The sequence below is a fragment of the Diorhabda sublineata genome, chromosome 5 (genome assembly GCF_026230105.1).
Source record: "Diorhabda sublineata isolate icDioSubl1.1 chromosome 5, icDioSubl1.1, whole genome shotgun sequence".
NCBI lineage: Eukaryota > Metazoa > Arthropoda > Insecta > Coleoptera > Chrysomelidae > Diorhabda > Diorhabda sublineata.
Window position 1 is genome coordinate 28,831,438 of NC_079478.1, and position 202,938 is coordinate 29,034,375.

Here is a 202,938-nt window from a genome sequence, read left to right on the forward strand (position 1 = left end):
TGTCATCTCCATAAAAATATTAAGTAATATAATATTGGGTAAAGAAAAATCTTACAACATATATGGTATTGTCAATATCAAATTTAAAAATTTTGGTTAAAGTTTTTGATACCAAACTGAAATAAAATAACATATCTTCTTTCGTCAGCTGCTAAATAAAATTATTGAATAGATTCTTACCTAGTGAATACATATGCCGTAGCATATTTCATTTTGTTAACTTTAACAAAATACTATTTCAATATATCTCATTATAGCGTCAAGGAATATTACTTTATAGGAAACAGTAGGATATATCTCATTTTGCCATCTTATAAAGCAAACAAAAACTGATCAGAAGGTATAAAAATCTCAAAATGGTCATGTTCCGACATATCTGGTTTTTGCCTTCTTACTACAGATATCTAGCATTGGTAAGCTGAAACTATCTGCTTTTTGTTCTAAATGTTTTTAATTCACAATAAAAATACATAAAACAAAACTTAATTTAGCCAGAAAACCGTACATTCGTCTAGAAACCACAAAAAAATGAATTTATTGGTCCAATGATACCAAACACAACATGATTACAATGTTGAAATTTATTGAATCTCTCTTATTAAAATTATTATGTTTTTAAGATATTAATTTTTGAGACCTCTAATACCTTATTACCGTACAGGGTCCTTCACGACGAGCTTAGATATGCTTATGGGGAAGTACTGAAAATTTGTTTGCATGGGTTTTCCAAAATTCTCGTTTTCAGTTTTCTGAATTTTCCAGTTATACCGGAAGTGGACCCAAACTTCGTTATTTTAAGCGGAATGCTATGGTTTTTGACAAATTCTTGGAATCCACGCAAAATTTCAATACAACTTTATATGGACGATAGCGAAACACCCTATATAAATTTTTGTCAAGGTTTTCACAGATTTTGAAAACTGTGATTGTTATTTGTCCAAATCCCAAAAATATTAGGCCAGACTCGAGACTTCGAGAATGTGAAATAATATGAAAATGGTGGACTTTAGGCATACGATGCCTCATATAAAGTTATATTGAAATTTCGCATAGATTGCAAAAAATTAACAAAAATCATAGCATTTATAGTTTGGGTCCACTTCCGGGAAATCCGAAAGTTTCAGAAAACTGAAATTATTTTAGCTGAAAAGAGCATTTCGGAAAATCCATGCAAGAAAATTTACAGAGCACTAGTCGCAGTACATTCCCATATACATATCGATTTAGCTCGTTGTGAAGGACCCTGTATATATGTAGTTACCATAAACTGATAAATTTATATCACAAATTCTAACTAGGGAGCTATATCGAATTTCCGATTCTCAGAATGGATTTCATTATTATAGAAACTAATTCCATTGTTCGAAACTAATTTTATTGTGGTGGAATTGATTCAGTAAAAGGTTAGAGAATGTCAGCTTGTAGCAGTAAAAATAATATAAGCATTTCGAGAAAAGAAAATGTAGTATGTTGAATTCAATCTTGATAAAAACATAAGATGCACGATTACGGTGGCATGAATTAGTTAATTTATGAAAGTTAACATGGTGCTAAGATGTAGTCTTCATCCTTTATTTATTTTGATAGTTACGGTAACTAGTTCCAATGGACAACGTAAGTACTTCAATGTTATTTTTCTCTTTTCATTGATGTCAAGTTGAAAACTGTATTGAGCTACTCTTATTCTCGTCATTGTTTCATTTATATTCCGCTACAGAAAACCTCGAATATTGGAATTCAATTAGTGTTGAAAATAGTAACTACGTAGACTTAGTTTGAATGGCACGATGTTGGTTGTTAACACGTTAACTGCTGATACTCTTTTAAAATGAAACTTTTCGATGGTATTTTTATCTTATAGGGTGATGGACCGCATTTTTAATGAAAATCGACTGATTCAAAATGTATACCGACCTAATATAAGTTGAACAATGAAATCAACACTTGATAATTTGCTTAACATTAGAGATATCTCCGAATTTGAGACATGTTTAACACGTAGTTTCTATTTGACAATTATAAAGTGAAGTGTTGTGAAGATTTTTCTGAAAATGGAAAAATTTGAGTATGGAAACTCGATTAAAGGTGCGCTTGATTGACTACGAGCATTCAGGGAAACAACAAAACTGTTGGATTAGGAAGATAAGCGCAACTCTATCGGCACATCAAAAGAACGCATTTGCCATATATTGACTGAAGAATTATGTACGAGTTTGTTTACTTTGGTACAAAAGTGCACTTACTACATATTACTACATACTAACCTAACCAGACCTTATTAAAGTGATTTGAATAAAACAGGTATAGTTGGTGGTTTGCAGAGGGCGAACCTGGTCCGGAAAAGACAAGATTTCGTCGGCGAAAAAAATGACGGCGACTTTTTTTAGGGATAGAGTTAAAAAGGTAACAACAATTAAAGAAACTCTACTGAAATTCATATTGAAAATCTGTCGTATACTACTGACCAACTCTCAAATTCTACATTTAACAAATAAATGTGCCAAAAAATGACATTGCTGGTTTGATCAACATAAAATTTTACGATTTTCACTGTTAATTATAATTCTAAATAAGTAATTAGCCAAGGAAATGTCAAATATAATGTAGTTAATGGTGCTATTAACGAAACTGTATCCAGTACTACCAGTCAGTCTGACTGCTGCGTACTACCCATTAAATTGGAATGAAACATTTAAGATTTCGTCGTCAGAAGTCTAAATGAACTCAATATATTAATAGTTTTCGCAGACTGAGACTGATAATTTGATCGAAAGACTTTACTCTTAATCTACATGCAGACTGACAATTTTTTTTTCAATTTCAATGGGTCTTTCAATAATATATTGGAATGTTTGAATGTTATAGCAAATGAGGTGTTGTGTAATTTCTGGAGCTTACAGAACATTCCCTATCGAAAAATAGGTAATAACCAATACGAGCACTCTAACAAGCAACTAAGATTTTAAGAAAAAAAGTCCTCTTTATACAGCTGGACATTTTAAAATCGAACAATATACCTCCACTATAGCTGATTGAAACTGAGCATCGAAACAAGTTTAACTATCTTGCAGATGCTCCAACCTCCGTAATATCTCAGAACTTTCATCACCACCTTTGAAAAATAAATTACTTGACGTAAGGTGTGCTTATATGGAAGCAATATATGTTTTCCTATACGATCGAAGTTCATTCATCTAATCTACAAAAAATTGTAATGATAACAAACTCTTTAAATGACTTGAATTTCTAGAATAATATTTACCCATACAACCCTATGAAGTGATAAATTAAGATCCATCTGCATTTATTACAAAACACTCACCTAAATGTCACATTTTTATGGGTTACATATAAGGTTGCCAGCTCTCGAAAGGGCCAACCCATTTTTAAAATTTATATTCATTTAAATTCTGTGAGGCCTATATTATTTGACGGTTTTTCACCACATAATCAAGGCTTACATGAAAAGTTTGTTAGTAGTTGTAACTGCTTTCACTGAAGAAATGCTCATTCCGTTTTTTTTCCTCACACCATACTTGTTCCATCATGCAGGAATTAAAAGAACAAACGGAACCATTTTTTTTCAATTCAGAATGGGGATTTCTATCTTTTGATTTCGTAAATAAGTTAACTCAGGGTAAATCCACTCGATTTTTTTCCACGAGGTGCGGTTGCATCTCAAGCAAAAGTCCAACCTCACCGTACAATTTGCGCAATTATCTGAGGCATTATTTGATAATTCCTGGAGTTTAGTCATGCCGGTTCATGTGATTGATTCTTTTTAAGAGAAAATTCTCATTGCTTGGTATTCCAAATCTTCAAAGTTACACCATTTTTGTTAATATGTCAAGTTAGTGACCTCCGATTTTAACTTTGTTTTTTCTTGTCATCAAACTGCTTTTATAAATCCATGACCGATTTACCATAAAATTAGTGAGGTGGTATTTTGGCTGCGTATTCGGATCCATCATTATGTCATAAATTTCACTGCTTGTTACTCTATTCTAAAAGACTTGAATTATATTTTTATTCAATAAACTGAAGAATACATAAGACTGTATTTGTTATACACAAAAGTTTGTTATGTACAAAAATTATTCCATATGAGTTCAGAACAATTTTTTTCACTTTTCTTATTGAAATATCCTGTGAGCTAGCCATAGCAATGCAAGGCCAAAAATTCTTTGGAAACTTTCAAAACAATTAATTCCACTACAACTGATGAAACTTTCTTAGAATTTTTACTGCCGTTGTGAAGAATATGGTATTTGGAATTTGCTTTATATCTTTTCGAGTTTAAAGTTTAAAGCTTTTGGTGGACAAAAATATTTACTCATAGTATGCTGTGATTTGACCATTTTTGATAAAATTTGTATTATTAGATCTTTTATTACTTCGCTATTTTCTTTGTAATCTTTATGAAAATCCAATAAAGCGGTTTAAATGCCAATCTCGAATGAAAAATATATAATTAATCATAGATACATTTTCAAATTGTTTCTAATTGATGAATCCCTCGCTTTAGAAAAATATGCAAATATTTTCAAATTACTAAGTAGGTATTCTTGACTAGCCTGCCCTAAAACATTTCGGTAATACTGATCGCTTTTCTCGTTTGATCCGTATCCCAGTCTTGACAATTAGAGCTGGGATGATGTTTAATACATACCATGAAAATTCAAAATCACTTTAGTAGCGGTATTTATCTTTTTTACTATTTTTAGACCAAAAAAGACGTATTGCCTCGATTTGTTTTAGCGTTCTTCATAGAGATTTGATGCTTCCAACATTTTTCATGCTGTTTTACTGATCCAAAACCTTAGTACTTGATCGAAAATAAATGTTGACATATGTTATATTTGCTGTGAACTTTTTTCGATAACCACGTATGCTCATTTAACCACAGGTCATTCAAAGAACAATAGTAGTCGAATTTTTCAAGGAAAAATCAGACTATTACGGTAGGCATGACTAGAAGAAAAATGGGGGGCACATCATTTTTCCCATGTTTTGAGACCTCCTGAACACGATTATGATGGTTTTTCGAATATCTGTATGTAGTTTATATATATATATATATATATATATATATATATCTGTTTAAGCTACAATTCTTATTTTCGTCTCTCGAGCAATTGCTACAGCTCTACTGTTTCGTGATAGTTATGAATAGGGGGCTGAAAGCACCAGTGCACTGTCAAATGTGAATTTCTTTCCGTTTGTTTTGCGAGTCGCTCAACAAAACAAGTGGAATGAAAGGGAACTATTCATTTGATTGAACTTTACATAAATGAGAATTATTTGTGTAATGTGAAATATGATGATTATAAAAACATAACGTTTTTTCCAGTTTTGTTCTAGCATAAATTGCATTTTCTTTTGGTACTGTGTCACTGGTATCGTTTGAAACATTCAAAAGTAACTCATCAAACTTATTTACTTCCATTCGAAAATGATTCCTATAAGCTAAAATATCTTCAGATCTCAGTACCTGCAGAAGGGTGCTAGAGGCTCCTAAAGATGAACGTCGTGCGATCAAATTTCTAATCCACATTTTATTTCTCCTTTCGTTTGGCTTCTGTTCACTTATATCTCCAATATGTCCTTGAATTCGTTAATTAAAACTGTTGTTTGGTTGTCTATACAACACTGCATAACTTCATTACTCATACCAGTATTTTGTTTTGACGCTATGCTGCATTCAAAGAACTCGCAAAAAGCATGCCAGTAAACAAGCTTGCTAGTGAGGCACCCACATTTTACACTGGCCTCAACTCATCGGTGGTGTCTATCTCTGTTACGGCATACACGCATTTAATTTCTAGAAAAACTTATTGCATTCTGGGAGGTCGAGAGGATAACCATTATTACAGGAATCTCCCAAGAAATCGGAGGGAAGACACTGATAAAAATCTAAAAAACGCTACAGTATGTTGAGTTGTACAAGTTGTGTTAAACAATGACCTCAATTATGCAGTAACCATTCTAATTCTCCTCATTATTATAAGTACCTACTTCTCTTTCTATCAAACTGATTATTATTGTTCCAGAATGGCGTCAAGATGATGAAGGATGCATAGCTACAAATGGACAAACTGGAACCTGTATTCCAGTTCGTATGTGTGCAACTATGGTAAAAGCACTTTTAACAGTTAAAAGACCTTTATCGAAAGAAGCTCGTGAGCAACTTGAATCTTATTTATGTAGTATAGCGAATGACTACAAAGTTTGTTGTCCATCTAGTCCGATTAATATCAAAGAAGATACAATAGATACAAGTGAGGTTAGCGAATCGGCGGATATAATTCAGCATCCAAATTACCATTTACTACCAAGTAATTGTGGATACATCGATTTAGGTTCCGTGAGAGTACTTCATGGGGATAAAGCAGGTCTGACAGAATTTCCGTGGATGGCACTTTTAAGTTATAGGGAAGCCGGTAAGTTTTAATAGAACTAGACAACTGAATGTTTCACATGTGATAGAATAATTTTTTCATTTAATATCTGAAATTGGCTCATACCCAATGGTTAACAATCCGTAGCTTTGACAGGGAAAACCTGCATAATCTAAAGGTAGCAAAAATGAATTTTTCCATCGATTTTTTAACAAAAAGGTATTCTTAATTTAACTCCATAAAACTTATGGTTTAGAAGATATGTAGATTTTTATATCATTGTACACGCCAAGGAAACCGTTCGCCATAAAGGAACATTCTAAAGAAAATTATAATAAATTGTAATTATTTATTAGAAATACTTAGGGAAAGTATGAAAATATGATCAAATATTTCTAATTGAACTGCATACTGTTGAACAACGTTTTACTTACATAAGGAACATTTGAAATGTAGAAAAATTTAGGTGGTTAGCCTACAACCACATAACATGTGTGGGGAATCATTTTGTAGAAATTCTAAGTAGACCTGTCTATTCAGGTTATTATCAAAAAAATATGAATCCACTATTTCTGCCGACACATTAACAGCAAATCGATGTTGACTCTTTGTTTGAATTGTACCCTGCCCATAAATGTAAATTATGGGAATAAATAAAAACCTCTCGTGTGCAATCAGCTTTATCACTAAACAGTACTTTTCCAACAAATGTATTATCAACTCGTTTATCTAGAAACCAACAAGAAACAAACAACTTGCTGGATAATCCTCTTCTTCCATGACCTGCAGTTTTTGGCTGTGAGGCTGTGAATAGTTGGCGTTGATACGTTGAATTGTAAAGACATTTTGCGTACGTTAGTTGTGGGATCAGCATCAACTGCATCTAATACATTTTGCTCTAAAGCAAGCTGCTGTTCGTATAGTTCGTTGTTGACCTTCTTCGCATTTTTTTGGTACTTTCTAAAATAGAATTTTATAAAAAAATGAGAAGGGTTTGCATGTACAATGATATAGTCAGTAAAAGTTACTGATTGTTAACCATTTGGCATGAGCCGCCCCTGGCCTTCAGGTAGTGGTGCAGAATTATTTATTCCGTCAAACAATCTACATAGACATATGTCAACATCCATTGAAAATTCATAATATTCGAAGGTATAATTTGAAAAACTTCAACTCAGAAACGAGGGGTCGTATGGGAAAATTTTCTCATGTCACAGCATTATTTTCATGTCATCTACTCACTCCCGAATTTTTGTATCAAGTCCCAGAATTTATATTTTTTATTAGAAAAGGAAGATAATGTGTTTGGATAAGTACAATTCCTATTTATAATGATTATATGAATTGAATTTATTGTGAGCATTTTATATTCACAAGTTTATACTTCTTTGAAAAGAAATATTTCTTTATTCTTGTTGCCGTATGAAGGAAATCTGAAGACATTCTGGTAGATACTGTCTGGAATTTTGATATTCGAAAATGTTCCGGCAGTAAGAGGGCGGGGAAGCCTCTAAAAATTATTCAAGAACTCATTATATCCGAAATATATTATTTAGAGAATTTCCGTTAAGTATGTATGCGCGACTAAAAAAAAGGTCGAACCATTCCTTCATGAGTCATTGAGAAATTATTGCAAAATTTCGCCAATTTTTTGCAAAGGCTTCAATATAATTAGCTGGAAATTTTATTTAAAGTTTCAAGAATTATAGAAAATGTATACTTAAATAAAAATACACGTCAAATCTCTCTAATTTTCCCTCTATTTCTATTCTTTTTTCTTGATCTACTCAGTTTTTTTCTTCTTGATCTACACAGTTTTTTCTTCTTGATCCACTCAGTTTTTTTCTTCTTGTATTACATTTTCACATAACTTTAACTAGGACTACATCCTCTGAAGGTTTTCATTCCAATTTTTTTCTGGTAAATATACCCAATTAAAGAGTTGCTTCGCAGTTTCAGCGGTAGGTGACAAAATTGCTGGTTTGATTGTGTTTTGTTTTGGAATCAATTGCTTGAAAATCCCGCATCTGAAAGTTTTTACATCCCTAGCGTATTATAAAGGGATAGAAAGTTTCCAATATTTCCTTTTTTTATATTATATTCAGAAAATAACCTCAAATGTAGAGCCGTCTTTTCATCAAAAGGAAAAAATAATCTGTGTAAGCCAAACGTTCCCTTTCTTGATTTAGTGGGAGTATTCCTTTTCTTGTTTGCAGTTTTACAAAGACATTATCCTTCAACATAAATTCTTTAAATTCTTTATCGGAAAATTAAGTAGACATCTTGCCGGTACAAAATATGCTTTTTTACTGAGCTGAAACCAGGGTTCTATATGTCCGTAACCAGCAAGAAAATAGGCGCTGGGTAGCGTCTATTTTCCCCTAAAGTGTTGGTCCTACAATTAGTCTTACTTTTTAACAAGATAAAAATCTTTCTGGCTCATCACTATTAGTAATATAAATCTTTTGGTACATCGATCACTTTCACATAGCTTTGATGATAACCTAAAACTTGATTCGTCTGTATATGTCTTTAGTAAAAACCAAAATAATTGTGGTGGAATGTAACATGTGTACATATAGGCAATCTGAATAATTTCATTTCCGTTTAATTGTTGTGAATGACTGTATAATTTTAAGGGAAATTTGAATATTTCATTATATGCACATTTCTAATGAACGTTTTTTGTTTCATTTCTAGATAATAAAGCGCATTTCAAATGTGGAGGAACAATAATCAATTCACGATATATTTTAACTGCAGCTCATTGTTTAGAAGAGAGATCTAGACTGTAAGTTTTGTCCATTTCCAACTATTTCAAAACAATCTGCAACACTTCATTTTGTTTCCAAAAAAGAAAAAAAATACTGATTTATGTAGAGCATAATAATATGGAATAAATTAGATAGTTTATTTTAATTTATTCATAATGTTGAAAATTATTCAGAATAATTCGTTCAAGCGCATTCAAGGAAAATCCTTTTTTAAATTTATTTATCAAAAATTCCCAGAAATCGTCAACTTTATTGTTTTATATTGACTGAAAATGGGTGCCTCGAGCTTTAGGGAAAAATTTATTTTCCAATGCAAAATTAGGGAAATAGTATACTTTGTCATAGAATATATATATAATATAAGAAAACGGAGGGCTCAAAAATATTATCATGCATAGTTCTAGTGATTTCGAAGAAGAGACTGCTTGTATGTCTCACTAAGCGACGACCGGGAGTTCATTGAATTTTATCAAATAATATAATATGCAACTAGAAATGGGAAAATTACACAAAGTTTAACTGATGAAAAATAAAATCCATTTGTATTCAACATTAAATGAATTACAAAAAAATGGGGGCACTTATTTCAGCAGAACAAATCAGTAAACAGTTTTTGATTCCAAAATGGTATTTATTTTGTAACAGCGTTCTAGGATGTATTGATATCTAGTTAACCTAGACCATGCATAAACAAAATTTTGCGTTACCATAGCAACGAACAATAACTTATTACAAGTGTCACTGTAAAGTTTGACGTCAAAAAAGTAAACCAGAGTTACGCAATAAATTAAAAGAAAAAAGATGTCCACCGAAATTATGAAAATCGAAAAATTGGAGTATCGAACCATCATCAAATACATTTATTTAAAAGGGTTAAGAGGTAAGCAGATTTACGAAGATATGCTTAATACCCTTGGTGATCAATGTCCTTTGTATGCGACCGTGGAAAATTGGACTGCAAGCGTGGGCAAATTGATAACGATCAACACGTGAAATTTCGTCATTCCATGCAGGATGAATCTTCGCCGCATTACGCGTTATGTGCTGCTCGTTTTCGTGAATGGATAGGCATGGATAGTTTTTGCAAGAGGACCACGTACCCTTTCCGATCTCCGAACTTCAATTGAAGAAGAATTTGAAACTCTTGACATGCTTCGCCGGACCTGCCTCCCCGTTAAGAAACATTGCCGTAAATGCATTGATCAAGATGGGCATCAATTTGAACACTCGTAATTTATTTCAATAACTTACTACTACCAGACTTTTGTCAACCTCTGTCTTATTTCAACTCTTTATCTTGTTGTTTTAACTAAGAAGACAAATAAGAGGCTTGACAAAACTGTGTTTTAGTAATAAATTTTTTATTGCAGTCTGGGCGCTAGGGTAGGAGAATACGATATATATAATAAGAGCGATTGCTTTGCAGGAGTTTGCAATGATCCAGTGCAAGATTTGATAGTTGAAGAAGTTATTGTCCATTCTAAATATCAAATTACCGATAATTCGAATGATATTGCATTATTACGAGTCACACCTATTCGATTTAACGAAAGTAAGTTTTCAACAAATTTAACAAATTTAAACAATATAAAAAACGAAAACTTGAAACGGATGCGTTTGATTTTGTAGATATACTTTTAGAGCGTTCGTGTGAATATTTTTATAAACCAAATAAAACCAAGATAATGTTGTCCATCAATATGAAACATTAACTTGTTATCATTCTACCAAAATGTTTCCATTATTTTCAGAAAATATTAAACCAATTTGCTTACCACGCGCAAAAAATCTGGAACCCAAAGACGATTATGTAGAAGTGACTGGTTGGGGCGTTACAAAACAGTTTACATGTGAGTAGATAATGTAAAACGAAAATGTATTGAAGCGAATCGTCCTACCAGGAATTACTTTCCACATTTGTTCAAATATTACAATTTTAAGTAAAAATTTCAATTCAAATCTAAACCTCATTTTGAGCAAAAGTACAGTATTCGACATATGAGAGTAAACAATCTTCACCTAAAATGGAAATTAGATTATATTAACGAACGTTTAAATTGTTAATGTGGTTGCCTGTATTTCGAATTATGAATATATGATGAATTCATTTGAAAGGAAAATATCGTAAAAAACTGTCTAATCTCTAAACTGTGGTAGAAGGTGAACAGTATAGTATATCCACACAGTACCACAAAATGTACTGTATTGAGCCAGTGAAGATCATGTTCCCAATTAGTAGGGCATATAGTGTGTGCTTCAGCCCTATATTCAATTTACCATATAAGGACGTTCAACAGATATCTGTGATGAACAATTAAGCAGCTCAATTGATGCAATTGTAATACAAATGATACTTTCTGCTAGAAAAATACTGAGAATGAAGGTTTTCTATATCCAATTTTCAGACTATTCGAGTTTAATTAATGCAGGTTATTTGATCGTGATTTCTTGAGTCATATGTATAGTAGAAGCTGTTTTTTCTGAAACGTTCAGCAATCACGTTTGATTGAAATATATTTATCAAGAATTTAGTATAACCTAAAGCTAAAGCCACATAATACATATGTCCTTAATAGATAAACCATGATACGTATCGTGTCCCTTGTGTTAATTTCAGATCAACTGCGAGTCTAAGAAAAAAACACACTTTGTGTGTTTTCAATTATTTGGATGATGAAGGGAGAAATGCTTATGCACGAGCGGAGAGAGGAATATAACTGAGAACAGACTTGAACTCCTAGATACTATGATTCCAGCCGACCAACTAAAACTTGGCCCTTTCCCTTGCCTTTCTCCATTTTTCTGGTCCCGTTCATACTTTTATAGGATTCTCTGCTGTGTTTCGGCACTTTTTCTAGAGATTTTCTTAGTATTCTCTTTTTCATTGTCCATTGGCATCCATGTCTGAGCTCGAACGGCTCAAATGTACTTACTGATCACATATCTCCTTCCTTTCTGATCTTTTTCAGAAAGCATCGGATCAGTTTTTTATCAACAGTAAACAAATGTCGGTTGATTAAACATTGTAAAACTGTTCCTCTGAATCGGAAAGTTTTTCTCATTTACATTTAATCGATCACAACCGATATTTGTTGATGCATACTAAAGTGTGGTTGCAATTTGATTATAATTAACTTTTCTGATTTTAACAATGTTTGTTGTAATTTTAGCTAAACGAAGTGACATTTTGCAAAAAGCTTTTTTACCAGTAGTCAACAAAACGGCTTGTCAGGAATTATATGCAAATAATAAAGAAATAACAATTGATGACACCAAAATATGTGCAGGGGGAGGTGTAAAGAAAACAAATGCTTGCAATGGAGACAGTGGGGGTCCTATACAGCAGAAAAGACAGTTTAGCGATGGCATGAGGTGAGCAATTGAAAACAGAAACTCTTAATCCAGGATCAAAATTGATTTTTGCAAATTATCCATTCATTTGAACTTGTTATTAAAAATATATTGTAATACTAATCGTCGAAAACTAATCATTTCATTTGTTTTAGTTCTTTTAGAACCTTATTCATTCTCCTTGCATGGTTATCTTCAATTAATTCTTTTCTACTGTTTTCTATCTCAGATACAAAAATATCTTATTGATATAGAATTTTGTTGTAAAATAAGTGTGAGTTGGTATATCGCTAATATTACACAATTAAACACCTAACAATTTTAATTAAGGTACAAAGACAGATCATGTAGTTATAATAATAAAATGTATCCATAGGTTGAGTTTTAAATTTGAAATTTTCACTGAAAACGAAATGCGACAATCAAAAACTGATATAAATCTCGTCCCAAGCTAAGTCCTGCAAGCGTCAACGTAAACTTGATAAGAAAATCTTTGTTTCAGGTACATTCAACTTGGTATAGTGAGTATTGGTATAGAAGGATGCGATATTCCTGAAATATTTACAAAAGTGGCTCATTACATGGATTGGATATTGGATAATATGAAACCGTAGTTAGTCAACCATAGAATATTTATTAATTGATTATTGTACTAATATAAAAATATTGTTAAAACAGTTTTATATCTTTATCTTCCTTCATTATAATATCAATGTGTCAATACATATCTTCGATAATAAGAATCATATCCTATAAACGTCTATAGAAAGGTATCGTGAAGATTACGTGCACTTGAAATTTAGCAAAGATTTTGTACAACCCTCCAGGTTGATATTTGTTGATGAGAGATTAACGACGCATGCACCACCAAGAACCACGCCTAGTTGTTGGCTAGAAACAACAAATCAGTTCTTACTCATTCCATAAAACTTACTAAATATATTATGTAGTGTAACTGACAAACAACTAATACTTACAGCATAGTTATAATAGTATAGTTATAATATTTAAATAATATATATCACACATATGTTGTTAAATAAAAATACGTTAGGTTAGTATATATTGGTTTAGGTTAGGTTAGGTTAAGTTGATCAGTTAAACTACTTGATATGTTTCTGGTTAACAGTTAGACGTACACCTGTCACAGTCCGCTACCTAACAGGCTCTACGCAATTTTGGTTGATTTCCAACTGTAATCTTTCCTCTACGAGCTATTCGGTGAACCTATGGAAATGAACCTGTACAGATCGCCGGCGCATATGTCATCGAAAAAATAATTGAAAACCTCACCAAACACACTACCTACGTTTAGTTAATATGCACCAACAAACATTTCGAAAAAATTTGATCTCATTCCCATTGTATTCAAGGACAAAACATTCTAACTTCACCAAGTGCCTGGAAAGAGAGATGGTAATGAAATATTTTTAAGAAGAAAGAATATCCTGCACAACTTTTCGTAAAGCGGAATTATTAATGTTAATTGACATTATTGTGCTTACACTCTTAGACAACTTTTGGAAAAATTTACTACCAACAAGGACTAGGAATAACATAATATAAAGTAGAATAAATGATATTTCTTAACATTTTATATACATGTTCCGTGTCATATGTAAATGGCCTAATATGTAGCTCAAAAAATAGGTATTTTTGGAAAAAATATTCATTTTTACGTGGAAATTATAGTAGATGAAGTAATCTTTTTTAATCAAAATAAAATGTTAGTAAGAAGGAATACATCCTTTCCAAGTAAGTGTAATAACTATTAAGGGTTTTAAGTACCAAAAATTTTGAATCAAAATTGTTTCTGTGATTGAATCGCGAAAAAAAAACAACGAAAGGGGGCGAAAAAAAAATTTCAGACGTTCAAAATTTTTAAGGAAAATACAAATCTTATTAATACGTCCATTTACATCCTTAGGCAACTATATGGCCTAATTCAGTCTCTCCACGAGGCACAAACGAGTTCGAGAGTGTGGACGATGCACTCGTATTCTCTCGCCCTCCCTCGCCTCTCTTTCGTTTCCGCAGCGTGTAGATTTTTCGGGCACAAGTCAAAGGACGTGGGGATTAAAATAAAGTGACTGATTCATGGGATTGGATAAGTAGAGAATGAATATAGAGTAAATCGCGAGTGTGCATTACTAGTGCTATTATGGCCTCACCTCTCCAAGGCTCGTGTCAACTGCCATTATAAGGCGCCTCACTAGAGTCTGGAGCGCTTATAGTAAATTCATTGCTAACAAATGGATTGAAAAAAAAGATCCAAAATTGTTTCTTTCGCGAAAAAATATCCAGTTCAACGTTTTGTAAAGCATTATTATTAATTGTCTAAGAGCCCGTGAACGGCTACATATATGTATTTGACCAGAACTGAGTTTTTTAGTATTAAGGCCCTCATATCTACTGTACATGGGATGAGGACTCACTAAGCCAAAGTTGTGGACGCGACTCGCGCTCAGGTAATACAGGTATCAATTATTACTAACTATAAATCCATTTGACCACGTCTGCCGTATTGAAATTAAAAAATATATTATTATTGGAAAACAAAAATGTGTGGTAGCCAATTTTGAACTTGCAGAAAAAAATAAAATTTTGAAATAAAAAAAAATTAAAAAGAGGATTTTTTTTATCACCCTTGATCGTATTATTTATGATTCGTCCCTGAAAAATCTACGTATTTATAATTTAACTAACAAAATTTAGTATATAGAAGAAAAAAAATATTAATTTCTCTAAATGCAGTGAATCAAAAGTCAATTATATTGATGAAAATGAACGAATGTACTACATATACTTCTGACCGGGTAGTAGCTAAGATTTTATCATTTGTCGATGTATGTATGTAATGTAGAAACCTGCCGTGATCAATAAAGTTTTTGAAACTATTAAAAATAAAATATATCGTAGACATGTCTGGTCAAATAATTTCAAAATTTTTTTAGCTATTTAAAATTGGCCACCACAAAGTAGACTGTGCGATAATGGTCTGATATTTTTATTTTTCGATAATAATATTTTTAGTGAGCCAACATCTAATGTACGGTAGGTATAAGGCCCTCTATACAAAAAAACTCTTGGTCACGGCACCTTAGACTTTAATATGTTGATTAAGCAATATTATAATAGGGATGACCAATTTTGTGGTGATGAGTTTGGTTAAAATGGGAATATATACGTTTTCAGGTAACTGCAAGAAAAATTTTGGAAAGAGTTCCGTTTTTTAAGGGAATTTTTCTATACCAATATCTAACACTACTTCTTCTTCTTCTTCCTGCTGTGTATAGGCCTCATTGCCTGGTTTTCTTCACGTCATTGCCTTTGCTCAGTCACCTGGGAGGTTGTCACTCCATCTTTTCCTAGATCTTCCAAGGCTTCTTTGTCCTGCTGGTGATTTGTCCCTTGATATTTTCACAATTCGTTCTTCCGTCTTGCGGTCAATGTGCTCATTCCATTTTATCTTTCTATCCAGTACCCAGTCATTGATATTATCTATCCCGCATGTTCGTCTTATGTTTTCACTCCTTTCTCTATCCATTAGTGTTCTTCCCGCTATTCTTCGAACTATTTCATTTCTGTAGTTCCAATATCCGTTTCGTTTTAGAGGCCTCAGGTCGGGTCTCTGCTGCATATGATAATATAGACCGTCTGATTGCGGTCTTGTATATGCGGGCTTTTGCTTCAGTTCAATGTATTTATTTCGCCAGATTATGTCATTTAGGTATGCTGCTGCTCTTGAGGCTCTTGTAGCTTGGTTTCTTACTTCCGTCTCCACGTCCCCGTGTCCAGATATTTCGATTCCCAGATATTTAAATTTCATTTCCTGGTGTATTATTTTGTTATCCACCACAAGGTTACATCTGATCGGTGTCTTGGAAGTAACTATTGAGATTGTTTTTGCCGCTGTTATTGTCATATTGAACTTTCTTGCTGTTTTGTTAAATTGGTACAGTAGCCTTTGCAGATCGTCCTCGTTCTCCGCCAACAGTACCGCATCGTCTACATAGCACAGGATTTCTTTATTTCCCATTTTGTATCCTCTTAGTTTGCGTACTTGTTTTATGATTTCATCCATCACTATGTTAAATAGGAGCGGACTGAGAGAGTCCCCTTGCCTAATGCCCCTATTTGCAGGTATCTGTTCAGTTAGGTCATCATTTATTTTTGCTTGGATCGTATTTTTGAATATATATTTTCGATTATTTTAATGACATTATCATAGAGAAGGTGTATTATGTCTTTTAATTATATTCGATCGAAGGCCTTTTGCAAGTCAATGGAACACATGAAGGCAGGTCGATTATGTCTTTTAATTGTATTCGATCGAAGGCCTTTTGCAAGTCAATGGAACACATGAAGGCCGGTCGATTATATTCGATCGATTTTTCCGTTACTTGTCTTATGACAAATATTGCGTCCGTGCAGGATCTTCCCGATCTGAAACCCTGTTGTTCATCTGCTAGTGAGATACTTTAACATACATTAACACTACTTAATACTTTATAAACGTGCATTAACTAGTAATTTTCCCATGAATAATAATAATTATCATGTAAAATTCATATTTCATTGTTGAGACAATTGTTATATTGGTAAAAACTTGACCCCTGAAAATGGTAATAAGCACCTGAAAGAGTGTGTTATGTTTTCTAATACAATTTTTCTAAATGCATGTCTAACGCTACTTATTTCTCTTTTGCTATAATTATTTAATTCTTTATAAAAGTAGTTACAAATCTATTGGATCGATCAGCTGTTATATTAATGGAAAACTGAAAGCCTTGCAAATGGTAATAATCAATTCTAAGAAAGCGAAACTACCTGAAAGAGAGCGTTGGGTTTTTCTATGGAATTTTTCGTCAAATTTGTATTTTTCTATATTAATCATCTTAGATTTTGGTAATTTCCCAATGAACAATATTAGATATCATCAGAAGAGTTCTTTAATGACGGTCATTAAAAAAATTTAATGTTATTAATATGATTCGGTTCTTGACCACTGACCAGTAGTGGAACTAAATGATTAGTGTGTTGAGTGTTTCAAATAACTTCACCTTATTATAAAAAAATATGTTTATCACTCTGAAAATATTCGCACTGACTATATTGTTAGGATCAATTATGAGTTACGGTGAGAAAATTTCATTCTAAATAATTTATAAATGAAAAAATGGTAATTGCTGTGAATTTTTCTGTTCTTTCGATAAAATCCTGGATAACAAGATATTTAGAATTATCTGTAGAAAATGAGAAAGCATTATATATGGCAGAACATTGTTTGTATCTGAACAATCATGTCATTGACAGTATATTTAAAGAAGAGTTATTTTTATTTACGAGTATCACAAAGAAAATAAACATATCCATTATTAATATTCTTTATTGTAGAATAACTAGAACAAATTATTTGGCTGTAAACACAAAAGCAATTTAAGTTGGAAACAATCTATAATCTAAAATTGAAAATAATGTTTCTCTTTGTTATTTCGTAAACTTTGATTTTTGTCAATAAATCTTCTGATTTCTATTACTCAGGTCAGAATAGACATTTTAAATGATGAAAATTTTCACAAAGCTCAATGTTAGAATTGTCCTTGAATACACCAATAAAAATAAAGTCCCAAAAGCTCTTGCTGGTCCCAAATTTTATAGAAAATATAGCCCATACTCTCAAATTATCTACAAAAATGTTACTAATATTTTTTTATAAGAATCACTAAGGTATACTCATTTTACAAGTTAGAAGAGTTGCATTCCTCATGGTATGTACACATATCTTCAGGACTCATAAGGTGGTATATTTTTTAACGTGTTTTTTCCGTTAGACCTATTAATTTTATGATACAGATTTATGGAAAAATATTGTTAGTGAAATTAACCCTCCAAAGCCTAGTGTGACGTTTATCTCACAATAGAAAGTATCCCGGATTTAATATCCCATTTTCTCTTTTTTCATTGTTGGTGGTCCGTCTACCGTCAGTTAAGTGCAAATAGTGAATTCAAACAGTTAATATTTGTTAGTTTAAAAATTGGCCTATCTTATGCCTATAATGCATGGTAAGTCATTTTATGTTATTATGTATACATATATTTAAAATTTCGACTGTTCGTGTTTTAATTTCATTTGGCTCTAAACTTAAAGCAAAAAAAAATATTTACCTTCTTATTTTCGGTCTTAACTCAGTGTAACAAATATGCCACAATTTGATTTAGATTTACTTTTGTTAAATATTTGTTTATCAGCTTATCCGAAATCACGTAGCACTAGATATTTTTCAAATAACAGTAGTTTTTAATAATTTTTTCAAATTCCCGCTTTTTTCCCATAATTACAAAAATTAATAAATAAAAATAAATAAATAAAATATGAATTTTGGGATAATATCTAGCTGTGTCTAACTAAAAAATAATCGTGAAATAATAAAAGCTTTCATAACTTTTAACCATTTTCGAGATAACCTCTCAAGTTATAAATTTATTTTATAAAAGTTTACAATTACTCAGGATTTCTGTTGTGTCAATATAAAATATTTACAATCGCTCTGCAATTGATAAATAGTTTCATGCAGGAATATCGGCTTAATCCATGTTTCTCTTTTTTAAAAATGGAATAACAATTAAAGGTAAACCAAGATATATATTTTCAAATTATATTTATTGTTTTTAGGAAGAACATTTCGTTTGTGGGTGGTCACTCTTGAATAGGCTCTCCATATCCTAGAAGGGGATGAAGATGTTGCACAACCTGATGGCAGTGATGTCTAAGAAGAAGTAGCTAGTAATTATGTTGCTCCTCCTGAACCAAATATTCTGACAGACGAGGACGGTGCTGATGAAGACAAAGGAGAGCTCATCGACAACCTAACTGCTAGGCAGTTAACTACTGATGCGTAAATTGTTCTTAGGAATAATAATCAACTAAATATTCAATATGATAAGTTCACCAAAGAATCTTACCAACTTTTCAAAGATATTACTCCTGTGGAATGCTTTGAAAAGTTTTTAACAGATGAGATTTTCACGCTGCTCAGAATAAGTATGCCATTCAAAAATATGCCTGATCCCCAGATTAGAGTGGATGAAATCAAAGCTTTCATAGGCATACTCTTATTAAGTGGATATGTGGACCTAACCATGAAAGAGGTTTTATTGGGAAACAAATTTGGATATTCATAATGTCTTGGTTTCCGATTGCATGAGAAAAGATACTCGTATGTCTATAAAAATTATGAAATGTATGCATGCTGCTGTGCATTAAATGTTTCCATCTATTGCACAAAAAGTGAGGTGACCCACAGTCACATTTAGAAAACATTTAGTGCATCTAGCCTAAACTACCTACGTCGAATCCAAAAGATCGTTAGGCGATCGCACAAGAAAATTTAATCTGCTGATGTGAGTCCTAGAGATGGGAAAACATACGAACTTTTGAATAATTATTATCATTAAGACAAAACGAAAAACCATCAGCAACATCTAAGATTTGCAAAAAGACCAAATGTTCAGTATTATATAAAATATTGAACAAAAATTGATAGGAAAAATTAGTTTTTCTGAGGATCAGTGCATTTTTGGTATTAGGTTCAAAATAATTAAGAAATTGCGTATTTTGAATTTTCCACAAAACAGCCTTTCAATTTAAGAATAGTTACATTAGGTTAGGAGACTATCACTATAATCGCATTGGCGAAAAAATATTACTTGTTACTCTTTTATAATTTTTTTTTCTTTTAATTACGGTAATAAACATTTCAAACTAAATACAGCGATTGAATATACCGTCTTTATACCTGTAAATGTGCGCTCGATGCACGCTATCGGTCGAATGTCACACTAGTTTTTCTCGACTTCTGTATCACAATGAGAATAGGAAAATTTTAAAAAAATAAGTATTTTTAAAAAAAATAATTCTCGGTTTTGAAGGGTTAATATAGGTGATTATTGTAAATTGTAGCATTAATCTATGTTTATATTTCAATGTTCAAATTCAAATTTAATAGTCATGTATTTTAAAATTTCTTCTTGTCTCCCTTTTCCTTGTTGAAAATCCGCAAACTTAAGCGAAAAGGAATTTGCTATTTCTTCATCGATATTACATGAATCTTTGTTTACAGCATTTAATGGCTTGAGACAAGAGTAACCCTACTCTTCTTGTCAGTCAATTTCTAGCCCAGTCTCCAGGATTTATTTGTTTGCCTAGCCATGTCTGAAGGTTATTAAATGTTCGATAAAAGTCTGGATGAGAAGAAATTGATGCTAGAGGAAAATACACAAACACTTTTTTACAAAATTTAAATTTGTCTATATGATCAATTTTATTTAGAGTTCCATGAACAGCGAGGAGAAAGCCAATTTCCTTTGTGGTTATCGTTACAGAGAAAAAAACAATGTCTTCAAACACTTTAGCGCAATGAAGTGATTCTTTTTCCAAATAATTTTAATACTTTTGTCCCTTTTGAACATCACTGACGTCGTATCGCAGTCAGTTATCGCATGTAAAGATGAAATATAGTTTTGGCCTTTTGAATAACCGTATAACTTTTTGAAGAGCACATTAATATTTGCTGTTGAGGCTTTTGAGATTTGAGGAAGTAGATAATTTCATCAATTAATAGTCCTTGTAGTAAGTACTACTAATAAATCAACAGTTTTACCTACCATATCTCTTATATTTTTTATTTCTTACTTGATAGTATGAATTCCGCAGATGTTACATTTCCTTCACTGTGAACATGTGATAGTTTTGCATGTTTTTAACTACAAATTCCTGGGATTTATCTGTCTTTTGTTATTATGTTTTGTAAATGGAGGATATTAATAAAATAGATAACTGATTTTTTCACTTCATCTTCAGTATTTACATACATGTTTATTTTTAGATCCGAGTACTAGAATGTATTGCGTTACGCCCAATAGAAAAAGTGGTTATTGTGTTCCCACACGAGAATGTCCGTCAATTATGAATGTACTCAAGACACTCAAAAAGCCACTTCCAGAATATATTTACCAAAAGTTAAATACGTATGATTGCAGGTTAGTAGAATGATATAAATGTTTATAAAATATTAGTTAAATATATTTTTTTTTGATATTATTGGATGTACAAGTTGTCCGTCGGGAAGGTATACTGCTTTGTTTTGGCGCCATGAGAAAGTTTCGTGAAATTTTTGGGAGGAACAACGTGCCAACAAGACGCACTATTTATCGTGTAGTGAATGATTTCGAAAAAATAGTGACTGTAGCTGATAGCATGGACCACAACGTACTGTAAAATCGACTGAAAATATTACTGCTGCTCAAGAAAGTGCTCAAAATAATCCATCAACCTCGTTGACTTCGTGTTCACGAGCTTGGTCTTCGAAGAACAACTTTAACCACAATTTTACACAAGGATTTGCATTTAAGATTCAGTTGATACAAGAGCTTTTTACAGAAGACCATTTACGCCGCCATACATATGCCAAGAGAATGTAACAGCTCACCCATGAAAACCCCGATTTTCATGAAAAAATCATAATGAGTGACGAGGCACATTTTCATTTGAATGGATTTGTGAATAAACAGAATAGTCAGTTCTGGGTAAAAGAAAACCCTCAAATCATTCATCAGTCACCTTTGCATCCATTAAAAGTGACACTCTGGTATGCAATTTGGTCATGAGGAATAATTGGACCTTACTTCTTTGAAACTGAAAACGGCGTAACGGTAACTGTCAATGGGGAGCGATATCATGATATGATTGAACTTTTTAACGCCACGACTGCATATTTTGGTCTTGATTAACATGTGGTATGAACAAAACGGTGCCTCATCGCATACAGTCAGGATTACAATGGAGACTGCGAGACCTCTTTCCACAACAAGTTATTTCAAGAAAAGGTGATGTTGATTGACCTTTTACTGCTCCAGACTTCTTTTTGTGGTAATATCTGAAGCGCAAAGTTTATGCAGTTTATATCAGCAAACAAACCAGAAATGCTCGAGCGGCTCAAACAAAATATTCGTGATGAAATAAATGAAATAAATATTTTATTCCATACATAATTGCCGATATTAAATAAAACATTTATCAATACAAGATCCATTCTTTTTCATTTAATCAAAAATTATAAACAAACAAATTAGTATACCTGCTTATACGTAATTTCAATCGGTTAAGGTACAATATGAACAGTTCACAATAATCTGATTACGAAACATTGTCAACTTTTTAAAGTTGTTTTACGATAATTATGTTTTCTCGTGTTGCAAATCGTTTTTTAAAATTAACTTTTACAAAAATACAAAAAAAACATAATTGAACATTGATGAAATATAATATACGCATAGAAATTGTAAAATCTCGGAATCTACAATTATTCCATGAATCTTAAAAAAACCTTTTCAACCTAACCTTCCGGCAGGCTCCCCGGTGTACTGAGAGCTACAGAAGTTTTGCTTTAGTTTTCCCTTATATCTGAAGGATTAACAATACTTCTCACCCCTCATTATTCCACCCCTACCACAACCTTTACATAATAGTAAAGAAAACAGTTTTTAAAGAAGTTTTAAAAAAAATATTATTTGTTCACTGAATTATAGTTGATCCGTAACTTAAATATATGAGATTGGAAGAAAATTAATTAATTTAGACATTCCACATATAAAATGATATTATTAGTTCATTGTCATAGGCAAAGGATTACTACAGCTATTCCTATTACATTCTAAACAGACTACAATACAATTAAATCCCTTCTCCTGCAACCATAAAATGCTTCGAATCCAGTATTGCATGTGCAAAAAATCATTTTTAAAAAGGTTTCTAAGGCTGATAACTGTGTCATTGATTGTGGTGTCAGTATTTCCCAATGACATTTCCAATCCTATTATTCTGGTGACATTTTTTTTCCTTGACATACACTCACAAATACAAGTACTTTTTGTAAGATCCGCAACCACAGTAGGTGAAAAATAGTTTACCACAGCCATTTTTAAGAGTTTCTTCTATAAATGAGATATGTCATTCTATATTTAGCTTTTTTTGAGGATCATCGTATAAGGCAAGAATGTATCTAACTCCAGCACCATTAGTAACATTGTGTCCATTTTTTTCCTAACACATTTCTGCCACATTGGTAAAAAACGGACGTCGTGTTACAGTCAGTGAAAGCATGTAAAAACAATATGCTTTTTGCATTATGATAAAATTGATCCCAAAAACTTAAAAAAGTATATTTTTTGTGGTATTTTACCTTTGACTGGTTTTCGAAAATTAATTTCTTGATTTTTTGGTGAGTTTTAGACAAATACATCATAGCCAACTTACAATTAATTGTTAAATGTTTAGATATAGGTACATTCATTATTTTGCATAGAAAAATACATCAAGAATTGATAATTTTAGGTATAGAGAATGCTGGATAAAAAAGAAATATGTTGGTACTACTTTTAGATACACATATAAAATACAAGTTGATTCATTTGGAAAAACTGAGAAAATAATGTATTAGTATTTTGAATCACCCTGTATCAGATTCAATGAATATTAACGAAATACATAATTTTCTAGATTTTTTACTACTATTCGAATACTTTTACCATAACAGATCGTCATTCCAGATTTTTTTTACATTGTACAGGGTATTCAACTTGTTACCATTTTAATGGAAAATTAGTTATAATATAGAATACAGCACAACCCTACATAAATGTAATGAAGAAGTCATTTCACTCAAAAACGTGTAGCTTTGATGGCACACCCTATAAGATTGCGAATAATTTCAAAATGTGAAGACTAATAATAACTATAAACCCTCAAATTTTCAAATTAACATCTCAAATGACAAAGGAGGCATTGAACTTTATCACACTTATCAATCACCCTGTATTATCCTTTATGATGCATAATGGAATTCCAGTTCTTTTTGTATAGGCCAGGAATTAGCGGTGAAAAAACGTGGAAACAGTGGAATTTTGTTAATCAACGTCGATTTCTATGAAAATTTGGACTTAAGCTCTACTTACCCTTTATAGTAGAGAATTTGAAAATCTTGGATTTTATCATGTATTTGAGTAAAATACTGAATTTTTATATCTGTTGATATTCTCAGACAAGTTTATGATTAAACAAACTCATACAAACCCTCCAAAGACCATCCTCTGAGGGTAGTAATATTGAAAGATTTTTTTTAGACATTCATTATAATCCCAATTTTCATGAAAATTTGAATTCAAGCTCTACTTACCATCTTCTAAAAAATCTTCCCTGTGCCGAACTGGGCTTTTTATATTTTGGGAGATGTAAACTATCCCTTATTGGAAAAAAATTTGTCATCACAGTTCAAATGTATTTTTCGTAAATCTTTTGACATTCTCAAACACTTTTATGATCCATCAGATTCATGCAACTCCTCCAAATCGTCTCCTAATCATATGAAAAGATAAAAAATATTGTGAACGATTCTTATATAATTAAAAATTATTCTGAAATGTATTTACATTGAATTGAGAATATTCCATCAATATTTTTAAGAAGTGCTGTTTTTTAAATATTTCAACCCTTATGAAACCCACCTTCGTTGACCAAAATTTTCAAAATTGCATAAATAATAAAAAGATAAAAATGGAAATATTTTTTATTTAGAAAATAATATAAAACAATTTTGAATAATTATATTTCATTATCACTAATATCTTCGTCCTTTTCTCGTTCGTGTCAACAGTTGCTCGATTTAAAAAAAAAGCAGCTGGATTTTCGATAAAAACTCGCTCAAGTTTTGAGTTAAAAACTTTTTTAAACAAGCATTTTGTAGAGAATTTCAATTTATTCAACATCATATCAAATAAAACTTTTTTAACTTTCCGGTTTGGAAAAGGTGCAGCTCAAAGGGGTTGTATAAGCAACATTTGGTGCGCGAATGCAAACATCGAACAATTTTATGATTTGAAAAAGCTCAAAATTTTTCTAAAGAAAAACCCTACAATTAATATTTGAAACATTTTCTCATAACATGAATAGTTTTTGGGTTTATTTTTTTTTTCGGAAATGCAGTGTTCAATTTAATAAATTATGGTACCTTGCCAACTATGCAATACCACAATAATAAAGGTAACTAATTTTAGCTCCAACAATATACGTAAGGTGTGTTGTCCTCAAGAGCCAATGATACTTCGTGAGAATACATTTTCGGAAAGTCCTATGCTGCGTCATACTGGTAACCAAAGAGATACAAACGTACCGTTTTATGTGCATCACAAAGATTTCAATATAGCACCGAAAACCAGTGACGATTTTGCTGTTCGTAATTATCAGTCATGGAAAAACTGGGATACTCCCCAAAACAAGTTTCCTTTGAGACGTAAGTTATTTAATAAGATACCTATTATGAGTGAAGTAACTTAATTTGCATATTCGATTTTATGAGGCATATTTTTTAAGTAAGTACCGTTTTGCAATTCCGCCGCCGCAGCCCCAAGGTCGGCGTTCCGCACATGTGCGCTTGTTACCTACACCTCTTGTCTACGCACTGACGCCATTACAGTCTGATTCTTCATTGTGTAAGTTGTTTACTGAGTGTTTAAGATACCTCCGATAATCGTGAGTTCCGCCGATTGTGAAGTACGGGCTGTTAAGCGATTTCTTAGTGCTAAAGGCGTAAAACCGATCGATATTTATCGTGAGATCTGTGAAGTTTACGGACAAAACATTATGAGTGATGGAATGGTAAGGAAATGGGTGAGAGCATTTAAAGATGGCTGCACAAATGTGCATGATGAAGAAAGGAGTGGGCGTCTTTCGGTCGTTAAAGAAGATTTGGTGCAGAAAATGGACGAAAAGGTGAGAGAAAACAGACCTTTTACACTTTCATTATTGTGAGACTACTTTCCTCAAAATTCTCGAAGTGTTTTGTATCGCATTGTGACCGAGAACTTGGAATACCGGAAATTGTGTTCACGTTGGGTTCCAAAAATGTTGACGGATTTGCACAAAACTCAACGTTTAGGCAGTGCAATGACTTTCCTTGAGCGGTACCACAATGAAGGTGAAGATTTCTTAGACCAAATTATTACTGGTGACGAAACATGGGTGGCCTACGTCACACCAGAATCGAAACAATAATCCATGGAATGGCGACATTCATCATCACCCAAAAAAAGTAAAGTTTAAGCAAACAATTTTAGCCCGGAAAATTATGTGCACAGTTTTTTGGGGCAGAAAAGGAGTATTGCTAGTGGAGTTTCGGCCCCGTAATGAGACAATCAATGCAGCGTCTTATTGTGAGACATTGAACAATCTGCGTCGTGCAATCCAGAACAAAAACGTGGCAAGTTAAGTAAAGGTATGGCAAACTCTAGATCATCCACTCTACAGCATTGATCTGGCGCCCAGCAACTAACATTTGTTCCTGCACTTGAAGAAACACCTAGGCGGTCAGCGTGCGTCTTCAAGACGATAACGAAGTCAAAACAGTTGTGATACAGTGGTTAACAAGTCAGGCTGCAGAATTTTATGAGGAGGGTATTCAAAAACTAGTGCCACGTTATGACAAGTGCCTCAATATTCACGGAAATTATATAAAAAGTAGATTAAGGTAGAGGCTTTTATGTGAAAATAAAATTATTGCGATATCTTTGCACTTCTTTTTTTAATTCTAAAACGTTACTTACTTAAAAAATATCCCTCGTATTTTCTCAATAGTGGCTAAGGATTTTTATAAATATGTACAAGAACACAAAGTAAAAATAATAGTTATATAATTATAGAAGTAAAAAGGTTTGTTCCAACCCATCAAAAAATCGTCCTTGGTACGGTAACAAGGCAGTTACGGGCAGTTACCGTTATACGAACGATTCTGTTTTGCGTTCCAACCGACTCGACTTGGTATCGTTTGTGAACCGTTTCAGGGACGGCCTCTTCTGCACTTGGCTGATAGCAAGTACTCTTACAAGAACCGTGCATAGCCGGAGATTGCGCAAGAAAATATCTATACACGCTTCCGATAACCGTTCCAAGAACGGTCCCGACTAGCAGGTTGGAACAAACCTAATGTCTACAATCTCACATCAGTCCAAAAATTGAATTCTAGTATTTTTTAATATCATTCACGATTTTCAAAAGAAAAATTCATCACAAACATACCAAAAGAACAATAATATCAGAGGATAATTTTGGTAAAATTTGTAGAAAGCATCACTTCACGTTAGTCAAAATGGATATAATTATTATTAATTAATCAATTATATATACCACTCTACGTGAAATTATTTTCTTTTCACCGTTTTCTTCCACTGTCAATCTACCTAATTGCCAAAAGCAGCCAACTTATTATTTGATTTGATCAATCAATTTTTAAAAAAACAAATATCATCGCTATGACAGCGCCGAACCATCTGCCACCAAAATTATTATTTAATTTTGACATGACATAATTGAATAATATTCATTCGATTTTCAACATTATGCCATTGACAATAGTCATTACTGGTCAATATCAATAGATTATGTTGTGGAGAAAATTAATGAAATAAATCTTATTTTATTGCCAAATGCTGCTCAGCACGTACTGAGACGGTTCAATTGAACGATATGATAGGATAGTAAGGGCAACATCTCCAATTTGGAAGTTCTTATATTTCTAATTCTGCTCTTCTGCACGTGCTCGAACGTCTCTTCTTCTCTTGAGTTTTGTGTCCACTGATTAGTCAAATGGTCTCTTGGGTTGTGTGTTTCATGAATTTAAGTATTTTTTTTATTTTCATTGATCTTTGGTCAGATCACAATGGATATAATGCAATCACTTCTCTTTAACCATATATCCTGATGTTTAGCTTTGATTTCTATGTATGAACTGTTCGAAACTGTCCTTTGGCTTCCCCTCTCCTCATCTTATTTTTGAAGGTCTGTCTGCTTTAGGTTTACTTTAGTGTCACTAATCCAGAAGAGTGCTCCGTGACAGCTCATCAACTCTTTTGATTTTATAGTTTTTGATGCGATTGGGTTTAAGGCAGCTTGGTTATCAGTGCAGATTGTTGTGTTTCTATTCAATTCACCACTTTCCTTTAACAATCTGGCAGCCTCTTCCATTGCGTAGATATCCATTTTTGAGTCTGTACCACTTCCGAATGTCAATGTCCTTTAAAAACACATCGGCATCTGTTCAATGCTTGTTACCGAACAAACTGTGAAGATTGATGTCTTTTGATCGTTTATAACGGATTTTCAAACATTCTTTTTATTGTAGGAATGTTTATCTTTATTATTCCCTTAATCATTTCTTTTGCCTCTAAAGGTTGTTTTCTTTTAACCAGAGAAAGCTTTATGAAGTTAATTTTTGATCCTGCGGAAATATTTAACTGCTCAAATTTCCAGTTGAGGTTATCAAGTATCAGTATCAAGGTCTAGGTAATATCTACAAATTTATCTACTTACTTTCCTGTCCAATGTGTTTAACTTCTTCATTATGCTTCCGCAGAATTTCATCCACGACAGGTATCATTTTCTATTTACTCATATACACAAGTCAATTTATGTTGAGGAAGTTTTTTTATGGAGACATTTCTGCTTTCACATTTTGAATTGTTCTTGATGTTTCGACATTTAACATAATATCAACTTTTATATCATCTTCATCTAAGTGCAGCTTTCTTTTTAACGGTTTGATATGTCCATATTTTCTAAATGACGCCTGTATTTTAGAGACAATCTAAGTAAAATATCAAGGGACTCTAGTTACCTCTGATTCAATAGGTTTTCTGTGATAAACTGAAGAATTAATTTTTCTATTAGGTATCTATAATGTTAATGCAAAATATCCACAAACCAACAGATGTCAATATCAATCGGAATTATTTACAAATTTTGTTTAATTATTGAACTCTGTAGAAATTCTCTAGTTATTTAGTATTTTCATTTTTAACCTTTCTTAGTTGTTAGTTTTATTAATTACGTATAAACGTACGTCCAATTTAGGTGGTTAATCCAGAACATATAACAAAAGTCCACAAATTGGTTATATGTAATCGTAAATTGAAATTGCGTGAGATATCTGAAGCCGTGAAGATATCAGAAGGCAGTGTGTTTAGAATTATGCATGAACATTTGACCATGAGAAAGCTTTGTTCAAAGTGGATGCCGTGTTTACTCACAGTCGATAAAAATTAACAACGTGTTGATGATTCAGAGTATATGGCCATGTTTGCACGTAATAAATCAGATTTTCATCACTTCGAAATCAAACGATCAACAACTGAATGAGTAGACTGCAGCCGGTAAGCCACGACCGAAGCGTCCAATGCACAATACTACAAGACTACCTCCAAAAGAAAGAGACAATCAATAGCGAATTGTTGGATCACTTGATTCAAAAATCAAGGAAGATCGGCCTCATTTGTCGTAGAAAAAACCACTGTTTCACCAAGACCAAGTAACGATTCACAAGTCGATAGATATGATGGTTAAATTGAACGATTTACACTTTGAATTGTTTCCTCATTCATCGTATAAACCAGATCTGGCCCCCAATGAATAATGGCTATGCACTGATGTGAAAAAATTGCTCGCTGGTAGGAAGTTCAGCTTAAATGAATAATTGATTGCTAAAACTGAAGCCTATTTTAAGGTAAAAGACAAATTCTTCTACAAACATTACACGGAGAAGTTAGAGAACTGTTGAAAGTGATTCATTGTGTTCTAACTGCTTCATATTTTCAGTTCAAAAATTCATTATGTGCCGGTGCATAAAATCTCATTGTCACTTATATTAATTACTGCGCGCTACAATGTCGAAACTTCTTTATTAGCTGCAATCCTAAATCATATAAGTGGGTCTTATACATTACAGCCCGAAGGATCTATTGTATCCTTTTTTCTTGATGTGGAATTGGGGGATTCTCACTGTTTATAACTTATCTATGAATTCCACTTATTCCAGAGGATATGAGATCTTTCTAGATGCCAAAAATCTTTGTTTTCTTTTTCATACTATACCAGATGTGATGCTCAGGAGCTCTGTCGTTTCTCGTACTTGGAGAAAATGTGGATAAAGTTTGTGTTGTCTACGTTGTTAAATAAGTTGCTAATCTAGCGTCTTTAGAAGTTCTTTCGACTTCAGAAGTTGACATGTCTCACCGTTTTTTATAATTTTCATGATTAAGTTCATGTGTCCTTACCTAACAATCTTCACACAAATGTAAAAGTTCATTTTAAAGGATTTAGGTATCCACAGAGACCTCAATAATTTTGTAGAATCCGGTCAGTCCAGTAGATAAAATGTTTAATAATATAAAATTTGCATGATTGCTGTTCCGTTTGATAACGGATTTGTAACTTCCTTATTTATTACATATTATACATCATGAAGTAAGTATTTCGAATATCTTAGAATAATGTTATTTATCCACGTAGAAAAAGTATTTTCCCTGTTTATGAGTCAAGGTGACAAGCATTTTTTCATAAAAGACGAATTAATAATTCTATTGAATAAGTAATAGAGTTAAGAATTAATATATTTTTTTAAAGTCTGATTTTAAAATAGAATGACTAATGGCTGGAAATAAACATAAACAACCGCAACTGGTAATTCCGTAACTTAAGTCTCATAAAGTGAAATTTAAATATTAGTATAGTTTCCAATTTTTTATTTTTAACGTTACCAAAGTTTTCTTCGAAATGAGCAGGTCATCCACTATTCTACATTTTAAAAATTTGGCTTTTTTCAACAGACCATTGTTTGATAATTGCTTGGAAAAATTATCTCCAGTTTGTAGACCAGGGTAAAAGCTTCTCGAAATATTAAATAGTGAAAAAAATAATAGTAGAATGAAACCTATTGAAAAAGTATAAAGACTATAATAAAAATGTAAGTAAAAAAACGGTTTTCGTGATTTCCGGCAAAACTACAAGACCTATGAAAAAAAGTCTAATAGCATAAGTAATAATGAAAAGATATACAACTTTTGAATTCTTTTTTCACATAACCCCAAAATTAATGTGAAAAATTCAGAAAGCCAAAATTGAAATATTTATTTTTTCACATTATTTTAACATAATATCGTAAAAGCACCCTAATTTTCAAACGAAAATTCTCCCGTCAAAATATCAGCTTTTTATAAAAAGTCGGTGATTCGTCGAAATCTCTTCTTATTGATGGTGTAAAAAAATATTACAATCACCATGGTAAACTTTTTTAGAAAAGGCAAAAAAATTCGCATCCGAAAATTTCATTATGTATAATTTTTAGATATTTATCAAAATTTTACACTCCAATTACTCATCTTTAGCAATGTAACATGAAATCTCACGTTTTTCGTGTAATGAGAGTGAAAAAATTGAATGAATAACTAAAAATTGTACATAAAGATGAAACAAAAATTCGGATGCGAATTTTTTGTTTCTTATTTTTTGCTTTTCTGAGAAAATTTCCTACAGTAATGGTAATATTTTTTTACGCCTACAGGAAGTAGAGATTCCAACGAACTTTTTAAAAAGTGCAGATTTTTCAACGGGAGAATTTTCGTTAGAAATTTGGGGTGCTTTTTCTATAAATGTCAAAAAAACGTGAAAGTTTCATATTTCAAATCAAATAAATTATAGTGAATTTGGGACATAAAAAGGCAACTTTTCACAAAATTTTGTGAAAAAAAATGTTTTTTTATAAAAGATATAAATTACAAACAGAAAACTTGGCTTTTTAAATTTTTCACATGAACATTGAGGTTATGTGGAGAAAGTGTAAACACAAAAGTTGTAGACTTTTTTCTATAAGACTTATAGTTTTGCTGGAAATCTAATTAAACTATTTTTCACCATTAAAAACTTACCCTTTTTCCCTTCACTGCCTTAGAACGCCCGTAAATTATTTTTCCTTTTATTTTTATCATATTCTCCTCCTTTTCCAATTGGTTTCATCCTACAATTATTTTTTTTAGTTTCACAAATTAGCGACCCTGGTCTATGAATTATTTCAATTGAATAAATGAACAATGAAACGAAAGGAATTCAAAAATAGGTATGCCCTTCTTTGATTATAGTTTTCTGGTGATATTTGACAAAATCTTGGAACTTTGTGCCTTCAAATTATGAAATTTGTCAGAATTTATACCACACATCAGTTAAAGAAAACCCTAGATGGGTCGTACCCGACCTCAACTTAGTAGTTATGATAATACACTCCACCTTAGCGTTAGAGTGTGAAATAAGTTAGATATTCTCGTTGGGAATAAATAGATTCAATTGCGACCAAGAACATCTACAAATATGAAATTGAAATAACTTTGTATTGTAAAAAGATTATTTACTTTTTTTCATTAATCCTGTATTCGTTTTATTAGTTTCCGTTTTAATTTAAACGATAATCAATAACATAGTAATTTAGTAATATTATTACCTCATAAAAATATAGAAAGAAAGTAGCTGATATTGACCGAGGGATCGGAGACATAAAAGCTCACACAGACATAACACAAAGTATAGAAATGAAAACAGACAATGAATCAATATTCGGTAAAATAAGGATAATTAAGTTTGTATGATCATGTTATGAGAAGGGGAAAAGGACTATTAATACGGCAGATATATAAAGGAAGAAATAGCTAGAAAGAAGGACTTAGAAGGAGCAGGGGACGAGAAATTAAGGTGACGAGGATAAAATCGAAGGACAAAATGGCAAAAAACGAAATAAAAGATACAGGATAGTGTTGTAGGAAAAGGAGCCCACGTATTTACTTAACTCCAATAAGGCCCATACCTAAAATGATAAAAAATCAGAATCAAGTGTTAGTAAATATTACCTCAGTAGTTCATATCTAATACAAAAGATTTTCATCATTGTTGAAATTGCTGCTACAGTAAAATTCTTAACGTCCGCTCATAACACTCGCGATGCGTCTCCTAAAGGATCTAGACATAAGTCTTAGTAAGTGTAGTGCTAGCCATCAACAATGATTTTTTCAGTGGCTTCCTACGTTTCCTACAAAATGGATGTATTTCCAGTGACGTTTATACCTGAAACGGGATTTCCTGGAAGTTTTTTTTGTCTCAGGTACCCTATAAAAGTCACTATTAATGATTTTTTTTTTAGATTTTAACTTCTGTATACCTACAATACTATATAATACGGAAATTATCGATATTTTGCACACTGCGTATGACTTGACTATAATCTATTACGATCACGTACCCAACAGTTGCTACTGGAATACCAAATTTAACACATTTACGAAAAGAAGACAATCATCATTTATTTAGTTTCACCATTCTCTCTCATCTCTGCTATCAACTAAATACTCTATCTCAATTTTAATGGGATATTACTTCACAGGAATGAAAGTTGAAATCGCCTTGGTTATCATGACGCGCAGAATAGAGATTTCAACTTTCGGTCCGTGTAATGTATAAGATTTTTCTTAGTACCTCTGTCGAACGCGCGTACTTAATTGCAGAGTGAAAGTTAAACATTTACTTTCGCCTCGGGCATCATGACGTTTGGCCCGTAAAATGTAATGCACCCTTATACTTTTTATGAGAAGTAAATGTTAAATTTCAGTCCCGGGGACGAAAGTAGGTACTTTCGACAGAGGTATGAATAAAAAATATTTTACAACCCAATATTTCACGAAACACGATCTAAAATATTTGTTGATATGCGCGGATCTATATGTTACAAAATTTATTTAAAATATTTCTGCTCTTCTCGAACTGCTACTGAGTAAGTGCAATTTGTTGCTGAAACGTAAACTTTTTGTTCATTACTTGAGCTTGAGACTGTTGAAACGCTATTTTAATATCTCGCATGATCAAGTAGTTACAGTCAGTCTGCTGGAGCAATCCTATATTCAATTTTCTACTCATCGGGTTCACTGCGTTATTCATTTTATATTAATCCTCACTTCCTTTTGCTCGCCCCTAAAATCTAACGAACAGAAAGGAGAGTCAAGGAAAGTGGGAGGACAAGGACAAGAGAAAAAGTGCATAATAATATATTACAATTAAGTTTATACAGTTTTTGATTTATTTTATGTTGTAGTAAGCTGGTTTCATTTCTAAGTATTTAATATGATGTATTTGTTTTCCACGGCTTTACATGATGATTTTTAATATTTCTTTCTGTTTTGATCAGATGATCAATGAATCAATGGATCTTTCAGGTATCAGTGAGTCTCCACCAAGGTGGACCGAGAAGAAACATTTTTTATTTAGAAGTGGCACGAACATTTTGCGATAAAAAAATCGGTTGATATTTTCCGGTTACACATGGGTCTTAAAATTTGACAAAATATGAAACAACTTCATTTTCGTGATTAGCCCAAAAATATTGAAAATCTTTCTTATTATATACGTAGCATTTTTATGTTATTCCAAACGAAGTCGAAATATGCTATATCTATCATAAAAATATGTTGGTGTTGATCTTCCATCTGTTATATTACCACGTAATTTCTAACTCGTAAATCTTACAAAATATAGTTAATTATCTACCACACTATTGCGTATCATTTTGACGATTCCCATCATCAACATAATCACGAAAACTTGTCTGTGTGCTAATGGAGACTTGAACGTCAAGTTCACCAAGCACAAGTTGTCTCAACAGTATCTCCGTAGTGGATAACATCGTTCGGTTGATTTTCAGTTTGTGTTAAAACTCCAATTCAAATGTGTTTAGTTCTTAGAATATTATTCTGTGTTAATTTTTTAATTGTTGGTCGATGTCAAGGTTAGTAGCCTGTTTTGTACAATTATGCTTAATGGCCAATATAAAAATATATTTAATAGCTTAGATTTCTCGTATGAATAGTTATGTTCTGATTATTGAATTATTCCTACTATGTATCATTTATCATATAACTCCATCAATGGTTTTTTTTGAAATAGTAGGTAGTAGACCATTTTAGCACTTATTTATATTCGCACATAATATAACCAAATCATAACAAAACAAAACTGGTTATTTTATAAATTATGGTCATCGTTGCTGATTTCATAGTATTTGCAAATTGTTATTATTAGATGAATATACACTATAGTCTAAGTAAAGTCTACTTTCAATATCCCTAGTTGGGATGTTGTTCCAACTAGGGATATTAAATAATAAATAAAGAAGTCAAATAGTCCAGGCGCTGGATGGAGTTGAGTATGCAAAATGTGAGGACCGGGGCAACTATGCTCAAATTCTTTTACCTGAGACCCTAAATAATAGAAAATCACATGTTGCCGGCAGATGTGCTGGTCCGTTTCCCTTCTCCCTGCTCGGCACGTTGCTGAGTCATAGCGCTTGGAGTAGTCAGTAGAAAAGAATTTGTAGCCCATATTTTTGCGTATTTAAGTAATAACATTTAAGTTTTTTCGTAATCTACTGTTTTATTAGTGTTATTTATTTAAATAAAAGCGTAGACAATGTCACTACAAGTGATAAATCTCAAGAAGCGAAAGATAAATGAATTGTAGTGTTTGTTTTGTGATGAAACGGGTTATTTAGTGAAGAATCCAAAACCACAAACGTTTATTAGTATTAAAAAAGCAGCGGATCGCAGAAAAGATGATATTAGTAAGAAAATGGAAAGTGATACAGACTTTACTGCACACAATTGTTCCTGGCATCGAGCTTGTATTGCAACTTATATTACTGAAGAGTAAATAAGGCGTCGAGAATTAGCATTACTAAAGCAGGAGAATGCCTCTACTTCCACCCCCTCTACAGAAGCAAATATGTTCGTCGGTCATCAAGAAGTGAATTAAAACTAGATACGAAACAGACATGTTTATTATGTGATAAACAAACAAAAAATAAGAACAAAACTCTTTTTTTATGTTCTGAAACTTCAGCAGCGAACAAATTTTAAATACTGCCCGAAAAAAAAGATGATATTTTCTCAAAAATTAGCACTTGCGAACAATTGTACCCACGACAAATGACCAAGCAACCACTGCCGGAATTGTTGATTCAACCGTATAAATGTGCATCCAATTTTAAAACAATGGCTTGCTCTTGTAAAAAATTACATATTTATTGTATTTCTCTATGCAAATGTATAAATAACGATTGTCAGAATAAAAAAGATTGATAATTTTCATTTTTTTATTTATAATATATGAAAATTAAATTGAATTAAAAAAATTTTTCTATCAATAATAATTATTTTTATTTTTCATTTTCCTGTTGTTTCTTCAACAATCGTTATAATGATATCAAAGTATGTGTTTAGTCCATTTACTAGATGTCTAAGGGGGTGGGGTGTAAAAAAAAATTGACCAATATGGCTCCTGGCAACATCCAGAATCATAATCTGCATGCTTTTCTGAGTTCAAAACCATACACTGAATGCGGTCCTCACATTTTGCACACTCAACTCCATCCAGCTCCCGGTCTAAAACTAGAGATTGTAAATTCAAAATATGATTATAGGCCCACTGTACCTTATATTTCGATATGAAAGTACTTCATACTACAAATATTGAAGCAAAAGCTGATACACAATAATAAAAATATATAAGAAAGAAATTATACGGAAATATCCCCAAAATGAAAACAAACGGACTTACAAGAAAAGTGGTAAACCGAGAAGAAAGTTAATAGGTCAAATAAAAGGGATAGGATATGATAAACAAAATAAAATAATTAAAATTAGATTAGCAGTATACAGGAAAGAATAGAAACATTAGGAAAAAAAGGAGCCGGAATCCTTCTTAGACACCTGGAGAGATAGAAGGAGAAAAGAAGAAGTATTTGAATATTAGACGATTTGTATATATGGATAAATTAGGCACAATTTTCTTAAATACTCAGTTCTCTCTAACTATCTATTTATTTAACTATATATTTATTAACATCCTCTTAATTTTTTTTCATTACCTACTTGATGCAAGCAACATTGAAAAAGAAAACTGAGAGAAAATGTTACTTAACCACAATGGTAATTTGTAAACCCGACGTACTGAGGATAAAAATTACTGTGATAGAATAATTTTCTGTTATTTCTCCATGATAAACATGTTTCCATCTTTCAATCTCTTCTGTATCTCCAGTGCAGTCTTATGGTTTTCAGTTATGAGAGAGGTATTTGAAGTTATTAACATGCTCGAAGGTGTAGTTATCTAGCGTAAAAGCTGTCATGTCTGAGGAGTCTCGGCTGCGAGACATGACCATGTACTTCGTTCTAGCTTCGTTCGAACTGACCCTGCTCGATTGTATTTTTCATTGTATGACCGGAAGTCCTATCTAAGCTCTAATTCCCTTCTTATCAGGACAACATCGCCAGCGTAGGCCACCTTCGGTCTTAATCGGTCGAGTAGGGTTCTTCCCGGGTTAGTCTCCAGCCTCCTAAATATTATTTTCGAGGTGAGGTTAAACAGAATACAAGAAAGAGCACATCGGCGTGATGTTGTGCCGGCTACCTTCAACTTGGTGTTGTATAGGGTCTGGCACACCAAGAATACTTCATGAAGGTAACTTTTTCTACGCTGCCTTAAGCTTGCCGGTACTCTATGAACACTATCCACCTTTATGTTTTATTTGTGTCAGTTCTAAAGGAAATAGGTCACTCATTTACTTTTCTTATGAAATTTAATACCATGTGACATGTTCTTTAAAAAATTATAACATTTACTAATTCCTGACGTTGAGATAGCCACTAATAATAGAAATTCTTCTATGTTACTCTTCTATTTGTTTTAAATAAAATAATTTACTTCATGTTTTAATCAATATTCTTTTATAAAAATTGGTACTTCAGTGTAACCCACCTGTAATTCTATACTTTTGTGACATTATATTCAATAATTTGATATTTACGGATTAAATAGCACGGTTCGCCACATTTATAATTAATAGCAGGTTACAAATACAGGTTACTTACTTGGAAATTCCATTTAGAAATAATTCGTTGAATTCATGTAAAATACCCGTTTACCGTTTACGAAAGTAAACAATAGTTGTAACGAGTTCACGTGTTTCATTTTGAATCTCAATTTACGTCCCATTGTTAATAAAGTATTCAATATTTGAATGATCAAAGTAAAGTCTATTTTTAGTACGTTGTGTATTGGTTTCGTTGTCTGTTTTTCTGAAATTATTTTCAAAAAATAACATTAATTTCGTATTGTATCAAATTAAAAATCAAAGTGACGTGTGGAATTGTATGACATCAGGGCGCGACGGAATGAAAATCGGATTTTGATGAAATATAAAAAATATGCTACATCCCTCAAAAAATCATTTCGAGAGCGCCATGAAAACCTAAACACCAAGTTGAGAATATAATGATGTTGGAATTAGACGTAAGCAAGTCTCATAAGCTTGAGATTTTTGTTCCAAGGTTTGGAAATAGCAAATCATCGGCTACATGAAGAGATTTTGCTGAAGTGTTCAGGGTTTTGTGAAAATTCGAACGGAGAGATTCAATAATACAAAATTGCAAGATTTACAATATCTACAATAACGTTTTTTAAATTATTAATCTCAGGACATCGAGTAAAATGATCGATGACAGTTGAGCAATATCCAAAAGAGCGTGTAATTGGAATTGAACCAATCAAATCGATGTGAATACATTGATGTTTCAGAAATTCCAAAAGGAGCATAATAGAGTAAGAGGGGAACCAGGAATCGGCACAAGTTTGATGCGGAATTTTTATTTAGTAATTCTCTTGAACACCTTTTTTCAAAACATAAGCGATTCGAAATTGAGTAATGCGAAAACTCTTCGAGAAAAAAAAAACGTAATATCCATTTTCTTGTAAATCAATTGCACATTTTGACGGTTCGCTTTGAAATCCTTAACTTAGAATAATAGTTCTGTAAAAGTCTAAATTCCTACAACAAACTTCAACGCCATAGAAATCAGAATCAGTATAGTCTAGAGAGAGATAGGGTTGTGCATAACGATGTTTTTTCTCTTTCTATTAGCATTTCAGGTCCACTTTAAGAAGCTCTCAAACCTCGCTCTCTATAGTCTTGAGATTATTTTCAATATTAACCAATAGAATTACTCGAGGAACGAATAACTTTTACAACTATTAAATAATTTTACGCTTGTGATGCCTTGAATTGAAACAATGTTCATGCGGAAATTACAAATATATCCAAATTCAGAATCACAGACCGTTCTTATGAGTATACAATATTTTTTAATTAAGGATGTGTTGTAAATGCATTGACTAATTTTTGCCTGTCTTTCACACATTCTAAAATTTAGCTAAGGAGTCAGGTATAATCGGGCATAAATCTGAAAAATGTATTAACGACACGACAGTCTTGTCTGCTGTAAGGTTAACCGGAACCGTAGTTAATTAAAATATTTTCTATGATCAGAGAGATACTTTCACTTTACGTATTTAGCAACAATAAACATTCTAAGTGATAATTTGCTATGGAACTAGATATTATGATTACTTCTGAAATTGTTCGTCTCAAAATAAAAGATGTCTCCTATCGAATTAGTCAACATCAAGAAATTCATGCACTCAACATTAAATATGATATTAATAACTTGAATAAAATAGGAAATTTTAAAATTAACTTATTTTTTTCTTAAATCACTCTTTAATTAAAACATAAGTCATTTTCCCTTGCCATATGTACAAGGACTTTCGAAGTCAACAACTATCGAATTATTTCAATATATAAGCCATAAAGAACGTATATATAGGGCAGACATCTCAGTATGTAGAAAAGAAGCCATAAGGTCATCAATACGATAAAAAGGAAATAAAACTGAATTAATGATCCGTCAAATATTAAAAAAACATACATTCAGTTATAAAGATTCAAACTTTCTTAAAACGAAATCAAATACACGAAAAAAATAATAAAAATAATAAATGATAAGAACACCTAAACAATTTCAGTAAAATTTATAGTCCTATTTTATGAATTTTATTGCAAGTTGATTAATGACTGCAACATATTTTGAAGGTGTGAGAACTGAGAAAAAATTTTACTTATCAAAACATTTTTTCTTTATTATTTTCATTTCGATATACTTGATGGAGATGATCTATTGACTAATATAATTGTCAGGGCCAAGTCATATTTTGATCAAAACCGAAGTAGGTTGGAACGTCAATCTTTACACGATATGTTGAACTGATTTTCATAGAAAATAGACCTTAAATCTAAACAAATTATCACAAGAAATGTTTAAAAAGGTCTAAGAAGTAATAAGGTAAAGAAAATTATATCAAGGAATTCGAAAGAGTGTTTCTCAATGAAGGGACATGTTCGATGGATCATGTCAATCAGTCGGCGAGGAGTTTCAAATTCTTCTTCAATCCCAGTTCGGAGATCGGAAAGGGTGCTTGGTCCTCTTGCAAAATGCGGTCCTTGAGAAGGCTCCACGGGAAAAAATCACAAGGTCTCAGGTCACATGACCGTGCACGCCATTCAACGAATCTTCGTCTGCCTATCACTTCCCCAAAATTACCATTAATATACTCCCGCACACATAACACGCTTTCTTGAAGCGTGAACTTGTCTGAAACACGAACATGCTTCGTATTTTTTTTTCGACAGCGCTGTCAGACTTATGAGCGTAGCCGGAGACGTATACCGATTTTTCGAAAGCGCTGTCTGACTCATTCCGACATATGTATATTTTCTCACGACCGACATTGGAAGTATTCACATTCTCCACATTTTCACACGACACTGTTATACAATTTTTATAACACTATTCAAACAGTTTTTATAATGCTAATTTAGATGCGTCCAGATTTTACAGAATCGATCATTTAGTCTCTGCATTTGAGTTTGTGAAAGAATGATTGCGTATAGTTGAGATAAATTGATAAATATGACAATGGTAAAATTTCTCATGGAAAAAATTGGTTATATTGTGGAGAATTAATGGTGAAGTTATAAGCCAGACCTTCTTCTCAAAAAGTGAACAGCTCAATTCATGTAATTTGGTGTTGTTATCGGATATCAAGACAAACTGGGAGTACTAGGCAGCAGTTTTGTGTCATTTTTCAGTGGAAAATAGGAACAGGAGAATTATTGCTCTTACATTTTCAATGATATCGCTAGAAATCATCATCTATTTTAATGAATGATTTCGTACATGATTTGAGGTTGTAAAAGTAATAGTCAGAACTTCTTGGTTCCCGTCTTTGGTTTGACGCAGGATCTTGATACCATTTTCCTAGTGAATGACACTTGTTCATGGTCTCATCGAAATATTGTTAAAAGCTGTGTTATTTCGTAATGGAAATTTAAAACCATCTGTGCCAGTTGCCTACTCAGTGTCAATGGAAGAAACCTACGAAAATAAACTACAACCGCGGCAAGTGACATGTTTTGATGGTGATGATTTAAAATTTTTGTAATTTTAGTTGGAGTTCAGGGAGAAAAGATGCTATTTTTTCTGGTTTTGTGGGTCTTTCACGAAATGAATGAACAGTATATGAGGTCGAAAAGGAATGAATATCAACCGGGATCTCAAAATGCTAAGCACTTATATCCAAAAACGTCTCACATTAAACTTTACATTTTACAAGACAAAAAATCATTATTATAAAAATTATCCATACCGGCGATTAACCCAAGAAATTCCATTTATCAGTGATGCGTTCGAAAATAAATCTTGAATACTTTTATAACCTCGTTACAAAATGATCCTCTGATATTTTAAGCGTATTAGTGTCCTTACAATAAATGTTGATGCCCAGAATGCCAATTTATTGCAAATCTTGTGGGAATATGAACTTTCGCAGATGAATTGAAATATGATTGAATTTGAATAACTGCAAACAAATTGATAATAGTTGAAAAAATTTAACATTAACATTCAAAAATATCTTGACAATGAATCCATTCCCGTTACTTCTTTAGATACTGGTCCTGTACCAAATCCATTCTATTTACCGGATAATTTGGATGGTAAGTGTCTTGTTAACACTTGCATGCGTTACTTTGAATATGTAGTAACCTAGGTTTCATTAACTAGTTTACAAATTCTGATGATATTTTTCAGTATATTTCAAGTATGAGAAATCCAAACGCGTAAACGTATTTTTTAAAGGGCTCCCTACCTGAAGTCTGAAAAACTAATAACAGGCCGATTAGCATTGGCATCTGATGTATTTCTAGATCCAGAAATGGAAATGAGAAGACGATTTAGTGATCATTATTAAGATTATTTGCGAAACAAGTAGTGCTACTTGAATATTTATATCAAACATCTATGTATATTTTTTGTGACTATCTTTATTTTATTATGGATATTGAATTACTTTGGTTTAACGGAGAAGAATTTTTAGAGGTTGACAATTCGTTACGGTGATTCTTTTATTAATTCCTGTCATGTTTCTGATCAAAATCTGTCAAAATTTCACATAAATTTGACAAATAGATTAGTGTAAATGCCCATATAATATGCTTTTGTTATTGGGTACATATGGAATGAAAAAATTTCGATTGTTAACTAAATGTTATCTTTTACGACGAAATACAAATAAAAAACCGAGTTTGTAGTTGAGTGAATAGTATATGTAGTCATATGAATGGGGTTCAAAAGGTGACTTTCAAGAGGCATGTTGATGAGAAGTCTCCGTTCGCAATAATGTTAAAGTATTTGGTAGAACATCGGTATTTTCTACAAATATAGAAAGAATAATTTATGAGCACATCGTTCACTTTGAAGAATGCTATTTTGGTTTAATTAAGGATGTCAGAAAACTATGCCTTATCTCATTGTTTCCATACAGAAAAAAATTGCTGGTAAAAAATCTTACTCATTTTTGGAACGAAATCCCCATCTCTCTCTACGGAAACCCGAAGGAACCTCAAAGGCGAGAGCCAGAGGCTTTAATAAAGAAGATGTTAACAATTTTTTCGATCTTTTAGAACGAATTGTCGATAAGTATAAATCTACTGTCGATACTATATTTAATGTGAACGAATCTGGTTTTACCACTTTGCAAAAAAGTCTTGTAAAGGGAAGGACCAGGTAGGAAGGAACATTTCATCGTTACCTTGAAATCGGAGCACCTCCCGCCAGTATTGTCACGATTTTGGACACAGGATAGAGGGTGTCCCACGACGAGTTCATACTATCTGTATATATGGCAAAACAAAATTTCTACGTTTGGGTTTTAGCGTACGATCTTTTTATCTAAAACATTTTCAAAGTTGACCGATTTCCAGTTCTACCGGTAGTCGGCTGTAACTTTGTTATTTTAGATAGAACACAGTATATATTAATACATTTTTGAAATCTACGTAAAATTTCAATATACTTTTGTATAAAAACTTTTTTCAAAAAATGCCTACTTTTTGTAAAAAATTTGACCGTTGCAGACCCTTATAAATTATCTTTTATTTTATTTTGACTCGTTGATACAAACAGTAAGAAATAAAAAAGATTATGTAAATTTGCTTTTAATACATGGTAAATAGTCCAGTCCAAATAGACATTTGACTTAGGCAAAATTCGCATATAGCTGAAAATTGACAGAGACGTTAAATACATCATTATAAATGAAATGTCAAAAGTCTCCTTCGATCCTACTTTTGCAAAAAATTTTATTCAAGGTCAAAAGTACAAAATTAAGGTTTTTTCCATTTTTCTCGAAAACAGTAAGTATTATCGTGAAAGTAGGTCAGACAAAAGTTGTAGATCATACAATTCTCTACAAAAATGGTCCAGTCACTTTTTCTCTTACGACCATTCGTCAGCTATCGCGGTTTTAATCATTAGAAAATTCATATTTCACATAATATGCACACATTTCCGCACCACCTATGAAGTAATGTACTTGGCGCATTTTTTTAACGTGGTTTCCCCAGTAGGTATACTCCACGATCTATTGTAATAAAGAAAGTTTGATCAGATCGCATCCTATTAATTGAAAGAATAGTAATACTGCTAATGATTAAAGTGGAATAGGTTGTTTTTTTCTACATGTAATTATATAAGATGATTGTCTAATTCTACTTCGACAATTATTTCTTCGTCTTCATTCTCTTCTTTTTGCAGAATTTCTGTTCACTGTTCTAAGAAAAGGGATGCATCAATAGTCTCTTCATTAATATCATAAATATCATCATCTGTTGTATTTGTTTCAATATTGGAGCAAGTCTGACACTGACAATTGATGCATACTGGCGAACAAAATAATCCCACTTTTTGACATTCACAATTTTTACTACAATCCGTCTTGCATTTACAAAAAATAGTATTGAATAGTTTATCTGGAGCAGGCGGGTGTAAAGTTTGAATTGGCTTCAAATAATTATCTGTTTATTTCCAACCCCATTGTCTATAGCCACACTTGAGCTTGATAATACAAAACGATACAAGTGTTGAAAGGCAGAAGCAGATGTTAAGGGCAGACAAGACAACTGTACTGTTTTATTGTTCCATGCAGATTTTACAAACTCTAAATATCTATATTTGTCTATGGAATCAATTTTTTTTGGAGCACCATATATTAAAAGAAGAAAACGAATTCCATTTGTAGCTATCAGATGTTACTCAAGGTTACCGACGAAGGGAATTAGGGACTAACAGTATAGTCGTATATTTTAAAATCTTCATATGATGTATATAAGTTTTAGTGTGTAAGTAACACAAACCAATAGTTTCTTATTTTCATTTATGTTTAACGTCCGGTGACGTATACAGGCTGCATTTTAGTGCATATTATGTTAAATATGAATTTTCTAATAATTGAAACCGCGATATCTCACGAATGGTGAGTCATAAGAGAAAAAGTGACGGACCATTTTTGTAGAAAATTGTATGATCTACAACTTTTGTCTGACTTACTTTCACGATAATACTTACAGTTTTCGAGAAAAATGGAAAAAACCTTAATTTTGTACTTTTGACGTTGAATACATTTTTTTGCAGAAGTAGGATCGAAGGGGACTTTTGACATTTCATTTATAATGATGTATTTAACGTCTCTCTCAATTTTCAGCTCTATACGAATTTTAGCTAAGTTATGACTTATTTTTGTCTATTTTGACTGGATTAAAAGTTGTTACAAGAACATATGCTTTCTTTGTAGTAAGATATCCAGACCACGATCGAAATCGCACATTGTTGAAATAATACTTAACAATTTGGAGTTTTTAGGTTCATTTTAAGCAAAAGTTATTCGAATTAAACTATTTGTGACAAGATATGCTAAGAAAATTCATGGAAAATTAAAAGCCAAAGGAAAATAGTCTGATATTTTAAAGTAAATGTTCAAAATTGCTCCCTTGAACTTCAATACATTTTTCAACCCTTCTCAGTACGCCATTATTATCTTAGAAAGGGAACTGAAGGAATTTCGAATTCTTAAGTCACAATCTTCTCTAGTTATTAAGGTTTGTGAGTAAACCTCTTGTTTTATGTTACCCCATATAAAAAAATCTAAAGGCATCATATCGGGAGAACGAAGGGGCCACTGAAAAGCACCATTATTTGCTAACCACTTGTCTTCAAATCGCTCTTCTAAAAATATATTTATGACGATTCAATTGTGAGCAGAAGCACCGTCATGAATAAAGAAAGTTTGTTTAATTCGTCTGGTGGCAAGCGGTCTAAATAATTTTATTTTAAATTTTTTCAAATATCATGATATTTCACCTAAAAATAAAACAACAAAAAACATTAAAAAAAATACAAAAACTGTTTTTTACATTATTAATCAAGAATAAATTAATTGATTGTGTTTCCTAAACATTCAAATTCCCATCGTAAAAATGAAGTGTTATTGTTTGATTATTTCTAATAACACAAAAGTCAATGAACTGCCACTGATCTTTAAAAGCACGTTTTTTTGGTTAAATGAAGATTACCTTAACTCCAATAATGGGAATTGTGACTATTAAATAATCCATTTTTCGTTAATTTTGATTCGTCGCACCAAATTATACTTTTTAAAAAATCTTCGTCTTCCTGGAATTTTATTATTAAAAATTCATCAAACTCTACTCGTTTAATGAAATCGGCAGTTTCAAATTTTGACACAAATTGTAAGAATAGGGATGCATTTTATATTTTTATAAAATACGGTGAACCGACGATTTACTTACTCTAAGATCTCTTTCGGCTTCTGGATAAGCAGTAAAATAGGCAACAACATTTTGCTTAAAATGAACCGAAAAGCTTCAAATTGTTGAGGATTCTTTTAACAGTATGCGTGTTTGGTCGTGGTCTATCAGGATATCTTGCAGCAAATAAAGTACATGTTCTTGTAACAACTTTGTCCATTCACCATGTATTAAAAGCAAATTTATATAACCTTTTTTATTTCTTAGTGCTTGAGTCTAAATAAAATAAAAAATAAAATAAAAAATAATTTATAAGGGTCTGCAACGGTCAAATATTTTACAAAAAATTAATAACTCAAAAAGTATGCATTTTTCGAAGAAAGTTTACGTAGATTTCAAAAATGTATTAATACATTTAATGTTCTGTCTAAAATAACAAAGTTACAGTCCACTACCGGTAGAACTGGAAGTCGGTCAACTTTGAAAATGTTTTAGTTAAAAAGATCGTACGTGAAAACCCAAACGTAGAAATTTTCATTTATTTACTGTAAGTGTTTTGCCATATATACAGATAGTTTGAACTCGTCGTGGGTATATTAACTTAGATCTCTTTGTTGAATGGCTGATGCAGTTTCAAAAACATATCAACTGGAATTTACACAATAAAGTTCTCCTACTTCTTAATGGCCATACAACACACAGAAAAAATTTGCAAGCTTGTGAGTTAGCTAGAAAAAATGGAAACGTCATACTCCAATTGCCAGGCCATATCACCCACCGTTTACAGCCATTGGATATAGCATTTTTTGCAGACTCAATCTACACAAGCTCAAGAAACGTTTCTTCGCTTATATAAAGGGGAGAAAATATATATAAGGCAAATGTCAAAAGTACTTAATGAGGCATATGGCAGAGCGGCCACTGTGAGAATTGCAGTGCCTTCCGTGCTTCCGGAATTTAGCCAGTAAATAGGTTTTTATTCACAGATGACCAATTTATACCAGCTGATGTTTTGCAACCTGCAACCTCTGTTACAACTTCTAGCAATAATGATGATGGAGATAGAAGTGACAACGAAAATAAACGATTTAGGAGAGTTCTCGAAGAAATATCCCCACGAGCAAAAAAAATCCAAATCCGCCAGAAGGTAGTGGAAATAACTAGTAGCCTTTATAAAGCACATTTAGACAGAATAACCGAAAAACTGTAAAAAAAATAGGTGCCAAGAAAGAAGATAATTATGATACAATGTATGCACTTGGATACATAATCGGAGTGCTGAAGTTAGTGCTGCAGTTAAAAGTTTCTATTGTTGTGATTGTCGTTAAGAAAGCTAATGGTTCAATTTAGGAAGCTAGCGGTTCAAATAATGGAACCAGTTTCCTATATTGGAACGATAGCATGATTGTTTTGAATTTATTTCGTACTATTATAAATGGAATTTGAATTTTAATAAATGGTATTATTTTGAAGGTACACTTAGTGAGTTTGTTTTCTACTATTTAATTTTTATTGATACTTGTTTAGTGCTTTTATGTAGTAAATATTATAAAATTGGTCCAAATTAGACCTTCTTCTACTTTAAAAGCAAAACGACGCAAATATTTCACCTACTTTAAGTGCGGTAGTGATTCAAAACATACAATATAAAATTATAATAAATAATGGTAATGTAAATAATGAACTCTGTTTGGTGGATTTAAAGCAATGATGTGATAATTTTCAACTGCTTTATTTATTGTTTGTATTGCGCCAAATATAATATGAATGCGAAAAATTCAAATTCTATACTTCCTCTCTAACAAACATTGTTCACGACAAAAAAACTCAAATTTCAGGCAGTTGTTCTATAAATCTTCAAATCATTTCATCTCTTTATAACCATAGCGAATTGTGGACAAAAAAATTTTAAAAACAATGAAATGGGGCTGAAGAAAACTGTTTGTTTTTTAGTTTAACCTTATTTTTACTCAAGTAAGAATTTAATTATACAATATAATACACCAGAAATAGAAATACAACCGAAGCAATGAACTCTACGTCTTATTGATAAGGAAAAGGAAATTCTGTTAAAAAATAAAATATTTATTTTACAATAAAATAACTTCCTCCATCGTCAAACCGTCCTCTTATATTTAGATGATTTAGTACAATCATTATTTCTCCTTACTGCAAACGATTCTTGAAACTCTTCTAGAATAGGAATAACCATAAATATTATAATTAAATGCTAGAAGGTTTCGTCTTAACGATATAAGTAAATGCCCAAGGTCATTACTAAATTGTCTCATACATTTGGTGACGTTGCACATAATTTAAATTTCAAAGATTTGAGAATAATATATTTTCATTAATAATAGTATTCAAAACGTTGCTTATTCTATATGCTTCAATTGTAACTAGCTGGATTCAATCAAATACAATTTACGAGTAGTTATTTCTAATTACCATTAAAACTAGTTTTGTCAATAATTGCATGCTAATATTGATAAGTAATAAATAGTTATTTGTATACCAAGGTATTAATTTGTTAGAAGTTAAAATTTGTTAAGGTGCGTATCGACTTACAACAAAACACGCCGCACACTCATAACAAAAATATGAGCAAGTTAGATTTAGATTTAGTGGTCTAATTATATGCATATGAAACATTTTCAAAAGGGTGGCTGCAAAAGAAGAAGAAGACTTCGAGATTCTACAATGTTTAGTAGGTTGTAGAATAACTAAGAAAGATACCGTATTTTGAAAGGAAATTCCTGTACAAGATGGTCTGGCCATTACACTGCGCTTTTTAGCCCCTGGGAACTCTTACAGTTGTTTATAATATTTATTTGAAATTTAGAAACAACGAACTTGAAATATATTTATACAAGAGCACCAGAAACGCAATGAACGTTCAAAATTAACGTATATTAACACCGGCGAACGAATAAATTCTTCATAAGTAAATATTTTGTGCGTTATGTTCTATTCAGCGCAACGTACGGACTAAATGAATGCGCCCGCGGTATGTTTGGTTCGTTTGGAATGTTTGGTTATAAGTGAATACCCACCATTAGACGGATTTTGGCTACTTTACAAAATGACTCTTATCAGCATCTAAAATTACTAATATTATCTTATTGTAGTAGACAGTATTTTATAGTAAATTATATAATCTCTTTTTATATATATGTATGATATATTTTGAGTAATTTTCCCTCCTTTAGTTTGTAATTTACCGTTGGAAATTTTAGCAAATACCAGAATTTTACCAAAATACGGCGTGAAATGCAAAATATATCAGTTTATTACATCGTCTTAAAAAATACAATTATCCTAAGGATTGGTCAGAATTTTCATGTATAATTCAATATCTTTGGTTAATGTTTCCATTAACTGGAAACATATTCCTCAAAATAATAACTTCAAATTTGGAGACAGATAATCGTTCTTCAGAGACTGATCAGAAAAATATATTTTTTTTTTCAATTTTTAACCAGAATTTCGTTCACAATTCTACAATTATGTGTTTATCGCAGTTTTATTCACTACTGATAAATACTTCGTTTATATATTCTATATATACTACAAAATCAAATAATTATAACATTCATATTCAATATCATCTTCGTTTTTCCCTCTTCAATTGTTTTCCTCTTTATTTCCTGTCACTATTATGGGATTTTCTAAAACGTTTTTTCCAGTTATTACTCAATTTTAATTAACATACTAAATAGTTATTCAAGTTCATATCTATCTTTATTGTCTTTGAGATATCAACAACAAACTTAATGACATGATATTGATTGTCTATTCTGTATATATTAACCTTTCCATCTGGAACGTAATGTAAAAACCGAATCAAATGATACTCAGATGTTGAAGTATCCGTTCTAGATCTATAGGCCCACTCTTCCTTTTTCCTTACTTTTCTATCTTTTCCTATTTTATTTTTATTCAGCGAGTTTTTTCAAATCGTCTGACCAACACATTTTCAATCTTTCTCTTTTCCTCTTGTAGTTCCACGGTCTTTTGTGAATTAATATTTTTATTCCATCCATCGTATTTTTGTCATGATCTGTCCTACAAATTTTTTACTTTAACTATGCCGAATATATTGAAATACTCCTTAAATTAGTTTCGTTACGTATGCAGATGTTTCTTTTCCTGTCTCTTTGATGTTTAATATTTAGCTTTTCATGGATCTGTTTATTCTCTTTATTCTATCGATGTTTTTTCTATGAATAAGAGGTTAGACATTGGTTAAAAACTTCAAAATACTAGTATTAGGGATATATTTTAGTCTTTTATATATACGATAGCTGTCCCAAAGAGGCAAATAATTCCTGTAATAATTGTTTGAAGAGTTTTTCAAAATACTCTCAACTAGGCTATCATTTGCAGTTGTTACAAGCTGAAAAGCTAACAAAATTTTGCTCTATGATGATAAAGATTTTATGAATCATGTCATCTCAAGCGGTTATTTGTTACCTTATTAGACATAGCTCTCGCATCTGAGGCTTAGAGATGATATCAATATAACAAGATTAACATATGGAATTTATTTGGCAAATCAACCGTAACTGGTACTGCTTAATTTTATAGTCTACAGCTATTACTCTGCCGTAAGTAGGAAAAAAATCATTTCATTGTTAAGTAAAATGATCCGTTGCTCCACTGACGGAACGAAGTACGTAGTTGAACAATTTTATGTGAAACTAGTTGTGTTGTTTTTCATCTTTCATCATTCTTAACTTTAATTTCAAGGTAATAATTATTATGAAGCTTTAAAACCCCGATACTCATTTTGAAGCACCCTGTATTTAGACAAAGTTAAGTTAAATAAACACAAACTACATTAAATAATGCGTGAGTAGTTTTTAATATAATATATATAGATAAGTAGTTTCTAAAAAATAAATATATAAAATCCGTCGTATCTCTGTAACCTTAAATTAAGTGAAATTCTTTTTGCAGAATGGGTAGTAGATGACGAAGGGTGCCGAACACCAAATGGAGATGTAGGTGACTGTATTCCAGTGCGACAGTGTCGACCAATGATTGAAGCTATAAAATCATTGAATAGGCCATTGTCCCAACATGTTACCCAGCAGTTAAACAGTTATTCTTGTAGGTAAGGATAAATTATAAAAAATCGTAAAAACACTATCAAATGTGCAAATGCATAGAATAGAATTTACTTACTCTCGACAGAATGAAATATCTAGAAGAAAATCTCTTCTCAATCAATTCTTCAATTTTATGAAACTAGTTTTCACTCAAAGTGATTACTTAGTGAGTATGTATACTATCACTGGAAAGTATTTAGCCACCTGGGAGTCCAGATATTAATAGATGACATCAGAATCAAACAACTATTCTTGTATGGTCATGTACAAAAAATGTCAGATAAAAGGAACTGGTCCTAAAATGAAAGAGAAAAGGAGAAGAGGTGTTAGATCTACAACTTTTTAAAGAAGATTTTATGAACTATCAAATTTTATAACCATATCTAACTTCAAAATGAATTGCAAGTTAAAAACATTGGCATGCAACTCCAAATTAATCTGTCGAGTAATGTCGTTCATGTTGATATAGCCAAAAACAAATTAAGGCAATAACGCACACTCTATTGGTGTTTGTACTATTTAGAGCTCATACGGCCTTTGCGTACGAATAATTCATTAACTTCAGAATCAAACATACAGCCCCCGACCATTATGCTATCTCCACCGTCTTTTACGGTTGGTACCAAACACTCTGGTGTCTACTCGACTACACAAGGTGTATAAAGAATTATTCAGTACCGGGAAATTGTTATATCTTTTTGAAGATTTTTTTTTATCGCTCATCTCGAAAGTTTTATTTGTCTGAGGTATAATATACTGTCCTTACGAGGATGTATTGATATCTAGTTAGCCTAGACCAATGGTGACACTCTGGTTCTCTAAGACCTAAGAAGTTTCGTGTTCAAAAATCTGCTGGAAAAGTTCTTGCTTCACTTTTTTGGAGTAATCAGATTGATTTTCTCGATAAGGGTAGAACAATAACTGGAGATTACTATTCGACATTATTGACCACTCTAAGGGAAAAAATTCGTGTTTTAGGGTTTGAATTACTAGAATAGCCCCCTTATTCACCAGATTTGACTCCGTCCGACTATCATCTCTTTCCTCAACTGAAAAAAAGTTTAAAAGGTCGTAGATTTTCTTCCAGCGAGAAGGTAATAAAAGCTGTGGAGGTCTGGTTTGCAGAGCAAGAAGAAACATTTTTCTAAAGGTCTAGAGACGTTGCAGGTTCGCTGTAATAAATGTATCCAATTAAGAGGAGAATATGTTGATTAATAAAATATTTTGACAATGAAGTTTTGTTTGGTTCTATAGTGGGCTAAGAATTTTTCAATATATCCTCGTACATTGCGCTTTTAGTTGTAGTCCGGAACAGAGTTTGAACGCGGGCCGTTTGGTTAGCAGACAAAGTACCATCCCATTACCCTACGACGACCACGGCTCTTTGGAACATCTAATGTTTATGTTTATGTTCACTCAAACGCGACATCACTATCTATGTCGTAGCATTGACGAATGTTTTGGTAGAAATTTTCTACCAAACGTTCTTTGTTCCTACAAAATGTTGATTGTGTCCAGATATAGACGTAGATAATGTGTGTTTTCAAACATCATAAGATAATTTTTCAGAATTTGCCATTGAGCATTTTCTTTTAAGATAAATTCACATGTGACTGTTGTCTTTCATCCATCTTAATAGATAAAAGCTCAAGTGACATAGTCGAGCCGAAACAAACCATTTTATATTCGTTGTCTTATATAAGTGCAAAAAACGTTAGATCAAAAAAGGATTTAAGCAATTCAAAACTTACTATCTAGACGGGTCGAACTTGGTATTCTCAGTACATACAAGTAAAAGATACAAGCCGAGCCGTAACATTACTTTTAAAGCTAATTAATATAAAAAAAAAGGAATGTTAATATCTAAACAATAAATGCGAAGGATTAAAGGAAGTTTGTACCAAGACTTTAGCATTGGAGGGTTAGTGTGATTTGAGGATACTCTGAGATCCTATTACTGAAAATTTGTAGCAAACGGTGATAACAAAAAAGAAACTACAAAAATATATTTCAGTGTGACTCAGTTTCGCGCGTTTCTAACGATAACAGTAGAGTATCTTGCCTAAAGTAGCCTAAATAACGTTGAAAAAACTAGTAGTAGAACTGAAAAATTTTTGTTAAACAGTTATTAGAAGCACAAGTGAATATATAGATGTGTCTTATATTGTAGAATAGTGCAGATTGTACCGTGGAATAGCTCTATTAATTCAAACACCTACAAAGCTCCGTTTCCTGGTTGATAACTTTCAAGTGATAATTTAGTAACTAAAATTGATAACATCAAATTTAATCTGATGAAATGTCTTGGCGATCAAAATTTTCGTTAATAACGATCTCTGTTGCAGTTTTAGTAATAATGTGGCTCACATCTGCTGTCCACAGGGTCCAATTATAATACAAGAAGGAGAAAATGAGAGTCCTCCTGACGTGTCAAATCACCGAAATTTACGGTTACTTCCAACTAATTGTGGTTATCTTGATCCGGGTAAGGATCGTATAAGGAATGGAAAAAATGCAGAAATCAACGAATTTCCTTGGATGGCTTTACTAAGCTATAGAACAAGTAAGGGGTATTATATTTTTAAAAAAGTATTATTGAAATCTTCTAAACAAAATTCATTTTGTTAAATATATTAAGTGCATGGATTAGGTTTTGGGAATACCATGGAACCCATAAACTTGTATTAAAATTATTCACACTTTTTCAGTTTCGAATTTATTAATGCTATATGTATTTCATGTAGTATGATTAGAGCATTTTAAATCCAATATATTCTTTTTATTCGTTATTTTGGCCCTATTTTGGTCGATATTGTTCATTTTTGACATGCATTCAATTCAAAATAATTGCTTCAGTTTTTCTTATAACAACTTTCATTTCTATTTTACATTTCTGTGATCGAAATATTACTTATCTTGGCTTTATTGCTTTATCTTAGTTTGTTGATAATATAATCAGAAATTGAGTACTGTCGGCTTTGAGATATACATATAATATTTAACTCTCAGTGAATACTCTAAAACTTCATATGAATAAGTCCAAGACCAAACTATTGGTATTCTCAAAAATACATAGAAACGCCACCCTAAGACTCCATGGAGAGATCATTGAACAAGTGTCATCTCTAAGATACCTGGGCACGCCCGTCAACCAGAAATGCGACCCAAAACTAGAAATCAGATCAAGAATTGAGCAAACGCGGAAAACTCTGAACAGCATGAAGACACTTATGGCAAACCTCAACCTTAACCTGGAACTCCGGACCAGAATGCTTCGCTGTTACATCTTTCCTGTTCTTCTGTACGGATGCGAAAGTTGGACCTTGGATGCGGCCAAAGAGAAGAAAATTGATGCGTTCGAAATGTACGCCTACAGCCGAATGCTCCGGATATTTTGGACGGAACATAAGACAAACATAGAGGTCCTACAGGGAAAGTTGCAGTATCTAAGACCTATAATGAGAGGCGAGCGATATGAGATTCTCCGCCTGGTAATAGAAGGGAATTGATAGGGAATTGGATTGAGGGGAAACGTTCGGTCGGCCGTAGACAAAATTCATGGCTGAAAAACTTGCGCAGATGACTCAGACAGACATCTACAGAAATTTTCACAGCTGCGGTTTCTCGTACCATCTCCGCAAGGAGACTGTGATTATAATTGGTTGAAGGAAAATAAGTTCGCATTGAATTGTACGCTACAAGTTATGCTTAATCAATTAAGGCATGCTGTAGGACGTTCATTTACTCTGGCAATGGAGATTCCAGAACACCATATCTGAGAAGAAGAAACTGAAACGCAAGTAATATAGTTTTTATGATGATAAATGTTGAAGTATCAGTGTCAGCGCGATTTCATATCGAAAACTTCGATCTTAAAGATGAAACTCGCCCTGGTCAACCAACCGTTGTAAAAGTCTAGAGATTCATCAAGAAATCATAAAAGTCTGACATAATTGATTCGATTTAAACAGGTGAGATAAAAAAACGGCCAGATTTAATCAATAGGAAACTCTTCATCTTCCATAACGATGACACTATATAGCATATATCTCTAAAGGCTCGTCAAAATTTGAGAGAATTTGAGAATTTTCAATACATCCATCGACCTTGACCCGTCAAATTATCAACTGTTCCGGTTCCTAAAAAATTCTGTGAACGGTAAATAAAAAGAAGCTTGAGTTGTTCACCCAGATCCCTAGGAAATTCTAACTGTGACTATGGTTTTGCCAGGTGACTGAAACTTCCAGATAAGAATGGCATAAACATCATAGATAAGATTTGAAAATTTAACATTATAAATTAGCTGTAACAAATGTTGGTTTTATAGTGTTCTATTTTAAAAAGTGACTTCTCAGTTCCCAAAATTAGTACAAACTAAGCTCTTGTTTAATTATCCCAGCCAGTAATAAACTAAATGGTCGGCATCATGCTTACGAACTTTCTAATAAATTTCTTCTTTCGTGTACAAATTGCTTACATGTGAAAACTGTTGTTAAGCATGATTAAGAAGAAGTAGTCATATATTATTTACACGTTATCATATTCTAAACTGATCACAAACTTTCAAACTGTAAACATGGTAGTAGAAGAAAATCACTGCGTAACGACCAAAACAGTTTTACTGATACGCGCCTTAGAAACAGGAGAGGAGATATGAGATGTTACTAGACTCTTTGGAATTATTCGCTCTACCATGTCCATAATATAGAAAAATAAACAAATCCATAAGCAGAAAACGACGAGAAATTTTCAGAAATTGAAGACTCTCAAATATATATATATATATATATATATATATATATATATATATATATATATATATATATATATATAATACTATATACATTGTTATAGATAAAATTTTTACTTTGATTGTTATATAAAGTAATTCAACTTTAAGAAGTGAAGTTAAAGCTCACTAGCCATGAAACAAAAAGAAAATAGAGATTCTTGCAACTATTTGGTATAACTCCTCAAAGACTAATATAATAAATTATTTAAAAACAACTGAGTCATAATTATAATTTATTATTATGACGCTTTACTTTTTAAGTTCGCACCTATTAAATGTAACTCTTTTTTTACACATTCTTTGATGGTAACCTTGTATTGGAGAACAATATCAACAGTAGTAAACGTTTCATTACAAATACTGATTTCTTGCGTAAAGCCGATTTAAAATCCCATCCTTAATACCTAACTTAAGTATACGTACATTCCTTCCGTCTACTGAGAAAATTATAACGGCCATAATATTTCTTTAATCGGCTTTGTCACGGTCTACATCGGGAATTTTGACCGCTACATTATCATCTGTATTAGCAGCAGGATATTTTAGTGACGATAGGAATAAAATTTTATCCGCTGGCTTTTACAGAGATTGTCCAACTAATTATCTCAGGTCTCCAGTATCTTGTTCCTTTTTATCGAGAGCAATTACTATGCTTCGTCACGTTGTGTTATATTTGACGGAAATACAATATTTCCTTGGTTGTTGGTCTCCTTATCAGGTTTTCCCGTCAGCTTATTTGGTATTTCATTTCACGATTTAGTGTTTACATCGCTTTCTATTTCTTTCCCCTCATTTCATCATGTGGTTGGTAATATTGAACTCTGTTTCTCTCTCCTCTTACAATTGATTTCCGTCTTCATTTAATATAGATTCTAACTCTTCTTCTGTAGACAGTTCAACTAGCGCCTCTTTAAGAATACTATTTAATCCGACTTTACCTACACTGCCAAACATTGCTTCGAATGGTCTATAACTTATCCCTGGATGATACGCACTGTTCTTAATGAATTGAATCAAATGTAATCCTTTAGTCCATTTCGTCGTCTTGTTAGATTCCAGCCAAGCACAAAGCATCGTTTATTCGTCTTGGTTGGCCACTTGAACAGACCTTTGTAATTAGAAGTATTGGGACTTAACATGTACGATTTTCAATTCTAGTCACATTGCATAGACTCTTTAACCACTTTATTAGCAACTTCCAACCCATTATCACTTTGCAAAATACTGGGCGCTCCTAATGTAGTAAGAATATCTGGTAAATGGTACGCTACCTCTTCTACATGATACACCATGATGAATTTATAGTCACCATCAGCTTGTGACTGTATGTCTATCGGATCAGCTTGGCAGCTTGAGTAGGCTCCTTACTAATAATCGGTTTTACAACAAGGGCTTTTTTTGACAAACTAGTTTTTTCTGATAAGATCCACACATATTTAAATACAGTGTGATGAGCTCAGCAATTACATTTATATATCTTAATTTTAACTCTTTAAACTCTTTATTAGTTTAGCCAACTTTGGTCCGCTATTCTTAACAATAACCGGATAGAGTGATCAATTTACCACATTGTCTAGACAATTTTGTTTTTATACATAATGGCCAGTCATTATGTATAGAATCTATTTAATTACATTGATTGTAACATATATAATATTCAATAGATCATTTTCCAAAACTTAATGACGGAAGGTATGAAAAACAACTCTACATAAGAAAGCATCTGTTCAAATTGAAAAGGGTCTCACAACAGTCATTTACTCGGGAACGTTCTTAAGATAATTTTAACAAAATACAGTTGCTATATTTTCTGCAATAAAAATTTCTGTTTGGTTTAAGGAAGAGGTCCGGAATTTAAATGTGGAGGAACAATTATTAATGACAGATATATTTTGACTGCAGCGCATTGTATAAAAAATTTGGAAAGTCCGTTGTAAGTATCAAGTCTTTACTCAAATGAAAATATACATATAATAAAAATTATGGTCGTTTAAGGCGGTTTTTAAACTTATCTCATTATCTAACGGCGTAAAAGTTTCGTTATTCTGATCAATCCCCTGCAGATAACTACACCACCGTAATTTTTTTAAATAGCAACTGGACTCATATGACTCTTTATTTGAAAGATTATAAGAATTAAATTTTGAGAGATTGTTAAATAGGATTAAATTGGTACAAATTTATTAAGAGTTTCAATCATAAATAAGTTACAATAAAAATAAATATAATTTAAAAGATGGTCGATATTATATTCACCTTCAACCTTTTGACATTAATATAACATATTCTGGGTATCTATCACAACATTTTGCAAAATTTTTTTAATATTAATAATTTGAATACAGAAATCGAAGACAGGTTACCATGAAACTATGAAATTTTTGAAGTAAGCAAAATCTAATCGTATGTCTTCTTCGTCTCTAATGTGCGTGCTTATCTTTAGTCGAGATTCTTAGGTAATGTACCGGATGTATGTTTGTCTAGCCTTTGTGAGATTGAAGTAAACAATTCTATCGTTCTCAGGCGCATTAGTTTGTGGTCACAAAAAGTAAACGTGAAAAATTACGTTTTCTACGTGTAGAAAATTACGTTTACGATACGAGCAATTTTCTACATTAATCGACGCTCAGGCGTATTCTCTCGGAAATTACAGCATAAATGTGGATATTGATTCATTTACAGCATCGTTCAATTTTTTTCCTGTTTCACTAATCACACTGAAATTCCAAGACTCTAAAAAACAAAACGTTCATTGTCCAAACGAGCCATAGCAACTACATTTTTAGTATTTGCCACTTTATTTCTACTCATTAAAACAGTTATTTAAAATTGGCCCAGCTACAGTTTTTCTACAAGGCACATTGTAACGCGGATTCAAAGCTTCTACGAAATCTCTAAAATACTCTGACTCAGATATAACAAAAGGTATGTGGCAACCAAAAAAAACTAACCTAAGAGTGAGTGATTTCTTGTTGAAATTGATAGGAACATTCAGATGCAAATCTGAAAATAAATCGGAGCGTTAATACATGTTCAAATTTTTATTTTGGGTAAATTTCAGATGAATATTTTATTATTTATTTACCTCGTTATTTAACCCGTGGCTCAAATGTATTTACAATTAACATAAATGTATTCAAAAATCGTATTTTCACTACAATATTTTTTTGGTTCTCGTTTTACGTTATAAAGACTCTTCTCGTTTTATTAATATATTTGAAAGTTTATGTTTTTCTGTACTACACCCTGGAATATGGTGTAGAAAAGTCACTTTTTTACGTTTTCTACATATTACGCGTACAATAAGTGATACATATAAAATGCTTTGGTTTTCCCACCAGTGTTTGTGATTTCATTTGATAAATCCTAGATTTGAGGTGGTTGGAAAAGTACGTCTTAATAAAATCTTTTGGATTATTCTTAATTATATCAGTTTATCAATGATTGCAGCTGCTACTTCAGTTGAAATACTACAACACTATTAGCCGTGCGAAAACAGTTTAAACGTAAACCCCCGTTATTTATTAACGGGTTATCGATTTCTGTATTCAAACTGTATTATTTGACGTCGTAAATTGGTTACACACCCCATTTCAAGCAACGTATAAAGGGTTACAGCAATCCAAAATCCCCCTTTTCCATATAAGAGGAGTAGGTATCATTGAATTCACAATAAATTTGTCGCAAGAACTCTTTTTTCTCAGAATATTTTCGAGTCCAAGATCATGAATCCATTGTCCGTATGCCGGGACCCAATCTTTAAAATCCTTTTGATTACTTCTGAAAAAATTAAAAACGTCGCGATTTTTGTTCAGATTGTTATCAATGTTATCCCGATACTGAATTCTATTTCTTTATTGAGTATTGAATAACATTTAAAACAAAGAAATTTGAAAAAAAAATTCAAACTCAGAGGTCATTCTAAGCGATTTTGAGCGATTTTCGTTATGAATGTTTGAAATTTTCTCCATTAAAAATACCTAGAGAGTATATAAAAGTTCAAGCTGCATAAACTTGATTTATCGTAATAAAGTTGAATAATTGTATATAATAAAGATTCATCAATTTTGGTTCATCAAAATAGTTGTGGTACTTTTTTTAAAAAAAAAAGAAAATTTTTTTTAACGCGCAACCTCTACTTAAGCTTTGAAAAATTTGCCAGTATATCCATAACAACACGATTAAAATACTTCACAATTATTATTACTATCAAAGTTCTAAACGAAAGTTTGAAAATACTCCTCCATCGAGTAACATCGAGTCATTTACAGTAACATCATGGACTGGACAATGCAATCCAAAGAGAATTTATGGATAACTAGTTATTTTTGTAAATTTCACAAAAATTGTATAAATAGTTTTCCAAAAAGCGTATACGTATAAATAAATCGATGGAATTTCACAGAATAAGAGGAGAGAAAATTAATGTGAAGTAATAGGTTATACTTAGGTGGAAAGGGCTTTGTGTTCCAGCTGAAAAGTTCGTCTCTGTTTCGGTTTCTAGTACCTATATTTGTTTAAATTTAATTTCTAATGTGTGTTTTGGATATTTTGATTTGTGTATTACCCTAAAGATAGTTATATACACTTTGAAATTTTACGTTTTCAGATAGTATATGTGATACTCTATACAAAAGAAAAATGCATTTTATTCTGAAAAAGCAACAAATTAACATTGTGGGCGAAACTCAACATTTTGAGAAGATATTAAACGAACAAAATAAAAAAAACTTGCCACTAATAACGTGTATTCCCTCCTCTTGCATTGATGACTGCTTGAAGTCGGCGCGGCACACTTTGAATTAAGTTGCGGATCAAATTCTGGTCGATGGTATCCTATTCCTGCAATAGCAATCTTTTCATCTCCTGGGCAGTTCTTGGTGCTGGTGTGTGTCTGCGGATCTGTCGCCACAACTTGTCCCAGACAAGTTCCAGATATTTCTTGACAATTCTGACTGTATGTGGTCTCACATTATCTTGCATAAAAATGCCACGTTCCCCCATAGTCACCATGAAAGGCATAACATGGTCTTCTAGCACCTCCGTAATGTACCTGTGGGAAACTAGGGAGCCATTTTCTATGAAGACCAACTCTCTACGAGCTTGTGCAGTGACCATAACTCACCCACCGTCAAATGGAAGACGCTTGTCAATGCAAACTTCAGCATATCTCTCCCCATGTCTTCTCCACACTCGTCGATGTCCATCTGACGCAATGAGGCAAAAACGCGACTCATCTGAGAATAATACCCAACTCCAGTCATCTTCATTCCAACGAACGTGATATCTAGCAAATATCAATCTTCTTCTAACGCTCCATTCACTAACGTTGACATTTCTCCCTTCTTCCAACTGATTTTACAGTGAAGCCGCAGTTGCTGTCCTATTCCGCAAACTTGTGAACACCAAAAAATAGTCATCTCGTTGACTGGTAACCCTTTTTCGCCCGGATCCTGGTCTTTTAGTGAACAGGCCAGTCTACAGAAAGCGCTGGTACACCCTTTGCACACCACAAAGAATAGCACCAACAATTCTTGTAGTTTCACGTTGCCCCCGACCATCTTGTAACAGCGCAACAATTCTTGCTACAACAATCAGATCTAAAGGCATTATAGACCTGTTAAATCACTACACTTTGCAATCGTTAGGTTTTACACAAAGAATCAACAGTAAACTGGAAAACCGGGAAGGGAAATATGAATGTTCAATTAGCGCGAAGGCACATTTTTCATCAAAGTCGTACTCTTATACATAGAATGACAGCTGTCAAGTCTCGGAAAAAATTTGCTTTAACGCCTACTTATCCTTATCAATATTGACGCTAAAATTATTCGCAATTTCTGAAGTGACCTCAATTTTTTGCTCCTGCAAAAAATCAGCTCTTCAGTAACAAGCCGGCATGCTTTATATTGATTTTGGATTCTGTAGCTTATACAACCAGTATATCGATATTTTTATCAATTGAAAAATATGTCGATGTCAACCATATAAGTAAAATGCAATCAAAGGCCGATCTGTGGAATAGTAGTCCTGATGATTTTTTCTACTGAATTGTCAGAAATTTTAATTTGATTCATATGAATATTGTTGCTGATGTTTTAGTAACGTGATGGAAAGCCTCCATTGTTTTTACTTCATATAATTAGTTAGAAAATAGTTCATATGGTGTTGATGATTTATCTAATAAAGAATCACTTTCTAGGGTTTTTGGAATGCTGAAACGTTTATACCGTTCTATACTGAGATAATGAGTGAATGTATCTGATTGTCGTTAAAATAAACGTTAACAAGTCAAACTTATCATTAGACAATGATAAATTTTTGATATTTTGATATTTATTTAAAAAAGGATACATACATTTTCATTTCAAAAGTTTTTATAAGCTTGTGGTATTTTTCAGGTTAGGTGTGAGAGTTGGAGAGTATGATATTAAAAAAAAGCAGGACTGTGCAAAACTGCCAAACGGGTCAACGATATGTACGCCTGGTTATCAAGATTTGGCAATTGAAGAAATTAATCCACATTCACAATTTAACGCTTCTGTAATATCCAACGATATCGGTTTGATAAGAGTATCAAAAATGAACTTGAAACTTGGTGAGTATTCTGAAAATATACGTATATACATGCTATTTCAGTAGATTTTTTTATCTGTACTATTTACTACGAACAATTTTGAACATATTTTCTTCTTACCTCTGTCGATTTCATTCATGTTAAATGTCAATAAAATAGAAAACAAGAAATATTAACTTTGGGAAGAATAGAACTTGACAGCAGTTGAACAAATTGGAAATTAATAGAGTAGAAGAAAAAAACTATGAGGAGTATTAACATTGGAATGCTGATGAAATTATTAGAATTATGGATAAAAAGCTGGTTCAAATTGTATGCGACTTAGTTAAATTGGTAGAATTAGTTAAATTAGAAACGGTTTTCAAAATATTGCTGATGAATGAAGAAGATTTGAGATAAACAGAAAGAGCGGGTAAACTCTGTAAACTCTGATCTATGTCGCAAATCAAATGATTGCACTTGATCAATATTTGACCAATTATGCTTATTATAACAGCATATGATTGCAGTACTTAATAAAATATATCGAAATAAAAGATTTGTTGGTATATTTGTAATGAGGGTAGTGAATAATTCTGTCACAACTTTACACACACACATTACTAATCCACTATACTGATTGATCGTTTCAATCGTTTCAAAAATATTTTACTTCTCAAATTAACTTGCTACCACTAGAGAATTATCAAATTTTCACGCTCTTATTTTTTTGTGGTCGCTGCATACATAAATAAGTAATTAGTAGTAGTGTACTAGAATTTAGGGCATCTATTGGATTTTAAAATAATGATATCATTGTAAAACCTTTTTTGTCTAAAAAAAATGCCTGAAGAGCAAATTTCCCGCTAACTTCGAAATTGTTGAGTTGCATAAAGCTGATTGATCTATCTAACAGATCTTTATACACTATACTGCAGTATCAAAGGGTGTGCGCTAAAAAAAATTATGTTTATGAAGCATAGAAACATTAAATCGTCGGTTGAAGCTATTTACTCTTAGAAACCTGTTTGACAATGCTTATGTAATTTGAAGTCAGTGGTTTAAATAGCATAACTGGTATGCGTACAGTGAGTATATCATCGAAGCTTTTTTTTTTATAGTTTACAGCTGGAACATCAGACATGAGACGAGTTCGTATTTAGAAAGACGGGATCGATAAGTTTATACCATGTGTACCACGACTTGGGCACGTTAGTATGGAATGTTGAGGGATATAGTAGCAGAGCTCAATATTTAGTACATGCAACATATAGCTCAGCTTTACGTTTAAGAATGGAACTATATTTTCAGATTATAGATTACATTTTTTAGTTATACAATTCTAGACCACATGGATTAAAACCAAATCAAAAGCAGAAGTTATCTAATGAAGCTAAAAATCTAATCAATAATTGATAATTGAGCAGTAATCAATACGTTCACTAAACAATTTTGAAATATAATAAATGGATCTGGCTATTTACCTTTTTATCAGTCAGTGAGAGATGGTAGTAACTTGGAAGTCAAATTAACAGAAGAATTAATATTCTGATATAAATCCACAAAAAGTTTGGATCAAGTCTTGTTATATCACGCCTATATTATCTTCACCTGTATGTGGGTTTGTTTGTTTGTAATTCTCCATTGTGGCTTACAACTGTTAGTATATCCCACCACCTTAATTGCGTTCAGTAGCCGAGGGGGCTAAGGCGTCAACCTTCGGATTCACCGGCTATAGGTTCAAATTCCATTCGCGTTGTGAAAAAAATGTGTTTTCTTTTCGGCAATTTTTATTTTAAAATTATTACTACAAAGTTTTTCCCTGCTTCGAAATAAATTTTAGGTACAACTAGTTACCCTCCATTGGAGATTTCCTATACTACCTGCATCAGCATTACTTTAGAATTTAACACGTTAAATAAGCTGAAAATAATTTTTAAAATAAGCTTAAACCAATAATGTATTAAAAATACTAGAATTATTGTGAAAAAAGCGTTGGGCGCCCATGTCAAAAATATTCTTAATAACTGGACGCTTTGATTCATTTTTGCAGGTTGTTCTTAAATTCGATTCTCCAGATTGTACAAAGTAAATAAAGTTTGACTTTGAAGATTTGTCTTTACCTTGTAAAAAATGTTTTGCAAACAATACTGATACATTTCTAAATTGCATAATTTTTTAATAAAAATAAATTTGATTTCCAGAAAATACCAGACCAGTCTGTCTACCAACAGATGATCTTCGGAATGAAAACTTTAAAAATGTCATCATTACAGGTTGGGGCATCACGAACGTATTAACAGGTGGGTGTATAATATAATATATTAAGTCAAAAAGTATTACCCTCAAAGTACTGCCTTGGTTAGCACTGAGCTCATTCCAACGTCAATTCTGGTCTTCTAACTGTCTGAATGGCATTAAAACATTTTTCTCTGAGCACATTTCTTCATTTTTACGATTTTTAAGGAAGAAGAGCAGCAAGATACCATACAGAAACTAAAGAGAAAAGCAGTGGTGTAAGGGGGCCTCAAAAGGTTTCTCTTTTGTGTGTAATTTAACTTACTCCTGGTGTGAACCATTCGGATCTGTTAATCATTCATTTGAAGGATACAATAACGTTCCTTATTTTTACCCTCCATTAACGTATTCTCTCGGATTGCCAAATGTCTGTCTTATATTAATGTGACTGTAAAGAATCATAAATTCAGCTACTAAAATTCATGGTTAATTGTACACGATCTTAATGGGGACCCACATCATAGATGATTGATTTCAGGTATCCCTTGGACACTTGAGTTAAGGTATCAAATTACGTTCTTTATTTGTATGGATGTGACTCTAGTGACCATACTTATAGATAATTGTAACCTTTCACACAATAGGATTTTTCAGTATTTAAGAGCGGTCTGTAAACAGATAGATGTCTCAATATCCTGGCGTTCGTTTGAGTATGGTCATCGGACCACGTTTAACTACTTCTTTTATTATTTAATAAATAGTTTATTTCAAAGTAACTTTAATACAACGAATATGGTCAACTATCATTGGACTACTTTAATAACTGAAAATATAAGTTGTAATCAATTTGATACGATCATCTCTGAACATGAACATTTTTGATAGTGGTGGGCAGTAATTTTGGAAAAACGGTATCTAAACTATTCATCTGATTTTATCATTCACTTGTCAGATTGGTTTAACTCCATCAAACTTTTAAATCATAACATTTTGTAGGAACAAGAACAATATCTGTCTTATTGAATATAAATCCTATTTTTTGCAATTTGATCGCTTAATTTTACAATAATAGTTTCTGAAAACTCAAGACTTCTTGACTAAATTATTTATTTATTTCATTTTAGGAGAATCCAGTTCAATTCTTCAAAAAGTTAATCTACCAGTAGTTGAGCTTGACCAATGTAAAAATGTCTATAAGAATCAGTCTAACGTACATTTAACATTTAAACAAGTATGCGCTGGTGGCAAAAACAACAAGGATTCTTGCCAAGGTGATAGTGGGGGACCTCTTCATCAAGCAGCATTTGTTGATGGCCTGCCTAAATACATTCAACAGGGCGTTGTGTCTTTTGGTCCCAGAGAGTGCGGTTTGGAAGGTTATCCTGGTGTTTATACCAGAGTAGCCTATTACATGGATTGGATTTTGGATACAATTAGGCCTTAGATTTTTAATTATTGAGACTTTTAGTTGTTTCAAACTGATCAACTGTCAAAAATGTAACGATAAGCAGCTAAAAATGTGTATTTACAGCTGTGAGAATAACGGTGATTGAGCTGTAATAATCTATAGTTTCGCAATTTTCCAACAGATTTGGTAACTTCCAACAACAAAATGGCGTTCAAATGTGATACATTTGAGATACTACACAATATATTATATTTAAGATATTCCAAACGCGCTGAGAAAAAGGAAAATGTAATGTTCCAATTTTTTCAATTAATATATAGTGTCCTGTGAGATACTTATAATATTGATGACAAAAATTTTCAATAACCATTTTTAATGTCTTCTACAGTGAACCTGGTTAAATAGGTATGGATTTCATTATTGCCAAAACTGAAATTTTTCATTATAAATGGACATCTTTTAAGTGTCAAATATGATTGCATCTTGAGAGATGTGGCGACGGTTTAAATTATTTTCAAAACTTCTCGTTAAAGTTATATGATTTTATTACATGTCATCTGTTGGACTAGGTATGAAATAAAGAAAATAAAATCATTACTATTAATCAACTATGAAGTTTCTAGACAGTGTCTTGCTTTTCCAATTGATATCTAATGAAATAAGGGATCTCATACTGTTCCATGATATTCTTCCTGTTTTTCCGACTATTGGATTTGTCGTAATACTTTGAGTTAGTTGATTTCTATGTATTTTGAAATTTAACTAGGAAGCTTAACTATAACTATAATTTATATTTATAAATCGGTGATTATATCTTTATTAACATTCACTCTCTAACCTCAATTTTTTTTTTCAAAATCTACTTATTTCAATTTATCCTTGTCTTTTCCTGTAGGTGTTTTGCCTCCATATTATTTTGTATGCCTGGGCAATTAACTATTATCCTATACTCCTATATTATGAAAAGAGATGTTAATATCACATATACGAGTACCTACACATTGCGTTTCATGATTTTTCATCGTCCAGTCCTTCAACAATTGCTGAAGTTTTTTCACGAGATATTATTGAAAATTTTTATGACAAAATAGGTATTGCATAGGCTTATAACTTTGGAGCCATACATATTGGAAATGATTTAATTTACTTATTAGTTAAAGTTTGAAATATAACCAATTAACAAGTTTGCGAGTATTTTTGACGTGTACTGACTGTATATAAAGAAATTCAAATTGTGAGATATTCAGCACATTCAATATTTAATTGATTTTGAACTAGACCAGAAAAGCAAAACGATCGTCTTAAAAACTAGAAATATAGCAGGATTTATATTGTACCATTCATAGCTTTGGTTGATTCTGATATTTGAAGGTTAATTTGTATAATCTCATCCAAAGCCCGAACAGTTATAGGTTGAGAGCTCAATTTCATCTGAATTACAGGAAATATTGAATTACAATCAACAAAATCAATAGTAAGTAAATCAGCTACATTAAAGGCATCTAAAATCATTCGACTTCAAGTACTACTATTAGAAGGATCTAAATTTTATTGACAATATTCTAATATAATTTGAAATGTTGGTTGTGTTTTGTTTCATAAATCACTACTTTCTCTGATATGTGCTAAATACAATATTTTTAAGGATTATCATTATGATTTACACTATTATCGGTCCCAATAAGTTGTTTAATATGTATATCTACTAGGAAGTTTAGTTAACATATGTAGAGTTTCATATGTCAAATGTGATGTACAGTGCTCTCCCATGAAAATGTATAAATCTATTGTCAGTTCCTATATAAGTTACTTTAAGTCACTAATCTTTGGGTGCATCTGTTTGAGAACCTGTCCACAAACCTTCCAGTGCAACTCTTCGACTTCTGCCCATAGTTTTGCAACTGTATATCAAACATTCACCCATTTAATTTGCGAAATTCGGCTATTCAATGAGGCAGTGTATATTTATTTCCTATTTTGCTTATCATAATACATTAATACATTTCGTCCACAACATACACTTTAAATCTGTTTTTAGGCATCTTAAAATTGAAAAAAGTTAGGGACTGGTATATTTCTCATATTAAGGGAATCCAGTTTGAATAATAATATTGCTTTATCTATTACTGTAATAGCACCTTTAGATCTAATATTTGCTGAAACTTTTGTTTAAAAACATTACTGATTACCTACGCTGTATTTTTACAAACGTATTTCATATTTTGTTTATCTGGATATATTCAATTATTACTCTAGAAAACGATATTAATAAAGTTAAATGAACGAATATTATTATGAAGAACTAGTGAATGGTACCAAATTTATTTCATGTACACATACAATAAGTCAAAGATATCCAAATTTGAAATAACTTCAAGACGTTCAAGACGATCTATTTCGGAAAGTGATCTGATTCTCATAAATTTTTTAAATCTGAAAAAGCCTGCTATATGACCAACTTCTCACTAGAAATTAAAGTTAGTCGTTAGGACATCTAAAAATGGCGAAAATATCGTTGCCACCGTGAAAAAGTTATAATAATGATATTAAAATGTTTTTTTAAATAAAGACTGTAATGTATCTAAATAACTATATAAAATTTTTCAATAAAATCTATGATAAGTCGAATATGTGGTTTTATTTCCAATTGAATATTAACAATTGTTTAATTTTTGTTCGAATAACCAACTGAACTTGCGTAACTGAACTAACAGTTTATTAATAGGATAGGTTTTTCACATTTTAAACTCGTAAACGACACCAGATCATACAGAGGAGCACACCTAACCAACCACTTCTTAATAATAGCAACAATAAAAGATATACAGCTAACAAAAAAATACTTCAGCCAAACAAGATAAAAAAGATGGAAGATATATACTTTAAAAAAAAAGGAGACAATAAAAAATAACAAAAAAATATGTAAGTAGCATACGAAGGCAAACTGAAACACAAATTATATAAAAAAAAACAATGGTAAGAACTAGAAAATAATATAGTAAAAACTTCAGAACAAGTATTAACAAAGAAAACATGCAAAAATACAAAGACTGGTACGACGGAGAGTGTGAAGAAGACAGTAAGCAAAAAATGGCAAGTATGAGGTACATCGATAAAAGGAAAGAACAATACAGATACAGAACAAAAGATTATAAGAGGCAAAGAAATATAGTTAATGAAGTATATAAATGAAAAACGAACAAGTGGCTAGATAAGAAATTAGACAAAATAGACCAAAAGATACATAAAACAAATATGAAGAGATTAAACATCAAAGCACTACCTCAAAACCAAAAGGAATAAAAGATAAGAATAGTATAATAAAAAATGATATTAAAATAATTGGAAAGGTATGGGAACTAAATTATACGAGAAAAGAAGAGTAAGAACGGAACTAAAACTGAGGTAGAACAGACAACAAAACTGCGTAATGGGAGAGCTTTGGAGAAAATGGTAAAGAGACTGAGCTGTTAAAAGGAGAAAGAGAATAGATGAAAAAACAAATTCATAAACTCATCGGGACAATCTAGAAACAAAATAAGATCTCAGAGGAGTGGAATACCAATACACAAAAAATATAAAGAGGACTATAGAAACTATAGAGCCATAACACTTCTTAACATTACACATAAAATACTCGCCAACTTAATAAATAGAAAACTCAATTCATACGCAGAAAGTATACTGGTACACTACCAAAATGAGTTCAGGCCAGGACGATCCACAATTAACGCAATGCACAAAATAGACCACATAGTCCATGGAAACTCAAAAGAGAGCTAAACATAATCTTTATAGATTTTAATCGCGCATTCGACTCAATGAATAAACAAAAAATGATAAAAGATTTAGAAACACTAAAGGTACCCAAAAAATTAAATATATTAATAGAAGTGAGTAAAGAAACCAAAATAAAATATCTGGAAATACTATAAATGAAAATAAACGAAGGAGTGAAGCAAGGCAACTCGATCTCTCCAATCCTGTTTAATATGATTTTGGAATATAATGCGCAAATCAAAATTAATTAATAAATATATAACCAATCAAATACAAGGCATATAAAAGCGCAATGACAAAATTGGATAGGGCACATTATGAGAAGAAACCCTACAGAAATGCCGAGGGGGATAACACAATGGATACCTCTATGACCAAGAGGCAGAGGCAAGCTACGAAATACCTGGAGACCCAAAACAGAAAAGAATACTGAATAACGAAGCCAAGACCAACAAAAAACTGTAACAAAACCAACAGGGGGAAGGGATTTGTAGGCACAAAAAACACTAGACACGATCCAAGAGATTGAACGGAATAATGAATGAATGAATGAAGTTATGGATTAAGTTGTTTCGTGTAAAATAGTGCAGAGTTTTTTTCTTATAATCATAAATATATTGCTTAGATTAAAAATCTGTATAACGGATGCGTCATATATTTTTTGGATTTTCACGATAATTAAAATAATACTCGTTTCTACAAAATACAATAAATAATATATTCTTATATAAATACTATACAGACATGACTGACCATACAGATGCTTTTCTAGCTATAACTTCTGATAATGTTTTCTCGTCAACCTCTTTAGAACCATCCCATTTCTGTCTTTTTCCAGATGCAAACATTGCGAACGCAATACTCGGTATAATATATGCCATAGCAGCTACAATGAAAACTATCTGCCACTGTGATTTATTACCCTGAAAAATTGTTGTTCAAAATCATCTACACTATGAAAATATTAAATATATATAAAACATAATACGTGAAATTTGGACACTCTATATTCTATAATGGTAGAATTGGAATGAATTACTTACATCGTCAGTAACAATTAATTGTACTAATATAGGTGCAAAACTAGAAAGTGCACTACCAACACTATTACACATAGCTTGAAGTGTGCCTGAAAAATTTGGAGACAAATCTATGTGGTTCAAGTTATATCCTCCAGTTGCTGCAGATTGAATTCCAACTGCGCTCACTAACATAAAAACAGACGGGATTCTAGCACTGGCTGGTAAAAAGCTAAGAATCAGTAGAGATGTACCTGCTCCTATACCAGCTAAAAAATCATCAATCAATAATTTATAACGTAAATTATAATTGTAGTATGGTTTTTAAGAGCCCGCATTTGATTAATAAAACAGTAGGAAATTCTTGATTATATTTATTATGAGTTCCAATGTTGTGATATTCTTGATAAATGGATAACGTTTAAAAAGCAAAAATACGTATTTTGAGCAATATAAATTAAAAATTGATAGAAAATTGAAAAGGAGTATTTTATTACGAATAAAACATGATTCCCAATTGCAAATATTTCAACATTCCATTCCATTATACATTTCTCGAATATAAAGAATTGTATATATTTATGTCAATTTTTCACTTCTTAGACCTTTTTTTTGTGTTTATTGTGATGATTTTATATTTTCCAAATATTGAGATGTTGGTGTAATAAAAGCAGCATCACTATTATAAATAACAGTATTTAGGGTGCGGCAAAAGTCAGTTAACCAAATTACATAATAATGAAAACAAACAATGACATAAAAATTTTTACAAAAGTGCCCAATCTTCTACATTTTTTTCTCTCTTAATGTCATCTTGGATTGACAAAAAATGTATCTTTGAGCATCTCAATCTTAATTCTGCCTCTTCTCTAGTCTAGGTGCTTCGTTGAATGCTTCAGCAGCATATTTTTTTGTGAATATTTCTTATGTAGCTTGTACACACTATTTGTCTCGTCGAAATATGTCTGCCATGATGCTGCGCTGCAAATTCTTCAAATATCTTATTGTAGTCGTTATTGTAACGTAGTTTTCACGGAGCTACCTTTCGAAATTCCTGGAATTCGTTTGATGTTTTCTAGTTTTTATTGGAAGTTTTTATTATAGCAGGCGAATTATTTACATTGTTTCTTTTGAATAATCTTGTTTCTTTACGTTCTAGAAGTTTGGATAATTCTATTTGTAGTATATAAATAAGTTTATATAGCACAGTTTAGTTCAGTTTATAATAAATAGTCGTAGTGAACAGAACGAATTAGTAATTAGTAATTGAAGAACTTAAATAAATTATTCAAGTCAGTTAAGTGATAGTGATAAGTAAATTATTATAAGTTAGTTAGGTGGGTGTATAGTGCTTAAATAAATTAACAACGTAAGAGACAGTGTTTATGAATTCACCCCACGAATAGAAATCGTATAAATAAAGTAGAAAAACATTACAATACTAAACTAACAACTGTGTCTCTTACTCTGAGCATTATTAGTTCAGGCAGTGTAGCCAAAATTTTATTAACACCTGACATTAAAACCAATAGCATTGATTTTTGGTAAATAAGTCATTTATAAAGAGTATTTGGAGAAAAAAATTGTTCGGCGCTCGGGCGGCAATGAAAAAAGTGGTAAACCACCGGAAAAACTCTAAAAATTGATATTTCGTCAATAACGTGGAAGAAATTGAAAATTTCGTTACAATTTGTAGAAATGATTCTCAAAAAAAAAGGTATCAATATTTTTTTTTCGTAAAATAGTCCATTTTGGAGATACCTGAAGTATTTTTCAGTAATGATTCGAATAGATTGAAATCATATTTTTCTAAAAATTGCTATAGAGTTGACTTGCTGGTTAATCACATTTGAGATTTGTTAGTTCCACATCAGTTGAAATAAATTTCATAAAAGTGGGAGAAAGGATGAAATCATATAGACCAAGTAAATTCCATAATAAATTGGAGTTTTCGAACTGGAAAAAGTGGAATAAAATTATTAATACAAACCAGAATGGCTGAAGATGTGTAAATTTGTTAATTTATTGAATAATAGTAAGTATAAAAAAATAAAACTGGCCTGATATTATCAAGAAAAAAATGTAGGTACTACGAGGAAGAGCAGGTTGCTGAAATACGGAATCTCACATTGATATAGATCGCACGTCTTTAGACGCATATCTTGTAAGACATCGACCAGAAAAAATAACCAAACTAAAATACAACGTTATTAGAAAAATGTGATTTAGTTTCGCCAAAGACAAAGTGGGTATAAATTTTGACCTACTGAATCTTGGAGCAAACTCTGTTTATTTATCGAAGAAATTATTTCAGCTTAGGATAATAAATAAAAACCACTTTTGATGGAACTTACTAGCTCTAAATATCTATTGCTGAAGAATATTCCTTCAAAATCTCGTTTACTTTGGGACTTTTTGCTCAAAAAGAAGAAAGTTTTACAGATTTTAGTTGAGCGGCATGCCAAGTCTTATAGTAATCCGAGTTGTTGACGTGTAGATCTAATATTACCAATTATAACTCATTATCTTGTAAATGAAGCATTTTTTGATAAAAGTTTCTATAGCCGCTCGCATGCAGAACAATTTTTTTTTCATTGTTGATAGTATGAAATTTCGAATGGTGTGGTGGGTTGTGGACATGAAATTTAACTATCTAAGAGTTTTTTTTTTAGATAACAACGCTTCGATCCTTTATTTGATTTTTATCAAGGCTAAAAATATATGGTACATTATATTACAAACTTTGTTTTTTTTTTCTTAAAGTAGTGCCCAAAAACTGCTCTTGGTTTCAGTGTTAGGTTAAAACCCTAGGTTCCTGGACTATATGTACCTATTAGGTTCGTTCAAGCCGTCCTTGGTATGATGACGATTCTGCACAATAGAGATTACGTGTTGCAACCGGGCGGTTACCATTATAAGAACGATTCTGTTTGGCGTTTCAACCGAATTGGGTATCGTTTATGAACCGTTTCCGGGACGGTCTAGTCGATACTTTGTTGTCAGCAAGTACTGTTACAAGAACAGTGTACAGCCGAAGATTGCGCAGAAAATATCTATTATCGCTTCCAATCACCGTTTCAAGAAAGGTCCAGACTAGCAGGTTCGGACAAACCTATAGTAAACGCGATAAAGTTGCCGGACGTGATTTTTCGTGATAGTGGTGACTGAATTTTGCTACACCTTGTAGAATATCATATATGTATATTTTGATTAATGAAATATTTTGATTATGCGTTTTATGAATTATAATTCTACAGAAAGCTGCAGAGAATGTCTTTTTACATAAGACAAGGAAAGATTCGCTTGATGTTTGAGATTGTTATTCATTAATTTTTTGTTAGTGCACTGTTTACTTTCACAAAAACTATGGATTTGAATTCAAGATCTGAAAACGCAAACTAATAATTTAGATATAGAAATATGAATTGAAGATTAAATATCTTGAGATCCAAATGTTTTTGTACACCATTCTATTTTCATTTTATATTTGATTATATGATATGAAATGAATTTCATTATTTTATTCTTAGTTGTGTATTGGAATTTTATAATAGGATTGCATATTAGACTCATATTTTTAACTTCATTTTTTTGGTATAGCAGTAATGCAGTCATCTACGTAATACAAGATATATAAAATATTGGGTTTACCACTCATCATTTCTTCAAAATCTTCTTCTTATTCTTTTCTTAAGATTTAGTCTTGTTTCTTCTGCTATTCAGCCTCTTATTAAGAAGTAGATGTACAGCTTTCGTGCAAGTTCGGTCGAAAGGTCTGCTTGAAGTTGATTTTCATCCTTTGCCTCTTTAACCCGTCAATCTTCCATCACTCTGTCGACGCGGTCTCTCCAATATCGTCGTCTCGATTTCGTGAATTATAGTATATCCTGAATCTTCTTTTATAGCTTTGCTTCTTATTTCATCTCTTAGGCACATTTTTTCAATAGCTCTCAATGTTTTCATCTCTACTGCCCTTTCCATATACTTTTTGTTGTTGTTGCTCTGCAGTGTCCTGAGATGGATTAAGTAGCTTCAAGGGTACTGTAGCCAGTCTCAAGTCCAGAGAAAGGAGGAAAGTTGGTGGACAAGGTTAGCAACATACCCACTGTAAAAGAGATTCATTACTCAAAGTACAACTAATACCCAAGATCATCCGTTCTTAATTGCGCTATAACACTTGGTATGGAGGGTTCCATGTGAAGCTTTCATTACGCCTAAATGCTTCATTTTCAAAATCAAAATATTTATATTTACAAAAAATGAACAACAGCTGTATTATTGTACTTTTATGTATCTGGATTCATGTGTTTCTCGTTCTAAAATACCTCATTTAATCATTCTTATTCAACTTCTTGTTGATTGAGTGACATCAGTTTGAATTTATTTTATTACACCTATGGAGTACATAGTACAAAATATGTTTATTGAACCAACTGTATTCTCTTCTCATTGGACAAATTCTGGTCTGTAGGGAATGATTCAAGTAATCAAAAACTTCAAACATTTACATATCGAATTGAATAACTTCCTAGTAGCAGTCCTCGTAAGATATTTATGGTTAATTAGATAATCTGCAAGAAATCCAAAACCAAAATTACAGAAGAAGCTAGCAATATAAGGTGCAGATGATAATGTTCCATTCTGAAAAATTAATATATATTAGATAGTTTCTCAATTTCACTTTTTGGTCGTAATTGAAGAAACAATCATTCAAAAAAAAATTATTCATTGCAAAGCAATATTTGGCTCATACAAAAATGGTTACGTCGTTTGAGCAAGTTCTCTGGCGTCTTAAATGTTCAAATTAGGTTAACCTTTGATTTACAATGCCGTTGTGCAATTGTTGTAAACCACTTGCAGCATCGTTCGGTGGCTATGGTCAGGTAGCGGTAGTGTAGATAACACTTGAGTGAAACACAGCCAGAACAGAAATGTGTTAAATATTTACTCGAAATAAGTTATGGAAATTATTGTTTATAGTCATTCGAGAAAAGTGCCTACTTAATAAAAGTGTGTGAAAACCATTTAATCACAAATAGGTATAATGTATGAACGTACCAAAAATATACATTACATTGTACACTTTGACTAACTCATATTTAAGTACGCCATAAAAAGAAGGACAATCTTGGAGATTTCATAATGGAGATATCGGAATGAGAGGAATTGAATTTGGATAAAAATAATAGCTAGAGCGAGGTAAGTGACGTGCAAAAGGGTTAAAATACAAGCTCATTATATGCTACGATGTTTGTTCGAGAACAATACATCAAAGATTTTCTTTTCTTACGAACAATTTCATTTTCCAACATGTCTTTTTCTAGTCCCGCCATGCTCTAACCGTTTTAACCGTTCCAAATAATAGTTGACGTCTTTCTCATAAAAATAACGATATCGTCCTGATCTGATAACAAACTTGGAGGTGATGAAATGGGAAAATTCGCTGAAAGTGAGATTTGGTGAATATTGTGAGTGGTCAACCAATTCAAAATACAATCGTGAATTTTAGTCAGCGGGATCAGCGAATTGTCAAAAGATGCGTTGTTTTCTTCAACCGCAGTCACTTTTTGTAATTTCTCCCTCTACATTATCAAGCAATTAAACTCTGTTGTTATTGTAGCTTCTTGAAGATAGTCGATGAAAACAATCTCGTGACGATCCCAAATAACGGTCGCCATCACTGGTCCAGTCGATGAAAACGTCTTCTCCATTTTAAAGCAGATTCTCACTTTGCAATCGACTGTCTGGAAAATGTTCTTTAGAATTCACTTATGGTCTAAACTGAGTGAACGCGGCACCCTACGTGCGGATCGCTCACACCTGCTTAATTTTTTAGTTAGTATATGGCAGATGCATTTTTTTTAAATACCAATAGCCTATTCGTTCTTTCTTAATTCAATAGTAAGATCGTCTGGAGGGATTTTTCGATGATATCGCTGATTGGCACAGTCTTTGGTTGTCCCAAACGCTCGTCGTCAGTCAAGCTGCTACGACTACGTTTGAATTCATCTGCATGAAATTTTACGGTAGTAAATGAGGGTATAGAATCTCCCCACAGAGTTTCTACCTCCTCTTTCATTTGGTGCGGCATTTTACTATTAAAAAACAAATATTTAATGACAGGTATTATATTGAAAACTGCTGACATATTCAGATAGAGGGATAGAGAGAACTTTTTAAGCAACTCTTGTATATTACAATAACTGTTCACTCGATCTTGATGCAATATAAGTGATTGAAACCGACTAAATTAAGATCAATGCGTTTAGAACGGAGTATTTGAATTTTTCAAATATCGCAGAGAAAAAAATATAATGGCGAGGAAAATTCGTTCGATCCCAAAAAAATGTAATTTCTATAAGAAAATGATTTCATTTAAAGAAATCTGAGAACTTCTAGGGAACATCAAGTCAAGAGACTAACTCAGTAGTGAGGTTTAAAATGAAATTAATTTAAATTAAATTGAAATACTAAAACCTTTGCTAACATAGAAGTTACTTACATTGTATCATATATATTATTCTCTAAAAAATAGTAAATCAAAAACTGGTTGTTAATATAAATTACTTTATGGACGTACTGTATAAACAGTCACACGCAAAAACATGTATTTAGATTTTGAGGTCATAATAGCTATCGATGATTGTTAATTTTGATAACGTAGATAATGCTATTAATCATATTTTAAAATTTTACCTACCGATTTCATATCGAATAACATGACCGCCTTCATATAATTGGGAATTTCTGTTATAAGCGTGTTGTAACCCCAAATTTGGCCAACTTGGGCGAACATCAATATCCAAACTGGTCTAGTTGTAAGAATACTTTTCCACGGCACTTGAATCTAAAGAGAAATAACCATTATTTATTGGAATCAAATTGACAGATAATTTGATATTAGAATATTTCTTTAATTATTTAATACAGCCTAGTCCTTTATAAACCACTGGCGATTTTAGGGATTTCATTGTTATCGTCACCTTCCTATGTGGTATATTCATAGAATAAGTTCTGTTTTCATTACTCCCTGCAGCAGCGATATGTGAGAACTCGCATTTTCGTGGTGGAGAATGAGCCGTCTTCTACGATTGGTTTCCCTGATTTATTAAAAAGTTTCTGGCAAACAAATGCTGGTGTACTTTTCAAAATTGGCGTTTCTACGTTGTTCTAATGGAAAGGTGGTGATATGTTTAATTTATAGTTCTTAGTTCGTAGGTGTGGGCGGCCGTGAAGACATTCAGCACATATCGTACCCCACTTGACATTGCCAAAGTCCGATGTCCTTCGATTGGCTTCAACCCTTCGATGTCGTTAGGCAGATTGTGGGGTTTGCCCAGGTATTTAAACCACTCCCATGTGAATGTAGGACACTCAAAAATAACGTAGTCTGCAGTTTTGTCCTCTTCCATGCACCAGCGGCACTCGGGATCATCCGTGGTGCCCATGGTGTGAAGGTAAAGTCCTAGATGGCAATGGTCGGTTAGAAGTCCGGTCATTAGTCTGAATTCGCGCCTATTTAGCCGAAGCAGTTGTTTGGGGAGAGACAAGCGGGGTCCGTCTATATAGACCTTCGCTTGTCTCATGCCAGGCGTGTCCATTCATCTCTGCCGAGCCCGCCTTGTGATGACAGCGTTTTTGGCCACACCAAGGATGGGTTCTGGGCCTATTGGTGGGTTCGCCGATCCCAGTCTAGCGAGTGAGTCCGCTTTGTCGTTGCCTTTGAGATATTCAGTTATTCCGAAAAAACAGACGACCAATTGCTTTGGAGTGCCCCGTGCGGCAATAACTTTAGTTGAATTTGAATCGTCTTTAAAGACGTCTTTGAAGAAGTTTTGAGTTCAAATGCGCAGATCCATGATTCTTTGCCTGTCACGATTTTATAGAAGTCTTTTGAAGTATTTCTTTGCGCTAATTGACACGAGTTGTTTTTTAAGCGATCAAATCTTTTTTACAGCCAAATTCATGCAATATTGAATGTATGCGAGTGGAACTAATGCCCAAATATACTTAACTCTCACGGTATGTGCGAAGTGCGACCACGATTGAATTCTGAAAACCAGCGAAACACGCTGATGATCGCATGAAAATATTCGTGGTCTAATTCCATATTCTGACCAAGACGAATGTTACAAGTATCTGTAACAAATCAAGTAACACTCGTATGACAACACGTTCAGAGTGTGGAGTTTGAACGTTGTCAATCACGTTAATAGTTAGATCAGTAAGAAAAATTCCGAATTAAAATTAAAAGTCTTATTTGAAAATATTGTTTCTAAGAAAGCACTGCGTTAAAGCAATTTTTGAACAATGTTGATTAATGTATAAAAATATTGAAATCCATATTAAAATAATAATACAGAATCACAAATGTACAGAATTAATGTATTTCAAAGCTATCATTCACTAAAAATATTGAGAAATATTTACTTACTTTGTTCACCTTGATCTTAGTAGAGCTCTCAATGTATTCTTTTTCCTCTTTTGAAATTCTACTACATTGAGCCGGAGAACTAGATCCCAAAAATAGAAACAATAAGACCCATAAATATCCTATCGCACCATAAATATAAAAACAAAATGGCCAACCCAGTTGTGAAGAAGCGATAAGACCGTTAGTGAACAAACTAATAATGGTACCAAATGCTGCACCTAAAAATAATTTCCAATAACTTGTGATTATCACATAAAAAAAGAAATGCTGCGATAAGAGAGAAAAGGGAATCAAGGAACACTGGAGAAAATCGAAGGAACCATATTGAAAGGAAACTAGGAGAAGAAGAAATGTTTTTAACATTTAATTGATCTCAAAGCAGCCTTTGACATAATAGAAAAAACAGAAATATGGAGGTTCTAGAAGCACATATAAGACGATAAAGGCTAAAATGAAGAGAACAGGAATAAAATGAAAAGAAAGCTTAATGAAGGGAAGGATAAAATATGGAGAAATCTTATGCCTATTATTATTAATGTTAATTGTGGATAATCAATTTGCATGAGCTAGTGAATATATAAATAAAAAATAAATACTCGTAAAACCAAAGTAATGATTAAAAATAGTAAACAACAACAATATGCAATTGGCCGAAAAAGCAAACACGGACAATGAAAAGAATAAAGGCTTATGAAAATCTAGGAAACATATTGAGAGAAGATAGAAATAGAAATACAGCGAATAACTCAGAGAGACTGTAGTACACACTAAACAAAATCATACTGGAGCTTATAGATATTGACTAAAAAGTGGAAATTGACATTCACAATACAGTTACGATTCCAATAGTAACATATATTTCATGTGAAAATTGTAATTGTGAAAGAAAAACGAATCCAAAATGAACACGAATGAAACACCTAAGAAGAATAGCGGGCAAACCGACATCGGACAAATGTAGAAATGAAAAGATAAGACAAATAACAAAGCAAGAACCAATAATAAGTAAAATAAAAGCAAAAGAAGAAGACGTAGACCGAAAACAGTGAAATTTGAGAACTTGTAGAAATGGGGTGGATGAAACTATTTATTTTGAATTTTTGTAAATGATAAAAATTTACCCTGATGTCTCTGAAATAGTCACTGACGAAATATTGAAATATGCCTTAATCGAGAAATCGCATCAACCCAAACTGTTGAGAGACAGAGAACTAAGTAACCAGCACTGAGTTATGAAGAAGAGGTTTTCTGATATAAGCATGTAGGTATTCATTCAGTCATTAGAAATTACTTTCACCGACGCTTGCGACGCCTTTGTCTACGTCTACGATTCAACTAGCTTTAAAAATGATCACAAACTTTAACTTAGGACATGATAGGGCATAGTGAGCAGCAAGATGATCGTAATTATTGTCTGGAAAAAAACACGTTACATTTTTCTAGAGAGAAAAGGTTGTGATGCATTACGTACACCGCGGAGGTTGAGAGTAATCGATTATGAGTATTTCGAAGATCTCTAATTGAAGGCTCAGTTCAGTTCAAGAATTTATATAAACCCAAGGAATTTGATCTTTGTTTAGATTTTATCCTCATTAACCTATATTTCGTTATATGAATGATATCATCTAAACTACATCATAACAATCATACCAGAATTAGAACGGAGTCTTCGCCATCTATATTATGAGGGCTTTCGTTATATCGTTATAGCTCTGCTATATAGACTGAGTAGATGACGTCAAAATAATGCTAGGAGATGAAAAAAATTTCACATACCCCCAGTTTCTAAGTTATAGGCGTTCAAATTTGTGAAATCATAAATTATATTTAAGTATATTTTCCAAATTATAAATTCGAACATTATAAATTATTAGTAGATGATTACGTATGTCTATGTAGTGTGCTTCACAGAATAAAAAATTCTACACTACTATCTGAAGGCCAGGGGTGGCTCATTCTAATGGTTAACAATCCGTTTCTTTTACAGGGAAAATCTGTACCATCTAAAGATAGCAAAAATGAATTTTTCAATAGATGAAATTTATGGTTTAGTATATTTGTATATTTTTAGATCGTTGTATATGCCACGGAAACCATTTGCCATAAAGAGACATTCTAAAGAAAAATATCATAAATACTGATTATTTATTGAAAATTAATACACAATCAAACATTTCTAATTGAATTGCATATTGTCAAACATCGTGTTACTTACATAAGAAAAAAATTGAAATTTATTATTCTAAATATATTTTTTTATGTACAGTTTATCAAGCTTTTGGTTCAAGAGAGCCCGACAGAGATGCCAACTATATTGCGGATAATTTGAGTTGTTACCAGAGGATTTGTCTTACGTTTTTAAAATTAGCTCACTTAAAAAAGAATATTACTAAAATAGTATATTTTGATTTTTACAAGAAATCTTCGTTTATATCAATATAAACAAGAGATGAATAATGATAATGTTTTTACTAAAAATTAAATATATACCTGACAAGCACCAGCTACCTAGTCTCGATCTTTCTGAAATGTGACACCATCTACCAAGTAAAGTGCTTACTGATGGAAATACAAATCCCTGACACATTCCTTGAATTACTCTGGATGCCATAACTCCATATGATTGGAACTTATCTGCCAATATTGGAACCAAGGCTACAGCAGTTGCATTAATTGTCATCGCAACTAACAGAAACCGCTTAGCACCGTATGTCCTTGCCCAATCCGCAGCGAACAACTGAAGGGTAATATAGCCCCAAAAAAATGATGATAAGACGACATTTTTGTTAGTCCAATCAAATGTCTGTAAAAATATAATTCGATAACGTTTCATCATTTAGAATATTTTTAAAATTATTTTGAGAAAGATACCAGAGCAAAGCGTTTGAACTGTGAACGGTATCCACACGCCAACGTCAGCGAGTGAAAGAGACCACGACAGTATATTTCTATAGTAATCGTCGTGACACGGGTAACTCATGACGCTGTACGCGGCCGACGGCGTTTATAGGAGACCATAGCCTAAGATTTTAACTAAGCTTGGTTAATTAGTATACAAATATCATTTTATTTTGCTGAAAAATAGTCAGCGAAACGTTGAATTAACTACTCTAAACAGAAACTCTTCTCAAATTAGTTCTACTTACTAAATTAAATGTTAATTTACTTTTAAAAAAATTACTGCGTGTTTTTCAAACAGGATACTTATTAAACATTAGATAATTCAAAACAAAACATTTGATCTACAACTACAACCGGTTATAAATGACAATACATGTTTGATTTTTTCTCTGCCTGTTGCTCCAACTTTCCAAATATATACAATCTTGCAACTTATTGTCGTTTATAGCACAGAAGTGCTCGTTTCATTCCTTATTCTTGATCAACATTCTGTACCTCACATATTCTTTTTATATTTTGGCTTCTCTTCCTGGCAAATAGTATTTTTCCAGTTAATCATAAAAATACGCTCGTTTTGATTATTTCTAATCGTTCATTTGTTTTTGATGCTTCGCTTCATTTGGTTTCCTTTTGCATATTTTTATTTCACCATACAATGTCGTTTAAACATCATCTTATTCTTGTTGCGATCGTTATTTCTTCTCTCCCTTTCCCAAAATATAATTTATCGTATGAACGTATTTATTTTCTATGTAGAAAGAAACATTTGATCAATTTCAGTAGCTTAAAAATTGTGTCCAATATACAAACTTATTAAATTAACTTAAATTACGTGGTAATATATTTTTTTTCGAAAACAGCATTTGAAGACCCGTTAGGTCTTCCAACATGTGTTATGGATCCTTAAAGCTATCATAAGAAGTTTAACAACATTTATTCGATTGGCATTTTTTCGTAATTTAAAAAATGGTCATTCTGAGAATAAGTTGATCTTCTCAAAAAACCCACATTTGTTTCAATTTTTTATTTGAAAGATATTAGAAGCTTCGATGTCTGCCTTTGCTCTGTCAATAACAAGACATCAAGTCTTACCTTAATAATAATCCATTGATGTGATCTGTTTTGTAAACTCGACTTGTTCATGAAAAAAAAATAAAATATATTATATACTTACCCGTATATCTGGGTTTGATGAAGCATTTGGATCTAGCATAGCTACAATTACCACTGACAATTGTACTCTCATAGAAATAGCAGAAACCACAAGTAGAAACAAACAAATGACTTGCTGGTGTCGCATACCAAATCGCGGTAATTTAACTGGAAAAAAATAAATTGTCAAGTCAAAATATACGACAGGAAGTGGATCATCAACCTGTTCAGTTAATTTTTATTCTTAATTTTGACTATCCAATCATTCTACCCCTTGTTGATATTTCCTCCACAAAACTCATAATTTTACAACATACTTAGTGTTGTACGGTGTGAAATCCAATAAGGAAGTGCATGCAACGATTTGGACAAAAAACTGATTTATAATATCTTTGCAAATATCTTTCAGAATTATTGTGCGTTTTTTAACCCGCGAAGGTCACACTTAGACAGATTTCAAGAGTATTAGCTTATCTCATCAATGATTTCGACGTTCAATATTTGATATAGATTTTCGAAAAAATTAGATTGCGCGGAATGCTTAGTAGGAGCTGATCGGAAAACAATTTAGTATAAAATCCTCATTATTACCAACATGGAGAATAATTACTCGAAATCAAATGAATATTCTACTTAATGAGAATAATAGGATGGCTTTTTAACATATTCTGTACTTTTGTTTATCTTGATGCACGTGTTTTTTGGCATATTGATTTCTTATTTCGGTTACGAACTAGCAAAATTCTCTGCTTTTGTCGAGTGAATAAGTATTTGAAGGACTTTTTTAAAACATGTCCCGCTGTATCAGCTTTTCGGTCGAAATTCTTTGATACTATATACTGTCGTTTAAGTAAGAAAAGAAAAAGTATTACTAGATTTTAATAGCTAGATTGTGCCCGTGTCTTTACAGAAATATTAATGCAATGTCACTTAAAAACGTCATCTTCAAAAGGTGTTAGCTCCATTAGAAGAAAATTTTGGGGACAGGTGAATCGATTATTTACTTAAAGTCATATCTAATATTTTTAGTTTGCTTTGTGAGTTCCTGTTTAATACCTTCACTATAATTATGACAGCTAGCTGGATAAAAATATAAAAGACATATAGGTACCACGGTAATTAGCAAAAATTATATAAAATTTCGCTTGAATGCATTATTTTTAGCAAGTCTATATTATAATGAAAATTTTAGAAGTATAAAAATTTAAATCATTTAGAAAGCAGAATTGCAATTAAAAAATATGTTTTGAGCAAAAGGCATTGAACTGAAATCCCTTTTAAAACCACTCTCCTCTCGTTAGTCAATTTACGCCATTTTACTACTTCGAATAAAGAAGTAGCATTCGATAATCATGAATTTATACCTAGAAAAATTAAGTTTCATCACGTTGCCTTGAGAAATATAAGCATGAAGAGTGTCTGAAAAATTTTAAACGTATTAGACTGACCCAAACCACTCTCTAGCCTAAATTAAATAAGTATTAACAATGTCTGCAGTTTGAATGAGTATCAAACTTTAATCGGTCTAATCTAACTAGCATATTAAATTGTTATACAGAGTGAGTTTTATATATGGAACGCCTCAATTATCTCGTTAACGGCTTGTACGATTTTTATAAATTTTTGTATACAAGGGTTTTGTGATACAGCCGGTATAATAGGTGTATTTACATTGCTGTCCTTTTTCCAGAAAAATAAAGAACTTTGTTATTTCAAATGGATTACCCTGTATATTTTTCGCTTTTCGAAATCTTTGAGAAATACTTATCATTTTTCATCGGATTTTCTCTATACCTAAATGCCATAATTTCGGAGTTATAGCTACATTTGCTTTATCTCCGCTGAAGCTAAAATAATACATTTATTTGGCTACAACTGCTACAATAACAAATTTGACGTTTCAATAAATTATTATTGTTGAAGTTTATCGAACAACGGATCGTTTATCTGAAAAAAAAACCAATTGATATTTTGATGATATTTGGATATGGTGATAGGCGTACACAAGAAACATGTAATATCTTTAATAATTTATATCCTAATCGAAAAATGCAGATCTAATGATGGAAAAATTTTACAATCAAAACGATCCAAATTTTTTAAGTAATGTATCTCGGCATAATTGTAGATACTGGTCACGCAATAATCCTTGTTGGATGGGTGAATCCCACACCCAATATCTCGAAAAACTTGATGTATAGGCTTAGTTGGCTTTGGTATTTCCAAATCCAAGTAAGTATTTTCAAATTTCCAAAAAATCTTCATTATTAGCATTATTAGAAATTTTCAGACAATAACATTATCCCAAACGACAATATTTGGCTACAACAAGATGGTGCCCCGCCTCATTATGCTTATGTGGTGAGGCAATACCTAAATAATGTGTTTCCCAGAAGATGTATTAGTAGGTTTGATTTTATCAAATTGCCCCTATGATCACCCGATATGAATCCTTCAGACTATTTCCTGAGGGGTCACTTGAAAAACATAGGATTATCACATAGATAAGAAGGATTGAGCAGTCAGGGATGCTGCAAAATGCATTGAAAAGTTTTAAAAATCGCATGGCTTGTTGTATTGAAGTAAATGGACAACATTTTGAGCATCTGCTGTAATAGCCTTTACTGTATGTTTTGTAAAATTCGTAATTTTTCTACTTCACAAATGTGGATCTACTTTTAACATGACACAAACATTTAAAGATTTGTCTTCAGTTGTTTTAGGTTTTCTGCGCCATGATTTGGTTAAATATTTTACTGCACCAGTTTCGTTAAACTTTGTACTAAGTTACAGATACTAGACCTAGTTACGAGTGGATATACTATAAATGTAGCTATAACTCCCAAATTATGGCATTTAGGTATACAAAATATTACTTGAAAAATAATCAGTATTTCTTAAGTATTTATAAAAACACTAAATCTTATATAAACAGGAAGTTGGTAATGACGAAAGCTCCTCATCAATGTATCTGACATAAATTTCATCTTTGTTCACTTCACTAACATTTGTAGTATTGTATTTCATTAAGATAAACTGATAGTTCATTGCTGTAAGGCCATTCGTTCCTATAATACAGTTATACTATAGATAAATGAGAGAAATCGAACAAATTTTAAACAGTTTTCTAAAGTTTCTGATTACGATACCATGTGAAAATTGCAGCAATGATTATTTTTCAAATTATCTTTCAGATATGAGAAAAACAGTTATGCTATACCTCATGCGGAAGATGAAAAGACAGTTAAAGAATTGGGAAATATTGTAAAGAAAACCCCACTTGAAGAAGTAACGCCATTACAACAGTGGAATCAAGACTACTAGTACTACTTTATAGATTAAACCAAGCAGGCGAATATGGTGGATGATATTCAGACGACATAGTTCCAATTGTCAGCGACAAATTTGACGGTACTTTGATATTATTAAAAGATACTCTCTTTGAAGAAGAAACAGTATGTGGGGCTGTGTTTATGGGAAAAGAAACCTAATAAATTTGGCAAAAATAGTGACAACACAACAACATAAGCACGTCAACAATATTTTGAGTAAGGTTGTAATAACCACAAAGGTGTAAAAGAGGGTACTATGATTGTAAACCTACCAATAGCCTACGAGGAATTCTTCCACAGAAAAAACTCATCAACAGCTGACGAGGCAAGACATGAGCAAAGACTAGCGCATTACTGCTACAGGATAGAGACAATGAAGACCTGTTCAATATTATCGTTGGAAGTTATTATGAACTGCAAATCGTCAAGAAAAGACATACCATCGCATCTATGGTCAGGATTGACAAATGTCAGGATTCAAAAAAAGTTTAATTGTAATCTCAAATGAATCGAAGGCATTTGTGGCAATAACATCGAACTTTATCTAAACAAGTTATTTTTCAGTATTGCTACTCTAACATTCTTAAAAAATTTAATTACTAAATCGCGCAAATTCTACTCAACTGCATGAGTAAATATACGGTATAGAATTTTACAAAAATGTAATAATAGTAAAACTATATGAGAGGATTATTGACACATGATGAAATTCACTTTTCTCTTAGATTGGTTCTAAGTGACTCTAAAAGTCGAATGAAAACTGAAACATCTATATATGTCGTCTTGACAAACTAAGAAACTACGTGATACAAGTAAACTCACCATTCTTTTTATGTTCTACCTTGTTTTCAGTTTCCTTATCCATAATTACCGATCGGTTTTTATCTTCTACCAGAAACAAAATGCTGCATGATCTGCAGCTTGCAAGCAATTGAGTAGAATTATTTCATTTGTATATTTATGAAGTTAAACATTATAATTTAAAATCGAACCGATATTGTTGTTACTTCAAGTACCTTTTGTGTCAGTTCTTATCATTTCAACTAATCTAAAAAGGTTATCATAACTAACAATAAAGTGATTTCAATCATTATAACTGAATTCGATTTTCTATCATAATTTTAATGAATATCTTTTAATTCAGATCCTACGGGACACGGTTTGGCTTCTATTTAAGCACAATATTTCACAAAACCACAATGTATTAGTTGTTGAAAATTAGAAGAAATAGTCTTCTTTTTCTCAAATTGATAAAGTACTTATGACTAAAGGACGGATTCTATGCATGCATATTTGAATATTTTGTCAATTTTTTGAATATTTCTAAATAACTTGCATATGTATGCATATTTGAAAATTGCCAAACTGACTAAACTTTTAATTAAATTACCTTATTATTTTGAAAATTTTATTGTCCTAATACGACTAACTACAGGTAGAATATTCCAGATAGTCAATTAAGCATTTCCAACTATTTCCTCAATAGATACGGTGGGGGTTGATGTTTGCCATTTTGTTCCATGATTGATTTATTATTTCATCAGTGACCGTTATTCGATCAATGTTTCGGTAAAAGTATATTTGTTTCTGAGAGATGCAAAATACCGAAGGATAATTCGAGCCTGGTTAATTCCTGAAGGTAACATGAACTTGATCACATCAGTGGAAAACGATTATGTAAAGCCTATAGTAAAATGGAAAGTTTTATAAAATTGTTGTCTTCCTTCCATCCGGGTAAAGATTTTGTTGTTTGCCGAATATTCAAAGTGCAGATAATTTGGAAAAATGCATGTTCTTATTCCAGAACAATAGAAATTTTCGATGACACAAGATATCAGGATACACCAAGACAGGTCAAAATGCAAGAAGATGAATGATTCCAAAAGAAATAATTCAATTGCCCTTAGACGGTAGACCGTCGTTCATGACTTCATTTAATAAAGAACAATAAGAATTTAACACTGATTTATACCAGATGATGTTTCATATAAATATACCTCTAGGAGCAGTACAAAATATGGTAATACTAAGTTTTTACTCAATATTTACGCCCACATGATCACATAAATCCTTCATGGATTTTTTATTTTGACAATACATTGTGGAGTTCCATCTTAGTACAAATGTGAGTTATGTTAATTATTCTCACCATCTCTCATGAAACCTGCTTCTTGGGTGAACAATATTCTCCCAAAAAATAAGTTAAATTCCATTGTTTATCTAAAAAGCAACTGGTGCAAGTTTGCTGGATAATCTAATCGATGGTATATACTTTCTGGATAGAAAAGAGTGAAAAGACTACTCCTGCTGAACATAGTGAATGTTTTTCTGCATTATATTAAATTGGACTGATATTGCAAAGCTAGTTGTTCAATGTAATTGTGCGTTATTTCATTACATCTTTGAAGAAAACTACTGATAATTAATGAAATCCCTCTCCAGATTGTCTGTTCTAACGAAGACGCTATTCCTCAGATTCAAACCTAAATATTCAGATTCTCCTAAACTGTTTGTTTCATTCACTTGCAACTAAACATTTATTACTTGATAGATTTGGAAAAAGTTATTTGTCCACTACTGTGCGTGAAGTGCGTACTTTAGACACACTTTCGAGAGCGTAAAACTTTACTTTACGCAGTTTAAGCAATAGTACGTAAAAAACGTATTATTAAGGTCTCCGTAGTGTAATGGCTAGGGTACGTTGCTCACATGCGGGAGGTCTCAGGCTCAAGTAGCGCTGATGCCATTTTTTATCTTTTTACTTATGTATTAATAATTATTTTTAGGTGGTATTTATACATGCCAAAGAGAAGAATTGATAAATTTAGTGACACAAATTCGTCTGTTGTTTTGTTAATTTATTCTAATCTTGATTTAAATGTTCAAAATATTTATATGTGATACATTTTATACGCAAAATGACCATTAAACTTCTGTATTTTGATAAAATTGTAATCTGTAGAAAAAATATTGTATGTAATTCGTGTGTAAAGGCCTTGTTTCGACGAATATGATTATTACGACAATCAAACGAATAATTTTCACAAGCGAAAATTTATGTACTACACTTGTTACATGAATAACTATTTTGTATTATATTGTAGAGATTGTCACAGCTATGTTTAACGTATAATTAACTTAATTGTAGGTACACATTTTGACCGAATCAGAAATTACATTCTTTATAAATGCAAATCAATGAAAAAAACGTAATATGTAATAAAACATTAACAAGTTTGTCCCTATTTGTATAAAGTCATTAGGGACCGGAACTTCTGCTCTATTTGTGTTTATACATACGAGTTTTTCATGACAACAAAAACTCAGTTGCTACTACTCGAATTGGTCTTGAAACTGAAAAGGGTACTTGAAAAACTATCGAATTTTATATTCAAAAATAAAAATCGAATATCAATAATTTGAGATTAAAAATGTCGACTTTATTCATCGAATATTTTTTAAAAGGAATCGACGAAATCTATAGGTCATTTTTTGGAAAAATATCAATATTTTGTTATATCATTATCTTTGCTCAACCTTAACTCAAAATTAAACCGGTCAAACTAAACCAAAAATAGTAGTGAAGATAAAAAATTTTCATCGTTCCGATATACCAAGTGTCAAAAAAAAGGTTTTTCGCTAAGTGTCTAGTTCCTCTTTCATTTGTGTAGGGCCTACTTTCTAGAAACAAATATTTATCGACAGCTCGATACTCAATAAGGAAATTCAGAAAATCTTCACTTATGCTTTTGTCAAACAGAAATTATGCGTCCAAAATTGCTGCTTGCCAAAAAATCGATTGAAAGATTTATTTTTGGTGGTTTTAGATTGTAAAAGTAACGGATTGTTAACTATTTGGAACGAGCCGCCTCTGGCCTTCAAATAGTAGTGTAAAATTATTTATTCCAACAAACACACAACATGGACACACGTAATCATCTATTAAAATTTCGTAATGTTCGATTGTATAATTTAGAAAATATACTTAAATATAAGTTTTGATTTCACTAATTTGAAGGCTTAGGGATCGTATGAAAATTTTTTTCTTGTCACAGCATTATTTTCACGTCATCTACTCACACCTGAATTTTTTATTTCAAGCCCAGGAGCACCACTTGTATTTATAACTACCATTTTCAAGTTGAGGTCGATAGCTCTTCAGTCAAACCTCGTGAAACACGCATTCCACACATGTTGTTAAGGGTCTAATGATAAAATGTTGATATCATTAATTGAAAATAAGCCCATTTTAATACTTCACAATATGATATAGAAATTACTGACTACTAAATATTGATTAACAAGATGCGCACCGATTGATAATATTTCATAGAAAGTAAATCCTCTCGATATTTGTCATCGAATCTATACGTCATCGGTTTGAATATGAAAGCGGTACAATTTATCTGTACTAATTTTTTCTATTATCATAATACGAGAAACAAGTGTCTGCTATTTCACATTACGCATTATCATCGTTTAAATTAGTTCTTGATTTTTGATACAGAATTTCTAGACTTTATCATAAGTAAAAAACGCGTTGGAAACTCCAGACAAATAATAGGTTGATATATCGTTGTTTATACGTCGCACACTGGGGCAAAAAGGTCCCATCTCTGGCAATAAATCAGGAACTCTATAAATATATGCCAAAGTTGATTATTATGCATAGGATGTGTTATTACTAAAAATAAAACACATAGTTAACATTTTGAGTTTTATTTTAATTCAACAAGACATTATCGTAAGATATAACTATTTTCTTCTAGTTATTTATTTACGTGATTACATATCCATACAAAAAAGATACAAATATTACATTCCATCATCTTCAGAATCAAAAGAACTATTCTTGTCATCGCCTTTGTTGGCGATATAAATGCAAAAATCTCGGTTTTAATAAATCCCTTGCTTCTTTAGGAAGGCACTCAATTTTTTTCTTGTAAAATTGTCTTTTACTGTTTATTACGGGGTCGGAACTGAGTAAAAATGAATTAAAAATATCCTCGTTTGGTGCCTTTCTTGAAAAAAGCTCCCGATAGTTTTTAAAATCTTTGTTTCTGGCTTCTTGAACTTGTTCTGTTAATTGGTCTATAGGCAACAAAGCAGAGGACACTATTTCAGGGCCATGAATAAAATATTTATGTAAAGTAGGAGGCATATTATACCAGGGATATTTATCAACAAAGTATCGAGTGGTTTCGTGTGTGAAAACTCTGAATTTTTCTGCATCAATTTCATGCTCACTTTAAACTACTTCCATTATAATATGCATCTTTTTAATTAAATTCTTGTCAATGTGATTAATTTCAGCTGAAAGTTCTGCGTCCTTAAAAAAACGTCAAGCGGCATTCCCATCATTTGAATTACCAAATCCGGGCTTAGGTTTATCTATGATTAAACCAGTTCGTTTCCTAAATTCTCTCTGAATACGGGCTTTGTTTTCCTGATCAATTTCTTTATCTGTTCCTCGAGCTTCCCACTTTTTAATTGGTAATTTTTATGACAGATGTAAAAGGCAGTCAAACATTTGTATCCATCCATGCAGCACCGACGCGTCGTTTATGTCAATTTTACACAAAATTCTCAAACGAATGCAAAGCTAATTGCAAAGAAATTCTAGTTGTTATCTAGGTTCATGGTAATTTTATCATAAAAACTTGATCAAAACAAATTTTAATATATTTCATGTGAAATTAATGTGTGTAATAAAATATAGATTGAAAAAAACACACTTTATTCAAAATACACTAAAAATTAAAAAATATTCGTACAATTCGTCTTTAAGAATTATTCAAATGTTGTATTATGGTGGAGATATAGTTGAATAACATATAAGTACAGAAATATAAGCTGATAATATAGAAATGATTACTCTACAATAATTATTTGGGAAATCCACTATTCAGTTGAGTTCACATTCAATGTCATGGATATTAACACTCAATATGATAGAGATAAAATTATTGTATTGAGTGCAAAACTAGTAACGACAAAAAGTGTTAGCGTTTGATGTATACATTCGAAAGTGGTGGGATAAAGTTTAAAACTTCATCATTTGAGATTGCGTTTTAACAAAGTAAATCACCCAAACATCGTTTTTTTTGTCACCTTCAAATGATCCTTTTCATCGCATTTTCCAATGAGGTACTGGGACGGGAATATTAGGGGAAAATATCGTAAACGAAATTGATCCACCTCGAAAGCGTTTATTTATGACAGAATAAACCGACAACAAAAAATATTAAAGAATTCCTTTCAATACAATTTAGACAAGATTATGAAATAAAAAATTTTGATAAGTCGACTTGTAACTGCAAAAAATAAATTTAAGCTAGCTAGAAGTGCTAAATAACTTCACTCATAACTTGTATTCATTATAGCTGGATCAGTTTTTCATTGATATATAAAATCTTAAAAGATTTTTTGAGGCATACGTATGTAGTACTACATTAACTTTAAGCCCGACGTGTAGCATTTCAAGGATGTATCTTAGTGTAGTCAGACTGTCTGAATAAAGCCCGGGTACGAATTGAAAATCAGTTTTTCTAATGAAATCCGCCTTAGATAAATTATTCTTCTTGTGTCGTCATATTTTTCTACGTAAAATAGAATTTACACTCATACAAAATTTTTAATTTTGGACAACTACCAGATTGTGTGGGTATAATCTAGTGATGAATAAGCTTGTTTTATCTCAACTTAGAATTGAAAAGTAACATAAACTGAGTTCAAGTAGAGTTACTCCACAAAAGTTGGATTCAAAAAGTTATTTGCAAAAGTGAATTGTCCTTCTTTTAGAATTGTGGGTTGGATCAGAGCTGCTCAGCACCTACACAGAATAGAAGGGAAAAAAAGGATATATTTATTTTTCAATCCCTTTTAGCTCCATACACTTTTCCCAGCGATGTTCAATAACTTCGATACACTTTTTTATGACAAAAATTGTCAACCTCCTCAAAATAGCCATTAACTGCCGACATCACCCCTAAATCTGATGAATAGAGTGTATGAGGAAGCGATTCAAACTTTAAATCATTAATTTTAGCCATTGCAATAACGTTACAATAAGTTCGCACAATACACGCCGTTGATAGTTTTTCCTTTTCCAAGGTAGTCAATGAAAATTATCCCACGCGCATCTCAAAAAAACTAACGCTGTGACCTTGACTGCAAATGGAATAGTTTGGAGCCATTTTTCCCTCTTCAGTCTATTGTTTCGATTGTCTTTTTGTTTCAGGTGTGAAGTGATGGATCCACTTTTCATCCATAAGTATAAATGGCGCAAAAATTTCTGTAAAAAATTGCCAAACACTCAATAGAAACATCTTCACGACGCTGTTTTTCTACGATTGTGTGCAAACGCGGCACCCGTCTTGTGCACAGTTTTCTCATGTCCAAATTTTCAGTTAATATTCGATGTAAGTACAGCACTTTTTGATCTGCCTACTATGTCTGCTAGCTCTGGCACATACAATCGACGATAATCCAGTACCTCTTTGTGGATTTTCTTCAACATTTCTGGAGTGGTCACCTCATTTGGTTGACCATTATGTTGCTAGTCTTCGCAAGATCGTACGGTCTTATTTTAACTCTGCTACCCAGCTTTTATATCAGTTAAACTAAAGCGTTCCAAATAAAAGTTTTGTATCATATAACAACGATAAATTTTGCCATGTTTAGAATTCATTAAAAACATTCATTGATTGATGTCAAACAAATACTAAACAACGTGGCTTGACTTGAAACATTTGTTGTATAGATTGTGTACTTTCTAATTCAGTGGTATTTTCCAAGCAACTACCGCCTCGTATATCATAAGTTGATTTTTTGTGGTTTAATTAAAAAAAAAAGAGTTAGGTAGTATGGTGTATCCCTAGTATCACATTTACTGTTATTCAAATTTTGTCATCCCTGTTTATATATAATTAACTTGATTAGGATGATTAGGAGCCCAACCAAACTATGAAGTATCTAAGTACACTCAAAGTGTAGTAAAACGAACTTAAATGATACTTTGATTTTGAATTGATATTAAAAATATGAATTATGATTCATAGTGAATAATTACTTCTTTAGTATATAATACACAAATGAAACAAACGCCTCTTTTATTTGTATCAATTGAAAAATTTAGTATCCGAAATCCAGAAATCTGCATATATTTTATTTGTCAACAATTTGTCGTCATAATTACTTCCTCCTTATGTTGTTGGATTAATTCCATGGAGACGTCTTCATTCAATTTGACATGATTCCAAGGCTGAACTTCAGCTGATCCAAAAAATAGAAATAAAATACCACTGACAAGAAATGATAATGCTGATGCCAGGAAAATTATCCTCCATTGAGATCTATCTGACTGAAAATTAATTCAATCTCATCAAGATATAAATAAATATTATTTGTAAACAAACACAATTGATGTACACGAATTCAGGATTGTATTATAATGATTCTCCTAGGATAGATAGAAAACTGAAAAATATTTGGTGTTTGCTTAGTAAAAAAATTTCGTAACTCCATCCGTATTCAAGATAAAGGGCGTTGAAGAAAAAAATATACACTTCTTTTACGATTTTGTTCCAACTTTTGCGAACATTGTATTGAAATTTTATACGAATATGTTTTAGAAGCTGATACATCCAATGAATTTGTTTTTATGTGTGACTCTCATAGAGGGTGCTAACTTTTTCAATATCAGATTTATTGAGCAAAATTTCAAGTGAACTTGAACATCATTTGATTTTACACTAAAGAGGTACTCTTGATAGAACTTGATAGTATGTACCGTTTTCGGAATATTTTGGTTTGAAAATTATGAAGTAATAACCGAAGATGGTATAAAGTATTGATAAATGTACTAATTAAACAAAAAATCACGACATGAATATTCAAAAGAAGCTAATAACATAAAATAGAATTCAATTAGAGTAGGTGTTCAAAATGTCCTCCGTTTTCACGAATACACAAGTCTACCCTTTTTTCTAATGATTCTATTAATCTTCCAATCGGTTGGGAGTCAGCTATGAGGTCATTAAAGTGAATTCCATCTTTCAAATCTAGAGGTGAATTTACCTCTGTAACATAAACTTTTTCAGTAAGATTCAACATTAACGACCAAACTGTGAAATCCAAGGGATTAAAATCGTATGACCGAGAAGGTCAATGAATCAGAGTTTCTGCGCCTTTACCAATCTATCGATTCGAAAAATGGTTAGTCAACCAATTACGATTACTTAATAATTTTCAAATCAAAATATTTCGAAAACGGACACAGTATCAAGTTTTATCGACAGTATCATTTTGGTGTAAAATTAAATGAGGTTAAAGTTTACTTTTGCAATTTGGCTCAATAAATCTAATATTGAAAAAATTATGTTCAATACTACTTGATACGAACCGTGTAACTAGTGCCCTCTGTGAAATTCACACATAAAAACAAATTCATTGGATACATCAGCTTCTAAAACATATTCGTTTAAAAATTCAAGACAATGTTGGCAATAGTTGCGGCAAAAACGTAAAAAATGTGCATAATTTTTTTATTCAATTCCCTTTACCTTGAATACTGATGGCGTCAACGAAAATTTTTTTCTGAGCGAACCCCCGAAAATTTTTCAGTTTTCTATCTTCCTAGAGACGGGATCATCTTTTTTTGAGACAACCTTTATACTATTAGTAAATGTAGTATGTAATAATTTAAAGAACAAATTCAACAATATAATGTATATATTCTCACTCTTAAAGAGATAAAATACAAAACAAGCAAATAAAATGGAACTAAGTTATCGAAGATTTTTACCGGTGAAACTGATTAACTAGATCTTAGAAAATTGATAAAACAGATTACTTTTAATTTATGTTCATCCCATATTCTCCTAGGGCGTTAAAATATATTTTAGTATGTTTCAAGTTACGTCTTCATATAAGTTTATCGAGGTTCTAGCAAAACCATACGGATCGTTTACTTTTTCAAGGCTCCGGAACATTTTATATAATGAAGTAATGCTTTTATCAAAATGTTTGTGGGAAAAGAAAATAAATCCTATATTCAAGATGTGATCGATAAGTACAGTGGATTATTTTATTAACAAGAAACTTAAAAGGGGACAAAAATTAGCATTAATCTCCTTCGATTTCCTTGTGAATAAAGACTATATGGACAGATAAGAGGTTGGATATTTTTATACTCACTTCATCAGTAACAATCAGATGTACAGCTGTTGGGCCAAAAATAGAGAGCATCTCGGCCACTGTGTTGCAAATTCCTAATAGAACTCCTGCGAAATTAGGAGACAAATCAATATGATTTATAGCAAATCCGCAGGCTGAAGCGATATCTCCTGATATGGCTATTATTAACATTACCACAGATATAATAGGTTTATCATCAGGTGCGTAACTTAATATCACGTAGGCAATGGCAGGAACAACACTAGCTGAAAAATAAAAATTATACTCAGAATTAACACATAGTCTCATGCATATTACACCCAGTGAAATAGGAGCTTCTCCAAGCTGAAATGATATTGAAAACGATGTCGCTAAACATACTGAAATCACCATAATTAAAATTCCTGTAGATCACTTCAGTCATAGATCTCTTTCCGCAATTCACAGTTTGTATTAGCGATAAGCAGGGAAGCTTCTAAATTCAATAAAATATTTATATCATATAATAAAGTACCGCGACCCTTTTTCAAGCGCAAAAGCAAAGGAAGCATATACGATAGGAATAATTTGAAAATTAAAAATCAGCTGGCCATAACCTTCATGTTATACTTATGTACCCGTACCCTTCCAAGAAGATTTTTACTAGCGATTAAATCATGGCTTGATAACATGTTCCTAGGCCTCTGTTGCATGCTACAGATTGCTCAATGTATCTACCTGTGCTTCAGATCATGAGGAGTCTCGATGTAATACATTCCCTTCTAGATACATTACTCAATTGGTCGCAGTTCCTGAACTATCTTCTTTACCAAAGCCCCATAACCCTTTTTCCTTCCAAAAGGTCTTTTTATTTACGATGCTCCTTAGACTAAATACTAAAATATTCTTATCTCTCTCCAAAATCTTAATCATAAATTATATTCTCTTTTTATTTCTTTAAATTCATCAAGGACTGTCAACAAAACAATTCTTCATTCTATATTGATGGGTTGCGTCCTACACGTACTTTGTCATTTTGAGTTATTTATTTCTAGGAGGCAAACTTCAAATCCACTCACATAGAGACTACATTCAATATAAAAGCTGACGAAACTTCTGGATCAATCAAAACTTATTTCAATTTTAATACTATGAAGCTTCCATCTTTCTCAGATGATATTTTTTGTGAAACTTTAACGCTTAGAATGACATGTTTAGATTCTCCATAAATCAAATCATTTATCTTTTACTATATGGGTGTCATACTACGTCAAACTAATCAAAATCTTTCTTACTGACACATGCTCGTAATAAACTTGAAGCAACTAAAATAAATAAAAATAAATTTTCTGTCTCTCTTTTATCAATTTCAACATTGTCCCCGAACGAACTTAATCACAAACAAACAAAAATTACAAACTTCTTATTTTGATTACACATTATTTCGCATTGATGTTGCCATTTCGGGTGTCTGAACTGGTGCTCCATTCAATTCATATTAATAAAAGTTCATCTTTTCTCAGAATTACTAGCAATGAAGGAGGTAACCAAATCCACATCGAAATAGAAAACTTTCGCATCCCTCATAATTTTGATAATTATAAATCATTATAAAAGAACATTCACTGTTAGCAGGAGAGCTTAAATGTATTGAGAAAAACCTAGAGAGTTGAAAGGGGCCTTACATTGAAGGCTTAAAAACCAACGAATTCGCAGATTAGCATGAAATGTGAACAAATTAATATGTATTTTGATATCATTGACTTTTCCATCACCTAAGTCGCTTCTTACGTTAATATTAGAATTTATTATAGAACACCTTGTGTATAATATACAACACCTGGCACGTAATATACAAGGTGTTATATATAATTATACAATAATATAATATACTCACCGAGAAGAGTGAAAAGTTTTCGAGTACCAGTTCTGGTCAATATATTTCGATTACTAATGTAATCAGCTGAATAACCAAAAACAAACAGTAGCAAAAAAGATGCTATGTAGGGACTTGACGACACCAAACCATTCTAAAACAAATTAAAAATACGGATAGCGAAAATAATTTTTTGTGTGTAATTATATTAATAATGGAGCTATGTTGTTTTATTTATTGAGGTACCTCAATAATACCTTTAAAAATGCGTTTCTGTTATAAAAAATCCCCCTTTTCCCTATCTTATAAATTTGATTCAATCTCCATCCCCTTGATTTTAGGCCTGTATATTGGAAGCAAATGAAAATCTTGCAATTCGATCTAATTTTGCTCTTAAAATTTCAAGATTTCTATCTGTTAAAACATTGAAATTGGTTTTTAAATAGATGAAAATCTTGACGGGAATGAAAATTGATTAGAGAACGTTACACATAAGAAGATTCAATTTCCAGAAATGATTTTTTTTCTGATTCTCTTAAATTTGAACTAGAACTCAAACTACAGTAGTTATCTGCCATCATATGCACAACGTATGTACCCTTATATATTACTTTTTCGTACAAATTTCTTGATGGAATATTTCTCATTAATTAAGACTAGCAACTAAATGACCAAGATTTTCCGGAAAATAAACAGATTGAATAATTGAATTTGACTCTCATTATGCAACCAATGTCATTCAGATAAGTGCTAAGTTTTCAATAGAATGGTGGCAAAATCATAAGATTTATGTTACCTCGACCAGGATGTATCACAAACTGGAGAGCATAATTATAGCCCACATGATTTTCTCAAAAATGTCGGATTTCTTTTTCAAAAATAATGTAAGGTAATTAAAATTTGGACTAAAATAGAGAAGTACGACTTGTGAATCGCCTAGTTTCTGGCGTCAACATGAAAATGTTTAGATTATAAGTTGGAAAATATATTTGCATATACTTTTAGAGAATCTCACTGTTTAACAATCATATAAGTGAGTCGTTTTAGAATTTTTCAGAAAATGGAAAAAATTTCATTATAGATTTGTTTTTGAGAGGCAATATCCTTAATAAAATAGGAATTGAACACTGTGTACGGAGACTCTGCACATTTGAAACGGCCCAAAATCTGCGACAACCAGCGTTATCATCGAAAAAGGTCACCAAATGGTATTGGACAAAATTAAAGAATAGTACTTACAGCTGTCATATCATACTTCATCACTTTATTAAAATAGTTAGGCATTTCCACCATAATCATTTGGTAGACCCAAGTATGTCCAGCTACACAAATAAAAGTTGCCCAGAATGGTAAGCTAGTGAAAATACCTCGCCATGGTATATTCAGCTGAAATTTTTACATCGAATGAAACCTCAGTAAAATATGCATTTCATACAGAGTGAGCTTTTAGTGTAACAACGGTCGATAATTCTATTCTTATAAGTATATCTACAAGATTGCTGTTTGAAAACGCAAACATGTTTTTTATCAACACACTATATATTACTCATATTTAAACACTTCTACAAACCTCGTTGTTACAAAGTACAGTTTTACCATATTATATGAGGTAGTTAGGGAATATTTTATCGACAATACTGAGAAATATACTAATGGACAGATAATGAATTGTTTTGCATAATTTTCAAACTAACATGAAGAATCATGGACGAATATTTGTATTCAGAGTGAACTAAAAATTAACTCATTATTTTTTAAATGGTAATATCATTTTACTTTATGCAGCTTTAAAATATAGATTCGTACCTTTATCCGAACTGGATTCTGAGGTATAACATGAAAGTACAAACGATCACCGATGAAAATAAATAATATAATGTGCAAATTCATAACACATTAGTGAAATATGGAGCAAAATGTCTTCTACAAGACAACTGGAGCATATTCTATTACACAAACAAACAACAGACAATGATTATTCTCACAGGTTACCTTTTTTTGAATGAGCTCAAGAACAACAACAGATTTTATTGAATTTGTGATTTCTGAAGATTCACATAGATGGAATAGCTAGCATTCATAATTTTTATTAATTCTCCATAATGAGTCCAAACTTTGTAAGAACTCGATCTCGAAATAGGTGGTATATAAATATTTGAGGTGGTATCGTAAGGCAACATTTCTTTGATAATCGTGTGAATGGTGTTGTCTAAATAGATTCTACCCAATCAATAGAACACGATATTTTTTTCCATAACCGTGCTTATTTTTCAACAGTCTCTTTTGTCCAGTGCTCTAACCATTTCAAACCTTCCAAATCGAATTTGCCGTATGTGTCTTTAAAATAGGCGATACCGTCTTCCCCCAAATAATCTCTTTCTTCTGCAAGTAAAACTGTAAAGTTAGGGTATAGAAAAAGTAGCTGGAGGCCAGATCCGATAAGTGGTTGGTGAGTGATTTACCAATCGTGAATTTTAACGATGACGATCACCGAAGGGTGAAGTAATGCGTTACTCAATGGAAAAACTCCAAATAGAGTCTCTTTTTGCAATTTCACCCATAACCTCAACCGTCGATGATACGTGATGTTCACCTGTTATCGTTCACCTTTTTAAAGATAGTCGATAAATACAATCCCGTCTCTATCCCAAAAAACGGTCGATCATTTTTCAGCCTATGAAACCATATGTCTACAGCTATGAACAGACGTAAAAAACCCGACTGATTTGACTGAAATAACGACAATAATAACTGGTAAAAATTCATTTTTGTCAATAATGAGCAAATGCGGCACCCAACGCACGGGTGGCTGTCGCTTGCATAGTCGTAATTCTTCAGTTAGTATATGGCAAAAGCGTTTGTTGATATGCCGATAGCTTCTTCTATCTCTCAAACCTCAATTTGACTATCGTCCAGTACAAACGTTTTCAATGATATTGCTGGATGACTCAGCTTTATTCCATCCTGAATGCTTGTCGTCAATCAAGATGCCTCAAAGTCTTATATAATGGTGCAGTCTTTGTACGTCTAGCTCCTCTTTAATTTGCGTACGCCTATTGCTATACAAAAACAAATATTGAAGACACTTCAATAATCATTTTTTTCCATTTTCAGACGAATCTCCCCGGCGACGAAAGTAAGCAACCAATATGGCTGAAATTCTAGTGAGAATCTCACATTTACCAACTTATATTGATAAGTACTGACATCTTCAGGTTGAGGTCAGAAACTTTTCAGACATCTCTCGTATATTGATTCTCTCGAAAATCATTTGCCATTATTACTTCAAAATGTTTTACTTTATCTTCGGCAACATCGTGCTTACTAAAAGATGGTACTCCAGTTTATTACACGATCCTTATTCGCAACCTCTCAAATAATAATCAAATAAAAAATGTATTTATACATATGCCTCAGATATTTAGTCTGAAATTATTTTTACTTTTATAAATACAATATTCTTATGATATTTGATATTTGTTACATTATCCACTTCTACAGGATGTTTTAAAAAAAGGTGATCCCGTCTCTAGGATAGATAGAAAACTGAAAAATATTTGGGGTTTGCTCAGTAACAAAATTTCAAGATAAAGGGCGTTGAAGGGAAAAATACACATTTTTTACGATTTTGCCTCAACTACTGGCAACATTGTGTTGAAATTTTATACGTATATGTTTTAGAAGCTGATGCATCCAATGAATTTGTTTTTATATCTGACTCTCATTGAGGGCGCTGGTGACACGGTTCGTACCCAGTAGTATTGAACATAACTTTTTAATATTAGATTTATTAAGCAAAATTTCAAATGAACTTAAACATCATTTAGTTTTACACCAAAAATGTACTCTTGATAAAACTCAATACTGTGTACTGTTTTCGGAATATTTCAATTTGAAAATTATGAAAGTAATAACCGATGATGCTATAAAGTATTGATAAAGTTATTGATTATTATTATTATTAATTAGTAAGCATTATGTGAAGTGAAAATATTTGTTGTCGCGTAAATGAGATCATAGATAATCGGATACATTTGAAAAAATTGGGACTGAGTGCTTTCGTCTCTTGTAACGCTGTAATTAAAATCCAGTCTAATCGGTGTAGTATTTTGTTTTACCAAGTAAAATAAGTATGGACATTGAGCTATATGGAAAAAAAACAATTTGATGATCATGTATTGTGGTACCAGGACTCAAACTGTTATTTGTTTCATACTAATGCTCCCCAATAGCTGAGTACTTATAATTATTTAACTTTTAATTTCATACTCTGAGTTTGCCATGGAACTGTCATTCATTGATAGTTATAACTTTGAGTCTATAATAATTACATTTCGAAAATTTTGTTATTTGTTAAATTAGATATTATTAATCAAAAATTACTCAAATTTTTAATACACTGACATATTATTAACCTGAGATGAGTGTTTAGAAAACTCTAGTGCAGCTGCTACGGGTCATAATTTTCAAATCAAAATATTCCGAAAACTGTACACAGTATCGAGTTTTATCAAGAGTACCTTTTGTTTAATAAATTTAATATTGAAAAAGTTATGTTCAATACTACTTGGTACGAACTGTGTAACTAGCGCCGTCTATGAGAGTCAGACATAAAAATAAATTCGTTGGATGTATCAGCTCCCGAAACATATTCGTATAAAATTTCAATACGATGTTCGCAAAAGTTGGGACAAAATCGTAAAAGAAGTGTATAATTCTTTTTTCTTCAATGCCGTTCATCTTGAACACAGATTGCGTTACTAATTTTTTTTACTGAGCAAACCCCAAATATTTTTCAGTTGTCTATTAATCCTGGAGACAGGATCACCTATTTCTGAAACACCCAATATATTCTATATTATCTATCATATACAGTATTGATTTCCTAGCAATTTCAATATAAAACAAAACTGGTCATAGCTTTCTAGATACATATAATTTGATGATGTACAATTTCCATGATATCTGAATTATCGTATTGTTGCAATAAAAGCTCACACTGTATATTTCTCAATTTTCATATTATTATTTCATCGTATATTTGCTTACTTCAGGAGTTTCGGGCGCTAAATGATCTTCAATATATTTCCGTTCGGCAAATGAGATACGATTATGAGAAGAAGGTAAACTGGCACCACATAAAGCGTATCCTATCATCCACAATATTCCTAAAATAACATATAAATGGAAGGACCATGGCCAACCAGCCCATGACGAAGATATGATTCCTGCTATCGGCATGGCGAAAATTACTCCGAAAAGACCACCTATAGAAAATCATTTTTATATTCGATCCATTACACATGTTTATTATGAGCCTTATCAATTCCATCAAGTTCATATTCATCATAAATATCAGTGAAATATTGTAATAAATATTGACTACTCAAAATTAATATGAATAGTTCGATGTTATCAGTATCATAAGTATCAATTATATTTCCATAAACTTTCGATGGGGAAACATGAAAAATGAGACAAAGATAATGTAAAACGAATGTTATCGTGATAATTAACTCAAATGTTCAGTTTTTACTACTTACTAATATTTATTTAAAGTCAGTGTTCGGTTTGATAAGGAGCTCATAATACAGTGTGTTTATAAAGTAGCGTAACTTGGTAATGTTTCTATTTCTGGTTATAAAAAAAATTAAATAAAAGTTTTCTCTACTAATTTAGGTTATTTTCATAAGTCTAAGTTGGAATTTCTGGAACCGTAGGTGATATTCATACTGAATACACTGTTACCACCACCAGTACACCAACACTCACAATTATAAACTTCAGTCTCTGAAGACGATAACTAGGTCGTCGAGACGCGCGTCAGACTGTGTAGTTGTGAATGTTAGTGTAGTAGTGGGGTAAATAGTGTATTCAGCATCTCCAAATATTGATTAAAAGAAGGTATACAAGATGCACCGTTACTCCAAAGTAACATAATATAGAGTAGAAACGGTGGAGGTCTTCCATCACGTGACTGATGTGTAATATGACTAATATTCTTATAAATCGAATCAAAACTTTTGACAACTCAGTAGAAATAATCATTCCATGACTAATATTCCAAAAGTCGGTCATTTACGAATTGGTAACTAAAACAGAAATGTAAATTTTATCAAATACTGGGTGTGTAAGTTCTTGAATAGAAGAGTCCTAATCAGGTTGAAAATCGACGTTTCGGGTAAATATGTTACCATCATCAGGGCTTAAATTGAACCCAAAGCCCTCTATATCTAAGAGTACCTGTTACTTTACATTGATTTTCTCTGCTCTTACTCTATAAAATTCCATCGACTTTTTTCATAAGTTCTCGCTATTTAGAAAAGTTTTCATACAATTTTTGTGAATTTTCAAAAAATTATTAGTTAACTATGAATTAGTAAACATTTACATTTATTATTCAATTTAGAAATCAATACATGTAGAAACTATAATTTAATCAGATTAAAAACAAAAATATGCAAAATTTTTGTTATCTTAAAACTATCATTACTCAGAAATGCATGAGCAAAAGCTAAATTTGATCTAAAAGTTAAGAACATGGGACGGTATTGTATTATTTGTTCACATGTTTATTCACTAACTTTGTAATAAGTATTGTGATCTTTCCGTCTCGCGGCATTTTAGGTACCATAAAAGTCAAAAGTTTACAAGTTGATGATGTATTATATGTACTAACCGATATAAAATTGAATAAAAAGTCAAATCAGTGCTTAAAAGAACTGGTGTCAAGAAAAAATACATATTCAATCCTAAAATAACGTCAAATTCCACTTCTATAATAGTCAGTTATTAACGTTATATAAATTATAACGTTTTAAGATGACTCCTATCATTTTTAAGGAACTATTACGTATGTCTTCAAGTTGGTCTTGTGGAGAAGACAATTGATCTTGTGTTGTTATGTTTGATTTCTATTGATAGAAGATAGTATGTAGAAAATATGTATTCGATAAATCGTAGATTAAATCACGTGATGGAAAACCTTCATCGTTTCTACCATTTTTATATATTATAAATTCTTTGATTTAACTGAAAATAGAATAGATTGGTGCCTGTTGTTTGTTGACAATTTCTAGATTCGAAATATACATTCATAAAAAAGTTTGTTCAGTATTTTCAGATTCTTTTTATAAAATAGTGAATTAGAATTAGAATTAGAATTAGGACTTCATCTGTTTGATTAAATTGACTTTAGTATTATGTGAGTGATAATTAATGTATTCGAGGATAGTCCCAGAAGTACCTGACCTGACCTAGAGATGGCGGTAGTTGCTTAGAAAAATACCAAGTACACAATCTATACAGCATATGTTTCAAGTTTTAAGACGACACGTTGTTTAGTATTTGTTTGGCAGCCATCAATAGTGAACGTTTTCAGTGAATTTGTAAATATGGAAAAAATGGATCATCGTTATGTGATATAATACTTTTATTTGAAAGGCATTAGCCCAACCAATATAAAAGCTGAACTAGATTCTACTCTGGGTGAGATTGCACATTCGTTATCAACAGTAAAATATTGGGTAGTAGTAGAATTTAAACGAATCCGTACTAACTGGGAAGACCAGTATCGCATTGGTCAATCAAATGAGGTGACGACTCCAGAAATGTTAAGGATAATTCAACAAACGGTACTGGATGATTGTCGACTGAAAGTGCGCTAGTAGGAATTTCAAAAAGTGCGGTACATCGCATATTAACTGAAAAGTTGGGCATGAGAAATCTGTGCGCAAAATGGGTGTCGCGTCCCCTCACAATCGTAGAAGAACAGCGTCGTGAAGATGATTCCATGGAGCTTTTGTCAATATTTCACAGAAATAAAGCCGAATTTTTGCACCATTTCATAACGTGGACTGATGAAACGTGAGTCAGTCCACACCCGAAACAAAAGAATAATCAAAACGATAGACTGAAAAGGGAAAACAGGTTCCACAGAAGGTAAAGACAGTTCCATCTGCAAGCAAAGTCATAGCGTCGATTTTTAGGATGCGCGTGGGATCATTGACTATCTTGGAAAAAGAAACGGCATTTGACTAAAAACAAAGTGTTATTGTAATACCCAATATTAATGAATTAAAGTTAGAATTGTTACCTTATGCACCCTATTCGCCAGATTTAGCCCTCCAGACTTAAGGAAATGACTCGGTGGTCAAAGATTTGAGGAGCTTGACGACTCCTTTTATAAAAAAGGTACCGAACTACCGAAAAAGTGTATGAAGCTCGAAGGAGATTACTTAGAAAAATAAATATATCCATTCATCCATCCAAAATTTTTGTGTTTTCTTTATTGGTACTTCTAGGATCATCCTTGTATTTCCAAACCTATTGGTTTTTTTTGCCTTTGTTTCCAATGAATTGAATGTGAAGGAAAGATAATGATCTTTTCTATAATAAATTGTATATGGCCATCGAAACTAGTAAAGTAAGGTGAAAGATATTGTCTATCAAAAATTCATAAAAGGAAAATAACATGAATTTTCTACATTTTTCAATATACTCTGAATCAACTAAATAAGTGTTGAAGTTACCGGATAAACTGATGGAGCTCATTGTTGACCTCTCCGAAGCCGGAATCCATTTGGCAATCACATTATAAAGTAACGGATAAAATATTCCCTGTACCAAACCTTGTATTAAGCGGCAAACCATCAAACCGTACGAGCCCCACCAACCCGCCACGAAAGGTATCAAAAAATGTATACCAGTATTCAATCCCATTGCTCCTAATAAAAAAGGCTTCGCTCCATAGTTTCTTGCTAAATTAGCACCAATAACTTGTAAGACGGCGTATCCCCAGAAGAAAGCAGAAAGAATAATATTCTTGTTGCTCCATTCATACACCTACAATATGTATACAATATCATTTCATGGAAATCTATTCTAATGTAAAATGAAGTGAAACTACAGAGATTTCTAAAAACTCACCGGTACATTAGGATTTGTGGTTGTCGAATTGTCTGTCATGGCTACAATCGCGACAGAAAACTGAACTCGAGATCCAACGCCAACGGAAAGCAACGTAAATAGGAAAAAAATCTGAACATGCCGAACTCCCAAAATCGGAACTGAAAGCACATGAATACTTTGTAATTCTTGTGATTATTTGTTCCAAAAAACAGTTTCAAAAATATTAGTCAATAATTTCAGAATTTTTACAATTTTTGTTTTCAAAATCTTTTGTGACATGATCAGTCCGTAAATTATTTTAATATTCTCTTATATGTCTAGAAATATAATCTTCAATTTTATAAAATTTTATATATTTCCTATACTAATCTATACATAATAATTATTTAAGAATGGCCAATTACCAATAGTCAAATATTAGTAGTAAATATGTTAAAAAATGTAAAAATTTTCCGTGTTTTAATTGTTTATTAATACAATTAACATTCCTGACTAAATTTTCTTTGACTCATTACAAAACTGTTCTTACATAAAAAATGGCCCTTGTTTATCCAAGAAATTTGTGATGGTATCATTTTTTTGGTTTTGACTTTAAACAATCGGTCATTAAACCATTCTTATTCAAACTTTGTTTAAGTAGTAACCGTTATGACATGATCGATTTGTTGAAAAATGTGAAATTGGTATATGCTTGGCTTTGGCTCTATTGAGGCAGGTTCCCAAGGAGCAAAAATACGAATTCTTTGTGTGAAAAAAACTTCTCAAAACATCATGCTCTATGTTGTATAGAATTTTGATGGAAGTTTCGATGTTTCAATAATATAAATAGAAAACGATGTAATAACTCACCACTAGTGGATGGATTGTCTTTCTCTTCTTTTGCAACTGGTACATAAACTACATTCAATCCACTTATGCTCATTTTTAAAACTTAATTACAATTTACAAAATAATATTTCGGTAGTTTATTTATGTTTGTTATGTTGACATTTTCATTCACTTCAAACTCGCCTATAATATATTCTAGAAGGTGAATCAGGGTATATTAAAAATAAATAATTTTCACTATTTTTTATAAATTGATATTAGCAGTGGAACGAATTCTATTTTCCTTATTATTATACTTTATTTATAAATAAAAAAGATTATTTGAATTGAATTTACGTAACATGTCTCATCTTGTGCAAATAATAATTGTTTATACACTAAAATTTTGTTATCAATCAAAACGTTCATGATTTTGTGTATTACCAAATTTGTGATGGATAATTCCATGAGCGGAGCAAGGTTTTTTAAATGTATATAAACTTAACAGCAAAACAAACCGGACACTACCATGAATATCGGTAGTAATTTTCGCGAGTTGTCGGCGTTTTTTTATGTACGGCTCGTCAGTTGCCATACTTTTTTTGGTTTCGGTCTATTTACCCCTCAACTCTATTACGCAGTCTTATGACGACTAGTTTCCTTTCCTTCTCTTCGTTGAGTAGTTACGTATACCACTCAATCTCTTTATATTCGCTCAGGAGCATCTATATTTTGTTAAAATCCTCTTTTGTTGCTCTTATCTTTCCTGTGTGAATTCACATTTTACACTGGACATGGATTCTTCTCTGCACTAGCTGCTTCAGTATTTCTGTCCACATGAGTGGGAACTTGGAGGTGACCTCTTCTCCGGATTTTCCTCTCTCCTTATTTTTCCGATTCATCTCTTATATGTTCATATGCCGCGTCTTCTTCAGAGGTATTCCTTGCCGCTTTTTTCCTTCTTTTCGTATTGTTCACTTCGATGTAATCTCCTTCCACATGGCAATCCCTCATTTGTTTTTCTTCGGAGCTTCTGTCTTGAATTTTGGCTTCAATTTTGTTAAAGCTCAAGTTTTGTCATGTTGGCTTCCATCCATTGGTTGATTTCAATTAGGTTTTGAACTCTTGCCTTCAATTTTCTATTATCTTTACCTATTTTTTGATTTTTTCCTCGTGTTTTCTTATTATTGTCTCGAAATTTTTCCTCATTCTATCAGCTGACGTGCATTTATCGTAGGGTTTCTCCCTATTTTCAGGCTCCGCGCCTATAACTCTTTGTTTTAGTTTACCTATTTTCAGCTGAAGTAGTTAAAATGACTGAAAATAAAATATTATTAATAAAAAGAATCCTACTTAACTACCTGAGTCTGCTTTCACTACATTTCACTAAAATAAGTGTTTACTCCATGAAATAACTCACATGAGTCAACACTTGCACTGACTTCGATTATCCCTTCGCGCACAATTTCTGCTTCGATGTTATATGCTGTTTCTTTGGCACATTGGCCTGCCACTTCTTTTCCTGGGATGCCGGTGTGTGATGGAATCCAAATACTTTGCCTTGGATTGGTGGATAAGGTATAACCGTAAATAGTTCTTCCCTTCTCTATCATTCTGACCATGACAAGTATAAATAGGAGAGGACCAAGACTAACATCTTGTTTTACCCTCATATTCGTCAATCATCTTCCATCTATTTGACCTTTTCCTCTTACGTTTATTAATAAGTATAATTTTATACTTCAAATGGCCAAATATACATTCGAAATCGTGTGGTTGAAGGATATTAGGTATATCCTAACGAATAAATTGTTCACGGGAAAATTATTTTCTACCTATATGAAACTAAATCAAAGTAACGAAAATATAGCAGAATCAAAAATGCTCGTAATGTGGTTCACATAGAAGAGTGGTCCGAGATTCAAAGATGCCGAGAGAAAAATGAAAACGGCTGATAATTTATAAAGTTGATGTTAGAAAATTTTCGTCTAATTGATTATTTAAATTGGTTTCTTATAAAATAAGATACTTTCATGAAACACGAAGGAGTCAGATTCTGTAGATATCATGAATAATACTCCTTCTTACTACAGATTAGTCAAAAAGTTAATAAATTCTTTATGACGTAAAGCTAAAATTCTGGATTGGCTGCAAAAATAAAAACTTCAAGATGAGAGTAAATCGTAAAATAAATAAATAAATAAAGAGAGCAGTTGCTCAAGAAAATAGGACTTTCAAGTTAGATTATGTTTAATCATATGTATCCAGTACTTACCAAAAATTGTCTGCAAATTATTGGGAAAAGAACATCCAGCATGTAGAAAGGTTTGAAAAGAAATGTGGGATGTGTACTCTTGAGTAGATACTTACAATAACTTTACCAGTTATATTAAGAATAATGGTCAAAGTGTTCATTATATTTTGTTGTTATTTATACCCTACATACATACAGTAAATTACTTCACTTTAGAATGAAATCAAAACCAAAATTATATAGATAGATAGATAAAGATAATTTGAAAAAAATGGAAAAAACAATAATATAAATTTCTTAAGTTCGAATACCAAACGAGAAAATAATATTTCAATTAGAAATGAGTAAATACATTAGCCCCATTTCTCCGTTCATAATTACTTCATTTGCTTATCTTAATGGTTAACCACAGTAAGCCTGCGAAGTTGTAAGTATATTACTACTGCGAGAATCATATTAGTTTGCCGATCGTTTTGCTATTGAAACTCAATTTTGTAGAATGTTGGTTCACGTAAAATTGAATTATTTCAGCATGTAGCTCTATACACACAAGCTTTGGAATGATTGATACTTCCTTGTACAGTATTTTAAATACAAAGCATGCCAAACAAACTGTTAGTAACTTACCATCAATAATATACAGTACCAAATCGACAACAAATATGATTTCAGACAAAAAGTACTTTAATTTCATATTGTTTGGTAATCATTTTGAATCCAGTAAATTATATATTGTATCAAAAATACTGGATTAAAGTAGTTCAACTCACTTAAAGATTATTTATATTGAAACAACTTGTAATAAAGTTTTTGAATTATTGCGACTTGATTTATGTTTTACTCTACAAAAACAGTACGGAATGAAACATTGTACGGTAAACGGCAGTGAAACGGCTATAAAATAAAGATCTAGACACGTTAACACTCACGCGCACGTATGAAAAAGAGTCCCATCAAGCATTCCACCAGCTTTTGTCATTCTGACAGGAACTCAAACAGGACAGGACATACTTAGTTGTCGCGGTTCATTGTTTCATCGTCGAAACTATGTATATAGATTTGTACCTTATCGTTGTATCAGATAAAACTACTACCTCTTTCGCTAAGGGCTGATACAACAGCCAATAGAATGTTAGGTGCCCCAAGGTTCAAGTACTAGGCCCTATTCTTCTGTTTATAAACGACATCACCTATCGAGACATCAATGATAAAATATGTCTTTTTGAAGACGACACTAATTTCTCTTGGAGCAACCCTTCCCTTCTGTGGTACGTGTGATGTGACTCAATTTGGCGAATCTTCAAACTACAAAAGAGAGCTGTTCGATATTTACTCGGACTAAACAGCAAGGCTCACTGCAGGGACTTCTTTAAAAGATTGAAAATTCTGACTCTTCCTTCACTATTCACATTTGAATCTGTTTGCCTAATTCGTACGCACGCTTCTCCAATTTGAGAGGGATCGTTGCACAGCTATCCACTTAGGAACGCGGAGCACGACCTTTACCTAACTACTCCACGTTCAGAATTAGTTAAAGACTCATTATTTTACAATGCAAAAAAATGTACAATCACTTGCCAATTGAAATCAAATCGATATCATCTTTTCCCGCATACCGCACAAATTAGAGGGCTTATTTACTTCTAATAATAATATTTAATTCCGGACATGATTATGAATATTGAAATTATATTATATATGTATCTTTATTTAGTTTATATGTTTATATGTTTTTTAGTTTTTACAAGCTTTTGTCTACAATTTGTAACAATTGTTTGACAATAAAGCATTTCTCTCTCTATCTTTCTAAGAAAAATACTAAACTAACTATTCTATCGGAATCTTTAGAGCTGTTACCATATCGGAAAGTTTGTGGTGTACCTACGTGACATTGTAATTACTATTTCCGGTACTTAAAAGTAATTTTAAATAGAGCATTGCTGCTAAGAAAGTTAATCCTTTCAATTTCAAAATGAAACTAGAATGAAAACTGACATTTCTGTATGAATATGACAGTTTTTTGTGAAAACAACCACTTGTATTTGTTGTTGCCTAACCGCTAATGAAAAAATTTTGACAGTGCAACAACACATCAATATGCTGACAACTTTTTTTCTTCATACCTCGGTCGAAAATACACATCTTTTACACGTATTTTCATACCTGGGGCATCATGGCACGCAGTTTATAGCTAATCTAACTAATGCACTTATTTTTATCATTCTGCCTTGAAATATGTGCAAAAGATGCGTACTTTCGACCGAGGTATGAAGAAATAGTATCTTAGACTAATAGGACAGGAAGTTTTAGAGGCTACGCCTCGGAAATCGTAATGACAGCTAACTTTTTTGGTAATGTATCTGATTGTATAATTAATTGCATTATCGAAGTTTCTCACTATCTCCTCCCTTAACTTTTGTACTTTAGATTCTTACAGCTGATGCCCTTGCAGTTTATTGTACGTCAGCTGGCCACTTAAACATAGGGAAATAATAATTTTCAGTCATTCTGACATTATATAAAAAACCCGTTTTGTGGTAGTTGTGCTTATAATATGTATGGTACAGTGATTCATATAAATTACCCCCCTCCATTTTTCTTCCTCGTTCTAACTTGTTATTTATTATGTCTGCGATGGTAACTGTGGTTAATCTCCATCCGTAAAGTTTCGGAGCTTCCAATTTTAGGCTGCCGACTTTTTGTATGGTGCAGTTACCATTTTGGTAATTTGAACATAAAAAGCTTAATTTTTCGATGGTGAAACGGTGACACGGTGAATAAACTAGATGTCTAAGAACTCCGTTGATATCTTATATATCTTCAAGATTCATGTAATTTAACTCATTCAAACAACCGGCTCCTATTATACCAATCATTAATGTAACCTTAATGCAAAATACTGATAAATTATTTTAAAATTTAAGGTAATATAAATGGATGATGCATCTTTGAGAAATTTATTTAGTTTCTTCTGTGCAAAAAAAGTCTTGTCTTCTTTGGGTCGACGGCCTGGAAAACCTAGTAGCTAGAGCTAGACGACACTTCATATCCCACAGAATTCTTGACTTATGGTACAACTTTAGCTTCCGCAGTGTCTACTGGCTCCTTTATAAGCAAACTTGACTGCACTTCATCTATTCGGATTTGAATCAAATTGAAATAATATAGTCCATAGTTGGATTATGGGCAAACAGGGATCGTTGCGCTAATAGGCTTTCTAATAGACCAGTCGTGTCCCACTTGGAACTACCAAAGGCCAATGTCCTTTAAGACTCTAATCAGGCACATGTGAGCGATCGGCTCTTTCTTTCCTATTTCCTACAGTTTCTTTCTTTTTTTCGCAGCAAAAGTATTCAATAACTCCCTTTAATACCTGTAGTATAGGAATGGCATCTTATATGATTGTATCCTATTGAAAGGCATAGCGCCTTTTTAAGTAGCGCAGTTATTTGGCGAGAGAACTGAAGGTCCATCAATTTATGTCTTAGCTTGTCTCATTGCAGGTATTTCCAGTCATCTCAGCAGATTCTGCTTTATCCAACTGACTGGTGAGAGATGTAACGGCAACACTTTTGGCTATACTAAAAATTGGCTCTGCGCTCATTCATTGGTAGATTTACTGATCATAATCTGGCGAGCGAATCAGCCTCGTCGTTGCCCTAGAGACCAGGCACCCAAACTAGCTAGAATCACTCACCAGGACTTTCTTACAAACTAACACAACAGCCATTATGGCTTGTATAACAGTTCTTCTGTATGAGCAGAAAATTATAAAAATAGTTTGTGAAGTTTAAATGATTTACAATCGTTATATATTATTGCATTCTCATAAATAAGGAATTGCAGTAAAATCTCTTGATAGGTGTTTCAAATCAATTTATTACCAATTTCATTACACAGGTACTCCATTGGAGCAGTATATAATGCCCCTAGCTTACTCACTAAGTTACCTAATCTAACTTATACCCAAATACTTTATTCAACACATTATACTTATTAACAAAGTACAAATATTTAGGAAATTATTAACTTGAGTTGTCACAACTTAAAAGTAATAAATAGTACGAGTATGCTCTAAAATAATAAAGTTTTGTTAACGAAACATATATACAATTTATTTTACATTGAGATAATAGATATTACAGATTGTTTTTTCATTCTTTCCCTTTTGGCTTCCTTTTTAGATGGATCGAAGTCTTGAATTTCGACAGACGAAGTGAATAAGAATAATATGGCTGGTAATATATACATTGCTGTACCTATCAGAAATATTATCTCCCATTGTGATTTGTTCGTCTGAAACAGATAACACATCACTCGATAAGTCGAGTGACTAATTAAGAAAAACACATTTTTTTGCTAAGAATCGATTTTATTCATCAATGTATTTTCCTTCCGGAGCAATACAATCATTCAAACGCTTCCCTAATTTCTCGATGCCGTGCTTATAGAAGGATTTGTCTTTAGTTTCACCGGCGAGCATTTTTTTGAGATCAGCAGTAGTCAAGTAGTCGCTGGGGGCTAGATCTCGACTATACTGTGTATTAAGACGCAATTTGTTCAAATTAACCATTGTTACCTTCACCTTTAGAGTCTGTGTATTGTTTTGGTGAAACAGTGGTTTCACTCACATATGAGGCCGTTTAATCCATGCGCATCCCAAAATACTAAAATCATAACCTTCCCATCTGACTGTTGTGCCTTTGGATGCTTCGGACGTGGTTCACCGGCTGCAGTCCACTTAGATGATGATCGTTTTGATTCCGAGTGTCGTGATGGATCTATGGTTCATCCATTGTCACATATCGACACAAAAATCTGATTTATTACGTGTAAATATGACCAAACACTGCTCTGAGTCATAAACATGTTATTGTTTGGATCGACTGTGAGTAAACGCGGTACCCACTTTGGAAAAAAGCTTCTCGGGGTCAAATGTTTGTAAACAGACTGTCTTATGATATATTTACGGCCTCAGTTATCTCACGCAATTCCAATTTATCATTAGATATAACCAATTTGTGGACTTTTTTTATGTTTTCTGGAGTAACCACCTCAATTGGGCGACTAGAACGTTCACCATAATCGGTGTTGGTACAACCACGTTTAAATTCTAAAAACCAATAACAAATGGTTCTTTTCGATGGAGCAGAGTCCGGATAACACTTTTGAAGCCATTGCTGAGCTTGTACAATATTTTTTTCATCAAGAAGCAATGATAAATTAAAACACGAAAATGTTTTGTATCCATTGTTTTGAAAATAACAAAAGTAGCTTCACTTAAACGGCTGTCACTTTTTTCTAACTTATCGAAATGTCATGTAATTCTAGACATAGTCTTCTGAAAGCTGGTAATTTATAAACATCTTATGGACTTGACAATAGCAGCGCTATCTGCGTGTCAGTCACCCAACTTATCGATTGATGTTATATAGTGAACAACGTAATTCTAATTATGCTCCGTAGATTTCAATCAAACTTTTGAGTCCATTGAAACACAATTACTTTAATTGAAGATGTTATAATTTCTCCAAACTTTTAAATACTGGTTAAGAGAATGTGTTTAAACAGCCAAATGAATATGCCGCAAGAGAATATATAGACAAAAATAATTTCGACTGTTAAATAAATATAATGTACCACGTAACATTTTAAAAACCGAGGAAACGTTAGGTAAATATTATTTTAAAAGTACTACATCCCGTGGAACGAATTAAGTAGCTCTCTTTTTTTTTTAAATGGCATTTTGAACACGAATGAACCACTCTACAAATCATCAAATAAAAGTAAATGAGATTAAAAGTAAAGTGAAAACTACAGTCGAACAGGTTTGCAATATTTTACATGAAAAGTTGTTATGAAAAAGCTAACTACAAGGTGGGTACGATAGCTAAAAGCTCATCAAAAGCTCTCTCGAATTTAAAAGGTCTAGACATCTTCAAATATAATCTAAGTAAAGTTTTCCGACGGTACCAAACAGTGAGGGAAACTTAGGTACGCCATAGTCTACAAATAAAAATACAGTCGAAAAAATGCACCCTCGTAAGAAGGTTGAATGGTCGATAGATCCTTAAGATACCAAACTCGAAATTAAAGAGCTGGATTGGAGGATATAATGAAGCTGGGCAGTTCTTGTAGCAGGATAGAATTGAGAGAAATGAAAACTATTTATACTTCAAAGTAGTCAGCAGAAAACGAGGAACAATCTAAATACAGGATATAAGAAAAATTTCAGGAAGAACTGGAAACAATAAGCCAGAAAATATGGGAAAATATTGGAGAGATTAATCATACAGAAATACAGGAGAAACAAAAAAAATACTGGTAAATAACACAATTACAAAATTAATATTCTGTACTGTACTGTACAGACGATGGTTCAAAAGTTAAGTGGCGAAAACATCTTTGACCTGCACGAGAGTAAAGTAAAATACTGATTTCAAGTAAAAAAGTACACCATTGAAAAGAAGGTAGACTATATAAAATCTGCACTACTTCGAAAAATGAATCGAACGAAAGTTATTTGACCAGCCAGATTAAAATCGATAGACCACAGACTTACCCCGTCTGTTACCGATTAAGCTCTCAAAGTAACAAAAAACTTAAAGCTACTGTATTATCATTTTTTACTTAAAAGGCAAGAAACTAGCAACTTTCACAAGAAAGTTTGGAACCAATGCAATGCAGTGATTTTGTACCTAGATAAGTCTATTTAGCTTTTCAATCTGATTGTACAATTGCATGAATAACTAGTGAAATTAGTTCCGTATTCTTTAATTTGGATAAAAAAAGATTTGATAGGGACCAGAACATGCCTATTTTAAGGATTATTTTATATTGTGAATCAATAAATATGTTAAGTATGAGAGAATAGCTGCAATTATTGAATTGAATTATATTTCAGGGATCTATTTTGAACAAGCACATCTCTCAATGGCTACTGAGAAAAACGTACATTTTTTGACGGTAACCAACCAAAATATGAACTACTTTCTTGTCATATATTGTCAAATGTATTTTCACATCTATATTTTCTATACCGAAAAGTTTTTTTGTATATTTCCTTCCAAAGAAGAATATTTTAATTTTCCCAAACTCTCTATATTGGAACTAACAATTTCTGGATATTTCAATGCTGGTATCTATCCTCAATAATTTACCTGATCCTGTACAATGAACTGGACAGATAATGGCCCAAAAATTGAAACAAAACTTCCAGTACTGTTAACCATTCCAAGAAGGACTCCCGAAAATGATGGTGCAATATCCATCAGATTCAATTGCACCCCAGGCACTGTGAAAGATTGCATACCAGTAGATATAACAAGCATCGCAACAGATGTATTTATAGCGTCAGAGGGTATTAATGCTAGTGTTAGCAATGCCAATCCTGGACCCAAGCATCCTAAAAACATATAAAGCATGTTTCAGAATTCAGATATTAAGTTTTTAATTTCTATAATATAATTAGATACAAAACTTTTACAAAAAGAAACTTTTTAAACATCAGTCAGATAAGATAAGATAAAATTAATTATAATTAATCCGGCGTTACATACGTGGCATTTAATAAACCCCAATTGCGGAAAACTCTTTGAAAGTGAAACCAAATGTAAAGATATGCGCGTGTCCGTCCCTGCAGCTTCCCAAATATTTATCCTGTTGAAAGGCTCTGGGGTATATGAAACCCCACCTATGTATTCGTGTAACTGATGTTGTAAAGTACGTTTTACGCGTGAAGTATTTATCATAAAGTAAGTTTAAAATAGTTACTTTAGTCACGTGGTAACTTTTTCTATTTAAGTTATGTAAAATGGTGCTAATAAGTTAATTAAATTTTTTCTTCAGAAATACCGATTATGTCTTATGAGGAGGAACAGAAAAGGCTCCTGGCGCTATGGGATGATGACGTAGTGGTTCCATGAAGCGAAAATGACATTGATTTTGTTTCTGAAGGTGAACCCAACACCGGCACCGATTCTGAGCAGGATATAACAATGGAAGATTAACGCCAAGCAATGACCCGGACAAAGAAACATTAAATTAATTTCACAATTAATACAGGCAAAACAATCAAGATTACAGACTTTTGAGAAGGATTTTTATCAAAATATTGGGCCTACAACTGATCCAAGGACAGATTAATAATAGGAAGAACGTTAAATTATGGAAAATGGAGTTTCACATGTATGTATGTATGTACTGGTGTAAGAATTTTCCACCTATATAGCGCCGGGTTAACAATTACACATTTGAAATAATATTATAATTATTACAACCGTTCAGTGTTTAAAGTACTATGAATATAATTTGCTTGTCCTAGATATTCAATTTGAGAATATCTTATTATACAATAAAGTTATATTTCCTTCATATCTAAAATACAATTATCAAATGTGCATTACATGACATGTTCCTTAAATTACTAGGTACAACATTCGAAGTTTCTAGTGCTGAAATTAAATTTCTCCTGTCATCACAAATTCCGTTGATATATGTGGTCGCAAACCTGGTGTTAATTCAGTTCTACCATATGTTCTAAACACTTTTCTATCTACTTCTGTCCTGTGTGCTACCGATTCATCAATATACCCTGCAACGACTGTTGATGACTTCCAACCGCAATGTTTCTTTAGATTCAGCAAGTCTTCCCAAGATTCAACTAAAAGCGTTGCAAACAATCTTCGAAATGAATGACGTGTATAGGAATAAACATTTTCAAGTTAAAGATTACCCACTGTTTCGGGGACCTTGTTTTACTCACAACCTGATTGATACATTTTCCATTGTGATATGCATAAAAAAGTGGCGATCCTTTGCTGCTGCTGGACGAAGAGCTATTTACATTTAGTAAAATTTAACATATTTTTCATTTAACACCAATCTCCTCTTTACATAATTCGTTATTTCCTTGAATTTCACAATTAAAAACGTTTCCGAATCTTCTTTTTCACTCTTCGTTTTCTAATATTGTTAATTTACAGTGGGTTTTGGGTTTGTAGTTGCAAATAAATTGAGTCCAATCTTGATCAATGTTCGATTTATTGAACAGGATTTCAAAGTGCGTTCAAATAATAATAATAACGGAATAATAATTTCGGAGCACGTTTTTCTTTCGCCTTTCTTTTCGCTTGTGTTACTATTACATGAAACTGTCAAAAGTTGCTTATCGCCTACTAATTTTTAATAAAATCAGAATATATAATTACCAACTTTGACTCTATATAAAACAAAAGTATAGTGTGAAGTTGGATAGGGTCAAGGTTGGATTGGGTTCGGGTCAGCTGTCAATTGATCAATTCTCAACATCTAAGATAATAGAAGGTCTAAATTGAGTAAATATTCTTATTTCATTAACATGGCAAAAATTTGCCCCCATCATTTTAGTAATGTATAACTTAATAAAAATACAATTTTTAACATTTGTAATTATGAATTGTTCGAGTTTGAAGGTATTTTAGTATTAAATAAAACAAGTTTTCTTATTGTACCTGACTGATTTCACAAATTCGACAAGCGCTGGCAATCTCTAATACAGTTTCATCATTGGATAAACTTCATCGAGAGCATTAATCGAAAAATCACTAATTTGTGTACTCGAAACTTGTAACCTTTCCTATTTTGTTTCAGAAATGCAATTAGTTTGAAATGTCTTCATTATTATAGGATCGTAACATTTTTTTAATCATAGAATAATTCGACGACATTGTTGATGGCTTTTGTTGTGCCAATTTCAAAAAATTAACCAATAGGAGACGGTATCCGAGAAAGAACTGATTGTTTTTTCATCTTCCATTCCATGAATCTTGAATAAGCTGCTTCGTAAATTTTCCGCGATTTATATATAGATATCTCAACAGGTCTTTCCTCCATCTATTTTTGTTCATGGCTTTGTCACGCCAATCCTCTATATCTATTCTTTCTTAATCTTCTCTACATGCTTCTATCGATTCTTTCCACAGACTTTTCCTTTTCGCTCGTTCTCCCTTCAACAAGGATCTTTTCACTCAAATGTCTTCGTCTATTTTGGCTATCCATTTAACGGAGTCTTTTCGCTCTGACTACATATATCATCTCAGCTTGACCATACAGTTCTTCGTTCTTCTTCTCCATTCGTTTTGCTCTCGCATCCCCCCAAAAATCCTCCTTAGTACCTTTCTCTCTCGAATGTTTATTTTGTTTTCTTCTTTTTTGTCCATGATCCAATACTCACTGCTATACAGACCGTTGGTTGTATAACTGTCTTGTAAATGAGTAACTTGGCAGCTCTTGAAATATCTTTTGATCTTAATAATCCTTCTAGGGCTCCAAACGTTTTGTTCCCTCTCGCCAGTCTTTTGTCGATTTCCCTGGTTTGACCTCCTTCGTTTATCACTGCTAGGTATTCGAACTCCTGGAATTATCAAATCTATACTCCTTATTTTGCTCTGTCGTCACTTTCAATTGGTTATAGCTATTTAGATCCCTTCCCACCTCCATATATTTAGTCTTTTGTTTATTTATGTGCAGTCCATATTCTTTTGCTTTCTTTTCAAAGAGTAGAAACATTTTTTCTAGATCCTTTTTCGTTTTACTTATAAGTACCACATCATCTACGTAGACAACCTTCCGCGATTTAGCTGGCAATAATTTTTGTTACACTACTTTGGCTACTTCTACTAGTTCCGGTGGAGTCGAAGGAAACTCAAAATCAGACATTTTTCATTTTATAGTGTTGAAAATAACTTCTAAACAACAAAGTTAACAATTTCCAAATCAAATTATAAAATTAAATTGACAGCTTTTTGATTACCTTGAGTATTATACACGGCAAAAATACTAGATTGTAGCTTTAGGTTGTTTTCCCTCGTATAATGAAAACTACATAATTCAAAGCAAAAGCTCTTTTGTAATTATTGATTTTGTCATGTATCTTCAATATTAATATATTTCAATACTTCAATACTAAAAAAACTACGATAAAAAACTATAATTATACGCATTGAAGTGGATGTATGGTCCAACAAAAGAAACCTAATCAGATCGATTGCCAAACAAGTTAGTAAATGATTAGCAATTGTAGTGAAGAAGTTGTCTACTTACCTACAAAATTAAATATCCTTCTGGACCATAAAACAGATAATAATTTCTTATTAATGAGAATATCTGATAAATAACCAGCTACTATCATTATTATAAAACTGGCAATGGATGGTAATGACGACAAAAGACCATTCTAAAATAAGAATAAAATGATAATTTTCTTAAATTTTACTTTTTAAATATTTTCTGAAATAATATATGAAGTTTCGAATTTTTATTTTTATTTAACTGCTGTTACAAAAAAATAGATTTAGAAATGAATAGATATGTGTCAAATACTGCAAACTAATAATCAAAAATCTACAATCAAAATGGAACGAAATTTTCTTCACCTCAAAATAAGTAAAATCAATAATATAAAATGGTATACAAAACGAGCTTGGTTCTCAAAATATTGAAACTTTAATTCGTGTCGATCAGTAGTTACGAGATAGAGCTATTCAACTATCAGATCCTGAATTGAGATACACAACTATTGATTTCATTGAAGGAAAAAGGATAATTTATGATAAATTTATTATAATCAATTTACAAAAGAAACTGATTTTAAACAATGATCAAAATCAAAATGTAAAACATGTATCTCTGTAGTAAATATGTAATTAGAGTAAGTTTTAAAAGACATAACACATTTTTAAAATATTTCAGTATTTCCCTGGGACAACCCCGGGACTCCTATAATAGAGACTTGAAAAATAATCTTTGAAACAAACGATATTTCGGCGAAAAAGGCTCGGAAGATAATAGTCAATATTACTCAAATTTGATTACAGATTATATTCGATTATATTCATAAATATTTGTTAAACGCTAAGAAAATCTACATGATTTCGTACATAATTTATTTTGTTTGGAAAATTACTCTTGCCCCCAGACCCTGCGGAAAGGGTCCATCAGAGCTTGTTTAAATGAAAGCCCTCATTTTTCCGGCCAATAGATTCTATGAACAAGAATATATATCGCCCAATAAGTCATATTTTTTGAGATAAGATGAAGTAAAACGATTTCACATGACGTGTATTTATTATTAACCGAAGCAACAGTAATACCTAGTTCCTGAAAAATGGTGAAATAAGCTACTCGAACAGTTTTACTAGGACAGAAAGATTGGAAAGTGATTAATAAGAAAAAAAATAAAACCGCATCAAAAAGCCAATAATAGAAATTGAGATCTCAGAAATCCTCAAAATGAGGCATGTCCGCCATCATAGATGCTCCCGCCAAGTGTGAATTGCGAAGTGTGATTCATTTTCTACTGGCTGAAGGCCAAAGTGCTGCGGAAATCCATCGGAGAATAATCCATGTGCTTGGGGAAAACTTCATGAGTGATGATGTTGTGCGTGAATGGTGTCGAAAATTAAAAGATGGCCGTAATGATGAACTTGTCTTTTATTTGTAGCCTATCGCAGGACAAAAGTAAAATAAGTAATAAAATTTAATGTAACTATTAATAATATGATAATTTCATCTTTGTTGAGTGACGGATACTACATTATGTTATGGTGACATAAATTACATAATGAAGTAGCAGCTATAGCGTGACATATACACAGTCGCACGCTATCTGGCGGTGCCGGTCATAATTCAATGTTGTGGGAACTATAAAATATAACAGGTGGTTTCAACTATTACAGGGTAGCGATGAACTATGTTCTAGATATTTCTAGAAGAGATTAACTGTAATTGTACAAATGTTTTTAGATAAAAGTCTCTACAATAAACTAAAGTTATTTCAACAATAATATTAATATATAAGCTCACAGTAGAGCCGTAAGTTCGATATTAAGGATACGTGGGGAACAGTACAAGTAATCCGAGTGATAAAGAAGTGAATTCTATAGTGAAGCAATCGTTATAAAGGGTTTGTAAACAGTACGATGGGTAGTGTAATAAACTTTATCCACAGACCATTAGCCGTGAAGCGTTACAATATGGTTAACATTGATTGTTCATGTGGTATGTGGAGACGTCAATATTATGTTCTATAAAAAATATGTAGTTTATTAAAGTAGGCTGAAAAACAAAAGCATATATATGATGCAAACATTATATTTAATAAATAGAATAATTTCTAGATTTTTAATATATCAATAATAATATTGATACTTACAGCATAAACAGAGGGCAATTAGATATCTCAAAATTAATTGGACCGTTACGAAATAATAATGAACTTCGAAAATCAGTATATTATTGAATGTCTTTTTTTTTAGGATATATCAATAACTTTTCGTTTTCATCTTAAAATTTATGACAAGCACTAGATAAATAAGAATGAGATGGTGTTTTTTTATAGTATGAAACTATAGAGTAAAAGTAAAAAAAAGAAGGAAAATAATCGATGTTATTTTTATGTACAAGTTTCGAGTTTGGTGCGGTCCTTCAATGAGCCTTTTTCCTGAGAATAGTGCAGCGAACGTGTCACCAGAGGCAGCACTAGTAGTAGGGACAAACATAAAATATTTACATGCAAAGCAATTGTATTTACGTGATATTATTTTATTATTTAAAAATATAAATCTGATATAAAAAAATTTTTTTGAACTTGTATAATGCCAACAAAGCATTGCAGTTTTGCGAATTGTAAGTCGGGTAATCGATATCCAGAAGAGAATGTGTTTTTTATACCATTTATGAAGCCTCATGTTGATGAGGTTAGATGTAATAAATGGATACATGCTTCGAGGAGGGTGGATTTAACAGTACAAAAAATTAATAAATATTCATATGTGTGCTCTAAACATTTTATTGGGGGGAAAGGTGCTACTGAAGAAAATCCAGATCCTGTTTCTGCAACAATTAGTAAAGTAAGTAATAATAAATTTTTTTTTAAGTAATGTTTGTGATTGGAGTAAAATAAAATTTTTTTAATGAAATATGAATGATTTAATTTGATAAAAAATACTATTTATTAGCAATACACATACTGATTTAGTAATTTCTTACTGAATGGAACATGGAGAAGCCTAAAAATTTTAGTCAACAAGGAAATACGTATTCAAGTTACAAATCTAATAACACAGTAAAGTTTTTGATTGGAATCATACCTACTGGAGGGTGTTGCTTTCTTTCAGACGGTTTTGAAGGGCGCATAACTGATAGAAGTATAACTGAAAATAGTGGATTTTTTGAATATCTCGAGAAAGGTGACTTAATATTAGCAGATCGTGGTTTTAACATAGAAGATTTATGTAATAAATATAAATGCACCGTATTAATGCCACCGTTTTTAAAATCGAGAAAAAAGTTTACAAAAAATGAAGTTAAGAGGGCAAGAGAGATTGCTTCGGCTCGAATACACGTGGAACGATTTATTGGGCGAATGAAACAGTTTAGAATAATGCAAAGAATTATACCTAAAACTTTATTGCCTATTGTATCACAAATTGTTTTTGTGATTGCAATGTTAGTAAATTTTCAGGAGCCACTTGTTACATAAATATTTCAATAAAATTCATTAAAATAACCATAACACTATAATTATTTTGTTTTGTCTGATTAGTTCAGTAAGTACAGCATCATCAGTCATAAGTTTTAAAATATTTTTAAACAAAAAATAAGCATAAAACATTTATGGTAACAACATACACATATAACATCCTATTATTAAAAATCTTAAAAACATTAACTGTTGTTTTTATTACACTTATATGTCCATCACAAATAGAGGTAAGTTTCGTGGTAGTCTCATCTCAAAAAATTCCATAGCTAAGATATTATGGACTTTGCATAGTTTAGTTGTTAGGGCATTTATAAAAGTTTCATCTCGAGATATTCTCTCAACCTTCAAAAATAACTCCTTCTCTTCCATTATTTATACAGTCGTTGACCCTATTGTATACCAATAAAAGATTACTAAAATATTAAATACTAACTAACTGATAAGTTTATCACTATCATCTGCATATGTGTGCGAAATTATTTTTAAAATTAATTAAATGAATAAAAAATGAATAATAAATTTTTCATTGTTGATTACCATTGATTACAATAGCATATAACCTCTATTTTTTATTAAATTATATTCATTTATTATATTTAATTAAATTTATTTCATTACCGTAAATATTTGATACATATTTCACTCGGAAATAAATCTGAAAATCATAATAATTTTCAATTTCTTTTATTACAGTTTGAATCTACCGCTACTATTTTACTAGAGTCTGTATACTAACCTGTCTATTAATTCATTTTTTTTTCCACTTATTTTTAAATTACGACAAGCAAGCCAGCGTTTTAATGTTACAACATTGTTATCTTTTACGGTTGCAAATTTTAATTTTGCTCCAGGAACATCGTCCTCTGTTAAAAACATTTTTTTTTTCAAGTACACTTTACTGTGTGTTTATATGGGGATTTGACAGTGTTTGTCCCTACTGAACTACTAGCGCTGCTAGTGAGTAATTTTTCGTACTTCAGGAAAAAGGCTCATTCAACTTCAACCAAGAAAAGTAACAGGAAATAAAGTTCTTTGATGTTTTGAAAAAATTTCTTATCAAGCAAAGAAATAATCGATTAAATAAAAATTGTTAAGCTGAAAATTCTAATAGTTGGAAAATAAATTTCTACATTCATATTTTTATTGTATTAAAAATGGAAAATTTGAAAGACATTTACAGATTGATGGAAAAAATAGAAGGTGAATCAAAGAGGAATCAGAGCAATAGAAGATCGAGTGGATATTTAAAAATGTTTACATTTGAATATAATTTAAAAAAAAGTATAAAACCAAAGATTAATTCTTTATATTTGTTTTATTCTTCCTATTATTTCCTTATTCTTTCTATTTTCACATTTTTTATACTATCTATAATTGATGTAATTAACTAAAAAGAAGAGTTGAGATGACTCAATTTTGATTTTTTAAATTTTAGAATTATAAATTCTAATATTGAAATGAATTTGACAAATTAGATATGATCACCAGGTGAGGAACTGTATTATATTGAGGATAAGGTAGTGATGAACGAGTATGGGAGGTCTAAGCAATGCTGAATTTGAATATAATCAAGCATTTGGAAGAAATGAAACATACCAGGGTGGTTCTAATATAAACCGAAATTTTGTTATTTATGTTATGAGATTTTTACAGTTTTTCTAGATAGTCTCCGTAACAGACTACATTCTTTTGCAAACACTCCGGAAGCTTTCGGATGCCTTTTTCATAAAAATCTTTCAGCTTGTCACGTAACCATTCGCGCACGTAAGATTCTACCTCCGCATTGCTTTCCAATCGCAGTGCGCCAAGTGCCTCTTTCAATAGATAAAAGTCGCATAGCGACAAATGGGGACTATGATAGGGGTGTTCTAGTGTTTCCCAACCCAATTTCTGGCGATGCGAGCAAGGCGTATGTTTTCCGCTCAAAATTCTGAAGTCTTGTTACCTATCTGGCTGAAATTTAGTGGTAACCGAGCAGTTTATGAATTATTTGCACAATATTACCTACGCTGATGCCAAATAAAATAAGATTTTGTACGGCGCTGACGTTCTCATCGTAACACTTTTTCTGGGGCGTCGCGCATGTGACATGTTTGTCACCACTACTCAGCCTTTTCTGATAACGGAACAGTATTCCTACACTTGAGTCTTAGAGAGGCACTCATCCTCGAATTACTCGGATAAACTTCGGTAAATTGGAACGGATTTTACATTACCTTCGACCAAAAAATGAATAATGTTGCCCAACAGACACTGGTAGATCCTTCCCGCTCATGGCTATAAGTTTTCAAGCGTTTATTCAAAAATTCCCGTTTATATTTGAACCACCTCCTTATTTCAGATTTTTAAATAAAATATAAAATACGATAATTATGGAAGAGAAATGTAGAAGATTTGAAAGATTAGAAAACGTTTAAAAAATAAAGTTAATGCAAGGAGATAAGAAATAAAAATTTTAAAGAAAAAGAGATACAGAAAATTAAAAATGATCATGGATACCAACAATAACCGCAGTAGCATTGGCGTGGCCGGATCATTTATAGTATGCATTTCTTCTCCGAGAAACTAGATAGCGTAATTCATGACTATTACAGTGCTTTCTGTGATATCGACGAATATTGATCTGTTCGTTTGCAGAATTTTTTGTTTTCTACTTGGTAGAATGCTGCTGAAACTGTTTTGATGTTAAAAACGGCTTCCAAAGCTAACGCTACGGGGGAAACTTTTGCACAGTTTAAACATGGCGACATGTCGATTGATAACAAACCTCGTTGTGAACGCGCATCAATTCTCCGATGCGACACCAATGTTAAAAATTCGAAATTTTATGCTTATGGCGCGATTTCATGAAGGCAATTAGCAACCGACGACCAGCAACCACAACCAAAAATGGTAGTGGGGGGGAGGTTTCTGTAGTTGAATTACTCCATCTGCGGCGACGAATCGCCAGGTTTGTCGCAGGTTGCTGGCTGGTGGGAGAGAAGAACTGGTAAAAGAGCCAATAATATATGAATCTCATGAGAATAATGAGAATATAGATTATAATAATATTTCAGATACAGTTCAAAACAGCACAGGACAAACAAAGGATGAAAATTATACATAAAAAATTTATATACTTATTCTATATTACAATACTTCATTAAAAGAGAGTGCGTATCTATAAAACGCAATATATAATAAATCTTACATAACTTGATTGTTAAAGTGTTTAATTTAAATATATTCATTCTGCCAAATGAGAGCTGGAAGAACTGCTTCTTTTCATAACTTCTCTTATTACTCATTGTTAAAATAAATTCAGCAGCTGCGGCTATTTTTCTGTTTCTATCAGCACATAAGTGATTCATAACCTGTACACATTGAAACTGATAGTTTCTTAATTGCTGCACTTGAACTTGATTCACAAGATTTTCATACCATCTACGGTATTCTGGGGTCCGATGCAAATACATTTTTCCCACTATACATTAATCACATTTATTTGAAATAGAGCTTACTTTAACATAACAGCACTGCTCTTGTATGTCAACAGTTTCAAACGCACTTACAGGCTTTCATCACTTTTGGTTGCGGTTGCTGATTACCTTCATGAAATTGCGCCCTTGGGGACTAACGAATGACAATTAGTTAACGATAAGTGAATATTAGGTCATCTTGAAGCTCTGCTCAAAAAATTTTGTTAGAAGATTGGTGAATAAAAAGAATTATTCCTCGGCTCTGACTGGCAATCGGAAAGAAAATCGTATTGATAAGTGTCGTGCTATGAAAGAACAGCTTGAAACTGATCCATATTTTCTGTCAAAAGACATCATTTGTCATGGACATGGTGCTATGGTTATTAATCAATTCAATGAAAGACACAATCGTCATATCGTTCAAAAAAGTACAAACAATGATTTGAATAGTGGAACCACAAAAGGCGTTAAAAATGAATTGTATATAATTATTGGAAGTAAGAATGACTAGGGAAACTAAGAGAGATATATTGAGGGGAAAAAATAACATGAGAATTAAAATATGTAAAGATATAGATAAAAATAGTATCAGCATCAAAGAAATGATAAATAACAAGCATTATCAGGATATGATAAATATAATAACAAGTAAATATTATTAGAGGAAAAAAGAAAGTCATTTAATGAGAATATATATTGAGTTGAAAATGAAATATAAAGGAGATTAAAGATCAACTAATCTAAATGACATCACATGAACAAACTAGAATTTGACAATGGCAGATATGAATGAGGAAAAACAATAATATGGGAATATTTCTGGGCTCAAACTCATCTTCACCCTCTATCTTCCTCCATAATCTTACTCATGTACAATGTGCTAGTCAGAGTAAATTCACGGCATTAGATATGGTAAGCACTAATAAGTATTCACTACCAAAATATTCGAGCAACAGGAGTTTTTATACTAAATTACCAAATATATACTTACGGTATCTATACTAAATTTCATAATTTTATTCATATATGTTGGCGTCTCTGAGATTAAAGTTTGATAGCACCAAAACTGAGTCACTGCGTTGATTAGAATCGTCCAAAAAGAAAGGTTAGTCAATATTTTCTTAAACGGCAACTTGACCTAAAAATTACAATTATCATTTATCTCTCTCCAATTTTAGTCTCGTATTTCTTCTCCCAGTATTGTTTGCACATCAAAATACAAATATGGAAATAGAAATATTAAATGGGAACACAGATGCAAACGCAAAAATGTTTTGATTTTCTCGTTTAAGGTAAACAGAATTATATTCAATACAATAGTTTACGGGCGTTTATTCATTAATGCTCATATTTATCATACCTGCTCTTTTTTTTCTACGTTCTTTAAAATGTAGTTCTTCTCTTCTTTGGATATCGTCGGGTGTTTATCTGGACTATCCGCTCCAAAGAAATAATAAATGACTATCCATAAAAAACCTGCTCCACCATATACATAAAAAGAAAATGGCCATCCATACCAGGTGGATGAAATGTATCCTACTATGGGCATGGTAACAATTGAACCAAACGGGGCACCTTAAAAATATTTAATTGATAACGGTTTTTGTTCACTCTGATTGCTCCACTGTTTATTGTGTGGCCTATTTCTTAGTTGCACGAGTATAATCTGGTTGTAAAGAAGGGAGCACCTGATACAGGGAAATATCTGCAAAATGCAAAATGCATTGAAAAAAAAATTGTACCTTATAACCTCATGCACCTGAAACCCACCGTCTTTTCCCGATGAATATATCTAATTATCACACTTTTCATTTCCTGCCAATGTATTCACTTGACCGCTCTTTTTAACATTGTACTGAAAATTTTCTCATAATTCCGAATTTCTCAGCTTTTTACTACTTTCCATGCAATCCGTATCCCGCGTATTAGTATTGGCAGTTGTGAAAATAAATTGCTAGGACTTATTTCGATTTCGAAAAAAAATAAACTTATTTTCGAGTACAAACATGGCTGGATAATATATTAAATGGTCTTTTCTAGGGCTATAAATTAACTAGAACCAGTAAAATAATCTCTTGAAACTATTATTTCGTAAATACCAAAAAGCAGGGAGGCATATTTTTTAAGTAAGCACCGTTTTGCGATTCCGCCGCCGCAACCCCAAGGTCGGCGTTCTGCACATGCGCGCTGGTTACCTAGATCTCTTGTCTACGCACTGACGCCATTACAGTCTGATTCTTCATTGTGTACGTTGTTTACTAAGTGTTTAAGATGCCTCCGACAATCGTGAGTCTCGCCGATTATGAAGTACGGGTTGTTATACGATTTCTTAGTGCTAAAGGCGTAAAACCGATCGAAGGAAAGTTTAAGCAAACAATTTCTACCCGGATGTGTACATATGCACAGTTTTTTGAGACAGAAAAGAAGTATTGCTAGTGGAGTTTCGGCCTCGTAATGAGACAATCAATGCAGCATCTTATTGTGAGACATTGAACCATCTGCATCGTGCAATCCAGAACAAAAGACGTGGCAAGTTGAGTAAGGGTATCGTTTTGCTGCATGACAATGCCCATCCACATGTGGCTAATCGGACCAAAGATCTCATCAATTTTTTTTAATGGGAAACTCTAGATCATCCTCCCTATAGTCCTGATCTGGCGCCCAGCGACTACCATTTGTTCCTGCACTTGAAGAAACACCTGGGCAGTCAGAGTATTCAAGACGCGAAGTCAAAACAGTGATTAACAAGTCAGGAGGCAGAATTTTATGAGGAGGGTATTCAAAAACTGGTGCCACGTTATGACAAGTGCCTCACTATTCACGGAAATTATGTAGAAAAGTAGATTAAGCTACAGGCTTTCATGTAAAAATTATTACATGATAAGAGAGCTGAAGATTTCCAATATATGATTTATAAATGTAAAATTGATTAAATATACTCTGATTACAAACTATATCTGCTATCTGCCCTCTCCCTTTCACTGCCTGCAAATATAAATATCCATGCTATTGCCAATAGTTTCAAATTTTCCAATAAAACTCTGAAGACCATATAAATTAATTCATCTAATGAAACATTTTTCACCTCAATTATTGAATGCCGATAGAATAAAGTATTCAATAATTGGCACCAGCACTTGAATTATCACGTAACGTTGGCTAGACCAAGTGTAAGAATGTACTTGTACCAAATTTATATACTTTATATACTTCGATAAATGTAAGTTTATCCTTCTAGGTCTAAGGAAGTTGTAACACCCCCATATGGTAAGACCATATGTCTGGGATAACGCCAGAAAGCCTTAAATGTTTGAGATATTTATCAAATTTTCTTAGTCGTTGGAAAGTTAGTTACTCATTAAAAGGCCCCTGTATACAAAAATAGTTTCCGAAACTCTTGATTCCCGATGTTTCTAGAGAAAACCAGATGTTCGAAATGAGTATATAAGCAATAAGTCGCTTGTCGCTCACAAAACTGGTGCTTATAAAAATCTTTGTTAAAGCTTTAGACATAGGAGGTAATGAGTTTTTGATTTGACACTGAAATTCCCATGTATAAGTGAAGCTAATCTAAAACCTCAAGTAGCAAAGCTTAAAAAAATCAAAAGTTTGAAACTACACTTTCAAGAATAAGGAAAAAAACATAAAATGCAATCAGAAATGTATGTAACCTGCTAAAAAAAGTCGGCCAACTACATAAATGCAGTTGAAGAATTTCTCTCATAATAAGGCATTGAGTTGTAATATGTCACATAACACTCCCATTTAGAATTATTTCCCGAGAATTTGGATGCAGTTTCAGACAAGCACGATGACAGTTTCCATCAGCAAATTCATCAGATGGAAAAGCGCTAAGAAGAATAATAATAAAAGGACTTCAAATATTCTAGCGAACCACTATTGAAACCTTAAACGTGATACCGCTTCTGGCAAATACAAGCGAGAAAACGAAACGATTGTATTAATATTTTTTTGATACAATAAGAAGTATATTTTGTATAAAATTGCTAATCTATTTTTTTAAGTTACCACTAGATTGCTTATGAATTGGAATTCAGTATAATTCAGTACAAGACAATAGACGCAAAAGAAAGATTTGAACGGAGACAAAAAAATTTCGAAATACAGATCAGTGATAATTTAATAATACTTCAGATAGTCAATATTGGAACTTTTCTGTTGATAAAAATCAAAGTTTCTTATCACTGAACCAATTAAGATTATCACACATTAATAGATGCATTTATTCCCTACTTTTTTCGTTTTCAATATACACTAAATTATTAAACTATTTATTTTATGATCTGTATAATTTTCCTTAAATCACAAAACACAAGTGGAGCACATGGATTATTGTAAATTTGCTTTCAATAGCTTATTATATATAAATCTATTAAAGGGAATCTTGAAATATTAGCACGTGAAAATAGATTAATATCTTATACACTCATTAAGGACTGATAACAATAAATGATCTCAAAAATTCGTATATTTGATCTATTCATTCTTGACCGACTATAAAAAGTACCAAAGAGCTCCTACCTCAAAACATATATACCAGGGCGAGTGTCAAAGATGTGTTTATAATACTTATTCATATGACAGAAACTATTTAATCATTCAACTATTATTTGTGAGTTGGTTATTTGTCAAAAACTGAAATTTTATCATTGCTGTTTGATACTGTAGAGGTTGAATTGCAAATACAGAAAGAGCATATCACAATTAAATTACAGAAACTAAACAAAAAAACTCCGCCTAGGGTGGTTGATGGGTGGATTGAGTAGCCCATTGACTATCACTGCCGGTCCCAAGCCCGGATAAAGGAGGAGGGTTAAGGGGTGAGGCCAGCAACCTGCCCCTCGTAAAAAGAAAAAACGCTCACAGAACTGTCACATTAGCCTCGGAAACTGGACGGAGCATTGACGACGACACGGCACGAAAACGGAAAAAACGAGTATGGAAAGAAAACATAGTAAGACTCGGAAGTTGGAACATTACATCATGGAGCAACAAAGACTATGAGGTGGTCTTAGAAATAGAGAAAAACAAAATAGATTTCTGCGCACTTTCAGAGACCAAGAAGAAAGGCAATGGCAGTCAAAGGTACCAAAACTACATACTGTTTTATAGTGGAGTCGACAAGAACTTGCGAGCACGGGGAGGAGTAGGGTTACTAGTGAATAAAAAATTTGAAAAAGATATTAAGGAAGTACAGTATATAAGTCATAGCATCATACAGATAACAGTAGAGCTGGCCAACGAAAGAACACACCTACTAAGTATATATGCACCGGATGTAAGCAAACCGAAAGAAGAAAGGGAAGCTTTTTTTGATGCCTTGCAAGCTACGTTAGACAAAATACCCAGTAAAGACAAAGTGTTTATTATGGGCGACTTTAACTCAAGAATTGGAAACACAGTTATCCCAGGAATCATGCATAGTTTCAACGAAGAAGCAGTGAATGATAACGGAGATATATTGATAGATGTATGCGCCCTCAACGAATTACGTATCAACAACACATATTTTGATCATAAGGAACAACAAAAGTACACCATCGCTAACACGAGAGGCCAAAAATCAACTATTGACTACATAATTACAAACAGGAAAGTCCATCCCTCCCAGATACTTGACGTACGGGTATTAACATCGGCAAATATCGGCACACAACACGGTTTAGTATTGTGTAAATACCGCGTATCCCACATAATAAAGAAAAGAAAAACACCCAACTACGTATCGAAATTTAATATAGAGTCGCTTAAGGATAAAAGCATTAAATACCTCTATCAAAACAGACTCCGCGAAAAAATTGTCCAAAACCCTATAAAAGAAACCGACAACGTAGAAACCGCCTGGGAGAAACTAAAGAATAACATAAAGAACAGCGCAAAGGAATCCCTAGGAGAAAGAACAATAGACACGAATAGAACACACAATAAACCCTGTTTCACTCTAGTAATTAGGGAACTGGCAAATGAAGAAAAGAAAGCGTACATAAAATACATTACCAATAGAACACAGGAAGAATACGAAGTCTATAAAAGAGTGAGAAATAGAAGAACCAACACAATAAAAGAACTGAAAAAAACATACTGGGAAAATTTCTCAGTGGAAATGGAACATGATTTGTACGGAGGCCAGAAAAAAATATGGAACAAGATACGAAAAAGGAAGAAACCAATTAACGAGGAGGTAGTGATAAATGTTATAAATCAGGAAACATGGGCAGCACATTTTGAGATCCTATATGATAACAACGGAAGCAGGGACGAAGAAAAAGTCGCAAACCCGCCATCCCCAAACGAACAGGAAGAAACCATCACATTAGAAGAAGTACAAACAACCATAAAGAAACTAAAGAATAGAAAATCACCAGGTACAGACAATATCCCAAATGAACTACTGAAGAACGGGGGCCCAGAAATCGAAAAAGAATTAATAAAACTGTACAATAAAATAGAAAGAACTGGAGTAATACCCGAAGAATGGAGAACTAATATAACTATACCTATATACAAGAAAGGTTTGAAATCAGATCCGAAGAATTACAGAGGCATAACGCTACTTAGTAGTGTGTTAAAGTTATTTACCAAGATACTTGCAAATAAGATAACTGCTGAGGTAGGCATCTCAGAAAAGCAACAAGGCTTCCGCCCAAACAGATCCACTATAGACGCAATATTTATATTACGCCAGTTGATAGAGATATGTATAGAATACAATAAACCCTTGTACACATGTTTCGTAGATCTAAAGCAAGCATTCGATAGAGTAAAACTCAACGATGTAATCCTCCGACTAAACCAAAAAGGCGTCAAGAAGCATTATACAAATCTAGTAAGGCAACTTAACATCAACACCAAAACAAGAATAAAAACAGACTGTGGGCTAACAAGAGAACTCAAAGTCTCATCCGGCATAAGACAGGGAGATAGCCTCAGTCCATGCCTTTTCAATGTAATAATGGACCAAATAATTGAGAGCGTAAACGAAGTTAATGCAGGATTCGAAATGAATAACCTTCGCCTGAGAATCCTTTGCTACGCAGATGACGCTATATTTATAGCTGAAAATGAAGACGATCTACAACGCCTCATTCATAAATTTAACCTGACGGCACAGAGACTTAACATGCAAATCTCATGCGAGAAAACACAAAGCATGGTAATATCCAAAGACCCAATAAGATGCAAGTTGGTAGTAAATGAGCGCATTATAGAGCAAGTAATGAATTTCAACTACTTGGGCGTAGAAACAACGAGCAGCAGAAACATAACGGACGAGGTAGATAAGCAAATCAAGAAAGCAACTAGAATATCGGGATATTTACGGGACATTATATGGAGAAATAAATATATGAGCATAGAAAGTAAGACGCGAATCTACAACACCTGTATCAGACCCATACTAACCTATGCCGCAGAAACAAAGGCAGACACAACACAAACAAAGAGAAAAATGAGAACAGCAGAGATGAAGATATTACGAACAATAAAGGGTACCACACTCCACGATAGAATACCCAACACAGATACCTTAAGAGAACTGGGAGTACAAGATGTCGTTAGATGGGTAAGAGCAAGACGCCGACAATGGAGAGACCATGTAGAACGAATGGCTCCAGAACGGATTGCCAAATGGGCCAAAACACAGAAACCAGACACAAGACGCCCAATCAGTAGGCCCCCAAAACGCTGGTATGATAGCTGGACATCGGCGTCACAAGAGGGCAGATGACAGACCTGACAGGACCTCGTCCTACTACAAGAAGAAGAAGAAGAAGAAGAAGAAGGAAAAACTAAGCAGAACTATCCTATTTATTATAGAATACGGACACGTATACCATATAACCTCCAAAGACATGGATGATTGAAAGCGATGATTGAAATAGTTACTCACATTACAAAGAGTTTCTAGAGAAAAAATTCGAAATTCATTTCGTATTCTCCATTCATTCTTCATTTTTGATATGACCCCAGAAAAATGAGTAAATTCTATTGAATTTTGGTGACCTTGAAAGCTACTATGCTGGACCGTTCCTTCTATCTTACAGGAAATAGTTCATTCAATTTACCATTGATTAAGTAATTAGCGTGAGTAGGCGCAACCACATTCTTTGACGTGTACGAAGAGGGTCTTTTTCCAATGAAAGAAGTAATTGGTTTATTAGAAAATCTAAATACATAGCAGCATTTAAATTTTCTTCAAAAAATATGCTCCTAATACATATTCACCAAGAATACCTCCCGAAATATTCAACGACTATCTAGTTAGAGTCACTATGTAATATGGATAGATGAATAATAGTGAAAGTGTTTCCTGTTAACACAATCATTGTTATTTAACGTAGCTCCATCTCCAAATAGAACACAGTCGAAAAAGTATTCTGTTAATTAATTTTTCGTAAAGCTCACCTACAAAATGCAATTTTTTTTTCAAAAACAAATCATTTAATTCCTGTTGTAAGTAAATGTGGTAAAGGTGCATTCGCTTTTGTCAAGGATTCTTTGCATACCGTAGTAGCTCAGCTCTTGTGTCCTAGAAAGACTCTTTACAATTTTGTGTGGATTTTCTGTAACTCCAAGCAAAACATTAATTTCATTTTCTTCTGTCACAGTCAAGTATTTAATCGTTCAGGATATTCATGATTTATTGTACCCGTGCGATTGAACCGCTCCATTGATCTCTTCCAGATTGGTTATGGGAGTTGCCTTCTTTCAGAAAAACGTTTATGGTACACTATTGCTAATAGTAAGGCGTTTTTATTGCATGTTCCCAAAATCCAGATCATATTATTCATTCTATCACTAGTAAATATCAATTTTTGACAAATAAATCATAGCCAAATCACAATTAATTATTAAATGATTTATTATTTTGCTCAGAAAAATCAAAATATATCAATAACTAAATAATTTAATTATAGGTAGGCTAGCCATGAAAACTTTGTTCAAAAAGGGGACAGTCAGATTATTTTTGCAATCGTGGTGTAGGTACAGGAATGAACTCAAATGTACCGGAAATTCCAACATTTATTTTGCATTCAAATTCAAAGCCTTTAAAACATCAAAAAGTGTAAAATATTTTTAGAATATTTAATGGCCTAACCCAATTTTTTATAGTTAAGCATGTTTATGCAAAACTTCATTATGTTTATGAAATTATTAAAAAAAAAGATTCATTCAACATTTTCACTTGAATGTCCTGATTGTTGTGTAGTTTCTGTGTCTTTGTTCCAAAACTTCTAGGAGCTGCTCATTTTTTTCAATACATTTTTGTTTTTCATGAGCATTTCGTAAAATTCATCACAAGAATCATAGACATTCACTGGTACCATCAACATGGAACTTTTTCTAAATCTATATGAGGATTGATTCCATTATTAATATTCTGGAAGTGTATCTAAATATTTACCGATTGTGCAATAAGAAATTATCAAGTAACAACTTTTAGTCATTTCATAAAAAAAATAGTTAAAAATTTTACTGGCTAAAAAACGAGTCTTTTCGTAAACCGAAGGGACAATCCCAAAAGCCTTAAATAACGGAACTTTCCCGTTAAAAACAGGAAGTATGGCCAGCCTAGGTATAGGGAATGCTTGGATAAAATCAGGACTATGTTGGTATTACTTTTCGATACCCACATAAAATACAGGTTGATTCATTTGAAAAAACCGAGAAAATGATGTATTACAATTTTGATTCATCCTGTATAAGATTCAAGGCATATTATAGAAATAAATAATTATCCAGAATGTTCACTACGCATTTGAATGCTTTGGCCTCTACACATTGGCGGATTTACCAGCAGGCTGCATGGCAAATTTTAAGAATTAAAATAAATACAAATTTCGAGAAATGGAGAGAAATTGAAGTATTTAACAAAAATCAGAATATTTTCCTATATACAGTGCTAAATAATAAATATTTCAACATCTCCATATAAACAATCACTAAACGCTTAATAATTATAGATGAATGTCTGGCATGTTCAATGGCTTGCAAGCAACAAATCTTTTTTTATGTGCCACATTCTGCCCATTCTTTGAATTTAGTGGTAATTGCGGCTACTGAATCGTCTATAGAAGCGTATCGCTTTTTCATTTGCTGCAGGAAATCTACGTTTTTTTGTGAACTCCGCCCTCCATGATTTAAATCGGAAAAGAAAAGGGCGTAAAAGGGTAAATCTGCCATTTTGGTCAGCTAAAGAGGAAGCATGTAGAAGTTTGAAAGAATTTAGGCTCGAAGTTCTTAGAATTTTGCAATCAATCAACGATGATTGTACCGAAAAGCCTGCAAAGCGACAGGAAGCGGCGGGAATACTTTTGAATTTAGAAAAATTGGAAACTATGGTAATGGTTGTTGAATGAAATGTTTTTTTGGAGAGAATAAACAAAGCGAATGTTCAAATTCAGACTTCTAACATAGATTTAATTAACGTTGCTGAACTTTACGAATCACTCCGATGCTTTTCATAGTTGACCGACAGAATTTGTAGTACTTTGAAGAAAAGACGATCGAGTTAAACGTATCGAAAGAATATACAAGAGTGATTAAAAAAAAGATAACAGAAAAGAAACAAACTATTTGATGATATACCCGAAAATATTGGAAAAGCTGCGAGCGATTACTTCAGGGTTAACATGTTTCTCGTTGTCATATCCGAGTTAGCACAACGGCAAGAAGCTTAGGTATTGCAATACTTTTAAAGTTTGACTTAAATTATAATACTAACAAATAAATTTTTAATGTAAGCTCCATTAATATTATGTAAGTATTGTATAGATTTTAAACAACCTTAAGGTGACATCAGACAGTTCCTTTTTTGGTTCATTCGGTTGCGAGTGATTGATGCCGAATGCCGAAATCCAACATCGCTGGATAGGTTCACTAATAAATTGATTTATCACTTTTGATTCATTTAATGCCTAGACGTTTCATTCTTACCTCAACTTTACCTTCTTTTAGAAATGGCACAAAATTGATATAATTTTTGCTTAAAATAATGTTTTTTCATAATTTTTTGCTGTAAAAATAATCAAGGATTTAACACGGTACCGTAGTTCTCAATGATATTAGCCATACGGTGAAAGTTGATGTAACGAGGATGATGGAACACAAATCATAAAGTTGGAATTTTATTGATAGAAAATTGATACGATTGTGGACTAAGATATCAAAACCTAGAGGCAGCAAAAATTGAATACCCTATGAGCGGTAAAACTGTAAATCCGCCACTGCCGCTACAGTTCTTTATTTTTGAATTTCTTTTACATTATACAATGCATTAATCTTTTCACTATTTTTAAGGAAAATTGGTTATAACTTTGATAGCGTACTGTGTTAAACTGTACTCTCATATCTCAAAGGACAAACGCGGCACTGAACGCAAATAAGACTAATCAATCACCCTGTATACTCATGTAGGTATCGAATCTAATCAGATATCAAATATTTAATATTAATAGTTAATATTTTGCCAAAATATTAACAACATAATTAAAAATAAATTTTATTCCCGATTTTTTTGTGTTTTCCTTAATTAAATCAAAGGGCTGGTTATCACAAATAATGTAGTGACTCTTTATATTCAAGAAATTGAAATATTAAATTAATAAACAAAACTTACCAGCAAAAACTAAAGAAGCAATTGAAGACATCTCGTTTTTTGGAGACCACAATGGTAATAAATTGTAAATAGAGGGATAAAAAAATCCCTGAGAAATTCCTTGCAAACTTCTACATAACATGACTCCATAAGAACCAAGTAATTCGGACATTTTAGGTAATAGACAATGAAGAATCGAGTTTATCGCCATTGCTATCATGAGAAAGTATTTTGTACCGTATATTCTTCCCAAATTCCCGGCTAGTACTTGAAGAAATAGATATCCCCATAAAAATGAAGACAAGAGTGTACTAGTATTTGTCCAATCATATGTCTTGAAAATAAATAAATTGAAAATTAATGTCTATCATAAATTACTCCAATAAGTGGAAATTTCTACTAAATACTTGAACTTAGTTAGTTGAAAATTGGTGTCCAACCGTCTAGAATTTTCGTAGCAAGTGAATTTAATTAATTACTAGAGTTTAATTTATAATAAATGAGGTATAGTAAAAAATATGGACAACTATTTTATTAGAAACAAAGTGAAAGAGTAACAAACACTCAATTAACCTCCATCATTACTTCATTTGATTATTATTATCCTTATCCTAACGTTGAATCCATGATTGGAAGCAGTTCTGGAAGATTTCTTTTGGAATGGCTTTCATGTGATCCACCATCACCTTTCCAATGTTGAAACGTTTCCTTTCCAGCAAATTTTTCGTTTAAAAAGTGGCATGATGAAATGTATGGTAAGTCGAACGAATGTAGATAGACAGACAAACAATATCAAAACTAACTTGACACGGTTGTTGTCATGATGAAAGAAAAACCGATGCTTCATTTTTCTAGTCTTGTGTCACAAACGACTATGGTTGAAAGGATTTTTATGGAAATTGTTTTCCATCGAGAACTAAATCAAGGCTATTTCCAGTAATAATATTGACAACCAAATTCGTATATGCATGAGGATGATCTTCCAATTTCAAGCAAATTAAAACACGATTTCAATTCCATACCATATGTTGAAGTGTTTTGCATAGACTGATACGGGATTTTCAGTATTTCAATAAACTAATTAAACGAGTGTTTTATCCACTTTTGTATATTTTCATTTAGTTTAAAGTGACAGATGTTTTAAACTTGAAACACAACTAAATATTTTTATTCATGTTTCTTTTACGAAAGACACACAATTCGACTGAAATGACTATTGTAGCAGACTGATACGCGGTTAGGACGTAACTAATAAACATAGATAAGTAGCGTAAGTTAATGCTGACGTATTTTTTCATCCCACCTCGTATATACTCGTAGTACACTTCTTGACTCTTGAAAACAATATTATATTAATCGACCCACTTATATTTTGATTGAAATACTTACTGGAACATCCTTATTAGGACTACTAGATTTATCTGTCATAGCAACTAGAGCTATAGCTAGTTGTACTCGCATTCCAATAGCTATAGTTAATAGCAAAAATAACAGAAATGCTTCAACATGTCGTATACCTATTATTGGAGCTGAAACAATTGAACTCAATATTATTCTTAAATTTCAATTTCAATAGTCTCAGTAAAAAAACAACCGCGACGCGTTCTGCACGGTTGCAAATTACCAAATACAGAAATAACCACGCAGAAAATGTAGCTAGAAAGTACACATGAAGTGTGGAATTAAAATTGAAGAATCGTTTGCAACCTTTGCTACTGACCTGATTCAATCAAACAGCAACGCGAAGCTGCTAGAGCCGGAATAGAGAAGCATGCTAGAAAAATATTGGCGCTGTCCCGTGAAAAACTACATCCTACTAAGATTGGTCAAAATGTCGACCCCTGTGAGTGTTCCAGCTGTAGCTCTAAGCGTTAATGATACCAGCTTGCATAGTCGCAATGAATTCAACTTCGCTGAATCAAATTTTATAAACGCATCGGATATTCCAAGTTGTTCATTAAATTTGAATAAAGCTTCAGCTCTTTCGTCTGGATTCAAAGAAGACTTTTTGATGTGCCTTGTAAACTTATAAAGTATATGGCTTTATCGACCTGCGATTCAGTTACCTATTATTATAAACAAAGTTTCATGTAGAAATTTTCAGGTTTCTATGCTAATTTACTTGCATGAGCTCTTTAAATTATCAAGAACGCAGTAGCCGTTTGATTGTTGATGTTCATTGAATACGACGCGTCGTGGTCAACAAGAATGTTTACAAAGCGAAAAATCATGTCATTTCGTTAGGCACCGTCCAGAACGCGTTGCGGTCGTTTTTTTTTGCTCAATGCGCGTTTTCGATTTTTGAGCAAATCATATACATTCAATTTGGGAGCAATGTCTACAATAGCGGAGTGTGTAGAGCGAGCTATCAGAAGTTGAAAAAAACGGACCTCGTACATTCTCCTTCCTATCGTTACTTGATACGCATTCTTATATATACAGGGTGATTCATTAAGAATGTCTGAACTGTAGATTCTAGACCTGAAAATATGATGATTCTGCTCAACATGCCTTATGCAAATATAGCTAGTTTCCGAGAGTTCAAAGTTTAAATTTACATTTTGATTTTCGCAATATTTTTTTGTGTTTTCACAATTTCTCTTTGAAAATTGGCAATTTTACGTTTTTTGGCATGAGGAATCATAATTTGCAGTCTAATTTAACATTGCTTATAGAGGGCGCTAGTTACATTTGTTTGTGTTAATTAAATCAAAGTAAACTTTTTTTGGGCTAAACTTGCAAATAAAATATTAAATAATATTAATAAGCGTTAAATTCTTCAAAAAAAAGTTACTCTTCTTTGATTCGTGTAACTCAATCGGTTATCGAGTTATTTGCTTCTAAAAAGTTCAATAAATTTTAATTTTTTCATAAAAAAGTTTTAATATTCCTTAAATATGTAAAAATAACAAATTTGTTAACAAATATTATAAAAATAATCATTTGTGGGATTCTCCACATGCTATTAGGGCAACACATTTTCAGCACGAGTTTAAGATTAACATTTGGTGTGGTGTAATATGTGGGTATTTAGGTCCTTTTGAACTGCCAACCAATTTAAATTAAAGAAGAGTAACTTTTCTTTGTAGAATTTAACGCTTTTTAATATCTTTTTTATTATTTTAGTTGCAAGTTTAGCCCAAAAAAAGTTTACTTTGATTTAATTAACACAAACAAGTGTAACTAGCGCCCTCTATTAGCAATGTTAAATTAGAGTGCAAATTATGATTCCTCGTGCCAAAAAACCGTAAAATTGCCAATTTTCAAAGAGAAATTGTGAAAACATAGAAAATTATTGCGAAAATCAAAATTCAAATTTAAACTTTGAACTCTCGGAAACTAGCAATATTTGCATAAGGCATGTTGAGCAGAATCATCATATTTTGAGGTCTAGAGATTGGACATTCTTAATGAATCACCCTGTATATTTTTTGTGAACTGTTTATTCTCCTTTTTTTAATTTATCGTCGATTTTATTTCTCATATTTTGATCCATACTGAGCACACTGTTTACTCCACCAATACACCAACACTCACAATTTCACCGACTGATGCGCGTTTCGACAACCAAATTATCGTCTTCAGAGCCTGAAGTTTAAATGTGATGGTATAAACAGTGGGTTCAGTATGGCTCTAGAAATCTAGTTTCTGAAAAGCCTTATCGATTATTCTAAAAATTTGCTCCAATGTCGTGCACGATACACATACACAGGTATGCCTATGTGCAGGCACCCGCGATCTCTCTCGCACAATGTGCTGTATACCTGTTATAAAGTTTTATTTTGATTCCAAAAGTAAAGCTAAGTCATATCTTTATATGTATTACTTATATGATTATTGAATTTAATAGTGCGGTTTACAAGGAATATAATTTCCTGCCTGTTCCATTAAATAAGACACTATTCAAAATATGATTAGCAAAATTAGGAGATTATTCAATTTAATAATATTGATTCTGATATATTATTAGTATATTTTATTTATTTCTTTAAGCGAATTATATATGTATTTCTTAATAAAAATGACCCTTTGACTTATTTAGAACTGTTCGATGGAGCAAACATTCGTTAAAATAAATTACACATAAATGAAGAGTATCGTATCTAAATATTTTGATCAAGACTTAAAGAAAATTCTAAGCGTCAATTTTTTAGCAATCTCTCAAATATTATTTGAAAAAAAAAACTAATTTTGAAACAGAAGAGACCTAAAATCAAGTACATTTAGAAGCATTGATGATATTTCCAACCAGACTGAAACCGTTTTTGTTAATAATTCATCAAGGGTTTCAACAACAACATAAAATACGTATAATTATTGGAAAAAAATAGGAATTGTATCTGTTATTTTGTGATTTACGACATTCATTTACCATATTTCAAATTAATTTCATCTTCTCGACCACAGGATCCTTCACCAAGTATTTAATATTTGTTTCTTTAGTATTTCGATTAATGTTTTTGCATGAAAAATAAATTTGATTGCTTGAAGTATGTTGATGATATATGTTACTGAACTAAAAGTGAGTTTAAGACTGCCTTTTACATTATTGCTCTTGAAAACACCGACGATTTCGCTCGTGTTTCTGTAAAGGTTGCTTCAGGGAAATCGACTGTGTGATGCGTGCCGTCAGCATTTTTTTATGGGAACCTATATTTGGTAACGACATAATTCATGTAGCGAAACGGATTATGATCTCATAATAGAAAGTAGAATATTTCAAAAGAAAATTATAACAGTTAGGTCAACTATATAATAACTGCTAAATTCAAAAAAATATAACAAACACACAAAATCCTAATGGCCAAGACAACATTGGGATTCCAGCGTGACGTTAAGCGCGAGATGTGTCAAATTTGAGCCGAAAATTCAACATACCGGTGTATGTGTATCGTGATGTCGTATCTCTAATTATCTGTTTCAAGTTTTCCAAACATACATTGCTGATATGATTAATATTTGTCTATAATGACTAGACACTTTACTACCAGATAATATTCTTCTTTTTGTTTATTGAATACCGCGTTGTAACAATAAAATTTTAAATTCGTCTTTTGATATGTCAATATTTGATACAAACGATAAGATTGCGTTAATTCTAAATATATTTTCTTGAAAATTGAATTTAGTTATGTACACAGAATTGATATGAACATACGTTATCTCACCATCTCAAATGTATCTGATTTATTTGTTATTTCAAAAGATTTAGATTATAAGTAAATTAGGATTATTTTATCTGAATAAACCGTTCATACTTATATACAAGGGGTGTCTGAAATGTTCCCAAACTCACCCTGAAGATATCAGCTAATGTCAATATAATTTTAGAAATACGACGGTTGCTACTTAAGTTTTGATAAAAATAAAAAAAAATATATTTATAATTGGATACAGGATTATTGTTTTTCGGAATATTCTTCACTGAGGTCAATACAATTTTGCAAGGGTTTGAACCTATTTTCGATTTATCCATTCCAATTGAGGTTTCTCCAAAACATGTTATTTGAACGCATGAACCCTTTTCTTCAGGTATAGAACGCAATTTATTGTTAATTTGCGGGAATGAGAAATAATTGAGTGCCAAACACGGACGTACGCCGAATGACCCATCAATTGGATGTTTTGACTGTGTGTGATAGCTTGTCGCGGTGTAAAATGATTCCGGTGTACCATTCAGAATTGACCGTTCTACGTTGCAACGATGGTTAGATTTGGTTCGTCTCGAAAGACCCATACAGTCGACTGTTGTTTAGTTTCGGGATTCTGTGCATAGATCCATAATTCGTCGTCTGTCACGATCTAATAGACTTTTTAACACAACGATTTTACTTTGTCAGCATTTCTTTACTCTAATCGACACGATCTTTTTTTGAGCGATTGTCAAATTATGCGGTATCCAAAGTCAAATGTTCATACAATATTGAATATATGTGAGTGGAACTAATGTTCAAGTATGACTCAATATCACTGTGTGTCACATGACGGTCTTGCAATATCAGTTTACGCACAGCATCGATGTTTTCAGGTACAACAGCATCAGACCACCTTTACTAAATTGGCTGCTGGTTCAATCAAAGTCGAAAATATTGGCGATTTGATTAAATTTTTTTAACCAACATTAATGTTTCAAGTATCTATCAACAGCTCAAAGAGTACTCGTTCGCACACATTCTGAGTACTTTCATTATTAAAAATGTCAAACTTAATGATGGTAATGTCAGATTTGACATATTTGACATATACGTTAAAAGATTGTGGCTTACATTTCAGCCATTTTAGTTCAAATTTGACAATCGTATAAGTAAGTCGTTATGAAAAAATAAGGAAACAACAGAAGAGTATTGGGCATCAATACTTGATAAGATAAAAGAAGATACTGCAAAAGTAACCGCATTTGAAAAAAGTACTTTTACATCGCACCTTCACGAATTGCCCAACGTATTTTGGCTCCTAGAGACTTTTTCTTCTTTTTTAACCTTGAAGATTCACTAGAAGATAAACGTCAATTCTGAGAAGAAGAGCGGCAACTATTATTATTGGCTTAACTAAGTGTATAGATTCAAAAGGATACTATGTTGTGAAATGAAAATGAGTATGGACACAAGGCTTGAAAGGAGATCCGATTTTGACGTTCTGATCATTTTAATTATTTATTATAATTCATTTTCAAAAGCATATTTCTTACTGGTTTACTCTAACTTTCAATTCGTTTGATTTATTTTTATTTATATTATTATTTAACTGAATAATTTTTTTATACCACGAATATATAAACTTCGTATACTTAATTACCATGTATATGATCTACGTGAATTACAGTTTAAAATATTAATACATGGAAAATGAAAAATTCTTACAACGTCCACGACTTATATGAGCACATTCTTTTTGTTGCGTAGCTCAAAATTTGTTTTAACAAGTTTCATCTATGCATAGTAAACCAAACTGACCGAGAGGTTTTAAAAAGTACAGTGTATACAATTAATACTGTAGTGTCTTAAGTAGCATAAACTATAACTACACCAATGATGATTCAAAAATCAATCAAATGAAATTTGTCTTCGTCAACAATACTAATTATATTAAACATTAATGAGACTATCTCTGGCGCTTTAGAATTAACTAATGAATAAATTTGAACCTTACCTTCTTTTAAACTTTTCATTGTCAATTCTGTGAGTAACTAAATACTAAGAGTATTTCAATCGATCATTGGAGATTGAATGATAGTTATAATCATGTTAATTTTTATCTAAACAAAAAATATGTCAAATATTGAACGGTGAAATTTTTATCAGAGATACTGATTGGAATAGATACCTAACTAAAAAAAATCTTGTATTACAATGTTACGATTAGTATAAAAGATCCCAATTTAAAGAGGTTTATTTGGAAATGTTTGAATTTCTTAAGCGGAATGCTTCCTTAAAATTTACCTGTAGTATGGTAGTACATTAATCAATATTATGATATACGAGGGCCAGTCTGTATATTTGAGATGCCATGAACTGAGTTTTGGCTGGCAACACTGCATTTTTTGATACCACCAGTATTAAGTAGTAGATTTGATGCAGTTGAATGACAGCTATCAAAAGTGAATAGTGATATATACAATTTGCTAGTGAAATATAAAGAGAATATGTCCACACAATGATCGACTTTTATTTCTAGGTAGATTTAAGTTAATAACAAAGTGTAATGCAAATTTGTTGATATAAATCTATCACTACCAGCTCTATTTCGAGAATTTGAAAGAGAACGAATATCGCTTGCTGATAAGCACGTGCTGGTATGATTATCAAGTTTTCTGCCGATAAAAGTAAGAGAGCATGATTTAATGAGAAACTATTACATCTATTAATTGAGGTGACTCTTGGTGTTAGATCCGTAACACCAAATTCAATTTAACATGAAATTTTTCATGTGACAAAAATTGGTACTTGTTAGGTGCCACATGTACTCTTTTCTTAATAGTAATTAGTACGATTTCTGTTAATTCTTTAATCCAAATAAACATTTACGTGGTCGATGTTTTGGAATGGAGGATTAAAAAAAGTAATCCATCATTTTTTGATATTCTTTAAGCCTTAAAGTTATAGAATATTCGGTTGAAAAAGTACATTGAACATAAATAAAATCATTCCACTGTAAAGATTTGTGTAACCAAATATCTAGCGTGATTCTCGTATTTGAGAAAATTTTGACAACAATTAATTTAATGTAATGAGAATGGGTGAAAGAAATCTAGCGCTTGATTCATCTGAATGACATTCTATTACACTCCCAGATCATAATTGGAATATTCTATGAAATATTTTATACTTGTAAAGGATAGTGACAGTAGAAATGATTCTGTAATGTTTATTCTAATTTATTTATACATTAACACTAAGAACACTAAACTACGAGTATTCACTATTCACTAAATAATATTCTAAGACCTACTACTAAATACATAACTAAATCTTAACATACTAATTTATTTAAACACGCCGTTTACTTGTCTATCCCGATGTGTTAGAGATGACATCAGATTATTTACTGATTACTACTATGGATAAATGGAGGAAAGCTCCATTATATTATAACGAGGCTATTTAATACAGGACATCTAATGAAAAACCAATAATATAACATCGAAATAAATCTTCATGCCAATCTGTAGAATCTTAAACAATTTCTTGGAATAGTTCAAATGATTTCCAATATTCAATAATTTTCATAAAAGTATAACAATTGTACCAATAAGTTCGATATAAAATTAGAAAATGGTTTCCAGTAAAAAATAGTGCAGCGAGGTGACTGTAAGTGTGCGTTCATATTGGCGATGATCAAGTGGTGAGCGAGGCCGGTTTCGCGATGTCATCGCGCGCGTTTTCCTGTTCGCATTGGTTAAGCGTCGTTTTAGTTATTTTCCAGCTTTCGAACCAAAAGAACGTAATGAATTTAGTAACCAAACGATTATTACTTATAGAAAGTACACGACTGCGAAGGCTAATTTTAAAGAAAAATACAAGGCGTTCATTTTAAATATAATGGGTATGTACTACAACAAAACGTTTAGGTAATATACACATATTTTTATTTACCTGAAACTCCTACAATTTGTGATACTTCATCCCATAATTTTGCTACCATTTTCCTATCTTTGTAGGAACGGTGTCTATCATTCCAAAGGGCTGGACTGGTTTGAATTTCCGATATTAATAACTCACGATCAATAATCTCATTTTCGACGTCATTTTATTGAAACTAGAACGTATAGATTGGTCGCACTTCGACTCCATACTGAATAAAAATATAAACGTGAGCGCCCCACATAGGCGATGCCGCTCAAAAAAACGAACAAGATCTAAGCTTGAGTGGCGCGACGTTGAGCGGTGGTTTTTTGCAATGTGAACCCATTCATTTAAAGTCTATAGCCATAGAGATTTTTTAACACATCGTTCGACGCTCACCGCTTGAGCGTTGCCAATGTGAACGCACACTAACCATTACATAGGTCCGCAGTGTAAAAAAATAATCAATAGCTGATAGTCGTTTTTTATTATCTGAACATAAGTAGCATCAATATAAAATATTTAAAAACTCAACAACAATCACTTTTTATTTAATTCACACGAGTCCACTTCCTTTGCTCCGACTCTGATCTACTAATACTACAAAAATGTTATTTTTATTGTCAGTACAATCTCCAAGAATGTGAACACATCTTCCAATTGATGTTTTATCATTTGTAATGTGTCTTTAAAAGAAGAGTGTACGTCTTTCAACCACTAATTTACCGCACATATGATTTCTTGATGCAAATAAAATTGTTCATCGCCCAAAAGTATTGAAACCAATCGGTAATTCTGGGAGGCCAATTATTGCGAATATCTGCGAATTCTGTCTGAGCTATTGTTGCTTAATGGCGAATTTATGAGTTTGTTATCTCCATGCAACAGAAAATCTGTGAAGCCTCTTCAGCATTTTTCTTCCATCGCCTCACTTATCTTTGAAACTGGATTGGCACGATGAGTACATCCTTCGAAGTTAAATAGAAACTAAATGGATATAATAAAGAGTGATCGCGCATTAACTTTTTCTCACGTGAATTTGAATATTTCATGATAATTCTTCAATCACATGGTAGTTAGTGATAATTCATAGAAGTCAGCTCCTCAACTCACTCTACGATAAAATTTAAATATACAACTGAAGTAGCCTCTGGATATATCGCTCCCTTTTGCAAGGAACTTACTAAGATTACGCCTTGAGCATCTCAAAATAGCAGCATCTTCAATTTTTTTCGATACACTTCTTACATACTGGTCCAACATCATAGACATTATTACTAATCTTACCAGAAAGTTTCGTGTGTTGTCCAGATTCCAGTAAAAGACAACTGCAAATGTCTCGTCAAGTTTATTGGGCAAACCATTTTTTCATAATCAGTACATCAGTATATTATGTACCATATTGAGCTATTGACAGGGAGAAGTGATTTATTGTCAAAAAATTGTTACACTTTGTAGACATAAGTTTGTGAAAACTGAAAAATAAACGTAACTATATAAAGATTCAAATGAAATAAAATTTCAATATACAGATGAAAACCACAATGAGTAACAATGAGTAACAAAATTAAGGTAATAGTAATAGGTAGTAATTAGTATATAAGTCCATAGCAAAAACCAGTATGCAGTATGCCCAGAACTAAATATTATTATTAGAATAGAAGTCGTTTACATAGTAGAAGGCACTAGTAAATATGCCCTCAAATTATTGCGGAATGCGCGAAAAGAATATATCGATTTGATTTCAATTGGCAAGTGATTGTACATTTTTTTGCATTGTAAAGTATTGAGCCCTTAACTAATTCTGAACATGGAGTAGGGAGGTAAAGGTCGTGCTCCGCGTTCCTAAGTGGATAGCTGTGCAACGACTTTTCTGAAATTGGAGAAGCGTGCCTACGAATGAATTCATTTATTTCTATCATATCGAAAGGCAACAACTCAACATTAGTGAACGAAATAAAGGAATCCAAATTTTACTCACTAATTATTTTTTCAGCACATGATATATCTCACGTAGACCAGCTTGACCGTCATTATTCGCTGTGTTTTACCAAGTGGTATAAAAGGAAGACTTTTGGGATTTCTACTTATAAATAGCCTTTCGCTTACATAGGCAGGACAATCGCAAAGCCGATACTTTGCTTTCTCTATAGCAATTGTTTGCGGACATGTTGAGAAGTTCCTCAGACTTCTTACCGGATATAAGTATGAATATTTTGGATTGTCTTATGCAAGGATTTTTTTTCAGATTAAGACTTTATCTGATCCTTCACCCATCCATTCAGTTTGTTATTGATGTAACTTCCTCATCGCCTGGTATACCCTGGTAGCCTGATAGCCACATTAATATTATTTTGTTTCTGTTTTATATTCTCACGCTATCTTATATCATAGACATGTACTCAATAGCCTTCTAGACCGCTTGACTATGGGAGAGAATTTAGCTATGGTTTATATTAAGATTTTTATTAAAAAACTCCTGTGCCTATAGGTTTATTATCACTAATTCTACATGAAAAATAATGAATGATTTCACTAGTTGTACCGAGAGCTTGCCTTTTGGTCCAAAAATGCCCGATGCAAACTCTTGCGCTAGTCTCATCATCATCTGTAAACCAGAGAGAAGCTGGGAAGTGACTTCATGTCGTCAAATGGCATGTTAGAAAGTTTAGATGAAGTAACATCTGTCTTATATGTGGAACGGACAAAATTAATCTTACATGTGGACTGTACTATGAGACAATTTGTTGTACTACTGAAAATTTGGTAAATTAAAGCTCTACCTTAAAACTAGAAATATCAAACCAGGTTTTTATATTTTTTTTCTTTCTACTTCGCACATTTTTATAATATATAAATATATTTTGAAATTTTCATTTCCAATCTGAAGCTGTTACAATCATTGCCTATTGTACTAGAAGAATTTTGTAAGTATTATTTTTCACTTCTATTTCTTTACTTTGCCTCGTTGTTTGATTTAAGTACTCAAACACCACAAATGCTTCTAAATCTTAAAACATTTGAAATCGACGTATTTCTTATCTCTTATATTTTGTTGTAATTAAAAAATCTTCCATCAGAATACTTTTTTAATTTAAAAAGATCTGTTTATAATGTTAAATAATGTAATCAATTTTCAATTTATGTATTTCTAAAATTGGCCACAATTAAAATTGCATTATTTTTTATTCTATTCGTATGACTGATGAAAAAATCGAATTAGGTGAAGTGGAATTCTTTTTCATACTTAATATTAATAATTTCTTTTCATTTAATGAATAGATATTTGTGTTTTACTCATCTAATAAAAAAATTGTTTAATGGAATATTTTAATATACTGGTATTCTAAATTATATTTGATTTATATCGATTATAATTTTAGTAAAAAAAGTGTGTGAGTGAATACATTTTAATTAAAAAAACTTTGCCATCTATTTATTAAAAGCATAAATATGAAGAGGTTAATCAAAAACAATTATAATTATATACCAGTTGTCTCATTCTTTTATATAATTTTCTATTAACACGAAAACTTCTACTATTAAGTCGAAATATTTTAGTTTAGTAACTCTTCTGGAGCTGGTGGTATTATTGTCGTAATAGGCTCCAGGAGTTTATTTTGCAATACCCAATAATCAGCTCTTCTCAAATATCCCGTGTCCCAGTTACAATTATTATAAAAACTGAAGAGAATTAAATTCCCTTCTACTTTTAGTTTAAAGATTTTTAAGGTCAACCTCAACACTCTTTATAAAGTCTATAAATCATTAAAATTCGTATAACTTTGAAAAATTCCTAATCATTAATTAATAAATACTCTATTATTATATAATATATTCTAATTTATTTTAATTATTATTTCAGTAAAGAAAGTATCTGAGTGAATAAATAAAATTTATTTAGAAAATCTTCTATTTATTTAAAGATGTAGAGAGTTTTCAACTTTTCCTTTTCATCATCTCCTGTTCGCTCCAAAATTCCAATTAACTACCATCATTTTCGTTTTTAATGATATTGATCTTCAGATTTTCGAGTAGTTTAGGGTCAAACTACAATCAATTTTGAGAAATATATATACAGTGCTTTTCAGATAAAAGTATCCACCTTTAATAACTTTTGTAATACTGGTATTTAGAAAAAATCCAAAAACACGTCAATTTATGTTGGAAGGGGCAAGCATTATGGCTTATTTAAACTTACTGGAAAAGCCACCCCCTCACCCCTAGCAGCATCCCCTTTATTTTTTTAAATTACTTGTCATATTTTTTATGTAAAATTTGGATACTCCTCTTTGAGCTGATTTCAAAAATGTATAATACTTGTAGGTTAAAGTGGTTAGTTTATGAGATAAACAATTTTTCTTTTAAGAGCACAAATTTTACTTATTATTTACTTTCACCTTATTTGCCTGTACTAAAATGGGTTGTACAACAGTTCAAACTCTTTAATCTTTTTAACTGTACTATTTATTCTACTTAAAAAATCCAAACAACAAAAAACTCTACTTTTTATTAAAGTTTGACATTGTCAACTAGAATTTGTAGTCACTATTGATAGTGTAATTTGATACATTATTTATTTTGTTTCTCTGAAATGGTTTACTCTTTGCAATAAAGAATTGAAATTGTAGGTTTATACTACCAAAATAATAATTGTGCAAGAGCTGCTGCTAGAATATTTAACGAATTACATGACGGAAGACATGCAACTCATAAGTATGTAATTCAACTGATGGAGAAATTTACCACAACAGGGTTTGTTTGCAATAAAGTGCATAAGCGAGAGGGACTCGTAAATAACGAAGCAATCCAAGTGGCATTTTAGGGTAAGTCAGCTTAGAGGCTCAACAACCCCAATCGTTGTCAACAATAAGTAGAGCGATCGGTGTTTCATCTTCTACAGTTTTCCGAGTTCTACATAAATTCAAGTACCACCCATACAAAGTTAAGTTGGTGCACAAGTTGAAAGAAGATGATTTTGATCGTCGTCTAGAGTTTTGCGAATCAATGACGCAAATTATCAATAACAATCCACAATTGTTAAACAATATTTGCTTTTCTGATGAATGCTCATGGTCATTAAATGGCTTACTAAGTAGGCATAATTGTAGATATTGGGCTGAAAGTGATCTACATATTATGCGTGAATTCCATACACAACATCCCCAAAAGTTAAACGTTTGGTGTGGTATCCTAGGTGACCACATTGTCGGACCTTTCTTCATCAACGGAAATTTAAATGGTGAATCATATCTTGAGTTACTCAGGGAAGGGGTTGACCCATGTATTACAACAATAATAGAAAATGATGATAACCTTTCCGAAGATTTACTGATATTTCAACAAGACGGAGCTCCCCCACACTATGCTATGCCTGTCCGAAACATTCCCCGCTCGTTGGATAGGTAGAAGGGGGCAGATGATGGAGTGGCCACCTAGGTCACCGGATTTAACACCCCTAGACTTCTTTTTATGGGGGTATTTAAAAACAAAAGTTTATGCTACCCAACCAGAATCTCTGGATGATTTACGAGAGAGGATAGAAAATGAATGTCGACAATTAAATCCAGCCGTATTAAGCAGTGTCAGAGAGGCATTTCAAAATAGATTATGGTGGATTCATTTCCGAAAGAAAATATCTTTTTTCGGTAATCAATCAAAATAATCATCTACATATAGAAAAAAAATCTCACCAAGTTTGAAGTCTTAAAATCAATTTTAAGTACTTTGAAATGGATGTAAAATTTTTTTTCAAATTTCTAATACTTTTTACAATAATTAGTGTGATAGACCTTTTAGTCACTTCGAAATCGCTTGTGCTTTAACGATTCCTATTGGTGAACCAGTCCTTGTTGAGGACTTTTGTTTCTCTATGTAGGTTAATATTTTTCTGGAGCACCCAAAAAAAACGAAAATGAATCAAACTAAAGGGGTTTCTTGAAACTATGATCATGTTAATCCAATCATAATATGAATGTTCTGAAAATATTCCGTTTAATATAATTCTGAAACTGAATTACGCGATTATCTCAATTGTTTTTCAAATTCCATCCTACGGCTTCCGAAATTATTTCAACAATAATACCATACTTCATGGTATTATTATTACTTTACTTCAGATTATTATTAGAAAGTAACAGTTCCTAGATTACCAACTTTCCTTTACATGTTGATATACTTTTTCAACAATGCCAACAACAGCATCTTTCAATTTAATCATTCTGTAATTGTACTAAAATTTATGCCGAAAAATTTCGAGTACATTTTCTTCTTATTCTCTCTGCTTTACATTGGATTCTTTCTCTGTCTTTCATGTCCTGTTTGACTTCTTGTAGCCGTTTTTCCTTTGGGTGCGTTCTTTGCACCTTTTCGCTCCATTTCGTACTCTCTGTTTACTGTGTTCCATATTCGTCTCCATATTCATTTTTGCTTTACTTCTTTTGTTTCCTGCTTTATTCTTTTCTAGGCAAAGGTGTTTGTTTCAGCCATCACCTTTTGAATTCCTTCCAGTTCCTCTTCAATTAATGCGTTTGTATATTCTTTTCCGTTAGGCTCGGTTCTATTTCATATTCTCAAATTATCTGCTATTTTCGTCGATGCTTTTAAATACAGGGTGTTTCGGGACTTTATGCAAAAAATTCGGGAGTGAGTAGATGACGTGACATGAAAAAATTTCTCATATGACTCTTCGTTTCTGAGTTATAGCGATTAAAGTTGCGAAATCAGAACTTGAGTATATTTGCTAAATTCTACATTTGAAGACTATGAATTTTTAGTGGATGATTATGTATGTCCTTGTATCTGAAGGCCAGGGACGACTCATGCCCAATGATAAACAATCCGTAATTTTTACAAGGACAACCTGTACAATCTAAAGATAGCGAAAATGAATTTATCAATCGATTTTTTAACGGTACTTTTTGTTTAACTCGATAAAACTTATATTATAGTTTAGAAGATATGTAGATTTTTAAATCGTTGTACATGCCAAGGAACACATTTTTCATTTCCAGTTCATCAGTTTCATCTATTTGGGCATGTTCATTTATAATCCTTATATTTTAATATTTCCATTTGCTTTGTTTCCTGAAGGGTTAGCATATCTATATTGTATCTATTAGCAAGCTTTTCTTCTAGTTCTTTGACTCCAGCACTTCTATTTTTTTTTTCATGTACTCCCATCTCTATTCAATACCTTCAACCATCATTTTGTTGTAGCCGAGTTTTATTGTTTTTCTTTTGAGTTTAATATTTTCTGTTTCTGTTTAGTTTGGTTTTGTTTTTGGAAATCTTCTGTTATTTTTTAGCATATTCTTCAGTTTGTTAAATTTTTCTTCAAACACTTTCCTTTGTTCGCATATTGCAGTACAGTTAGTAACTTCTAATTTATTTATTCCAGCATTCGAGTTTTCGAAGAAATTGATTTGTTATCGACCTCCACTACACTCTATCGAAGAATTCAATAAAACTCCAGTTTCGTTGCTCAAAGTTCCTCTATCTATCTACACTCTACAATTTTTATAATCAAAATAAATTTAGTGAACTTTGTGGTGATATTAACCTTTATATTCGCTATTCTACATCTGCCAAGTTGGAGTTTAACCACCCCAAAGGACTGAACCAGGGCATCACAAACAAAACATCAAATTTACCTTCAATATTTAGGAATTAAATTGAGGATGCACCATTCCGTCTGCCCATAGATAAGTCCCAGTTCTTATGTTTCATATGTAGAAATCTGAGTTGTTCTAATTTAAAACTGCTTTTTATTCGTTGAACTCTTTTGGATATATTATTTGTTTAATAAATTTCTTTGTAGCTGAATTTTTGTTGTGTTTTATCAATATCAAAAATTTCGTTTTCTATCACTTCAATTTTTCTCCGTGTTATTTTGATATTTATGTTTTCATTCGTATTATACTGAGAAGTAATATACAATACAAAATTCGCTTCGTTTGTAGGTAGAGCAACTATTTTATTTAACAGGTTCTAGGTAATTTTTGTTTGAATTTATTTTAATTCATTCCATTTTATTTTCTATTTTCGATAAATTGTTAAGGTATTTTCTTTTTTCTCGTTCCGTCCTAAAAACTTGAATAATTAATCGATTTTGGAAATGTTTGCTGTTTCTTCTGTCCATTCATTTTTTGTGAAAACAGATACTTTAAATATACCGAGTTTGTCATAATGTGTACCTGCACCTGATACAGTTCAGGAAAAGGGACGAATGCTTACTGGTTTGTGAGCCTATGGAAAGAAAATCATAGTTTTTTATTTCCATTCTTGATGAATTTCATGCAATTTGATGCAATTTCATTTTATTTGGATGAGATACTGCTTGACTTTGACTATTGAATGTTCGTAGTTGTTCTCTTCCTCTACTACTTGTACGAGAGCCTCTATAAGTATTCCTTCGACCTCTAAATTGCCCTCTGAATTGTTTTGAATGACACTCTGCAATTTTATGGACAAATTTCCCACATTTATAGTAGTTATAATGTTGTGCTTCAAAAGATGCCTCTAAATGGTCAATATTTTGAACCTGTTTTGTTTTAAGCTTCATTTATTCATCTAGTAAGTAGGATTTCACAAAGCTCATGATGACTATACTGTTCATTGTTTCTTTAGCTGTAATTACCGAGTCAAACTCTTCATTAACGAGTTAATAAAAGATAACATACTTTGTCCTCTTCTTCTTCTACTTGTGACCCTATGCTTTCTAGGTCTCTAAGTATTGAATCAAAAATCTGAATATTATCCTGTAGCTTTCCTCATTTCTTTTGTGTTTAAGCGTAACAGTATTTTCTTCAGTGTAAGTTTGGTAAAAAATCATCTACTTTGGAATATATTTTCTAAGGATTTGATCATCATCATTTTTTGTTTCCAATATATCTTCTAATTGCTTCTTAGCTAGTAGTGCCCAACCCTGAAATTCTATTTATTTTAACTCTTCGAAGTTTTGCTTCTAGTTCAACTTTTCTCTGTTAGGTAATAGTGATTTTAATAATTATTTTTATACACTTCTTATCTGGTGCGTGAGGCCATAATCTGTTGCGATAATTTTTGTTGTTGGTGCTTGTGAACAATAAATAACATTATGTACTTATTTCAACTTTCTTATTTTTTTGGAACAAAACTACAATGTCTTAATCCTCAGTCATCTGCAAACTACTCCTGGAGTAGAATTAGAAAATCCAACACGATAATTAGGCAAGCCATAAACAAATCAAAATTAACTTCAGCTTTTTCACCTTCGGTTACTGATTGGCAAGCTTATTCAAGTGTCAGAGATTTTTTAACTTCCGTATATTACAGTGGAAACTCGATTAACCGGAATAATTGTTGTCGTTAGGGATTCGGATAATCGAAAGTCCAGATAATCGAAATTACGGATAATCGAATGTATGAAGAAAAGTACATAGAATATAGAATATAGAATAATAGTAATATTTATTTATAAATAATGATATTATTATTCAAAAGTAATAATAATTTAATAATAAGTTGAAAATATTTGGTAATTGGCATTTGAAGTTTTATAATAGTAATATCTATTTATGGATAATGATATTATTATCCAAAGATAATAATAATTTGATAATAAGTTGAAAATATTTGGTAATTGTCATTTGAAGTTTAATAATAGTAATATCTATTTATGAATAATGATATTATTATTCAAAAGTAATAATAATTTAATAATAAGTTGAAAATATTTGGTAATTGGCATTTGAAGTTTAATAATAGTAATATCTATTTATGAATAATGATATTATTATCCAAAAATAATAATAATTTAATAATAAGTTGAAAATATTTGGTAATTGGCATTTGAAGTTTAATAATAGTAATATCTATTTATGGAAAATGATATTATTACCCAAAGATAATAATAATTTAATAATAAGTTGAAAATATTTGGTAATTGTCATTTGAAGTTTAATAATAGTAATATCTATTCATGAATAATGATATTATTATCCAAAAATAATAATAATTTAATAAAAAGTTGAAAATATTTGATAATTGGCATTTGAAGTTTAATAATAGTAATATCTATTTATGAATAATGATATTATTATCCAAAAATAATAATAATTTAATAAAAAGTTGAAAATATTTGGTAATTGGCATTTGAAGTTTAATAATAGTAATATCTATTTATGAATAATGATATTATTATCCAAAGATAATAATAATTTAATAATAAGTTGAAAATATTTGGTAATTGGCATTTGAAGTTTAATAATAGTAATATCTATTTATGAATAATGATATTATTATCAAAAAATAATAATAATTTAATAAAAAGTTGAAAATATTTGGTAATTGGCATTTGAAGTTTAATAATAGTAATATCTATTTATGAATAATGATATTATTATCCAAAAATAATAATAATTTAATAAAAAGTTGAAAATATTTGGTAATTGGCATTTGAAGTTTAATAATAGTAATATCTATTTATGAATAATGATATTATTATCCAAAAATAATAATAATTTAATAAAAAGTTGAAAATATTTGGTAATTGGCATTTGAAGTTTAATAATAGTAATATCTATTTATGGATAATGATATTATTATCCAAAGATAATAATAATTTAATAATAAGTTGAAAATATTTGGTAATTGTCATTTGAAGTTTAATAATAGTAATATCTATTTATGAATAATGATATTATTATCCAAAAATAATAATAATTTAATAAAAAGTTGAAAATATTTGGTAATTGGCATTTGAAGTTTAATAATAGTAATATCTATTTATGAATAATGATATTATTATCCAAAGATAATAATAAGTTGAAAATATTTGGTAATTGGCATTTGAAGTTTAATAATAGTAATATCTATTTATGAATAATGATATTATTATCCAAAAATAATAATAATTTAATAAAAAGTTGAAAATATTTGGTAATTGGCATTTGAAGTTTAATAATAGTAATATCTATTTATGAATAATGATATTATTATCCAAAAATAATAATAATTTAATAAAAAGTTGAAAATATTTGGTAATTGGCATTTGAAGTTTAATAATAGTAATATCTATTTATGGATAATGATATTATTATCCAAAGATAATAATAATTTAATAATAAGTTGAAAATATTTGGTAATTGTCATTTGAAGTTTAATAATAGTAATATCTATTTATGAATAATGATATTATTATCCAAAAATAATAATAATTTAATAAAAAGTTGAAAATATTTGGTAATTGGCATTTGAAGTTTAATAATAGTAATATCTATTTATGAATAATGATATTATTATCCAAAAATAATAATAAGTTGAAAATATTTGGTAATTGTCATTTGAAGTTTAATAATAGTAATATCTATTTATGGATAATGATATTATTATCCAAAGATAATAATAATTTAATAAAAAGTTGAAAATATTTGGTAATTGGCATTTGAAGTTTAATAATAGTAATATCTATTTATGAATAATGATATTATTATCCAAAAATAATAATAATTTAATAAAAAGTTGAAAATATTTGGTAATTGGCATTTGAAGTTTAATAATAGTAATATCTATTTATGGATAATGATATTATTATCCAAAGATAATAATAATTTAATAATAAGTTGAAAATATTTGGTAATTGTCATTTGAAGTTTAATAATAGTAATATCTATTTATGAATAATGATATTATTATTCAAAAGTAATAATAATATAATAATAAGTTGAAAATATTTGGTAATTGTCATTTGAAGTTTAATAATAGTAATATCTATTTATGAATAATGATATTATTATTCAAAAGTAATAATAATATAATAATAAGTTGAAAATATTTGGTAATTGTCATTTGAAGTTTAATAATAGTAATATCTATTTATGAATAATGATATTATTATCCAAAAATAATAATAATTTAATAAAAAGTTGAAAATATTTGGTAATTGTCATTTGAAGTTTAATAATAGTAATATCTATTTATGGATAATGATATTATTATCCAAAGATAATAATAATTTAATAAAAAGTTGAAAATATTTGGTAATTGGCATTTGAAGTTTAATAATAGTAATATCTATTCATGAATAATGATATTATTATCCAAAAATAATAATAATTTAATAAAAAGTTGAAAATATTTGATAATTGGCATTTGAAGTTTAATAATAGTAATATCTATTTATGAATAATGATATTATTATCCAAAAATAATAATAATTTAATAAAAAGTTGAAAATATTTGGTAATTGGTATTTGAAGTTTAATAATAGTAATATCTATTTATGGATAATGATATTATTATCCAAAGATAATAATAATTTAATAAAAAGTTGGAAATATTTGGTAATTGGCATTTGAAGTTTAATAATAGTAATATCTATTTATGGATAATGATATTATTATCCAAAAATAATAATAATTTAATAAAAAGTTGAAAATATTTGGTAATTGGCATTTGAAGTTTAATAATAGTAATATCTATTTATGGATAATGATATTATTATCCAAAGATAATAATAATTTAATAAAAAGTTGAAAATATTTGGTAATTGGCATTTGAAGTTTAATAATAGTAATATCTATTTATGGATAATGATATTATTATCCAAAGATAATAATAATTTAATAAAAAGTTGAAAATATTTGGTAATTGGCATTTGAAGTTTAATAATAGTAATATCTATTTATGGATAATGATATTATTATCCAAAGATAATAATAATTTAATAAAAAGTTGGAAATATTTGGTAATTGGCATTTGAAGTTTAATAATAGTAATATCTATTTATGGATAATGATATTATTATCCAAAAATAATAATAATTTAATAAAAAGTTGAAAATATTTGGTAATTGGCATTTGAAGTTTAATAATAGTAATATCTATTTATGGATAATGATATTATTATCCAAAGATAATAATAATTTAATAAAAAGTTGAAAATATTTGGTAATTGGCATTTGAAGTTTAATAATAGTAATATCTATTTATGGATAATGATATTTTTATCCAAAGATAATAATAATTTAATAAAAAGTTGAAAATATTTGGTAATTGGCATTTGAAGTTTAATAATAGTAATATCTATTTATGAATAATGATATTATTATCAAAAAATAATAATAATTTAATAAAAAGTTGAAAATATTTGGTAATTGGCATTTGAAGTTTAATAATAGTAATATCTATTTATGAATAATGATATTATTATCCAAAAATAATAATAATTTAATAAAAAGTTGAAAATATTTGGTAATTGGCATTTGAAGTTTAATAATAGTAATATCTATTTATGAATAATGATATTATTATCCAAAAATAATAATAATTTAATAAAAAGTTGAAAATATTTGGTAATTGGCATTTGAAGTTTAATAATAGTAATATCTATTTATGGATAATGATATTATTATCCAAAGATAATAATAATTTAATAATAAGTTGAAAATATTTGGTAATTGTCATTTGAAGTTTAATAATAGTAATATCTATTTATGAATAATGATATTATTATCCAAAAATAATAATAATTTAATAAAAAGTTGAAAATATTTGGTAATTGGCATTTGAAGTTTAATAATAGTAATATCTATTTATGAATAATGATATTATTATCCAAAAATAATAATAATTTAATAAAAAGTTGAAAATATTTGGTAATTGGCATTTGAAGTTTAATAATAGTAATATCTATTTATGAATAATGATATTATTATCCAAAGATAATAATAAGTTGAAAATATTTGGTAATTGTCATTTGAAGTTTAATAATAGTAATATCTATTTATGGATAATGATATTATTATCCAAAGATAATAATAATTTAATAAAAAGTTGAAAATATTTGGTAATTGGCATTTGAAGTTTAATAATAGTAATATCTATTTATGAATAATGATATTATTATCCAAAAATAATAATAATTTAATAAAAAGTTGAAAATATTTGGTAATTGGCATTTGAAGTTTAATAATAGTAATATCTATTTATGGATAATGATATTATTATCCAAAGATAATAATAATTTAATAATAAGTTGAAAATATTTGGTAATTGGCATTTGAAGTTTAATAATAGTAATATCTATTTATGAATAATGATATTATTATCCAAAGATAATAATAAGTTGAAAATATTTGGTAATTGTCATTTGAAGTTTAATAATAGTAATATCTATTTATGGATAATGATATTATTATCCAAAGATAATAATAATTTAATAAAAAGTTGAAAATATTTGGTAATTGGCATTTGAAGTTTAATAATAGTAATATCTATTTATGAATAATGATATTATTATCCAAAAATAATAATAATTTAATAAAAAGTTGAAAATATTTGGTAATTGGCATTTGAAGTTTAATAATAGTAATATCTATTTATGGATAATGATATTATTATCCAAAGATAATAATAATTTAATAAAAAGTTGAAAATATTTGGTAATTGTCATTTGAAGTTTAATAATAGTAATATCTATTTATGAATAATGATATTATTATTCAAAAGTAATAATAATATAATAATAAGTTGAAAATATTTGGTAATTGTCATTTGAAGTTTAATAATAGTAATATCTATTTATGAATAATGATATTATTATCCAAAAATAATAATAATTTAATAAAAAGTTGAAAATATTTGGTAATTGTCATTTGAAGTTTAATAATAGTAATATCTATTTATGGATAATGATATTATTATCCAAAGATAATAATAATTTAATAAAAAGTTGAAAATATTTGGTAATTGGCATTTGAAGTTTAATAATAGTAATATCTATTTATGGATAATGATATTATTATCCAAAAATAATAATAATTTAATAAAAAGTTGAAAATATTTGGTAATTGGCATTTGAAGTTTAATAATAGTAATATCTATTTATGGATAATGATATTATTATCCAAAGATAATAATAATTTAATAAAAAGTTGAAAATATTTGGTAATTGGCATTTGAAGTTTAATAATAGTAATATCTATTTATGGATAATGATATTATTATCCAAAAATAATAATAATTTAATAAAAAGTTGAAAATATTTGGTAATTGGTATTTGAAGTTTAATAATAGTAATATCTATTTATGGATAATGATATTATTATCCAAAGATAATAATAATTTAATAAAAAGTTGGAAATATTTGGTAATTGGCATTTGAAGTTTAATAATAGTAATATCTATTTATGGATAATGATATTATTATCCAAAAATAATAATAATTTAATAAAAAGTTGAAAATATTTGGTAATTGGCATTTGAAGTTTAATAATAGTAATATCTATTTATGGATAATGATATTATTATCCAAAGATAATAATAATTTAATAAAAAGTTGAAAATATTTGGTAATTGGCATTTGAAGTTTAATAATAGTAATATCTATTTATGGATAATGATATTTTTATCCAAAGATAATAATAATTTAATAAAAAGTTGAAAATATTTGGTAATTGGCATTTGAAGTTTAATAATAGTAATATCTATTTATGGATAATGATATTATTATCCAAAGATAATAATAATTTAATAAAAAGTTGAAAATATTTGGTAATTGGCATTTGAAGTTTAATAATAGTAATATCTATTTATGGATAATGATATTATTATCCAAAAATAATAATAATTTAATAAAAAGTTGAAAATATTTGGTAATTGTCATTTGAAGTTTAATAATAGTAATATCTATTTATGAATAATGATATTATTATCCAAAAATAATAATAATTTAATAAAAAGTTGAAAATATTTGGTAATTGGCATTTGAAGTTTAATAATAGTAATATCTATTTATGGATAATGATATTATTATCCAAAGATAATAATAATTTAATAAAAAGTTGAAAATATTTGGTAATTGGCATTTGAAGTTTAATAATAGTAATATCTATTTATGGATAATGATATTATTATCCAAAAATAATAATAATTTAATAAAAAGTTGAAAATATTTGGTAATTGGCATTTGAAGTTTAATAATAGTAATATCTATTTATGGATAATGATATTATTATCCAAAGATAATAATAATTTAATAAAAAGTTGGAAATATTTGGTAATTGGCATTTGAAGTTTAATAATAGTAATATCTATTTATGGATAATGATATTATTATCCAAAAATAATAATAATTTAATAAAAAGTTGAAAATATTTGGTAATTGGCATTTGAAGTTTAATAATAGTAATATCTATTTATGGATAATGATATTATTATCCAAAGATAATAATAATTTAATAAAAAGTTGAAAATATTTGGTAATTGGCATTTGAAGTTTAATAATAGTAATATCTATTTATGGATAATGATATTATTATCCAAAAATAATAATAATTTAATAAAAAGTTGAAAATATTTGGTAATTGGCATTTGAAGTTTAATAATAGTAATATCTATTTATGGATAATGATATTATTATCCAAAGATAATAATAATTCAATAAAAAGTTGAAAATATTTGGTAATTGGCATTTGAAGTTTAATAATAGTAATATCTATTTATGGATAATGATATTATTATCCAAAAATAATAATAATTTAATAAAAAGTTGAAAATATTTGGTAATTGGCATTTGAAGTTTAATAATAGTAATATCTATTTATGGATAATGATATTATTATCCAAAAATAATAATAATTTAATAAAAAGTTGAAAATATTTGGTAATTGGCATTTGAAGTTTAATAATAGTAATATCTATTTATGGATAATGATATTATTATCCAAAGATAATAATAATTTAATAATAAGTTGAAAATATTTGGTAATTGGCATTTGAAGTTTAATAATAGTAATATTTATTTATAAATAATGATCTTATTATTCAAAAATAATAATAAGTTAATAATATGTTGAAAATATTTGGTAATTGTCAAATGACATAAGCTACTTTTCCTCTTCATTGCTGCTATATTACGAATTCGTTTCAGCTATAGTAATCCCACAGTATTAGTTTCTGTTTGTTTTCCAAACCCTTTGAGAGCTGTTTTCATAACCTGATGTGCTTCATCATGAGATGATTCTAGATCATTTTCCACGTCTAGATTTTCTTGATCGACATTGTCACAAGTGACCCATTCTTTGATATCTTATATTTCATAACTTGGCTCAATATTACTCAATTATTCAAGTCGCAGTTGATAGTCCGGATAATCGCGAATCCGTATAACGGAGAGCCGGATAATCGAGCTTCTACTGTATTATCTTAAGAGATATTTATGTTCTCGTTCCGTTTCTTTTGCCAATTCTAAGTCGGGATGTGAGTTCTCTAAAAAGATTAGTAATATTGATTTAGATGTATCTGTCATATCTGTTTCACTTATTCCACCCACGTGGATTTATTTTTGTCTGAAAATATTATCAATTCTGTTACTACCGATATTTGTTCTCTGTTAGTAAACCAAATGATAATCGTCCTCACTTGATTGCCAAAGTTTTGAGTACTGATGTTGTTGCAATAGTTGACACTGGAAGCAACTCTAATGTTTGAGGCTACCAAGGCTTTTCCCTTATTCTCTCCATGTACCTATTGAATATGATATATCTATACATATCTCTACCGCTGATGGTGTATCACAGCAATTTATGGGTTTCCGTTCCCGTTACTCACTTATTTTCAATTGTACCCTCAATTAATTATTAAGCATGGCTTTTTTGAGTCTATTTAAAATAGATATTGTTCTACTCTATTCTGTCCTCCACCTATGCCATAAATACAATTCACTCTATTTCTACTATTACTTCATTGATCGAACTAACTACAAATTGATCGATACTGGTGATCCAAAGTCAATTGCTCAACGGTTATATCCTTTGTCTCCGATTATGCCATATCTCGCCTTACAAGTAGTGGATAAGATGTTAAATTCAATCGTCGAACTACCCTTGGTGTTCACCTATCTGAATTGTCTGAAAATATATAGAGATTGTTTGGTTAGGTTAGGTCAAAAATTTTACAAGGTTACCATTTCTGATTCATATCCGTTAGCACAAGTTGATATTATTCTTAATAAACTCCGAGACGCAAAGTTTTTGATGTATAATGACTAGAAAAAGGCTTTTTTGCAAATACTTCTATCTGAATCTTCTCCTCAGAAAACTACTTGCGCTGTGTACGGTGTAGAGCATTTGAATTCGTTACTACCCCTTAAACTTTTGCTCGTCGCATGGTGATAATTATAAATAAAATCATTATCGCTATTCCGACTTTTAAATTCCATACGCAAGTTGTACTTTGAGTAAAACTGAGTAAAACTGAAATAAAGTATAGTACAACAGAAAAATAGCTATTGGGTCTAATTTTTGGTGTTGAAAATTCCGAGGCTATGTTCTCTCGAGACAGATCATTATCTTAGTAATATCTTTCTTAGTTTTCGATTCCCTTTGGCATCTTGGCTCGTCTTTCTCTCTTTCTCTAGGGCTTTCCCAGTTTGATTTTGACATCAAACATAGAAAAGGAAGCACTATGGTACAGGGAAGTTATTCTTTGTTATCGAATTACTACTTCCTGAGGAAGAGTCTCCATCCGGGAAAGTGATGTTACAATTTATATTCTTCATTTTATAACATCACTTTTTCTAGCTCGTTTAAATATGCTTCCGCTGCTAATTTTATCGTTCTATTGATGTTATACTTCTGGATATTGTTGAAACATATAGACATTCTTTGCATTAATATCTCTTAGTCCTAAGCGACCAATTTTAACCCGCTTATTACCACTTTTTTTTTCTTTACTCAAAACTTCTATCGAGAGCCTAAGATTAGCCATTTCTTTTCAAATTTGCTTATTTTTCTCCTGTTTTAGTTCCATATTTTAATCATTTCTTCATTGAATTTACTTTGCTCTTCTCTTTGCTCTTTACCTTCGAAATGTCAATATTATACCAGGTAGATTGAAATAAACTAAATCAATTTACGGTAAATTTGGTTGACATTAAATCTTGTCTATCATTCATAAAACATTTATCTTGTTTTATGTATATCATTTATTTGATTAATAATTTTTGGTAGTCTTGAGTTAGGTTTTTATTTTTTTAAAATCGAATTCATGATGTTCATTTTTTTCGTGTTTATGTAGAGTAGTCGATGCATTTTTGGTGTATTTGTGACCATTTATTCTGTTCTCTAAATATTGCGTAGTCATTCCTATATAATTTTTAGGACAATTCAGACATAGTATGGAATATAGTACAGTGCTTTTCAGATAAAAGTATCCACCTTTAATAACTTTTGTAATACTGGTATTTAGAAAAAATCCAAAAACACGTCAATTTATGTTGGGAGGGGCAAGCATTATGGCTTATTTAAACTTACTGGAAAAGCCACCCCCTCACCCCTAGCAGCATCCCCTTTATTTTTTTAAATTACTTGTCATATTTTTTATGTAAAATTTGGATACTCCTCTTTGAGCTGATTTCAAAAATGTATAATACTTGTAGGTTAAAGTGGTTAGTTTATGAGATAAACAATTTTTCTTTTAAGAGCACAAATTTTACTTATTATTTACTTTCACCTTATTTGCCTGTACTAAAATGGGTAGTACAACAGTTCAAACTCTTTAATCTTTTTAACTGTGCTATTTATCATGAAGTTACAATAAGTGTTCAAAATGAGTACCATTCACTTCCATACAATGGTATAATCTATTTTGAAATGCCTCTCTGACATTTCTGGTTGGGTAGCATAAACTTTTGTTTTTAAATACCCCCATAAAAAGAAGTCTAGGGGTGTTAAATCCGGTGACCTAGGTGGCCACTCCATCATCTACCCCCTTCTACCTATCCAACGAGCGGGGAATGTTTCGTTTAAAAATTGTCGGACAGGCATAGCATAGTGTGGGGGAGCTCCGTCTTGTTGAAATATCAGTAAATCTTTGGAAAGGTTATCATCATTTTCTATTATTGTTGTAATACGTGGGTCAACCCCTTCCCTGAGTAACTCAAGATATGATTCACCATTTAAATTTCCGTTGATGAAGAAAGGTCCGACAATGTGGTCACCTAGGATACCACACCAAACGTTTAACTTTTGGGGATGTTGTGTATGGAATTCACGCATAATATGTGGATCACTTTCAGCCCAATATCTACAATTATGCCTACTTACTAAGCCATTTAATGACCATGAGCATTCATCAGAAAAGCAAATATTGTTTAACAATTGTGGATTGTTATTGATAATTTGCATCATTGATTCGCAAAACTCTAGACGACGATCAAAATCATCTTCATTCAACTCGTGCACCAACTTAACTTTGTATGGGTGGTACTTGAATTTATGTAGAATTCGGAAAACTGTAGAAGATGAAACACTGATCGCTCTACTTATTGTTGACAACGATTGGGGTTGTTGAGCCTCTAAGCTGACTTGCCCTAAAATTGCCACTTGGATTGCTTCGTTATTTACGAGTCCCTCTCGCTTATGCACTTTATTTCAAACAGACCCTGTTGTGGTAAATTTCTCCATCAGTTGAATTACATACTTATGAGTTGCATGTCTTCCGTCATGTAATTCGTTAAATATTCTAGCAGCAGCTCTTGCACAATTATTATTTTGGTAGTATAAACCTACAATTTCAATTCTTTCTTGCAAAGAGTAAACCATTTCAGAGAAACAAAATAAATAATGTATCAAATTACACTATCAATAGTGACTACAAATTCTAGTTGACAATGTCAAACTTTAATAAAAAGTAGAGTTTTTTGTTGTTTGGATTTTTTAAGTAGAATAAATAGCACAGTTAAAAAGATTAAAGAGTTTGAACTGTTGTACAACCCATTCTAGTACAGGCAAATAAGGTGAAAGTAAATAATAAGTAAAATTTGTGCTCTTAAAAGAAAAATTGTTTATCTCATAAGCTAACCACTTTAACCTACAAGTATTATACATTTTTGAAATCAGCTCAAAGAGGAGTATCCAAATTTTACATAAAAAATATGAAAAGTAATTTAAAAAAATAAAGGGGATGCTGCTAGGGGTGAGGCGGTGGCTTTTCCAGTAAGTTTAAATAAGCCATAATGCTTGCCCCTTCCAACATAAATTGACGTGTTTTTGGATTTTTTCTAAATACCAGTATTACAAAAGTTATTAAAGGTGGATACTTTTATCTGAAAAGCACTGTATAATATTTGAGTTTTTAGTGTCTTTAGTTTGTTTTTTAGTGTAGTGAAAAGTGGTGATAATGTGTTGTGTGATCTATGATTTATATTGATGTTATGTTTTGATAAATTTTTCAATTTCAATTTTTTTGTTAGTTGGTTTTTGTAGGGGAATGCTATATATGTATCTTTTTCTTCACTTGAATTTATTTGTGTAGTTGGATTTATATTGTTGTTGTTGTGTAATTTATATGTGCGTTGTCGGATGATTCTATTAATTTGATTTTCTGGATAATGATTATTTTATTATATGATTATGAGTATTTTTGAGTTTTTTTATTACTCCGGGGTGATATTCTGGAGAAGTTAATCCTATAACGACGCTATTTTCTTGTGATTTGGGATGGCATGAGTTATGATTAAGATATCTTCCAGACCATGTTTCTTTTGTAAAATATTCAATTTTTATTTTATTATTGATGTTAATGAGTGTCATGTCTAAGAATAATTAATTAACGAATTCAGTTTTTTATGGTTTATGTCAGATATCTACTTATAATAACAACTTTCAGCCCACTCAGAAATGAATTCGTTTTTTTTTCTTTCTGAATTTCCTTTGCCGCTCTTAATCCGAACATGTTTGCTGTTAAATTACCGAAAAAAATATGAGTATTAGTTGCTCCTTCTTATACGTTATTTGATATTTTCTATGAGATTGCTCATTAATTTAGCACCTAGTAATAAATGTTCATTTTGATAGATATTATACCTTGACTATTACCTTATAACTATTCTTACTTTTTTGTCCACCCTACACACACTCCAACACTTATTATTGGATTAGAACAGTGACTTATTCCAATTTATTTTGCAAGATTTTGAGCAGAGCACCGTGCATCAATATTATTATAATAAATTTTGTCATCGTTTTCCCAAGAAATAACACTTTGAAATTAGCAACGCCTTCTATTGTTTGATTCAACAGTTACATGTGAAGTAGAAGAAAATATCAATCAAAATGGCAAAATCAACGACGTCGTCAAATCTCTAAATTGGGATACCTGAATACATCATAACTACATACATGTAATTTAATGAGTTAATTTATTTTTTCAGCACCTCAAAGATGATATACAACAAAAGTACTGATAAAGTCTTAAACCAAATTGCCAAAGATGAGGGATTTACTGATTACAAAATATGTAGTTATGGTCAAATTTCGAAAGGACAAGGTTTAACCGGAGAACTATATTTCGTTAACATCAAATCAGAGGACAATATTAAACAACTCGAGCTCCTCATAAAAGAAGCTACTAAGATAAAGAAAATCAGAGATTATTTCCCAGTAAACGCGCTCTATAAAAATGAAGCTTTATTTTATAATATAATCTGGCCGAAATTTACTAATCTTCAACAGGACGTTATGGGAAAAATGATTTTTGATAATGTACCCAAATGCTACGGCTCTGAAATTAAACCCGGAGAAGAATGTATAGTTTTAGAGAACTTGAGATCTCAGGGATTTGAAACGTTTCCTAAGAGTGAATATTTAGATAAAAAAATGTTGGAGATGATTTTCAAAAAATACGGGGAACTTCATGCTTTGTCATTCGCATACAAAATGAAAGATTCAACAAGCTTTGAGATAACCTGCGGTCAGTTAATACCTTATTGGACTGGTGCCAAGAATATAATACCACTCAAAGTTTCCATACAGACATTGTTCCAGAAATGCGTCAGTTATACATCGAAATACAATTCAAAGCTGCAATCAAAAATGGAGAAAATCAATGAAAATCCATTAGATGCATTCATAGATTCAAATTATTACAAAGGAAAATACGGGGTACTTTTGCATGGAGATTGTTGGAGTAACAATATGATGTTCCAATTTGATGTGAGTACACTTTCAATTTTGTAGTACATTCTCATAATTTATCTTAATATATTAACTATTTTTCTCAAATAATCTTTCCGGTCATTTATTAGATAATCTACAATTTTTTCTTTTCCAATTAATTTTGTAATTAAATTTAGTTATCACTCATTTTCAGCATATAATCTTATTTTTCTCGTTTAACAATGTCGTTGTATATTTGAGATGTTACGAAACTAATGAAGCTAGAGCTGGCATCACATTAAATAACTACCCCCTTAAGTATTCCAAATGATAATTGTCTTCAAGTTTTTAAGTTAGAAAAGTGCAATGATATAAGTGGTGATTACTTAAAACATAAATAAGATCATTGTAGCTTTTTTGTATCTCAAAACTTAGTTTAGCGTGACCTACGTAATACTGGAACTCTAAAACTGGGATAACCTTCAAACCTCTTCAAACAATATACTGAGTCAAATAACTTGAAATTCGCGGTAAACGTCTATGGCATGTGGCTTTGCCAGTCGCGTCTTGTTTCCGTATCGCATTCTACTCTTCTAGTCTCATTAACTTATATGAATATAACAAAATGTTAGTTCAAAAATTTGTAAAATACTTTTTCAATACTGTTCACGACAATACTATTCAACAAAAATTAGATATTACAATTTTTTTAAAGAAATTATAATATTTCTTTGTTCACAATAATTTACTGCAATTTATGTTAGGTTCGATTATTGTTACCTTCAATCAAAACTTTTGGGTTAGGTTAGGTGAGGTGTAGATGTCTGTAACGTTTTAAGACAGTTTTCTAAATTCTCATAGGACCATTCATTTCTGAGTTCAGTTTTCAATCCGTAACTTTTACAGGGACAACCTGTACAGTCTAAACATGGCGAAAATGAATTTTTCAATTGATTTATAAACAAAAAGGTACTCGTTGTTTAATTCGATCAAATTTATGGTTTAGGAGATATGTAGATTTTTAAATCGTTGGAAACCGTTCGTCATAAAGAGACATTCTGAAGAAAATTATCATAAATTGTAATTATTTATTGCGTATTCTTAAATATAAGTTCTGATCTCGCAACTCCAAAATGCCTATAACTAAGAAAAGAAGGTTCGTATGAGAAATCTGCTTTCATGTCACTGCATTATTTTCACCTCATCTACACATTCCCAAAGTCCCAGAACACCCTGTATACTTTTGCCTTATATACTTCCATCTTCTTTTTTTAGGTCTCCTATTGTTATTTTAAAGTCGTAACTTTGGGTGCTTCATATTACTTCGGTTATTTTTTCTATTTAAAGTGCTTATATTTTGTTGTTTCCATTTGCTTTGTTTCCTGAAGGGTTAGCACATCTATATTGTAGTCTACAATTATTTTATCTAATTTTCTTAAGGCTCCTTTTTCATATGTGCTTCGTACTTTCCATATGCCCTTTTTCACAATGTCTTGCGTTGGCATAAATTGATTATTCTATTTTTTTCAATGATTTTTCTATTCTATTCTTTGTCAAATTTCCTTGCCTGGTCTCTTTAGTTCTTTTTATTAGCAAACTTCTCTTCTAGTTTTTTGACTTCAGTTCTTCTATTTTTTTTTCATGTACTCCCATCTCTAGTCAATACCATCAACCATCATTGATTTTGTTTTAGCCGAATTTTATTGTCGAACATATTGTTACTTACGTAAGGAAAAAATTGAAATGTAGAAAAAGTGGAAGTTTATTCTATCGATCATATGTTATATGAAAATGTTATTTTATTTATTAATCTCTTTTTCCTTTCCTTTTTCCTCTTTTTCTTTATGCCAATAATATGATCTTCTATAGTATGTAATACAAATGTTTATTTATTTATTCATTAACTCTCCAAGAAATGTTTGATTGTGTTTTAAAACCTACTATAAGTATTTTTGTACATGTTTATACAATAGAATTATTTTTTAAGACACAACCGTTTCTAGACTCATGGTTTCATCAATCTGATGGTTCGATTTTTCCAAATGATTCTTCAAGTACTTGAGTGATATTCTATATCATATACTTAATATTTGAAAAAGCCAATTTAACTCAGTTTCATTCAAATGTTGCTAGTACTTTCTACATAATAGTCCATAATATTCTGAAGATGATTTAGCCGCACGTAATTTAAGGGGACTGTTCATTATTTAATGTAATGGACACTATAAAAGAAATGGTAGATGGCTCCATCTATTGGGTAACCGTCAAACTATGTTCGAGATGTTTCTGGAAAAAAAAGGTGTACTAGACACTTTGGAGGGTTCTGAAACATCGCAGAAGTATTTATAAAACAGGAGATCAGAGTTGATGGTGTGAGAGAATATTGGAGATACATATCGAACAATAGGAGCAATCTTGAAGGATAAATTGATATAGATTTGCGAAGTGATTCTTACGAAAATATTGTGGTTCAATAAAATTTTGTGTGTAGAATTAACTCGCAATTTTAGCGACCCACTTTACCATATACTTGAATTATTTTTCAGCCTTGTATCTTAATCACGAATATCTTTACAAAATCTTCTTATCAAACAAACCCAAGTTCTAAGCAGTTGTCCAAGCTATTTTAGTAACAGCACCACCTTTTTTTAAGAATCTATAGTCTATACGTACAAGATGTCTTAAAAGAGACGTAATTGCTGCCATTAGTAGCCAATAATAGATTTGACATAACCCCACAGATCAAATTCTGTAGGTATTAAATCGGTACTGCGTGGAGGCCAAATTATGTCATCTATCCTGAAGCTCAATTTTCACGAACTCGTAGCAGAGATCTATTGGACGTATGTGATGGTTCTGTGTTGTTTGGTAATAAGTTTTGCATTTCAGATACGAAAATCTCGTCCAATATATAAATATAAATTGCACTTCAGCAGCGACAATTTTGCTTGTTGGCGTGTCCATTAAGATGAGAATGGGCTTTGTCCGAAAACAAGATGTTGGTAAACGCTGGAGAAGCGTTCATTCATCTGGTTTCCGATGTCAAGCCTCTGACCAGCATCCTGAGGCTTCAGTTCTTGCATAAACTGGATTTTTTGAGAGTGAATTCACAAATATTTCTATTGAGCGTAATAATGATGATCTATATAAGTTTAAAGCAACAGCTCGATTCCGAATAGACACGTCAGGCTCGTCACAAACAGACCGAGTACCATTGTCTACGTTTTCGTTCGTTCTAAAAGACCTTGAATGCCCGAATTTTGGTTCATTCGGTGTTAATCCGTTCTCTTCAGAGTACTCGACCAATTTTCCAATCTGTTGAGTGCCTGGCACATCATTTAAATGGTGAATATTGCAGAAACACCGACTAAATAGCTAACAGCCAGGCTACCGATTAATATATCTCCGAATTGTTGCGTTTACGAAATAAGTAATACTAAGGTAAAATTTGTTTTGAGACACCTTGTAATATAAATACACAAAGTTTGTAATATGTTTCTTATAAATCACTCAATTATATCAAAGCATACGTATATACTAATATTAATTTATTTTCAGTCTTCAAGAAATCCTATTGATATGAAATTCATTGATTTCCAAGTATGCCAAGTGGGTTCGCCCGTCTTTGATTTAGCGTATTCTTTCTATTCAGGGGGTTCAGAAGAAATCTTCAATGAACTCGACCACTTTCTCGAAATTTACAGCAAAAGTTTATCCGATATGTGCCAGCAACTCAACTGTAACAAATACATCAGTTTGGATGAGTTGAAAATAGAATGGAAAGAGTACAGTAAATTTGGATGGATAATGGCATTGATTATTTTAACGGCCAAATTGGTTAAGGACGAAACAAATCTAGATTTGCTTGTAATGTTGAACGAATTTGAGAAACGGAACTATGAAGCTCATTTGGAAGCAAGCGATGAAGATGAAATTGAGAAAAGAACAATGAGCATACTTAATCATTTAGATAAATGCGGTTATTTGTAAAATTTTATCGTTTATGTTGTCATGTTGAAACTATTTCTTATGTCAAATTTATTGATGTTGTGTATATTATGATATCAAATGCATAAAGTTCATATAGGAGGCAACAAAACAATATGCCATAACTACAATTTGAAGCTATGACATATTAAATTGTGGCAGTCAATATTTTTATATGATAAATTGTTTTATTGTGTCAAATATTACCTTCACAAAATTAGTAGACATGACAACAAAATACGAATCTCTGGACATATTTGATGTCAAATTATATTTTGTAACATAGGTTAAAAGGTTTGGAAAGTTCACATTTTAATCTTTGAAAGGAAGTTGTATGTTTCCTTAAAATCAAATTATTAACATGTGGTTAATTTAGGATTTGAAACTCGCTGGTGCGGGAGGAAAAAATGAACCGTAGCGTCCTCTGTTGATTCATGAATACAACTATTACGTTTACAGATACGGTAGGTAACACTAGGGGCAGTGATGTCGAGCCAATCAAAGAACAGCATTGACATTTGACATAATATAGTGGATGCGTACACAAAACATACCCAATAAGAATGGTCTAATAGATAGCAGTAGTTACCTATCGGTGACAGTTACGATCGGGAACATGTTGAGCGTTCGCTGTCAACATTTCTTTGTTTTTTGTGTCTTGTTAGTTTATGACAGGTAAATTTTCAAAACAGAGGCTATTTAGGTTGCTTTTATTGAACTTATAAATGTTACATTAAGTGGTAAATGTGGAGGTACTTTGTCTATTTCAAAGAATTACAAATTGTATTCACCACTCATCCACTTTTATATGTATATAAAATTGTCTTTATAATTCAAAACGAATTTATATAGAATAAATCGTGCAGTTCAAACTCCCTTCTCTTAAACGAATTCCATCATTTCCAACCTAACCAACATTCCACAACACAAATTTAGTTCTGCCACTTACCAAACTGGGCGCTAATGTAAAAAAATGTGTCATTACTGTCAATGTCGGTCAACGGTGATTAACGCTTTTGAATTATATTTGACACGGCGTTGGTGGGTTTATTTTACTACGATATATTTTAAAATGAACGAAATAGAACCAGAAAAATTTTTTAAACATAGATGAATTGAAGGATCTATGTTCCTGCATAACATCTTCGAGGAATTAAATAGATCCAATCTAGCTAGTAAAAATGGTTAGACCAACAAATTTTATGGATATCATTTGTTCTGACTGAAAAGACCATAACTAGAATATCTTGTATATTTAATATCTCATTTTTCGTGATGATTTATCTTGATAGTAAACTGTAGTACTAATTTGAAAAGACTCATAATTTTACTTTGTACTCAAAAGGCTATAGTTTTTGGTGCCCTAATCAATCTCTACTCCACAATTATGATAGAGTCACCTGTTTCTTTATGTTTTGTACCTCTATTTCGATTGGAAATTGAGCGAATAAATATCCACATTATTTTCGTGGAATAAATAGACTATCTCATCATTTCAATCACAGTAAAAGATTTGTACCACACGTATTCTAATTGCGTCCCAAGTTTTTTCGAAAAATTTATTCAAATATTATTATTTAAAAGCACATTGAATAAAATAGGATACAGAGTATTTCTAAATTCGTGCGACAAAATTCAGGAGGTCTACTTTCCACCCCTTTCCCACCCCTTAAAGTCTCCATAGTGTAGTGGTTAGAGTACATGCGGGAGGTCCCAGGTTTAAGTCCGCGCTGATACCATCTTTTATTTTTCTACTTAATGTAGTAATAATTATTTTTAAGTGGCATTTATACGTGCTGAAAAGAAGAGTTGTCAAATTTAATAACACAACTTCGTCTGTTGTTTTGTCAGTTTGTTCTAGTCTTGATTAAAAAGTTCAAAATATTGATAAATATATAATATATTTTATGAGGAAAATTACTTGTATAAAGGCCTTTTTTGAACTCAAATGATTGTCGACTTGTTACATAAATAACTATTTCAAGATGAAGTTTTATGAAATAAAATTAGATATAACTGAAAATCCTTGTTTTATTCAAAAATATTTTTTATTCTTAAATTTTTTCCCAAAACCAATAGCTGCAGAAAAAACATACACAATAATTCATAATTTTTTTAATAAATTGAGTGGAAAGCAGTAAAGACTTTAAAAGTAATGTTGGAAATAATCAACTTTAGCACAGCAACTTTACCTGTAAGTTTTTCTTTATACTTTTCAGCTGCCACTGGGTTATAACTTTCAACAATGAAAAATTTTTCACTCATATTTGATAAACATAATATCTGAACTTGAACGCATTAGTTAAAAGTAATGTCCAAAAACCCCGTAATTTAAGCATAAAAAAGACAAAAGTGTTTTAAATTTTGTATATTGTTTGAAAGCTTACTTGTACGTGTACTAAAAAATAATCGGTTTCAGCTGAATTAATTGCACTCAAATAAATCTACAACGTGTATATGGAGTAATCGTAACACCATAAAACAGAAAATTAATACAAAACAACTCTCGGATACATCGATTGTTGACCTCACGGCTGCTATTCTGACGTAGATCAGCTGTTTTTTTCAAATCGCTCTATACCTAGGTTAGTTCTAGGATTTTTCCATGTATGTAATAATTCTATATGGACAGTTTCTGTAAGTGGAAACTGTTCCGACTAAGGAATACAGAATTGCAATAATTTCTCTATCCTCTTAGGTTTCAGCTCAGTTCTGCGCATTCTCAAGCATACGCAGTATAGATAAAGTGTCTCGAACGAGAGAGAAACTGAATATTGCCGGCACCGTAACGTAGGGACGTTTTTTCCCATACCAGCTGTCCATATAGGAGTATTACATATATGGATTTTCCATATAATAGGCGTGCTTTGAGTTTAAACTAGAATAAAAATCGTTTTGCATTTTGGATTTGTTGTAGGTGTCAAATTAATAAGTTGAGTTAAATTGTATTGTGTTATGTTGACATTTTATAATATAGATACTATTAAATTCCTTTGTTATATACATAGGTATAATAGGTGTATGACACCAATAAGTATTTGACTTTAACTAAATTCTAGTCTTTGTTATTTTTGGTATCAATTGTCACATTATTAATTTAAATTATGAGTGTAGGTGAGAAAGTTGGTGTAAGCGTATTCAATCGATTTTTGAACTACTATCTGAATTGCATTGCCCATTATGTAAAATTGAGTTTTAGAAATAATTTATGTTCCTGATGATCATTTTCAGAGCCACTTTCTCTTCACTTGCTAACGTCAATAATTTTTTTTTATTAGGTTCTTAGAACGTAAACATTAAATAAAAACCAAATTATATGCAACAGGAACTATAATAACACTGTAATTACAATAAAATGAAACTAACAAATGACTTTTAGGAGACAATCAAGTTTGAATAACAGTTACCCACAGCAACGATGATTTTATTTCTGCAAACATTTTGCTAATGTACTATTAAACTATTTCTTAAATAATGAAAAGATTGATATCGCCCTTTTTGTGACACCTATTTTTCTTGCTCATGTTTGTTTACTGACCGTAAGAATGTTTCGCAAACGTGAGGTATGCGTTTCAAAATTTTCTGTATAACTGGATCCTGTTCTTCACGCACCTGATTTTTCAGACGATTATCACCTGATTGTCCAGTTTCGTTTCCTTTGTCGGCAAGACGGATGTTTTCCATTTGCTTTATCGCTTTTATTTTATTCAGATGCAAAATAAGTTCTTCATCCAATCTTTCTATTTCTTTAATAAATGTTTCTTTATGTCTCGTATACTCAGCAGACATATTGCAATCGTTTGTATTTGACTTGGTCTTCAACTTTACAAAATGTTCAACGTTTTGACGTGTGATGTTTTGGCATATCGACACCGTCTCAGATTTTATAAATTCTACATATATGATTGGTACGTCCAAACCATGTGACATAATATGGCCGTTGGAAGTAAGCAATAACATTGAAGGTTAAGTTCGCCAAGTAGATGTTTGATTTATTAGATTATTTATCATTGCTGATAACATATTATGCTACTTTATATAAAATGGGTCCAATAGATCGTATAAAATTACCTCAATAATTCAAAGCAGTTCCAACACGTTCCCCAATATTGATGTGAAATATTTTTAATCAGAAAATAGTTTTCTGTATCTCTAAAAAATAGACTTCATAACTGCTTTGCGAAACAGTCAATATATATGGTTATTTCACTTCCAACCATTCACAATCTCTTCACATACAGTAAACATTTCTATCTGGTGAAGCAGTTAGTTTTAGATGATTATGAATTAAGTAGCCCCACTTCAACCACAGTAGTCAGACAATAGCTTTCCTCCATCATTGTTTCATTATATTTTTCATGAGAAATTCTCCAAGACATTATTATATTTGCAGAAGATATTTTTATTAGATAGTAAATGGAGTAATTACACAGCTTTGAACTTAGAAGCTGTTATTCTTCCAGCTCTTTGTGCGAACTAGTTTTTTTAATTTGCCTGCATTCTTGTTTTTTCTTCTATTTTTTCATTATTTACTAAAATGCTAATTTGTTGGATGTCCTTTTTCGATAATATCTCAATTTAAATATTTTATTATTTAAAATAGGTTCTTGTTCCTTTAATACGTCTCATATAACTAACAATGATTCCATATTTTCTAGTTCTACTAGACAGGAACAATTTTGAAAGAAAAAAATAGATTTATTTCACTACCTTTAACACGTTAGAAATGCTGCAAGACACTAGGAAAAGATAATTTTATTGGATGGCAAATGGACTTAGAAATAGTTCTTTATACATGTTTCAACTTAGAAGCTTCTAGCTCTTTGTGGGAGCTAACTCTGTGAATTTACTGAAAGTCTTGTTTGCTCTTCTATTTTTTGTCATAATTCCAATAACATCATTTAAATATTCTTGATAGAATATTTGGTAAATGTTATGATGAATAAGTTTTCTAAACCCTTCCAAGCTCTCATATGATTGAATTGCATCCGTGCTTTTTACTTTTACAGGTAAATTTATGATATTTTTAACACACAGAAACAATAATTTATTTTGTGACACAAAGCTTTTCCCTACCAAATTTCTCTCCCAGGAGCAAATGTTATATTTTTTGTTTGCATCTTTTACCAAGATGAGCACCATACCTAATTTTTAGGTGGCTCACATAAAAATTATTTTAAAAAGACTACGCTATTGAATATGTAAATTTTAGGTATAGAAATATATAGTGATTACTCCAAATGAAATTTTAATTACTTCACAATCAATTATTAGAACTTGTATTCTCCTTTAGTACCATAAATTGTGCAATTTTTTGGGATATTTCTCTTCTTCGGCTAACGCTATTCATTTTTATGAGATTTCTTAGATTGTAAGAAGATAAACATAAATAAAAACCATTCAAGAGGAAACAGAAATTGAATAACACGGTAATTATAATAACAAAAACTAACACAATGACTTACTCTAATACCAACAAATTTGAAACAATTTTAAATTGAAAGCCATAGCAACGATGATTTTATTTCTGCAAAAATTTTATAAATCTACATTCTACCATATTATTGAACTACTTAGATAATGAAAAGATTGATATAAATATAACACAAGAAACAGTAAAATCATCATTGAGTTTATTTTTTTTTTGTGAAAGCTATTTTTGTTGTTCATGATTTTGTACTAATCGTGAGAATTTTTCGCAAACGTGAGGTATACGTTTCAAAATCTTCTGTACATCTGGATCGTGTTCTTGAAGCACCTGATGTTTTACACGATCCTTAAACGATTGTCCAGTTTCGTTCCCTTCTTGGTTGGCAACACGAAGGTTTTCCATTTGCTCCATCGCTTTAATTTTGTTCATATGCAAAATAAGTTCATCATCCAATCTTTCTATTTCTTTTATAAATTCTTCTTTATGTCTCGTATACTCATCAGACATATTGGAACCGTTAGTATTTAACTTGTTCTTCAACTTCAAAAATTGTTCAACGATTTGACGTAAGACGGATGTTTTTGATAAATGGACACTATCCATGATTCTTTATATAATGTTATTGGTCAATCCAACTCCAAACCATATGACCTAATATGGCCGTTATATACACATTTATTATTCGTTGAGTCTAGGGCGCATGACCATCAATTGATATTGCGTATTAGGGAGACCTAATATGGCCATCATTTTTATGGGATTTATTAGTCAACAAAAAGTAGATAACAAATAGATGGGGCAAATTTTTTTCTGTGAATTATCACATTTATTATAGAATCAAACCAGGTGCTTAGTTTTTAATATTATACAATTAAGATTATCCCACATTTTGTCATTGTCAAAATCTAATCTCAGACATAAACATCTTCAAAGTACACAAATATTGCATGGAAATCTGACAATAATTCTCGTGATTAGTATTCAGAAAATAGGTTTGTTTCTCTATCTTTAACACAATAGAAATGCTCCAAGACATTGTTTTACTAGGAAAAGACATTTTTATTGGATAGCAAATAGTTCTTCATATAGCTTTCAGTTCAGAAGCTTCTAGCACATTGTGAATTTGTTGGTATTCTTGTTAGTTCTTTTATTATTTTTCCATTCCAATATCTTCATTTGAATATTCTTGATAGAATATTTGATAAATATTTTTGTGACATGGAATTTCACAAGCTTTTTTCTCACAGGATTAAATGTTATATTATTTGTTTGAGCTTTGATATCTGTATAGGATACCTAAATCAGTTTCAAAAAGACTGTGCTGACTTATATGAAAATTTTAGTTTTAGAAATATATAAATTTGATACTCCAAGTAATATTTTGATTACTCAACAATTAATTTTTAGGACTTGTATCTCACTTCTTCCCTCAAATAACAAATTGTGCAATGTTTTGGACTATTTATCTTCCTCGGCCAAAGGCCATCATTTTTATGGGACTTATTAGACTTAAACATCAATGTAAACAAAATAACACGGTAATTATAATGAAGGAAAAGCAACTAAAACAATGACCAAGTTCAGGTTAACTTTTATAAAAGGTTGCTGTGTCTGCCTCTTTGCACTCCCAGTTATATGGTGAAAGTAGAAACTGAAACCGTTAAGCTAAATTTTTTAATATTCAAAATAATGTTGTTGTGGTTAAATAAAGGGAAAATCCATTGATTCCATTAATTAAGCAATGCTTCTAAGGTTAAAAACCCTCAACAGTCTCAGTAAAAAGTTGAATTTTCTGGGTCAAGTTAAGCACCACTTCGACTATGCTAGTTGAATGAATGTGAGTTCATTAATTAAGTAATGCTTCTTGAGCTTGATAATCTGTGGTTAGAATCCTTGCACCATAACTCCAAGCACTGTTTAAATAACATTCGAATTATATAAAAATAAAGAATAATAAATTCCTCGTATCCTTTCTTATCCAAACATTTGCTTTTGTTTGAAGATAATAGTAATTTGCACAGATCTTGCCCAATATAATTAGAATAATATCCCAAATCAGACTATGTAATTCCAAAACTCTAAAAATATATTATCATGTATAAAATACACAGTAGATATGACTACATCTTGTAGTTTATGTAACTTACATGAGACCGAAACATTGATGCACTTATTTTTACAATTTCCAATATATAATGAGATTATCTTCTCAAGATTTTGAAGCTTATGACTTTGTACTAGAATAAGTTAAATATTTTGTTTCCACTTTATTCTTGTTAAATAATTAGGTATTAGTTCTATCCTACTTTATTATTGTTGTTGTGTGTTTTACCATTTTTGTATGTACGAGTCAAGAATAACTCCTTGTAATAAGAATTTTTTATCCTTTTAATGCAAAAAAATCTATCTATCTGTTAACTAACACAGTGACTTAATAATACAGTCAAGTTAGTGAACACATTTAAATTGAATGCAATGATGATTTTATTTCTACATTTTATTAATCTACATTCTACAATACAGTATCAAACTACTTAACTGATGAAAACATTAATATAAGTATAACACAAGAAATACAAAATAGCAGAGTTTATTTTTTTGTGATAGTTATTTGTGTTGATCATGTTTTTGTTCTGATCCTAAGAATTGTTCGCAAACGGTAGGTATGCGTTTCAAAATCTTCTGTACATCTGGATCTTCTTCACGCACCTGATGTTTTACACGATTCTTAATCGATTGTCCAGTTTTGGTCCCTTCTTTGTTGGCAAGTTGAAGGTTTTCCATTTGCTGTATCGCTTTAATTCTGTTCATATGCAAAACAAGTTCTTCATCCAATCTTTCTATTTCTTTTATAAATTCTTCTTTAGGTCTCGTATACTCAGCAGACATATTGCAGCCGTTAGTATTTATCTTGTTCTTTCACTTCAAAAAATGTTCAACGCTTTGACGTAAGACGTATGTTTTTGGTAAATGGAGACTGCCTATGATTCTATTATTCTTCACATAAGGTTATTAGCCAATCCAAATCATGTGACCTAATATGGCCGTTATATATACATTTATTATACGTTGAGTCTAATGCGCATGACCATTAATTGATCATGCGTATTAGTTAGAGTTTCAATTCATAGACGTATAAGCTGAACATGATAATGATTGCCCGTTTCGGGAATAATCAGGTCGAAAAACCACATATAATAAAGGAATGAAATTATTATATGTAAGAAAACTTATATGTAAAAAAGCTAGAAATAATTTAATCAATTCAAATGCTACTCGGTGAACTTAACCTTCAATATTATTATTCATTCTCAACGGTCAAATTAGATCACATGTTTTGGACTGACTAATTTTATTATGTAGAATTATAAAAACATAGACAGCGTCGATAGGCTAAGAACACGTCAAAACGTGGAAAATTTTATAAAGTTTACGAATAAAATAATAACCAACGGCTGCAATATGTCTGCTGAGAACACGAGACATAAAGAAGAATTTATAAAAGAAATAGAAAGATTGGATGTGGAACTTATTTTGCATATGGACAAAATTAAAGCGATGGGGCAAATGGAAAACCTTCGTCTTGCCAACCAAGAAAGGAACGAAACTGGACAATCGTGTAAACCATCAGGTGCGTGAAGAACACGATCCAGATGTACAGAAGATTTTGAAACACATACCTACCGTTTGCGAACAATTCTTAGAATCAGTACAAAAACATGATCATCACAAATAACTGTCACAAAAAAAAATAAACTCAATGATGACTTTGCTATATTTTGTGTTATATTTGTACTGACCTTTTCATTATTTAAGTAGTAATTCAATAGTTAGTCTCTGATACACAATGTAGATTAATAAAATGCAGCAGAAATAAAATTGTGTTTTTTATTATAAATACATTTTAACTTTTTTTATTTACGATAAATGACTTATGATTATAATAATAACTTTACAGACAAATCAATATTTTAACAATGAACAGTAACAACATTTATTATATATATATATAATATATATAATTATTATATATAATATAATAATTTTGAAACATAATTAGTCCCATAACAATAAGGAAGAGAAATATTCCAAAACTTTGCTCAATTTATAAAACTGGAGAGATAAAAATGAAATACAAGTTTTAAAAAATATACTGTTATGTAGTCAAAATATCATATCATATATATCCAAAGCTTATACAAACTGATTTTCACTCGAGCCACCTAAAAATTAGGTCTGATGCTCTTCTTATGCTACTGAAGAAAAGAATAACTTGTCCTGGGTATACTGAAACGAGTGCATCTTGGTAAAGGATGCAAATAATATAACATTTGTTCCTGTGAGAGAACTTTAGTGAGGAATAGCTTGTGAGAGTTTATCTTTCGAAATAAAACTTTGTCCTTGATTGTGGAAACCTCATAAATTTACTGGTAAAAGTAGAAAATACGGATTCAAGTTCAGTCATATACATGAGAGCTATTGAAAGGACAAGAAATAAGATTTAAATTAAGATATTGAAATTGTGAGAAAGAGGACTACTAACAAATTCACATTGTATGGAAAAAAATGAAAATATTTGTGTCATTTGAGGAACGTATTGAAACTATCTCCACTTTTGAGGTTAATTTAATTTGATCTTTTGGGCCCATTTTATACGAAGCAACCGTTACATAATATATAATCAGCCTTTATTGAAAGAATATACAAATATGTAAACAAAGTAATAAATAAAAAATCTATTCGGCGATCTTAACCTTCAATTTTTTTGTTTTCCAAACATTCAATACTCTTATATTGCTAGTGGCCGTAAGTGAGAGCGTGACCCATGAAATGAGATAGCCAATGACTATAATCTTGTTTTTTTTTTACTTGGAGCGTTTTGCGCAAGCGTCGCGTCTGTAATGACAAGTAGAGAAGGGTAATCTACGTCTTGAATTTTGTTTATGCTCTATAGATTAGCGAAAGAATCGGAGATCGTGCGTTCAAATTAGTTTTTTTTCAATTTAATTCATATAACATTATTACTTATAAAGTAATAGACTGAGACATGGAATATAATATTTAACAAAAATAAATTATTATATACATATAAAATCATTACACATTACGATAGTTATTGATTTTTAAATAATACAAACTTTGTATCCTTTTTGCTTGAGAACATTCTTTTTAGACATTTTCTTCATTTATTTCGTAACGTGATCGTGTATTTCCATGTAACTCTACGGTTAACTGTTTAATTTTTGGTTTAGTTAGTTCTTATAGGTGTTTTCGTGAAATCTGTTCACAAGCTTTTCAAATATCCATTACATCAGAGGATGGTGTAATATGCCTTTTAATAGATGAAGACATTTTGCATTTTACAATTTTTTCATCTATTCATATGCTATAAACTATATATATATATATATATATATATATATATATATATATATATATATATATATATATAATAATTTCAACTTAACTGATTTTTACCGAAACGGGCAATCATTATCATGTTCAGCTTCTAAGTCTATGAATTGAAACTCTAACTAGTACGCATGATCAATTAATGGTCATGCGCACTAGACTCAACGTATGATAAATGTATATGTAAAGGCCATATTAGGTCACATAGTTTGGATTGGCCAATAACCTTATACGAAGAATAATAGAATCATAGACAGTCTCCATTTACCAAAAACATACGTCTTACGTCAAAACGTTGAACATTTTCTGAAGTGGAAGAACAAGATAAATACTAACGGCTGCAATATGTCTGCTGAGTATACGAGACATAAAGAAGAATTTATAAAAGAAATAGAAAGATTGGATGAAGAACTTATTTTGCATATGAACAGAATTAAAGCGATAGAGCAAATGGAAAACCTTCGTCTTGCCAACAAAGAAGGGACCAAAACTGGACAATCGATTAAGAATCGTGTAAAACATCAGGTGCGTGAAGAAGATCCAGATGTACAGAAGATTTTGAAACGCATACCTACCGTTTGCGAACAATTCTTAGGATCAGTACAAAAACATGATCAACACAAATAACTGTCACAAAAAAATTAACTCTGCTATTTTGTATTTCTTGTGTTATACTTATATTGTTTTCATTAGTTAAGTAGATTGATACTGTATTGTAGAATGTAGATTAATAAAATGTGAAATAAAATCATCGTTCTATTCAATTTGAATGTGTTCACTAACTTGACTGTATTATTAAGTCACTGTGTTAGTTAACAGATAGATAGATTTTATTGCATTAAAAGGATAAAAAATTCTTATTACAAGGAGTTATTCTTGACTCGTACATACAAAAATGGTAAAACACACAACAACAATAATAAAGTAGGATAGAACTAATACCTAATTATTTAACAAGAATAAAGTGGAAACAAAATATTTAACTTATTCTAGTACAAAGTCATAAGCTTCGAAATCTTGAGAAGATAATTCAAAACCTTAGTTAATTTGATGAAGTTATTGGTGTTAAGTATATGTATTAATTGGTCAAATGTCCTTAATTCTAAAAATATCTATGCAATCTCATTATATATTGGAAATTGTAAAAATAAGTGCATCAATGTTTCGGTCTCATGTAAGTTACATAAACGACAAGATGTAGTCATATCTACTGTGTATTTTATACCTCGATAATATATTTTTAGAGTTTTGGAATTACATAGTCTGATTTGGGATATTATTTTAATTATATTGGGCAAGATCTGTGCAAATTACTATTATCTTCAAACAAAAGCAAATGTTTGGATAAGAAAGGATACGAGGAATTTATTATTCTTTATTTTTATATAATTCTAATGTTATTTAAACAGTGCTTGGAGTTATGGTGCAAGGATTCTAACCACAGATTATCAAGCTCAAGAAGCATTACTTAATTAATGAACTCACATTCATTCAACTAGCATAGTCGAAGTGGTGCTTAACTTGACCCAGAAAATTCAACTTTTTACTGAGACTGTTGAGGGTTTTTAACCAGAGAAGCATTGCTTAATTAATGGAATCAATGGATTTTCACTTCATTTAACCACAACAACGTTGTTTTGAATATTAAAAAATTTAGCTTAAGGGTTTCAGTTTCTACTTTCACCATATAACTGGGAGTGCAAAGAGGCAGACACAGCAACCTTTTATAAAAGTTAACCTGAACTTGGTCATTGTTTTAGTTGCTTTTCCTTCATTATAATTACAGTGTTATTTTGTTTACATTGATGTTTAAGTCTAATAAGTCCCATAAAAATGATGGCCTTTGGCCGAGGAAGATAAATAGTCCAAAACATTGCACAATTTGTTATTTGAGGGAAGAAGTGAGATACAAGTCCTAAAAATTAATTGTTGAGTAATCAAAATATTACTTGGAGTATCAAATTTATATATTTCTAAAACTAAAATTTTCATATAAGTCAGCACAGTCTTTTTGAAACTGATTTAGGTATCCTATACAGATATCAAAGCACAAACAAATAATATAACATTTAATCCTGTGAGAAAAAAGCTTGTGAAATTCCATGTCACAAAAATATTTATCAAATATTCTATCAAGAATATTCAAATGAAGATATTGGAATGGAAAAACAATAAAAGAACTAACAAGAATACCAACAAATTCACAATGTGCTAGAAGCTTCTGAACTGAAAGCTATATGAAGAACTATTTGCTATCCGATAAAAATGTCTTTTCCTAGTAAAACAATGTCTTGGAGCATTTCTATTGTGTTAAAGATAGAGAAACAAACCTATTTTCTGAATACTAATCACGAGAATTATTGTCAGATTTCCATGCAATATTTGTGTACTTTGAAGATGTTTATGTCTGAGATTAGATTATGACAATGACAAAATGTGGGATAATCTTAATTGTATAATATTAAAAACTAAGCACCTGGTTTGATTCTATAATAAATGTGATAATTCACAGAAAAAAATTTGCCCCATCTATTTGTTATCTACTTTTTGTTGACTAATAAATCCCATAAAAATGATGGCCATATTAGGTCTCCCTAATACGCAACATCAATTGATGGTCATGCGCCCTAGACTCAACGAATAATAAATGTGTATATAACGGCCATATTAGGTCATATGGTTTGGAGTTGGATTGACCAATAACATTATATAAAGAATCATGGATAGTGTCCATTTATCAAAAACATCCGTCTTACGTCAAATCGTTGAACAATTTTTGAAGTTGAAGAACAAGTTAAATACTAACGGTTGCAATATGTCTGATGAGTATACGAGACATAAAGAAGAATTTATAAAAGAAATAGAAAGATTGGATGAAGAACTTATTTTGCATATGAACAGAATTAAAGCGATGGAGCAAATGGAAAACCTTCGTGTTGCCAACCAAGAAGGGAACGAAACTGGACAATCGTTTAAGGATCGTGTAAAACATCAGGTGCTTCAAGAACACGATCCAGATGTACAGAAGATTTTGAAACGTATACCTCACGTTTGCGAAAAATTCTCACGATTAGTACAAAATCATGAACAACAAAAATAGCTTTCACAAAAAAAAAATAAACTCAATGATGATTTTACTGTTTCTTGTGTTATATTTATATCAATCTTTTCATTATCTAAGTAGTTCAATAATATGGTAGAATGTAGATTTATAAAATTTTTGCAGAAATAAAATCATCGTTGCTATGGCTTTCAATTTAAAATTGTTTCAAATTTGTTGGTATTAGAGTAAGTCATTGTGTTAGTTTTTGTTATTATAATTACCGTGTTATTCAATTTCTGTTTCCTCTTGAATGGTTTTTATTTATGTTTATCTTCTTACAATCTAAGAAATCTCATAAAAATGATCAGCGTTAGCCGAAGAAGAGAAATATCCCAAAAAATTGAACAATTTATGGTACTAAAGGAGAATACAAGTTTTAATAATTGATTGTGAAGTAATTAAAATTTCATTTGGAGTAATCACTATATATTTCTATACCTAAAATTTACATATTCAATAGCGTAGTCTTTTTAAAATAATTTTCATGTGAGCCACCTAAAAATTAGGTATGGTGCTCATCTTGGTAAAAGATGCAAACAAAAAATATAACATTTGCTCCTGGGAGAGAAATTTGGTAGGGAAAAGCTTTGTGTCACAAAATAAATTATTGTTATGGTGCAAGGATTCTAACCACAGATTATCAAGCTCAAGAAGCATTACTTAATTAATCAACTCACATCCATGATTTTCACTTTATATTGATTTTCGTTGATGTTTATGTTCTAAAAAGTCTCATAAAAATGATGGGTGTTGGTCGAAGAAGAGAAATAGCCCAAAATCAATTGTTAATTAATAAAAATATTACTTGGAGTATCAACTTTATATATTTCTAAAACTATAATTCACATATAAGTCAGCACAGTCTTTTTAAAACTGATTTTTATCAGAGCCACCTAAATTAGAGCTGATGCTCATATTCTGCTACTGTAAAAAGGAAAATGTATCCTATATCGACATCAAAGCTCAAACAAATAATATAACAGTTAATCTTGTGAGAGAAAAACTTGTGAAAATTAATGTCATAAAATAAAGTATTGAAAGCATCATAAATTTACTAGCAAAAGTGGAAAAAATGAATTTAACTTCATTCATCTGAGAGCTATTGAAGGGGCTAGAAATTCCATTTAACATAACATTTATCAAATATTCTATCAATAATATGAAGTTGTTTGAATTATGAAAATAAAAAAACTAACAAGACTGCTAGCAAGTTCACAAAATGCTGAAAGCTTCTGAGTTGAAAGCTATATGAAGAACTATTTGCTATCCAATAAAAATGTCTTTTCCTAGTAAAACAATGTCTTGGAGCATTTCTATTGTGTTATAGATAGAGAAACAAATCTGTTTTCTGAATACTATTCGCGATTATTATTCTCAAGTTTTGGGTTAGTTTTTTCAAAAATCATGATGTACAGCAACTATTATACACTGATGTTTATGTCTGAGATTAGATTATGATTGATGAACCAAATACTATTGGATATGTAAAAAAACATAATTTGCATAAATAGATATATTAAAACAAAATACATGCACAATAAAATCATAAATAATTGAATAATTTACAGAACGATAATAGATAATAGATTTAGACAAGCACAAAAGTTTCTGAATTTTCAAATGCATCAAATTCTTTAACATTATAATTGAAATAGCTCCTTCGAAAATAAAGAATTTTTTATTAATTCAATAAAACAATGAGGTTTTATACCCGCTAAAAACTGTATTGTAGCTTGATGCTTATGATTAGACTTAGATCACTGTTGATTCTAAGCAACTAGGTTTTTAATAAAAACCTCAATCCAAAATTTCTATAGTAATATCCATGGTTACTTCTTTAGAATATTTGAGTATATTAGAACATTTCAGAAATCTGTGTTAAAAGTTTGACATGCAGATCTGGTCACAGTTATCATAATTAATTGACTGAGAATTTGGCGAGTATTGTGGTTCTTGAATGAGATATTAACAAACTCATGAAAATTCAGTATTCACTTTTATATATTATTAAATCAAAAGGAACATCTGTTATTTATTTTTCATTTCATTTTACTAGCTACAAATTTCTATCGTCCATAAATATATTAGTCAGTTTGTGCTGAAACCTCTCGTTATGATTCATTAGATACAAAGTCCACATTTTCACTTATTTCGTTTTCAAGTACCTACAAAAATTCTAGTGTTAACATAGCAGCAAATAAATATTTAAACATGTATTTACTCACGTGAATTTTTAATCTGAAACTGAAAAGTTTTTCTCATATATTATGGGTAAATTTCATTACGCACTCACGACAACCACGTTCACGACCACGATCTTTCCCGTTCCACTTAGTCCAAAGTGTTATAATCGTAATCCCAAGTGGAATGGCTTACGAGGCATTTTGAATGTTGAGATAAAGATTAATTAACGAATGGCAAAACAGAAAAAATAAAGCAAAAGCTTTAAGTTATGTTTGAATTTATAAGTCATCGATTTTTTTAGCGAATTGGTTAACTAATTTACATTGAAGCAAAATTAAAATATCTTCTACGGAGCTAGTAAAATATTTGGTGGTGCGTCACAACAATGCTTCAAAAATACTTATATCACATATCGCATCATATAATGAGATAGATTCTCTTTGTTGCAATCTGCGTTACTTGAGCTTTGAAAGGGTCGTCGTGAACGTTAGTCATGAGGTCATGAGTGACCACAACGTTCGTAGCTACTATATGGAACGCCTACATCCTAAAAGGGTATTTCTGGTGCCGTGGACGCTTAGTGGAATGCACCATATGTAATACTATTTTATATACGCATGGTTCATTCGCGATCATGCGCACAAGGCTCAACGTATAAGTGAGACAGATACATATATGTCTACATCGTAATGATCTTTCTATCCCGATTCGATATATAGGAGATTTACCTCCATTGTTTTTTTATCCTAGAAATATATTAATTTGCCTATAATCGCCATTCCAAATAAAAGTTGATTAATAATGCTTGGTCTGACAGAGAATCGAGTATTGTCATAGGGTAGGGTACATTTAATCATTAACAATAAAGTTTCTCGAGACTGTCAGCTGCAAGCCCAGTCGAAAGATTCTTGAAATCAAAGCTATTTGCCAGAGACAAGTTATTTACCTGCGCAAAAAACGTGCATTATGCTTTGCTTAGCAAAGAGCATTCAACTCTCAATTTATGACAAAGTTGCCAAGAATTGCAGACTTATTCTAATTCTATGTAGGTATTCTTAGCTTAATTTCATAAATTATGCAACTTTTTGATATTCCTTGGCCAATGCCAAAAATATTATGTTGTTTAACCCAATAAAAAAACCACTTAGAGGGAAGAAAAAATTTAATAAACAATTTAATTAGTATATTATTACATATATTATAGTATATTACATACTAATACTATGACTCACAAATTTTAAATAGTGAAAATATTAATATGGATGATTTAACACAAGAAATGGTAAAATCATCATTGAGTTTTTCTTTTAATTTTATCTGACAGCTTGTTTCTTCGTACTTGATGGCGTGTTGATCGTAAGAATTTATTGCAAACGTATGGTACGCGACTCAAAATACGTAGGACTTCTCGATCTACATCTTCTTGTCGCAGATTGTTTGCACGATTATCACATGTTGGTTGAGTTTCGTTTTCTTTCTTGTCGGTAAGACTTAGGTTTTCCATTTGCTGGATCACTTCATATTTGTTTATTTGTAAAAGAAGTTCTTGATTCAATTTTTCCAATTCTTCAACAAATTCCTCTTTTTTTCTCTCATAATCAACTGGAGTTTTGCAACAGGTGGTAAGTCCGTTGTTTTTCATCTCTGCAAAACGTTTAGTATTTGAACGTGGGTAATGCTTTTTCGGCATTTTGACACAAAATGTTCTTTTATTCAAAGACTTAACATAACAATGAGCACAACTTTCATAGGGCTTGGTCGGACGGAGAACCAAGCATGCTTATTAGAGGCTTTGTTTAAACCGATGTTATTCGGATCATCACTATAAAGAACTCAGTGGACGTTTTTGAATTACGGAAGCATTTTACACTCAGTGCCATATTATGCCGTATTGGTATATGTTCAATAGGGGGAGATTAGCTTTTGAATTCGAAAGTAGAATGCATTGGTCTCACCTCGGGGCTTCGACAAAAAATGTTTAGCTTGCTCACCTTTAAACTCTGTGTTCACACTGAGTAGTCCAATTTACATCCTCTATTACACAACCTGTTCACACTACCACTACACCAACGCACAGTTACACTTACTGATGCGCGTTTCGATAACCAAGGCATAATATTCTTCAGACAGTGAAAGTAAACTCTATTACATACATAAATAAACAATTTCGCGAGAAAATTTTTTACTGCGATTTGGTGCTATAATTAGAAAATTACCAGTAACTGTTGTGACTATTTTTGCGCATTTCAAAATGAAAATTTGGACTGTTCTAAAATATTTTTCAATTTGCTCAAAATGGAAATAAAATAAATAAAATGAAAACAAATGTTGTGTGACTGATATATCTATAACTTTTTTATGAATGTCTGATTATTTCATATAACTTTATATAAGACTCGGTATTAAAAAATTTTATTGATTTATTGAAATTAGGAATATTAAATATATTACTCCAGCATGTGTCGAAAGGATTGTTTAAAAGCTTCATAGTTTTTCGTTTATTGAATTCAAAATATCTTTAAACATTTTCAGAAAAAATAACATCTATAAGTAGTTACTATAGAAAACATCAATCATAAGAAAATACTTTGAAACACAAACGGTGCCACCACGTAAGAAGTGCTACGTTGTCACGGAATTACAATTTATAATAATTTAGGATGTTGTCGTCGATAATACTATATATATCTGAAATTATTAGCAGTGTTCCTAATGATGAATAAAAAATAAAGATCTACTGTTTTTATACTTCAAGCTCAACCTATTACCATTTGAAATCGATAAACAAATAAGTTATCCATAAAATATTTTAAAAAGTGTGTATTTCCTTCGTAAAAACAGTTTTGGTGCTAGTCCAAAAACAAATGTGCATTGAAAACGTTTTAATAGACGACAACACTGTAAGAATCTTCTATCCTAAACAGATGTTTAATATTAATTCTGATTTGTGTCTTAAATGAAATAACGATTGTTATTGTTGTAATGAAAAAACTTTTCTTCCAATTAGGATGTTCAAAAAATTCCTTGGAGTTGAAGAAAATGATTTTATTAATTTTTCAGTGATAAGTGACGGTGTGGGTTGCAAAGAACCATATTCCTGAACACGTCGACAAAATGTAGACGACGAATACACTTTGAGGTTATATTTGTATAGAGTTTAAACAGAAAATGTCATTAAACGAAATTGAAGACACTCTTTTTGCTTATAACCAGCAACATTTAATTCAATATTGGAAAGAACTGACTGAAGAAGACCAGTTATCGTTAATAACACAACTCAAAAATATCAATTTTAATAATGTCAGTAATCTCTTTCAAAAAGCTCAAACTTACATTCAAGAAGGTATACAAAAACTTGATGATCACATGAAACCAGTGCCTAGAAACAAATTTGAAGCAGAATTGAAATTGGACACGAAGGTATTAGAAGAATACTTTTTACTGGGATTAAAAGAAATTTCAAAAGGTCATGTAGGAGTCATTCTTTTAGCAGGAGGACAGGGTTCAAGATTAGGTGTTACTTACCCAAAAGGAATGTTTCCTCTTGAATTGCCCTCGGGTAAGACCTTATTTCAAATCCAAGCTGAACGAATACGAAGAATACAAAAAGTTGCTGAAGAAAGAACAGGAAAGTATGGAAAAATATGTTGGTTTATTATGACTAGTGAAGAAAATCATGAACCCACAGAGAATTATTTCAATAAACATGGGTATTTTGGTCTTAACAAAGAAGATGTGATTCTATTCCGACAAGGATTATTACCATGTTTCACATTTGATGGTAAAATTATATTGGAAGATAAAAATAGAATTGCTCTTGCCCCAGATGGTAATGGAGGAATTTATAAAGCTCTACAAAAAAATCATATAGTGGAACTTATGAAGAAAAGAAACATAAAATATGTTCACGTCCACAGTGTTGATAACATCTTGGTGAAAGTAGCCGACCCCAGCTTTATTGGGTCAGTATATATTTTTTATTATTATCAGTTTTTTTTCAATATTTTTATCTTTTTATTCCATCAGGAAAATAAAAAGTATTTTTCCAACAATTTTTTGAATCTTGTATAGGGATGTTAGAAAAAAAGCTCTCAATTGGTATCACGGTGTAGGATATTTCCTATGCCACATTTTTCTATCCATACACTTGTTTTCCTGGATAGCTCTGCCTTTCATATTTTGTTCAATTCCTTTTTTCCAGGCCCTTGTGGGTCTTCCTTGTCTTCTTCTATTCTGGGGTTGGTTGAGGCAGAATGTAAATTTGGGGATAATTAGTTTGAATTGGACAATGTACATTTGTTTGAACATTGTGAGACTACCCCAAGGGATATTAGTATGCCAGATATGCAGATGAATTAATATTACTATCAAAGATAATTAGCAGGATTATACTTGAGGTTGAGATGTAGCTGTGTTTTATATATTAGAGTTACTCATATCATTGTTAGTGTAGAAGCAACAGTTTGAAAACTAATATTAAAATTAGGAATGAACGAATGAACTGGTACATTAGATGTATATACTGGTGCATTCTGTTGAACAGTACTATTGAGCGTTGTGGCAGGTTGTGATTCTTCAGCTGACTGAAAAGGTTGTATTTTTTAAAATTTTCTTTATTTAGAATTAATGTATCAAGAGATTTGGTGGTGGATATCCTGCACGATCTTCTTAAGTAGTCCATTTCCACAGCATTTATTGTTTTCTGCTGACTATTTGTTAGTTGCTAACACATTTGTGTTTAAGGTAGAGTGTGGAATATCTTCAATTCTTTTCTGAAAATGCTCCTGATAAGTGTTAATTATTATAATCATCTCATTCTTTCTCGTATTAAGAGCATACTCAAATTCTCTATATATCTGTATATAAGCATTCACATTAGGTATAGTAGACATATTAATATGTATTATATTCAATACCACATAAAAATTGCAAATTATATATGCAATTACATGCAAAAACAGCACTTTTCCAGTTTAAAAATTACCTGTCATGGATTAGAAGAAGGAACCAGACTTGTATATCTAATTGCTAATAATACTAAAAGAGTATTTTTCAGAATTAAAATGCTTGATTTCAAAATGTTATTAGACACACTATCAATTTTATCTGGTTTACAAAGATTGATATTTTTATGTGAGTGAGCTCTATACAGAGGCGGATGTATAGATTTGCCATTTGAAGGCTATTCATTAAGGTTTTGTGTAAGATCCTTGATTATTTTTATGGCAAGAAAATGGTTAAAAAACTTTATTTTACACAAAGAAAAATTCCATTATGTTAGTTAAATTATGAAAACAACATTTTTGCAGGCAGTTAAATTTGCAATATCATTATTTATATTGTTATAAGATATCTTGTTCATTCTCTATGCATAAAAAACCTAAAGATTTCAGCTTTTCTTGACTTAAAAGTCGATCATGCATTTCTTAACTCTTTTCAAGAAGCAATGATAGATTAACACACAAAATTGTTTAAAAAAAAAACAAAAGTAGCTTCACTTAAATGGCAGTTACTTTTTCTGACTTCATAAACGGCATATGGAAATGACAATGGCAGCACCAAGCTGAAAAGTTCAAATTTAACACATATGGATTTATTTTTGGGGATTTCTTAAATACTTTGAAATAATACAAACACTATTATTAAATTTATTATGAAAGGTCTCCATTTGGAATAAAAATCTGAATGAAAAGAATGAATTCCTTTGACAATAATTAACAGTTCATAAACTTGACATCTTTTATGACTTACCTGCATTTTCTCTTTCTATTATAAATAATTTTCATTTTTTCATCTAATAACATTACTTATCAATATATAATAACTAAAAAGTGTGAAGCAATAATAAAATAAAAACATTTCAAAAATTGAAACAAAATAGTTATTTGACTGACCTTTTTGTTCAGGTACTGTGTGAAGAAAGGAGCTGACTGTGGAGCTAAAGTAATACCTAAAGAAAATCCTCATGATGCCTTAGGTGTAGTATGTGAAGTTAATGGAAAATTCCAAGTAGTTGAATACAGTGAGATAACAGATAAAACAGCAAATTTAAGGAATGAGGAAGGCGAACTAGTTTTCAGTGCCGGTAGTATTTGTAATCATTTTTTTACTAGTGATTTCTTAGAAAAGGCTTCAACTGTGTATGAAAAAGAATTGAAGCCACATGTAGCTAAGAAGAAGATTCCATATATTGATGAAAGTGGTAACAGAATACAACCTAAAACTCCAAATGGTGTAAAAATCGAAAAATTCATTTTCGACGTTTTTGAATATTCTCAAAACTTTGTGACTTGGGAAGTGCCTCGAAATGCTGAATTCAGTCCTCTAAAGAACTGCGAAAGCGTTCATAAAGATTGTCCATCAACATGCAAGAGAGATCTTTTGTTATTGCATAAATCATACATTCAAAAAGCAGGTGGAATTGTTAAATGTGAGGAATTAGAAATTTCTCCTCTTTTATCATATGCTGGAGAAAATTTGGAAAGTAAAGTTAAAGGAAAGGTGTTTGATAAATGTACCGTTATTCTTTCAGATGAGGAAGTGGTTGTGAACGGGTTCAAAGGTACATAATATCCATATAATTGTACAATTTTTGGGAAAATTAATACTCACTTTCCATAGATTGTTATTGCAAATATCAAATTAACATAGGAAAACCCTCAAATATTAAGTTCCTGGATATTAACCCTCCAATAGGGTTAAATACCAAATTATTGGCACCTTTAGCAGTATATCAGACTATTATGTCAATTTTGGCATCTTAAAGTAAAAAAAATTATACACTTCCTTGATTACAATTTTACAAAATTGATTACAGTTCTTTTTTAATACGAACACAGAAAACTACATTTTTAAATACATCTTTTGATTAAAAAAGAATATATTCCAATTATGTCACTTTTCTCAATTATTCGCAATAGATTCTAGTTGCCTATTTGAACATTTTATTTGTAAAACTTACAAAAATTGTTATTCAATTAGCATTTAGGGTACCAAGCATGAAAGTATGAAGTTCTATCCAAAAAATGTCATAATTTATATTATCACCATGATAATGTGGAACTTCTTATAATGAGAATTTATTAATATTATTGTTTGTTGTAATATTCATAAACTTGTTGATATTTAAATCGTCTTATTGCAGGAACTATTTGATTTGTCGACAAATCTAAATTATTTGCTCCATTCAAATTACCTTCTACAAATAAGGTTCCAGAAATTCTGTTTATAATTATACCTGCTTAAACAATAACTATTAAAAGCGTTTGTATTTTATGCTTCCACATCATCCATTTGGAATTAGTATCTACAATCATGTATCACTGTACTATTGAGCATACATTTAATGTCATTAGAAAATATTGTCTTACTTGTAAAATGGAGATCAGTATCTGCATTTTGTAGGGGTGACTGGGACTGGTTGTCTTAGTTTTTAAAAAATATTTAGGTGTGAACCATTTTTGAAATAATGATATATTAATGCTTTGGAAATACCATGTTAAAAGTTGGGAATTTTATGTTTAGTCAAAGTCCTTTTCTTTTAATTTGTTATAAATGCAAGACAAATGGATGTCACAATACCTGGAGTTGGTAGTCACATATATTTTTAATGATAAATAAGTTACAAAACATCAAATGGAATATCGAAAACAGTTTTTAAAAGAACAAATTGAATGTTTATTTAAAACCAGTCTCTAGTCACTTGTGCAGGCCAAATGTGACCAACCATTGCAGGATCTGTAACTTATCCATTCTTCATCTGGGAGGCTATTGTAAAAGGATCCAATACAAATCAAGCAAAAACATTCTTCACTATCACTTTCAGCTTTGAGCAACCTAAACTTTTGCCTTTTTGTGTTTTTTTTTATTCATGAAAAATTCTTTTTTGCTCTTGAAATTTTTCGATTTTCTTATCAATTTGACGCTTGTTATTTTCTTCTAATTTATTTTTAACTGGTGTATCAGTACGTATTACATGTAACTTCTGATTCTCGCTTTAGGATAGGGTCTTAGATTTTCTGGTGTTATGATCTTCTCAACAGGCTAATTTTTTTGCATGCAACTGGGATTTTGAATATCAGTTTTATCGTATATTTTTGCGGAAACAAACCATCAGACTTTAAAAACTATTGCTCTACTGGGACTTTCTGATTCTTACATGTAAACAACGCTTGGGGTTTCTTCTTGTTTAGGACAATTGACGCTAGTCTGGTGTTTTCAACGTTTAAGACTGCAGTATCTGTTCTGTCAGTAACAGAGCTCACAAGACTTTCAGAATAATTAAAAACATTTCTGTTAAAAGGAGACACACCAGCCATTCTAAACACAAACACTATATTTTTTGGAGTCAATGCAAGTGGATAAGCTATGGACACCAACGATGGTATGTCATATATAGTTGTCTTTCCAAAAACAGAACGATCAAGTGGTTGGCTTATGCGAACTGTGGGGAGGAAAAGAAATCATGACATTTTCATTGGCAAAATGTAGCCCCTTTATGCTTAAATGCATAAAATAGTTTAAAAAACATTCGCTCTGTTAAATATGCTGGCTCTTGGTAAGCTTGTTGCTTCTGGCTTTCGAATAGATACTTCTGGATAACGTTTTATGAAATTACTGAATCAGTCTGGGGCGGTCATTTTATTTTCGCTCGTTTTCAAAGGATTGACGTTAACATATTCATAGGCTAGTCTGCGGATTTCTTTAGGAGATATTCTAATATATATTTCAGAAGCTTTAATTAGTTCTATTTCATAATCGGGAGTAAAAACCAGATGATTTTTAATATAGCCTAACCTAACCAAATTTTCATCAAAGAACATAGCTTCTGGAATTTTTTAGCAGTACCTTGCCGGTGTTCGATCATTTATATTAAATTCAGTTACTGATTTTCCTATTGAATATCTATTTAACGAACCGAGCAGGTGGTGTGTCTTTCTTTTGAAGTTACGGACCATTTTTGCCTGAGAAAAAAATCAGCATAAAACAATATTCATTGTAGAATGCTGCAAAAGCTGGTTGTCACACGTGACGACAAGCCCCTGTAGATTTACCCTTAATAACAGGATTATTTCAACCAATGCAAATTTAAAACTTACATTGAATTAAAGCTAGGTAACCATTTTTCATAACACAAATTTTTTAAATACCATGAAATTTACTGAAATTCGCCGCTTTTTGTTTCCACTCGGGAGAGCGTATCCCATAGACGATGACTTTTCCCATTGAATACATGCGACTTATAAACTACCGCCAATAATATTCAGGTTAAGACAAATCTATATTTTGCAGCGTTGCCGTTGTAACAACCAGAGCCCCGGTCTCCCTCTATCAAAATTTTAACAAAATTTCATTTTGTTATTATGAGCATCTTCAGATAATTCTTGTATTAGCGTTACTTTGTACGGACGGAACTTACTTTTCTTGATAATGTTAAAGAAGGATGCTGTATGAACATCATACTGCAATGCAATTTTCCGATTGCATGTACAAGAATTTTCTATAAAACTAACAATAACATCAAGGATTTTTTATCATTGGTTACTGTATTTGGTCAACTACTATTAGGGTAATTATTATTTGAATCTACTTTTTTCATAATATTCCAAAATGCATTGAATAAGTGAGCCATCTCAACATAACCTCTCATTACCCACAGATTTGTTCTTGGTAGCTGCACTGCAACTGTACTGAACTAGACCAGTGCAGGCTATTTCATGAGTGTATATAATTAGTTCGATCAGATACAAAGAACGAAATAATGCATAGAGCAATGGAGAATTTGTTGACTGTTGGATGTGATTCAGTCCTTGTAGTAGTAACAATAATAGAAACGGTTCAGTACTTTTTGATATTTTACATTCGTCCGATGACGAAGATGTGGTGCCACCATTTCCAGATTACACTTATTGCACTTTACTGGCTGATCTGACTCTAGACCCAGTGCAAGCAGTACAGAGAACTGGGTGAACTAGATCTCTTGCACTGCTACTAAGAACAACGACACTAGCACTGTTTTTGTTACAA

The 202,938-nt window shown here is 31.3% G+C and overlaps 6 protein-coding genes and 1 long non-coding RNA gene across 9 annotated transcripts in view; 4 read left to right on the top strand and 3 right to left on the bottom strand.

Annotated features, from left to right (window-relative positions):
• The first annotated feature begins 1,336 nt into the window (after positions 1-1,336).
• Positions 1,337-13,198, top strand: LOC130443880 (phenoloxidase-activating factor 3-like). The gene is made up of 7 exons (XM_056778758.1): positions 1,337-1,614; positions 6,051-6,440; positions 9,099-9,189; positions 10,543-10,724; positions 10,924-11,022; positions 12,343-12,544; positions 13,026-13,198. The coding sequence occupies exons 1-7, from the start codon at positions 1,533-1,535 to the stop codon at positions 13,135-13,137; spliced, it is 1,158 nt and encodes a 385-aa protein (XP_056634736.1). The 5' UTR covers positions 1,337-1,532; the 3' UTR covers positions 13,138-13,198.
• Positions 13,199-24,905: 11,707 nt separating this feature from the next.
• LOC130443881 (uncharacterized) lies at positions 24,906-33,329 on the bottom strand. Its single transcript, XR_008909897.1, has 3 exons — positions 33,302-33,329; positions 32,333-32,421; positions 24,906-24,938 (listed from the first exon to the last, which is right to left on the bottom strand). It is a non-coding gene; the product is annotated as an uncharacterized LOC130443881 (long non-coding RNA).
• A 1,615-nt stretch (positions 33,330-34,944) lies between these two features.
• On the top strand, positions 34,945-69,224 carry LOC130443879 (phenoloxidase-activating factor 3-like). The gene is made up of 7 exons (XM_056778757.1): positions 34,945-35,226; positions 51,451-51,607; positions 53,948-54,165; positions 58,234-58,327; positions 62,796-62,992; positions 65,155-65,253; positions 66,313-69,224. Exons 1-7 carry the CDS (start codon positions 35,166-35,168, stop codon positions 66,630-66,632), a joined length of 1,146 nt encoding a protein of 381 aa, XP_056634735.1. The 5' UTR covers positions 34,945-35,165; the 3' UTR covers positions 66,633-69,224.
• Positions 69,225-70,973: 1,749 nt separating this feature from the next.
• Positions 70,974-88,240, bottom strand: LOC130443882 (putative inorganic phosphate cotransporter). Of its 2 annotated transcripts, none has more exons than XM_056778759.1 (8): positions 88,037-88,240; positions 83,905-84,050; positions 82,320-82,632; positions 79,830-80,047; positions 78,096-78,242; positions 75,904-76,036; positions 71,420-71,664; positions 70,974-71,299 (listed from the first exon to the last, which is right to left on the bottom strand). In XM_056778759.1, the coding sequence occupies exons 1-8, from the start codon at positions 88,077-88,079 to the stop codon at positions 71,111-71,113; spliced, it is 1,434 nt and encodes a 477-aa protein (XP_056634737.1). In that variant the 5' UTR covers positions 88,080-88,240; the 3' UTR covers positions 70,974-71,110. The 2 variants fall into 2 exon arrangements, with proteins under 2 accessions (XP_056634737.1, XP_056634738.1); XM_056778760.1 differs by lacking the exon at positions 88,037-88,240 and adding an exon at positions 84,106-84,205 and having other exon boundaries at positions 71,020-71,299.
• Positions 88,241-91,926: 3,686 nt separating this feature from the next.
• On the bottom strand, positions 91,927-148,059 carry LOC130444707 (uncharacterized). Its single transcript, XM_056779982.1, has 16 exons — positions 147,965-148,059; positions 142,205-142,344; positions 140,837-141,149; positions 130,559-130,773; positions 130,190-130,336; positions 122,299-122,431; positions 118,377-118,621; positions 115,340-115,512; positions 110,383-110,576; positions 108,174-108,313; positions 107,777-108,089; positions 104,295-104,512; positions 100,485-100,631; positions 99,267-99,399; positions 97,412-97,656; positions 91,927-95,576 (listed from the first exon to the last, which is right to left on the bottom strand). The coding sequence occupies exons 1-16, from the start codon at positions 147,981-147,983 to the stop codon at positions 95,388-95,390; spliced, it is 2,964 nt and encodes a 987-aa protein (XP_056635960.1). The 5' UTR covers positions 147,984-148,059; the 3' UTR covers positions 91,927-95,387.
• A 4,654-nt stretch (positions 148,060-152,713) lies between these two features.
• LOC130443883 (uncharacterized) lies at positions 152,714-178,805 on the top strand. 2 transcript variants are annotated; one of them, XM_056778762.1, is made up of 4 exons: positions 152,759-152,804; positions 154,509-154,703; positions 172,072-172,852; positions 176,354-178,805. In XM_056778762.1, the coding sequence occupies exons 3-4, from the start codon at positions 172,082-172,084 to the stop codon at positions 176,783-176,785; spliced, it is 1,203 nt and encodes a 400-aa protein (XP_056634740.1). In that variant the 5' UTR covers positions 152,759-152,804; positions 154,509-154,703; positions 172,072-172,081; the 3' UTR covers positions 176,786-178,805. The 2 variants fall into 2 exon arrangements, with proteins under 2 accessions (XP_056634739.1, XP_056634740.1); XM_056778761.1 differs by lacking the exon at positions 154,509-154,703 and having other exon boundaries at positions 152,714-152,804.
• Positions 178,806-195,569: 16,764 nt separating this feature from the next.
• The window catches only part of LOC130443884 (UDP-N-acetylhexosamine pyrophosphorylase-like), a 7,939-nt gene continuing 570 nt past the window's right edge, over positions 195,570-202,938 (top strand). The window contains exons 1-2 of the mRNA XM_056778763.1: positions 195,570-196,874; positions 198,819-202,938. The exon at positions 198,819-202,938 is cut by the window's right edge and continues 570 nt beyond it. Of these exons, the coding sequence (XP_056634741.1) occupies positions 196,081-196,874; positions 198,819-199,482 (1,458 nt within the window). The 5' untranslated portion in view covers positions 195,570-196,080 and the 3' untranslated portion in view covers positions 199,483-202,938. The remainder of the gene's footprint in view (positions 196,875-198,818) is intronic.

What these genes read in the sequence shown, in the direction of transcription:
- LOC130443880 (XM_056778758.1), top strand. Translation starts at nt 1,533, where the DNA reads ATGAAAGTTAACATGGTGCTAAGATGTAGTCTTCATCCTTTATTTATT. An exon ending in TTAGAAGAGAGATCTAGACT is followed by an intron (nt 9,190 to 10,542) that starts GTAAGTTTTGTC and finishes TTTTTATTGCAG; the next exon opens with TCTGGGCGCTAGGGTAGGAG. An exon ending in ACCTATTCGATTTAACGAAA is followed by an intron (nt 10,725 to 10,923) that starts GTAAGTTTTCAA and finishes CATTATTTTCAG; the next exon opens with AAAATATTAAACCAATTTGC.
- LOC130443879 (XM_056778757.1), top strand. Translation starts at nt 35,166, where the DNA reads ATGTGTTTAGTTCTTAGAATATTATTCTGTGTTAATTTTTTAATTGTT. An exon ending in AAAAATGAACTTGAAACTTG is followed by an intron (nt 62,993 to 65,154) that starts GTGAGTATTCTG and finishes TTTGATTTCCAG; the next exon opens with AAAATACCAGACCAGTCTGT. An exon ending in CATCACGAACGTATTAACAG is followed by an intron (nt 65,254 to 66,312) that starts GTGGGTGTATAA and finishes ATTTCATTTTAG; the next exon opens with GAGAATCCAGTTCAATTCTT.
- LOC130443882 (XM_056778759.1), bottom strand. Translation starts at nt 88,079, where the DNA reads ATGGATAAGGAAACTGAAAACAAGGTAGAACATAAAAAGAATG. An exon ending in TGTTATTCGATATGAAATCG is followed by an intron (nt 76,037 to 78,095) that starts GTAGGTAAAATT and finishes TTAATTTTTCAG; the next exon opens with AATGGAACATTATCATCTGC. An exon ending in GAAGTTATTCAATTCGATAT is followed by an intron (nt 71,665 to 75,903) that starts GTAAATGTTTGA and finishes ATGATTTTTTAG; the next exon opens with CTGGTATAGGAGCAGGTACA.
- LOC130444707 (XM_056779982.1), bottom strand. An exon ending in CAGTGCAAGTGTTGACTCAT is followed by an intron (nt 108,314 to 110,382) that starts GTGAGTTATTTC and finishes ATGTGCTTTCAG; the next exon opens with TTCCGATTTTGGGAGTTCGG. An exon ending in GAGCTCCATCAGTTTATCCG is followed by an intron (nt 104,513 to 107,776) that starts GTAACTTCAACA and finishes GATTTTCTATAG; the next exon opens with GTGGTCTTTTCGGAGTAATT.
- LOC130443883 (XM_056778761.1), top strand. Translation starts at nt 172,082, where the DNA reads ATGATATACAACAAAAGTACTGATAAAGTCTTAAACCAAATTGCCAAA. An exon ending in ATATGATGTTCCAATTTGAT is followed by an intron (nt 172,853 to 176,353) that starts GTGAGTACACTT and finishes ATTTATTTTCAG; the next exon opens with TCTTCAAGAAATCCTATTGA.